This window comes from Mus caroli, unplaced genomic scaffold, assembly GCF_978045245.1.
Source record: "Mus caroli unplaced genomic scaffold, Mus_caroli_1 scaffold_2, whole genome shotgun sequence".
Lineage (NCBI taxonomy): Eukaryota > Metazoa > Chordata > Mammalia > Rodentia > Muridae > Mus > Mus caroli.
This window is the reverse complement of record NW_028227257.1, coordinates 98,363,374-98,651,731: the sequence shown is the minus strand read 5'-3', so window position 1 is coordinate 98,651,731 and position 288,358 is coordinate 98,363,374.

Genomic DNA, 288,358 nt, shown 5'->3' with positions numbered 1-288,358 from the left:
GGGGTCCAGATTAATTGAGACTGATGGTCCTCTATAAGATCGCCCTTCTCCTTAGCTTCTGTCAGCCTTCCCTAATTCAACAACAGGGGTCAGCTGCTTCTGTCCATTGGTTGATGCAAATATCTGCATCTGACTCTTTCAGCTGCTTATTGGGCCTTTAGCGGTATGATCATGCTCTCTTTTTGTGAGCGCTCCATAGCCTCAGTAATAGTGTCAGACCTTGGGACCTCCCCTCGAGTTGGATCCCACTTTGGGCCTGTTGCTAGACCTTCTTTTCCTCAGGATCCTCTCCATTTCCACCCATGAAATTCTTTCAGACAGGAACAACTATGGGTTAGAGATGTGTCTGTGGAATGCCCCCCCCACACACACACACACACTCACTCACTCACTTGCTGCCCTGTCTTTCTGTTGTAGGTAAGCTCTATAAGTTCCCTTTCCCTACTGTTTGACATTTCATCTAAAGTTCCTCTCTTTGAGTCCTGGGATTCTCTTACCTCCCAGGTCTCTGGTGCATTCTAGGGGGTCCTCCCAACCTCCCTTCTGGGTTTGCCTGTTTCCATTCTTTCTGCTGGTCCTCAGGGCTTCAGTCTTTTCCCCTCACCCAATACCAGATCAGGTTCCCCAATTCCTGTGTCCACTTTCCCTCCAAGGCCCCTCCCTCCCTAGCTTCACTACATCTTAGTTTCACATATTTACTTTTCTGGGGTTACCAGAAGAAAAACTGAAATACTGTATGGAATCCTTTGACTGAATATTAAGGGTTTACCCCTCACTCCCTTTTAGAATCAAGATTCTGGAGCTATGAGGTTAAACACATGTTGAAGGCAATGGCTCATTTTCAGCAATTTGAAATGGACAGGAAAGAACTAGAGACTGACAGATCATGCTAAAGATGATTTTTCTTATTTAGGTAAAGATACTTGCCTTAAAAAATCAGAGCTGGAATGATATTAACTGAAATTGCTAATGGTTTCTATATAATCTTCATGTTTACAGAGTCATGTTGACGGTACTGCCTGCTCTACCAGCAGCTTGACATACATACAAAACTTGTTTAAGATTTATTCTATCTACATCTTCCTTTCTTTATTGTTGGATAATTTATAGTTGAAACAAAACTATATTGCACCTTTTTAACATTGCATTTTTATTAGAATAAAAATTCTATTCAATTTCAATTGTAACATTTATAACAAATATAAAGTGATTATAAAGTTACTAATATTTATTTCTAGGACCTATTTTAAAATTGTGATTTGTTGTCTGACTATTTGGGGAAGCTATGGTCTATTTCTCACAAGAATGTGAACTGTTACGAGAAACGGGTTTCTTAAACAACACCCACTCCCACTTACTGTGATACAGCTTGCTGCCTTTCACAGCATACTCTAAAATTCAATTTCATATAGTGATTCAAAATTATACATACCTACAATACACAAAAACAAGCAATGCTCAACTGTGTGGGGGCTGAAGAGATTGCTGTGTTGGCAAAGTGTTTGCTGCACTAAAGACCACGTTCCAGCACCAGCAGTCATATAAAAGCTGAGATAATGTGATACGTTCCTGAAATTTTATATTGAGTAGGTGAAGATAAAAATATTCCTAGGATATGCTGGCATCCACATCAGTGAGCTCTGGGGTAAGTGAGACCCTGTCAAAAGTCAAAGTGGAGAGTACTTAAGGAAGATACACAGTATTGTCCTCTGGGTTCCACATCCATGTTCACACATACTTGCAAACACATTCACAACAGAAAATGCTACTCTTTGTCTAGTTTTCCGTAATGAGGCATCTTTAACCACTATCTGTCAGATCCAAAATGGACAGGAGAATAAAGGTATATGAAAGGCACCCCATCAAGAGTGGGTGACGGCTATTTAAAACATTTTTCTTTTTATCCCTTATACAAGCTACCTAGGAAAGCACAAAGAATACAACCAAAATAACAAGACGTTTTTAAACTTCGAGACAAAATTAGTCCTAATAAATATAAGATAATAAATATCAATATTTGACTCAATATTATTATTGTTCTATAAGACTTATTTTTCTTTAATATCTGTTCATTTGGCCTTTGAGGCTTCTTTATTGTTTTTAATTCCTTTACTTTTATTACATAAGAAAATCATTTACTTATTAACAGTTATTCCCCTAGCTGCACAAGATGTTCAGATACAAAATCAGTAAGTAGCAAGAAAATTTCTAGGACTAGGAATAAATAGATAAGGGTTTGTGGTTTTTTTATTCGGTTGCCTACAATCCACATGCTATATTCTTTCCTTGATACTAGAGAAATAAACATTTCTATTCAGAAGGTTACTGCCAAATTATGAAAGGCAATGTTCAGAAAGTACTAGTTTCTCTGTTTGAAAATAATCACCATGAAATAAATAATGTTGCTGTTAATATGCTTTTGTGTCATTTAATATGAATCCAGTGTTTCGGGGGTCATCTGTTCACAATTATGACTATAACACAAAACAATACTGCTTGATTCTCAAAATTAAAATAGCTAACATTATTTATAGACATAAGGTTGAGAGGGTGAGAGTACTTTCTACCAGCAAAGACATAGATTTAAACTTTTGAATTTTATTTTATTAAAGTCTGATTACTTTTCACATGCATTGTGTTTATAATATATTCCATAATGCTGTTAAGCCTTTTAAACATCTTCCCTAAATAAGGCCAAGGTTAATCATATGAGTGGTTAACATAAGAATGGTATAGCATGGGAAATGAAAGGATGTGGCATTATAAGAAAATGGAAAGGTTTTTAAAAGACCCATGAAATTTGTTTGTGATAAGTTGTAACAGTGAAGCTGTCAGCTCCCCTCTTCCCTGTTGTTAAGAAACCAATATTGTCTATTATTAATGGACTATTGATTGACTGTGTATATGGCATTTAATTTCCTAAAAATCTCCCACACTTTCGCATATAGAAATGTACTCAAAACATTTACACATGTATATACAAGTGCATATAGGCATGTTTATATATAAAGAAGTTTACAGCTTAGTTGTTCAGTAAATTCTAACTCTACTCTTTTGTGTTTCAGTGAGACGTTTCTTAAAGCATGGAAAAAGGGCACCATGAGCCCATTTGTGTTTGTAAACTGCTTGGAATCTGAGAATTTTAGTGACATACTAACCATTTAAATTCTGCTTTTATTTTGTGAAACTTGCTAAATCTGCACTGAATTTTCAATTAGAAATAAAAGTGGATTTGGGAGCCTTCTTGTAGTTTTCATCAAGAAACTTGTGCATTTTCTCTCTTAAAGACATTTTTCTTTAGAATCTCACACATGACTACTGTTTTTTCATTATTAGTACCCCCTTCACTGTCTCCCATTTATACCATGGGTCACAAATCTCCAACACCAATTACTGTTCTACATACACTAAGTTATAAATTCTTAAAAACATGAATGAAGTTCTAGATTCATCCAAACTACCAAAGTTCAAACAAGCAGTGATCAACAATTAAACAGACTCACAACAAATGAGGAGATTTAAACCAAAATAAAAACCTTCATACCAATAAAACCCTTCACCTAGACGAATTCAAAGCAGAATTCTCCAAGCCTTTTGAAGAAGAGCCAAAATCAATGGTTCTTAAGTTATTCCAAGAAGTAGAAACAGAAGGAGCGTTTCCAAAATTATTCTAGCAAGTTGTCATTATTCTAGTGGCAAAACTAGGAAAAGATATAACGAGAAAGTAATAGGCCAGTATTCCTGGGGACATTTGGTAAGCATTCTTAATGAAATATTATTAAACCAAATGCAGGCATATGTAAAGTATTATTCTGAACTATGTGATGATTCAGACTGAATAAGTCAATCAACCATATAAATTATCTTAAATACAAAATTCTCATATCTCAATAGATGGAGGGAAAAAGCCATTGCCAAAATCCAATATACCTCTATGATGATTTTTCTAGGAAAATAGGGAACAGAGGGAACATACCACAACATTTTAAAGCTGTGAATGAGAAAACCCCAGCCAACATCATGTTAAATTGAGAAAATCTTGAGACAATCCCACTGATACCAGAAACTAGAAAGAAATGTTCACTATCTTCACTCCTTTTCAATACTGTATTCAAAGTACTAGCTAAAGCAATAAAGCTTGCGAAAGCAACTGAAGGTATATGGATGGGGAAAGAATTAAAACTATCCTTATTTTCAGATGATAATATTAAAACTTATGAAAATTTTCCAACATAAAACCTTTAAAAATGATAAAAAATTTTTAGCAAAGTGTCAGGATACAGAATCAATTTAAAACAATCAATAGTTGTCTATTCACCAATTCAAGAAACATAGTCTCAACTATTATACATTATTGAAGAATGAAGATGTTTACTTGTTGAATATAAACATTCACTAATGACACTCACATATCACTTAAAATATAATTGATATTCACTTCCATAAATAACTTAAAAAGACTAAATTGCTACTAATTAATTTTTGGTTGTTTTTTGATTTCCTAAACAATATCAAGAGTTTTGTAGAATAAGATAAATGCAATTAAGTTTACATGCCAATATGTTATAATAGAGTTTTCAACATGATGTTACCTGATGGAATTAGCTGTTTGCATAAAAATATATATGTTTTGGCACATTTCTTACTGTATAAAACACAGAATTCTAATTGGAAAAGTATTAGAACTATTACTTACAATTAAAGGTAATATAATCATGAGAATATACATGGACTTGTGGATTGTTAAGGTAACCAAAATAAAAATTTAACAATATAATTGATGTTGAATTTCTTTTTCATATTTGCTTAATTGTTTTGTCATGAATTTATTATTAACCTAGGCCCATCAGTGATATATCTATGCAAAATAGTTGCTCATGTCTAAATTAATATCAGCTGCAATATAAAATCAGCTCCTGAAAATGGCAGAATCAGATCTCAATCATGTAAATCAAAACTAAATATATCATTGTAAAAAATGTGAATATTAAAAAATTCATGGAAAAAAAAAGCTAGGTGTGGTGGCACATGCCTTTAATCCCAGCACTCAGGAGGCAGAGGCAGAGGCAGAGGCAGGCAGATTTCTGAGTTCGAGGCCAGCCTGGTCTACAAAGTGAGTTTCAGGACAGCTAGGAGGGCTATACAGAGAAACCCTGAATCCAAAAAACAAAACAAAACAAAAAAAAAATGGAAATTCAGGCAATTCCTAGAGCTTAAGTTTGACCCAAATGAACTACCATTTGCCAATGTATTAAAACCAGCTTCAATTTACACATGTCTTTTCAACTGGAAAGATAGTTTATTAAATACACTTTTAAATTTATTCCTTGCAAATTTTATACATGTTCACAATGTCTTTTGATCCATCCCTATTGGTACTCCACCAGATTCTTTCTTAACCATATCACCATGTCTCTCCATCAGCATCATGTTTCTTTTATTATTTTTATTTTAGTATTGAAATTTTAGTTTTGAATTAGTGTTGACCTTTGCTTGTTTTAACTTTGATAGTTTGAATGAATCTAGATATTTCCTCCTCTACCTTTCTTACCTAGAAACCCTCACACATACCTCCTTGTTCTCTTTCAAACAATCTATCATTCACAGTCTATCATTTCATTAATTGGTGTTATGAACATATGTACACACACAAACACACACATTCCTAAATATAACCTGCTTTGTCCACATGTTACTTGTATGTCTATGTTTTCAGTGCTGACTATTTTGGCATTGGATAGCCAGTCAGTTTGCTTTTTCCTGGGAAAGAATATTTTCCCTGCTCCTAGCATTTCTTAGTTGTCTTAGTTTGTCTCAAGTTCTTTGTGTAGGGATGAGGCCTTAGAGTGTTTCCCTCGGCCACTTTGAGATGTCTGTCGTTGTTCCCCTTGTTCAGCTTATACTTAGGCAGTCTTGATCAAAATGCAAACTTGCGTATCCAATGGATGCATGTATAAGAGAACTCTGATACCTAAGGCTCGGGTAAAAAAGTACACAATGGGGTACATAGATTGTGACAGAGAATTTACTGTAAAATTGTTCTTCAAAGTAATGTTAAAAGCTGCATCCACAAAAGTTTATGAATTTTTTTGGTCCACTCAGTCCACCTACTGTCCTGTAAGGTTCTGTTTCAGCCTTAAGGCTATTAATATGAAGTTATTTTCATTAAGTCTCAAGCTGAAAGGTTTATCAATCTTAACATTTATTATTATTACATTATTTTGTTTGTAAGTCAGCACCACTGACTTAGAGTTGCTTCAACAGTTTTAAGTACATCTGTTTGACAACCCACAATAGTTGTTTATCACTATTTCTTAATCATAATTAAGCCCGTTACAAGTGATATGATGATATTACTAAATATTTACTTATCTTTTAGAAAATATAACTATTTTTACAAAAAACAAAGCAGTTTCCAGATGGTGTTACACATGGACGTCCAGATGAAGAAAATAAAACTTTTATGAGTTATGAATATTTGCAAGATGTAGCAGAGAATATAAAGTTTAGTAATTTTGGTGCCAATTGTTGAACCAATTTGCATAGAACAGATTTTCACCGAAGCATGAAAGTACATTGGCTGATTTCCAATATGAAATGATGTAAAATTTACTGCTACATGTTATTTCAAATATATAAAATAACAAGCTACTCTGTGTGTAAACATAGCATAGCTATAACTCAGTTTCATATATGCTATAAATGTTATTATATATGTAGTTTTCATTTAATATTTTATAGACTTTGGTAATTTATTATGAGTAAAGATAAATATAATTACAGTTTGTTTTTGTCTTTTTGTCTTTAACAATGTAACTACAGAGCTGTTTTTAGCAGAAAGATCAACAAGCTAACTTTAAACCTTCCCCAATAAGGCCAGAGTACTTTTAATAAGTATATAACAATCTATCTTAATTTTTATAAGAGTAGAATTATCTTTTAATTAAATTTTTATTAAATATGTATGAGATGAATTAAATTTTTTGATAGGAGAAAGGCAATACATGTGAAGGACATTCTAATTGCCAATGTTTTCAATGCAATAGTTATTAGAAAATATAACTAAAATGAAAATAGCTTATTAAGAAATAAGCTGATTAAAAGTAATAGGGTTTTGTATGCCTTTTCTTAAGATATTTTCCTCTACCACTTTATAATGAGAATAGATTTTGTATATGTTAATATACATGTATTTTTAAGCCTCTAGTTTTGAAACAAATTATTTTATTAAATTCCCTGTAAAATTCCTTCCAGTAGTCCAACAGTGTCATGTTTATCAGGTCATGATCCAGAATGTACTCTTAGGAGAACAGCTGAAAGTCACAGATTTATTGAACTTGAGTTAGAGAATGACCCCTTGTTGTGTTTTACAATAATTATTGAACCCATAAAAACACAGTGTTTAGAGACTAAGAGCTTGTGACATTTATTTTCTGAGAAAACTTATGGAAAAATCATTTAATTGATTAGTTTATAGTGATGCAGATTGCTAATGCTAAATGGGTGCATAGAAAAACAATACAGAAAAAAACAAGAGAGGACTTTAATTACAGAGACACATGGAACATTAAAAGTTTAGAATAATTTGCAAAAGAAATATCATGCTAGTGTCAGTAGGATTTACTTGTTTTGGGTTAAGGTAGAGACTTACAAACAAGGATGAGCTTTCTAGAAAGGATGCCACACAATGTTCTGCAATGGCTGTTCCTTGCCTGGCACACCAGTATCCCTGTGAGAAGTAGTGGTGCCCATTTTTTATTTACTAGCATCACAGCTGCTCTAGTAATAACCATTTCAAGACTACATATATATATATATATATATATATATATATATATATATATATATATATATATATATGGAGATATATATACATATACATATATGGAGATATATGTGTGTATATATATATATATATATATATATATATGTGGAGATATGCTCATATTGAGACTAAATATAACAGTATAGAAAGCAAAGATTTACTATTTCATATAATTTGAAGTAGAAATTAGTCAAAACGGATCTTCCCAAGGCTGGGAACTTGGCTGAGTGATGAGTATCTGCTTAGCATGAGCAAGAGCAAGGCCCTGGGGAGAAAGGCTGAGTGACAAGCAAAATGAGATTGAAAGGGAGAATGAGTGTGTGTGTGTGTGTGTGTGTGTGCACGCGCGCGCGTGTGTGTGTGTATGTGTGTGTGTGTGTGTGTAAGAGAAAGAGAGAGAGAGAGAGAGAGAGAGAGAGAGAGAGAGCTGAATGTTAACCAATAAACCATAGAATACATAAAATATATTATCAAATTAGGACATATAAGTATATGGATTAGTCAAATATGTTTAATCAGTTCCTTCACCTTGAATTATTACTCTATCATTACTACAGAGGTTATGTTTAGTATATACTTTATAGTAGACTATAGTAACTAATACTTATAATTTTCTAATTTGATTTCATCAATTTAAAATTATATTTTCACTTTCACAATTTCTACTAGAAAGCCAGTTTTTGTTTGCATTTTACTCTTTAGGAAAAATAAAATTATGTGTAGTTCTGTTCAATAATGCTGGGCTTTAACATTATAACAATTATAATCAACAGTTATTTTAGTACTTGTGTCTTTTATTATTCTGGTTGAAATGTGAAATTTTCTCTTGCCATTAGAGATGAAACTTTCTCAGGTTAATTTATGTTTAAAGTTTAATATTTCAAAGTTACTGTTCTTTCATTTTTATTTCTGACAACCACTATAAAATCATGCTGCTGTTTATGCGTTTCTATCATATATAGTTATATATGTAATGTGTGCTTTTGCCATACTTTGTATCACAACTTCCTTTGTACTTCAATATGAATACTTCTCTTGATTTCTTCCAATTCATTAATACTCTCTCCAATGCTTAACCAATCACTTCATATAATGTTTCTATTTTAAAGTTATGCCTTTGTATATTTTATTCTGAAAATATCAACTGGAATTTACTTTTGCATATTAAAGTTGTATGAGTACATTATGTATACTTTTGTTACTTGACCATAGTATATATGATTACCTTAAACTATTAGAATCTGACTAACCCATTATCTCCTATGGCTTTGTTTCTCTTTGTCTATACTTACTATTTCTATTTAGTCATGTATTTCTATTTTACTTGTGTGTTATACTATTTCTTCTTATGAATTTTAATATCTTATACAAAAATTAGTAACACATGAAATGATGTATATTATTCCAGAAAGCACTAAGAATTCCATTTTCTCCTGGATTTTCATACATTAATGCCACCAAAGCTGCGTGCAATGTATTTTAGGGCTATATCTTCCCTGGTTTGCTCTTTGGTAATAGGTTTGAGAAAATTTTCAAAGCGAATATTGAGTTCAAGTCCCAAATTTCTTCCTATTAAGGATTTTGGCAACTCATTTTCTAGTGTTTTTGGCTCACAGCAGTCATCTAACTTTTGACCTTTCAGCTTGGAACTCTGTTTTTGATTGTCTCCTATCCCCAGCATGGTGTCTTGTAAACCTTCCTAAGGAGGTAATGCTGGTTAACCTCGGCTGGTTAACCTAGGCTGGTTAACCTAGGCTCAACTGAACATGCTTAGCTTCTCTCATTTATGAGAAAGATTTAAATATGGTATATTTAAACAATGCTGTTTTTTTTTGTATTTGCTTTTGTGTTTTACTGATAAGCTATTGTTCTATCTCAGAAGGTTGGTTGGATATAATCTATGTGTTATGTGTAGAAGCTATTATTTGGCTTTTAACAATATTTTATATAGTTCATCAATTCTCCATATTTTCTTGTGAAAAAATAACTAACTGTAACATGATAATCTCTGCCTGTACAGACATCTTGGAGGTTACTATAAATACACCTATCTTTTAAATGCTAATTTTTCTCTACATAATACATGCTGATATAAATTTTTATACTTATTTAGAAATCTAGCATGCATTTTCAAAGATGTAAAGTGTAAATAAATTTCATAAAAAATGAAAATGACATACTTCTTAATATCATTTGTAATCTCTACTTTATTCAAGGCTTTGAAAATAGTATATCATATTATCTTTGAGGTACCTTACTATATTGACTTTATTTTTATGTATAGTCCATAATTTTTTTCTTTTTAAAGTTATTATAACTCCTTAGTAGAACCTAGCAGAAAGGCTCCAAAATGTAAAGAGTTGCAACTGCTGTATTTTTTCTATCCTTACTGAAATGATCTTCTATTTTGGAACTGAGGTTAAGGTTGAGAATGTAATGCTAATCTTTAGTATGACTTCTCTCCACATGACTACAGAGGTGCTAGGGAGGAAAAAAAGGGAATCAACAAAGCAGGTCAATAGCATTAGATATGAAAGGAAAATCCTCTTTTCGAGACTCCCCAGAAAATCAGACACTGTGTCAGGCTTAACTTGATACCTGATAAAGGAGAAAGTTATTGAAGTGAGCTTACCACATAATACGATTTTCTCATCTTTCGATTTCAGTTTTTCTCCTCAAATAAAATGAGAAAATTTAGCTAAACAAGAATCTTTGGCTCACTTAGAAAATATGCGTTGAAGTTAATTATTAGTTAAGAATGATAGGCAGTGCAGCAAATGATCCAACATCTGATGTAAAGTCGTCATGCATAAATTATTTAGATTTATATGTACTAAGTTTACTAAATATGTTCATTCTTTTTAGCTTAACATAATGTCTCTTAAAAGTAGTTATAACAAAAAAAGTAGTTATAGCATCTCACATAAAATTTTTATTATTTCAGCAATACAAATGAATTTCTGAATGAACCAAACATTTGCTGATTAATAATCTGTAAATAAATTTGAATAGTATTTTTACAATTCATCCAAATGTTTAAGATAAGGGGTGGCAAGCAAGTAGACTAGGATAAATTTCATATCTGCAAAAAAAAATTTAAGAATGCAGCCCGTAGTTCCAAGCCTTTTTTATTATAGCTCATTGGATTTAATTTAAAATTTCCCTCTATCTTTTGAAAACCAAGTCAATAGAACTGACATTTGATTGTGATTAAGGAAGTAGTCTATTAAAATTTTGTTTTCCCATTGCTGATGCAGTCATCATAATTACCTTGTCAGATGTCACTAAAGACAGTGACAAGGCAGTAATAAAGCTTGGCAAATTTAAAACTAATTCAGTTCATCTTCTAGCAAGACGATGAATTCTGCAGCATTTAGTCAGTTATGAGCGACTCTGTAAAGCATATGCAACCTAGTATTTAAAATTTCAAAATTAACGTGCCTTGCTTTGGAAGTCATGAAGTCATTCATGAAAGTATTAACCCTAGAGACACGAGCTCCCAGAGGTTACAGGTTAGTTCATATTGTTGTTCCACCTATAGGATTGCAGATCCCTTTAGCTCCTTGGGTACTTTCTCTAGCTCCTCAATTGGGGGCCCTGTGATCCATCCAATAGCTGACTGTGAGCATCCACTTCCCTGTTTGCTAGGCCTCGGCATAGTCTCACAAGAGACAGCTCTATCTGGGTCCTTTCAGCAAAATCTTGCTAGTGTATGCAATGGTGTCAGCTTTTGGAAGCTGATTATGGGATGGATCCTCAGATATGGCATTCTCTAGATGGTCGATCCTTTTGTCTCAGCTCCAAACTTTGTCCCTGTAACTCCTTCCATGGGTGTTTTGTTCCCAGTTCTATGAAGGGGCAAAGTGTCCACACTTTGGTCTTCGTTCTTCTTGAGTTTCATGCCTTTAGCAAATTGTATCTTATATCTTGGGTATCCTAAGTTTCTGGGCTAATATCCACTTATCAGTGAGTACATATTGTGTGATTTCCTCTGTGATTGGGTTATCTCACTCAGGATGATGCCCTCCAGGTCCATCCATTTGCCTAGGAATTTCATAAATTCATTCTTTTTAATAGCTGAGTAGTACTCCATTGTATAAATGTACCACATTTTCTGTATCCATTCATCTGTTGAGGGTCATCTGGGTTCTTTCCAGCTTCTGGCTATTATAAATAGGGCTGCTATGAACATAGTGGAGCATGTGTCCTTCTTACCGGTTGGAACATCTTCTGGATATATGCCCAGGAGAGGTATTGCAGGATCCTCAGGTAGTACTATGTCCAATTTTCTGAGGAACCACCAGACTGATTTCCAGAGTGGTTGTACAAGCTTGCAATCCCACCAACAATGTAGGAGTGTTCCTCTTTCTCCACATCCTTGCCAGCATCTGCTGTCACCTGAATTTTTGATCTTAGCCATTCTGACTGGTGTGAGGTAGAATCTCAGGGTTGTTTTGATTTGCATTTCTCTGATGATTAAGGATGTTGAACATTTTTTCAGGTGCTTTTCATCTATTAGGTATTCCTCAGGTGAGAATTCTTTGTTTAGCTCTGAGCCCCATTTTTTAATGGGGTTATTTGATTTTCTGGAGTTCCCCTTCTTGAGTTCTTTATATATATTGGATATTAGTCCCCTATCTGATTTAGGATAGATAAAGATATGATTCAGAAGATGGCCTAGTTGGCCATCAGTGGAAAAAGAGGCCCATTGGTCGTGCAAACTTTATATGCCTCAGTACAGGTGAACGCCAGGAACAAGAATTGGGAGTGGGTGGGTGGTGGAGTGTGTGGGGGAGTATGTGGGGGACTTTTGGGCTAACATTGGAAATGTAAATGAAATAAATACCCAATAAAAAGAAAAAAGAAAAAGAAAAAAAAAAGAAAGTTTTAACCCTGCTGTCTACAACCAGTAATAGGCACAGTAAGTATATATTGTTCATTAAATGATTAACTACAAAATTGGAGAGTAAACAGATTTTAGGCTGCTGACTCTGGAGCAGAAGGGACAATGTAGATGAAATGTTACATTTCATGTGTAGATTTCAGTATGTTTACTAAAGTCAAAACAGGTCTCTTGCCATTTATGCAATTAAAGAAAGGCAAGAGGAAACAGACAAAGCCATGCAGATAAGGAAGTTCAAGAGATAGCAGATGCAGGTCTTTTAAATTTGACTCATTTACTCTCTCCCCTTTTCACCACTGAGAACATGTAATGCTTTTGTCTGCAGTTATTGAGTTTGTATGAGAATATATATGTCTAAAATACAATATTGCTTTTGACTAAGACAAAAACACAGAGGCTATTACAGTCCTAAGTGTTAAAGTTTGTCATATGAGTCTGGATATTACCCACTTCACACACACACACACACACACACACACACACACACACACACACACACACACACAGTCCACTCATAAAGTATATGATTTTTGGAATTATTATTCCATATCCATTTTATATGCAGAAATTTAGAGCATAAGACTTTTTTTTACTACATTTAGTTCAGAATATAAAGTAGAAAATTCATTTACAAATAATATATACTTATCAAGTTAAAATTGAATCAATAATCCAATTAATTAGTAATTCCTATTAGGTACCCTTCCTATAATTTTCTTTTATTTGTCTACATTCTTCTGGATTTGAGTACAGCCTTTTTCTATATTTCTCTGTATAGCCTTGGTAACTCTACTGTGATTATCATACAGCTCTTTATTTTTTTCAGCATTTAGAGAGATCATATTTCAAACTAACTCAGTATTTTAAAAATCTGTACATTTTAAATAATGATATAATCAATCATAGAGGGCTTTCCCCAAATACTTTATTTCTCTTAATGTGGCAAACCTTAAGGAACCTGGAACAATGGAACTGCACAGCCTCCAAAGAAGCTACACCACTGATGTCCACAAACCTCTCCTAAGTACCATTTCCTGAAGGTCCACAGCATCTCTGGATATCAATTCCCAGGAGACAGAGTTTACAGTATGAATCTATATTGAGACAATTTTTATATTAAACCATAACAATTGTGAATTGTCACACCAAGCATCATGACTCTCACAGCCTTCTGTCATCTTTCTGCTCACTCTTCCACAATGTTTCCTGAGCCTTATCCTAGTAAACGTATGTATTACTGTGCTCCTTTTGTGCAGTTTCCTTCTAGACTCAATTACTCCATCTTGCAGGGAAGGCTTTAGGACAAAAGGTAAGCACCTCAAAATAGCTTCAGCTGGTCCCTAAAACTGGGCAGATCAATAAATTCCTCAATCCAAAAAAAAAAAAAGGCAAAAATAGCAACAGAGACTGCTGAGAGTCACATTGACACAACCCAAGCTGCAAAATCTCTGAGACCTTACTAGCTGCCTGGAACAAACCAAAACCAATCCAGCTGCCTGGAAGATGTTTAGGACAATTGACTCACCTAGAAGAGAGTCTCTCAGGCATGTTGACCATATCATTGGTTCTCCAAATTGTATTTTGAAGGTAACTCTATTTTGGTCCATCAAGGTTCCTTATCTGAGGTGAGTAGGGGTGTGTGTGTGTGTGTGTGTGTTTTCTCCCAAAGAAAGGTCTTGTTACATTATAGTTTCACAATTTTGCATTTTATTTGGTTGTTTTTCTGCAGTGGTCTCTTCTACCAAGAGAATTTTTCTTGATGAAAGGTGAAGAATATATTCCTCTATGGGTATAAGTAAAACTGTTTATAGATTATTGTTAGAGATTATTCTGGCTTATTAAATTGGTAGGCGTAGATTCTCTTCCACTTAACATGACTTCACTACTACTGAGGAATTAGCTAGGTTTCCAGTACCAAGGAAGGTTTTCTTAGTATTGGGCAAATCTCAAGTCTAATTATAGAGCTGTAGCTTCACACCAAGGTATGTGTGCCATTACTGCAGCCTTAGAGTTATTGTGCCATGCTCGTCATTGATGTGGATCATAGGTGGTACAGCTAGTTAGGACTATTGATTTCTTTGGAGAAAAGCTGGGAGTCAGGGAGGTGGTCGTCTCAGGGAAGAGGCCATGAATTGATTGTCTTTTCCCAAATGGTTAGCCCTCTTGAAAGCATACATGCAGGAAACATTATACAGACTAAACTTGATATATTTAGGAATAACACTTAGTAGAAAATGTCATGAATTTGAAGGGAGTTGGGTAGGATATATGGGAAAGTTTGGAGGAAGGAAAGGGAATGAAATATAAAATTCACAAGAGTGTCAACTGTAAAATTAAAAGGAACTTGAGCTTTTAAAAGTTACAAAAAAAATCACTTTTTATAACTGACCCTATCAAAAAATTTATTTCAGTTGATGCTTATTTCTAAAAGAAAGGAAGACAGAAACAAAGAAAAAGAAATCAGAGCTCTACCTTGCAAGTCCAAATTGCGTTTTAGTTTCCAATCTCTCACACTTTGAGGGACATATGGTGAAGATGGATGTCTGCTCTGTGCATCGGGTTCATTTTCAAATGAAGCAACCATGCCATGAACTACCAAAATAATGAAAAAAATGGTTTTAATAAAAATGATTCTGAGAAACTCTGATTCTTCTTTTCTATAATAATAGTACTTTTTAAAAATGATTTTGTACATATGTGTGAGTATGCATGTATCTCTGTACAAGTTCCTGTGCAGTCCTGAAAAGGGTGTTGAATTTCCTGTGGCTTCAATTACAAGGATTTGAATGACCCAACCACTGATCCTGAGAACCAAATTCTGGTTCTGTGAAAGACTAGCAAATGTTTGTAACCTTTGAGCCATTTCCCAAAACCTTAACAATAATTGTCAACAATGTATTTTAGTATTTTTTAATTAAAATTCAATCATTTTTATAAATGTAGTGTTGAAAATTTTGTGTAAAACTTCTTACTACTGTTTAATTGTGAGAAAATTTAAGTGTTCTAAATAATTGTCAGTAAGTCACAATTATATTTACTGGTCACAATGATTAATTCATTTGTCATAAATTAGTAACTACATTATGAGATATTATAAACAATACACTTGTGTAATTGAATACAGACTATGCAATGGTGAGAATAATTTATAGTTGACATTGAACTGTTGATTACAACTTTGATGTTCCTTGTTAGAAGTAGTCCTTTGCATCTATAGTCCACTGCTCTTTGCATCAAGACATTACTATTGGATGCCCACCTTTCTAGTAATACTATCTAAATCTTACCAGCCATTCCAAATTACTGAATCAAAAAAGACTGATCATAACAATTAAGCTTTCACTGATCAACCTTTCACACAGCCAATGTTTCATTAATCAACAATTTTATTTCCTTGATTTTTTTTCTTGTGGTTAAATGGATTTTTTCAATTATATGTTTTCATATGAATCAATGACCACTTGCCTTATTGCGCTAAATAAAATATAAGGATTACTTTATATCTTTATAATCTTGGGATTTGGGAAGAGTCTTCATGTTTAAACTATAGGGCTCTAGTGTTTTAGAAATAGTCAATGATTGGTAATCCAGTCCCTCTACTTGAAGCCCAGTCTATCTACTGGGGTGTGGACTCTTTGAGTTCCCGTCACCCCCATTGAATACTGAGAGTCTCTCACCTCCTGAGTCTCTGGTACTTTCTAAAGGGATGCCTACCTCCTATTCCCCAAGGCTGAATATTTCCATTCATTCTCCTGGCTCTCTGGGCTTTTCTTCTGTACTCCATACCCATAGCTAATTCTGTTATTCCTGTCTAAAAGAATTTTTTTAAATTTATTTTTAATTAGGTATTTTCTTCATTTACATTTCAAATGCTATCCCCCCCCACTCCCCTACCCACACACTCTCACTTCTTGGCCCTGGCATTCCCCCTTACTGAGGCATATAAAGTTTGCAAGACCAAGGGGCCTCTCTTCCCAATGATGGCCAACTAGGCCATCTTCTGATAAAAGAGTTGCATGGGCAAAAATGGGGACGAGTTCAAAGGAAAGGCAGTCCAATGACTGGCCCAACTTGGGATATATTTCATGTGTGGGCACCAAGTCCTGACACTATTACTGATGCTATGATGTGCTTACACACAGGAGCCTAGCATTGCTTTCCTTTGAGAGGCCCTACTAACAACTGACTGAGACAGATGTAGATACTTATACCCAACCATTGGAGTAAAGTCAGAGACCCCTATGGTTGAATTAAGAGAAGGATTGAAAAAGTTGAAGGGAAGGGCAACCCCATAGGAAGACCAGCTGTCTTAACTAACCTGGACCCCAGGAAGCACCCAGCAATGAGGCAGCATACACAGGCTGGTTTTAGGCCCCAGGCACATATATAATAGAGGACTGCCTAGTGTGGTCTCAGTGGGAGACACAGTACACCTAATCCTTGAGAGAGAGACTTGAAGCCCCAGGGAAGGGGGAGGCATGATGGGGAGGAGGGATGGGATGAGGAACTATGGGAAGGGCAACCAGGAGGAGAAGCAACAGCTGGAATATAAATAAATAAAATAATAAAAAAGAAATAATCAATGGTGACTAAATTAGCTCTGTTTCCTGTCATTGTTGTAGGATTAATCATGTCAGTTCCTCTTACAATGTAAACAAAATCCCTTGCAATCTAACAAAGTAGAACTGTGAGAGTAGATGGCATTTTATGATACCTTAAAGGGCCCTTCAAGATTCCACATTATTGTCCAACACACTGAGCCATTAAAACTTTACAACGTTACTTCTTAGGCATTTTGATCACTCTAATGAAGTTTTTGGATCAAGTTTGCTACAAGATCCTCTCCAACTTTAATCTGGATCCAAATAATCTGAGATCCTGACTTTAAAACTAAGTTCAGTATCATAGATCTACAGTCGCAGTAAGACTATGTTCACACAAATGCTCAGAATACCCCAGCACTGTCTTCCCCAGCATCAAACTTGGCTGCTAGGTTCTGGAGCAGTACACCTCACACTGAAGGGTGGGCTTGCATATGCCAATGCTTGTTTCTAAAATTACTCTTGGAGTTTGTCTGTGGCTAGGTCTGGCTTACACTACATTTTAAATTTCCTCATGTCAGCTGATAGATAATCAAACACCAAGGCCTCATGTTCACAAGTAATGAAATGACCTAGAGTATTCTAGAAAAACAAGTTCTAGTTTTAAAAACTGTAAACCTGTTTGTCTACTTCAGGTCTATGGAGACCTGGAATCTATAGACTTTTAATGGTTGCTATGCAAACAGGAATAACTGTACCTCTAAAATCCAAGTGCAGTCCTGAAATAAAAGCATGCCTTGGGCAAATAATACTTTTAATTGAAACAAATTGACCCTAGGATCAAGCTATTAATGCTCATTGTCCTTTCTTTGTCATTAGCTGATATCAGTAGGTAGATGAGCGTAAGTGTAGCAAATGAACACTGTATGGTTACAACAGCACTAAGTCTGCAGATTTCTTGAAGCCATTTGCACAACTTTAATGTACCTGTGATTTAGTCATATCCTTGGAGTGCAATTTTAAGCTGTTGCTCCCTTGGTTTAGAAACCTTTATGTGCTTTATGACCCAGTTAGTTTAAATTGATTCTTTCCCTATGTACCCAATTAGCAATTATGCTTTGCAGAGCCCAAAGGGGGACGTCTATGTTGGTGGTAGAGAATCAAAGTCATTAAATACTAAACACAAACACAAACAAAATAAAATATAACCCCAAACAACTTGTCATTAAGCATTTGGGAAACCTGAGGCAAACATGCTTTTAAATTAGCCTGACAGTATTTTGTATGTTTATGATACATGTTTATCTGGGCTTATGGCTTCTCTACTTGACAATGCCGGTTGACAGTGAGATGTTCAGTTTCAATCTTTGCAAAGGTTCTGCTGCCTTTGCCTTCATGCCTTCATGTAGATAAATGTTGACTCCTACACTACCTCACTCCAGGAAACTGAGATGTTAATTATGAAATTGCTATTTATAAGCTATGTTTTATGGAAATTGTTACATATCCATTCATTTTTAGAATCCAGTACAAGCCAAACTTAAGCCAGACACATTAAGTTCAATAAGTGTGAAGAGATGTCCTTCAGAGCCCTCTAATGAAGGCATCTGGTACATTTAGTGAGAGTTTAGCACTGTCAGTCAGATTTCTATCCATGAACACAATTGGATCCTGTCTTTGGTTCATGTACTGTGCTATTTAGATTAAAATTAGTACTCTTCAGAAATCTACATATTTATTGACAGGCTTGTTCACTTTTTTCCAACACAGAACCATACAGTTAGGTGTCATACCTCAGGGTAGCTAGTCCAATGCTTAGAATCTCAGAGCAACATACCAGGAAGTGGAGAAATATCTTGGATCTTACTAGGCAACTGTAGCATTGAAAGACAAGATGGTGTTTCACACAACAGGTAAACATCATCTATAAGATCCAACATCTTGATGCTCAAGACGAAGGTATTGACAGAGTAAGGACTCAGTTGACCTCTCTTTGCACTTTTGATAACTGGTACCTGTATGTATAAATGTTACCTGTGTACTCTATAATGATTATCCTTTATTATTCAAATTGTGATTTCTGTGTCCCCAAATCTGGTTGCAATCCTTATTCTGAGAATTTCCTTTTTCAATGTTGTGTAAACATTGCTCCCAAATTATTCCCTGATTGGTCAATAAAGAGCTAATCTGACAATGACTGAACCAGGAGAGACTAGGGCACAACTTCCTCCCAGCCAAGGGAGGTGGAGGAAGACAAGAGGAAGTTGGGATTCAGCCAGGAGGAGAGAGTCCAGGAGACAACACAAAACAGCATGAGCAAAGAAAGCCCTAAAGTGCAAGTATCTCAAAAATTTTGACTAGGTGGTAGCAAGATTAGTTTAGAGGATAAAAATAGATTAATACTGATCAGGCTTTAATCTAGTAAAGCTGTTATATAAGTAAACTAGTCCTGCCTCAATTATTTGGGAGCTTGCTTGGTCAAGAGAAAACTACAACGTCTATAAAACTGCACTAACAGATGCCTCTGGTGCTACTTTGCTTCCAGATGCCACCTCCCGAATTCTGTTATGATGCACACTCCTATAACATTTTCATTCAATCTGTCCCTCTTTCTAGAATTTACCTTTTTTTTCCTGAACATCAATCATGGATTGTTGTAAGGAATTAAACTTAACTTGTTGAGTTCTGAGACATAAGAACTCATACTATTACTGGGAAACATATACAATACCATTTTGATTAGGACATACCTTTTCTGTATTTTACCAGTAACCTGACTGGAAATGAGACTTATTATTGAATTGTACTTATCAAAGGATTGACCATGCCAGGCTTTCTTCTCTTAGTCTGCTCCACCCATTCAACATGCCCACACATTAAGCTCATTAGAAGACAAAGAAACAGGCACAGATGCCAAGAATTAAAGAACTTTGCACAGAAGCCCAGACCTGGAAGCAAAACCCAAACTAAAATCCAAAGAAACTGATCCTGAAAGATTTTCCATAATGGGAAACAAAGTCCCCTGATCTGCTGCCATAGGGAGCATATCTGCTTAAGGAGAATACAGGCTGCCAATGGGTGCATGCTAACACATGGAAACTTCATCCATCTTGCATTTTAAATGAGACTTTCTACATTTAACAGGCTTGAAAAATGAGGCACTAATGAAATCCTTTGTATGGTGGATTGTATACTGTGCAAAACATGTCCTGATTTATTTAAGACCTGTAATTATATCAGTTAATTAAAGTGAAACAAAAATGTGGATGTAAACCTGAAGACCTTACAGAAAAACCAAAGTAAGAAAAAGCACGTTTAAAGAGTCCTGTTATGTTGATTTAAAATACATTAAAGTTGGAAAAGAGGAAAACAACACTACTTGGCCTTTTTTAGAAAGATTATAGTCTCAACTATGAAATTAGTTAATGAGGAATTTTAACTACTTCTTTTGACAGAGAAGGCAGCAGACTTGAGGCGAGAAAGTCATGCTCAGAAAGATCTTTGGAGATTGTGTAAAGAATTAATTCTTGCTTTGGTGTTGACACTAGTTTCTTCCTTAATGTTCATAGTTCAGCAAGAGTCAGTCATGTAGAGATCAGTTAAAGGGACCACTGCAGATACAGAGCAAAGAGATTTGAAAATATTTCTTCAGAGGCAGGAAAACTCAAGACAGAATAGCAGATGAGCTCCTAATGAAAAGGCTTGGGGAATCTCTAATTATTGCCTTTCTGCAGAGGTGGCAAGTGTGCCACCTGCATCCTTCGGGAGTTTGGAAGGGAAAGTGAAGCATTGGGTAGCAAGTTTGATAAGAGACATGAATAAATAAAACAGGGGGGAAAAAGCACACTGGTACAAGTAAACCCAAATAGTGGTTACATTGATTCGCCTTTATCTTGTCTCATGTGCTTTGTTCTTGCCTCCACAAACTCTAACAAAGTCCAATACAAGCTTCTCCTATGACTTCACAACTCTCTCACAGACATCAGTGGAAGTGATTAAAAAACCTGTCTGAAAAAGACAAGGAAGTCATATCTTAGAGAGAAGTGAGGGTCAGCCTGGGAAGCAGGTGTTAAGAAGAACAAAGTCTGAAAGAAGAGCAGGCCAGGAAAGTTCAGCTTAGCAAGAGGTGGTGAATGAGGGAGAGCCTGGGAGCCTCCTGTGAAAATCTCTCAAGGAGAGCATACTGCTTCTCCAAGCATTCTCACTGAAAAGATCCCAAACCAAACAGAAACTTGAAGATCTTCCAGAAATAAAGGAGGGAACCGCTCAGCGGGAGAGGACAAGGCTTTTTATTAGCAAAGAAAGACCTTAAAAAGGAAGGCCAGGGTCTGCTTTCACCCAGAACATGCATTTGTTTCCTGCGGATCAGGAACTAATCTATAAGAAGAGCTGGCCCCAGGCGTGTAGGTAGAAAGAATTAAGAACATCACATCTGCAAAGCATTCCAGGAAAAAAAAAAAAAAGGAAACAAATTTTTCGCTTTCATTTATAAGAAACAGAACATGTTTCTTTTCATACATCATGCTGTCTTAATTTGTATCCAGTGGTGTAGTTTGAGTGTAGGGAAAAGATTATATTGTTTAAAAAATGCGTTTTAATGAAAAAGTCTGATGACGATTGTTACTTTATACTTCCTGTGGGAATATATTCCTAACAGGAGGCTGAGATAGATCACTGAGCCTCTGTTCTCATTTGGGCTACTTCCCCTGATAGGCCAGTAGTATCATGTTCTGGTGGACTGCTCTTTCCTCTCTGAAACCATCTTCTGCAGCATGATTCAGGATTTGCCCTTTTTGAGCCTACCATCTTTAGGCAGCAAGATAATGTACCACTAAAACGTCAAGCTAATTCATGCCATCTGGTCTTGTAAATGGCCTGGTAGAAATGACTGTGTTTCAAAAAGACATTTTAGCTATTACATTATTTAAACAGTGGCTGCTAAGAGACTAGAATTTCCCCCTGGAAACTCACACCGTGAGAAGAGTAGTTTCGGTGACAAAGACCAAGAACTCTTCTCTCAGGGAAGGAAATTTCAGTTTTATAGAGATATTGAAAGATCAGTGGTTGGTCAGACCAAACCTTGGGGAGTAATTAGATGTACATATCATTGGACAGATATTAATTTCATTCCAGGACCCTGGAGCAAAGGGAGGATGGAAGTCATTTTGTCACTTTGTTCTCCTTTCCAATGTGAGGACATTAAATACACCCCCTTGTTTTCTTTTGTGTGTTTGCTTATTTTTTAATATTTAATTATATTGTTTGCTTTGTTTTTTTTTCTTTGAATTTACTTGTTTTAGTTAGCTTCTCAAGAATGGATGGTTAGCCTTGGCCCTTTGAGGTACAGCCTGTGACTGCAAGTTTGATAACAGTGACAAAATAGCAAACCTGACAACAAATCCCTATGGTTCTAATCGTGGGTTTTCATGAAGCACCCAGAGGTGGGGGATCTCGAGGGGAATCTTCCTAATTCACCATCAAAATAATCTTTCTGGTATGATAAAATCGTTTTATTAACACATTAGTGGCAGGTGCAAATATTATGTCAGGGCTCTTGGCTCTTATTTTCTTTTCTTTTTTTTTTTTTCACTGTTTTTTTTTATTATTACATATTTTCCTCAATTACATTTCCAATGCTATCCCAAAAGTCCCCCATACCGCCCCCCACTTCCCTACCCTCCCATTCCCATTCTTTTGGCCATGGCAATTTTCTAGAAAGAAAGAATGAAGTTGAGAGACACTGTTTAAGCAGGAATTTATTTAATAAAGAACATCTAAACAAGAAGTCCAGACTAGAGTGAGCAGCCTCAAATAGTTTTTGCTAAAAGGTGAATTCTAAAGATGTTTTCATCAAAATATAGGAGATAAGTATCATATTCGTAGGTTAATTGGTCATTGTCTTTATTTTCTCAACAAGTTCTGATGCTATAGATCACATAGATATCACAGGATAGTTCTTCGTATGTTCCCTTAGCAAAACTTCCTAATGAAATGGGAGAACTGAAAGGACTAGTCACTCAATGTCCTAATGAAGTTGGAGTCTTTGGAGGATGCAGGTCTTTTGATGATGGAAGGATTAGGAAAGTACCCTGGAGCCTAGGATATTGATATAGTAGGAACAGCCTACTTGTAGTTAGAAGGACATTTAACCACTAAAGAGACATTCTGACCTCAACAGGTAAAGCTACCAAGGTTGCCTGAAGTTTTCCTTCTCTACCTCATCCTAACTACTTTCTTACCTGAAAAACCAGCTGTCACCATCTCAGCCTTAAAAGACACCTTGTAAGTGATGTTCATTCCTGTTTATGATGAAACCTCTTTCTCAAAGATTGGGCTGCTCCCACCTGTCATCTTAACTACAAATGGTTCAGTAGATCTGTTCCAGAGATTGCAATCCTGTCTTTGTTTTCAGAAGCTGTTTATAAACATGTTGCAACTCAGCCTTTGTGTCGAAGGGGTTGCTGTGGCTACCTTACTATGAATCCTTTTAAACACATTCCAATCACCTCTTTGTGTCAGGAGGTCACTAGGACTAACTTGTTATGCTCCTGGTCTGCTTCTGTAACTCCATCGATTTTACCCACCAAAGCCTCATTGGAAACCCCCTATGCCTGAGCTATAAAAATGTCTGCCTCACCTCCAATGCTGACCTCTCAAACCCCACTTTACAGGAAGGCAGCCCATGTACACGAATCAAAAATCTTGCTTTAACTAACTGTTTTAATTAATTTGGCCATGGCGATTTGGGTTGGTGATTTTTCTCTTTCTGTCTTTGAGATTAATACTACCAACTTGACTCCTGCAGAAATGAAACTGACTTCCTGCCCTGCTTCCATCAAGGACAAGTATAGAAGTCACACCTACTACTTAGAAAGAAGTGGCATTTTATATCCTGAGATGAAAAATAACCACAGCAACAAAAACCAATGTCACCCTTTTCCAACAAATGACACCCTGACATTTCTCATGGGTCAGTGACTCCTTCTCAAAAATGCATTTATTTATGACCTTTTGATTCTTACTATCTAAAGAAATAATGGTTTGTGAATGTAAAAATCACAGAAGAAAATGTCTGCTTGTCCAGCATAAAATAAACGGCTGTGAATACTGTCTAGTAACAACTCAGATCTCATCATTAACTTACATAGCCTAAATCTCAACTGTTCCAAAATCCAGAATCTTTTGAGCACCCTCATGTTTCCATAAGTAGAAAACTACACATCACAACTCATGTAGTAAGACCACACAAAATTCAGACATGCCGAAAACATTTGACATTCCCGATCCAAAAATCATGTGTCATACGGTTTGTTTCTGGTACTCTTCTCTGGTACTAATCATTTTGAATAGTGAATACTGAAACTGCATTCTGTTTGTTATCCTTTAGTATACTGCTTAGACTTAATAAAGCATTTTTTTTTTAGCAGTTAGTCTCTCTTTCAAGACTCTTTTCTTAATATTTTGTTACTACTGAGAATGAGATTTGTGCATGTGTGCATTACTGTTTCTCTGGCTTTCTGCTCAATAGTTTTTACCTCTGTCTTTAGATGTGTATTTATGTGCAAATGCACTTGCTTGTCTATATGTGCATGTGCAACTAACTCCTGCAGTGACTAGGTATGGATTGACAGTAGGCCCCTTCACCTTCACCTTATGAGCACTGAAGTTGGCTTCTGTGTTTAGTTTCCCATCTACTTTCTGCTCTGCTTTTGGATCTAGCAAACTACTCTTCTCTACTTATGGCCAAAATTGGATGCTACCCTTTAGTAAAAGTTCAGACGTTTGTGTCATACTAACCACTTCTTACTGCATTGTAATGCTTATTTCAAGCCTGTATTAATTACCTTATGACTATTTGGTGGAGAGGACAACTTGCCATTTGAGAGTTTGAAAGAGTTCATTGAATTCATCACTTGAACAGTCAGCTGATCTATTTATAAGTTGTGTTTATCTTTCTCAAATACATATGGTTCACATAAAGTGATTTTAAGAGTAAAAGTGTAATTTTAGAACTAATATCCTAAACATATTAACATTGAGTTTACTTATTTTAAATTATAAAATAATTTACAGGATATTTTAAATAAACCTGTGTGTCCCAAATATTTTGTTTCTTTTAGTTAAAGATTTAAGTATTTATTGTAAGTTTAAATTGATTTATGAAAATATTAAAATGAGTCTACTTCTTTTTCATTGTTTTGCATATGTAAGAGGAAGGAAGACAGGGAAAGATGTACAAAAAAAGGAAATAAATCCACTTCTAATATGATGAAAAACTTTTCTTTCATGTTTATATTTATATAAAATATAAGCATTTTTTCACAGAACATGAACACTGGAATAATGAGACTGTAGCATGCATGATGATAGCTTTCTGTCTACTTCACAGGAAAATGAAACTCTGTCCTTCCATTAGTGATGTGGGAGTTTGATAATCACCTTGGCTCTAGAAGTCCAGGGTAGTGAGGATCAGGCATCCTTTCACATCCCTTAGATTTGGATCCAGCTTTTTTTCTTGGAAAGCCTATAACCCGGGAGAGTGACTGAATATTTAATTTTTAGTTCCACTTATAATTTTTAAATAATGTAGGGAAGGATTTTTCTTACTGAATTTGCTTCAGAGCAAATAGAGGGTAAAAGAAGAAAACTACTATTCTAAAATCACAACTGTGAGTAATTTTTAAAAATTTGTGATTGTGTTTTTGATGGAAAACATGGTTCCTATTTTTATGTTTACTGTTTCATTCTTAGGAATATAGTGAGTCATAATAATGACATCTAATTCACTTGTACACCTCTTTTTTTCCAAAGTCGGTAAGGCTTGAGTCCTTGAGCCTTCAATGCATATAAATATGCATTTTACCTTCAACAGCCTATCCTGTGTCTTTAATCTCCTTGCTTTACAGGACTGGGAGATTAATATACTTGGATCGTCTTTACTACCATTCTTTTCTCTGTGTCACATTATAAATGTGGGCACTGTTTACTCCTCCAGGGTAAACTTATCTGCATCAGAGGAGTCTTATTGGAACTTAGATTATATGGTCACCTAAATATTTTCCTAGTTATTTCTAGTTTGAAATTCTTTCACAGCATTTCTTATTTCTACCCAAACTCAGGTGTGATGATTAGACCTATCTCAAGATCGACATGCATGGAATACTCCTTGTGTTCAAGATCTGTTGAGATGCCAGGAGGAGAGCCTGGCAAGCTTGCACCTCCACCAAAGTAAAAAAAAAACAGACTACTCCTGCGGGTTGTGAACTTCATGCTTCCCAAAGGAAACTTGGCATCATCCCTTTGACCCCTTTGACATGGGGTCAAAGAAAATCATGCATACGGAGAAAAACCAATGTTAAAATATTTAAGAGAATTATACACCCTTCTGAGGCTCATCGATATTCTTTTTTATAAATCATTTTCTTTTTGGTTTACATTTCAAATGGTATCCCCTTAGTAATTACCTCTCCACCAATCTTCCCATCCCATCCCCTCTGTCCCCCCTCCTGTTTGCCTCTATGAGGGTACTCCTCCACCCACTCACCCACTCCTGCCTCACAGCTCTAGCATCCCCGTACACTGGGGCATTGAGAGTCCACAGGACCAAGGGCCTCTCCTCCCATTGATGCCAGATAATACCATCCTCTTCTACATATGTATTGATTATGAATACAGTTGGGAAATCTTCAAAGGTAAGTTCCATATCACACCTCAACAGTTTAGCACATTAATAGACTACTAGAACTGGTGAAACTTAGCTTTCTACTATTCACATGCATATTTTTATTCCAAAATATCCAGGGTATTCAGACAGAAGAACAAACATGAAAAAATAAAATAAAATAAATTTTGAAATGGATCCCAAATACCTCATTTGACTAGAAGATGATAAAGAAAACACACCCACTACACTCATATAAGATAGTGTGGCTGAAGTTGACTATTCTAGAGCTATGACAAAGAGTATTTAACAGACCTTAAAAAGACAATCTCAACTAGGATATGAGAGAGAAAACAATGACAGGACACAAATAAAAGGGCCATGTAATAGAAAAAAAAACCTGTTTCAACCAACATATGACATGTGTAAATAGTTGTTCTTCCTAAAAGAGGTGAAGATAAGAAATAGGAACCAGAGAAACACTTTAACATGGTAAATTTTCTCTCACTTCCAGACAAATCTCAAGACTAGAGGATGCATCTACAGTTCTACATCATGTGACACTCAGGGAACATTGCAAAATAGTGAGCTGAAAGATTGTAAGAGCCAAAACACTAATGAGTTTTTTTTGTAGGAGTGTGTCTCCTATATATACAAAAAGTATCACCAACATGATTGCCCAAAATCAAATGTGAAGTGAACAAATATGGCACCAGTGGACATGCCAAATTATATGTGGGAAACTATTGAGGCCTAATCCCTACCCAAGAAACCATAGACACAGAGGGACGTTTGTAACAACACTCAAATTGCTTATCTAGTGCTTTCTGGAAACGTAACAGTAACATTTTACGGAATGAACAGGATATATTTATGACTATGTATGTACATACATATACATATATACATATAATAACTATTAGTTTAAAAATAGGCCATAAATTTGAATGAGTATGGTTAGGGCTACATGGGAGAGTTTGAAGGGAAAAAGGAGAAGAAATACTGTATTTATATTATAATCTCAAAAAATTTTAAAAAGAAAAAGAATGTTTATAAAACCAACTTCATGAAGCCATATTTATATAGACCTTTTTAGTATATACCGATTCTAGTAACAATTGAAAAATGTATAATAAACACAAAGAAATGATCAAACACTAGCTATGAAAATAAATAATAAATAATACCATAGCTTCTCATCAATTATAGTCAATGCTGCAAACACCAGACTATGTAGAGAACACAAGAAGGAAGTGATTATGGATTGAAAATAATAGTGTAAATATTGAATTTTTCTGTTTAGAGGGTATGAGCACATTTGAGACAGTAAAGAAGACTTCCATTTACCTCCAACATCTTGCTTAGACTATCTGCCTTGAGAAGAAATGTTAGGCAAACATTTTGAGATGGAGACTGACTTGCAAGAAGTCTATTGTTGAATATTTTCATGGGTTGTGCGAATGATGGACTGAGTTTTCTGGGTGAGATGTCTTATTATATTTGATTTAGACTTTGCAAGAGGCTGCTTAGGTGAGGTAATTTTTCTCTGAGGACATTCCTGGTAACGTTCTTGACTTGAGGATAAAACTGGTAACACTACATGAAGCTGGAGATAATACTGCTTTATGTCTATGGAGATATCGGGGTGACACAGCACAGGATCCTCAATATTGCTTAGAAAGAAAAGCAAATCAGAAAAAGAAAGAGAAAGAACAAAAGAAAGAAGCCCATAAGGAGAGCAAAGGTATGAGGAAACATTTTGAGAAGGGGAATGGGTGGGAGGGTTGTAAGAGCCAAAGGATCAGAGAATTTGATTTAGCTTTATATCTCCGAGTAATTTTGGAAACAACATCCATAAAATCTCTCCAACTTTACTGCCTACACATGTGCTGAACAAAAACAACAACAACGGACATGGTAAAGTGGACAGGGAAAAGCCCATTCGTCCTCAAGCCTATACACAGATGTATAGGTAAATAAAGATACTGAAAGTGGGAGTAGTAGTCTTCCTCAGGGAAGAACATAGCAATCAATTATCTAGAACTGAGTGGTCAGCCCAGAAAACACACATATAAACAATATACAGACTGAGCAGGTTATATTTAAAAATTATGTATATATGCATATATGCATGTAACAGCAATTAATTAAGAAAAAGATGTCAGTGATTTGAAAGAGATTAAGAAGGGTTATATGGGAAGGCTTGGAGGAAGAAACAGAAAGGAGGAAATGATGAATTTCTGTTATATTTTAAAAGTAAAAGAAATAATAAGGTATGTACTTAGCTTAAAGTCAGAATTATTAGCCATTTATTTGAAAGTTAAAGAAGTGGAAAGCTGATGTTTGTTTTGCTATCAAAGGGGCACTGCATTGAAGAAGGTAGGGAACAGCTACATTGACAACAACCTTGTGATAATGTTGAAATAGTGATGATTATAGCCTATTGCATATTCAGTATCTGCCTCACTCTGTTCTAAATACTTTGCATGTATTAGCTCATTCAGTGCCCACTTAGAACCAAATGTTATTATGCTATTTTAATGAATTGGTCATTTACTGTTCTGTATTAGTATTGCATGGTGGCATATGAGTCCCATAAGGAATCTGAAATACAGAATATTCCTATGCCTTGTCAACTGTCAACATGTAGTAGTTTATCCTTCCTGGGTTTGACATCTTGCAACAATCCCTTTAAACATATGCTGCATAGGAAAGTTGCAAGTGTGTGTGTGTTCACATTGGGTCCTATATTCTACTGTGAATGATGGTGCAGGAATAGAATAGTAGACATATAGATTAAAATAGTACCTAGCAATATAGTTTCATATTTTTAGAAAAAACCTGTAGCAACAGTATTCAAATGATGTTAAACCTTGTGGAGTTGGCACTTACTCTCATATCATAGCCAAATTGATTATAGATATATTTAAATAAGATGAGAGCATAGTAAAAATAAATATTAGGCACTAAAGGAACTCTTAAATAAGGTAATAATCCTAAATCTATAAAGATAATAAGCGATTTTTAAAAGAAAATAAACAAGAAGCACAACAAAATGAAGTACGTGTGTGTGTTGTGTATTTGTGTGTGTGTATAAAATTTTGATCTTTGAGCATAAAAACTCGGTTTTATAATTAATCAATTTTTAAATTAAAATATTTTAAAGTTATTTTTCTTTTTCTTCCTTCAATAACTATGTACTTCTCCTTCGTCTCTCTCAAATTTATGTATACACAGACACACACACACACACACACTGTTCCCTTTAGCACTCTGTAGTTACCTATATTTCTTTGTCTAGGTTCAGGGTCATAATAATTCCCTCATTCATGGTACCTTGTCTATTGGTGTTGCCTCTGCTCAGGTCTTGCTTAGTCAAATTGTTGATAGCTCATAGCATTCCCTTACATTTTAAGGGAGACAGTAGACTTTATGTTCCTCTGACTCTTACAATCTTCCTGCTTTCTCTTAATTGAACTTCAAAACCTTGAAAAGCCTGCTAGTAATCAATTTAAGCAAAAAAAAGAATTCAAAGAGCTAAATAATGGGGGAAAATGTTTAGTCAATAAAATCAAATAAAGTCAAAATGAGGCCTATTTTCTATCCAAAAGGTTACTTAAAGAGAGGGTGACGGGGAGATGCTCACTCACTGAGCCATAGTTGTGGAAAAGAATGTGATTGTCCCATTTTAAATTGAAATGCATTCTTATCGTCCTTTTTAAAATGTTAGTCTGTCCAGAGCTACTCAAGTTGAAATTAAACAGGCAATCTATTGGACAAGTTCTTTTCAAAAAATATTTACATATGAAGAAACAACAAGAAAATAATAATGTTATTGAGTAGATGTTGCTTAAATATATTGTAATCAAACTATTTTAGGATATATTGCAACAAAAGATCTTCTACCAAAACTCAATACATTTTGTCATTTAAAAAAATTTTGAAAGCTGAATTAGTTTCAATTCTCCTTTAAAACAGTCACCCAAACCAAACCAAGCCAAAACCAAAACAAAAAGCAAAACAAAACAAAAATACAAAAACACAGACAAGCTATAATATAAGTGTATACATCCTTCAATTACTGCTGTAAAAAAATAAGGGGATCTGAATATTTTAAAAAGAAAAGATGTTTATTTAACTAACAATTTTAGACTAGGTAATGCCACAGAGCATTATACTTATAAAGTTCTTTCTGGATCCATCACATTGCAGCAGACAGCATCACCATAGGAGAAAGAGATTGCCTTAATGGATAGAAAATCTGAGCCTAGGCTGTGGGTAGAAAACTAACCACTAAGACAGTCTTAAGAGTAGAGCCATGTTAGCTCCTCCTGAAATCAGGTTCCAAGAACTCAGTTCTACCCTATGAAGATCTACCTCTTAAAGTTTTTATCAACTCTCAATATTGTCACACCCAAGAGACAAGTTCCAAGAGGTGGTCAGAAGGGCAATTCCCATCCAAACCACACTGTGAGAGAAGAGCACAAACTCTACTGAACCAATTTAAGCAATAAAAGCCCATGAATTATTTATGTCCTGCTTCTCATGATGAAGAAAGAAAACAAGATTTTAGCACAGGTGACATATGAATCACCTGTCACAGGCCAAGGTGTGAGAGCAAGGGTGATGGGTAAGAAAGGATTGATTTAGGAAGTTGACAATAGCACATGGTGTTTACTTAGATTCATCTCAGATGTTGTAGAGAGACAGAGACAAGTAGTTAATATGTACTTTGTACTACATCTAAAAATGGTGCACAATAAGAAATGACTAGTACAATCTACTATGTATCATCAATAGGAGGGATATTTAAATATTTATTTCTTTTATAAGTAGTAAACATGTGCTATGGCTGTAACTGAGTGTTACATATATACATAGCATGTACAAGGTCCTAGTTTCAATGACTGGCACTGCAGCCAATCAATAAAGACTGAGAAATGAGTAAAGAAAGATACCTGCAAGCTGTAATTTTAATAAAATAAGTATTTTGAAGATATCAGGACAGAATATTTTACTTCGTTAGATTTCTAATGCTCCAATTCCAGGGTATTCCTTCCCTTGCATTTTATGAATCACTGACAACCATATAATAAAACACTCTGTAGTAGTTTGTAGCATTTGGGGATATAACTTTCCTGTATAGATGTTATGATGATATTTATTTTCTGTTAGTACATGTTCTATTCTGGATATTCCTAATCTTAGAAGATACAATATTACATGAGAATTTTTTTTAGCACCTAGAAAATGTTCAATAGCCTGAAGATCTGTGGAGGGCTAGGGCTGATCACTTCTGAGCCTTAAATGTTTTTCAGATTTTATTAGGGCCACCCTGAAACTCTGGACAGCTGCCAGACTATCCTCACTTAGAAATGAAAAAAAATAAAAAGATAGTCTTAGAGAACGGTGGATTTTCCCTTCTTAGAACAGACTAAAGCCATGATTCTGTGAGGTCTGAAAGGCAGTCTAGTCCCTCATCACGGGAATGCTTATGCTCAGTGATGGTACAGCTGCAGTAGCAGGAATGGTTGTCCAGGCTTGTTTGGCTTCTTGACTAGATGTTGCAAGCACAGAGTTGCTCCTGGAGTTCAATCTACCCACATTACATTTCAGTAACTGGTCTTGTGTAGCCCACATATCATATTCCAACAAATGTTCCATTCTCAGCTGTATGGCAAAGTATTAATGTGAATTCAGTTTCACTATCTCTTTTTGCCCAAATTTAATTTTAACTCGAGGTTTACACTTCAGGGTTAAGAATTTATTTATTTATTTATTTATTTATTTATTTATTTATTTATAGCTTTTTATTGATCCTTTTTGAGTTTCATATTATGCCCCTCAGTCACACTCATCTCTTTGTCCCTCATATCCACCCTCTGCCTTTGCAATACTCCCCTCCCAAATAACACACACACACACACACACACACACACACACACACGCACGCACAAACACAACCACCACCAACAGCAACACTGCCACCAACACCACCACCAACAACAACAAAAACAACAAAAGCAAAACATAGGAAACACCTCATCGTGGAAACTGTAGTATGTCATAGTGTGTCCTACAGTATATTCTTCTGTCTACAAATCTACACTTGCACATTTTCATTGAGATGAGTCACTGGTCTCATTCAAGATGTCTGGCTTCTATGACACCATCAATACTGCATCCTCACCGCTGCTCCTCCCAGCTATCCCATTGTTGCTCTTGTCACAGACACTCTGTAGCTTTAGAACAGCAGGACTGACTCTTGCATCCTGACCATTCTCAGATAATTCGGGATTTGGGGGTGGGACAATTAAGACCTGGGTCTGGGTCTGCGTGTTAGCTGAGCTGGTCAGAGAAGCAGCTCTTCCTTATCCACGTCACCAGTATGAGCTCTTCATGACAGGCTAGACCACTCACTCAACACTGCTATGTGCAGGTGACAGTTACCTCTCCTGGCTCACCTGTTCCCACACCTCGAGAGCCATTCGTGGTGCCCAGTTAAGACATGGGCCCACTTTCCTAAGTGTTGTAGTCTGTGAGGGGCTGGATCAGTGTGGGACAAAAAAATGGGATCCCATGATGGCTTGGGGCTAGGGCCACTGGGTGAGGCAAGACATGGGAAGTCCGAGTGAGCCACAGACCCAGGGAACCACAGGACAGACGTTGGAATTGTGGGAAGCTTCAAGACCCCGCTCCAGAGGTGGGAAAAGGCACAGTCTGGGGTCCCGCAGAACTTCCAGAGCTGGGTTCCAAGTCTTTTGGGAACCAGAGATGCTTCTGGGGGCCACAGAAGAGTGGGTTCTGGGGTTCCTGGGCCAAACAGAGGCCAGGAATGACAGGTTCTCACTCTTGGACATCCCAGACGCCTCTATATGTTGCAGAAGAGCTGAGAAAAAAGTGGAGACCCTCTTGGGCAACCTCTGGCCTCAGGGGCTGAAGGAAAAAGGGTAGGGGGAGAGAGCTCCCGTGGTGTTGGGACAAGAGAGTCTCGCTAGCTCAGGCTGGCTTCCTCAGTTGTGGTTGGCAGCAGTGGCTGGAGCGCACAGGGAAGCTTCCCAGTGCCACTTGTTAGAGGGAAACCTACTCCATTACTCCAGCACAGGGGATCCTGATGAAAAGAGGTAGTCCATGGAAGAACAAAGTGTGGATACTTTGAGCCTTCTTAGAAAGGGGTACAAAATAATCATGGAAGGAGTTACAGAGATAAAGTGTAAAGCAAAGACTGAAGGAATGACCATCCAGAGACTGTCCCACCTTGGGATCCATCCCATATACAACCACCAAACCCAGACACTACTGTGGATGCCAACAAGTGCTTGCTGACGGCATCTTGATAAAGCTGTCTCCTGAGAGGCTCTGCCAGTGCCTGACAAATACAGAAGTGGATGCTTACAGCCATCCATTGGATGGAGCACAGAGTCCCCAATGAAGGAGCTCGAGAAAGTACCCAAGGAGTTGAAGGGGTTTGCAGCCATAGGAGGAACAACAATAGGAACTAACCAGTATCCACAGAGCTCCCTGGGACTAAACCACCAACCAAAGAAAACACATGGTGGGACTCATGGTTCTAGTTGCATATGTAGCAGAGGGTGGCTTAGTAGGTCATCAATGTGAAGAGAAGCCCTTGGTCCTGTGAAGGTTCTATGCCCCAGTGTAGGGGAATGCCTGGGCTGGGAAGCTGGAGTGGGTGGGTTGGTGAGCAGAGGGAAGGGGGAGGGGATGGGGAGTTTTCAGAGGGAGAACAGGGAAAGGGAATAACATTAAAGTGTAAATGAAGAAAATATCTAATAAATTTAAAAAGAAAGAGAGAGAGAGAAAGAAAGAAAGAAAGAAAGAAAGAAAGAAAGAAAGAAAGAAAGAAAGAAAGAAAGAAAGAAAGAAAGAAAGGCATTTATTGTAGAAAGGCAGAGAGAGGGAGAGAGTAGAGAAGCAGAGGGCAGCCATGGCCACACAGGGAGAGAGAGGGAAAGGGAGTGGGGAGAGGAGGAGCAAGAGGGCAAGAGAGAAACAAAAAATAAGAGAGCAAGAGAGAGAGGAGGGGCAAGCAGCTCCTTTTATAGTGGGCTGAGCCATCCTGGCTGTTGTTAGGTAACTGTGGGGAGGAGCATACCTGGCTATTGCCAGGTAACTGTGGAGGTGGAGTCCAGATAGAATACCAGGAACTTAGGGCATTACCCAATTGACTGATGGTCACACACCTCTCTGCAGGGGGTTGTGGGATCCAGGGACCCAGGAGGCCTGGTTTAACTCCTACCATCCCATGAAGGTGGAAGTCACTGCCCACCAAATCACTGGGGTTCCAGGCCTATGCTTGAAAGGGAACCAGGCAGTCTGCCAACTCTTCTGATCACACTCCCTTGAGGATGGCTCACCCATGTCTTGGTCATCAGCACTGTCTCCACTGTGTTGCCCAGGAGAGGTTCAGTAGGTAAAGGCATGTCTTTGGGGAAGTGGTTATACCACAAGGACTCTGTCTTCACCAATGGATTAGAACAATTTTACATTTAAATTGAACAGAATCTCAGAAGCTAGTGAAATCTGGAGAACTGTCACCTGGCTGGAGGAAGCCTCACTGAGGAGATGTCTTTGAAGTCTGTCTTGCCATTCCCTCCCATTCTCTATCTCTTCCTCTTCACCTTCTGTCTGCCCTAATTCCAAAGTTATTTACCCCTGCTTCCTATATACTGAAATGGACCCAGATGAACAGGGACTGACGCCACGATAAATAGATTTTTCCTAATTTAAAACAATTTCTCGGCTCACAGTCAGCTATTGGATGGAACACAGGGCCCCCAGTGGAGGAGCTAGAGAAAGTACCCAAGGAGCTAAAGGGGTCTGCAACCCTATAGGTGGAACAACAATATGAACTAACCAGTACCCCTTGGAGCTCGTGTCTCTAGCTGCATATGTATCAGAAGATGGCCTAGTTGGCCATCAGTGGAAAGAGAGGCCCATTGGTCTTGCAAACTTTATATGCCTCAGTACAGGGGAACTCCAGGGCCAAGAAGTGGGAGTGGGGGGCAAGGGGAGTGGGGGGAAGGTTTGGGGGACTTATGGGGTAGCATTGGAAATGTAAATGAAGAAAATACCTAATTAATTAAAAAAATTACAGTGAAAGAAAACAGAAAAACAATTTCTCTGAAGTACAGTAAAAACTATAGTAGGTAATAAAGTGAATTTTCGAAGAGAACAACTGGTAGTTAAAAGTACCTTCAAGTATCAGCCTTATTTTCTGCTGATAAGGGCAGATGGTATTTCTCTTATTGTTGGTCTCTTGGCCAGAGGATTATATGCCTAGGGAGGCAATGTAGCTTCTCATGAAACAGGATGCTTGTTAATTGTCTTAATGGAAGTGCTTCCCCTTTAAGATCCAGAGTCACAGAGCTGGCAGAGCCCACAGTCTAAACAACAGAAACATAAATTCCCCAAGTAGGTCACTGCCTGTGATGATAAGGACAATCATTCTTGCTCCACTGTTTGATTCGTGTTTTCTTCCTACAGGGAACATAACAGCACATAAAACTCCTTAAAGTCCTCACTGCTGTGTCCTAGGGAATAATGTTCCCTCTTACTGGTGCTGCTCAAATACAGAGCAATTGGTACAACTGAACTCCTACCACCAGTCAGGATGAATGGCATCCAAGTAGACCTCTTTATGTTCTATAGACAGCATTGTATATAAATTTGAAAATGCTCTGAGTCTTAGATAAGGAGACACAAAAGTGCTCAACTAAATATCTAAATACACTAACATCACCACATTGAAACATTGCACATCGGCAATCTTTTAGACACTTGATGTAGAAAGCAACATTATTAAATTATGGAATGTCCACATGGTGGGACTCATGACTCTAGCTGCATATGTAGCAAAGGGAGGGGATGGGGAGTGGATTTTTGGAGGGGAAACCAGGATAAGGGATAACACTTGAAATGTAAATAAAGAAAATATCTAATAAAAATATGGAATGTCCATTACAATAACAGACATAGGAGTAAGGTTCTGGGATTGTGAATACAGTTTTATATCATATGAAGCATTCCTGCATGTGTCCTGATAATGTAATAAAAGAAATCATCTTGTTGCATCAGAGTCTTACCCTTAGGAGATAATTTAACTTAATCATTTCATTTCATTTCCTTAGTAGTCTCATGTATAAATATAGCCACAATGGGTATTACTAGGGCTTCAACATAGAAGTTTCAAAATGTTTAACTTAGTTTTTACTCATTCCCATGAATGTCTCCAAAATTTACAACTCTAACATTTTTAGCTCAGTGACTGATTCCTAACTCATCCTAGAATGTATCTTCAACTTTAACAGCAAATGATTTCAGTGATTGAATGTTTTACCCATATAGAGAGAGCCAGCTGAAGCTATGTGACAATAAAGAGACTTAGGGATAGAAGTAGGTAAGAGAACTTCAGATCTTCTCTTGTCTCTCCTCTCCCCTAAACCTAATTCTCCAGTCTCACTCCTAGGTCTGTAGCCAATCCCATGCTGCATGAGATCACATGCTGCAGCTTGCCCTCTGCCCCTGCCTCTTATTTACAGTGGATCACATAGGTCTTCTCTCTCGAATCTTCTCTCCTACACTCATCATTTTGTCCCAGTTTCCACTTCACCAGGCATTCCCTGGGAACCTGCAAGCTACTACATACAGGGAGGCAGGTAGGATAACTTCAAATCTTCACCTCTCCAAACTCTCCTTCAAATCTATTCCCCACTATCTCATTGCCAGATCAATAGAAGATCACTACTGCTGCTTACCGTAGCTCTCTTTTTCCCTCTCCATCAGAGAACCCAGATTTTCTAGTCCAAACTTTCCTCCCACTCATCCTGTTACCCCCCAACCCCATCCAATCTCCAAATGCAGTTATTGGAAATATCCTGAAAAACTGCCAGAGAAGCAAGTAGGCCAGTAAATTAATATAGGGAAAAAACAAAAACAAAAAACAAAAAAACCCAAAATACCCAAAAAGTTGATCCTGTCAAAAGCAATCTACATATTCAATGTAATTCCCATAAAAATTCCAACAAAATTCTTTACAGATATAGAAAGGACAATTTTCAGTTTCTTATGGAGTCAAAATCAAACAAACTCTCAAATAGGATAGCAAAATCAATTTACATTGGTATTAAGGATTAGGCATATTAACTTGGAGGATGAACATAAACAGTAAGTTCTCTGAAACCAGTGAAACTGGGCTGTATTAAACACATATGAAAAGAAACTGAAGTAAAGTAAAATTTCACTGCCAGCCTAAGTTGGAAAACAATAAGCAACTTGAAATGTCTTCTCAGGAGTCATGGGATCACTGGTGCATCACATTACAAAACTTGTCCCTTTTTATGCCTTTTCTATTCCTCTAAACAAAATAGTCATCTTCTTAGAGGGAAGGCTTTTGTTGTCCTAAGCTTCCACCTAAATTATACTGTGGTATATGAGATCAGCAGTTTTATTTACAGTCTCAATGAAAACTGAAACCTTTTCAAGTAGTTGAAGGGCTGTGAATAAACCTATTACATGTACTCCCCTTGTCTCCACCAGCCAAGATAAACAAGCAGAAGAATATGTACATATCATACTAGCATGCTAACTTGACAGAGAAATCAGCCATGATAGTTTTGCTATGGACTTTGTTTACCTACAAAGTCCTTAGCAAATGTAACTTTATTGCTTCTTACCACAGAGAAGTAGAAGGATAACTTGATGACCAAGTCACTACCTTTTTTACAAATTTCTTTCTCAACAGAAGTTATAAAACCAGTGAGTTTTTATGGTATCTACATTAAAAAAATATTTTAGAGGTTTGGGATTGTGTGGGAAGCTGGTATGATTGGCTGAGAAAAATAATAATGGAACATGTGATAACATGTGTAGAAACAAGGGAATGAAAGTTTTTTGAGGAGTCCGTATTTTGGGAAATATGGAAATATTCAATGCTTGCGTTAAACACACACTATGTTTTTATTTAATTAACTAAATCCTTTTCTGATAATATTAATATCTGGTGGCTACAGTTTTCTACTATTTTGTAACTTCTAGTGGAAAAAAGAACTTTTGAACATGCATGTACTATACTTTATATCCAATGTACTTACTAGACAAAGAATCATAATAATGCTTAGATCCTGGGCCATAAGATAGTTTTCCATTCACCTAGAGGCTTGAGAGCAATTTTTTAATTATCTGTTCTTTGCAGATGCTCTTCAGCCACAGAGAAAATTACTTAATGGGAAATTTATATCCCAGAGAGGATTTCACAGCCAAGAAATCAGACTGCGTGACTGACCATGGTGTAGACAAATCCAAACAAAACCACATTTCTAGGAGATTACCAGCAAGTCTGTGTACACTAAATGAATTCAATCCCCATTGAATTATGTGTTCCACCTGAGAAAAAAATGTGACACAGGTCCATGTGGCTCATCCCTAAGGAAAGGAGACAAAATTAATACTGTTTTGAAAATATTCCTAAGTTTCACCTCTGGTGTGTAAATCTTTGACAGAATAAATATTTTTGAATTATTTTTTATTTGTGTTATATGTATGTATACGTATTTGTATATGTTCATATATGCATGCAGATGTATTCTAGAGGTTGTCTTTCTTAGTCACTCCCCACTCTATGTGTCCAAACATGTTCTCCTCCTTAACATAGGTATCAGACATTTGCATAGGCCCGCCTCCCAGAGAGCTCCCTGGATGCACCTGCATCTTCCCTATCAGCCTGGTACTGTGGACATCTCCCACCACACCCAGCAAGATGTTTCCTGTTGTTTGCTTGTTTATGTTTTTGGGGTTCTTGTGAGGACTAGAGATGGAGGCCAGGGTCTCAAGCTTGTGTGGTAATCCCTTTACTATTGGAATCATTTCTCCACCTCTAAAGAATAATTTTCAAAATCAGATGAACGCTTTGTCAGAGATTTCTCAAGGTCAATCCATGCTCCTATCACAGCACACAAGAAGACAAAGAAACAAATCTAAGTCAATTTTTGAGTATGTTCTATAGTTACAATTAATGCAGAGTTTTACCATCAGGTTAAGAAAATATGTTATTTTTAAACAAATGCATAATGTTTGAACAACTGAAAACATACAAGCAACAAAACAAATCTTTGTTGTACTTGGATTAAGATACTCTTGAAAATGTTTCATGTTATATATATGCCATTTAAACACCAGGAGTCACATTAATTCATGTGAAAGGAACTCTACAAAAGAACAGAAAATAAAACAGCAAGTGTCTTAACTTTAGTATAATCTTTATACTTATTTTTTTTAATTTTCAATACAGTTTTACTTGCGTGTATGTGCATGTATGTGTGCACTATGTAGAGGTAAGATTTGACATCTGGTGTCTTCCTTAGCTATTTATATTTCTCAGACATTGTCTTTCACTGAACCTGGATATTCTTTATTGGGCCTCACTGGTGGATAAAGATCTGCAGAAGTCTTATCTGCACCTGCCCTGTAGGATCAACTGAGACCTATTCTGGAGCAAGTTGGGCTTATAGGATAGGATCACTTCACCCGGTATTTTATTTTATTTTATTATTTTTAACTAGGTTTCTAGGAGGCCAGAACTTTTTAAGTGTATTAGATATGAACATGTGATTCATACTTCACCCACCTGTTATTCAATGGGGTCTAGAAATATTTCCTGAAATACTTCTGCTACAAGCACATTTTTATTACCACATTGTTGAAAATATATTTCTATTCCTCCTAAGAACATTGCCTTTGTTTCATTTAAGATTACAGTAGGAAAGGGCAGACTCAAATTAAATTCTTGGGTAAGAGTTTATCCTATAGGTGTAGCTTCAGAATAACCTGAACGAGAGAATAATAATTCTGATATGTCACCACCCCCCTACCTGAAAGAGTATAGAAGACATAGTTGCAGGAACCTGGATGGAGAAAACCTTGTGTAGAGAAAGTTAGGTCTAGGACAAAGAAACTTAGGAATGACAGAGCCCTAGAGAAGGGACATAGTAGGTGAATTAACTGTCCTTTGTCTTCTTCCAATCTCTTTCTAGATCTTTCTCTCTAATATATATATATATATATATATATATATATATATATATATATATATATATATATAAAGTTATGGAATTGACCAAGGAGATGAGTGTACATCCTTTAGTATCCACTTGGAATGTTATTCTGAAGTCCTCTTCAAAATAACTGCCATTACAGGATTATAGGTTTGTGTTTGACAGTCTTTCTAGTCATAGATCAGAGATTTGTCTAGTGGACCTTATTTATCTCTGGTAGCTAACAACCACTAATGCATATATCACCCTTTAAGGGATTTGTAATAGGTTCCACTTTTAGTAATGAGTTGAAAAAAGTCTGTATCAGTCCTGGTGCTCTAAAGGAACACAAACTATTAGATAAATATATACTAAAAGAGGGTTTATTTATAGCTTACACCCTAAGGTCTTGTTAGTCCAACTATGGTGGTTTCATGTGGAGGACCAGAAAACTGCATCTGCTCAATCCGTCAAAAAGGCTGGAAACCTCAGTCAGCGTTTCCAGTTTGGTCTAAAGGCCTGAAGGATTCCTGGAGAGCCACTGCTTTTCAGTTCATGTTAGGAAGGCAAAGATTCAGAGTTCTGATATCAGAGAATGAAGGCAGCAGCTTCTGTAGTAACAGGGTAAATAGAATCGATCAGCAAGATGTGAAGGTACACAGCAGCATGCTTTCCCCTTAGATATCCTCATAAAGGGGCCTCTGCAGAATGGAATCTCCCACGTTGATAGCAAGGCTTCCTGTTTCAATCTTACACCAGGGAAAATTCATGCATCCAAGAATGTATGTACAGCACAAATTGGATGTGAGAGTGAAAAACACAAGCAGTAAGACAGGGAATGGATCTGGGAGAGCTGGGGAGCAGGACTGAATGTAATCCAAAGACATAGGAAAATTTCAAAAGTAATAAGAATCAATTAACCCACTCAAAAGTATCCTCACCAGAGTGCTCGGAGGCTTGATTCCTGAGTAATTTTAGGTCTTGTCCAGTTGGCAATCAATAGGAACTACTACAATATCATTGGTACTATACAGTGTTTGTACGAGACTCTCGATTTTGTCTAGACTCATTGAAATGCGCAGGAGCAGGACACAGTTACTATATTTACACCAGTCTCATGCAGAAAGCTGGAAGAAGACACATGGCATATCAGAAGGGGCAAATGGAATATTTTTGATCTAATGTGGTATTGTATTTTGTCTATAATAGGAACAAATTTTAATTAACTGAATATGCATAAAAATTTGATCAATGTCATTTTTACACCAGGGGTCATAGATACATGCTAAAGCCTTGTAAAGGGAGATTTTTTTTAATAATGGAATATCTGGGAGGAAAAGTTCAATATTGAGAGAAAATAAATCTCTATTAAACACAATAAAATGAAAATGCATTTATAGATTTATAAAAGATATGACACATAATATATATTGCGTATAAATAGAGATACAATGTGATGCCTAAATTTCCATGCTTTCTCACATTTATTAGATTATATATATAAAAATTTTATCAGTGATTCTATTTTGACACAAAGAATCATAGATACATACCAAAATTTTGTGAGGGAGATAATAATTAGAACATATTCTAGAAACTGTGAGAAGTCAAGAAATGATAGAATCTTGAATCGAATGAAATAAGGATGACAATATACTTATATATTTATGTATTATGTAATAGTTATATATTATGCATAATATGTAATACATATAAATAGGTATAATTTGTTATGCATCAGACCATTATATCTCAGAGTTCTTAGATGATATAAGGATAGCTTTCTTTACATACTAAAATAATTATAATACAATATAACATTTTTAATTTTCATTAACATTTAAACACAAATACTGTATTTATATTTTTACTCTACTGTCTTTTCCTCCAACTTCTATTTTCTCCCATTCCCTATAAATTCATGACCTCTTGTATAATTATTATTACACATATAATATATATGCATATATATACACATACACAAATATATATTATGTAACATACTTAGAAATTTAGTGTTGCTGTTACTAAAGTACATGTGTTTATCATTGGCCATTGGGATTTGGGTAAGATATAGGACACCTTGTCCCTGAAGAAAACAGTCTCCCTTGCTTAGCAGCTAACCTTTACCTGTAACTCTATATTGACAAATGGATCTTGTGTTGTAGCCACCTGCGGCCACACTAACTGGGTTCCTGAGTGGAAGGCTGGAGTTGTATGGAAGGAAACTGTGAGAGAAATAATGGAGGCCAAGACATGTTTTTGTTCAAGGCCCCCAAAGTTTACTAAGAGTATGTGTTTATAACGTGGGGGGGGGGGGGGGGAGGAATCCCCCCCCAATCCATTCTTGATGCCTGTTGCCAGCCTGTAGGTGATCTGCCAGATGCTGTCTCCTGAATACCTCAAGAGTCCCTCAGCAGGTAGCAGTGTTTTGGAGAAGAGCAGCAGCAGGCAGGTGGCAGAACAATAGAGCCATCTAAATCAGAAGGTTCCACCCCAGGTGGTCTTATTCTCAATGGCAACAAGGTCAAAGCCAGCCTACTCAAGGCTTGGGGAAGCTACATTTTGTCATTTCTCCCATCCATATTGGGATGTTGAATGATGTGGTTTTGATGTGGGTCTTGTTTAGCTACCATATTGAGGATTTTTCATGGGTGAGATTTCTCTGTCATATCCAGAAGACATCATCTTTCTCCAAGCATCATGGTCTTCCTACGATGATTCAACATGAAGTGATCAAGTGATAGCCTTCAAATGTTAATTTTTAATTTCATTTTGATGGTTTCCACAAACTGATGACCCTTATCTGTTAGTTTGCTATGCTATCCTGACCTCTGTCATCATTCAGCAACAAAGTGAGTTACCATAAAGTCTTTAAGAAGGCTTTTACTCCTAATAAACTATTAAATATAATGCTATAAGTAATATATTTAACTAAACTTACCTTAAAATAGTTGTACATATTTGTAAATTTTTTTCACTATAGATTCTAGTTTTGCTTTAGTTGTTTCATGTACACAAAAGGAGTTTTATTAAAATGTCATATCAAAAATTTTAGTACTCCTTGTTTTCTACTAATAAAATGTGAATTGGTGGAGATCCAAATGTGAAATCAACCATGACCTAAACACTTTTGCACTTTTCAGCTAAAGAGAACCAGAGAGTCATGTGTAGGTGCTGATTGTGTGGAGATTTGATGCGAATCCTTTCAAATGCCCATCAGTGAACAATTAGATTTTTAATATGATTTACTCTTAATTTGCTTAATTATTTTACACAAAGTACTTTTAATAACTTATAGATCAATACCACCGGAATACTACTAAATGCATCAAGAGTTGAAACCCTGGTGCATTTTACACGCACAGTTTATTTCTTATATCACCTATCATGTCATGTGATCTGTTTAATAGTAGAGTAGAATCCTTAGTTTGATACATTTTGAGTACTAGGTTTTCTATTTATTGTCTTAACCAAGAAGCAGAAATTCTTTGAAACTTCACGTTTAAAATTATTTCTTTTTTTAGAGCATAGTATAATTACATCATTCCCCCTTTCTTTTCATTCCTTTAAGCCCTCCCAGGCACCACCTTTCCCCTTTCACTAAAATTTCACATTGTCTGCCATCTTTTAATAAATACATGTATTATAAACTTAGATGTTCTCTCTCTGCAATACAAGGTAGATTTTTTTTTTGTTTTTAAATCATATTTGATGACTTAAATCTATACAGACAAGTGTAATTTTTATAGTTCTATCAAAGGTGTCTTTAAAATTACCTAATGACAAGTGTAACAATTTTTTGAGTGGCTGGGTATAACACATTGGGAAAGGGGGAAGTGTTGTGCTTTATAAATATTTTGCTGTAAGAAACAACAGCTTTACATAGTTTATAATATTAGCATGCACATCTAGCGGGATTTTTATCCCTCTGGCTGGAATACAGACATGCCCTTAATACACACCTTTAATCCCAAACAATGTAGGTAAAGTTAGTTTGTAGAAGAAAGTCAGAGCTCTTAATTTGAAAGGAAAAATAAGAAAGGCAAAGTAATATAAAGAGAAGATGAGCAAAGAATCTCTAATTTTTTTGAAATGTTTTGTGTGCCATCACTGACAAAAATAAAATGTGTATTCAGTAGGTGAGATTTAATCTCAGTGCTGAGTACCAATCAACATTTTAGAGATAATGTTATTCTTTATTTAATTAACACTGAAATAAGTGTATATTTAAGGAAAGTTGTAACTTTGGCTTACTTGAAAGAATTAAATTCTCTGTCTATCTACGTGAATACCTTCCCCTTAGTACTAAATGATTACTAAAGTGAAAAAAGTCAAATAAAATCCTGGTTTCAACTTTGTCCTTTGCCATGGTAGTACAAGCTCAGATATATTTGTAACTAATCAACAGTAAAATTACCTTCCACCCAAGGGTATTAACTAAGATGCAACAAGCTGTTTGCCTGAGATTATCACTCTGGTGAGCCAAATCCTTTAAATTCAATATTAAGAGTGCTGTGTTCCTTGCTAGTCTTTAAAATTCTAATCTGCTTTCTTGGGATAGCTTTAAGAAACCATGTTCAAGAGCTTTTGGTCCTGGTATCTCATGGCTAGCAATTAACCTGGTATTTTTTCATTGTTGATCTTTCTACATAAGCCTTGGAGGGTGTGAGAGTTATAAGCCATTACAGTGTACCACTGTTGGGAAGTAGACTCAACAACAGCCCAGTGAACTTTATTTAGATGAATTTTCTAACAAATCCCAAATTCTCAAATACTGCCACACACACAGTACCCTGGGGACTGGAAGAGGCAAGATTTGACTGAAAATGTTCTTCCCCATTTTGTATGAGTACAGATTGAGGACATTGCCTGGCACTTCTTATTTAGGGTTGACCAAGTAATTTCCAGCTTTAGTGATTTGAATAGGTTTGACCCTCATAAACTCATGTATTTGAATGCTTGGCCCACAGAAAGTGATACTATTAAGAGCTATGTTCTTGTTGAAATACTTGTGGCTGTTTTGGAAGAAGTGTGTTACAGTGGGGGTGTCTTTGAGGTCTTATGCTCCTGCTCCACTCAGTACTGGTTCTCTGCAGAAAACAGTCTCTCTCTTGACTGCAGTTGGATCAAGATGCAGAACTCTCAGCTCCTTCTCTAGTACTGTGTCTGCCTTAATGCTGCAATGCTTCCTGCCATGGTGACAGTATACTGACCCTTTGAACCTGTAAGCCAGCCCCAGTTAAATGTTGTTCCTTGTAAGAATTGATTTGGTCATGATGTCTCTTCATAGCAATAAAACCCTATGATGGTAGCAAACTTTCTTCTTTTGTGACGCTCCTAAAGTAAAATGTTGTATGAAAATAGCAGTATCTTTAAAAATTACCTTAAGCATCTTTTTTTTTATTATGTATTTTCCTCAATTACATTTCCAATGCTATCCAAAAAGTCCCCAATACACTCCCCCCCCCCGAGTCCCCCACCCACCCACCCCCACCCCTTGACCCTGGCATTCCCCTGTACTGGGGCATATAAAGTTGGCAAGTCCAATGGGCCTCTCTTTCCAGTGATGGCCGACTAGGCCATCTTTTGATACAAATGCAGCTAGAGTCAAGAGCTCTGGGGTACTGGTTAGTTCATAATAATGATCCACCTATGGGGTTGCAGTTCCCTTTAGCTCCTTGGGTACTTTCTCTACCTCCTCCATTGGGGGCCCTGGGATCCATCCAATAGCTGACTGTGAGCATCCACTTCTGTGTTTGCTAGGCCCCGGCATTGTCTCACAAGAGACAGCTATATCTGGGTCCTTTCAGCAAAATCTTGCTAGTGTATGCAATGGTGTTAGCGTTTGGAAGCTGATTATGGGATGGATCCCTGGATATGGCAGTCCTTAGATGGTCCATCCTTTCTTCACAGCTCCAAACTTTATCTCTGTAACTCTTTCCATGGGTGTTTTGTTCCCATTTCCAAGAAGGGGCACAGTGTCCACACTTTGGTCTTCGTTCTTCTTGAGTTTCTTGCGTTTAACAAATTGTATCTTATATCTTGGGTATCCTAAGTTTTTGGGCTAATATCCACTTATCAGTGAGTACATATTGTGTGAGTTCCTTTGTGAATATGTTACCTCACTCAGGATGATGCTTCTGCTCCAGTCCAATCTCGCGGGACCTGAGAATACCTTAAGCATCTTATGAAAGAAAGTACAGTACATTGTAGCAAATACATGTACTTTCCTCATAAACAGTTATTAAATTATTTTAACATGCTTTTCTCATTTTCTTGTACCATTTCTGATCTTTTTTTTTAATTACCCTTTTCGCTCTTTCCTTTTTTTTTTCTTAAGATTTCATTATTCCCCTTTTTTGTTCCTCTTTCTAAGCCCTCAGAAATACCAAATCATTGACTCTCCTAATATCTCAGATAGGCCCTGAATTTACATTCTTTGCTCTGACATGGTACCTACTCTTTCTTCTGGGTCATATCTTTGTCTTGGCCCAAGATGATCAAGTGCACCTGAAATTAATACATTTTTCCACCAAACTGATTACCACCTCACACATTGCTGTAATTAACTGATGCACTCTCCTCCAGGAAAAGCTAGGGAAGCTGGTCTCATTTCCACCCTTGACTCTGCTTAATTCTATTCACCCATCTGGTAAGAGAAAATTCAGCTAGTGCTTTTCTGTTTGCCAACTTGCTAAGCTGTGCTTCGGCCTGCTCACCCTTGTCTTCCTCATTTTTCATATTTTCAAAACACCAACCTGTGACAAAACAAAAGACCTCACACAGAAATTTCTTAGATCAATGTTTTCTAAGCTAAAAGCAATTTTTTTCTAAACATGCTTAGTTCAGCCTATCACTTCTTTTACAAAAACATATAAACTCCATTGTTTGATTTCTGAACTTTGAAATGTATCCCCCAGGCATTTGTCTGCCTATAGTGGTGCTATGTGTCATGACCTTATAGCATGAGTTTTCCTAGCATCTCATTCTTTCTCAAGATATTCACTTTTCCAGTTTCTTGAATATTTGCATTTTTAGATCTTGGAATGTTTTCCTTCCATGGTTGAAATAATATTTCTTCATTCAGTCCTAGATTAACCTCTGACCTCATGTAAGTTCACTGTTCTTAACCTTTCTGCCACCTTCTTTGCCAAAATTTTATTATTCCATGGCTCTTCCCCATTTCTTAGCATTTCATCAAAATGACTGAATGAGAATGGAAAGTGCCGAATTTGAGTATTCCATTACTCTACAGCATATATTGGATGCTGTATGTGGGAGCTCTTAAAATACTTTTCAGCAGATTAATAATTCCATTATTCATATAGACATGATTTATATACATATGAAATCCAGTCTTCAGAAGCAAGCTGTAAATCACAGTCCAGAAGATATCAGCAGACATGTCAGAGAGAAAACATGTCTTTGGAAGAGTACAAATATCATTCTTGTTTGAATAGTGTACTCTGCGAGGATATATCTATACAGAGAAGAATTGTGATGATGCAAAATCAAAAGGAAGATCGGAGCTCATATTTATTTCTGCCTTCTTTCAATTCACTGTTTTTAAATTATACCTATCAGCAGTTTTCAGAAGGACTGCAGGATTAAAATAAATTGTTGCCATATAACTGATAAAAATAATGATTTCTTAAATCTTCTGTCAGATTCTTGAATGTGAAAGCAATCAGGTGATTTGACAGTTAAAGAGAGTCAAATTCATGCTTTAACTACTGTGCAGGTGCAAATATAATTTGAGCTTCCAAATAATTATGTTTTTGATCATACTCTTTTTCTCAGAATACTTCCATGAAATAGTACATGAGTACAAAGAGAGCTTGAATGAGTGTGCTGAAATTCTCAGGCTAATACACAAGTTAGACAGGAATACCAATTTCAGTTTGACACATTGGTGTCACCTGGAGATGATGGAGATTTTAAAGCATTGTTGGAATTTATCTCAAATTCTGGACATTTATTTTCAAATTCTCCTGAACTCTTGCTAGTAATCTGTCCTTTCACAGAGCATAACAAGAAAGCATTACAAGAAAGGTTTTGGTGTTAAATCGTATACTGACTATAAAGAAAAATATTTTATGCAAATTCTAGAAAATAGTTCTTATTGAGAGAGTAACAATGAAATTCTATCATCATAAGAAAAAGTCATGCCAAATGTTTTCTCTGAAATGGGGTTCCCAATGACCACTGCCCCTTCTCTGGATACTGCAGTTTTGTTGCCTTTAAATATATATATATATATTGAAAATATTAATATATATATATATATATATATATATATATATATATATATAGAGAGAGAGAGAGAGTCAACAAGCCTGTAGTATCCATAGATGTAGATGTAGATGTAGATGTAGATGTAGATGTAGATGTAGATGTAGATGTAGATGTAGATGTAGATATAGATATATGACTTCCCTAGATGATCTTTCTGCAGTGTAAAGTATCTGGAATCTTAGTGTTCATAAGTAAATACAGTAATTACATACAAATATGATGTTCCTAGGATTATACATGTAAAACACTTGGAGATAAGATTCTGTTTACACCTCGAAAAATTATTTCATGGGATATTGATAACTGACACTATAATCTTACTTTCCCCCCTATCATATGGCCCTAGCTTTTCATCCTTTTGAGCAACATTGAATTTTAGACATGAATGGAGAGTATAGTGTAGAAAATAAGGTAGTTTATTGTGGAGAAGAGAAGAGCACACTCCCAAGAATTAAGTGAACCATAGCTCAAAGGAATCCTTGTGTTGATATACATTTTAGGTGGGCTTTGTAATACAATCTAACTCTCTGGAAGATATATCATTTTTGTAGAGCATTTTCTTTTCCAAGTGATTGACCAACCCACTTTGATTGTTTCATTTAGGAGGGCACAGTGTTTGTAATGCCTTCTGCTAAATAGTAATCTTATAAGATATAAAGTCCTAATACCAGGTTTAAATAGTTATCAATTAAAAAGTTTATTTGAAGTTCAACATATTATATCTCTTCCCAGGGATTAAATATATGACCCATGACTCACTCCTCTTAGCAATAATAAGAGTATAGAAAGTCTAGCACTTGGTTTATTAAGACAATGGTTATGGCATGGCAGGAGTTGGATCCACCAATAATGTATATATATATAAAATACACATTATATACATACACACACATATTATCATATATATACATATATTATCATATATATGATAATATATCTAGCTACATAACAGGTAGAAAAACTTGCTCATTCTGCTTACATATCAACATAAATAGCAAGGTCAACTATATTTGAAAAATCCTCAAATATAAAATAAAAACCTGATTATATCAGATATGCTTTAAACCTTTCCCAGACCTTTTTGGATCATTTTATTGTGGTGATGACTCTGAAATCCAGATGTATGCATATGCAGTCTAATTGTAATTTGCTTAGTGAGACTATTCATTACTCTTACCTTTGTATGCTAACATTATTCATCAAAGATCAATGGGATGCCCAGTGAACATGTCAGCAATTCTGATGTGTATAATTCTAGAACAATGAAAGTACTAATACCTCATTTTTGAGTAATAAAGTAATAAAGAAATGTGCTCAGTTAGAGAGAGTGCCAACAGAACATTAAGAGGACTCCATACACAGTCTTGCATAATGACATTATTAAGATTTACCACTTATGAGTTCTACCACATGTTCTATATCCTTTGTTACCCCCAAACACCATAAGGAGCTTCTCAGGAAGAGTATGATTATAAGGTCAGATGAGAGTCTGATGATCAACCCCATTCTTCCCAGGAGGGAATGCTTGACAGCCTTAACACTATCCCCATGTGGCCAAATACTAGCTGTATTGCTCTGCTCACTTCATTGCCCTGATTGATGTCCAGTGTCTTCTACAGATCATCACAGCAGCCATGATAGCCAAGGCCATGAAAAGCTTAGAAAAAAAAAAAAAACTTCATTATAATAGTCATGATACCCTGGTGTCTTAGTCAGGGTTTCTATTCCTGCACAAACATCATGACCAAGAAGCAAGTTGGGGAGGAAAGGGTTTATTTTCATACTTCTGTTCATCACCAAGGTAGTCAGGACTGAAACTCAAGCATGTCAGAAAGCAGGAGCTGATGCAGAAGCCATGGAGGGATGTTCCTTTCTGGCTGGCTTCCCCTGGCTTGTTCAGCCTGCTCTCTTATAGAACCAATACTACCAGACCAGAGATGGTCCCACACACAAGGGGCCTTTCCCCCTTGATCACTAATTGAGAATATGCCTTACAGTTGGATCTCATGGAGACATTTTCTCAACTGAAGCTCCTTTCTCTGTGATAACTCCAGCTGTGTCAAGCTGACACAAAACTAGCCAGTACACCTGGTGACTTTAGAAACTGAGCTACTGAGACTTGCAGAATTTTACTAGCCCTTTTATTTTGGCAGATGGTTTGAGATTATTTGCTTAAGGAGTTGAGTTCTTATACTTGGAATGAGCCTTCCTAAGCTCCGTAGTGGTCAAGTCGTCAGATTAAAAAAAATGGAAACAGGCAACCTCAAGAGGTAGGAGGTAGGGGGGACCCTCTAAAATGTATCAGAGACTTGGGAGGTGTGAGACTCTCAGAACTCAAAGGGAGGGATCCTAGATGAAAAGCCTTGAAGGGGACTTGTAGAGTCTATCTCCAGTAGAAAGACTGGGCATCAAGCAGAAGGATGGGGTTGCCATCCCACAGTCAAAATCTCTGACCCTGAATTGTTTCCTGTCTAAAAGAACTACAAGGACAAAAATGGAGAGGACCCTGAGGGAAAGGAGGTCCAGTGACAGGCCCAAATTGGAATCTATCTCAAGGTGATGCTCCAAGGCCTGACACTCTTACTGATGCTCTGTGTTGCTTATAGATAGGAGCCTAGCATGGCTGCCCTCAGAGAGGCCCAACAGGAACCTGACTGAGAGATGCAGATACTTACACCCAACCAATGGACTGAAGTCGGGGACCCCTGTGGTTGAATTAAGGAAAGGCTGGAAGAAGTTGAGGAGGGTTACTACATAGGAAGACCAGCAGTCTCAACTAACCTGGCCCCTGAGATCTCTCAGACACCCAACCACCAACCAGGGAGCATACAGTTCCTGGTATGAGGCTACCAACACACACATACAGCGGGGTACTGCCTCAGTGACAGAAAATGCACCTAATCCTGGAGAGACCTGAGGCCTCAGGGAGTGGAGAGACTTGGTCGAATGGGATGGGGTTTGGTGGGGTGGGGACATTCTCTTGGAGATGGGAGAGGAGAAATGGGATGAGGAACTGTCAGAGGGCAGACAGGGCATAACAACTGGACTATAAAAAATGATTAAAGATAATAATAAAAAATTCTACCTTTGTATTATTTTCCTTCTGTTTTAATTTTGTTGTCCAAGTACCCACTATTATTCTCTGAGATCACTTGTTGAAATAGCTTCTTTATTTCCAAATCTTTTTCTCAGGCTCTTCCTAGAGGAAAGTAAGTCTACTAAGGTTTTAAAATGAGTGGACCTATTGAGAAAGTATAAATGAATTTAATTTTTTTTCAAAAATGAAAAGCTTCTATGAGCCCTTGTCTGTAATATTTTGTATGGTTGATTATAGAAAATGCTTTTCTAAAAGGATTAGTGTATTTTACTAGAGAATGAATAGTCATACAGAAAAAAAATTACTTGATTTTCAAGTAGATTTTGAACATTGAAAAAACAAACCCTAATGACACCATAGCACACTTTAATAATATGTCTCAATAACGTAAATGGATTTTTCATCATTATTTCATGAAGGTTGATGGCTCACTCTGCATAAACTACATGCTACCAAACCGATTGGTTTTTCTCTAATTGTAAGAATCAGCATATAGCAAACAAATTGTTGGTTCAGTGCATGAATAAGATCCACTCCATAAATTCTGGTTATATTAGTCACAACAACAATAATGCCAATTCCCTTAGACACAAATATCTTAATTATGGTAATTGGATACTCAAGCTAAACATTAGTGATTTCCTTCATCTGCAAAGGGACTGTGTTACTTCCAGAAGCTGAGAGCTGACAGGTCTTTGCAAGAGAGCCCTAAGAATTTATTTACCCATCTTAAAAGTGTAATTGACAAGCTGGGTGTGGTGGAACACACCTTTAATCCCAGCACTTGGGAGGCAGAGGCAGGCGGATTTCTGAGTTCGAGGCCAGCCTGGTCTACAGAGTGAGTTCCAGGATAGCCAGGACTACACAAAGAAACCCTGTCTCAAACAAACAAACAAACAAAAACAAAAAACAAAAGTGTAATTGACATTTTGGTTTCTGACTTTTAGTTTAATAGACATGTACTTCACTTAGGAGAAGCAGAGCTTTCAGGATGCTGAGAGATACCTTGAAACATTTCATTCAAATGGTATAGATAAAGCTAAAATTATTATTTTATTATGTGTTCTCCAGAATACTATGCTGAAATCACACATTTTTATATTTAATTTTAAAAATTAGCATATACAATATAAAACTTCATTATATCATTAAAGTACGCTTTTGCCAATCCTCACTATTATATCCACCACACCCTCTGATGCTTAATTTGTATCCTTCTCTCAATATTTCACACATATTTTAGAAGATATGTGTATCTCAAGTAAACCAGACCAATAAGACTAATGCCACATGTTCCTTCTCACTAGTGGTTCCCAACAAAATTTTCCAGATATGAGTATATTACTTGGAGTAACCATAGAAACAAGGAAAGTAAAAGGGGAAAATAAAGATAAACCACTATGCAGGAGATGAGAATGCTAGTTATATACTAGTGGAAATCTGTAAAATGGATGGAGGGCTTTAATTGTATTGGCAGAAGGTTGTCAGTACAGAAGAAGAGGTTAGGAAAATAGTAAATCAACACTAAGAAAGTCTGAAAAGGCTGTAAGGGATCATGTTATTTCTTATCAAAATTGCACAAAATAGAATAGGCTATGTGTATACAGATACACATTCACATGCATACATACATATCATATACATGCACAGTCAAAACGAAGCTATCTTACTTGGGCTTATAATACTCCTTGGAATGTCACAGACAACTTAACAAAAACCCGATATCAATTCTTCTTGAGCTCTTGATCACAGGAGTACATGAGATTCCTCAAACAATATAGGCTTTTGCTGTGGGCCTTCTTAGCTTCTCAGAGTTTGAAAGTAAGCCTTTTGAGTATATGCCCAGGAGTGGTATACTGGATCCTCAGGTAGTACCATTTCCAATTTTCTGAGGAACCACCAGACTGATTTCTAGAGTGGTTGTAGCAGCTTGCAATATTATAAACAATTGGGAAGTGTTTCTCTTTCTCCACATCCTCACCAGCATGGGTGAAGGAACATTATAGAAGCAGGGGGAGGGAGTATGGGATAGGGGTGTTGTGGAGGGAAAAAAGGGAAAGGGGAAAACATTTGAATGTAAATAATGTAAATAAATAAAATATCGAATAAAAAAGTAAGGCACCATGCACTTTATATCAACTTTTTTTTTTTTTTTTTTTTTTTTTTTTTTGGTTTCAAGACAGGGTTTCTCTGTGTTCCCCTGGCTGTCCTGGAACTCACTCTGTAGACCAGGATGGCCTTGAACTCAGGAACCCACCTGCCTCTCTCCATGCACTTTAGACTCAAAGCCATTCAGATATGAGGACCTGAGAACACTCTCTCTGTGGACTATATTTTATAGTATCGGACAGTGATATGCTAAATTTCCAGTGTAAGAAGCAATCACTAATCCTACCCAGCTGCAAAACTTATGAACCACAACAAAGCTCAATGCTAGCCCTCAGGGAACAATGGTGGCATCTATACCTAGATGGTAATCAACAGCTTTCTACCTTCACTTAAGGCTCACTCAACAGGAGGGCTGTTACACTTCTTGTTCTTCAATTGCAACATTAATCCAAGGTTTGAATACTTCCTATCCTCATTAATTTTTATTATAATTGCATCAATATTCTAATTTATTTTTTGTTCTGAACTATATATATATACTATACTCTAAACACATATGCATATAAAAATGTAGCAAAAATGCTTTCAACTAAAAATTTAATAATTTTAATTAGTAAAATAATATTAATATCTGAACAATAAATATGAGTTGATAGTTTAATCATTTCAGTCCTGACAAGTTATCTGTAGACTATTAACTAAAATAGTTCTTTGTTATGCTAACATAAATAGCATAAAATGAAAGTTAATTTTTTAAGAATTTCATTTTTTATTTTTATATATTTATTTATTTTAGTATAGAATAGAGCTTATTTAGGGCATGGGGAGAGGAGTTAAAAGAGTAACAGAGGCAGAGAAATGCAAAGAGAAGGAGAGAGTAGAGAAGTGGAGGCTGGCTATGACCACATGGAGAGAGGGGGGAAAGGAATGAGGAGAGAGGGGGAACAAGGAGACAAGAGGCAAGGGAGAGGCAAGACAATAAGAGCCCAAGAGCAAGAATTTTAAAGATTGCTTTAAAATTGAATAAAAATAAGTTTTGTCTTTCTCAATGACAAAGTACTTCAACAAACATTTTTTCACATAATGTATTCCAAACGACCAAAGTGTGGACACTTTGCCCCTTCTTAGAATTGGGAACAAAACACCCATGGAAGGAGTTACAGAGACAAAATTTGGAGCTGTGACGAAAAGATGGACCATCTAGTGATTGCCATATCCAGAGATCCATCCCATGATCAGCTTCCAAATGCTGACACCATTGCATACACTAGTAAGATTTTGCTGAAAGGACCCAGATATAGCTGTCTCTTGTGAGACTATGCCGGGGCCTAGCAAACACAGAAGTGGATGCTCACAGTCAGCTATTGAATGGATCACAGGGCCCCCAATGGAGGAGCTAGAGAAAGCACCCAAGGAGCTAAAGGGATCTGCAACCCTATAGGTGGAACAACAATATGAACTAACCAGTACCCCGGAGCTCTTGTCTCTAGCTGCATATGTATCAAAAGATGGCCTAGTAGGCCATCACTGGAAAGAGAGGCCCATTGGACTTGCAAACTTTATATGCCCCAGTACAGGGGAACGCCAGGGCCAAAAAGGGGGAGTGGGTGGGTAGGGGATTGGGGGTGTGTGTATGGGGGACTTTAGGGATAGCATTGGAAATGTAAATGAGGAAAATACCTAATATATAAAAAAAGAATGTGTTGGAAGAAAACAGACAGGGGGCAAAGAGTGACATTCAGGGAGGAAGAGACAGGAGGCAAGACACAGGCTTGAAAGGCATGCCTGCAATGGGCGACTTTCTCTAAGCTGGCCTTATCTCCCAGTGCTTCCATCTTTTCCCAATAATACCAGTCTATTAGTTGATTCCTAAGCCTGCATGGTTCAATCGTTGCCTCAGGGCCCCAGATATTAGAGATCAAGCCTTCAATACATGAGCCTTTTGGGGAATGTTTCAAATACAAACCATAACATCTGGAAATTTGCTTCTGTTTATTACTATAGTTCACTAACTACAACCATGCCTGTCACATAGCAAACATATAATAAATATCTGAAAAATTATAAAAGAAACCTAAAACAATTTGCATTGTTACATATTTGGAAAATATTCTATATTCTTAACATATTCTTGGCATATTGCTATTTACAAACAAATAAGTTGTCTTAGTCAGGGTTTCTATTCCTGCACAAACATCATGACCAAGAAACAAGTTGGGGAGGAAAGGGCTTATTCAGCTTATACTTCCACATTGCTGTTCATCACTGAAGGAAGTCAGGACTGGAACTCAAGCAGGTCAGGAAGCAGGAGCTGATGGAAGGATGTTTCTTACTGGCTTGCTTCCACTGGCTTGCTCAGCTTGCTTTCTTGTAGAACCCATGTCTACCAGCCCAGAGATGGTACCACCCACAAGGGGCCCTACCCCTTGATCACTAATTGAGAAAAGCCTTACAGCTGGATCTCATGGAGGCACTTCCCCAACTGAAGCTCCTTTCTCTGTGATAACTCCAGCCTGTGTCAAGTTGACACACAAAACCAGCCAGTACATAAGTTCTTAAGTAATTAAACATATTTAGCAGGTAAAAGTTTTGTTAGGAATTATATCAGGAAATTTTACTTTTAATAATTATTTCATATTTTAATGCCTTTTCATAATTATGTGGGATATATATCTTATAAGCCTATCATTAGTGCCTAAACACTTTTAAATTAATATTTTAATAACATAATATGAAAAATTAGTTAACAAAAACTGAAATTACTATTTGATGAAGTTTTGAACCATGTTTGCCTTTGTGGTTTGTAAATTTGAACATGGAATAAATAATGTATACGATATTAAAATAAGGGTATGTCTTTTTTTATTGGGTATTTTCTTTATTTATATTTCAAACCTTATCCCCTTTTTCTGGTTCCCACTTCTTCCTCCACACCCTCACATTTCCCTACACTGGGGCATCCATCCAGCCTTCACAGGAGCAAGGGCCTCTTCTGCCTGACAAGGCCATCCTCTTCTACATATGCAGCAGGAGCCATGAGTGCCTCCATGTGAAGTCCTTGGTTGCTGGCTTAGTCCCTGGGAGCTCTGGGGGGTGGATCTGGTTGGTTGAAATTATTGTTCTTCCTATGGGGTTGCAAATCCCTTAAGCTCCTTCATTCCTTTCTCTAACCCCTCCATTGGGAACCCTGTGATCAGTTCAATGGTTGGCTGCAAGCATCTACCTCTGTATTTGTCAGGCTCTAGCAGAGTCTCTCATGATACTGCTATATCAGTCTCCTGTCAGCATGCATTTCTTTGTATCCACAATAGTGTCTGGGTTTGGTGTCAGTATACAGGATGCATCCCCAGGTGGGGCAATCTCTGGGTGTCCTTTCCTTCAGTCTCTCCTCTGTATTTTGTTTCTGTATTTGCTCTTGTAAGGATTTTGTTCCCCTTTCAAAAAAGGGCTGAAGTACCCACTCTTTGGTCTTCCTTCTTTCTGAGTTTCACATGGTCTGTGAATTGTATCTTGGGTATTCCAAGCTTTTGGGCTAATATCCACTTACCATGAATTCACTGTTATTAATAGCTGAGTAGTACTCCATTGTGTAAATATAACACATTTTCTGTATTCATTCCTCTGTTGAAGGACATCTGGCTTCTTTCGAGCTTCTGGCCATTATAACTAAGGCTGCTATGAACATAGTGGAGCATGTGTCCTTGTTATATGTTGAAAATAAGGCCATGTCTTGGACATTAGAGTATAAAGAACACATTGGACTGTAATGGAAGGGCAGAATCTTAGCACTTCCAGAAACTATGGGATACTCATTGCAGTTCTAAGCATTGCATAATAGATTCCAGCAGATAAGTAAGGTCTTGCAAGGTGTAGAATGAGTGAGTAAGAGCCATGGAAGGGTTCATTAAGACTGATGTTCTGGAAAGCTAAATGACCTCCTGCCTCAGTTGACCTGTGCTGGTCTATGTTTGCCCTGCACAGCACAATTACTCAGCTAGTTATAACAGGCTGAAAGACCCTGGTGGCATCTTCTCCTGGTGGGTTGAGGACCCTGTTTCCTAAAATTAGCCCCCTCATCACTATGAATGTTAGTCTTGCTAATGGATGCAAATCCAAAGCTGCTCACTTTCCCACTATGTGATTGAGAGCTAGTGGATGTGACATCATTGATCTGAACAAATAAGTCACCTGCTCACCCACACACTCTCCCCTGCTGTATTTAAGGATAAATAGTAGAATTTCTTTATTACTCTGAATGACTATGCCAGCCAAGGGTAGAGGTGCTGTTTTATTTATCAAATCCACTGTCTGTTTGATTCTAGAAGCAAATTTAGATAATTATCACCATATGAACCAGTAAAAAAGTAAATAAATTTAATGAAATGAAAGAAAATGAAGAACAGAATTTCAAATTTAAATGTCCACATTGATTATATAACTTAAGGGTTCTGCCTTATATAGTATGCCAGCTTATGAATACAGCCCATTCACATCTATCTCTATCTATCTATCTATCTATCTATCTATCTATCTATCTATCTATCTATCTATCTATCTATCTGCCTATTATCTATCTTATTTGAATCTTGATAAAAATAAAATCCTGTTTTGTAGATGAGAACATAGTGGTTATGTTAAAGTTGTGTGAACAGCTTTTGTGGGATAAAACAAACATATGTAATTTGTGTTTCTGGAGGTGAATGTGTAATATACTTTAGTAGCCAAAAACTGAAGACAGGAAAGGTTGCAAAATGGAATAGAACAGATCTCTACTGGAATGTTACATTTAAATGTGTTATAATGGCATATGTGTAACCTGTCTATCAACTTCATTTCTAGTTTACAAACAAGAAATATAGGCATCACAGTATTTTGACAAGATTTAAATTATGTAAGGTATAAGAAGTACAGACATACAGTAGGGATTCCACAAATAATAGTTCAAACAAAACCAGAGTAGTTTAAGCAAACAGAGCTCTTAGGAGAAAACTAGAAAAAACACTGCAGTCTGACATCACAAATTTAATGTGCAAAATGTATTTACTGTATATATAAGTATATATTTTTTCTTTTTTTATCAGTGTGCATCTTGCTCTATAAAATGCTGTATGATGTATTCTTAAAATCTGATTTATCTGTACTGTACACCTTAATTACTCCGATATTGTTATTGCACCAAAAGTGATCTTTAAATCAACTGTGTCTGCTCCCTTTAATGCGAAGTTATTCTTCACTGATCTTTTAATATGCATAAGCGCATTCCTAAGTCCCTATGGTACATCATAGGGTACAAATAACCTAATGAAGAAATCATTTTAATCTGTGTTTGTCTCCTCATTTTCTTAACTTTGCTTTAGGAGAGAATAAAATTTTGACTAGAAAACAGCTTCTTCCATATTTTTTGTGATTAAAAATGCATTTAATTTTTGTGTTTGTGTTTCAAAAACACAGAGGAACAATATTCTTGATGCCAAGTTAATGAACTTGAGAATTTCTCTGAACCCAGAAATGTATGTTTTTAGCATTCTTGGTATGGTTTCTTATTAACTGAATGGAATTTTTACTTCCTTTTTATAGCTGCAATATAAGCTTGGCTCAACCAGTCTTTGAGAAAACCCAGCGTACTGATAATACATTAAATTATTTTCAGTGATAGCTTTTGTCCATTGCAGTACTAAGAAATTTAAGATGACCTCAACTTTCTGACTTTTTTTTTATGAGAACAAGTACTGTTGTCTGAAGTACAAAGGTTGTTTTTCACTGTGACTATTGCTTCCCTGGATTCATCATTTTTCTCCCAAGGAAGTACACAAACCAATACAAAGAATTTTATCATAGAGTTAGATTGCTACATGGAAAAATCATGAGGTGGGCCTCCCTGTCTTCAACTACACTCCTCTCCAGGCCACTTAGTTCACTCTGACTGTTACAAGCTGTTTTCTACTGATTTTCCCCCATATTTATAATAATCAGGAGGTGATCTTTCAAGATTTGTAAGTATTAAGTATAAGTGAATTCACATAGTAATCTTACCTACTTATAAACTTATACTAGCAATACTATGTATATTTTTGGTAGACCTATACATGTTACATCTTTGATATTTAAAACTAATTTGTCTCAGTAGCACTACAGTTACTAGAAATGTCAAGCTGAAGACATTTTATAACCTGTCCTCTTGCAATGGATCATCTAAAAGGCATGTTCCAGCACATTGCGGGTTTGTATAAATGGAGTTTGACATTCTGCCATGTATTGCGACCATGATTCCTCTGATCTACCCAGAACACTCCTACACCATGATGTTGACAAATCTAAAATTGGACCTATGACATTTTCCTTCTGCTTACTCATAAAACCGCTTGCTTAACCTCTTCAGCAATTGTACTTCCTGAAATGTTTCCCTGAGTGGTTTGAAGCTTCTGTCTAAACTAAGTCTGCATTGTTAAGTTTTTGCAAACTAAAAGTTCTGATAGTAAAATCTACCTTACCACCAATAACCTACTTTCCCCTGTCTCTATAAAGCTTTATAATTGTAAAACTACATATTTTTTTCTTCTTTCCTTCTTGGTTTCTGAGGCATGCCTTTTCTGCATAGCCCTAGCTCTCTTGGAATTTGCTCTGTAGACCAAGCTGATCTCAAAGCCAGAAATTTGCCTACCTCTGCCTCCTTAGTGCTAGAATTAACGGCATAAGAGCCACCACTGCCAGACAATAAGTTAATATTTTCAATCAGTTATCCAGACCTCAAGTATGGAAGGAGATAGTTTTCTAAGTCTTGTTATGAGATGATACAGTTTTCTATACTGTAGAAATGCCTTCTACATTATAGAAAGTTCCTCTGCTGAATTAAACTTTAATTTTGAACAGGAATTAGATGCAGTTCTACATTATTTTATCAAGATTACCTATATACATATAAAATTATAGCTTGAAGATTATGAAGCAATTGTTTTACTAACATGAACAGTCAATAGATGAACACATGCCGAAATTTCACTTGTTCTGTCTGGTAGGCATAACTCACAGTGCCTGCTTTAATCTAATTGTATAATTTAATAGTGGTTCTAGAATCGTTTAAGATATTACAAACTTTATACTTTTTTGTTGAAATAGATTTTTGTTTGCTTGTTTCTTTGTTTTTGTTTTGTATCTGAGCATGGGTTTAAGTGTATCATTGCAATACCCAAATGGGCATGTGTGTGAGGGATTCCTGGAGCTAGACCTATAGGCAGCTGTGAACTGTCTGATGCAGATGTTATAACCAAACTCATGTTCCCTTCAGGAGAAATACTATGTTTTAAATGCTGACCTCTCATTCCATCCCTCACCACATTTAATAAATTCTAGAATCTAGAAACGAATCAACTTTCTAGATATTTGAAACAGTAACTCAACTGATCTAAATTCTTTTCTTCTAACTTGGAATTCAGTTCCAATTCCTTTCAGGTTTGAAGGCAAAAAAAAAAAAAAAGTTGGCTTGGAAATGAATCTATTACACCTTAAAACTTGTACTTATCCATTACAAAGTTAAGTAAGTCTTAAAATTTAGTTAATAACTGGAATTTCTTTTTATTGGGGCTATTTCTAAAATCACCCTAACAGCCTGGTAGTCTAACAACTAACTCAGTGTGATTTTTTTTCATAAAATATATTCTATCTGTAGCTTTCTCTCCTTCTACTCCTCACACTTAATCCCATGTTTAAATACAGCCATCAGTCACTCCTTAGAAAACAAATAGGAATCTAAGAGATAATAACATAATATGATAAAAGAAAAACAAACTAATTAGAATAGAACAAAACAAACTGAAAGAGTCCCCCAAGAGCACAAAAAACAGATATAGATACAAATACCCACTTATTTGCACACTCAGAAATCTCATGAAAACACAAAACTGGAAACCATGCTTAACAAACAAAGGATCTGTAGAGTAACAAACAAGTAAAAATAAAAATAAAAAGGAAAAAAAATCCCTGACAAAACATTACAAGACAAGGAACTTCCAATGATGCTAATGAGTTCATTTTCTATTGACATCTACTGCTGGGCATTTAGTCTACTCTTAATAGTAGATTGCTTGTATCAGTTAGATTCCACTGGAGAAAAATAATTTTTCATTAGCAAGTGGTTATCAATTGATGAATATATCTGGATTTTGGATGGGGGGGGGCATTTATCTACTGTAAAGACCAGTACAAGACCTATGCATGCTGCCACTGTTGCTGTGACCTCATGTGTATGTTTCACTCTGCCACATTTAGAAGGCATTGTCTTGGTCCCCTTCATCTACTCTGACTCTTACATAAATCTGACTTGTCATTTACAGGGTTCCCTGAGACCCAAGAGGAGGGATTTGATGGAGTAATCCCATTTAGACCTATGTGTCCTGAAGTCTCTTATTCTCTTCACAATATCTCTAATCTGCTGCAGGAAGAAATATATCTGATGATGGTTGAGCAAAACATGAATCTATGAGTATAGCAGAATATCATTATAAGTCATTTTATTTGTAGATTCCTTTTATAGAACAGTAGAATCTGATGTTCCCCAGACTGACCACTACTATTAGTTGAAGAAGCTGCATTTTCATTTCAATGTGTATTTCTGGATTCTTTATTTAAAAATTATGTGTCCAAAGGTGGACTTATGTCTGGTTCTTCAGTTAGAGTTCATTGCTCCATCTGTCTTTATTTTGCCAACAACATACAGTTTTTATAACTAATAGCTCTATAGTACATTTAAGGTCAGAGATGGTATATATATCAGACATGGTTATATATACACATACATACATATATATGTATCTCTCAGTTATGTGATTATTCAAGAGTGTTTTAGCTATCCTTAGCTATTCTATTTTGGTTTGATTTGGTTTGGTTTGGGGTGTGTGTCTGTCCAAATTTAGCTAAAATTATCCTTTCAAGATATTTGAAGAAATGTTTTGGAATTTTGATATGAATTTATTGAATCTATAGATTGCTTTTGGTAGGACTGCCAGTTTTACTATATTAATCCTACCCATTCCTGAGTATGAGATTCCATCTTCTAATATCTTCTTTAATTTATTTCTTCAATATTTACAAGATTTTATTCCTCAAGTCTTTCACTTTGGTGGTTTAAATTACCCCAATATATTTTAATTTTTTGAGGCAATTCTGAAATGTTTTTGTCTTAGGGTTTTATCGCTGTGAGGAGACATCATGACCATGGCACTCTCTTATAAAGGGAAACATTTAATTGGGACTGGCTTACAGTTTCAGAGGTAGGTTTAGTACATTACTGTCATTGCAGGAAACCTGGGAGTATGCAGGCAAACGTGATGCTGGAGAAGGAGCTGAGATTTATACATCTTGATCTATAGGCCACAGAAGGAGACTGAGTGTCGTACTGGGTATTACTTGAGCATAGGGGAGTTCAAAGCCTGCCTTCACAGTGATGCATTTCCTCCAACAAGGCTATAACTACTCCAACAAGGTCAATCCTCCTAACAGTGCCACTGCATATGGGCCAAGCATTCAGACACATGAGTCTGTGTGGTCATAGCTATTAAAACTGCCACAGTCTGTTTCCCTGACTTATTTTCACTTATCATTTGTATGAAAATGGCTCCTGAGTTTTGTGAGATATTTGTATCTAGATACTTTGATGAAAGTGTTCATCAGCTGTATGAGTTTCCGGGTGGAATTTTTAGGAACACATATGTATACTATCATATCGTCTGCAAATAAAGTTACTTTCTTTTCATTATTTTATTATTACTTTTATTTTTTACAGCACAGTCATTGCCCCCCTCCTAGTGTGCCCTCAAAACCATTTCTCATTCCTCAGTCCTCCTGTCTCCAAGAGAATGCTTCCCCTCTGCCAGGCCTCCCCACTTCCTGAGGCCTCAAGTCTCTGAAGGATTAGGCACATCTTCTCCCAGTGAGACCAGACCAGGTAGTCCTCTGCTGTATATGAGTCAGGGGCCTCAGAACAGCTCATGTATGTTGCATGATTGGTGGCTCAGTGTTGAGACTGCTGGTCTTCCTATGGGGTTGCCCTTCTCTTTTCCTTCTTCAATCCTTTCTAATTCAACCACAAGATTCCCTGACTTTAGTTCAACGGTTCGATGTAAGTTTCTGCACCTGTTTCAATCAACTGCTAAGAGGACAGCTCCTGTTGGAAGCAAATCACAGCAACAGTGATAGTGATCAGGTCTCCGCTTGGAACTGGATCTCAATTTAGGCAGGTCACTGGACTGCCTTTCCCTCAGTCTCTTCTCCATTTTTGTCCTTGTAATTCTTTTAGACAGGAACAATACTGGGTCAGAATTTTTGACTGTGGGATGGTAACCCCATCCCTCACTTGAAGCCCGGTCTTTCTGCTGGAGCTGAGCTCTATAAGTTCCCTCTCCCCACTGTAGGGTATTTTCATCCAAAGTCTCTCCTTTTGAGTTCTGAGAATCCCTCACCTTCCAGGTCTCTGGTACATTCTAGAGGGTCGCCCTACCACCCCCCTTCCAAAGTTGCAGATTCCCATTCATTCTGCTGCCTCTCAGGGATTTTCTTGTTTCTTCTGCCCCCACTCCTTATCATAAACCCCCTTCTCCCCCTCCACCTAGCTCCTTTCATCTCTCTGCCTCCCATGATTGTTTTCTTCTACCTTCCAAGTAGGACCAGAGCCTCCTCACTTGGACCATTCTGGTTGTTAAACTTCTTGAGTTCTATGGATTGTATCTTAGGTATTCTGTACTCTTTTAAACTAATGTCCTCTTATTAGTGAGTACATACCATGCATGCCCTTTTGGGTGTGAGTTACCTCACTCAGGATGATATTTTCTAGTTCCATCCATTTGCCTGCAAAACTCATGATATCCTCCTTATTAATAGCTGAATGGCATTCATTCCATTGTGTAAATGAACCACATTTTCTGTAAACATTCTTCTATTGTTGGACATCTGGGTTGTTTCCAGCTTCTGGGTATCAGAGATAAGGCTGCTATGAACACAGTGGAACATGTGCGCCTGTGGTATGGTGGGGCATCTTTTGGGTGTATGCCCAGGAGTGGTACAGCAGGGTCTTCAGGTAGAACTATTTCCAAATTTTCTGATGTCCCACCAAATTGATTTCAGAGTGGTTGTACCAGTTTGCATTTCCCCCAGTAATGGAGGAGTGTTCCTCCTTTTCCACATCCTTGCCAACATGTGCTGTCACCTGAGTTTTTTATCTTAGTCATTCTGATTTGTGTAAGGTGGAATCTCAGGATCATTTTGATTTGCATTTTTCTGATCACTAAGAACTTGGAACACTTCTTTAAATGCTTCTTGGCCATTAGAGATTCCTCTGTTGTTACTTCCCTGTCTAGCTCTATATCCCATTTTTGATTGGGTTGTTTGGGTTTTTTTGGAGGTTAGCTTCTTGAGTTCTTTATATGTTTTGCATATTAGCCCTCTATCAGATGTGGGGTTAGTGAAGATTTCCCCCAATCTTTAGGTTGCTGATTTGTCCTATTGACTAGGTCCTTTTCCTTACAGAATGTTTCCAGTTTCATGTATCAATTCTTGATTTAGAGCCTGAGCCATTGCAGTTCTGTTTAGGAAATTTCCCCCTTGCCAATGAGTTTGCAGCTCTTTCCCACTTTCCTTCTATTAGGTTCAGTGTATCTGGTTTCATGCTGAGGTCCTTGATGAACTTGGACTTGCGCTTCCTGCAAGGTGACAAATAGGGATCTATTTTCACTTTCTACGTAATGACTTCCAGTTAGTCCAGCAACATTTATTGAAGACTCTTTTTTTCCACTGAATATTTTTAGATTCTTTGTCAAAGATCAGGTTCCATAAGTGTGTAGTTTTATTTCTGGATCTTCAATTCTATTCCATTGATCAACTTCTCTGTATCTGTATCAATACCATGCAGGTTTATCCTAGTTGTTCTGTAGTGCAGCTTGAGGTCAGGGATGGTGATTCCCAGAGAAATTCTTTTATTTTTAAGTACTGTTTTTGCTACCCTGGGTTTTGTGACTTGACCCATTTTTTTTTTCATTCTGTAGTGAGTTAATTAGTTTCTGTAAATTTATAAGCTTTCTTTTGTTTCTATCATTGCTGATGTCTACCTTTAATCTGTGATGGTCAGATAGGACTCATGGTGGTTTGGGGTTTTTTTGTTTTGTTTTGTTTTGTTTTGTTTTGTTTTGTTTTGTTTTGTTTTGTTTTTGTATCTGTTGAGACTTTCTTAGTGTCTGAGTATTGGTCAATTTTCAAGAAAGGTATGTGAACTGATGAGAAAAAGGTGTTTTGTGTTTGTGTGTGTGTGTGTGTTTATTGTTTAGGTGAATTTTCTTTAAATATCTGTTAGGAGCATTTGGTTTATGATGTCAGTTAGATCCAAAATTCTTTGTCTAAATATCCTGTCTGTTGAAGAGAGTGCATTACTAAAGTCACCCAGTATCAATGTGTGGGTCTATATGTTATTTAACTTATCATAGTGTTTCTTTTATGAACTTGGGTGCTGAAGTATTTGGTGCATAAATGTTAAGAGGTGCCGTGCCCTTTAGTGGGTTTTTCTTTTGACAAGTACTTAGTGTCTTTTTTATCTCTTCTGATCAATTTTGATTGAAAGTGCATTTTGTCAGATATTAAAAATGACCATGCTAGCTTGCTTCTTAGGTCCATTTGCTTAGGATATATTTTCCTTTTCTTTTACTCTGAGGTATTATCTATCTCTGGGTTGATGTTTCTCTGATGCAATAAAAGATAGATCCTGTTTTCTCATCCAGTATATTAGTTTGTGTCACTTTATTGGTACACTCAAACTGCTGATGTACAAAATTATTAATAAACACTGTTTATGGATTCCTGTTATTTTGTTCTTATGGCTTGTCTGTGTGTGTGTGTGTGTGTGTGTGTGTGTGTGTGTTCCTTTTTAATATGCTGGTTTCTTTGGTTGTTTATTTTTTATGGTTTATTAACTGTAGTTAACCTTCCCAGGTTAAAGTTTTCCTTCTAGCACCCTCTGAAGGACTAGTCAAATACTGCTTAATTTTCTTTTATTTCTGAGTGTCTTTATTTCTCCATAAGTGATTGAATGTTTTGCTGGGTATGGAAGGCTGAAATGGCATCTGTGGTTTCTTAGAACTTGGAGAACATTCATAGGCATTTGAAGTCCCTCCCTCTGATAACTAATTTGTTATTCTAATATATCTGCCTTTGTATATTATTTGATCTTTTCCTTTTGTAGCATTTAATATACTTTCTTTGTTTTGTATGCTTATTATTATTTTTATTATTGAGTGCTGCGGAAACCTTTTTTTCTATTCCACTCTATTTGGTGGTATTCTGAATGCTCCTTGTTTCTTGAAAGGCACCTCATTCTTTATATTTTTAAGTCATAAAAAATTTACTAAATTCCAACCATGAGTTTCTCACTGTTTTCTGTACTCAATATCTATATATCTAGAAATATTTCTTATTATCTAGTTTTTCTTGGTTCATGATTGTCCATACTCATTGTTAATCTTTATATGTTCCATTAAATAACATATGATATGGATGTGTATGAATTTAATGTATGCATTGTTTTCACCATTATTATAGACCTGGAATTAAAGAAAGACTAAATTCCACCTATGGGGTTGCAGTTCCCTTTAGCTCCTTGGGTACTTTCTCTAGCTGCATTTGTATCAAAAGATGGCCTAGTCGGCCATCACTGGAAAGAGAGGCCCATTGGACTTGCCAACTTTATATGCCCCAGTACAGGGGAATGCCAGGGCCAAGGGGTGGGGGTGGGTGGGTGGGGGACTGGGGGGGGGAGTGTATTGGGGACTTTTTGGATAGCATTGGAAATGTAATTGAGGAAAATACCTAATAAAAAAAAAGAAAGACTAAATTCTTAAATTAATTTGACAATTTCTGTTTAATAAAGCTATAAACTCTAAATTTAATAAAATGTCTTTACCTTTTGCTTTTTGCATTTCTACCTATCTTTGAGTTCACCAGCTTCTTGGCCATTCAGACTTAACTAATATCACTGGAAGTTACTTGATCTAAATTATTTGGGTGGAGCTTTTGTAGGATCTCACTCTAATTCCTTAACTCTGGAAAATTCATCATTTCTATTTGTGTCATTCCAGAACACTCCTTGCCTAATCAGGTGTACTAAGCTGTCAATCATCTGCAATCTACAGGTGTGCATATTTTAACAGACAATTGGGTTTGCTTCTACCCAGATTACCTGAACCACTGTGTTAATATTTATTATAACCACATGATTTATGATTTGAAATAGCTATTTTCACCTTATTAAGCTGGTCTGAAAGTTTTGCCATATTCATATTTATGAGCAAAAAATGCATTATTTCCTGATGTTTATGGCAATAAATGATATTTAAATAAAGTTATTCAATGCTGAAAGTTTGTATTTAATTTTTAAAATCTGTCGGTTTTTAATTTTTTTTGGCACTTAGGCTAAGCAAAATTTTATTTTCTATTATATGTAATTAAATAAGGTATACTTTAACATATTATTAGATAAACTTTAGAACATAGATGACTACATTGGTTGATGAAGGTTTTATTATAGTCATTCTTCCCATCTAACAAAAATCTTTTATTATTCAATTACTAATAATATATAAGAATGAAGATTAACACACTTCAATCCTTTCTAAATTATTTGAATGCTTTTCTAAAGTTCCTATGCTGAACCATAGTAAAATTTATCAAGTAACTTTCAAACTCTATTGGTACAATTTTCTGTATTAGTCATTTCTGCTGTAACCTATAATCAAAGCTGAAAATACAAAAGGGCCTATCACAACATCATTTCTTTTAAAGCAAGCATTGTAAGGAAAAGTATGGTGTATGGTAGTCACACAGAAAGACTTTGCATTTGATTGAACATTGGTAAATAATGAAATCATCTTTCTTTTACCAGTAACTTCACAAAAGGGATAAATTTAAAGGTTGATTTTGTGCAGTTTGACAACTTTGAAAGAATGAGGACTTGGTAATTCAAAAACCAAAGTATAGAGATAAAATTAAGTGATGCAGTCTCTCAGTGTTAGCTGTTGTCGCTTCTTATTGTTAAATAAAATGGGAAAGAAAACCAGAGCACTGCAAATACAAGAGTTTTGAATTTTGGATATGACTACATTATACACATCTGAAGGCCCAGATATCAAATAGACTTTTTTACAGTAAAGTCGCTTCTGAGAAATAGTTTCGTTATCATTGTAGCTATAGCTTCATTAGTTTAAATAAATAAACAGGTCTTGCCTGCATGTATCTATGCTGATAAATTAAAACTTAATCTAACTATTCTTTTCAGAGTGTGAAGAAACTTGGGATTCCTGTGTCAAATGCAAAGCACTATTCAGAGAAAACAGAATAACAATTCTTCAAGATATGAAAAGTCTCAAATGAGACAGAGCTGATGAGGTGATTATTATAGAAGAGTTAGAGAGAATCTTGTTCTTCAGCCTAGTCTGATTTTAATCAAATTCACATTTTCAAATGAGTATGCAACTTTGTTGATCATTCTGATGAATTTAGTCACTGGAGGCTAGGTCCACATCTCTTTTATTTTCTTCTTATATCATTTACCTAATGACAGTATCAGTGACTTATCAAACATCTAAGAAGTAGACCTGAAGCACTGAGGCCTGGCTTACCTCAGCCTTCCCACACTCACCATTTATGAATAAAATACAAGGCAAACAAGTCAGGGTCCAACTTAAGATGTCATTTATTGCAACATAGTCACATCATCTTTCACACAGGGAACTATAAAAAAAGAGGTAACTCAGACATTTTGAATAAGTACAACATAATTTTGCAATTCACATGAGCATCTTACTATTTGAGAGCTATTATGTAATACTGAGAGAAGTTTTATAATACTTTATATGATATATTAGATATTAATGTTGAGAAATCTATTTATTAGAGGCATATAACTTCTTATCACAAGTTATGGTAATAAAATGAATTTAGAAAGATATTTTGGCATTCATATTTATCCTACTGAGAATTTCACATATATAATATATTTTTTGATCATATTCACATTTTATACCAGTTTAACCCTGTTTAATTCTATTGACCCATTTTTCTTCCTTACATAATGAACTTTAGAATTTGAGCTACCACGTTTAATTATAACTGTTACTTGTATGAAAATGAGTTCCAGATTATTTTCTGGAGAATGGGAAACTTACGAGTGGCTACAGTACTGGAAAAAAACAAACAAAAAAAAAAAAAACCAAAAAAACCAAAAACGATAGCCTTTTCCTATCACCCTTAACTGCAATAACACCTCAGTGAGTGGTAGGCCTCACAAGGCCTTCGCCATCCACAATGGAACACTGTTGGGCCAATCTTGTTCAGGTCTTAACAGGTATACAGGTGTATATATATGAGGGGAATGACCATGTCCTAACCAAATGAAAGGTAGTTTCTAAACTGTGTACATGTTAAAAGACAGAATAATCTTTTGATAAGCCTATTCTTATGTATCTGATTCTAGTGTATTTTATGCATAGTTAAATACCAAAATATGTAAGTACAATAAATTAATTTATTAAAATGCAAAAATCATATTCTTAATTTAGTGGTAAGAGTTATGACCACATAAGACTCAATTTCTTTAAGGATGAAGTCAATATAATTAGCATATAATTTTATAGAAAAAAATGATTAAATGTGTACTATGCAATTTAAACCATTAATTATACAGAAAATTGTGGCTTTATATTTATTATATTTAGCTGGTGGTTCATCAACATGTAAGTGTAACTGACCAGGTATATCTGCCTGACAAATCTGGACAATGTAGTTATAATTTAAACTGGCATTTATGGTGTATATTCCATGTCCCGCACATTATGCCTAATCTAAAACATTCACTGTGTCTTGTCTTATTCAGGTTCAATCCACAGTAGAAATAAAGATCAATTTCTCATCTGTCTACTGTCTAAAATCACAGGGTTCTTTACAAATGAGGAGGCATTTTCCAAACTGATAATGAAGGACAGAATTATAGGTTAGTTAATAATTACATGAGAAAACGGGAAAGCAACTTAAGCACAGATGTTTATGAATTAACTGCGACTATTTCTCTAAATAGTAACATATTTTATAATTATACAAGGGGAAGAATATAAAATTATTAAGTATCACCACACTGAACTGCATTGCATCTATTTTACAATAACAGAATGAAAGAAAGCATAAGTTCAGATTCTTCATGCCTGCCTAGAAAAGGCATGCAGGTCTGGAGAAGAATATATCATTATATTTTCTTTTTGATAAACATGAGGAACACCGAACATAAAGACTGATAGATTTGTAGGTACAGGCCGACAGTATTTTGCATTTTGAAAATTTTATTATTATTATTATTATTATTAATTATATTTATAATCCAGCCATTGCCCTACCCCCTACCCCAGTTCCTCATCCCAGTTCTCCTCCACCTTGTCTCCAAGAGGAGGCTCTCTCACCACCACCATCACCCCTTGGAAGCTCAAGGATTAGGCACATCTTCTCTCACTGAGGACAAACCAGGCAGTCCTTTGCTATATATGTCGCCAAGGTCTCCGACCAGCTTTTATATGCAGCCTGGTTGGTGGTTCAGTGTCTGGGAGCTCCTAGAGGTTCAGGTCAGTTGAGACTGCTGGTCTTCCTATGGGATCGTATCCTCTTCTCCTCCTTCAATCCTTCCTCTATTTCAACCACAGGGTTCCCGGACTTCAGTCCAATGGTTGGATGTTAAGTATCTGCATCTGTCTCAGTCAACTGCTGGTTGGGCTTCTCAGAGGACAGCCCTGTGAGGCTCCTGTCTGTAAGCACATCGTAGCATCAGTAACAGTGTTGGGGCCTTGGTTTCTCCCCGTGAGGTGGATCCCAGAGTGGGGCACTGGATATGGGAAAATAAAGGGGTGGGAGACCCGCATCCTGCCAAAGCTTGGGTAGAGTGTGTGGAATCCCATGGAACCGCTGGGGACGGGTATTGGGCCTCACAGGCTGCAGGACCACACTTAGGGTGGTGGGGAAGGCGAAGTCTCAGTTCTTGAATACCACATACTGCACTGAAGGGGAAAGGGGGAGAGCTCTGGCAGTTTACCATGGTGATGAGAGTCTGGGTAGCTCAGGCTGCAAGCTCAGTGGGTGGCTTGGGTTGGCTGGCTGGTGGCCAGCCTGCAGTAGCTAGAGCACAGGAAGGCCTCCTGGCAGGAGGTTAGACACAGGTCTCTATGGCAAGAAGCCGGCTCTGTTGCTCCAGTATAGCAGATCTCGATGAGCAGAGATGGTCCATGATTTTAGAGCTTTATTGTAGAAAGGCAGAGAGAGGGAGAAGAATAGGGAAGTAGAAACCAGCCATGGCCACATGGAGAGAGTGAGGAAAAGAGGAAAAAGAAGAGGTGAGAGGTGACAAGAAAGAGAGCAAGAGCTTAAGGGAAAGAGGAGGGGCCAGCAGCCCCTTTTATAGTGGGCTGGGCTACCTTGCTTTTGCCAGGTTACGGTGGCGAGGAGCCTACCTGGCTATTGCCAGGTTAACTGTGGGGATGGATTCTAGCCAGAACACCAGGAGCTTGGGACATTGTCTACCTGACTGATAGTCACAGGATTATGGAGTTGAGGACTCGTGATGTCAGGCACCTATGTCTGGAATGTGGCTCACTGTTTCATCCCTTGTAGAGTTTTCTACGGGGGTCTCTGGAGTAAGCCCTGCTCAACCACAACACAGACTGCCTTTCATCATCCCATATCTCAGTTGGGCTGGTCATTGATTTTTTTCCTCAGTCTTTTCTCCATTTTTGTCCCTGCAGTTTTTTTAAACAGGAACACTTCTGGGTTAGAAATTTTGATGTGTGTTGGTAACACCATCCCTCCTCTTGAGGCCCTGTGTATCTACTGGAGGTGGACTCTTGAAGTTTCCTCTTCCCACTGTTAGGCATTTCAACTAAAATCACTCCCATTGAGTCCTGAGAGTCTTTCACCTCCCAGGTCTCTGGTACTTTCTAAAGCATGTGCCCACCTCCCACCTTCTGAGGCTGTAAATTTCCATTCATTCTGCTGTCCCTCTGGGCTTCTCTCCTGACCCCCCACCCATTCCTGTTCCCCTTTCCCCTCTCCCTACCCTCTCCATCCTGGATATTCTGTACTATTTTGGCTAATATCCACTTATTAGTGAGTACATACTATGTATGTCCTTTTGGGTCTGGGTTACCTCACTCAGGACGATATTCTCTAGTTCCATCCATATGCCTGCAAAACTCATAATGTCTTCATTCTTAATAGCTAAATAGTATTCTATTGTGTAAATGAATCACATTTTCTGTATTATGAACATAGTGGAACACGTGCTCCTGTGGCCTGGTGGGGCATCTTTTGGGTATATTCCCAAGAGTAGTATAGCTCTATCTTCTTGTAGGTCTATTTCTAATTTTCTATTCATTTATTCATTCATTCATTCATTCATTCATTTTTAGATATTTTCTTTATTTACATTTCAAATGCTATCCCCTTTCCTAATTTCCCCTCCGAAAATCCCCTCCCCCTGCTCCCCAACCTACCCACTCTCATTCCTGGTCCTAGAATAATTGTATACTGGGGCATAAAGCCTTCACAGGACCAAGGAACCTCCAGATTTATTTCCAGAGTGTTTGTACCAGTTTGTAATACCTCCCCAGGAATGGAAAAGTCTTCCTCTTTCTCCACGTCCTTCCCAGCATGTGCTTGTTACCTGAGCTTTTTGACTCCAGAATACCTCAGTTAAACCAGTCAGCTAGAGGTCAGAAATACACAGAAAGGGTGAGTTTACTCAGCAATAAATCTCAGAGGCTGAAAGCATTCCAGGACTAGGTTGGGAGACAAAGAATGGAAAGTGAAACTTTCAAGGTCCAGGCTTGGAGAAGATTTGACTTGTAGGGAGGGTAGAAACTTCCAGAGCTAGGCCGAGGTATACAACATGGAAAGAAACATTCTAGACTCAGGTCAAGCTATGTATTTGCATCTCATCCCTTCATCAGAGGAATTAAAAGTTACTTTCACAGTTAGTAGAACACTAGATGGGGTTATGTAATCCTAGACTCAGAGTCAGTATTTGGAGAAAACTATAAACATGACTGCAGCATGGATTTCTCTCTTCCAATGTTACTTGCTGATCACAGTGTAATAGGTTAACCAACCCATGCTTCCGTACATAGCTCGTGACACAGCCTAACTCCCAATGTAAAGTGGGATAGTGATATCTACTATGTAGGCATGAGGGCAGAAAGGAAAAGACTAAACTCCAGAACTTTGCTTGCAAAAGAAGTAAACTGTTATAGAGACAGATCAAAGAGCCAGTGTTATCATGACTGCTGTAGGTAGTTTTTAATCTTTGAGAATTTCATACAACCATACAATGATTTTGGTCATATTCACATAGCTCCCCCCCCCCAGCTTCAAGGTATACATGACACCCAACTCTCAACATTATATCTCAACATTATATCTGCTGATTTATTTATTTATTATTTTTAACCCATCTACATTCTTAAAGAAAACTGAAAGATCAACTAGGGTTTGAACCTCATAAGGCCTTTCTCCCTCCAGGATGGAATGTTGAGTGTTTTGATATTTTTGCAGGTCTTGTGTAAATAATCCTACCTCTGAGGTCATGAATATAGCATCCCTGTCCTGTTTAGAAGACAGTTTTTTGATCTGTTCTTTTTAATATCTGGCTTTTGCAATCATTAGTCCCTCTTTTCCATTGTGTTTCCTGAGTCTTAGTGGGATGAAGCATAAAAATGATATCCTATTTCTAGCTAAGCACACCACATAAATTTATTCTCTGTTCTTGACCGGTTGTGAATTTGTCTTAACTACTATGCCCTGCACGAAGAAATTTCTCTGACAAGGGTCTAAGAACTGCACTGATCTATACGTACAAAGATGTGTGTTTAGAAGGCCATTTGATACTGATCCAAACAAAACCACAGTAATCTATTCTCTCCTAGGGTCAACAAACTTCCCAGCTGTGGGTTCTAAGGTCAGATTGACAGTACCAGGCACATGTGTACTCCTTTAAAAACACCCTGAAAAACAATCAAAACCAGGTTGTTTACCCCATAGTATTTCTGACACCATTGCACTTGTATCTGGCTAGATCATGATTCATGGATTTTGTTAATCAGCATACATACTGCTGTGATAGTAAAATTAAAGATGAAATTTGAATTAAATAAATGGAATTGAAGTATAATATATGTAAGAATTTCAATAGTTCTCATGGGTATTATGAAATAACTGGAAAGCCCAAGGTTCCCAAAAGCTAAGCTTTTTTTTTTTTTTTTGGTTTTTCAAGACAGGGTTTCTCTGTGTAGCCCTGGCTGTCCTGGAACTCACTTTGTAGACCAGGCTGGCCTCGAACTCAGAAATCCGCCTGCCTCTGCCTCCCAAGTGCTGGGATTAAAGGCGTGCGCCACCACCGCCCGGCAAGCTAAGCTTTTAAAACAATTTCTGTAACCATTTTTCCCTGAGTAATTTAATTCTTTTATTTTATTTTCAAGATTATAATGTAATTACCAAATTCCTTCCTTTACTGCCCTCCCTCTACTATCCTCTTGCATATCTCTTAAAATTCTTAAACTCTTTAACACCAGGATCATAAGCATCTAAAATTGTATAAAAATCAAATATTCATTCATAATAAATAATGAAGAAAATTTATTTTAAAATAATTCTTTGCTATACCTATATTTGCCATTTATTAAAGACAGCACATTTACACATGACTGTGATGGGTAAGCTTGTTCATTTTTCCATAAAGAATTACATTTTGCGTAAACATTTACTGTTGCATGGCATCTGATATTTTGATTTTATAATTACGAATGCTGAGAACATCAGATTGCATAACTATTTAGTGCAAAATGTTATAAGTATGTTTTGGTCATTTCAGAAATTGTTCAAATTTACATCTTAATCTCAAGCTAAAATTTATTTTGTAATTTTTTTGGAAACTCAAGTTAGCAAATCAAAAAAAAGTATTCAAAATGAAGTATTATATATCTGAAGATAAAGGAATCTGATGCTTATTTACAGAAAAATGATGCTTAGAAATTATTATAAGTCATTATGTTATTTTATGGGCTAGAAAAACACTACCCATTGTAACAGAGTAATCTCTAGTCTATGTATTTTTGGCAGTATCTTGGGCATTACCTTTATGACAAAATATACACTGTAATGTGCATACATTCAGTCTTCTTTATAAAGGCTGAAGTGAGGTCACTCCATGCAAACCAACCAGGGTGTCAGGAGCACCTTAGATTCATTAAGCTTTTATTTTGAATTAATTCTTGGTTACTGAACTTTCAAAGACCTTATAGTTGTGTTAATTTTTCATAATCTACATATTCAATTATATGATCCCATGAGGGGAATTTACCATAGTTTTAGCTGTTGGGCCTTCAAGAAGTAATGCCTTCACCAGACAGTCTTTATATTACGAACTGGAGCATGGACTGTGTCCAGCATCATAATATGACCATTCCTTAAAATTACATATAACCTGCCTTTTCTTCCTTCTGACCCTCTTTGTTCTGTATATAGAAATTCAGATACATTTACACATGAAGAGAAAAATTTGTATTTATATGTAGATGTGTATTAATTCTGTCATGTAAATAATCAATGAAAATCAGCACTAGTTCTGATAATGTCACATACTAACTAATTATCTTAAGTTACCTGGAATGTTTACCTATAGCATTATAATGAGGGATATTATAACAGAAAGACAAGAAGAAAGCATGTTGATACAGCATTGGAATCAAGCACATTTAATACCCTGCTATTAGATTGATAATGCATATTAGCATTGTATGTGAAGCGTGAGGAATCATTCAGTAAAGATAATCACTTGACTTCAGTTTTCTTAGTAAAGAGGATTGTTTGAACTTTATTTAAGACAGGGTTTCATAGGCATGTTTGACTTCTATAAATTCTCTTGTCTATGTCTCTTTCTCTTCTGCATGTATGTTACCTGTGTGAATGTTTGTGTGTGTGTGTGTGTGCCTATGTCTGTATGTGTGTGAGTGTGTATGAGTGTGCACATGTGCACATGCTTATCAAATATTCATGTAAAGGACTAAAATGTGTGTGCTCATCAACTCAAATTCTCATAAAATCAACCAAACCAACCAAACCAACCAATCAAACAAAAATGAAACTAGCAGATTTGAAGGATTAAAACAGGGAGATTTAACATCTTGAAGTTCTGAAAAATGTACGTGTGGAGATTTTTCTTTAGGTCTTTCTTACTAGGAGATCACCTTTACTTGTGTATTTTTTTTTTCTTTATCCTCATGTAGCCTTTGTTTATTTACATCCATTGCTACTGTTTCTTTCTCTTTTTAAGAACAGCAGAGCCTTTTGGATTGGTGCATTACCCATAAGAAACCTTTATCCTGGGGATTGCAACCCCATTGGAAGAACAATATAAGCTGGCCTGACTACCCGTTTTTCCAAAGTATAGACCACCAACAAAGGAGTATGTGTACCTGGAAGGATTCATGGCTCCAGATACATATGTAGCAAAGGATAGCCTTGCCCAACAGCAAGGGAAGGAATAGCCTATAGAAATTTGATGCCCCAGAGTAAGGGGATGATGGAGCAGTGAGGGGAAGGAGTGTGGATGGGTAGGGGAGCATTCTCATACAGGCAAATGGGAGGGCATATGGCACATGTGGGATGGGTAACCTGGAAGTTACATTTCATGGGATGGAGGGTTGGTGGAGGGGGTAACCGGAAAGTGGGATGTGAGAAAGTAAGATGTAAAAAAATGGGATGATTAATAAAAAGTGAAAAAGAAAAAGAAAAGAAAGAAAACTGTATCCTAATTTGTTTGTTACAGGGCATATTACCAACTGTATCTACTTAAGGAGTTGAGGTTTAATACCTATCTAGACAAATAACAGTTCAAACTGATGAACCATTCTTTTGTCTAATTCGGTGATTTTTATTGTTTAAACTGGTAAATTGTGGCTGATTCCTTTTTTGATGTTTTTCATTGATATGGTTTAAAAAAAACTATGCAAATATTTGAAAGTACAAAATGGACATTTAAGTATCAGTAAAATGTCAATAGGGCCCAAGGAAGTTATGTGTTTGCTTATACACAGTACAATAATTTAATTAACTTAATAAATGAGATGTTGAATTAGGTGGTTTTATCTCTCCTTTGGTTTTCTCACTTTTATTTTCTGTACTTTCAGAAAGAAAACCTTACTAACAATCATTTTTATTTTCACTTACTGAAGTAATATGACTATACTTAAATATAAAAGAATATATCAGACTCCACCATATTGACGTCCAATGACTCAAGGAGAACTTTGATTTTTGAAGGACCCAAGAGTTTCTCTTCCTCATTATGGAACAGATGCTAGCTAAAACAGACATAGCTGTTATTATGATTTTTTTATGCTGGAATAATTTTAGGCATAGACACAGCAAAGCACACATCTTTGAGTTCATATTACCATCATTCATATTGTTTAGCATTACTACCTAAGTTCCATTTTCCAGAAAATGAATTTAAAGAAGTTGCATAAATAGAGTTGTTTTCCTCACACTGTAAACCTCTCTAAGCTTGTATGATTTACACAGCAGCTTTGAGGACATAGACAACAGGGTTTACTCACTGATTACAGAAATTAGTAGAGTGTCAGGTCTTTATAATTACTTTTGGACCAGCAGTATTAGCATCATGTAAGACTCAGTTGGAAATGCAAGTCTAGGAAGCTCTCACCTGCCCTCTTGAATCAGACTCTGAGAATGGAAATCAACAAGCTGTATCTTAGCCATCAGCCCAAGTGATCTCCATGCACACTCCAGTGTGTCCTGAATTGTTATATATTCCTTATATATTCCTCTTACGTTTGCTTCAGATGGAGATGCTTACTATAGTGAAAGGGGAATTACTTACAAAAAAAGACAACATTTCTCTATTCAAATAAGGCATTTAGGAAAATATGCTTCAAAGGACATAACAATACATTCTACAATTAATTATTAATAAGTATTGATAAATGTCCCCAAATATTACTTTTCTTACATCTATGTAAAGGCAGAGATAGTTTTCCTGTTTAAGTAACCCTTGTTGTGTCTTAAGGGTCATTGTTTTCCTAGGGAAACATCTCTCCTTGCTTCATTTGCACATCCCCTGGAGACAATCAGTAGAGAGTGAACAAGGCTTTGGAGAAAACATAAACTAATGAGACTCTCAGGATAAAAATGTGCATACTGATCCAAGTAAGATATAAATTCATATTAGTTATAGACAGTTCACAGATTTAGTGAAAATAATTATTGTAAAAGAAACCATTTTATAATTTTTAATTATTAAATATTCTGTTGAGTAAACACTAAACTATGGTGGTTTTCTAAAGTGATATAAATCTACAGAAGCTATATTCTCCTACTATTCCTGGATACTTAGCATAACAATAGTCTTTTAAATCATTAATTTTGAAAGTTCTAACTAGGTAGTTTATTTTGGGTGCCTTTCACTGAAAAAACACTAGCTAATACAAGGTATAGAATACTGTGTGTAAAGCACAGGTCCTAGAATAGTTAAAGCACCATCAGTAAACTAAATTGCATATGTCTATATTCCTAAATTAGAAATAAAGATAAGACATCTTTTTTCTTCTTCCTTTATAGTAAAATATCATTAGTGTATGACACATAGAAGAAAAATCAGCCAATTAAAGGGTTTTTCACCTATAGTCAATTGAAACTATATAAAATTGATGGTTACACAACTATCTGCAGAGAAATCCAGGTTTTGGGTGCATACAGTGGGGCAGATATTCACTACCTTTATGAGAATAGCTTAAACTGGTACAAAATACGTTAAACATAATCATTTAATTGTTTTTATTTATAAACGTATTCACCAGGTAAAATAACCTGAATTTATTATGTATTACATGCCTTAAAGTCAAATGCAAAGTATAGTTTAGATAATTAACTTACATATGGTATCAGAAAGATATTATTATAATATTTTTCAAGAAGCAGCACTCCATTATTCATGGCCATATTGTCTTATACATTGTTATATCATGACTGAAACTTTCTATTCTTTGAAGGACATATCTTCAACTCTCCCAGTGTACTTCATAGTCCAATAAGCACTACCATTCTCTATTATTATGAGTCCAACTTTTGCATATTCTACACACTAGGCAAATCACTCATAGGTTGTCAAATATATATTGAGTCAAGTATTAATATGAAAGGTATTAATGAAATAATACTAAAAGTTTTTTGTCTTAGTACTCTTTCATACATATTTTCAAAGCTTTTGTTCCATGAAATTCATTATGCAAATTAATACACTTAAAATTAAATAAACTTGTAAGTCAAATTTCTTCATTTTTGACGTATTATTATTATTAACTTTACCTCCCATTCATCGCCCCTCTCTTGGTTACGTCCTCCCATAATATTTCCCTCACTATCCCCTTCCTTTCTTGTTTTGTGTGGGTGCAGCCCCACTTGGTATCTTTACACCTTGGTACTTCAAGTCTCTGTGAGGCTAGGCTCTTCCTTTTCCACTAAGGACAGACAAGGCAGGCCAGCTAGAAGAACATATCCCACACACAGGCAAAAGTTTTTGGGATAGTCCCTGTTTCAGTTGTTCAGGATGCACATGAAGACCAAGCTCTACATATGCCACATATGGGCAGGGAGGCCTAAGTCTAGCCTGTACCTTTGGTTGGGAGTTTGGTTTCTGAGATCTAACAGTCCAAGTTAGTTGATTAGTTGATTATATTCTCTTCCTATGATGTTCCTATTCCCTCTGGGGCCCTCAATCCTTCCTCCTATTCTTCCACAAGAGTCCCCAAACTCCAACCACTGTTTAACTCAAACTCCATCCATTGTTTGACTGTGGATGTCTGTATCTGCCTGAGTCAGCTAATGAGAGGAGCCTCTCAGAGAACAGGCATGGTAGACTCCTGTCTGCAAGCATAACAGAGTATTATAATAGTGTCAAAGACTGGTCGCAAGTTGGGGCAGTTATTGCTTACCCATTCCCCCAGTCTTTGTTCTAATCTTATCCCTGCATTTCTTGTAAACAGGATAAATTTTGGGTTGAAAGTTTTGCAAGTGGGTTGGTATCACTGTCATCCAATGGGTTCCTGCCTGGCCACAGGAGGCAGTCTTTCCAGGCTCCATATCCCCAGTTCTGTGAGTCACAGCTAAGGGTGCCCCCCACGATACACAAACAGTAAAGAATGACACAACATACTGAATTTGGATGACAGAGGGTATTTGCTCAAATATACTGAAATAATGAGATTGTAATTTTCTTTCACACAACATTTTAAAAACTCTAATATAACATGTGTAGAGTCTGTGTTGCAGACATCCTGGGACAGTGATAGTTCCATTAATTTTATACTAAATTGCAGTGCAAACACCTCTAGGAATTTGAAAATTTCTAATTAGAGAACTGTGTAAGTGCTAGGACATTTGGAAATGCTCCTCCTGCACTCTACCTGGTTTACTAGCTGATGGATATCATATCTACTTAAGAAATTTGTGGTTCTCCTGACTCAAAAATGACTCTCTGTGTGGCAATTATGGTGGCTCTGGAATCGTCAGTAACAAAACTAGACAAGGATAGCAGCAATTATATTTTAATCACTTTATTTTGTTCATATTTGTTCTGGCTTTTAAAATAAATTTGTGAAAAAATTAAACCCAAAGCATGTGCATATTTGACCCACAGGGATCACAATTTAAAATTGTAAGTTCAGTAAATAACTCATTTAGAAGATGCATTTATCTTGTGTATCTTTGGTAAATTTTATTGTCCCAGTAGGCACCCATCACAGTTAATACAAGATACTTCAAAAATCCTTTTCTCAGCTGTTTTTGTAGGTTGTTGTGTAGCACTTACCTAGAATACATAAGACTCTGTGTTCTTTTTCTATTACCAAAGACAAAAAATCGGCAAGAGTGCACTCCCTCAGTTTTAAAGGTACCTAGCCAGAAAGAAGTATCTTTCAAGAAATTAGGACATTCTTTTGTGAAGTTTCCAAACAGCCATGCAAGAAGCTCTGATAATACCATCAGACAGCACCAGAAATTGTTTCTAAAAAATGAATTAATTTGATGGAATTTTGAAGCTATACAGATGATTAATAGGCCACAGACCTGAGGAAATGACTAACAGGAGTAATAATACTAAGAGACAGACATTCCATGCCTAGGTTATGCAGTGATTAAATAAACAGTTATAAGTTAAAGTGCATAGAACGATCACAAGGACCCAGGCACATACTAAAAGTGTAAGTTTTGTAACTTGTGCTACTTTTAATTTCTTCATTTTGATGTTGTGCTATGATTATGTAAAATATCACAGAGGGAAACTGGGTAGTGGGTACATGGATTAAACCTACGTTTTTACAATGTGTAGTGAATCTCCACCAGATAAACACAAAGTTTGTCAGCATATTGGAAAGGATATAATGGAATGAAACTTGGAGTTAAAGAGACTAGCACATTAGTGGACTATACATGTCTCATATGGATTTTATTAAGGTGGGAACAGGATATGGTTAAAAGATGGATTGTGAACATGCTTCATTGGCCTTATATATGCTGCTAACAAATGTGGAGGGTTTTTTTTGGCCTTTGAAACTATGAAAATAAGGCTAATCTGCTTAAGGAAGAGAAATAAGCCATCAGGCATAAACTTTTCTGGAAGACATTTAGTGAAAAATGCCAGACTTTTCACTGCATGTTTCCAAGGGCAGAGCCACCTAGGGACAAAATCCTTTATAGCAAAACGTTTGTTAATAAGTGAATAAATATAATATATTTAATTCACTGATTATAACAAGTAATAAGTGGGAAATATTTTTCTTAACACCAGTATTTTTTATGAATGCAATATGTGGTTATTTTCAGTGCTTTTGAATAAAATAATGGTGCTCTAATTTAAGAACAAACATAAGGAAAAAATCTCCATTTAAAAGTTTTCTTTAAAACTCTGTAGAATATTTCAGAAGATGCCACACACAGAACTGGTTTACAATGTGAAGCTTGGGTGGGCATTGCACAGAATTTGATATTCCTTGGATGGCTCAGTGGTATATAAGGTATACAAGTTATTTAGTTACTGACAAACTTGCTTAGGAGTTGATCAGGCAAGACACTAGACATTTAGTAATTGTCTGACAGATTCTGTGCAAACATTTTCACATATGTATCTATTACATTCCACAACACATCAAATTTACACAGACGTAGAGTTAAGAAAGGACAGATAAAATCCTTAGTCTACACAGAATTTAAATTTCTCAAACTATTTTATTGTATAATATATAATGCAAATACATTGTTTCCCCTTTCTCTTTTCTTCTTCGGAAAACTTCCAAATACAACTCCTTGCTGTTTGCCAAATTCGTAGGCTATTTTTAATCAATTATTTATATATACCTATATACATACACACATACACACAAACATTATATATATATATATATATATATATATATATATATATATATATATATATATATATATATATCCTACTCATTCTGTATGTTACTTGTATTATCTGGAATCTGGAATGGTCATTTGGTATTGGATAACCAATTGGTGTGCTCCTCTGTGGGAAAAACTAAGGCTGTCTCTACATTCTTTACCTACCTAGACTTCCTTGTGTATTGTTGAGGCTATTTAGGTTTTCCCCATCCACATTAGCATGTCTATTGGTGTTGTCAGTGTTCAGTTCTTACTTTGGCAGTGATATTGGTGAGACTTTATTGGTGTGGCTTCTAACATTACTAGATGACACAGTCTCCCAGAACAATCCTTGAGTCTCTCTGGCTCTTATAATCTTTCTGCCTCCTTTTCTGCAATATATTTTGATAGTATTTTTGGCAGAATAAACACTAGCATTCCAGTATTTTCTTTTGTCTTTTATTACTTCCAAATTTGTCCAACAACACATAAATTCCAATTTGCATAAAATTTACTATTTCTCTCCAAACAGTAGAAAAGCTTGTCGATCTATATTTATAAAATTAGTTTTCAACATAAATGCTTTTAATATACACTGACTTTACTAAGTGTATTTCACTCACTTCAAAGTATATGTTTGGCTTACTCTAAAGTAAATAGCTGATAATTCATAATTCCTTCTTTCAGAGTTAGTTATTAATCTTTACAGTATTCTTGGAGTTGCTAAGCAAATATATGAGATTTACTTAAGAACAGCTACTGCCCCTGTTTGGAATTTTGCCGATTTTCACAATTCCACAACACAATGAAAATAGTGATTCATAATTTCAATTAAAGGGTAAGTTATGGGCAAATAACTATCCAATTCTTTGGTAACAAGGATTTATTTAAACACACTACACTGGTCTATATGAAAAACAAAGGACTTCATGAACGTATGGTGTCCATCATTTAAAGAGAAATGTTTTAGCAATGGTATATTGCATTCTGGCACATCATTTCCACATTCCCTCAATAGTCATTTATATTGCAAACTGATAGTTTACAAATATAAAATGCTAGTAGGTAAAGCCAGCAATGAGAATTTAGCATTCTTTTGTAACTAAAATTAGGATGATGATTTCTTACTATATATTTAACTTTGCTAGCTTTTTAGATGTTCATAATTGTTTGCTAATTTGTTAACTGATAATTGATAACAGTTTTAATATGTTTGAAAAAATGGTAAGCATATAAATATTAACTATTTTAAAGTCATATTAATCAAATTGCATGTATAATTTAACATATTCTTATAAATTGTGATAGAAAAAATTAGAATTAAGTGATATTTTTTCTCAAAACTAAGATTATCCGTTAGGCAGGATGGCTCTTTTGGTTAAGATGAATTGGCTCATGCAAATTCTCAAGACCTGAGTTCAATTCCGGGACACTCACATGATAGAAGGGGAAAATTGAGTCCAAACTGTTCTCTGATCTCCACATGCACACAGTGGCAAAGTGCATCCACATCCATGCACATGCATGCAGAATAATTATTTAAAGTTACAAAAGTGTTTAATTTAAACTATTTTAATATTTTTCTATTCTTCTTTGTTTAAGTTTTCATCCCTTCCAAAATTTACTCTCCTTAAGTTTTAAAGAGGTTACCATTTTGAAGTCATCAGCAAATGGAGTTGAATTGAGATGTGGAACCTTAAATCTTGGGACATGTGCTCCTATTAATGGTGACAACACAACCACATGGTACCCTATCTCCTACTCAGTGCATCAGTTCTTTGTTCCTCTATTATTGTTGTCTAGAAGGTCCAGAAGATGCCTCTACTAATAAAGCTGTCCTCATTATGAATGTTCTCTGTATAACTATCTAGAGAAACAGGATAACACAAACATATATTACTCTAGTGAGGAAAAATTCATAATATAGCAATCTTCATCAAAGGCCACAGTTCATGTCAGAGGCTGATTTTAAGTGTTCTTCCATGGCAGGACTTTGAATGGGTAGCCTTTAAGTTTCAAGCAGTATAAAAAGATGAGAGAAACCATGGAAGAATTTTAATAAGTTCAAATTTTAAGCATATTAAATAAACCAAAACCTAGTTATTTTGATTCAACTATACAGCATCTATTATTTGCACCAAGATGTCCACACTGAATGATTAATATACAGTATCATTTTAGTTCTTTCATAAATATATAAATTATGATTTTATCAAAGTCCCACCCACTTGGGAAACAAACTGAAGCTTTCTTGTTGTATTTAGACTGTCCATAATAGAAAAAGAACATTATAAACTGCATAATAAGTTTTTTTTCCAAATGGTTCCAAGTTAATAGAAAGGCAAGATAATTATTGCCCTAAATTAAATAACACATATAGTACATTAAAAACAGACAAAGATGCAATAATCGATATTGTTGATTCTACATAGGTCAAGACAATTAAGATACGAATGTATAAGGGGAGTAACCACTGAGACAACATCATTTGTCTCTGACTGGGGAGTCAGGTCTTGTGGGATCCTTACCAGCAGTTTCACCACCTGACTTTCCTAAGGCTTTCATTAAGTGCAGGAAAAACCTGCAGGGAGTGAAATCTGAAGGAATCTGCTGTCTCAGCTTCCTCACACTTTGATAATGATGACACAGTAGAAAAGTTATAGGAAATCAGGCCAGCAGGCACAGTGTATTCCAAACCTACCTTAGCACAGCTCCCTCTTCGCTTCATCAAAGGCCACAGTTCAGGTCAGAGGCTGATTTTAAGTGCTCTTCAGTGGCAGGACTTTGAATAGGCAGCCTTTAAGTTCGAAGTAGTATAATAAATTGAAAGAAACCATGGAAGAATTTTAATAGGCTTAAATTTTAAGCATATTAAATACATCAAAACCTAATTATTTTAATCACAGAAATCAGAAGGTATACTTTTTACCCTGGCCAGGAGAATCTATTTTGAAAAAAGACATAGTATTACATTTATAGCATTATTCTAAATGCCAATTCATGTGAGTAGAAATTACATTTTAAGAAATTGTGAAGTGATACATCTAGAAACTACTCCACCCTGGGATCCATACCATAATCAGCCACCAAACCCAGACACTATTGCATATGCCAGCAAGATTTTGCTGACATGACCCTGATATAGATGTCTCTTGTGAGGCTATGCCAGTGCCTGGCAAATACAGAAGTAGATGCCTACAGTCATCTATTGGATGGAACACAGGTCTCCCAATGAAGGAGTTAGAAAAAGTACCCAAGGAGCTGAAGGGGTCTGTAGCCCTATAGAAGGAACAACAATATGAACTAACCAGTACCCCCTGAGCTCTTGTCTCTAGATGCATATGTATCAGAAGATGGCCTAGTCATCCATCATTGGGAGGAGAGGCCCTTGGTCTTGCAAAGATTATATGCCCCAGTACAGGGAATTGCCAGGGACAGGAAGCAGGAGTGGATGGGTTGGGGAGAAGGGTGAGGGAGGGTATAGGGTCTTTCGGGATAGCATTTGAAATGTAAATGAGGAAAATATCTAATTATAAAATTGTTTAAAAAAGGATATTTCTTATCAAATAAAACAACAGATTATTACACCATTTAGACTTTTCTGTATAATTTGAATCTGAAAGTTTTTCAAAGTGCCGTGTAGGAAATATTGTGTTGGTTCCCAAAGTGTTGCTCCTGGAAGAAGGCAGACCATTTAATAATTAGTAATCGGCATACAGTGAGTCTTTTGATTATTGTGGATATGCTTCTGTGGATTGTTTATGATGCTCTGGCTGCCTTCTTCCTAACTTAGACTCCATGATGCAAATGTGAGGGGTTTATTCTACCATCTAACCTCATTACAATATTCTGTCTACCCACTAATGCAAAAACAAAGAGCCAATGTAACTTTTACCAGAGCCTCCAAAACTGTGAGCTTAATAACGCTTTTCCTTTTACAAAACTCATCTTAGGTCTTTCTTTGAGTAATTCCTAGCTGACTAACACAGTTATCTCATGTCTCGTTCAATATACAAAAAGAGATAATGAATAGAAGGTAATTATATAGAAGTTTGCTGGGCTGCATAAAGTTTGCAACTGGAGTCCTGGTTGACTGATCACCTTAACCTATCTCAGCAATGTTTGTTTTTTGTTTTTTGTTTGCTTTTTCATGAATTTTTGACAATAAAATTACATTTCTTAAATAGAGGTAATGATAGCATACGTAAAAAAAGAGAAAAGAAAATTTTCCAAAAGTGTCTTATGTTCTTATTTTATTAAATGTGTCAAGTCAGATGTGCATGCTAACCACTAGCAATTCAGTGCCAGCTGCAGTAATAACAGATTCAGGCACGTGGCTTGCTCCCTACAGACATACTGAAGCATGAAAGCAAAATGCTGGTTCTACCCTGCAAAGACTTTGTAAGCTTCCTGATAGAGAGTTTTATGTTATACACAGCATCATCACTGCAAATCAGAAGACATGTAGAAAGGTTCCTACTTGTGAAGTTCTTGTTACTTTACACCAACCAATGAGAAATACTTGTCTATGTAATATTTTTGACCTCCATTTTTATTAACAAAAGTATAATTTAGGAGATTTGTAAATAAAAGTCAAGACATCTGTAATGTTTTATTTTTCTATTAGCGTTAGGAGTTCGCCAGAAATCAGCTCTGTTCATCACTAGAGTGTACTGTTTTTAACTGTAAATAGACTCTTTGACTTTTTAAACCCAAATTATTAGAAAGACAAACAATTGTCATCAGTATATAAGAACACAAAAGGTCTAATAAGAATGGCAGAGTTTGAGACATCCAGCACCCTCCCAGCCAGAGGACAGTGATCCGCCCTGCAGGGAGCGCCATCTTGGCTCTGGGACTCCTCCGAACTTAGTCTGCACAGGTGAGAGTGAGGACCACAGAGGCAGACAGCTTCTGGGACAGGCGGGAGCCACAGAGCCACTGAGGCAGCACCCTTTTGGGGACACAGTCATCCAGCACCCTCCCAGCCTGAGGACAGAGGTCCACCCTGCAGGGAGCACCATCTTGGCTCCGGGACTCCTCCGAACGTAGTCTGCACAGGTGAGAGTGAGGACCACAGAGGCAGACAGCTTCTGGGACAGGTGGGAGCCACAGAGCCGCTGAGGCAGCACCCTTTTGGGGCCACAGACATCCGGCACCCTCCCAGCTGGAAGACAGTGGTCTGCCCTGCACAGGAGCCCTCTGCCTCAGGAGCAGGGAGCACATCTTGGATCCAGGACTCCACCGAACTTAGGAACTTAGTCTGCACAGCTGAGAGTGTGCACCACAGAAGCTGACAGCTTCTGTGACCTGCCAAAGCAACACAGCATCTGAGAAAGGTCCTGTTTTCGGCCTTCTTCTTCGGCCAGGAGGAGGTCCAAACGCCAGATATCTGTACACCTTCCCTTTAAGAGGAAAGCTTGTCAGCAGGGAGTGCTCTAACCACTGAAACTCAGAGGAGAGAGCCTGTCTCCCAGGTCTGCTGACAGACGGTACTCAGAATCACCAGAAGAACAACCTCTGAACAGAGACAACTATAACAACTCCAGAGATTACCAGATGGCAAGAGGTAAACGTAAGAATCTTACTAACAGAAACCAAGACCACTCACCATCATCAGGACCCAACACTCCCACTTCGCCCAGTCCAGGGCACCCCAACACACCTAAAAAGCTAGACCTGGATTTAAAAGCATATCTCATGATGATGGTAGAGGACATCAAGAAGGACTTTAAAGAACTACGGGAGAACATGGCTAAAATGTTACAAGTCCTTAAAGAAAAACAGGAAAACACATCCAATCAGATGATGGAAATGAACAAAACCATACTAGACCTCAAAAGGGAAGTAGACACAATAAAGAAAATCCAAAATGAGGCAACACTGGAGATAGAAACCCTAGGAAAGAAATCTGGAACCAGAGATGCGAGCATCAGCAACAGAATACAAGAGATGGAAGAGAGAATCTCAGGTGCAGAAGATTCCATAGAGAACATCGGCACAACAATCAAGGAAAATGGAAAATGCAAAAAGATCCTAACTCAAAACATCCAGGAAATACAGGACACAATGAGAAGACCAGACCTACAGATAATAGGAGTGGATGAGAATGAAGATTTTCAACTCAAAGGACCAGCAAACATCTTCAACAAAATTATAGAAGAAAACTTCCCAAGTCTAAAGAAAGAGATGCCCATGAACATACAAGAAGCCTACAGAACTCCAAATAGACTGAACCAGAAAAGAAATACCTCCCAACACATAATAATCAGAACAACAAATGCTCTAAATAAAGATAGAATACTAAAAGCAGTAAGAGAAAAAGGCCAAGTAACATATAAAGGCAAGCCTATCAGAATTACACCAGATTTTTCACCAGAGACTATGAAAGCCAGAAGATCCTGGACAGATGTTATACAGACACTAAAAGAACACAAATTCCAGCCCAGGCTACTATACCCAGCCAAACTCTCAATTAACATAGATGGAGAAACCAAAGTATTCCACAACAAAACCAAATTCACACATTATCTCTCCACGAATCCAGCCCTTCAAAGGATAATAACAGAAAAAAAAAATACAAGGACGGGAACAACGCCCTAGAAACAACAAGAAGGTAATCCATCAACAAACCTAAAAGAAGACAGCCACAAGAACAGAATGCCAACTTTAACAACAAAAATAACAGGAAACAACAATTACTTGTCCTTAATATCTCTTAATATCAATGGACTCAACTCCCCGATAAAAAGACATAGACTAACAAACTGGCTACACAAACAAGACCCAACATTTTGCTGCTTACAGGAAACTCATCTCAGAGAAAAAGATAGACACTACCTCAGAATGAAAGGCTGGAAAACAAATTTCCAAGCAAATGGTATGAAGAAACAAGCTGGAGTAGCCATTCTAATATCTGATAAGATTGACTTCCAAACCAAAGTCATCAAAAAAGACAGGGAGGGGCACTTCATACTCATCAAAGGTAAAATCCTCCAAGAGGAACTATCAATCCTGAATATCTATGCTCCAAATACAAAGGCAGCCTCATTCATTAAAGAAACTTTAGTAAATCTCAAAGCACACATTGCACCTCATACAATAATAGTGGGAGACTTCAACACATCACTTTCACCAATGGACAGATCATGGAAACAGAAACTAAACAGGGACACAGTGAAACTAACAGAAGTTATGGATCAAATGGATCTGGCAGATATCTACAGAACATTTTACCCTAAAACAAAAGGATATACCTTCTTCTCAGCACCTCATGGTACCTTCTCGAAAATTGACCACATAATTGGTCACAAAACAGGCCTCAACAGATACAAAAATATTGAAATTGTCCCATGCATCCTATCAGATCACCATGGACTAAGGCTGATCTTCAATAACAAAATAAATAATAGAAAGGCAACATTCACGTGGAAACTGAACAACACTCTTCTCAATGATACCTGGGTCAAGGAAGGAATAAAGAAAGAAATTAAGGACTTTTTAGAGTTCAATGAAAATGAAGCCAAACTTATGGGACGCAATGGGACGCAATGAAAGCATTTCTAAGAGGAAAACTCATAGCTCAGAGTGCCTCCAAAAAGAATCTAGAAAGAGCACACATTAGCAGCTTGACAACACACCTAAAAGCACTAGAACAAAAGGAAGCAAATTCACCCAAGAGGAGTAGACGGCAGGAAATAATCAAACTCAGGAGCAAAATCAATCAAGTGGAAACAAGAAGAACTATTCAAAGAATCAATCAATCAAGGAGCTGGTTCTTTGAGAAAATCAACAAGATAGATAAACCCTTAGCCAGACTCACTAGAGGGCACAGGGAAAGCATTCTAATTTACAAAATCAGAAATGAAAACGGAGACATAACAACAGATCTTGAAGACATCCAAAACACCAGCAGATCCTTCTACCAAAGGCTATACTCAACAAAACTGGAGAACCTGGATGAAATGGAGAAGTTCCTAGACAGATACCAGGTACCAAAGTTGAACCAAGATCAGGTTAATGATCTAAACAGCCCTATATCCCCCAAAGAAATAGAAGCAGTCATTAATAGTCTCCCAACCAAAAAAAGCCCAGGACCAGATGGGTTTAGTGCAGAGTTCTATCAGACCTTCAAAGAAGATCTAATCCTAGTTCTTCACAAACTATTCTACAAAATAGAAACAGAAGGTACTCTACCCAACTCATTCTATGAAGCCACAATTACTCTGATACCTAAACCACAAAAAGACCCAACAAAGATAGAAAACTTCAGACCAATATCCCTTATGAATATTGATGCAAAAATCCTCAATAAAGTTCTTGCTAACCGAATCCAAGAACACATCAAAACAATCATCCATCCTGACCAAGTAGGTTTCATCCCAGGGATGCAGGGATGGTTCAATATATAGAAATCCATCAACATAATCCAGTATATAAACAAACTCAAAGACAAAAACCACATGGTCATCTCCTTAGATGCGGAAAAAGCATTTGACAAGATCCAGCACCCATTAATGATAAAAGTCTTGGAAATATCAGGAATTCAAGTCCCATACCTAAACATGATAAAAGCAATCTACAGCAAACCAGTATCGAACATCAAAGTAAATGGTGAGAAGTTTGAAGCAATCCCTCTAAAATCAGGGACTAGACAAGGCTGTCCACTTTCTCCATACCTATTCAACATAGTACTTGAAGTCCTATCCAGAGCAATTCGACAACAAAAGGAGATCAAAGGGATACAAATTGGAAAAGATGAAGTCAAAATATCACTTTTTGCAGATGATATGATAGTATATATAAGTGACCCTAAAAATTCCACCAGAGAACTCCTAAACCTGATAAACAGCTTCGGTGAAGTAGCTGGATATAAAATTAACTCAAACAAATCAATGGCCTTTCTCTACACAAAGAATAAATAGCCTGAGAAAGAAATTAGGGAAACAACACCCTTCTCAATAGTAACAAATAATATAAAATATCTTGGCGTGACTCTAACTAAGGAAGTTAAAGATCTGTATAATAAAAATTTCAAGTCTCTGAAGAAAGAAATTATAGAAGATCTCAGAAGATGGAAAGATCTCCCATGCTCATGGATTGGCAGGATCAACATTTTAATAATGGCTATCTTGCCAAAAGCAATCTACAGATTCAATGCAATCCCCATCAAAATTCCAACTCAATTATTCAACGAATTAGAAAGTGCAATCTGCAAATTCATCTGGAATAACAAAAAACCTAGGATAGCAAAAACTCTTCTCAAGGATAAAAGAACCTCTGGTGGAATCACCATGCCAGACATAAAGCTTTACTACAGAGCAATTGTGATAAAAACTGTGTGGTAATGGTATAGTGACAGACAAATAGACCAATGGAATAGAATTGAAGACCCAGAAATGAACCCACACACCTACGGTCACTTGATCTTCGACAAGGGAGCTAAAACCATCCAGTGGAAGAAAGACAGCATTTTCAACAAATGGTGCTGGCACAACTGGTTGTTATCATGTAGAAGAATGAGAATTGATCCATTCCTATCTCCTTGTACTAAGGTAAAGTCTAAGTGGATCAAGGAACTTCACATAAAACCAGAGAGACTGAAACTTATAGAGGAGAAAGTGGGGAAAAGCCTTGAAGATATGGGCACAGTGGAAAAATTCTTGAATAGAACAGCAATGGCTTGTGCTGTAAGATCGAGAATTGACAAGTGAGACCTCATGAAACTGCAAAGCTTCTGCAAGGCAAAAGACACCATCAATAAGACAAAAAAACCACCAACAGATTGGGAAAGGATCTTTACCTATCCTAAATCAGATAAGGGACTAATATCCAATATATATAAGGAACTCAAGAAGGTGGACTCCAGAAAGTCAAATAACCCCATTAAAAAATGGGGCTCAGAACTGAACAAAGAATTCTCACCTGAAGAATACCGAATGGCAGAGAAGCACCTGAAAAAATGTTCAACATCCTTAATCATCAGGAAAATGCAAATCAAAACAACCCTGAGATTCCACCTCACACCAGTCAGAATGGCTAAGATCAAAAATTCAGGTGACAGCAGATGCTGGTGAGGATGTGGAGAAAGAGGAACACTCCTCCATTGTTGGTGGGATTGCAAGCTTATACAACCACTCTGGAAATCAGTCTGGCAGTTCCTCAGAACATTGGACATAGTACTACTGGAGGATCCAGCAATACCTCTCCTGGGCATATATCCAGAAGATGTCCCAACCGGTAAGAAGGACACATGCTCCACTATGTTCATAGCAGCCCTATTTATAATAGCCAGAAGCTGGAAAGAACCCAGATGCCCCTCAACAGAGGAATGGATACAGAAATTATGGTACATTTACACAATGGAGTACTACTCAGCTATTAAAAAGAATGAATTTATGAAATTCCTAGCCAAATGGATGGACCTGGAGGGCATCATCTTGAGTGAGGTAACACAATCACAAAGCAAATCACACAATATGTATTCACTGATAAGTGGATATTAGCCCAAAACTTAGGATACCCAAGATATAAGATACAATTTGCTAAACGCATGAAACTCAAGAAGAATGAAGACCAAAATGTGGACACTATGCCCCTTCTTAGAATTGGGAACAAAACACCCATGGAAGGAGTTACAGAGACAAAGTTTGGAGCTGTGATGAAAGGAAGGACCATCTAGAGACTGCCGTATCCAGGGATCCATCCCATAATCAGCTTCTAATCGTGGACACCATTGCAAGATTTTGCTGAAAGGACCCAAATATAGCTGTCTCTTGTGAGACTATGCAGGGGCCTAGCAAACACAGGAGTGGATGCTCACAGTCAGCTCTTGGATGTATCACAGGGCTCCCAATGGAGAAGCTAGAGAATGTACCGAAGGAGCTAAAGGGATCTGCAACCCTATAGTTGGAACAACATGATGAACTAACCAGTACCCCAGAGCTCTTGTCTCTAGGTGCATATGTATCGAAAGATGGCCTAGTCGGCCATCACTGGCAAGAGAGGCCCATTGGACTTCAAACTTTATATGCCCCAATATAGGGGAATGCCAGGGCCAAAAGAATGGGAATGGGTGGGTAGGGAAGTGGGGGGCCGTATGGGGGACTTTTGGGATAGCATTGGAAATGTAATTGAGGAAAATATGCAATAAAAAATATTAAAAATTTTAAAAAAAGAATGGCAGAGTTCAAAGGAAAAGGAGGTGATGGGGTAAAATATGATCTACAAGTAGGAAAATGCAAAGCAAAATTTAATGTGGAGTTGAGTAACAAGTGCTAAATGGGACCTCTATATCCCACGTTCCTTAAGCAGCAGAGATCTTTGCATAAAAGAGGGTTAGAGGTTAACAGCTTGACTTACTGTTAAATAGCAGTCTACAGACTCACCAGAAAATGGCATCAAATCCCATTTACAGATGGTTGTGAGCCACCATGTGGGTGCTGAGAATTGAACACACAACCTCTGCAAGAGCATTCAGGGCTCTTAGCTGCTGAGCTATCTCTCTAGCCTGACCAATACAGAGGCTGATGCTTGCAGCCAACCACTGAACTGAGCACAGGATCCACAATGGAGGAGTTAAAGGACTGAAGGAGCTGAAGGTGTTTGTAACTCCATAGGAAGAACAATATCAACCAACCAGATTCCCCAGAGTTCCCAGAGACTAAACCAGCAACCAAAACGTACACATAGAGTGACCCATGACTCCAACCACATATATAGCAGAGGATGGCCTTGTCCAGCATCAATGAGAGGAGAGGCTCTTGGTCCAATGATGGCCTGATGCCACAGTGTAGGAGAATGTAAGGATGGGAAGGCAGGAGTTGGTGGGTGGGTGAATTGGGGGAGGACCCTCATAGAAGCAGGGGGAGGGGATGTGATAGGGGGTTTTCAGAGGGGAAACAGGAAAGAGGAATAACATTTGAAATATAAATAAAGTAAATATCAAAGAAAAGGAAAGGACTGGAGAGGAGAGGAGAGGAGAGGAGAGGAGAGGAGAGGAGAGGAGAGGAGAGGAGAGGAGAGGAGAGGAGAGGAGAGGAGAGGAGAGGAGAGGAAAGGAAAGGAAAGGAAAGGAAAGGAAAGGAAAGGAAAGGAAAGGAAAGGAAAGGAAAGGAAAGGAAAGGAAAGGAAAGGAAAGGAAAGGAAAAAGAGGGTTGGAAGAATCTAGAGCTAGAGGTAGATGGCAAAGAAGAGTGTGTTTTCCAGACACATCAGAAAAGATGTGCATAGGAAATCACAGTAATTGTGACCACATTTATAAGATTAGAACAAGCTCAATTCAGACAAAGTTCTACCCAGAGCTGAAGAATATTAGAATTTGATGGCATCTGAGAGACAGTAATTTTTATTTAAGAGTGTGATTCATACTAGATTGATTATCTACCAGGGCAAGATCTTGTACCACTCTACAAGAGTGTTTGGGCAATAGAAAATGAACTCCACTGATTCAAAAACGAGGAGATGAGAGAGAAGAGGAAGAGTGAAGCTGGGAAGATAGCAGAGATGAGGGGATAGATCTGGGAGGAGTTATTGGAAAATTCATTTTTATATATTTTTATTAGATATTTTCTTTATTTACATTTCAAATGTTATGACCTATCCTCATTTCCCCTCCGAAAACCCCCTATCTCTTTCCCACTCTCCCTGCTCACCAACCCACCAACTTCCTCTTCCTGGCCCTGGCAGTCCCTTATACTGGGGCATAAAACCTTCTCAGGACCAAGGGCCTCTCCAATTGATGACCGTCTAGGTCATCCTCTGCTACATATGCAGCTAGAGCTGTGAGTCTGTTCATGTGTTTTCTTTGGTTGGTGGATTAGTCCCACAGAACTCTGGAGATACTGATTAGTTACTGTTGTTGTTGCTCCTATGGGGCTGCAAACCCCTTCAGCTACTTGGGTACTTTCTCTAGCTCCTTCACTGGGGTCCCTGTGCTCAGGCCAATGGATGACTGTGAGCACCCACTTCTGCATTTGTCAGGCACTGGCAGAGACTCTCAGGAGACAGCTATATCAGGCTCCTGTCAGCAAGCTCTTGTTGGCATTTATAATAGTGTATGGGATGGATCTCCAGGTGGGGCAGTCTCTGGAAGGTCATTCCTTCAGTCTCTACTTCACAATTTGTCTCTGTAACCCCTTCCATGGGTAGTTTGTTCTAAGAAGGTCCGAAGTATCCACACTTTGGTCTTCTTTCTTCTTGAGTTTCAAGTGTTTTGTGGATTGTATCTTGGGTATTCTGAGCTTCTGAACTAATATCCACTTATCACTGAGTGCATATCATGTCTGTTTTTTTCTGATTGGATTAGCTCACTTAGGATGTTATCCTCCAGATCCATCCATTTGTCTAAAAATTTTGTAAATTCATTGTTTTTAATAGCTTCATAGTACTCCATTGTGTAAATGTACCACATTTTCTGTATTCATTTCTCTGTTGAGGGACACCTGGGTTTTCCAGCTCTGGCTATTATAAATAAGGTTGCTATGAACATAGTGGAACATGTGTCCTTATTACTTGTTAGAGCATTTTCTGGGTAAATGCCAATGAGTAATATTACTGGATCCTCCAGTGGTACTATGTCCAATTTTCTGAGGGACCTACAAAAAGATTTCCAAAGTGGTTGTACCAGCTTGCAATCCTACCAGCAATGGAGGAGTGTTCCTCTTCCTCTACATACTCGTCAGTATCTGCTGTCACCTGAGTTAAGAACTTAGCCATTCTGACTGGTGTGAGGTGGAATCTCAGGGCTGTTTTGATTTGCATTTCCTTGATTACTCAGGATGTTGAGCATTTTTAGGTGCCTCTCAGCCACTCAGTATTCCTCGGGTGAGAATTCTTTGTCTAGTTGTGTACCCCATTTTTAATAAGGTTATTTGGTTCTTTGGAGTCTAAGGTCTTAAGTTTTTTGTATATATTAGATATTAGTCCCGCATCAGTTTTAGGATTGGTAAAGATCTTTTCCCAATCTGTTGGTTGCCATTTTGTCTTTTTGACAGAGTCCTTTTCCTTACAGAAGCTTTGCAATTTTAGGAGGTCTCATTTGTTAATTGTGGATCTTAGACCATAGGCCATTGGTGTTCCATTCAGGAAAATTTCCCCTGTGTCCATGTGTTCGAGACTCTTCCCCACTTTCTCCTCTATTACTCTCAGTGTCTCTGGTTTTATGTGGGTGTCCTTGATCCAATTACACTTGAGCTTTGTACAAGAAGATAAGAATGGATCGATTTACATTCTTCTACATGCTAAACCCAAGTTGAGCCAGCACCGTTTGTTGAAAATACTATCTTTTTCCCCTGGATGGTTTTAGCTCATTTGTCAAAGATCAGGTGACCATTAGTGTGTGGGTTTATTTCTGGGTCTTTGATTCTATTCCACTGATCTATCTGTCTGTCACAATTGTACCATGCAGTTTTTATCACAATTGCTCTGTAGTACAGTTTGTTGTCAGGGATGGTGATTCCACCAGAGGTTCTTATATTGTTGAGTTTTTGCTATTCCAGGGTTTTGTTATTCCAGATGAATTTGAAAATTATCCTTTTTACTCTGTGAAGAATTGAATTGGAATTTTGATGGGGATTGCATTGAATCTGTAAGATCGCTTTCAGCAAGGTAGCCATTTTTACTACATAAATTTTGTCAATTCATTAGTATGGGAGATCTTTCCATCTTCTGAGATCTTGTTCAATTTCTTTCTTCAGAGACTTGAAGTTCTTATCATAAAGATCTTTCACTTCCTCAGTTAGAGTCACACCGAAGTATTTTACATTATTTGTGACTATTGTGAAAGGTTTTGTTTCTCTAATTTCTTTCTCAGCAGGTTTATCCTTTGTGTAGAAAAAGATCACTGATTTGTTTGAGTTAATTTTATATCCAGCTACTTCACTGAAGTTGTTTTTCAGGTTTAGGAGTTCTCTGGTGGAATTTTTGGAGTCACTTATGTAAACTATCATATAGTCTGTAAATAGTGATATTTTGACTGTTTGCTTTCCAGTTTAAATCCCTTTAATCTCATTTTGTTGTATAATTGTCTGGCTAAGACATCAAGTCCTATATTGAATAGGTAGGGAGAAAGTGGGCAGCCTTGTCTAGTCCCTGATTTTAGTGGGATTGCTTCAAATTTCTCTCCATTTAGTTTTATGTTGGCTACTAGCTTGCTGTATATTGCTTTTATTATGTTTAGGTATGGACCTTGAATTCCTGATCTTGATAAGTCCTTCATCATGAATGGGTGTTGGATTTTGTCAAATTCTTTCTCAGCATCTAATGAGATTATCATGCATTTCTTTTTCCCTTTGAGTTTATTTATATAGTAGATAACGTTGATGGATTTCTGTACATTGAACCATTCCTGCATCCCTGGGCTGAAGACTACTTGACCATGATGGATGATTGTTTTGATGTGATCTTGAGTTCAGTTTGCAAGAATTTTATTGAGTGTTTTGGCATCGATATTCATAAAAGAAATTGGTCTGATGTTCTCCTTCTTTGTTGGGTCTTGGTGTGGTTTGGGTATCAGAGTAATTGTGGCTTCATAGAACGAATTGAGTAGAGTACCTTATGTTTCTATATTGTGGAAGAGTTTGAGGAGTATTGGTATTAGGTCATATTTGAAAGTCTGATGGAACTCTGCACTAAACCCATCTTGTCCTGGGCTTTTTTTTTTTTTTTTTTTTTTTTGGGAGACTATTAACGACTGTTCTATTTCTTTAGGACAAATGGGACTGTTTAGATCATTAATCTGATCATGATTTAACTTTCATCCCTAGTATCTGTCTAGAAATTAGTCTATTTCATCCAGATTTTCAGGTTTTGAGGAATATAGGTTTTTCAAAGTAGGATCTGGTGATTTTTGTATTGCCTCAGGTTCTGTTGTTATGTCTCCCTTTTCATTTCTGATTTTGTTAATTAGGTACTGTCCCTGTGTCCTCTAGTTAGTCTGGCTAAGGGTTTAATTATTTTGTTGATTTTATCAAAGAATCAGCTCCTGGTTTTGTTGATTCTCGGTATAGTTTTTGTTTGTTTGTTTGTTTGTTTGTTTGTTTCTACTAGGATGATGTCAGCCCCAAGTTTGATTAGTTCCTGCCATCTACTCTGCTTGGCTGAATTGCTTCCTCTTTTTCTAGAGCTTTTAGATGTGCTGTCATGCTCTCCATTTCCTTTTGGGGGGCACTCAGAGCTATATGTTTTCCTCTTAGACTGCTTTCATTGTGTCCTATAAGTTTGGGTATGCTGTGGCTTCATTTTCATTAAACACTAAAAAGTCTTTAATTTCTTTATTTTGTCCATGACCAAGTTGTCATTGGGTAGAATGTTGTTCAGCTTCAACCTATATGTGAACTTTCTATTATTTATGTTGTTATTGAAGATCAGCCTTAGTCTGTGGTGCTCTGTTAAGATTCATGGGATTATTTCAATATTTTTGTATCTGTTGAGGCCTGTTTTGTGACCAATTATATGGTCAGTTTTGGAGAAGGTACCAGGAGGTGCAGAGAAGGAAGTATATTCTTTTGTTTTGGGACAAAATGGTCAATATACTTCTCTGAAATCCATTTGTTTCATAACTTCTGCTAGTTTCACTACGTCTTTGTTCTATGATCTGTCCATTGATGAGAGTGGGCTGTTAAAATCTCCCACTGTTATTGTGTAAGATGAAGATGAAATATATGCTTTGAGGTTTAGTAAAGGTTTTTTTTTTTTTTTTTTTTTTTTTTTTTTATGAATGTGAGATTGACATAATCCCATGCATCCTATGAAAATACCATCGACTAAGACTGGTCTTCGATAACAACAATAACAATAGAAAGCCCACATACACATGAAGGATGAACAACGCTCTATTTAATGATATCTTGGTCAAGGAAGAAATAAAAAAAGAAATTAAAGACTTTTTAGAATTCAATGAATATGAAGGCACAACATACTCTAACTTATGGGACACAAGCAGTGCTTATGGAAAAACAGTGCTACAAGGAAATCTCATAGCTCTGAGTGCCACCAAAAAGAAACTGGAGAAAGCCTACATTAGCAGCTTGGCAGCACAGTTGAAAGCTCTAGAAAAAAGATGCAAATTCACCCAAGTAGAGTAGATGGCAGGAAATAATCAAACTCAGGTCTGACATCAACCAAGTAGAAACAAACAAAAACAAACAAACAAGCAAACAAAACAAAAAGAAAAAGAAAACCTGAGGAAATTCAAGAAATCATCATATTTTAATACAAAAGTCTATACTCAACCAAATTGGAAAAATCTCGATGAAATGGACATTTTTTTAGACAGCTACCATATTCAAAAGTTAACCATGCTCATATAAACCATCTAAATATTCCCATAATCCCTAAAAAAAAAAAATAGGCTCTCTTCCGCTATGACCAGCACCGGGGTAGCTAGAGTGCAGGATCAGCTGACACCCGCCAGCTACCCAGGACACCCACCACAGGATCTTGAGACTTCTGGTGAGTGGAACACAGCTTCTGCTCCAGTCCAATCATGCGGGAACTGAGACTGCTTTGGTTGGGGAGGCAGAAATCCGGCCTGAGTAGGGCCACAAGCTTCTTCCGGTCAGACCAGCACCAGGGTAGCTAGGGCGCAGGGTCAGCTGACACCCGCCAGCTACCCACGACACCCACCACAGGATCTTAAGATTTCTGGTGAGTGGAACACAGCTTCTGCTCCAATCCAATTGCGCACGGGGCCTGAGACAGCATTAGTTAGGGAAGCAGAAAACAGACCTGAGTAGGGCCACAAGCCTCTTCAGGACTGACCAGCACCAGGGTAGCTAGAGCCCAGGGTTGGCTGACAACGTCCAGCTACCCACGACACCCGCCACAGGATCTTGAGACTTCTGGTGAGTGGAACACAGCTTCTGCTCCAGTCCAATCGCACGGGACTGAGACTTCTTTGGTTGGGGAGGCAGAAATCCAGCCTGAGTAGGGCCACAAGCCTCATCCGGTCTGACCAGCACCTGGGTAGCTAGAGCGCAGGGTCAGCTGACACCCGCCAGCTACCCACGACACCCACCACAGGATTTTGAGACTTCTGGAAAGTGGAACACAGAGTCTGCACCAATCTTTAAACAGTGACAACTATAACAACTAACCCCAGAGATTACCAGATGGCGAAAGGTAAATGTAATAATCTTACTAACAGAAACCAAGACCACTCACCATCATCAGAACCCAGCACTCCCACTTCGCCCAGTACAGGGCACCCCAACACACTGGAGAAGCTAGACCCGGATCTAAAAGCATATCTCATGATGATGGTAGAGGACATCAAGAAGGACTTTAATAACTCACTTAAAGAATTACAGGAGAACATGGCTAAAGAGTTACAAGTCCTTAATGAAAAACAGGATAACACAATCAAACAGGTAGAAGTCCTTAAAGAAAAACAGGAAAAAACATCCAAACAGATGATGGAAATGAAGAAAACCATACTAGACCTAAAAAGGGAAGTAGACACAATAAATAAAACCCAAAATGAGGCAACACTGGAGATAGAAACCCTAGGAAAGAAATCTGGAACCATAGATACGAGCATCAGCAACAGAATACAAGAGATGGAAGAGAGAATTTCAGGTGCAGAAGATTCCATAGAGAACATAGGCACAACAATCAAGGAAAATGTAAAACGCAAAAAGATCCTAACTCAAAACATTCAAGAAATACAGGACACAATGAGAAGACCAAACCTATGGATAATAGGAGTGTATGAGAATGAAGATTTTCAACGCAAAGGACCAGCAAACATCTTCAACAAAATTATAGAAGAAAACTTCCCAAATCTAAAGAAAGAAATGCCCATGAACATACAAGAAGCCTACAGAACTCCAAATAGTCTGGACCAGAAAAGAAATACCTCCCAACACATAATAATCAGAACAACACATGCACTAAATAAAGATAGAATACTAAAAGCAGTAAGAGAAAAAGGCCAAGTAACATATAAAGGCAAGTCTATCAGAATTACACCAGATTTTTCACCAGAGACTATGAAAGCCAGAAGATCCTGGACAGATGTTATACAGACACTAAAAGAACACAAATTCCAGCCCAGGCTACTATACACAACCAAACTCTCAATTAACATAGATGGAGAAACCAAAGTATTCCATGACAAAACCAAATTCACACATTATCTCTCCACAAATCCAGCCCTTCAAAGGATAATAACAGAAAAAAAAAATACAAGGACGGGAACAACGCCCTAGAAACAACAAGAAGGTAATCCCTCAACAAACCTAAAAGAAGACAGCCACAAGAACAGAATGCCAACTTTAACAACAAAAATAACATGAAACAACAATTACTTTTCCTTAATATCTCTTAATATCAATGGAATCAACTCCCCGATAAAAAGACATAGACTAACAAACTGGCTACACAAACAAGACCCAACATTTTGCTGCTTACAGGAAACTCATCTCAGAGAAAAAGATAGACACTACCTCAGAATGAAAGGCTGGAAAACGATTTTCCAAGCAAATGGTATGAAGAAACAAGCTGGAGTAGCCATTCTAATATCTGATAAGATTGACTTCCAAACCAAAGTCATCAAAAAAGACAGGGAGGGGCACTTCATACTCATCAAAGGTAAAATCCTCCAAGAGGAACTATCAATCCTGAATATCTATGCTCCAAATACAAAGGCAGCCACATTCATTAAAGAAACTTTAGTAAATCTCAAAGCACACATTGCACCTCATACAATAATAGTGGGAGACTTCAAACACACCACTTTCACCAATGGACAGATCATGGAAACAGAAACAAAACAGGGTCACAGTGAAACTAACAGACATTATGAATCAAATGGATCTGGCAGATATCTACAAAACATTCTATCCTAAAACAAAAGGATATACCTTCTTCTCAGCACCTCATGGTACCTTCTCCAAAATTGACCACATAATTGGTCACAAAACAGGCCTCAACAGATACAAAAATATTGAAATTGTCCCATGCATCCTATCAGATCACCATGGACTAAGGCTGATCTTCAATAACAAAATAAATAATAGAAAGCCAACATTCACGTGGAAACTGAAAAACACCCTTCTCAATGATACCTTGGTCAAGGAAGATATAAAGAAAGAAATTAAGGACTTTTTAGAGTTCAATGAAAATGAAGCCACAACATACCCAAACATATGGGACGCAATGAAAGCATTTCTAAGAGGAAAACTCATAGCTCTGAGTGCCTCCAAAAAGAAACTAGAGAGAGCACACATTAGCAGCTTGACAACACACCTAAAAGCACTAGAACAAAAGGAAGCAAATTCACCCAAGAGGAGTAGAAGGCAGGAAATAATCAAACTCAGGGGCGAAATCACCCAAGTGGAAACAAGAAGTATTCAAAGAATCAACCAATCAAGGAGCTGGTTCTTTGAGAAAATCAATAAGATAGATAAAATCTTAGCCAGACTCACTAGAGGGCACAGGGAAAGCATTCTAATTAACAAAATCAGAAATGAAAAAGGAGACATAACAACAGATCCTGAAGACATCCAAAACACCATCAGATCCTTCTACCAAAGGCTATACTCAACAAAACTGGAGAACCTGGATGAAATGGAGAAGTTCCTAGACAGATACCAGGTACCAAAGTTGAATCAAGATCAGGTTAATGATCTAAACAGCCCTATATCCCCCAAAGAAATAGAAGCAGTCATTAATAGTCTCCCAACCAAAAAAAGCCCAGGACCAGATGGGTTTAGTGCAGAGTTCTATCAGACCTTCAAAGAAGATCTAATCCCAGTTCTTCACAAACTATTCCACAAAATAGAAACAGAAGGTACTCTACCCAACTCATTCTATGAAGCCACAACTACTCTGATACCTAAACCACAAAAAGACCCAACAAAGATAGAAAACTTCAGACCAATATCCCTTATGAATATTGATGCCAAAATTCTCAATAAAGTTCTTGCTAACCGAATCCAAGAACACATCAAAACAATCATCCATCCTGACCAAGTAGGTTTCATCCCAGGGATGCAGGGATGGTTCAATATATGGAAATCCATCAACGTAATCCAGTATATAAACAATCTCAAAGACAAAAACCACATGGTCATCTCGTTAGATGCGGAAAAAGCATTTGACAAGATCCAACACCCATTCTTGGTAAAAGTCTTGGAAATATCAGGAATTCAAGGCCCATACCTAAACATGATAAAAGCAATCTACAGCAAACCAGTAGCCAATATCAAAGTAAATGGTGAGAAGCTTGAAGCAATCCCCCTAAACTCAGGGACTAGACAAGGCTGTCCACTTTCTCCATACCTATTCAACATTGTACTTGAAGTCCTAGCCAGAGTAATTCGACAACAAAAGGCGATCAAAGGGATACAAATTGGAAAAGATGAAGTCAAAATATCACTTTTTGCAGATGATATGATAGTATATATAAGTAACCCTAAAAATTCCACCAGAGAACTCCTAAACCTGATAAACAGCTTCGGTGAAGTAGCTGGATATAAAATTAACTCAAACAAGTCAATGACCTTACTCTACACAAAGAATAAACAGGCTGAGAAAGAAATTAGGCAAACAACACCCTTCTCAGTAGTCACAAATAATATAAAATATCTTGGCGTGACTCTAACTAAGGAAGTTAAAGATCTGTATAATAAAAACTTCAAGTCTCTGAAGAAAGAAATTATAGAAGATCTCAGAAGATGGAAAGATCTCCCATGCTCATGGATTGGCAGGATCAACATTTTAATAATGGCTATCTTGCCAAAAGCAATCTACAGATTCAATGCAATCCCCATCAAAATTCCAACTCAATTCTTCAACGAATTAGAAAGTGCAATCTGCAAATTCATCTGGAATAACAAAAAACCTAGGATAGCAAAAACTCTTCTCAAGGATAAAAGAACCTCTGGTGGAATCACCATGCCAGACATAAAGCTTTACTACAGAGCAATTGTGATAAAAACTGTGTGGTAATGGTATAGTGACAGACAAATAGACCAATGGAATAGAATTGAAGACCCAGAAATGAACCCACACACCAACAGTCACTTGATCTTCGACAAGGGAGCTAAAAACTTCCAGTGGAAGAAAGACAGCATTTTCAACAAATGTTGCTGGCACAACTGGTTGTTAACATGTAGAAGAATGTGAATCGATCCATTCCTATCTCCTTGTACTAAGGTAAAGTCTAAGTGGATCAAGGAACTTCACATAAAACCAGAGACACTGAAACTTAAAGAGGAGAAAGTGGGGAAAAGCCTTGAAGATATGGGCACAGTGGAAAAATTCTTGAATAGAACAGCAATGGCTTGTGCTGTAAGATCGAGAATTGACATGTGGGACCTCATGAAACTGCAAAGCTTCTGCAAGGCAAAAGACACCATCAATAAGACAAAAAAACCACCAACAGATTGGGAAAGGATCTTTACCTATCCTAAATCAGATAAGGGACTAATATCCAATATATATAAAGACCTCAAGAAGGTGGACTCCAGAAAGTCAAATAACTCCATTAAAAAATGGGGCTCAGAACTGAACAAAGAATTCTAACCTGAGGAATACCGAATGGCAGAGAAGCACCTGAAAAAATGTTCAACATCCTTAATCATCAGGAAAATGCAAATCAAAACAACCCTGAGATACCACCTCACACCAGTCAGAATGGCTAAGATCAAAAATTCAGGTGACAGCAGATGCTGGCGAGGATGTGGAGAAAGAGGAACACTCCTCCATTGTTGGTGGGATTGCAACCTTGTACAACCACTCTGGAAATCAGTCTGGCGGTTCCTCAGAAAATTGGACATAGTACTACCAGAGGATCCAGCAATTCCTCTCCTGGGCATATATCCAGAATATGTCCCAACCGGTAAGAAGGACACATGCTCCCCTATGTTCATAGCAGCCCTATTTATAATAGCCAGAAGCTGGAAAGAGCCCAGATGTCCCTCAACAGAGGAATGGATACAGAAATTATGGTACATTTACACAATGGAGTACTACTCAGCTATTAAAAAGAATGAATTTATGAAATTCCTAGCCAAATGGATGGACCTGGAGGGCATCATCTTGAGTGAGGTATCACAATCACAAAGGAACTCACACAATATGTATTCACTGATAAGTGGATATTAGCCCAAAACTTAGGATACCCAAGATATAAGATACAATTTGCTAAACGCATGAAACTCAAGAAGAATGAAGACCAAAATGTGGACACTATGCCCCTTCTTAGAATTGGGAACAAAACACCCATGGAAGGAGTTACAGAGACAAAGTTTGGAGCTGTGATGAAAGGATGGACCATCTAGAGACTGCTCTGTCCAGGGATCCATCCCATAATCAGCTTCTAAACGTTGACACCATTGCATACACTAGCAAGATTTTGCTGAAAGGACCCAAATATAGCTGTCTCTTGTGAGACTATGCAGGGGCCTAGCAAACACAGGAGTGGATACTCATAGTCAGCTATTGGATGTATCACAGGGCTCCCAATGGAGAAGCTAGAGAAAGTACCCAAGGAGCTAAAGGTATCTGCAACCCTATAGTTGGAACAACATGATGAACTAACCAGTATCCCGGAGCTCTTGTCTCTAGCTGCATATGTATCGAAAGATGGCCTAGTCGGCCATCACTGGAAAGAGAGGCCCATTGGACTTGCAAACTTTATATGCCTCAATATAGGGGAATGCCAGGGCCAAAAGAATGGGAATGGGTGGGTAGGGAAATGGGGGGCGGTATGGGGGACTTTTGGGATAGCATTGGAAATGTAATTATGGAAAATATGTAATAAAAAATATTAAAAATTAAAAAAAATAGAAGCAGTCATTAAGAGTCTCCCAACCAAAAAAAAAAAAAGCCCTCAACAGGATGGGTTTAGTATAGAATTCTACCAGATGTTAAAGGAAGACCTAATACCAATACTCTTAAAACTATTTCACAAAATAGAAACAGAAAGAGGACTACCCAATTTGTTCTATGAAGCCACAGTTACACTTATACCTAAACCACACAAAGACCCAACAAAGAGAACTTCAGACCAATTTCACTTATGAACATCGATGAAAAATACCCAATAAATAAAATTCTCGCAAACTTTATCCAAGAACACATTAAAACTATCATACACCACAATCAAGTAGGCTTTATCTTAGGAATGCAGGGATGGTTCAATATATGGAACTCCATCACATAATCTACTACATAAAAAAACTCAAAGTAAACAAGCCAGATGATCATTTCATTAGGTGCTGAAAGAGCATTTGACATAATTCAACTTCCTTTAATGTTAAAAGACTTAGAAAGATCAAGAATCCAAGGCCCATACCTAAATAAAATAAAAGCAGTATACAGCAAACCAGTAGCCAACATCAAACTAAATGGAGAGAAACTTGAAGCAATCCCACTAAAATCAGGGACTACACAAGGCTGTCCTCTCTCTCTCTCTCTCTCTCTCTCTCTCTCTCTCTCTCTCTCTCTCTCTCTCTCTCTCTCTCTCTCTCTCTCTCTCTCCTCTCTCTCTCTCTTTATTCTATATAGTACTTGAAGTTCTAAGTAGAGCAATTATACAACAAAAGGAGGTGAAAGGGATACAAATTAGAAAGGAAAAAGTGAAAATATCACTATTTGCAGATGATATGATAGTATACTTAAGTGAACCCAAAAATTCCACCAGAAAACTCCTAAAGCTAATAAACCAGTTCAGCAATGTGGCTGGATATAAAATTAACTGATACAAATCAGGAGCCTTCCTATACTCAAAATATAAAAGCAATGAGAAAGACATTAGGGAAATGACACCCTTGACAATAGTCACAAACAATATATAATACCTTGGTGTGACTCTAACCAAGCAAGTGAAAGATCTGTATGACAAAAACTTCAAGTCTCTGAAGAAAGAAATCAAAGACTTCAGAAGATGGAAAGATCGCCCATGCTCATGGACTGACAGGATTAATATAGTAAAAATGGCCATTGTGGCCAAAAGCAATCTATAGATTCATTGCAACCCCCATCAAAATTTCAAATCAATTCATCATAGAGTTAGAAAGAGAAATTTGCAACTTCATTTGGAATAACAAAAAACCCAGGATAGGGAAAAGTATTTTCAACAATATAAATACTTCTGGGTGAATCACCATCCCTATACTATACACTATACAGTAATAGTGCTTAAAAAAAAACTGTATGTATCAGTACAGACACAGACAGGAAGATCAATGCAATAGAATTGAAGACCCAGAAATGAACCCACACACCTATGGTAACTTGATCTTTGATGAAGGAGCTAAAAACTATCCAGTGGGGGTGGGGGGTGGGGGAACCCAGCATTTTCAACAAATCTTGATGGTTCAGCTGGAGGTCAGCATGTAGAAGAATGGAAATCGATTCATTCTTATCTCCTTTACAAAACTCTAATCCAAATGGATCAAGGACCTCCACATAAAACCAGATATACTGAGAGTAATAGAGGAGAAAGTGGGGAAGAGTCTCAAACACATGGCACAGGGGAAATTTTCCTGAACAGAACACCAGTTGCTTATGGTCTAAGATCAAAAATCAACAAATGGGACCTCCTAAAATTGCAAAGCTTCTGTAAGGAAAAGGACACTGTCAATAAGACAAAATGGCAACCAACAGATTGGGAAAAGATCCTTACCAATCCTACATCCCATAGAGGGCTAATATCCACTATATACAAGAACTCAAGAAGTTAGACACCAAAGAACTAAATAACCTTGTAAAAAATGGGGTACAGTGCTAAACAAAGAATTCTCAAGTGAAGAATACCAAATGGCTGAGAAGCACTTAAAGAAATACTTTAAATGTTTAGTGGAGCAGAAAATGTATAAAAAGCCATGCAAGTCTTTAAACTTAGCACCCAGGAGGCAGAGGCAGATGGATCTCTGTGGATTGGAGGCTACCCTGTTGTATTTAGTGAGAATACAAGTGAGGCTACCCTGTTGTATTTAGTCAGGCCACCTAGAACCAGAGCTGTTTGTGCAATTACATACAAGTACACTTAGAAAATTTAGTGGCATTAAAATCTAGGGGAGGAAGTTTAAGTTTATAATATGAAATCTAAATATACCAGTGTTTAAGTTTGATTAAGTTCAGAATTAGAAATTAATTCAAAAGCAGAAACTATAATTCAGACTATATCTAATATTGGAAACAATATTTTATAATGAAAAACATCTCTTGTTCTTGTAGAGGACTTAACAAGTTCATTTTTCTTTATATTCAATTGGTTATACTGATTGGCTCATCTCTAGGCACAGCACCAACCCATTGCAGTTGTTTTAAATATTTTTTTATTACATATTTTCCTCAATTACATTTCCAATGCTATCCCAAAAGTCCCCCATACCCTCCCCCTCACTCCCCTACCCACCCATTCCCACTTTTTGGCCCTGGCGTTGCCTTGTACTGGGGCATATAAAGTTTGCGTGTCCAAGGGCCTCTCTTTCCAGTGATGCCTGACTAGGCCATCTTTTGATACATATGCAGCTAGAGTCAAGAGCTCCGGGGTACTGGTTAGTTCATAATGTTGTTGAAGATGTCCCAACCGGTAAAAAGACACATGCTCCACTATGTTCATAGCAGCCTTATTTATAATAGCCAGAAGCTGGAAAGAACCCAGATGCCTCTCAACAGAGGAATGGATACAAAAAATGTGGTACATTTACACAATGGAGTACTACTCAGCTATTAAAAAGAATGAATTTATGAAATTCCTAGGCAAATGGTTGGACCTGGAGGGCATCATCCTGAGTGAGGTAACACAATCACAAAAGAACTCAATTGATATGTACTCACTGATAAGTGGATATTAACCCAGAAACTTAGTATACCCGAGATCTAAGATACAGTTTGCAAAACACATGAAACTGAAGAAGAATGAAGACCAAAGTGTGGACACTTTGCCCCTTCTTAGAATTGGGAACAACCACCCATGGAAGGAGTTACAGAGACAAAGTTTGGAGCTGAGACAAAAGGATGAACCATCTAGAGACTGCCATATCTAGGGATCCATCCCATAATCACCCTCCAAACGACGACACCATTGCATACACTAGCAAGTGTTTGCTGAAAGGACCCAGATATAGCTGTCTCTTGTGAGACTAGGCCGGGGCCTAGCAAACACAGAAGTGGATGCTCACAGTCAGCTATTGGATGGATCACAGGGCCCCCAATGAAGTACCCATTGCAGTTTTTAAACCCAGAATTGTTCCTGTCCAAAGGAAAAACAGCGACAAAAAATGCTGCAGAGACTGAAAGAAGGGCCATCTGGGGTCTGCCCCACCTGGGGTCCATCCTATGTGCAGACACCAAACCCAACACCGTTACTGTTGCAAAGAGGCATTTGATGACAGGAACCTGGTGTGGCTGTTCCTTAGGAGGCTTGGCCAGCAACCAACCAACTCAGATGTGGATGCTCGGAGCTACAACCATCAGACTGAGCTCAGGGACTCCGATAGGGGATCTGGTGGAACTAGTGGAGGAGTGGAGAGAATTACAACACTACAGGAAGAACAACATTGGCTGACCAGACCACCCAGTGCTAGACTACCAACCAAGGAGTGTACCGGGAGGGACCTGAGGCTCCAGATACATATTTAGCAGAGGATGTCCTTGTCCGACATCAGTGGAAGAGGAGGCCCTTAGTCCTGTGGAGGTTTAATGCCCCAGCTTAGGGGGGATGCTGGAGGGGTGGGTCGGGAGAGGGTGGAGCACCCTCATAAAGGCAAAGGGGAGGGAGGAGAGGGCAGATGTGGGATGGGGCTTTGTGGAGGGTAACTGGGAAATGGGATATCATTTGAGATGTAAACGAATGGAATGATTAATAAATAGGAAAATAAATAAAGATCAACCTAGTCTCAAATCTAAAACTTATGGGAGAATCTTAATCTGGCCTCTCAGTTTTTCAGTGTTACAGACCAAGCAGTTTTAGAGACGCTACCAGGAAAAACTGGAGGTGGTAGGCAAGAGGGGAGGAGTTTAGTGTTATGAGACGCAGTATGTTAGCTGAGTCCCAGATCTGAAGCAATAAGTAGCAAGTTTCTACACATTGTTCAGTGGTTTTGTGTGATTTTTATTAACTTTTATTTAACTTCCCATGAAATTTTGAGTTTTTTTTCAGTTATTATTAATTATTTGTACTTCTGTTGCTTATTGGATTAATATATTTGTTCAAAAATATTTTTAATTTATATTTTCTTGACAAGAGAATCTTCTATCATACAATACATCCTGACAAAAGAGATGTCCTCTTGTCCTACCATGCACCTTCCCTTTCCCTCATATCTAGCATTCACACACATTAAATGTATGTGAATGTATGTGAGAGGTCAAGCTAGTTGTGCTGGATTACAGAATTTATAATTTTGTAAATTTTAATCACTGGAGTTATTATTTGTGCTATTAGTTCATAAATGTTCTGAGGTGTTTGTGGGTGGGACAGAGGTAGCATAGAGGAAGGCAGCAAATATGAGCATGGTTATCCTCTCCCAGTTAGTATCTCAACTCTATTTCAATCTGACTCAAAAAAAGTACATTATACCTTTGTACTTTTTTGTTTTTTGTTTTAAATAATCCGGTGACAGATTTTGGATAAACATCCAAACCAATGTGGAATGTAGTTGAAACTAAATCCATTATTTGTAGAACAAAGCCCCACAGAAAATGTCAATTATATATCCATACTTTATATATTATGAGTTTTAAAGATACTTCATTTACTACTTTCTATAATTATAGCAGACACTTTTTGATACCGTGAGAATGGGTTTCTTAAATCTTAAGTATAGTTTTAGTGGCTAATGTAAGGTATCATTTAATGCCTTATCGCTGGAAGCAGGTGCATCCCTCTAAGCTCTTAGAGTTGAATTGGCATTTGAATTTGAATATAAACCTTTAATTTCTTAGCTGTTTCCACCATTCAGTGATCTTCTCGAAACTCACTTTAAAATATTGGAAAGGGAACAAGTTACAAATCATCTGAGATATACTTAAGGTAAGAAAAAAAGTGACTTTTTATATTAGAACCTACAAAAATGAAATTAAATGCTTAGTTTTTATTACTTGCTTTCAATTACAGATATTTAAAGAACATATTCAAATTTAAAACAAGCATCATACCTGAATGAAGAGCATATAAACTTAGAGAAGCATTGCAGCTGATGTACTAGAATATCCTAATGGCAGCTTATGAGTAGGGAGAGCACAGGCCCTTCCCAAATGAGTGACAATCTAGTTCAGTTGGAAGTGTGTAATCACCCTAGCTGAAGATTGTAAGACTGAAGAGGCTAATGACAGGGTTGAAAAGCAAAGGAGACAAGATCTGAACACCTATGGAGAAGATGCTCATTGAGGATCGATCCAAGTACTTTCAGTGGCTCCCTGAATGACTGGCTTTCAACTCAAGTTATGGGCAGAACTAGCATGTCACCCACTTAATCCTTTCCTTCAGGAACTGAACACCTCATCATTTGTGATACTGTTGCTCTGTTTTCCTATTTGTTTCTTTTTAGTTATGGCTTTTACTATACAGAACCATGGGTTAATTCACATTATCTTTATATGTTCCCTTGTGTGTATATAATGTATAAAGAGATTGGAATCTCAGAATATGGAGTAATTTGATGTTAAAAGTGGGATGGTATTGAGAGACAATTTGGTCTATATCATCATCTTATGTTAGAGAAGACTATACTCCAGAGAAATAATACTACCTGTATGTGCTGAAATGAATATATTTCCCTAGGACCATTTAAACAGTTCTAACTACCAGCCAGGATTGGTGATGTTTTCATTACAGATTAAAGACAGCAATGTAGGTTATAAGGGTTCTTCAATGGAAAGGAAGTGTTGAGGGCCTTCTGCTTGGCTTTGGGCCCAGGCACTATTAGAACACAGACTTTAGAACTTTCTAATTTTAAATTAGTGTTCTATTCCTTTTAGAGATAAACATTTTAAAAGCTTTCTTCATAACAATCTCAGCGTCTTTTCCATGACCTTGAGCCATGTCTTCTATATAAACATCCAGGTGTGTGGCCTTTATCTTTCTTTAGTCACAGTTAGACAGAAATTAACTTCTGCTTACAGCTTGGCACCAAATAAACAAATAATCACAAAACAGGAATAGTACCAACAATAATCACAAACATAATTTTCAAGACAGTAATTTGCAGTCCCCTGAAGAAGTGAATTGTATTCTTAAGATGTGGAATAACTCTTTCAAAATACTTTAGATCACTAAATGAGCATTCTAGAAAGTATTAAATCTCTTCCAAATACCTTCAAGTAGAGCACATATGCATGTGTATATGCTCATCATACATTTAAAATTTTCATTTGCCTGTGCTATATCTGCACAGTTTTTCCTCATTGTCTTTGCTCCTGCTCTCAAATAATGTCTTTTTTGTTTAATTATTATTGTTGCATATATATTTTATATATGTGTAGAACATATGTGTGTGTGTGTGTGTGTGTGTGTGTGTGTGTGTGTGTGTGTGTGATTCACAGTTAATTTAGTCTTGTTCTTATGTATACAATTTCAAAGTTGATCATCTGGTGTTATAAGAGGAAGTAAGGAGTCTTTCCTTAGGGAAGCCTGATTTTTCCCTCTCTGATTTTTTTGGTTCTCTGACACCCAAATTCAAAATTAATTTGCCCTTAAAGTTAATTTAATCTAATGTGAAACCAAGTTTTGTCAAAAGTATTATTTCATTTGTTTAATAATTAAGGGTAATAAGTAAGTCAGAAGATGTAGAAATGCCCTGTATTGGTCAGATGCATGTCTAACATACATTAAAATTATTTGATTAGATTTAAAAGAGTAACATCAAACTTCCTTTTGTAAAGAAAGAAAACTTTATTCTTTCTTTGGTTATAATAAGTAAGCAGAAATGATGGCTAATCTACCATACCCCATCAGTGCTCATAAAAACTCTCTAGCTCTTTCTTTAAGTGTAGTTGAACTCAGTCTGATCTCAGGTTTGTCCAGCCTACCACAATAATGTTGAATAAAATAATTTTTCTTAAGAACTTGGTTCAGTGTACTTTGTACCTTGACAGGACTGTGCGTTTGGCCACATGCCAAGTTAGATCACAGAAGGGCTGGAAAAGTTAAGTAGCCCGGTTGATGAAATATTAATGTTGATGTGCAGGTTTGGGGATGTTGTGAATGGAACAGTTTGATAAATTTTGTTTTGCTTCTAGCTGCAAAGGAAGGTGAACAGGGACTCAAAATGAATAGGTTTTAGCACTTATGGAAATGGAGAGTCATAAACATATTACCTAGGGTTCTCAGCATGTTTACCATAATTTTCACCCAGAAACAGTAGACTTTTCGTAGGGTTTATGTATCAGATAGTTGGCTATCCTTGTAAAACAATGCTCACTAGTAATCACTCTTTGTCCTGATAATTCATTAACTAGACTAATAATTTTAAATTGAGCTTGACATTTATTAGAATGTTTGCTTATTCCTGTTGCCAAAATTCATGCTAGGGGAGAGAATATGTTGCTTTTTTTTTTTTTTCCACTGTTTTTTTTTTTATTACATATTTCCCTCAATTACATTTCCAATGCTATCCCAAAAGTCCCCCATACCGCCCCCCACTTCCCTACCCTCCCATTCCCATTCTTTTGGCCCTGGCATTCCCCTATATTGGGGCATATAAAGTTTGCAAGTCCAATGGGCCTCTCTTTCCAGTGATGGCCGACTAGGCCATCTTTCGATACATATGCAGCTAGAGACAAGAGCTCCGGGGTACTGGTTAGTTCATCATGTTGTTCCAACTATAGGGTTGCAGATCCCTTTAGCTCCTTGGGTACTTTCTCTAGCTTCTCCATTGGGAGCCCTGTGATACATCCAATAGCTGACTGTGAGCATCCACTCCTGTGTTTGCTAGGCCCCTGCATAGTCTCACAAGAGACAGCTATCTTTGGGTCCTTTCAGCAAAATCTTGCTAGTGTATGCAATGGTGTCAGCGTTTAGAAGCTGATTATGGGATGGATCCCTGGATACGGCAGTCTCTAGATGGTCCATCCTTTCATCACAGCTCCGAAATTTGTCTCTGTAACTCCTTCCCTGGGTGTTTTGTTCCCAATTCTAAGAAGGGGCACAGTGTCCACATTTTGGTCTTCATTCTTCTTGAGTTTCATGCGTTTAGCAAATTGTATCTTATATCTTGGTGCTTTTTATATAAGTATGTATTCTATTCTTTATTGAGAGCAGTCTGTATCATTTGTGGTAAAATATGCTGTTTTGGGGGTATGTTAGGCTACCTGTAAAATATCCCATGATCTATGTGCTGTGGTTAGATAATAAAAACGTAAATTGGAGGCATTTAGGATTCATAAAGTGAGTAATGACCTCAAAATGAGTAATAAGTGATTTACCTTTGTATTACACACACACACAAATGAAAAAGAGACAGACACACAGGTTGATTGATGGATAGATGACTAGATGAAGCCCATATGCCATAACAAATAAGTTAGCTTACATTTTAGATAACTCACATGATATAGATAGAAAAGGCAATAAATTAAATTAACTCAGAATTTTCCTTTTGGTATAGTTAAGATGGGATGAAAACAGAAACAACAACAAAAAATCCAAACCAACCAACCAACCAAACAAACAAACAAAAAAAGCAGATATCACTTTTGACCGAGGCTAATATTTTATTATATTTCTGAGTCATTGTAAATAACAGTTTGCTGTGACATGCCTTTAGTCCTCCTTCATGGACCTTAAGAAATGTTTATAAATCTAAAAAATGATAATAGTAATAATAACATAGTGGGTAAAAGTGGATATTTTGTCTTTCATTAATTTTTTTCTGTTCTCCAGTGTTTATTTTATTTGTTCTTGTATTCCTGGAAAACTACAAGTATGGCACAGTGGTTGCATATTAAAAAATAAAAATGAAACATGCATCAAATCTCAGTACTCATTCTTGAAAAGCTGCTTCAAAGAAAATTTATTTACTGAATATCAATGCTGTGTTTTAATAGAAGATGGTATTGTTTAGTGTTAAGATAGCCATTGCCTGTACTTTGACAACTAAACATTGCAGGAATATCAGAATGATTCAGCAGAGTTTACCAAGGAGCTAAAGGGATCTGGAACCTTATAGGTGGAACAACAATATGAACTAACCAGTACCCCCCAGAGCTCGTGTCTCTGGCTGCATATGTAGCAGAAGATGGCCTAGTCGGTCATCAGTGGAAAGAGAGGCCCATTGGTCGTGCTAACTTTATATGCCTCAGTACAGGAGAACGCCAGAGCCAAGAAATGGCAGTGGGTGGGTGGAGGAGCGTGTGGGGGACTTTTGGGATAACATTGGAAATGTAAATGAAATAAATACCGAATTAAAAAAAAAGAAAGAAAAAAAGACTTTATATTTAAAATAATGAAATTAGATCTCTAGCTACAATAAAGTGATATCCAAGCTTTCAGTGTGTGTGTGTATGTGTGTGTGTGTGTGTGTGTATGCCCATGTGTTTCTATATGTATAAACACTTATTGTTTTACATAAATTATTTTACATTTCAAAATTGATCAGTTCTTCAGAGACGTTGATGACAAGCTACAGAATGTCACTAGCACAGAAAAGTGTTAATTTACAAATTATAGGCTGGGCATGGTGGTGCATGCCTTTAATTCCAGCACTCTGGAGGAAGAGGCAGGGGGATTTCTGAGTTCGAGGCCTGCCTGGTCTATAGAGTGAGTTCCAGGACAGCCAGGACTACACAGAGAAACCCTGTCTCGAAAACCAAAACCAAACCAAATCAAAATTATACACCAGTATATTGAGCATTAAAACAACAGTGTTCAATCTCATTTGAGAATAATCACATGTATATGGACTTAAAGTAATCACACGGTTGTTTATGAAATGTAAAATAGAAAAACTCATGCACGTATAAGGAAATAAGCTAGAGGTGCTTCAAGGTTCTTTTTTATTATTTGACATTGAAAGAAACACCAGGACATGAGCATCTGCGGGAGACATCTTGGATCCTGGACTCCACTGAGACTACTCTGCACAGGTGTCTGCCCGGCCTGGGAGGGGTTTACCTGAGCATCTGTTGGACACATCTTGGAACCCAGACTCCACCAAGACTACTCTGCACAGGTGAGAGTGTGGATTACAGAAGCTAACAGTTTCTGGGACAGGTGGGAGCCACAGAGCTGCTGAGGCAGCCCCTTTTTGACCTCCAGACATCCGGGCACCTTCCCTGCCAGAGGATAGGTGTCCTCCAGGCCTGGGAGAGCTTTACCTGAGCATCTGTGGGAGACATCTTGGGTCCCGGACTCCACTGAGACTACACTGCACAGGTGAGTGTGTGGACTACAGAAAATAACAGCTTCTGAGACAGGTCCTGTTTCCGGCCTTCAACTTCTGCAAGGAGGCAAGTCTGAACACCAGATATCTGTGCACCTTCCCTGAAAGAGGAGAGCCTGCCTGCAGAGAGTGCTCTGACCAGTGAAACTCAGGAGAGAGCTAGTCTCCCTGGTCTACCGGTAGAGAATAACAGAATCACGAGAGGAACAAGCGCTAACCAGACACAACTATCTCCAGAGTTTACCAGATGGCAAAAGGAAGACATAAGAATCTTACTAACAAAAACCAAGACCACTCACCATCATCAGGACCCATTACTCCCACCTCAGCCAGTCCAAGGCACCCCAACACACCCGAAAACCTAGACCCGGATTTAAAGGCATATCTCATTATGATGGTAGAAGAAATCAAGAAGGTCTTTAATAACTCACTTAAAGAAATACAGGAGAACACTGCTAAAGAGTTGCAAGTCCTTATAGAAAAACAGGAAAACATATCCAAACAGGTGATGGAAATGAACAAAAAAATACTAGACCTTAAAAGGGAAGTAGACACAATAAAGAAAGCCCAAAGTGAGGCAATGCTGGAGATAGAAAACCTAGGAAAGAAATCTGGAATCATAGATGCAAGCATCAGCAGCAGAATACAAGAGATGGAAGAGAGAATCTCAGGTGCAGAAGATTCCATAGAGAACATCGGCACAACAATCAAAGAAAATACAAAACGCAAAAAGATCCTAACTCAAAATATCCAGGAAATACAGGACAAAAGGAGAAGATCAAACCTACAGATAATAGGAGTATATGAGAATGAAGATTTTCAACTCAAAGGGACAGCAAATATCTTCAACAAAATTATAGAAGAAAACCTCCCAAACCTAAAGAAAGAGATGCCCATGAACATACAAGAAGTCTACAGAACTCCAAATAGACTGGACCAGAAAAGAAATTCCTACCGACACAAAATAATCAGAACAACAAATGCACTAAATACAGATAGAATATTAAAAGCAGTAAGGGAAAAAGGTCAGGTAACATATAAAGGAAAGCTTATCAGAATTACACCAGATTTTTCACCAGAGACTATGAAAGCCAGAAGATCCTGGACAGATGATATACAGACACTAAGAGAACACAAATACCAGCCCAGGCTACTATACCCAGCCAAACTTTCAATTACTATAGATGGAGAAAACAAAGTATTCCATGACCAAACCAAATTCACACATTATCTTTCCACGAATCGAGCCCTTCAAAAGATAATAACAGAAAAAAACCAATACAAGGATGGAAACCATGTCCTACAAAACACAGAAAGTAATCCTTCAACTAACCTAAAAGAAGACAGCTACAAGAACAGAATGCCAATGTTAACAACGAAAATAAGAGGAAGTAACAATTACTTATCCTTAATATCTCTTAATATCAATCGACTCAACTCCCCAATAAAAAGACATAGACAAATAGACTGGCTACACAAACAAGACCTAGCATTCTGCTGCTTACAGGAAACCCATCTCAGGGAAAAAGACAAACACTACCTCAGAATGAAAGGCTGGTAAACAATTTTCCAAGCAAATGATCTGAAGAAAAAAGCTGGAGTAGCAACTCTAATATCTAATAAAAACAAATTCCAATCCAAAGTCAACAAAAAAGACAGGGAGGGGCACTTCATACTCATCAAAGGTAAAATCCTCCAATAGGAACTATCAATTCTGAATATTTATGCTCCAAATAAAAGTGCAGCCACATTCATTAAAGAAACTTTAGTAAAGCTCAAAGCACACATTGCACCTCACACAATAATAGTAAGAGACTTCAACACACCACTTTCACCAATGGACAGATCATGGAAACAGAAACTAAACAGGGACACAGTGAAAGTAACAGAAGTTATAAAACAAATGGATCTAACAGATATCTACAGAACATTTTATCCTAAATCAAAAGGATATACCTTCTTATCAGCACCTCATGGTACCTTCTCCAAAACTGACCACATAATTAGTGATAAAAAAGGCCTCAACAGATACAAAAATATTGAAATTGTCCCATGCATCCTATCAGATCACCATGGATTAAGGCTGATCATCAATAACAAAATAAATAATATAAAGCCAACATTCACATGGAAACTGAACAATGCTCTTCTCATTGATACCTTGGTCAAGGAAGGAATAAAGAAAGAAATTAAGGACTTTTTAGAGTTTAGTGAAAATGAAGCCACAACATACCTAAACTTATGGGACACAATGAAAGCATTTCTAAGAGGAAAACTCATAGCTCTGAGTGCCTCCAAAAAGTAACTAGAGAGAGCACCCACTAGCAGCTTGACAACACACCTAAAAGCTCTAGAAAAAAAGGAAGCAAATTCACCCAAGAAGAGTAGAAGGCAGAAAATAATCAAATTCAGGGGCGAACTCAACCAAGTGGAAACAAGAAGAACTATTCAAAGAATCAACCAGATGAGGAGCTGGTTCCTTGAGAAAATCAACAAGATAGATAAACCCTTAGCCAGACTCACTAGAGGGCACGGGGAAATCATCCTAATTAACAAAATCAGAAATGAAAAGGGAGACATAACAACAGATCCTGAAGAAATCCAAAACACCATCAATCCTTCTACAAAAGGCTACACTCAACAAAACTGATAAACCTGGATGAAATGGACAAGTTTCTAGACAGATACCAGATACCAAAGTTAAATCAAGATCAGGTTAATGATCTTAACAGTCCTATATTCCCTAAAGAAATAGAAGCAGTCATTAATAGTCATTGATAGTCTCCCAACCAAAAAAAGCCCAGGAACAGATGGGTTATTTCAGAGTTCAAAGAACTTCAAAGACGATCCAATTCCAGTTCTGCACCAACTATTCCACAAAATAGAAGTAGAAGCTACTCTACTCAACTCATTCTATGAAGCCACAATTGCTCTGATACCTAAATCACAAAAAGACCCAACAAAGATAGAGAATTTCAGACCAACTTCCCTTATGAATATTGATGCTCTTGCTAACCGAATCTAAGAACACATCAAAACAATCATCCATCCTGACCAAGTAAGTTTCATCCCAGGGATACAGGAATGGTTCAATATACGAAACTCCCTCAACACAATCCAGTACATAAACAAACTCAAAGACAAATCCTACATGATCATCTCGTCAGATGCTGAGAAAGCATTTAACAAAATCCAACACCCATTCATGATAAAAGTCTTGGAAAGATCAGGAATTCAAGGCCCATACCTAAACATGATACAAGCAATCTACAGCAAACCAGTAGCCAACATCAAAGTAAATTGTGAGAAGCTAGAAGCAATTCCACTAAAATCAGGGATTAGACAAGGCTGCCTACTTTCTCCCTACCTATTCAACATTGTACTTGAAGTTCTAGCCAGAGCAATTCCACAACAAAAGGAGATCAAGGGGATACAAATTAGAAAGGAAGAAGTCAAAATATCACTTTTTGCAGATGACATGATAGTATATATAAGTGACCCTGAAAATTCCACCAGAGACCTCCTAAGCCTGATAAACAGCTTCAATAAAGTAGCTGGATATAAAATTAATTCAAACAACTCAATGGCCTTTCTGTACACAAAGGATAAACAGGCTGAGAAAGAACTTAGGGAAACAACACCATTCTCAATAGTCACAAATAATATAAAATACCTTGGCATGACTCTAACTAAGGAAGTGAAAGATCTGTATGATAAGAACCTCAAGTCTCTGAAGAAAGAAATTAAAGAGGGTCTCAGAAGATGGAATGATCTCCCAAATGGATCATCCTGAAAGAGGTAACCCAATCACAAAGGAACTCACACAATATGTATTCACTGATAAGTAGATATTAGCCCAAAACTTAGGATACCCAAGATATAAGATACAATTTGCTAAATGCATAAAACTCAAGAAGAATGAAGACCAAAGTGTGGACACTGTGCCTCTTCTTAGAATTGGGAACAAAACACCCATGGAAGGAGTTACAGAGACAAAGTTTGGAGCTGTGACGAAAGGATGGACCATATAGAGACTGACATATCCAGGGATCCATCCCATAATCAGCTTCCAAATGCTGACACCATTGCATACACTAGCAAGATTTTGCTGAAAGGACCCAGATATAGCTGTCTCTTGTGAGACTATGCTGGGGCCTAGCAAACACAGAAGTGGATGCTCACAGTCAGATATTGGATGGATCACAGGGACCCCAATGGAGCAGCTAGAGAAAGTACCCTAGGAGCTAAAGGGATCTGCAACCCTATAGGGGGAACAACATGATGAACTAACCAGTACCCCGGAGCTCTTGACTCTAGCTGCATATGAATCAAAAGATGGCCTAGTCGGCCATCACTGGAAAGAGAGGCCCATTCGACTTGCCAACTTTATATGCCCCAGTACAGGGGAATGCCAGGGCCAAATGTGGGAGTGGGTGGGTAAGGGAGTTGGGGGGGGAGGTATGGGGGACTTTTGGGATAGCATTGGAAATGTAAATGAGGAAAATACGTAGTAAAAAATACTTTAAAAAAAAGGTAAAAAGTAAGAAAGTATTTTATGAAGAAAAACTCTTGATCCTTAATAATGAGTATTTTATGTAACTGTGATAAGCAATATATTATTATTTTCACTTTCTAATGTAATTTATTTAGTTTTAAAAAAATATGAAAATTCTACATTTCTCTCTTACTACTCTGATGATGTTCAATATATGCAGTGTTGAAAAGCATTTTAATTAATTTGGTTTTATTTTAATTAATTAATTTAGGACACATATAAGAAGTATTTATCAAATCCCTCTTATTTAAAAACTTGCTACTTAAAAATCAATGGTGTATCAAAATTGCAAGCATAGTTGATGGAACATCTGTAGACTTTCACTTAGAGTCTCCATTTTTACCATGTTTTCCAGATTTACTGTATCATTCTTTCTTTTTACTTTCCTCCCTTCCTTGTTCTCTGTATCTTCTCTTTGTGGATGACCGTTATTTTTGTTCCTTCTTCTATCATTTTTTACACTCCTTTGGTTGGACCATCTTGAGAGTATGTTTTACACATCATAACTCATTGTTCCTTATGTACATCTCAGCAAGCATCTAATAAATAAGCACATTCTGCCGCAGGCTCATATGACTACTTAGCACACTAAGGAACTTCTTCATGGGCAAAACGATATCTAATTTATGCCAACCTTTCCAATCCCAAATAATAGTCTATACATAATTTCCTTCATTTGTTGATACAACTCAGACTTGTGATTTGATTTGTTTGTCTCTGTCTTTTTCTTCCTTTATCATAGCAACTATTTTCTATGCTTTGTGTGTATGTGTGAGGGGTGTTGATACTATAATTTTTGACAATTACAGGAACTTGTATTATTGTTAACTCATGAACAGATTTACATTGAACATTTTGGCAAGAATTCTACATAAGCCACATTGTTTCCTTTTCAGTGTAAGATATCAGCAGCAAATGTCTGTGAGTCTCTTTATTTGTATGTTGCATGTGAATATTTGGCTAAGATGATATTTTCCATATCAATATATTAATATATTATATACTGAGGCACTCTGACAATATGTCATATTATATCCTTAATATTTGATTGTTACCATTCATATTGGAAACAAAGGGCTTGATATGTGAAGATTTTTAAATATTTTTTAAGTGTATTATTTTTATTCTTCACTATAATTATTTATTAATTTGCTTATAGAGAACATGGTATCATAATCAATATAATGTATTCCATTATCTTCAGTATACTTTTCCTCATGCAGAACTTGTCTCAGGATTGGCTAATGTGAACAACTTCAAATCGACTGTTAAGAGTATTTTCTTATATTTTTTATATTTTTGTTTGTGAGCCTAGCCTTTAATGGGTGAGCTATCTCTCCAGCCCTTTTTAAAAATATGGATCCCAGGCTGCCCTTGAACTCATGATCCTAGAGAAAGAGAGAGATCTGGGAATGGAGGAGGGAGATGGAAAAATAGGGGTAGGATCAGATGTGAGAGAAGACAGAGAAGAAGTACTGAGGGTCAAGAATTTGAACTGAGGTGTGTAGCAGTTGGGGATGGGGAACTGGAGGTAGCTACTAGAAAGTCCCAGATGTTAGGGACCCAAGAGTTTCCCAGGACTCAACATGGATGACATTAGCTAAAATACCCAACAAAGGGGAGCTAGAACCTATAGAGATCATATCCGTAGGTTATGCAGGGCCCCAAGTTGGAGGATGGGACCACTCATTCATCTCTAAATTTGTATCCCAGAATTGCTTCTGTATAAAGGAAATATGGGGACAAAGTGTGAACCAGAGACTGAAATAAAGGCCATCCAGAGACTGCCCCACCTGGGGATCCATCCAATATACAGACACCAAACCCAGAGACTATTGCTGACGCCAAGAAGTGTTTGCTGACAGGACCCTGGTATAGCTGTCCCCTGAGAGGCACTGCCAGGGCCTGATCAATAGAGATGTGGATGCTCATAGCCAACCATCTGACTGAGCATGAGTGGATCCCAATGGAGGAGTTAGCAGAAGGACTGAAGGAGTTGAAGGGGTCTGCAATGCCATAGGAAAAACAACAATGTCAACTAACCAGAAACCCCAGAGTGCCAGGCACTAAACCACCAACAAAAGAGTACACATGGAGGGACCTATGGCTCCAGTCGCATATGTAGCAGAGGACTGCCTTATCTAGCATAAATGGAAGGGGAACGCCTTGGTCCTGTGAAGGCTCAATGCCCCTGCTTAGGGGAATGTTAGGGTGTCGAGAAGTGAGTGAGTGAGTGGGTGGGTGGGAGAGCACCCTCATAGAGGTGTTTGTGGAGGGGAAATTGGGAAGGGGGATAACATTTGAAATGTAAATAAATAAAATAAACTATAAAATGAGAAAAAAAGAGTATTTCTTACTTTTTAAAATATTTAAATACTTTTGACTTACTTTGCATACTCACACATTGGAATGAACAATTTTTAAAACTTTTCTTACTTCAAGTGGTGACATTATTGAGAATGAAGGCATGCCTTGTTTTATTTTGTTTTGTTTTGTTTTGTCTTTTTCCTTTCTGTTGGAGTAGGGTAGCATTGCACTTCAGTCCCCCTAGCAAAGGCAATTATTGGTGGGTAGGTTGTGTGTTAAAGCACCTACCTAAACAGACTTTAAACATTTTGAGCTCATATAGACAGCTTTAATTCTCATCCAACACTATTTGGTTCATCTTGGATTTTATGCAGTTTGTATTTATTATTATTTTCTTCTAAAATGAATATTGGTTTCTTATAATAGCAATGTCTGTGGTAGGAATATGTCTGATTATTTGCAAAACTTTCTATATGTATAACCCTATTGTGCAGAAAAGAACTACCATAGAAGCACAAAATGCTTACTATGTGTGGTTTACAAGTCTAGTACTTGGCTAGTGTCTAAGAACTTATGTTTCAGAAGAATTCATGTGAGCATTGCTTGAATTTTGAACTGTGTCAGAACTCATTTTAGAAGTCAGCAAACTTTATACACCTGTTTATGTTCAGAGAATTTGAATGTTTTATACCTAATAGGAATAAGCTGGAAACCTGGACCATTCTTACTAAAAGTCTCTGTGTGCTGATTCTATAACAAGCTTCCTAGTGGACATCATTTCATATGCACCCATGCTGAAAAAATTAAGTAGGTCCTGTGAGATTCCTCTGCAAAGAGAACTGTGAATAACTGTGCTTCATTTCACCAGATTTTGTTCAATGTGCCTTTTCTTTTTGCTGATTTGGAATATTCTTGTGAGGCACACAGCAATGAACACAGTTGTATGCTGGAACCTCTGAGTTCTCTTCAGGAAATATCAAGTTTTCAGTCCTGAGGAACTCTAACATACCTATAAACAAAACTCCTGAGTAGGCTTTTAAATTATAGTTCTTCCATTCTTTGACTGAGAGAGCATAGTTAGAAACTACTTTCTTCAAATTATTATAGTTTTATAGGAATTGGAAAAAAAAAAGAGTACACGGAGTTCTGCCACTTTCCCTCCAGTGTTTGTATTATTCAGAACAAAAATACAGTATCAAAGAAATAAATTGACATCGTTATAATGCTTACAGGGTTCTATGCCTTTTCATTTCATGTATAGATTCATGTAATCACAGCAACAGCATACAGAACTATTTGCTCAACACCAACGTCTCTACAAGCTGCCCTTTGGTAGTCATAGCCTCCTTCCTTTTACTTCACTCCCACCAACACTGTAAACAAAAATAGTTTCATCTCTTTAATGTTGTCTTATAAAATGGCTTTATGAATAGGGTCATAGGCACATGACCCTTTGAGATTAGCTTTTTTCACCTCAAGAAATTCAGATAACATTAAACAACATACTGCCTATACCAATAGGCTAATGTTTAAAAAATTAATAACCTTTAGGCCACATTTATAGTCACAGAAAAATTGAACAGGCTGTACAAAGAACTATTATTCTCTCTCTCTCTCTCTCTCTCTCTCTCTCTCTCTCTCTCTCTCTCTCTGTCTCTCTCTCTCTTACATACATACACACACACACACACACACACACACACGAGTTTCACATCAGTGTTCAGTATTTGGGCATACCCTCCATATTTTATTGAATACAAAATGAAATCTAGTGTTGTTGCACTGTCTCAAGAATAACTTTATGCTCCCAAATTCAGCTGTGCTGTATAATCTGTTCACCTTTTACCCCCATTCCTTGACAACTCCTGATGATTTCATTCTCTCCATGGGTATATCATTTGAGAGTGTCTACAGATGAGGCGATGCAGGATCAGTCCCATTGAACTGGTGTGTCTCACCTGGATCTATGTATATAAGTTTCTTTAGTGTCTCTTCCTAGCTTGACAAGCTCCTCTCCTGTACTGGCCATGTACATCCAGGTGTAATTCCCTCTTACTTAGATCAATCTTAGCAATTACTAACAACTTATCTATAAGTATATTCATTCAGGTTCTATAGTTGGGAATAAAATCCAGTTCAGTTGCATAACTATTGTCCCAACTGCTGCCAAAGTAATTGTGCATCCTTCTTTATTCTGACTAGCAATACATTATCACTTCTTTGTTCTGCATCTTAATGTTTGAGTGATAATGCATGGTTATTACGTGCTATTCTCTAAGAACACATGAAGTTAGGCATCTTCCCATCCTTTAACTTCTCCTGCATACATTTTCACTCATAAGATATCTATGTAGTTCTAGAGACCATTTAAAAATGGGCTATGTGCTTTCTCCATTTCATCTGTAAGAATTCGTCAAATTTTCTTGTTGTTGATGTTTTTGTTGTTGATGATGATTTTCTCCCAGGTTCATGTTTTTCAGTTTATTTGTTTGTTTGGTTGGTTTTGCTTTTCAGATGTTTTCCTTAGTATGTATCTTAGTTACATTTTGAGCACTATCTACTAGAAATAAAATTTGAAAATGTAAGCCAGTTTTTCATCAAAGGAGCTCTCGGTACTATCTCTAAATAATCATCTTTACACCAAGGACCCTTAGGTTGTGCCCTATGATTCTGTTTAGGGGATTTATTATTCTTCCACTTTCTATTAGTATGATATTCCTTTTGAGTTAGTTTCTGTGAAGTGTAACATCCCTGCAGTACATGTTCTTCCAGTGTACATGGCTGGTTAAATATGTACCATGTGTTGAAAGACATTCTTGTTTTCCTGTCTTGCTTTGGCTTCTGTCAAATATCAGTTTGATCCTCGTCAGTACCTTGTTCTTTCACTATACTATTCTGCCTTAATTAATGTACCTTTGTATTAATCTTTAAGGCAATGGTATCTACCATTTTTTTTGTTGTTGTTGTTTTGTAAAGTTTAGATGAGTACTCTGGGATTTTTCCTGACTGTGCAAACTAGAATCAGTTTGTGAATATGCACAAACGAATTGTGCACATGGTGGCTGGAATTGCACTGAATTAGAGATAAGTTGAGAAGAACCTATATCTCAGCCATATGGGTACTTCCTGTTTATCTCCATGAAAATCCCCAACAATTGCATTCTTTTTGTTAACTTGCAGTGGATTTTTATGATTACTACTGGATCCTGCATGTATTTTGTTGTAGACAAAGTATGGAAACATACTTGACTTTTATTTCATTAGAATATGAATTGAGGAACTTTTTTCTTCAACAAAGCTTCTCTGATCATATCAGACTTTCTAGGTCTGTATGATCTGGTTGGAATACAGACATGCCCTTACTACACACTTTTTATATTTTTATTTTTTAGTGGATATTTTATTTATTTACATTTCAAATGTTATCCCCTTTCTGGGTTCCCCCTCCAGAAGCCCCCATACCATCCCCCCTCCCACTTATTCTTTGAGGGTGCTCCCCACGCACCTACCCACTCCTGCCTTCCAGCTTTGGCATTCCAGTACACTGGAGCATTGAGCCTTCATAGGACCAAGGGCCTCTCCTCCCATTGATGTTTGACAAGGCCATCCTCTTCTACATATGCAGCTGAAACCATTGGGTCACTTCATGTGTGCTCTTTAGTAGATGGTTTAGTCCCTGGGAGATCTGGGGATTCTGGTTGGTTGATACTGTTGTTCTTCCTATGGGATTGCAAACCCTTTCAGCTCCTTTAGTCCTTTCTCTAACTCCTCCATTGGGGACCTTGTGCTCAGTACAATGGTTTGCTGTGAACATCCACCTCTGTATTTCTCAGGCTTTGGTGGAGCCTCTCAGGAGATAGCTATGTCAGACTCCTGTCAGCAAGCAATTCTTAACATCCACAATAGTGTCTTGATTTTGTGTCTGTATTTGGGATGGATCCCCAGGAGGGGCAATCTCTGGTGAGGCCTTTCCTTTGGTTTCTGCTCCACACTATGTCTCCTATTTCCTCCCTTGAGTGTTTTATTTCCCCTTATAAGGACTAACGCATCCATACTTTGGTCTTCCTTCTTCTTAAGCTTCATGTGGTCTGTAAATTATATCTTGGGTATTCCTAGCTTTTAATCCCTCCAGCTGTAATCTCTTAGTCAGAAACAATGATGTTGAATTGAAGGACAGAAAAAGTGATAAATCAAAGAAAGATTTGACAGAATTAGTCAGAGATAAGATACACCCAATTCTCAGGAGAACAGCTATTTCATTTAAGAGCAGCACGGGGAGAAAGAATGCAGTTTGTCAGTCATTTCAGTCAGTTGAGTCAGTGCTGTTGAGGGCAGACAAGTTCAGAGAGTTGGAGGTCAGTACAATGAGTCCGGTGTAGTGGAGTTGAGTTTCTTTGTGATTTCATACAGTTCAGCCCAGGTCAGCAGAGGTAACAGAAGCCAGAGTTAGTTTGAGGCCATGCACAGCAATCCAGGGAGAAATTGAGAGAAACCAGATTGAATCAGTCAGTTTGGAGAGGAGTTTGAACCAGAACAGCTGAGTTTAACCAGCCAGCCAGAGCAGAAAGAACTATTAAGTGTGAGCTCATTCAGCAGTGAGTCTCAGAGGCAGAAACATTCTAGGCTCAAATTAGAATACAGAAACGATGGAAGCTGAAGCCTTCAAGGTCTGCATTTGCAATAGATTATATTGTAAGGAGGTTAGAATCTTCCAGGCCTAGGCCTAGGAACAGTTAGGTAGAAATGATCTGTGCTCAACTCAAGTCATAAGCTTGGTCAGAGACTCCTGCCAACATATACTTTACCAAGACTTTAAAAGAAATCTCTCTCTCTCTCTCTCTCTCTCTCTCTCTCTCTCTCTCTCTCTCTCTCTCTCTCTCTCTCTCTCTGTGTGTGTGTGTGTGTGTGTGTGTGTGTGTGTGTGTGTGTGTGTGTGTATGTGTTAATATCCATGTATTAGTGAGTACATACCCTGCATGTACTTTTGGGTCTGAGTTACCTCACTCAGGATGATATTTTCTAGTTCCATCCATTTGCCTGCAAAACTCAGGATGTCCTCATTCTTAATACCTGAGTAGTGTTCCATTGTGTAAGTGAAATATATTTTCTGTATCCATTCTTCTGTTGTTGGACACCTAGGTTGTTTCCAGCTTCTAGCTATCACAAATAAGGCCTCTATGAACATAGTGGAACATATGGCCCTATGGAATGGTGGGACATCTTTTGGGTATATTCCCAATAGTGGTATAGCTGGGTATTCAGGTAGATCTATTTCCAATTTTCTGAGTAACCTCAAGATTGATTTCCAGAGTGGTTGTACTAGTTTGTAATCCCACCAGAAATTGAGTAGTGTTCCTCTTTCTCCATATCCTCTTCAACAGGTGTTTTCACCTGAGGTTTTGATCTTAGCCATTCTGATTGGTGTAAGGTGGAATCTCAGGATTGTTTTGATTTGCATTTCTCTGATCACTAAGGACTTTGAACATTTCTTTAGGTACTTCTCAGGCATTCGGTATTCCTCAGGTGAGAATTCTCGATTTAGTTCTATACTCCATTTTTGACTGGGTTGTTTGGTTTTTTTGGTGATTAAATTGATATAGATATAGATATAGATATAGATATAGATATAGATATAGATATAGATATAGATATAGATATAGATATAGATATAGATATAGATATAGATATAGATATAGATATAGATATAGATATAGATATAGATATAGATATAGATATAGATATAGATAGATATATAGAGTACAGAATACTCAAGGTACAGTCCACAGAACTCAAAAAGGTCAACAAGCTGAAGTGCCCAAGTGAGGACACCTCAGTCCCACTTGGGAAAAAGAAGACAGCAATCACCAGCAGCGTGGGAGGGAGGAACTGGGAGGGAAAGTGGATGAGGTGGGGGGAGTAGGGGGGAAAGGGGAACCTGATCTGGTATTGAGTGAGGAAAAAGGACTGAATCCCTGAGGGCTAGCAGAAGAAATGGAAAACAGGCAACCTCAGGAAATAAGGAGTCTTAGGGGATCCTCCAGAATGTACCAGAGACCTGGGAGGTACAAAGGGAGGGACCTTAGATGAAATGACCAGTCAGGAGGGAGAGGGAAATTATAGAGCCCATCTCCTACAGGAAGAAAGGGCAACAAGTGAGTGATCATTTGCCATCCCACAGTCACATATCTGACCCATAATTTTTCCTGTCTGAAAGAATTACAGGGATGGAAATGAAGAGAAGCCTGAGGAAAAGAAGGTCCAGCAGTAGACACAAAGTGCGATCAAGGAGATGTTCAAAGACCTGACATTACTGAAGTTATGGAGTGCTCACAACAAGGGACCTAGTATGACTGCCCTCTGAAAGACCCAACAAGCAGCTGAAAGAACCAGATGCAAATATTTGCATCCAACCAATGGACAGAAGCAGCTGACCCCTGCTGTTGAATTAGGGAAGGCTGAAAGAAGCTGAGGAGAAAGGTGATCTTGTAGGAGGACCAGCAGTCTCAATTAATCTAGACACCCTAGATCTCACAAACACTGGACCACCAGACAGCATACACCAGCTGATATGATGCCCCCAACACACATACAGTAGAGATCTTCCGGGTCTGTGTTCATTCAGAGATGATGCACCTAACCCTCAAGAGACTGGAGGCCCCAGGGAGTTCAGAGGTCAGGTGGGGTGGGGGTGGGGATATTCACATGGAGACAGTTTCGTGGGGAGGAGGTGTGGGATATGGAACAGTTAGAGGATGGATGGGGCGATGGGGAATGGAATATGGAGTGTAGAGTATAAATTAATTAAAAAAATCTTTTCTCAGCCGGTCGTGGTAGCACACGCCTTTAATCCCAGCACTCGGAAGGCAGAGGCAGGAGGATCTTTGAGTTCAAAGGCCAGCCTGGTCTACAGAGTGAGTTCCAGGACAACCAGGGCTACACAGAGAAACCCTGTCTCAAAAAACAAAAAACAAAAACAAACAAACAAAAACACCAAAAAACTTTTCTCCTAGTTTTTCTAAAGATCTATAGCTGTAGTCTTACTTTTAAATCTGTGATTTGATTCAGTTTAATCTGTGTAAAGCAATGGCTAAGGTTTATTTTCCTGCCTGTCACTGTCTAGTAACTTCAGGATTATTTGATGAAAAGCCTGCCCTTCCACACTCTTTTCACTTGACCTTCTGTTTAAGATTATTCAGCTGTGCTGTTGCTGTGCTGTGTGGTCTTTCAGGCATTCAATTCCCTATCCATGAGCTCTCTGTCAATCCTTTCATTATTAATTGTCTTAAATAATTGGCACATAATATTTCACATTGAGAAGATAAATCCTTCCCATTCTATTTGCTCATTTTTTTGCAACTTTATTTCTTTTCTAGTTTATCTGTTTCTTTTACTCTTTTACATACCTTTTAGTGTTAGCTCATCAACATTTGAAGGTGAACTGGTTTTGATGCAGATTTCTATGACCTTATAGATCCATTATTTCTCACTTTTGAAGATTATAGACAAATGCCTATTTCTCTGGTTATTCTTCTCTTCAGACTCAATGAATACATTTACATGTGTGTAAGTAATAGATGAATATGTATAACTGTCATAGAGGCTGTCCTCCTTACAGTCAGTACCACACACACACAGATTCCAACTTTTCAGAACAAAGATTTATCACCCTGAAGTGGTAGGGTGGGGGAGAGGAATACAAAGGCAGACATCAGGCAGCAGCAAGCAAATGATCACCCCAGATGTTTTTTGAAGGAGTGGGTTTTTAAGAACAAAAAAAGATGAGACTGTTCTAAGGGTGAGTTGGTAAATCCCGATTGAACAAGTTAACCAAATAATTCATTTTGATATTTGGACTTTGCTGGTTTGTCTCAGGGATTAGTCAGTGGCCAAATAAGGAAATGGACCTTGGAGGTTAGCTTTAGGAATATAATCCAATATTTGTTAGCAAAGGGGAGAAGGTTGGCCAATGGAGAAGGTTGGCATAATGTTGGCTCCGTGTTTGCCATGCTTGGGTCTGTGTTTGCCTTGCTTGGGCCCTTCTTTTTCACCTTTTTATTTGTTGTTGGGTGTTGGATAAATGGGGATTATTCACCCTGGTTGCTTCCTGCTGACTCTAGGGCATCATTGTTAGGGACCCATGGAAGCTGGAATATTGGTCAAATTTGAAAAGGCTTTGTTAGTTGATGTCCAGGCTCTGAGAGACCATCTGTCTGGGGTTAGGAGGCAGTATGTTGGGCGTTGGGCAGGTTGTAATGCAGGGCCATTTAGGATTCATTCCTTTGGAGTTGTCTAGGATGTAGAATCATCTGACGATGGTATGTTGCTGAGGCAGTCTATAGATTTGAAATTTGCTGGCAGGGATAGACTTAGGACAGAGGGTAAAGTTAAGGATTTTTAAAATTTTTTATTTTGTTTTATCTTGGGTCTGTATTTGAAACTTTAATGCTCACAGTTTTTGTATTTGGGGAAAGGCAATACCAAGACAGAGGGAAAAGAGGAGAAATCCCATGCCAAAGAGTAGAAAAGTGGGGAATTTTGGCTACTTTAGACAGGTATACTTATTTTTTTTATTAGATATTTTCTTCATCTACATTTCAAATGCTATCCCAAAAGTCCCCTATACCCTCCCCCCGCCCTGCTCCCCTACCCACTCACTCCCACTTCTTGGCCCTGGCGTTCCCCTGTACTGGGACATATAAAGTTTGCAATACCAAGGTGCCTCTCTTCCCAGTGATGGCCGACTAGGCCATCTTCTGCTATATATGCAGCTAGAGACATGAGCTCTGGAGGTACTGATTAGTTCATATTGTTGTTCCACCTATAGGGTTGCAGACCCCCTTCAGCTCATGGGTACATTCTCTAACTCATACATTGGAGGCCCTGTGTTCCATCCTATAGATGACTGTGAACATCCACTTCAGTATTTGCCAGGCACTGGCAAAGCCTCACAGGAGACAGCTATATCAGGGTCCTTTCAGCAAAATCTTGCTGGCATATGCATTTGGTGGCTGATTATGGGATGTACCCCCAGGTGGGGTAGTCTCTGTAACTCTTTCCATGGATATTTTATTCCCTATTCTAGGGAGGAATGAAGTATCCACACTTTGGTCTTCCTTCTTGATTTTTCTTGTGTTTTGGAAGTTGTATCTTGGGTATTCTAGGTTTCTGGGCTAATATCCACTTATCAGTGAGTGCATATCAAGTAACTTCTTTTGTGATTGGGTTACCTCACTCAGGATGATGTCCTCCAGATCCATCCATTTGCCCAAGAATTTCATAAATTCATTGTTTTTAATAGCTGAGTAGTACTCCATTGTGTAAATGTACCACATTTTCTGTATCCATTCTTCTGTTGAGGGAAATCTGGGTTCTTTCAAGCTTTTGGCTATTATAAATAGGGCTGCTATGAACGTAGTGAAGCATGTGTTTTTATTACCAGTTGGAATATCTTCTGGGTGGATGCCCAGGAGAGGTATTACTGGATCTTCCAGTAGTTCTATGTCCAGTTTTCTGAGGGACTGCCAGACTGATTTCCAGACTGATTGTACAAGCTTGCAATCCTACCAGCAATGAAGGAGTGTTCCTCTTTCTCCACATTCTCGACATCATCTCTCAGACAGGTGTACTTATGAGGAATCCAGAGGACCCATGACAGATAGATTTAAGTTGATTTCTCAAAGCTTATAAGACTTTTTTAAAGGTTGTAATAAGAGATAAAGAATTTTAGATATGTTAGTATTGAAATTTACATTGAACTATGGAGAATAATGCATTTTCCCTGTTTGACATTTGAACCACATATTCACAGGTCTTCTGAAAACAAGAATATAACCAAATTGAAAAGCATGAGATGGAGAAAATATGAAGAATAAATTAGAGCAGTGATTGAGCATTTACCTGCAATGGATGTCAGAGATTAGAATGTCCAAAACAATATGAATGAATAATAAACACATAACTGAACACAGGCAACACATGGAAGCAAGTGATGAGGTATTTCAGATGGATAGTCTGAGATGTAAAATTGAAAAACAAATAGAGAATCTGATACAGGACAAAAAGAGGTGCAACCATATTTGAAAGTAAATGAGATTAGAACAGAATCTGAGCAAATGAGAGCTATGTTGTAGTTGATTCAGAGTGTTGAAAAGAGTTAGATGAATATTCTAGTAAAACAACTAGGATAATTATGATATTGTTTCAATAAAACTCCAGTACGTATAGTTCTCTTGTGTCTTTATATGTTTTACTTTCAGGATGAGTCATATATTTTTATAACATCAGTAAAACATTATTGTTGATATTAATTAACTATCCTTTTTATTATTTTACAATGCTATTTTTATGACATGGATCTTGATATTTTACTTATTTATTCAGAATCTATATTGGACATTTTTATTTATAAAATCTATTTAGATATATGAATGTATAAATTTACATGTAATAAATTCATTTAGGCATATGTGGATCTATACCTTTGCATTGGTAAGTATATATATATATATATACTTTATATATATATATTATACATATAAATCTATATTACATATGTATGTATATATGTTTATATATTGATATATCCCACTGAAATTCAACATTCATGGAATTCATGGTAAGGTATGTATTTTTCTAAATTTGCACTTTTAGAAATCCTATATTGCTCTTACTATTTTCTTCTGTTGATTCATTACAATTTTCAATGTTCATAATATCAATTTGTTTTAAAAACATTTTCTAATTTCTGGTCATCTTGATTTTTCCAAGGATTTAATGGTATAAAAAATACGCATAAATAAAATCAATGGTTTGGATTTTAGTTTTTTCCCTTTACTGGTTTATGTTGGGAAAGGCCCTAATGCTAAAGTATTTCTTTATTCCAATTTGTGCCAAATTATCTTCATGCTGTTTATAAATAATATATAATAAACTCTTAGAAAAACCTACTCAACACCCTTAATGACTGCTTGGAAGTCCCTCTGGAGGATATATTATACCTTCCCCTGGAATGGATAGGAATTTACAGTTAATCCTGATGTTATTTTAAGGTTTCCTGATTACTGGGGATACTGTGTTTTGGTGTTGATTATAACTTAAATGAAAGCATGGATAAGATTTATCAGTAATTACCTTATTAATTTATTTAATTGTCTTACCACAGATGATCACGTTTCTAATATCTGGCTGATTATATTCTTTTTAACTTCCTTTCACAAAGTAAGAACAAATTCAACAACCTAATTTAACTTTTTGGTTTTTGCTATCTTAATGAACTGCTGTGATTTAATGAAAGGTATAAAATATAAGGGACATGCAACTGAAGGCTGTTTGCTAATGTAGAATTAGAGCCCTTTAGCAGAGCCTAGAAAGGAAAGTTCAGGAGAGCACAACAGGTTCCTGCTCAAAAGTAGTTGATAAAATTAGTCATTTATCTAGCTATCCCCTTGAAAATGAGTAAGTAAATGCAGCAATTAAAATGGCAAACTTTTACTTGCCACTAAACAAAAGAGATTACCCTAGTGCTACTTACTTTCCTACATGCTTACAGTACAGCACACACACACACACACACACACACACACACACACACATATAAGGGTAGACATTTCCTGTTCACATGTATCCTTGTGTGGAAGAGAAACAGAACATGCAATAACATTGAAAACTATATTAAAGGGTAAAGTATTGTAGGTAGAAAAGTGAAAGGAGAGGGATTGTAATTGGAAGGAAAAGGCAGATTGCAGTAGGTCATAGTGTTTTCAGAGGCAATCTCACCTACAAGGTGCATTAAGGAAGAACAGAGTATTGGGGAGCTGAAAGATCACTAGATCTGGATGCTCTTTCAGAGAGTCTGTGTTTGGTTCCCAGCTCTCATGTCAAGCATCTAATAACCATCTGTAACTTTAGCTCCAGGGAATCTAATACCCTGGCTTGAACACCTCTGGTACTCACACCCATGTGGAATACACTCACATAGATATATAAAGGGAGACAGAAAGACATTAGGAAATGAATCAAACAGATGTCTTAGGGAAGGGCATTCTAGAAGAAGGGCTCTGATCAAATGAAATCCTAAAAGAGGAAGTGTGTCCCCTTGAATATAGACATTTCAAAGAGGCTAGTGGTTTATTTCAGAGTACATAGAATCTAGTGACAACATAATAGTAGGTTAAAGGGAACACGGAGGCCATAGGCATTACAGGAAATTAAGAGATATTTCAATTGAAATAGAAAGAATTTTGGGGTCACCACAACATTGTGAACAAGGGTAGCCGTTTTCTTTAGATAGAAATGTGTCTGGAGTAGGTGGGTGTAGATAAAGAAGGGACAAAGAGACATGTTTGAACATACTTTCATCACACTATATTATAAATATTAATAACAGACCAATTTGAGGGATAATATGTGGTCAGAAAGTTGATATAATTTAGAGATGTCAAATTTACTGATAAAATATGTAGGTAGAGAAAATGTCTTGTAGTATTTTTAAGTTTAGGTAGCAGTAACGACAAAACCATGAGCAGGTGAAATGTGCCAGATGCATGCCGATGGTTCTGATGGACACAGAGAGTGGCCATCTGAGCTTGGCTTCAGTAATTTAACATCAATACTTTGTTCTTTTAAGCTTTGAGATATTCCTCTTTGGAGAAGCCATATCTTCCAAACCTGTACTAAATTTAGAACTTATATTTTTAAACTAAAAAGCATACCTCTAAAAAGCAAGGCATTTAACTACTCATTTCTTCTCTTTTTTGAGCCAGGCCCTTGAAAATTACTAAGTGAAGCATGGCATTTATTTTGGATGGACCTGGGGACTCATGGAAGAACAGGAAGAAGGATTATTGCCCCTAAGAAGATAGGAAATGCAGAGGAAGGCCAACAAAGTCAACTTATCTGGACCCTTGGGGCTCTCAGAGTTTGAATTACCAACCAAAGTACATACAAGCTTCCCTGGTCATTAGTAGCACATGACATGGGCAGCTTGGTCTTCTTATGGATCTTTTTTTTTTTTTTTTTTTTTGGTTTTTCGAGACAGGGTTTCTCTGGATAGCCCTGGCTGTCCTGGAACTCACTTTGTAGACCAGGCTGGCCTCGAACTCAGAAATCCGCCTGCCTCTGCCTCCCGAGTGCTGGGATTAAAGGCGTGCGGCACCACGCCCAGCTTTTCTTATGGATCGTGAACAACTGGAATGAGGGCTATCCCAAAAGCTGTTGCCTGTATGTGGGATATGTTCTTCTAGCTTGGCTGCCTTTTCTGGACTCAGTGGGAGAGGATGTGCCTTAGCCTCACAGAGACTTGATGTGCCAGAGCTGGGTGATACCCAGAGGTCTCCACCCATTCAGAAGAGAAGAGGAGGGGGAGGAGGGAAGAATTGTGGGAGGTGGTGACTAGGAGGGGGCAGTGAGCAAGATGTAAAGTGAGTAAGTAAACCAACACACACACACACACACACACACACACACATACCTATAAAGAGCAGTGTTTAACGATGCACTTCCACATTAAAACAAAACAAAACAAAAACAAAAACAAAAAACAAAAAAAAAAACAAAACTTGTCCAAAACTACTAACCTAAGCATGGCATTTATTTTGGAAGATAAACTACAGTACTTAGCAAATTACAGTTTACATAAGATACAAAAATGTAAACAATAAAGTCATCGCTAAGAAGCCCTTGCTTATAAGTTATCTTTAATGGTTATCCTTATGTTAAATAAAACACATAGAACAGTACATTTTATTCTTATAATTTACACAGAATTTTTAAATTGAGTGCAACTGTAATAGCATTTTTATTTTCATAGTAAGATAGGAATAGAATGGAGAAATTGGAAACAAGTTAAGTACAGAAAATATATGCTAAATATATATTTTTTCTATTAAACTGTTAGAAAGACTTTGTTCAGTGTGAGCAAATGTAATCAGACTGGATATGCTAAATCAATAATATCACAGTGACAAAAGTCAGAGAGGAAGTTTTGATGCAAAATTTATCATTAGAAAGATTTATTTTGGGAACTGAAATTCATGCATTTGAAATAAGTTTTTAGAGCATCAAATGACTGACAGATTAATTATGAAAGATGTAGTTATATTTGAATGCATACATTATACTGCAGGTGTGAATATGACACTGCATGGGAATCATTAAAGCAACTTAATAGGCAACGCTTTTTTAACTTGGCAAATCTTTTGTAAATAATCAAAGAATGGCCTAAAACTGTGAGATAGTTTCTCTCTTCACTTTTTTTGTTGTTGATATATAGCATGAATGTGTTTGATTCTCCTCATATGTGGTGTACAGATCTCCAAAAACTACTTTAAAGCCATATTGTATATTCTATTGAGATGGAGTGGGAGACCATCAGAAGGGAAGGGAAGGGGGAAGGGGGAAGGGGGAAGGGGGAAAGGGATGCAGTTATATTTTCATAAATTTTAGTTATAAAAGTTTCATCTGTAAAACTTTTCTTCCTTTACTGTGATAAATGCTGTGGTTTTAGAAGAGACATAGTAAAGTGAAAACAAAAGCATATTTTAATCATCCATGCATGCATATCCCTTTTCTGGAGTGAAATATTTTCAAAATCCAATGATTTTTGTTTTGTGTTTAAGCTGAATTTTTTAGAAATGTTTGGTTTAATATTGGATACAATAGAATCCATGTTATTTTTTCAACATTTATTTATATATGTGTGCATGTGTGTGCATACATGTGTGTGCATACATGTGTGTGTGATGGAATTTGTCTGATGATCAGAGGGCAAGTGTTAAGAGTTCTCTCTTTCCCTATATGGGGTCTAGAGCAGAAAAAGTGACAAGAGTTAGTTCTTAAGCATTGAGCCACCTTTCCAGCTTCCCTATGTTGTTGCCCTTTCCTCGTCAAGATTATGAATACTGAATCATCTTTCTTTTCTTAAAACATCTTGTTTTGCCTTAATAATGCAAATGATCCTTTATTCGATGCAAGTATCTTAAAATAAACTTCTTCCATGGGACAATCTCATTTATAAACTTTCTTTTACACTTTCTCCCTTTCTCCCTCTTCCTCTTCCCCCTCCCCCCCTCTGTGTGTGTGTGTGCATGCGTATATATGTGCATATATGCTCTATCTTTATTTCTTAGTCAAAAATTTAAAATGTTGTACACTTGGGTTTACATCTCAAATGTCTTATAATTTGCCATTATCACAGAGATGGACAGAAACTACCACAGAAGCCACAATCTCCACCCATCTTGGACCTTTGAACTAATTGCTTTACTACTGTCTGCACTTTTAGCCTTTTACTTTCTTTTGCCTCTTGACTTGATACCCGTGAAAATGTAGGATGTAAGCACTTGTGACTCCTCTTAAAGGACAGATTGTGGCGTCTCTTCTCATCTACCGTGTACAGTCGAAGGACCAAAGCAGGTGTGTAGGAGTGACGGCATGTTCCCTTTCCCAGTGAGCTATCATACCTCCTCTTCCATTTATCCCCCCATAATATTCAGGTATTTATGATTTCTCATTTTCCATACCCGCATAACAAAAAATATTTATTTTGATGCAACTAAAATGTTACTTATCACCCTTTTGATACCTTTGTTTGGGTACTAAAAATGCTTCAGTCAAATACAAGTTATATATAAACATAAATAGGGTATAAGACTCTGCTTTCTTACTTGAAAGTTAGTGGATGCCCTGTGAAGTTTTATTAGTTCCATGGGCACAAATAAGACAAAGATCCAAAGACTATCAGGATATGACTTATCTTGGGCAGAATGGCAATGAATTGATTTGTGAATTATGGTATGAATAGTTGTAAAAAATGATTTAGGGCTATATTTCAGTAGCCCATACACATCATTTGTTGAAAAAGTAGGTAAGGAGTTTAAGAAACAGGGAAAATGATGAGGATTTATTTATGTTTTTCCCATCTTAGGTCACATGTGGACAGTCAACAAACTGGCTGACTGTGAGTATAAAGAGAAGAGTGAGAGGAAGGAAATCTACTTCATAGCAAGTTAACAAGATGCAACTTTTCTTAGTGCAAATGTAACCAAAGGGGCTCAGACAGAATTGTATTGCAATTAATTAGAAAAGAGAGTTATAAGGATTTGATTTTTCTCCTGGACCCCAGTTCATGATGAAGCCCAACTCACAGTAGTTAGCAGCATTATGAGAAGAAAAAGGGATTTGGTGTAGACAACAGGTGTAGATGTATACATATGTAAGATTCCTGTTTGGATATAACATTTCTTCAAATTGGGAAAGTACAAAAAAATGTATGCAAATACTTTCAAACTATGGTAAATGCTGTTGAAAAAAATAACTAAAAACTTTGGTAATTAGTATGTGCAGGTAGTAGAAAGCATGGATACCATGTAGCATGTAACACACTGAGAGATGAGGAGAGGGGAAATCCACCTGTACCATGGATTTCAAGCTTTCCCTTTCTATCACTTTTTGTGCTTTCCCTGATATGGCAATGATTTTAACCATACCAAAAAGAGGTTCTGTAGGAAGGATCAATAGGTTTTCATAAGTCAGCCATTCTTTAAGAAGATAAAATTCAATTTTTAACTTTTTGTGACATATTAATATTGTATGATATTGACAACTTGAGAGCCAAGCTGTTTCAGAATGCATGTTAGAGAGTATATAATAATGTGTATCCTGAGATTGCATATTCAGTATTTAAGTTTCACTATGGGTTACTGTTATTACAGTTTTATGAGATATACCTTAGATACTATTGTCATTTTGGGACTTAGGAGTGACTATTGAGAGAAAAGAACAAATTATAAAATTTCCCTTGCTATAATTTCTGTTGACCATGGAAATGAGAGTTCAATGTCACAATTGCCCTGGTTAATCTAAAGATCCTAGGCTCGAACTTTCCAGGGTGTATGTTCAGAAGTTGTCTGCTATGTAAACATGAACTATGATAATCTTAGTTTATTTACCATATCGTAACAGGAACTCTATACCTCATCTGCCATAATTTTATTTATATAAAGATATACAATTAATAAAAATTATCATAAATATATGTTATATAATATAACATATATAAGTAATATGTGATTAAAAATTATTATTTCTTAAGTTACCAACTAGTCTGTGAAAAGCACATGACAAATCTTTGGTTATCTACTTTTAGATATATTTCCACTCTTATGGTAAAGATTTGAGTCAGGCATTCATGGTACATGCCTTTTTTCTCAGCACTCAGTAGGTAAACTCAGGTAGATCTCTCTAAGTTTGAGGCCAGTCTAGTCTATGGAGCAAGTTCCAAGACAATAAGGGCTACACAGAGTGTAGTGTGTCTTGAAAACCCAAAGTAAATAAACAAACATACTATTGTAGCTGATATAATGACAAAGCATAAACATATATTTAAATCAAACATGATATAACTTTTTCACTTATGTAAAGGCTGGATTAGTTGTAGGTCTCATCTAAGCCACCCTAAGGGGTGATCAGCTTGTCATCTGCATAAATGCTCAAAAAGCATGAAACATATATTCAGCACCCTTACATACTCTGGAAGTAATGATAAGTTTGTTGAGACTACACCTAAGACAGGCAGAATAGCAGTCATCAGAAAACAAATAACAACAAATGCCAATGAAGGCATGTAGAGAAGGGAACCCCTTACACACTTTTGGTAGGATTGTAAATTACTCAATGAAATTACTCTATGAATGTAAATATCCTTATGAATATCAGTATGTAGGTTTCTTATGATGAAATTGTATGTATGATGAAGTTAAACTACTTCACTTTTGAAAACAAGTCCAAGGTATCCAAATCAGCAAACCTCATGACTTCTTGTGTTTCTTCAGGTCTTGCATCCCTATTCATAACAGCAAGCTACAGAATCAGCCTAGGATTTCATCAACAGCTTCATGGAAAATAAAAATGTGGGATAATGGATACAAACTATAGATCATCAGAGTAAACAAAATATAACAAATCCAGAAAGACAAATATCGCATTTTCTGCTGTATTTGGATCCTAGAATCTGTATGTCTGTGAGCATGTATGCACATGGGTACACAAACACACACACACGCACACACACACACAAACACACACCAATCTGTTTTTAAAGCAAAGCAAAGCCCAAACACAGCATAATATCTCTCTAGTAAGGTGGATATTAAGATGGGGACATCTGAGATTTTAAAATGCCAGTATAATTGTCTCATGGGAATTGGGGATTGATAGCCACATGGCCGTCACAACCTGGGGAGGGAGGTGCTTCCATCACTTGGCATTTTATTTCAAAAATATTACATGATATTAGAAGTGTTACTCTTTCTGGGTAAGGAAGTAGGTTAGTGCAATGGAGGGGGACAATATAGGCATGCATGGTTACTATGGTAAAAGGATGTGGCACACTTCAATAAAAATATCTTAAGTCTATCACTCTGTGCAACATCCATACACAAGAAAATGTTATCAAGAATGGAGGACAAATCCTGAGCAATCAGATGGAAAATAACTTATACATTTAATTTGGAAGCTAAAATCATTCCACAAGGGAAATCATTTTTAAGATATGGATATATTTTATTAATATGCATGATTAATTTAAATATTTTTCCAAGTCATAATTTTTTTTCTCTGTGGTTAAAACAAAATTAGTTAAATGCAATATATTTAAAATATGTAGATATCACTTTCTAGAGAATAAATGTAATTGTTTATGATATAAAATGTTGATTATTAATACCTGTTAATAACTCAAGGAAGACTAAATTCTCTTCTTGCAAAAACATATTCATATAGTGGAGGTATTTGAAGACACAGTCACCTATAGCTATATTGAAGTTATGTATTTAAAGACTTTCCCTCAAATATATGGGGTCATTTTGTCAGTGTAGATTTTACTATGCTTTATTCTAAAAGAACTTTAAATAAATAGTTTCATCTCTTAGGCTATAGCATTAGGATGCAAGGTGATTGAAATTTCCATTAAAAATCTTGTTTAAGAATTATATTATGCCTTCTGGTCCACTCCAGCATGGGGAGCCTTGCCAGTGGAGTCTCTGGACACCCGCAGGGACCCACACAGGATTCCCCATAGGATCCTAAGACCTCTGGTGAGTGGAACACAATTTCTGCCAGGAGGCAGGTTCAAACACCAGATATCTGGGCACCTTCCCTGCAAGAAGAGAGCTTTCCTACAGAGAATACTCTGACCACTGAAACTAAGGAGAGAGCTAGCCTCCCAGGTCTGCTGAAAGAGGCTAACAGAGTCACCTGAGGAACAAGCTCTAACCAGAGACAACTATAAAACCTAGCTTCAGAGATTACCAGATGGCGAAAGGCAAATGTAAGAATCCTACTAACAGAAATCAAGACCACTCACTATCATAAGAACACAGCACTACCACCCCACCTAGTCCTGGGCACCCCAACACACCCGGAAAGCAAGACCGGGATTTAAAAGCATATCTCATGATGATGGTAGAGGACATCAAGAAGGACTTTAATAACTCACTTAAAGAAATACAGGAGAACACTGCTAAAGAGTTATAAGTCCTTAAAGAAAAACAGGAAAACACAACCAAACAGGTAGAAGTACTTAAAGAAAAACAGGAAAACACATCAAAACAGGAGATGGAAATGAACAAAACAATATTAGACCTAAAAAGGGAAGTAGACACAATAAAGAAAACCCGAAGTGAGGCAACGCTGGAGATAGAAACCCAAGGAAAGAAATCTGGAATCATAGATGCGACCATCAGCAACAGAATACAAGAGATGGAAGAGAGAATCTCAGGTGCAGAAGATTCCATAGAGAACATAGGCACAACAATCAAAGAAAATACAAAACACAAAAGGATCCTAACTCAAAACATCCAGGAAATACAGGACACAATGAGAAGACCAAACCTATGGATAATAGGAGTTGATGAGAATGAAGATTTTCAACTTAAAGGGCCAGCAAATATCTTCAACAAAATAATAGAAGAAAACTTCCGAAACCTAAAGAAAGACATGCCCATGATCATACAAGAAGCCTACAGAATTCCAATAGACTGGACCAGAAAAGAAATTCCTCCCGACACATAATAACCAGAACAACAAATGCACTAAATAAACATAGAATATTAAAAGCAGTAAGGGAGAAAGGTCAAGTAACATATAAAGGCAGGCCTATCAGAATTACACCAGACTTTTCACCAGAGACTATGAAAGCCAGAAGAGACTGGACAGATGTTATACAGACACTAAGAGAACACAAATGCCAGCCCAGGCTACTATACCCGGCCAAACTCTCAATTACCATAGATGGAGAAACCAAAGTATTCCAAGACAAAACCAAATTCACACATTATCTTTCCATGAATCCAGCCCTTCAAAGGATAATAACAGAAAAAAAACAATACAAGGACAGAAATCACGCCCTAGAAAAAGCAAGAAAGTAATCCCTCAACAAACCAAAAACAAGACTGCCACAAGAACAGAATGCCAACTTTAACAACAAAAATAAAAGGAAGCAACAATTACTATTCCTTAATATCTCTTAATATCAATGTACTCAATTCCCCAATAAAAAGACATAGACTAACAGACTGGCTACACAAAAAGGACCCAACATTCTGCTGCATACAGGAAACCCATCTCAGGGAAAAAGACAGACACTACCTCAGAGTGAAAGGTTGGAAAACAATTTTCCAAGCAAATGGTATGAAGAAACAAGCTGGAGTAGCCATTCTAATATCTGATAAGATTGACTTCCAACCCAAAGTCATTAAAAAAGACAGGGAGGGACACTTCATACTCATCAAAGGTAAAATCCTCCAAGAGGAACTATCAATCCTGAATATCTATGCCCCAAATGCAAGGGCAGCCACATTCATTAAAGACACTTTAATAAAGCTCAAAGTACACATTGCACCTCACACAATAATAGTGGGAGACTTCAACACACCACTTTCATCAATGGACAGATCTTGGAAACAGAAACTAAGCAGGGACACAGTGAAGCTAACAGAATTTATGAAACAAATGGACTTAACAGATATCTACAGAACATTTTATCCTAAAACAAAAGGATATACCTTCTTCTCAGCACCTCACAGGACCTTCTCCAAAACTGACCATATAATTGGTCACAAAACAGGCCTCAACAGATACAAAAATATTGAAATTGTCCCATGCATCCTATCAGACCACATGGACTAAGGCTGATCTTCAATAACAACATAAATAATGTAAAGACAACATTCACGTGGAAACTGAACAACACACTTCTCAGTGATACCTTGGTCAAGGAAGGAATAAAGAAAGAAATTCATGACTTTTTAAGAGTTTAATGAAAATGAAGCCACAATATACCCAAACCTATGGGAAACAATGAAAGCATTTCTAAGAGGGAAACTCATAGCTCTGAGTGCCTCCAAAAAGAAACTGGAGAGAGCACACACTAGCAGCTTGACAACACATTTAAAAGCTCTAGAAAAAAAGGAAGAAAATTCATCCAAGAAGAGTAGACGGCAGGAAATAATCAAATTCAGGGGTGAAATCAATCAAGTGGAAATAGGAAGAACTATTCAAAGAATTAACCAAAGGAGGAGTTGGTTCTTTGAGAAAATCAACAAGACAGATAAACCCTTAGCTAGACTCACTAGAGGGCACAGGGACAACATCTAGACAGATACCAGGTACCAAAGTTAAATCAGAATCAAGTTAACGAGCTAAACAGTCCCATATCCCCTAAAGAAATAGAAGCAGTCATTAATAGTCTCCCAATCAAAAAAGCTCAGGACCAGATGGGTTTAGTGCAGAATTCTACCAGACCTTCAAAGAAGATCTAATTCAACTTCTGCACAAACTATTCCACAAAATAGAAGTAGAAGGAACTCTACCCAACTCATTATATGAAGCCACAATTACTCTGATACCTAAACCACAGAAAGATCCAACAAAGATAGAAAACTTCAGACCAATGTCCCTTATGAATATAGATGCAAAAATACTCAATAAAATTCTCACTAACCGAATCCAAGAACACATTAAATCAATCATCCATCCTGACCAAGTAGGTTTTATTCCAGGGATGCAGGGATGGTTTAATATATGGAAATCCATCAACGTAATCTATTATATAAACAAACTCAAAGACAAAAACCACATGATCATCTCGTTAGACATGGAGAAAGCATTTGATAAAATCCAACACCCCTTCATGATAAAAGTCTTGGAAAGATCAGGAATTCAAGGCCCATACCTAACCATGATAAAAGCAATCTACAGCAAACCAGTAGCCAACATCAAAATAAATGGTGAGAAGCTTGAAGCAATCCCACTAAAATGAGGGACTAGACAAGGCTGCCCACTTTCTCCCTACCTATTCAACATAGTACTTGAAGTCCTAGCCAGAGCACTTCGACAACAAAAACAGATCAAGGGGATATAAATTGGAAAAGATGAAGTCAAAATATCACTTTTTGCAGATGATATGATAGTATATATAAGTGACCCTAAAAATTCCACCAGAGAACTCCTAAACCTGATAAACAGCTTCGGTGAAGTAGCTGGATATAAAATTAACTCAAACAAGTCAGTGGCTTTTCTCTACACAAAGAATAAACAGGCTGAGAAAGAAAATAGGAAAACAACACCCTTCTCAATAGTCACAAATAATATAAAATATCTTGGCGTGACTCTAACTAAGGAAGTGAAAGTTCTGTATGATAAAAACTTCAAGTCTCTGAAGAAAGAAATTAAAGAAGATCTCAGAAGATGGAAAGATCTCCCATGCTCATGGATTGGCAGGATCAACATTGTAAAAATGGCTATCTTGCCAAAAGCAATCTACAGATTCAATGCCATCCCCATCAAAATTCCAACTCAATTCTTCAACGAATTTGAAATAACAATCTGCAAATTCATCTGGAATAACAAAAAACGCAGGATAGCAAAACCTCTTCTCATGGATAAAAGAACCTCTGGTGGAATCACTATGCCTGACCTAAAGCTTTACTACAGAGCAATTGTGATAAAAACTGCATGGTACTGGTATAGTGACAGACAAATAGACCAATGGAATAGAATTGAAGACCCAGAAATGAACCCACACACCTATGGTCACTTGATGTTGGACAAGGGATCTAAAACCATCCAGTGGAAGAAAGACAGCATTTTCAACAAATGGTGCTGACACAACTGGTTGTTATCATGTAGAAGAATGCGAATTGATCCATTCCTATATCCTTGTACTAAGGTCAAATCTAAGTGGATCAAGGAACTTCACATAAAACCAGAGAGACTGAAACTTATAGAGGAGAAAGTGGGGAAAAGCCTCGAAGATATGGGCACAGGGGAAAAATTCCTGTTTAGAATAGCAATGGCTTGTGCTGTAAGATCGAGGATTGACAAATGGGACCTCATGAAACTGCAAAGCTTCTGCAAGGCAAAAGACACCATCAATAGGATAAAAAGGCCACCATCAGATTGGGAAAGAATCTTTACCTATCTTAAATCAGATAGGGACTAATACCCATTATATATAAAGAACTCAAGAAGGTGGACTCCAGAAAATCAAATAACCCCATTAAAAAATGGGGCTCAGAGCTAAACAAAGAATTCTCACCTGAGGAATACCGAATGGCTGAGAAGCACCTGAAAAAATGTTAAGCATCCTCAATCATCAGGGAAATGCAAATCAAAACAACCCTGAGATTCCATCTCACACCAGTCAGAATGGCTAAGTTCAAAAATTCAGGTGACAGCAGATGCTGGGTAGGATGTGGAGAAAGAGGAACACTCCTCCATTTTTGGTGGGATTTCAAGCTTGCACAACCACTCTGGAAATTAGTCTGGTGGTTCCTCAGAAAATTGGACATAGTACTACAAGAGGATCCCCCAATACCTCTCCTGGGCATATATCCAGAAGATGACCCAACCGGTAAGAAGGACACATGCTCCACTATGTTCATAGCAGCCTTATTTATAATAGTCAGAAGCTGGAAAGAACCCAGATGCCCCTCAACAGAGGAAAGGATACAAAATGTGGTACATTTACACAATGGAGTACTACTCAGCTATTAAAAAGAATGAATTTATGAAATTCCTAGGCAAATGGTTTTACCTGGAGGGCATCATCCTGAGTGAGATAACACAATCACAAAAGAACTCAAATGATATGTACTCACTGATAAGTGGATATTAGCCCAGAAACTTAGTATAGCGAGATATAAGATACAATTTACAAAACACATGAAACTGAAGAAGAATGAAGACCAAAGTGTGGACACTTTGCCCCTTCTTAGAATTGGTAACAATCACTCATGGAAGGAGTTACAGAGACAAAGTTTGGAGCTGAGACAAAAGGATGGACCATCTATAGACTGCCATATCCAGGGATACATCCCATAATTAGCCTCCAAAGGATGACACCATTGCATACACTAGCAAGATTTTGCTGAAAGAACCCTGATATAGCTGTCTCTTGTGAGACTAGGCCGGGGCCTAGTAAACACAGAAGTAGATGCTCACAGTCAGCTATTGGATGGATCACAGGGCCCCCAATGGAGGAGCTAGAGAAAGTATCCAAGGAGCTAAAGAGATCTGCAACCCTGTAGGTGCAACAACATTATGAACTAACCAGTACCCTGGAGCTCTTGACTCTAGCTACATAGGTATCAAAAGATGGCCTGGTTGGCCATCACTGGAAAGAGAGGCCCATTGGACATGCAAACTTTATATGCCTCAGTACAGGGGAATGCCAGGGCCAAAAAATGGGAATGGATGGGTAGAGAAGTGGGGGGAGGGTATGGGGGATTTTGGGATACCATTGGAAATGTAATTGAGGAAAATAAGTAATAAAAAAAAGAATAAATAAAAGAATTATATTATTTCCTTTAATCCGAGAAAAAAAAACACAAGTCCAAATATTGTCTTAATCAATGTTCTCTTGCTGTGAAGAGACACCATGATTATGAGTTCTTATAAAAGAAGGCATTTAATTAGGGCTTGCTTATACCAGAGATATAGCCCAATGGTGCTCAGTCTCCCTGAAGTTGAGACCTTTAATATAGTACCTCATGCTGTAGTAACCCCAACCAAAAAATTATTTCATTGCTATTTCATAGTTATAACTTTGCTATTGCTGTGAATCATAACACAAATATTTCTTATGGATGATATCTGACATATTCCCCCCCAAAGGAGTCATAACCTACAGTCTGAAAACTATTGGTTTAGTGTATTGTCATGGTAGGAATGGTGATAGAGGAGTAATTGCAAACTCTACATCTGGATCAGCAGGTGGCCCGATCAGAGAGACCTTGGGCCTAGCTTGAGCATTTGAAATCCCAAAGACTACCATCAGCAATACACTTCCTCCAAAAAGGTCACACCTCCTAATAGTACGACTCCCTGGAAACCAAACATTTAAGTCTATTAGACTATCAAAGCCATTTCTATTCAAACCACCACAAGATCTTTTCTGCTTAATTAATCTTGGCTGTACATATTTCATATTTGTCTTGCTTTTACGATTGTGAGATACATAGAAAAACTATGTATTAACTCAAGGCGACTTATTTTCAAAGGTCCTAGTTGTTCTGAAATTTTCTAAGGTCAAATAATTAATGATTACCAGTATTTTGGAAGCAGATTAAATAGCCAGGCAGGATACAAGAGTTTTAAAAGCAGTGGATCTCAGTCATTTCTGTGAATACCAATTTAGAACGTTTATGTTGTGTGTGTGTGTGTGTGTGTGTGTGTGTGTGTGTGTGTGTGTGTGTGTGCCTGTGCATGTGTGTGTGTTTGGTGTATGTGTTTGTGTAATCTGTATACACAAGAAACAAACAAAAAAAAAAACACAAGAGGACCTTTAAGGAATATCAGTGCCTGGTTCCTAGTGAAGATCCACTTCAATATCTCTCTAGCATGGGCATGTGAACATCTGGACAGTGGGCAGCAGGCTGTTAATTTGCTACTCTATGTGTCCGCTGAGCAGATTGAGACTCCTTTGACCTTCTAAGGCAAATGACAGCAGTACAGTAAATGCACTGCCATCACCTGGCAGTTTATGTCACAGACAGAGTCTGAGACAGCGCTCCAGTTCTCAATTACATTGCACTGTTTCACAGTATCTCAAAATATCTGTGGGCAATACATTTGCCTATTAAAATTTGAGGACCACTCAATGAAAACTGAGCATCTGGGACCCTTCCCATGGGTATAATTAGGTGGAGCTGAGCTAAGTATATTAATTCACTTAAGTAAAAGGCAGGAGCAGAAGGTCTTGCTTGAGAGGTTCTCCACATCCCACTGTAAGAGAGTGTTCTTTTCTCTATCCTACAGAGTCTGAGAAATGTGGCTGTAGAGAGCCTCTTATGACTTCTTAGGAGAGCTGAAAATGTCATTTCTTTTCCTAAGAGCTGCTGAGCAGTCATTGGCTTCCACCTCTGCACATTGATATGCACATTCCTAAGATGAGAACCTCTTGTCCTCCAGAGGCAAACTTCTTCAGGGACAGCCCTAAAGAAAGCCCCAGAAGAAACATCTGGATTTTAGTTCTTGAAGGAACTCTGGTCATCTCGAGGGTAGTGACCATAGCTCTGACAGGCCTTCTCCCAAATTGTTTGTCTGCCTTGCCAAAACCTGTTTGATTACATTCATAAAGCTAGCCCCCAAAGTCTATGCCCATATTTAACCAATTTCCTCTCCTGGGGCTGACTACCAAGGTCCAGTTATCAGTGGCTATCAGTGAATTGAAGCCCAGCAACCAAACTCCCCTTTGGCTCACTTAATAAATATGCTCAGTTAAACACCTGATAATGAGGTTCCTCATTTTACCATTATAAACTACCCTTTTCCCATGTGCCAAATCGGTCTTTTCTCTATGAAGAGGCAGTCCTTTGTCTCGCTCTGGAAAAATACCCCTTGCCACTCTTTCTTGCCCCATTTCTCCCCTTTCCCTTGATCCTTTTCCCTTCTCACTTTTCCTCTATTTGTCAGTATCCTGTCTTTGTCCCTTATCCCTGCCCTCAGTCCCTCTGGACAAATAAAACTCTGTGTTGAGAACTGGGCCTAGGGATCCTGAGCAGACACTTTTCCTTTTGGTTCTCTTTGTTTTTGCAGCTCAAGCCAACCTGATAACCAATTGTGTCAGATCTACCTTGCTTTCTTTTCAACTTTAGATCATTTCAAGCTAGACATATATTGCCTCAAAGTGCCCAATAGTTTATTTCTTTTGAAATAAACACATCGTTAAGTTTTTAAGCTTAGTGTTAAGAGTTTGAGATACTATTATCTCAGGGAAAAGAAAGGAATATTTTTTTCAGTATTGTTCTATATAATCATCCTACCAAGTTTTGGATTTTCTCTGAAGAACAAAAAGACAAAACAAAACAAAGAACAAACAGACAAACAAAAAAGATGGCTCAGTCTTGCCTAAGAGGAAGGCAGGGTAGATCCATTGATGAGCAGTAGGTCATGGTAAGGTCAGCTTTTCAGGGCTGTGATTAAAATAGTCATCCTCCTTTATGCTGTTTCTTTTCAACTGATGTGTAAATGTAAAATTATCTTCCCATTTCTTCTTAGTTATGAGAATACATTTATTATTTCAGTTGAAGAATGTTTAAACACACCAGGATCTGGATCAGAATATTAGAAGTAAACAAAAAATTACTTACTGGTCTAAAAGTCATGACAACTAAAATGGCAAGTGCTTTCCTAGAGCTATGCCCTTGACTTCGCAGGGTAACTTCCAAGAAGGCTAATTTCATTATACAATGTGTTATAGTTCATCAGAGTGATGTATTTTCTATATGATTTTTGATAACATAGTACATGATCTAATTATAGTTTCTTAGAAAAAATATGGTTAAAATTATGGTTAAAATGAAGTGAGAGATTTTTAGACTGGCTCATAAGACACAGATATTGAGTACCAGAACTATTACTATAACATTTCATTTGTACACAATAATAGGAATATATTGATATGTAGCTGAACTTAAGTTAACAACTTAAGCACAAGCAGTTGAATACATCTGAAGCAACACCATCAAGCAAATTAGTGAGTCACTGGATGGTGAAATAGCAACCCTTCAAGCAAGTGTAATCTGATATAAATCTGATGTGGGTTGGTTAAGGTTCTTCTACACCAAGATTCTAAGCAGTCTAAGCTCCCTTGATCTTGAAATGTCATTACATCATATCAATTTTCAAGATAGTCAATCAGATTCATGCTTTAGCTTCATGAACATGGGGAAGACATGAATGATTGTAGTTTATATCAATGTAGGAAATAATGAACAGTGATTTGATATAAAATAAGTACATAAATTAAAAATTCTTAAATATGTGTATATAAAATGTACTTGAGATTAAAACTTTGTATATACATATATTTATACTATATGTGTGTGTGTGTGAATATACATGCATGTATAGGCTAGATATGCTAGTAATATGTCTAGTATTTATAAACATGTACACACACATATATATAATATATATATATTATATATATATAAGTATATTATATATATAATGTACTTATTTAGTATTTAAGATTCACATTCCATTTTCAAAGCAACTACATTCCTTCATTCAGCTTAAATTTATTTTATTTTTATTATTATAATGTAATCAACTCATTCCCCTTTCTATTTTTTTCTTCTTAAATCCTCTACAATGTGACACTTCTTACTCATTTTTCAAATCCATGTACTTCTTTTTTTTAACTGTTCTTATATACATACATATGTTTCATTAAACACATAAGTATAACCTGTTCATTATGTACAATGTATATGTGTTTTCAGGACTGACCGTTTGATTTTGTATAATCACTTTGCACGTTCTTCCCTGAAGAAGACAATCTCTCCTGCTCTCAACATTCTGTACTTGCCTATACTTCTTTGTATAGGACTGAGGCACTGTGAGCTTTCCCCTGTCCAAGTTTCCACCCATTTCAGTATCATCCTGTTGAGCTCATGTTTCTGCTGTCACTATGATAAGACTTTATGATGCCGTTTCTGATATTCTTAGGAGAAGCAATCTCATCATGAACTCCAGGTTTCTCTGATTATTACATTGCTCCCATGCCCTTTCACACAATGTTCTCTAAGCTTTAGGGGCAGGGTTTGTTTTGAAATGTTTCAGTTTGGACTGGGCTCTAGTCTCTAGTGTCTGTAAGAGTCCATCTGTGGAAGAGAACTCACCTTGGTAAAGGGTATTGACTATACTTCACTGAGTATATGGGACAGGTGTTTAGAATGCAGCTAGGAGTTATTCTTGTTTTGTAAAGTGGCTGTTGTAGATTTTTCTCCAAGGTTCACGACATCACAAACCATTAGTAGTTTGTTAGGTTTCCAGTACCAGGCATAATTTCTGGGTTATTGAATGGATCTATGGAACAATGAGAGATCCCGAATGCATGCACGGCACTGCTACAATCTCAGCGTTCTCATATCATGCTAGAAAATTTATGGCTCACAGGTGTCATAGCTGGGTAGGATTATTGGTTCCTTTACTCCTTTGTAATCTTACATGATGCCTTCTGGAACCATGAAAATCAGTCTTCATGGAGAAGACTTTCAAGTGGTTTTAACTCAGGGTGGGTGCCAAGGATGAGACTTAGCTAGGTTCCTCTGAGAAAGGGTACCTGGGAGTGGCAAAAACAAATGGCTTGAAGTCAAATTGTGGGTTCAAGTTACAGGCCTATGATATTCTGGATACAGGTTTTCTGCCTGCTTTCCCTGTGTTCTGATTCCTTTCCCTCTGCTCTGCTTTCTTTCTCTCTGACCTGCTTATTTTTGAGATCTCCATATGTCTCTCTGTCTCTCTCTCTGTCTCTCTCTCTGTCTCTGTCTCTCTCTGTCTCTCTGTCTCTGTCTCTGTCTCTGTCTCTCTCTCTCTCTCTCTCTCTCTCTCTCCTATGTTCTGCTCTAGACAATTCTCCAAGCAGCTCTCTCTTACTATTCTAAAAATTTCTCTCTGAAGAGTTCATCTCTTACAAATAAGTTCAGTCTTTTATTTTACGTTTTACATATCTATACAGTTATTTACTTAGGTTTCCTTTTGATTATCATATGAATCAGACTCTGGAGACCCCTTAATTCTCAATAGATAGCAGGCATACATTTTCTTTTAATATTGCACAAGAATTCAGAGCTCTGCTTGCCTCTGTTAATCACAGATATTTAAAGTAGTTGGGTAGGAACCAGTCCTGAAATTACCATTTCTACCACACCTGAGCCTGGACTCCAGGTGTTCTGGGTTGACCTTGAAGTCAGAAATCGGCCTGCCTTTGTATCTTTCTGACAAGCTGGCTCATTAATGCAGCTGCCTCTTTTCCTTTAGATTTGTGAAACCCCTCATATAATTCATATTGCATCCTTATCTTTTTGCATAGTTGAAAAATTATATATTTTTGGAACTCGTGTTTTCAGAGTTCTTTTCCACAGCCTTAAAGGCTCTCCTGAAGGTCCCAGCATTTACCATTTTGCTAAGGCATTAGCCACACCATCACCTCCTGGGATCATGCTGTCTCTGATTATCATGGAGTAGGTAACATTAACAGGGACAGCATTCCTTAAAAGACAAATGTAAAATATGAACATTATTATACAAACAAGCCTTATGCCCACCATAGCCATCAGCAAGTCCCATGTCTGTTGGCCCTATCCCACCGGCAGGAACCCTGTCATTCACTCCCCACTAAGGCCATGCCTGACTAGGAAGATGGGGCCTGATTTTGAATTGCATGCTGTCTTCAATAGCGGCCTTTTTTTTTTTTTTTTAACCTCTGTGGACAGGCAAGGGAAATAGTGGTAGCAAGTAATATATTGAAAATCTTTGTAAAGCTTTGTCCAACAAATAAAAGGAACATTTTTCAGATCAGGCATTAGGATTTTTTTGTTAGATGATCTTTAACTCTTGGAGGGAGCATTGTCTGCTTGGATGGGAAAAATTTTAAAACTATATATGTATATAAATATATTGATTTATGTGTATTATAGATTATGAAGGGATTACCTTTCTAGATATCAATGCATATTATAGAGCCATAATAATAAAAACAATATGGTACTGGCACAAAATAGACACATAGACCAATGGAACAAAATCAAAGACCCAAACATGAGTAAACACAACATTCATTATCTGATATCTGAAGATGTCAAGACCTAAACTGTAAACAATAAAACTTCTACCAGATGTCTACATTCAGAGAAATTAAAATAGATCAGTAGATATATATGACTGAATACTAAAATAATTCCAAATTATTCAAAGAACTAACGGTGGAAACTGAAACATTGAACCTGCTGGAGGAAAACATAGCAAGTACCCTATCCAAAAACGTGTAAAGAATGAGTTCTGAATAAGACTCTGTTTGCCTAAGAATTTGAGTCCCAATTGACAACTGGGATTTCATAAGACTAAGTAGCTTGGCAGAGCTAAATAAACAACTAGGGAAAGAAGAAACCCAGAGAATAGTAGTCCATGCCATCTATTCATTTGACTGAAGATTAACATGGAGAATATAAGAAGAACTCAAAAACAAAGAGTCTCCAGGCGGTGGTGGCACACACCTTTAATCCCAGCACTTGAGAGGCAGAGGCAGGCAGATTTCTGAGTTCAAGGCCAGGCTGGTCTACAAGGTGAGTGCCAGGACAGCCAGGGCTACACAGAGAAACCCTGCCTCAAAAAAAACAAAAAACAAAACAAAACAAAAAACAGCAACAAAAAACCCAAAAACAAAAACAAAAACAAACAAACAAAAACAAAAACAAAGAGTAACAAAAAAATACAAAATATCCAATCAAAAATGGGACTTTGGCCAGAGCAGAGAGCTCTCAAGAGAAAAATGTCTGAGAAACAATTTTAAAAGCATATGCAGCTGTCATCCTTAGCAATTATGGAAATGAAAATCAATTTTGAAATCCTTTCTTCCCCAGTTAGAAAGGAAAAGATCAACAAAACAACCAAAAGCAAATGTTGGAGACAATGAGAGGAAAAACAAACCCTCATTTACTATAGGGGAGATTGGAAACTAACCACAGTACAGAATTCTCAAAAAAAAATTTTTTTTTTCTACCATTGGATTCAGATATGCCACTCCTTGGCATCTACACAAAGGCTCACCTCCCACTCTAGACCCTTGCTTAGACAGGTTCATGGCTGCTCTATTCACAATAGGTAGGAAATTGAAACAAAATAAATGTCTTTTAACTGATGAATGGATAACAAAAATGTGCATATACACTAAGAAATACTGTTCAGATGTTAAGAAAAATGGAATGGAATTGGCAGGTAAATGGGTGAAGCTAGAAAAGATCATATTGAGTGAGGTAACCCATACCCAGAAAGACAAATGTCACATAATCTCTCTCATCTGAGGGTTCTATATCCAAATCCTGAGACGTGAGAGTATGTTCTAGAGTAACTGCAGAAAACAGCAAAATAAGAAAATACCATTGATGAGGTAGGAAAATGGGATAGCAAAAGAGAGAACGAGTAACAGCATACAAGTAATCTTATTAGAGATATAGGAAAACAAGCAACTGTACTTATGGAGTATAGTAGAAGATAAATAGAGTAGGAGGGTAATAACAAAGATGTCTGAAAAAGTCATACAAATTATACTATTAACTATTTTCCTTCATTCTTTTAACTTACAGTTAAGTCGGTATTTATATTGTCAAGGACTTGGTTATATTCTTTTTTGTTAAAAATTATTTGTATGTATGTTTTAGTTGCCCGTTTCTTACTAACCCAGCTGTAGTTCTGTAATACATAGATATATTTGAATTTGTGCTACAATAATTTATCTGTTGGAACATGTACTATGGACTAGTAGATTCTTGCTCCTAACATCCTTTTTCTTCTCTCTGTAAATATTTCTGAGGGAAATATTAGTAACATATATAAATAGACACTAAAGAATTACTGGAGTAATTGAACACACTCCTGCTTCAGCAACTCTATTTGAATCTTTTTTATATTTGTTGTTTACAACAGCTCAGGATAAAATGTAAATTTCCCCACAGGTTCTTAAAATAGATGTGTTTAAAGAAATTCTCAGGAGGAACATAGGAGTTGAATAACAAGAAGTTTTCCTTTTTTAAAGCCTCCTTAGCATATTTTTTCTCGGGGCAATTCAGACAGACTAAACAATTCTGACACAAATACGAACTAAATTGTAATTTTAAAAGAAGTCTTGAAATAGGTATGCCTCCTTTCGAGGGAGAATTGATGTGCATGTAGTATGAAAACTCATTCCCAAATGATAATTGCAAGCATTTTTTTTCTTTTTCTCTGTGAGGTGATTCTTAATAAGCAGAAAGTATTATAATTTTAAGAGAAGAAAACTGAAAAGAAAAAAGAAAAGAACTTGCTTAACTCTAGATATACCTGGTTGAAGAAACAACAAATAAAACTCACGCTATATTTTTACTTTGTAAAAAAATAATATATATTATTATAGTTTTGGACATTATTATTTGTACTTTTTTGAAAATTAGAAAATGTCTCTTATGATGCCATATGCCAGTATGTACTCACACATATTTCAGAATTTTAAACAATGGCATACTGTTGACTTACGGAGAAAGAAACTATTCAACTATATACCAGTGAGCATTGGACAGTTTAAACAGAAAATCTTAAAGATTATTCTAAAATCTAAAAGGTGCAGTCATGGATAGTTCGTGATGAGAACTAATGTTTGCATTTGATGACTCATTTTTTACTATAGCCTTTCACCACAGTGAGATAGAGGACCCAAAACTGTGAGCCTTTGTCATTTTTATTCAAAGAGGAAAAAAAAGTTTATATATATATATATATATATATATATATATTCTGACAATTTTAGTGTCAACAACTTTCCTCATCTATCAAAGGTGAACTGTCCTTCAAACTGAAGATACAGAGAAATGCAGAGAATCACAGGTTACATGAGAAGCAGCCCAGAGCCCGCAGTCCACTGCTGGATTCAGGACAAGGCAGCAAAACCTAAGCTACAATCAGTGAGCTGTCAGAAATGCTGTGTGCACAAACTTGAAAATTAATACTATGACTATAGGACTTGGAGATTCACCTCATGCTAACTCTTTGAATAACAATGAAACCGCCAGGGCATTTCCCTCTCCATATATATATATACATCCTCTCTCACAGAAAACTGGTTTGCCAGAACCTAATGACTTTGAGTTACATAAGAATTTAACAGACATGATCAATGGAAATAGCCAATCTCAGCTTCCACCAGACTTTTTGTGCCACAGTAGGAAATAATTCCTGAAGCAATGTGGAGGCCATTAGCCAAGAATCAGGCTCAGAAAATAAAGGCTGTGTTATCATGGGCTGATAAGATTCAGTGTGTCTCTATGTTCTACATGACTAGGGCTTCTGCATAAAACAAACTAAAAAGGAAAATTTTAGTTGCCATGGAAGAAGCCTCTAGGAGAAACCAAATACAAACAAAGACATGAAGATAGGGCATAAGAAAAATGATAGCCTCTGAGACTTGCAGACAAAGCAAAAAGTAAATACAGGGACCTGTTTCTCAGGCTGCTGCCAGGAGAGTTATCAATGTGTTTTAATGCAAAATCATGCACTAAGCTAAAACATATTTTGAGGACTTCTCTTGAGCTTCATAAAGACAATTTCACATACCACTATGAATAGGTCGGGCACAGGGAAGACCTAATTATCTCAGTTGCTTTACCTATCCCATTGCACTCTTGCAACACAAACATTAAAACAGTTTGAGCCTTGTGGAAAAATTCTACCTGACATACCATAAATTGATACGCTTATATAATAAATCCAACAAATTGTGCTATATGTATACATTCATGAAATTCAATTTAATTTGTAATGTTTGTGGCTTTGATAGAGAAGTACATTTTGCTTTCTTGACATTAAATTCATTGGATGTGAGTTGATTATAATCTTATACTTTCCAGAGCCCATTTTCTTCTTGTGACATTTTTACTTTTAAAAGGCAAATGTGTCTAACTAACTCAATCATGACATACTTATCAATGAATGGCCTCAGGAATTGTTAATATTATTAAAATTTGACAGGCCAATTTCTTTAGAGTAGTAAAATATTTTTAATCCAAAGTCAGTTATAATATCAATATTTTTTGATTTTATAAACTCATAGGTTGGTTGATTTTTATCAACTTTTTGTCTTATACTACTATCCAAAATAACATATAGAATATTCCTTATGGCTTTGGTTTATCTTCAGCTGGTTCATTCAATATTATTAAATAATTTTAACATTTGAATAATTAATGTATATATAGTTTATTAATTTACCAAGAGTTTTTTCTCATCATTATTATACTGTAAGGAGGTATTTCTGTTCTTTTAAGTGGTTTTTAATAACTGTTAATTATTTTTAACACATAGCCCCAAGAATTCCTTTTCCATAAGGTTCTATTAATTTTTATATACAAGGAGATGGCTTGATTTGATAGTAATGGTAGAAGTATAGATTAAAACTATAAAATAGCTACAAGGTTGAATATCTGCTGCTCAAGTGCAGGCCACACCAGTTAGAAGAATAAACAGACATCTCATAATGCACCAAAGGCCACCCTACACACCAGAAGTCCAGCCCTCAACTTCTATGGAGAATTTCTGCTGGAGCAGAGGTGACACCAACTGCCAGAAATCCAGGCCACAAAGACCAACAGACTAAAAAGGAAATAGAAACCGAGGAAGGAGTGGGGGGGGAGGGGTAATGGGGGGGAGGGTATGGGGGACTTTTGGGATAGCATTGGAAATGTAAATGAGGAAAATACCTAATAAAAATATTTTTTTTAAAAAATAATGTCAGAGTTGGAAGAAATTCTCATGTGTTGAAGCTAAAATAGAAAAAATAGATACATTTGCCAAAGAAAATGGTGAATCTAAAAAATTCCTGACACAAAACATACAGGCATCCTTAGACTTCATGAAAAGATCAAACCTCACATTAATAGGAATGAGAAGAAGATTACCAAAGACTGAGAACATATTTTTTTAACAAAAATCATAGAAGAAAATTATCCTAACCTAAAGAAGCACATGCCTATAAAGGTAGAGTAAGCTTACAAAATACCAAGTAGATTGGACCAGGAAAGTAGTAAGACCCATCACCATATAATAATCAAAACACTAAACATACAGAACAAAGGAAAAATATTAAAAGCTGCAAGGAAAAAAGGCTAAGTAATATAGAAAGGCAGACTTATTAGAATTATGTCTGGCTTCACAACAGTGACCCTAAAAATCAGAAGGACATGGACAAATATCTTGCAGGCCATAGTAGACCACAGAAGCCAATACAGAAAAGAGAATAGCTATTTTCCTTTCAGAAAAGAATGAGCTTCTTAGGGATAGCAACCAATCACAGTACAGCAAATTACAATAAGACAGCACATATCCTCATGTCAAGGCTAGATGATGGATTCTGGTAGGAGTAAGAGGGTCCCCAAAGCAGACAAAAGATAAGAGACAACCCTTGATCACACTATTAGGAGGCCCACATGAACACCAACCTACATAACCATAATAAATATGCAGAGGACCTACAGCAGCTCTCTATAGGCCCTCTGAAATAGAGTGTAGACTAGGAGTGGGTATGGGAACAAGAGGGATCAGGTGGTGGTGAGGAAGATATTGAGAGAGATGGATGGAACTGAGGTGCATTTCAGGATAAGGTAGAAATCTAGTGCAGTAGAAAGTCCCTGGAATCTAAGAGAGTGACTTTAGCAAAGACTCAGAGTAAAGGAGGAATAGAGGCCTGAATAAGCCATCTTCTGTAATCAGGAAAGACTTCAAGGGGAGAGACCCACCCACAAAATCTTTAAACTATAATCTGTACTGCCTGCAAGGTGTGCTGAGTAAAGGTGGCACAGAAAAATTGTGAGTGGCCAATCAATGATTTCTCCAACTTCTGATCCATTCCATGAGAGGAAGCACATGCCTACCACTGCCTGGCTCCAAGAACCAGAGGCCAGATAGATACCTCAGATACCTAGGATAGAACTAAACACAACTGGGAAAAAATCAGTGAAATGATTTCTAATGATAATGCTGTGTGCTCTACTAGTAGACTGAACCTAGTATAATCGCCATCTGAGAATTCATCCAGAAATTAATAGGCACAAGTGCAGAAACCTACAGACAAACATTATACAGAGCTCTGGAAATATGGAGGAAGAAGGGGGAGAAGGATTGTAGAAGCAAAAGTGGTCTAGAACACTACAAGAACATGAACCACAGACTCAATTATTCAGGGCTTACAGGGCCTCACAGAAACTGAACAGGCAATGTAGACGCCTATAGAGAGCTGATGTAGGTCCTCTGCATATATATTATGGTTATGTAGGTTAGTGTTCATGTGGGCCTCCTAATAGTGTGATCAAGGGTTGTCTCCTATCCCTTTGTCTGCTTTTGGGACCCTCTTAATCCTACCGGAATCTCTCATCTAGCCTTGACATGAGGATATGTGCTGTCTTACTGTAATTTGTGTTTGGTTGCTATCCCTAAGAAGCTCATTCTTTTCTGAAAGGAAACAGAGGGTTGGATCTTGGGTAGAGGAGAGGTGTAGGGAAGTACTAGGAAAGAAGGAAGTAAAAATGTCAAAAGGATGTAATACATGAGAAAACAATAAAGAAAAAAGAAAAACTTAAATGATACGGTATTTCAATTTGAGAAGTATAACCAATAGTAAGATCTAATTATATCTAATTGAGTGAGGGGCAAACAACACTCAGACACTTTATATGTGCTTCTAAACACTTCAGTAATTTTCACAAGAAATTCGTCATTAACCATCTACCAGAAAATGTAATTTACACAGAACCAATAGTAATGCTATTTTTAAAATGCTGGTAATTAGAATTTACGTCTGAGGGAAAGTTTATATCTACAAACAGGGTGCATGATTCTGTGGTCTGCTGGAAAGTGAAGTGTGTGAGAAGAAGGTAAAGGAATTTATTCAAATGAAAATTAAATTAAATAGCATTATGTGTTTGTGTGACAAGCAGATGAACACCTCCACAAAACTCGTAACACAGAAGTTCTCTGCATCTGTGAAGATTTTGGCAAATAGGAAAAAAAATGTAAAGAGCAAGGTGACAAACTAAATATCCATGGTATCTCTGTGTTGCTCAGGCTGATCTCAATCATAAGATTCAAGGACTACTCCTGTCTGCCTTCTGAGGAGATGGAATTAGAGTTGTGCTCAACTTGCCTAATTTCAAAATGAACCATTCAGCAGTCATTTAATCCTAGAACATAAGATTGAATCCTGGTCCTTACAGTGTATAGACCCTGTGCAACGCAAAGTTCTTTACTATGAAGGAAGGGGACAGGAAACCTATTGTTAGAGAGGGAGAATGAATGTGGAATATGGGATTAAAGTCTTGCATGAAACTGTCCTTTATGTAACTTGGCTTTAAAGAGAGAGTGTGTGGCATGTTCGTCGGGTTTCAGGATGCTCTAAAAGCTGGAAAGAGAAGCATATACTGGGTAGGACTCTAATTAGAATATTCCTGTAAAAAAACAGTCTGGTTTTAGATCAGCTGCACATATTTGGACTTACTTTTCACGTACAGGGCACAACAGAATCTACTTTGACATAAGCAATTAAGTTACAGGTAAACTCTAAATTTGGGAAATAGGAATTGGCTTAAAGACTTTCAAATATATTATTTTAAGTATGAAAATGTTTGTGTGGAAATTCTAATTTCATAACTTTTTAGTAATTATGTAGCATTAACTCTTCTCAAGGATAAAAGAACCTCTGGTGGAACCTCATGCCTGACCTAAAGCTGTACTACAGAGCAATTGTGATAACAACTGCATAGTACTGGTATAGCGATAGACAAGTAGACCAATGAAATAGAATTGAAGACCCAGAAATGAACCCACACACCTATGGTCACTTGATCTTTGACAAGGGAGCTAAAACCAACCAGTGGAAAAAAGACAGCATTTTCAACAAATGGTGCTGGCACAACTGGCAGTTATCCTGTAGAAGAATGTGAATTGATCCATTCCTATCTACTTGTACTAAGGTCAAATCTAAGTGGATTAAGGAACTCCACATAAAACCAGAGAGACTGAAAATTATAGAGGAGAAAGTAGGGAAAAGCCTCGAAGATATGGGTACAGGGGAACAATTCCTGAATAAAACAGCAATGGCTTGTGCTGTAAGATGGAGAATCGACAAATGGGACCTAATAAAATTGCAAAGCTTCTGCAAGGCAAAAGACACTGTCAATAAGACAAAAAGACCACCAACAGATTGGGAAAGGATCTTTACCTATCCTAAATTAGATAGGGGACTAATATCCAATATATATAAAGAACTCAAGAAGGTGGACTCCAGAAAATCAAATAACCCCATTAAAAATGGGGCTCAGAGCTAAACAAAGAATTCTCACCTGAGGAATAATGAATGGCTGAGAAGCACCTGAAAAAATGTTCAACATCCTTAATCATCAGGGAAAAGCAAATCAAAACAACCCTGAGATTCCACCTCACACCAGTCAGAATGGCTAAGATCAAAAATTCAGGTGACAGCAGTTGCTGGCGAGGATGTGGAGAAAGAGGAACACTCCTCCATTGTTGGTGGGATTGCAAGCTTGTACAACCACTCTGGAAATCAGTCTGGCGGTTCCTCAGAAAATTGGACATAGTACTACCGGAGGATCCCACAATACCTCTCCTGGGCATATATCCAGAAGATGTTCCAACTGGTAAGAAGGACACAAGCTCCACTATGTTCATAGCAGCCTTATTTATAATAGCCAGAAGCTGGAAAGAACCCAGATGCCCCTCAACAGAGGAATGGATACAAAAAATGTGGTACATTTACACAATGGAGTACTACTCAGCTTTTAAAAAGAATGAATTTATGAAATTCCTAGGCAAATGGATGGACCTGGAGGGCATCATCCTGAGTGAGGTAATCCAATCACAAAAGAACTCTCACAGTATGTACTAACGGATAAGTGGATATTAACCCAGAAATTTAGAATACCCAAGATATAAGATACAATTTGCTAAACGCATGAAATTCAAGAAGAATGAAGACCAAAGTGTGGACACTTTGCCCCTTCTTAGAATTGGGAACAAAACACCCATGGAAGGAGTTACAGAGACAAAGTTTGGAGCTGAGACAAAAAGATGGACCATCTAGAAACTACCATATCCGGGATCCACCCCATAATCAGCCTCCAAACGGTGACACCATTGCATACACTAGCAAGATTTTGCTGAAAGGACCCTGATATAGCTGTCTCTTGTGAGGCTATGCCAGGGCCTAGCAAATACAGAAGTGGATGCTCACAGTCAGCTATTGCATGGATCACAGGGCCCCCAATGGAGGAGCTAGGGAAAGTACTCAAGGAGCTGAGGGGATCTGCAATCCTATAGGTGGAACAACAATATGAACTAACCAATACCCCCCTGGAGCTCGTGTCTCTAGCTGCATATGAATCAGAAGATGGCCTAGTTGGTCATCAGTGGAAAGAGAGGCCCATTGGTTGTGCAAACTTTATATGCCTCAGTACAGGGGTACGCCAGGGCCAAGAAGTGGGAGTGGGTTGGGGATTTTGGGGATAGCACTGAAAATGTAATAGAAATAAATACCCAATAAAAATAGATTTAATATTCGGGATATAGATTAAAAATAAATTTAAGTATTTCTGAGTAAAAGGTAAAATGATATGCAATCATCTTTTATAATAAACACACATATGACTCAGATAAAATGAAACTCTTTGTTTTTAAGCTTTTTTACGTTTAACAAATGATTTCCTTTAATTTTCTATTAGAAAAAAGTCAAAACAAAAGAAATTCACCTACCCATCAACCAGTGATTATCATAGTTCACATCTTGATACTAAAATTTCCAGCTTGTTCTTAAAGTCCAAGATATTGTGTGCTCCTGGAGTTACACCTAGCCATGCTATTGTTCCTGTTCTTCTTTGTTTTATAGTATTTATAATTTCCTATCAGCACTGAGTACTACTTTGGAAGCAGCCCTTTTGAAAATACATTTTAGTAAAGGGGATTTGGTTGACACTTCCTTCCATACTATAAATGCCAACTGAAGAAAAGTTATAAAGTGAAAAAAAATTACCTTTCATCATAAAGTTAACTATATATTTGATAGCTGTACTTAGGCACTTCTGTTTGTGCAATGGATAATCCTCCATGTAGTGTGAATTAGCTTATGTGCGTACATGGCAGAGATTTTCATATCTGTGCACACATGTATGTAAAATAAGTAGTGACTCTCTAGAGTTGCTTTGAATATTTACTACAATTACCAGTCAGTGACAAATTATTGAGCAATATATTTTTTCTTTGAGTCATTCAAATCAATAAGTATGTTTAGAGGAGAAAGTAGACAAATCTATGGTTATTCTTATATTTTCAGTCCTAAAATTCTTCACTATGATGCAAATTATCTTGATCCGGAGGATTTTTATGCTTTAGATATTAAATAATCAGTTTGCCTTCTAAAAAGGTCACAGCAATTATTAATTATCCTCATCAGTGTGAAATACATGAGAAGGAAAGGTAGACTAATTTTTAAATTATAATTTGAGATTGAAAATCAGAAAAATCTTTTCTGCCAAGTCTTTTTCCCCATGAAATGCAATAAGGACAATACTAATTATAGTCGCTTTAATCAATGTCAGGAAAGCATGATGAAGAATACACTCTTCTCTTGTGTTACAGCCAATGCCTAAAAGGAAGGAGGTGATACAGCAATCTGAAATATTGATAATGGAACAGAGGGTGAATAGAATAGAGAGACAATAAAACTGTAATAGAACAATAGGGCTCGAGAGTGTTCAGCCTAGGCAAATGTGAGAGAACATTTGCCATCAGAATCCTAAAATATAGGACTTTAAAAGAGAGTACTCACTTGGGCAAGCTTCCATGTTTCAAATAGTAGCTATGCAGAATTTAAAATGAGAGGCTCTTTCTATTATCTGTGAAACCTGTGCGTTTTCTATAGTCATGGAAAACAAATCAAATCATTGTTGTTCTTTCACTCACTATGTGTTTGTGTGTGTGTGTATGCTTATACATGTAATTATACAATTATAACTCAAAAATATATTATAGATTGTTAGGACTTTTTCTAACAAGATAAATAGTGATAAATAATTCTATTTCAAAAGCTAAGTAAATAATTTGTTAATTAAAATAAAACATGAATGTCTAAATCCAGATACTTACTTAAAAGATACTATAAATATATATTGTATATTTATATATGTTAATCGAAATGTCTCTCCCTTACTTTGGAGACAGTGTGATTCATATACTTATTTATTATTCATAAACATGTATACATTAAATAATGTTGACTCAGAGGAATAGTATATTTTCAAGAGGGGGAAGGTGAATATTTTAAATTTTTTCTATATTCTTCACTAATTCTTGAGATATTATATACTTATTACCTGGCTATAAGTATCAAAAATTTTATATTTTTAGAAACATAAAATACCACACTATTTTTCCTCACTCCTTGCCGTGACTGCTATATGATAATAATTGGATTCATGGTTGTGGCTGTGGCCGTAGCAGTGGCGGTGGCTGTAGTGGGTAGTGGTGGTGGTGGTGGTGGTGGTGGCAGTGGAGGTGGCAGAGGAGGCAGCGGCGGCGGTGGTGGTGGTGTATGTGTGAAAATGAGCAGATGTATGATTCCTCTTTTTGATATTATCTGTATAGCCTAGAGCAGTACTTGTGGTATAATAGACAGTGAATACAAGCACTCGAGTTAAAGAGACAGAATCATTTCATCCACTTGAGTTGAGCACACTGTAACACATAACCTTCTAAAATGGCCCACAGTGGTTCTTGGTGTTTTATTTTTAATGCTTTAAAGGTTTAAGTAAGCTATTGTTCTTAAAATTAAAGATATGCATTTTTTATATACCCTTTATCTTACCCTGACTAAAAGCAAAGTACATTCCTATCATTACAAAGAACTTCTGTTCTGTAGAAATATGTTAACCAACCTCCTAGCCACCGGGAGGTCCCTAATTCTCACAAGGACATAATTGAGATTTTCTAATATGAAACTCCAGCTAAGGTTATTCATAAAGCAGGTGCATTTTAATGAATTCAGTTGGGTGACTGTAATCGTTAATTGCTAAATATATAACTCAGCCTTAACAAATTTCCTTTGGATCTTGATCATTTATAATTTTTAAGAATCAAAAAGTCAAAGTGTACTTAGCCATTTTCAACCTTGGAGAAACACTCATTGGAAACATCTGAAATTGCCAGATGCCCTGAGAATTTTATTTTTAAAAACCTTTTCCCAAGAAGTTATTTATAATACTGTGTCAAAATGGGACACTTCAACTGTGAGTGCTAATTCCTGATGTGTGTTATCATTTTCTCCATTTGTCATATTTTTTCTAAAGGGCATTAAATTTAGCTTTTTGACTCTAAATTTAAACCTCTCTATTCCTGTCTCTCATTTGTTCTCTCTCTCTCTCTCTCTCTCTCTCTCTCTCTCTCTCTCTCTCTCTCTCTCTCTCTCTCTCTCTCTCCTTCCTGCTCATATATTTTTCTAATTTTCCTTTTTGTTTCACTTTTGTTTTAGGTTTCCCTGGAGATATTATCATTGAGTAGGAGAAGTATATGGAAGAAAAAGAAGAAAATTAACTGATTATCTTGGAGAATGAACCAGGCACTGTGCTACAAGTTCTTCTGTATTTAATTTCATCAACTTTTCAAAATTATTTTAAGTGGAATTCAAAGGCATTGAATTATATGTTGAGAAATTTAAAAACATTAACAAATGCATTGATCTCTGTATTTGAGTTTATATTAATTCAGTCACAAATAGGGGATTCATTCCAACCTGAATTAGATTATTACCATTTTTTTTAGCCATGAACGTACAAACTTTAGCAAACAGTGATGTACAGTTTACATTGCTTAATTAGTTTTTTATTTTCTTATAAAGAAAAACACTCAGTGGTTTCCATGGTAACCCATTCCTGCACAAACATTTCTGAGCCTTCTACAATCTTCAGTAAAACCTATTTGCAACTATCATTCATGTTATTAGGAATGTTGAAGCTCATGTTCTTCTTATGCATCTGTGTGAGAGACAGAAATACATGATGTATATGGTGTATGCAACAGAGGTAACTTTAGTCATGAACATACATTATATCATCCTAGGTTATACAATGCATCGATTCTAGAAATAACAGTGTTCAATTGAAACAACCTGATGGGAAGAATTTCCACAGGGCAAAGCCTTGAGGATTATTTTTAAAACCATACCCTGTCCTGGTCCTTGAAAAAGATGTTTGAAAGTAATTCGAGAGTGAGTGAATTCAATGTGGAATGTGTACTGCCATAGAAAGGAAGAATCACGGAAGAGCTGAGTGGGATATGGAGGAAGAATTGAAAATGAGTGAATTGATATGAGTTGTTTCAAAGAGAGAGAATGAGCCTTTCAAGTTCCTAGAAGATGACAAACTGCAGACAACTAACAGCATGTTACATACATTCCTTTTTTTCTGTCCAGGCTATAGAGGGCTTTTAATCTGGTAACATGGCTGTTCTTGCAAGGGATTACATCCAAAGACTTTCTAGGTCTATACCATCTGGCCAGAATGTGGACACAGCCTGGATTACAATATGATCTGGCTGGAATTCAGACATGCCTTTAGCACACAAATTTAATCGCTAACAATGAGGGAAAGATTAGTTTGTAGAAGGAAGCAGCTATGTTTGAAAGTGGTCTCTAAGTAAGGAGCAGACAAAATGAGTTTTCAGAGAAAGATTTGGCAGAGTGATTCAGAGATATGGTGTGTCCATCTCTCATGAATACAGAGTAGCAGAGAAAAAGAGTTTTTTTTTTTTTTTTTTTTTTTTTTTTTACAGGAACAGGTTTACAGACAGGATGCAGGTAGAAGAAGCTAAACACAGGTGAAGACAGAATAATTAGAAGGATCTAGAAGACAAGAAGAGATTGCTAGAGTTAGTTTGAGGCCAAGGAGAGCAATTAAGTCAGATCCTGAGAGAAGCCAGGTTGGGTTGATCACTTTAGAGAGCAGTCTGAGCCCCGACAGCTCTAAGTAGAATGGGCCAGTCAGGGTTCAGAAAGTACTGGGTGTTTTGTTCCCAATTCTGAGAAGGTGCACAGTGTCCACACTTTGGTCTTCATTCTTCTTGAGTTTCATGCGTTTAGCAAATTGTATCTTAAATCTTGGGTATCCTAAGTTTTGGGCTAATATCCACTTATCAGTGAATACATATTGTGTGAGTTCCTTTGTGATTGTGTTACCTCACTCAAGATGATGCCCTCCAGGTCCATCCATTTGGCTAGGAATTTCATAAATTCATTCTTTTTAGTAGCTGAGTAGTACTCCATTGTGTAAATGTACCATAAGTTCTGTATCCATTCCTCTGTTGAGGGACATCTGGGTTCTTTCCAGCTTTTGGCTATTATAAATAAGGCTGCTATGAACATATTGGAGCATGTGTCCTTCTTACCAGTTGGGACATCTTCTGGATATATGCCCAGGAGAGGTATTGCTGGATCCTCCGGTAGTACTATGTCCAATTTTCTGAGGAACCGCCAGACTGATTTCCAGAGTGGTTGTACAAGCTTGCAATCCCACCAACAATGGAGGAGTGTTCCTCTTTCTCCACATCCTCGCCAGCAACTGCTGTCACCTGAATTTTTGATCTTAGCCATTCTGACTGGTGTGAGGTGGAATCTCAGGGTTGTTTTGATTTGCATTTCCCTGATGATTAAGGATGTTGAACATTTTTTCAGGTGTTTCTCTGCCATTCGGTATTCCTCAGGCGAGAATTCTTTGTTCAGTTCTGAGCCCCATTTTTTAATGGGGTTATTTGACTTTCTGGAGTCCACCTTCTTGAGTTCTTTATATATATTGGATATTAGTCCCTTATCTGATTTAGGATAGGTGAAGATCCTTTCCCAATCTGTGGGTGGTTTTTTTGTCTTATTGATGGTGTCTTTAGCCTTGCAGAAGCTTTGTAGTTTCATGAGGTCCCACTTGTCAATTCTCGATCTTACAGCACAAGCCATTACTGTTCTATTCAGGAATTTTTCCCCTGTGCCCATATCTTCAAGGCTTTTCCCCACTTTCTCCTCTATAAGTTTCAGTGTCTCTGGTTTTATGTGAAGTTCAGAATTGGGAACAAAACACCCAGGGAAGGAGTTACAGAGACAAAGTTCGTAGCGGTGATGAAAGGATGGACCATTTAGAGACTGCCGTATCCAGGGATCCATCCCATAATCAACTTCTAAACGCTGACACCATTGCATACACTAGGAAGATTTTGCTGAAAGGACCCAAATATAGCTGTCTCTTGTGAGACGATGCTGGGGCCTAGCAAACACAGGAGTGGATGTTCACAGTCAGCTATTGGATGTATCACAGGGCTCCCAATGGAGAAGCTAGAGTAAGTACCCAAGGAGCTAAAGGGATCTGCAACCCTATTGTTGGAACAACATGATGTACTAACTAGAACCCTGGAGCTCTTGTCTCTAGCTGCATATGTATCGAAAGATGGCCTAGTCAGCCATCAATGGAAAGAGAGGCCCATTGGACTTGCAAACTTTATATGCCCCAATATAGGGGAATGCCAGGGCCAAAAGAATGGGAATGGGTGGATAGGGAAGTGGGGGGGCGCTATGGGGGACTTTTGGGATAGCATTGGAAACGTAATTGAGGAAAATATGTAATAAAAATATTAAAAAAATAAATAAATAAATAAATCCTCCTCAAGCCTCTCAAAAAAAAAACAAAACAAAAAAAAAAAAAAAAAAACAATTTAAAGCTTACAAAAAAAAAAAAAAAAAAAAAAAGAAAGTACTGGGGGTAGGGGGCTCAGTTCAAAGAAACATGAGAAAATCACCCTTTCACTGCATTGTTTGTTCTGTTTGTGTCTTCCCTGCCTGCCCACATGAAAACAGCACAAGAAAGAGAGATGAGAACGAGAAGAGAAGAGAAGAGAAGAGAAGAGAAGAGAAGAGAAGAGAAGAGAAGAGAAGAGAAGAGAAGAGAAGAGAAGAGGAGGGGAGGGGAGGGGAGGGGAGGGGAGGGGAGGGGAGGGGAGGGGAGGGGAGGGGAGGGGAGGGGAGGGGTCGGGAGGGGAGGGGATGGGAGTACATGGGAGGAAGAGGGAAGGGGAGCACAAGGGAGGAGGACTGGAGGGGAAGAGAGAGGGGAGGGGAGGGGAGGGGAGGAAGAGGGGAACAAAAGAGAGGGGCGTATATGGAAGTTTTACTAGGACAGTTTTACAGGAACACATTAGGCACAGGTGACAATAGAATGAACCAGAGAAAAAGAAGGAGCCAGAAGATTAGAACATATTGCCAAAGATACTGTAAGGTCATGCAGAGCATTTCAGGGAGAAGCTGGATTGAATCAGTCAGATTGTACAGAGGCCGGAAGTTTCCAGAGCTAAGCCAAGTCAGTTATAACAGAAAACAAAATGCTCTGGGTTCATCCCAAGCTGTGGGTCACACAACTTGGTTACAACTCTCATCTCATCTCTTCCTCAGAGGAAATAAAAGTGATATTTACACAGGCAAAATGTAATGCATTAATAAAATGCACATCTGAGCTTAACAAAATGGGAAGAATTATTTACACCACATTTAAAAGTTAAAAATTCAAAGTAGAACCAGGTAAATTGAGCTTTTGTATCGATGCTATGATTGGATGAGGATGTGGGAGGATCTGAGGTTTAAGGTGGCATGAATTGGGGCATATAGTTCTCATCCTTATGCACGATAATTAAAAATAATTCTTATTTATACTCCAGGCAGACCTCTATACTGGAGATTTTATACATCCCTTTATTTACTAGAAGAGGCAATACGAAGTGTAAGATACAAAGGAGGAAGAATATTTTTTTTTCTCCTGAGAAACAATTCTTTTATAGTTTAAAACTAAAGTAATATCTATAAAGTACAATAAAAACTGAGTAAAAGGGGTGAATTAAAGGCATTTACTACATATTTTATAATATGTGTGTATGTGTGCTTACATGTGTGTGTACATGTGTGAAGCACTTATGTACATGCCTATACATGTATACAAATGCATTCACACAATCTCTAAATTATCAAGAGCTATGATATCAAGATATAGGGTGGAAAATATTAGTCTGGAATCAATGTGAAAAATATGCATGAAAATTCAATGTCTGATAGTATACAAGTGGGTAGAATTGAGGAAACATGTCAGTTGTCCTTGCTGGTTCATTTGATGTATGTCTGGAGTCAGAGTTAGGTTATATATAACACTATCAAAATGAGTATGTCATCAGACAGAAGGATGTAGAACAGGTTCAAAGTCACCCTTTCCTTCTGAAAGTGAGCATGTTCAATGATATCCCTAGACTGAGTTTCTTCAAGTCCAGCTAAACTACTTGGGACAAGAGCAAAGCATTCTAGGTGATAACATGATGCCTTGTTGAAGTTCTTGGGGCTAAAAGCCATATCATTTTGTTTTAAATTAAAGTCCAATGTAAAAAAATGATCTTCTCAGAAAACTACCTTTTTAATCTACAACAGCATTGAATACAAGTCCCCAGCACCTGTCTTAATATGTTAACTATCTCAAGGGATCTTTGTAGTTTTGAAGTCTTGCCTTATGAAACTGAGCAGCCTTGATTCATGCTACTTTTCATCATACAACCTCTATAACTTCCAGTCTCTTCATCCAGCTCATAGATAATGTCTTCAGTAAGAGAAATGAAATTCACATGATATATTTCACGTGAAGTTATATGATGGTACAACATTAATGGGATAGTGACTACTGGATATGAACACTATAAATCTTTATTATTACATGAAGTAAGAATGTTTCCCTTGAAGTATATTTATTTCAAAATTCATGAAGATCTTAGATCTTCTGCATCCTTTTAATAGACTTGAAACATTGAAATATTTTACAATATTTGCTTTGACTATAAATAAAAATTACACATTTATTCTTGCTAACCTCAAACATATTTCATATACCTTTACCCACATTAATAATTGTATTAATAGGGACTCACTCTATCACTTAAATTCTATTAACTCATGAGATCATGTCAATTTTACAACTCAGTGTGCCTCATCATTTCAGATGACCCTAGAAAATATATTTCTATATTTATATTTACCTTATTTATATGTTCTAGGATAGTCCCCTATGTGTCATAGTTATCATAAAATATTTCTAAGCAGAATTTTTGTTTCATTTGAACAATTGACAAGTTGCAGATAAATCAATTTATTTTTAGTGAAATTATAGCATACTTCTAAGAACAATGCCCAACATTCCCTGATACTTATTTTAATACTGTCCTAATTCTATCAATATCTATATAAAGTTCTTCATGTACACTTGTCATTATGAAAAAATTTCTAAAGGTCTTCATCACAGAAGGGGAACATTCAACACATTCCTTTCAGCAAATATTTGAATTTGATATTTATAATACACTTTCAAGACTCAGAAGTTTTAAAAATAACTTATGCTTAATTTATTCATGAAAATTATATCCTCTTTTTTCAAAAGATCCTAGAAGCCATCTGTCTAACATATTTGAAATAGTGCCAAAATATGTGCTTTTATATCAAAACAATTATTTACTAATAAGACTAAATAAATCAACAAATAAGAAAATATTCTATATGGAATTAGTATTCAAATACAATCATTTCAAAACTACTGGCAGTATTCTGGGCAGTTGGGACTAGACTACCGTATGCAACTCCATCATTACTTGCCTTGAACTTGAACTTGAACTTGGTTCTAGGTCTCTACAACACATTTCAACCTTTGTTGTCTTGATGTGGATAAACAAGTTTTATGTCTTTCATATCTGAAAGTCATGAAAAGAACACTTAATGGTGATATAACACCCTGATACGTATCTGTTCATTTCAGCATACAAAAATCTTTTCATTACATATAGGCCCTAAAAACAAGCAGACTAACAAACAAACAACAACAATAACAACAAAGGAAAAGGAGAAGACATTTCTTCAAGAATACAGGATTGTACAGTAGAGCATCACAGAGCAGCACTGGATCTCGATAAAATTGACATTTGATTTGTGCTGTTTGGCCTGTGATTGTGGCAATTTAGACCCAATGATTGAATTATAGAACGTGTCAAATAATGAGCTGATTTCATGTCTTCTCCAGTTCCAGATCGTTTGGGGCTAAATTCTCCCTGTTTACAGTAATGGCAAAGATTGTAAATGTGAAAGAAAACTCTCATTTTTGGACATCCATAAGATATTGTGAAAATTTTACATAAATATGTGCATTTTTCATATACTCTTCTATGAAAATTTATATACTGATACATTCTTACATTTTTATTTTTCATATTGGTAATAATTTAACAAGTTATAAAAGTATAAAAAATACAGGACCAAGTCAGATTGCTATTTTATTTAAAATGTGCTATTTTATTTGGCCTTTTAGGGTTGAAGGCTGGGCTCTGGGACTACTAGCAATGTATAGGTTTGTCTGCCTGCCTCCAACACTACCCTTAGATACGAAGTAGTGAAAAGAAGAGAAAGGCTATTTGTTTGATATGTTCATGGTAGAAAAAGAAATCAATAAAGGGGCCTAGTATCTTCCAACTCTATTATCACCATCTTAATATGAGATTTAGATTTAAATAGAGATCATAAGGCATGCATAACTAATGAGTCGTGATCATGGTGTTGTCTGACCTATGACTTGATACATCAAGATCACTAACAGGCTATTTTACAAGGTGGTTTAGAAAGATCTTAGAACTATGTGAAATCTCTTCCTAGGAGGTAGGTGCACCAACTTCAAGACTTCAGTCCATGTTTTCTTCTAATATTAGATTGCTGGGGAAACTTTAATTTTGAGATTCATGGTTTCAATAGTCTGGGAGCACAAGGGTATCTTTAAAAATTTCTTCTGTGACAGTTGCAAATGTAGACTATTTTTTAAATTTTAATATCTATTTTTCTTATTATATATAATTACATATCACATTTGCAAACCTTAACTGAAAATACAATAGGGAGCCAACTACAGGAGCACAATTATAAAATTTTTAGAAACAGAGATATAATTTTTGTTGTCACGTTCCTGGCAATAGATTCTAAAAAATGACACCAAAATCACAATAAAAATGATTGTCTTTCAGAGGTGGCTATTAAGGAAAAAAAAGCTATAACTTGCCAAAGATGAAATATTGTGTTTGGTGAAGAATTTGTACTAGTATACAGAAAGCAATAAAGGATAAACCATGCAAATTTTTAGTGAAGTCTTGAACTGTTATTTCTGTAAAGAATGAACACTTATGATCAGTAAATGACAAGGGAGATCCTCAGCATTGCTGGCTCCTGGTTGCTAAAAAGCTTAACTTAAATCACACTTCAAATAAAGATGCCTGTAACCAAGTGATGAAACAGAACTGTATTGAGAAACTAAAGCATCTACCCATTTCTCTCATGCCAATGAAAAAATACTGCAATCACCTCACATATAACTGAGAACTTTTTAATAAATTATATATAAATACCCAGGGTTATCTAACAACTGATTCTGGGATCAACTCCTGAATGCATTACCATCTCATCTCTCCATGGTGTTTTGCCCACGAATGTGGAGAACAGCCTGTTTCAAAAGAGCTACAAACTGAAAGCAAGTAAAAGGTATGCCAGTGCTGTGATGAACATACAGGTAGTACTGAAGAGAACTCAGTGTGTCATTTTATTAAAGAGTTTGCCAAAGGCAAGTATTTGGTGGCAGAAAATTAGAAAAATACTGATTGTGTAGGACTGGGTTTGAAAACGGATACTAGTCACAAATAGACATTTTAGAGTCTTCTGGAAACAGTGAGCATAAGTAAGAAAACCAAATAAATGTGCTCTTAGAAACTACAGCAATCAAAAGAGGAGATATATTTAGCCAATGTGCACGTGTAAAGACTCTGATTCAGTTGTTAAGTAAATTAAAACTGATATTATAATGTATTTCTTCATCACAATTTATTCCTTTTTACCTTGCTTAAGTTGTTATATGATTAAATGCAGAATCTGATGTTTTCTAAGACTCTCGGGGGGGGGGGGGGGGACGGGGACTTGTAACCTAGCCATCAACACATTTTTTCTGTAGAACAGCTCTCACAAGAGTACTTGAAAACAGTATGTAAACAACTCCTCATGCAAATCAAACCGTTCTCTACAAAATTATAGGGACAGCCAGAGTGGTAAACTGGTTGAGGTGTCAAAACTTCATCTTGCAAAAGCAGCTTTTGGGGAATCAAGACACTGTCTCCTTCCTTTCTTTTTGCTAAAGAGGAAGTTCCTCACATCACAGAAGATTTACTCACTTTTCATTCATATTTAAGTCTGCTTTCAGTGATTTTGTCCCAAGGTAACATATCAGAACATTCATTCATATATAAATATATACATGATATGTCTTGCTTTCAATATCCAAAATTTAGAGAATTCTGATGTCACTATATGTCAAACTCAATAAGGCAAATATGCATTCATAAAAATGTTTATTAAATGGCACAGAAATCCATTAATCACATTTAAAAGAAATGCAATACTTATATAACTCACAATTTTTTCATTGTGTGAAATAACATTTAAATATGCATGTAAACCTAGACAGCTTAATTTGGGGAATGTCGGAAATGTATTTTTCAATGTTTAAATAGCATTAGTTATAGGTATAATTTCTGATAATTAAAGGTTTAATATTTTATTTCCTTATTAGTTATTTTTTGGTAGTGATTATATAAAAATGTTTAATTAAAAATACAAATTAGTATTGATACATTTCCTTTATTAATTAAAAAAAATGAAGATCTGTTCTTAATGTGATATGGAATTTCTACTTAATTAAACTTTTATGACTTCTTGCTATATTTTTGCAAGGAGATACTTATCAACTTCATAAAAATGATCTGTATAACGTATTACTTCAAAATCAATTAATTCAATACTCAGCCCCATGTTTGAAGTGGAAATATGGCTGATTAGGTGCAATTGGTTTTTAAAGGTGATTGAAAGGCACTACTGATTGACTCTGTAAAACTGACCTGGTTCACTAAGTTACATAGTTTTAATTATAGCAACAAACATTTCTGCTACATTATTTTGTCCAATCATTTATTAATTTCCCCGCTATCTTTCAAATGTCATTTCAACTGCTGCATAAGCAGCAGTCTAAATCATTTTAATTGCTAAATTTCCTTCTCAGGACTACTTTAAAATAAAAAGGCAATTTAGGCAATTAATCTGTCAGTGAGGAAACAACATAGATAAAAGCCTGATTAGCTAGAAGCCACCTTATCAGAGACTTCAGTTAACTGTAATTTTGGGGAGCAAATTAACTTCAGGAAGGAAAAGAGGCCTCATTTTAGATTTAGAAACAAAGCAAATAGACTCTCCAAACAAATGTTTGAAGACAGCATACTTCTCATTCCACAAAAATAAAATATGTGACTTAAACCCTCTATGCTTTCTTCCCACGATCCTGAGGACTTAGCCATGAACTCTTTCCTCTGATAAGAGTCAATCTTGATGCCTTTATCTCTCCTACTTGATCCTTTGACATGACTGAACTTTTGAACCCTAGTAGGCATAGAATAACAACATAGCTTCATTATATTTTCTCTCTTAATTATTTCTCTCATACAAACATCAGGTGAAATCACACCTTTCACCTGAAAATATTGAGTTCACAACCAGACTTCTTAAACTATTGAGCCACATACCTCATTTTATTACCATATATCCTTCCTATCATTTTATCTAAGTATTTCTCTTGTTGATAATTCTCCCCAAATTTTTCTCAGGTAGTCTCAGTTAATTTATTTTTTATTTCTTTCATGCAAAACTTTTACATCTATCTATCTATCTATCTATCTATCTATCTATCTATCTATCTATCTATCTATCATCTATTATGAGGTAGGCGTGGACTTGCCACAATGAACATGTAAATAACATAAGACAAATTGTAGAATTTCATTTTCTCTTTCTACCATATATGGTCTAGGGGTCAAACAGGTTGTCAGGCTTGAGGCCAGGTACATAATCCCCTTGGCTATGTGGCAGGCTCTTGATTTCTTTTTCTAAAGCAAAATAACTCAGTGGATAATTTAAAGAATAAACTTTTCTTTAACACATGATTCTGAAGGGTAGGAATTATGGTGTTGGAATCTTTTTGCTTTCTGGTGAGGTAGCTCCAGTTACAATATAACATAGCAGAAGATACACCTTGATATGGAGCAGGCATGGTGACTCAGACCTTCTCTTTTTATGAAATATTTTTTGTCCTGAGAGGGCACACTCTTATGATTTCATCCACTCCTAATTACTTGTAACAGGCCTTCCATCCATATAACACTATTACTCCATGACATAAGAACTTTGGGGACATGCATTGTAGCATGGCATAGGCTCTCTTTGATGTGAAATGCACAGGTTCAATAACCAGAGAAACATTAATCAGTGCACCAATGGGACTTACATAAGCTAAGCTATGGCAAATGGCTCAGCCTACATTTATAACTATCATAGCTATTTGTTAAAAAGGTTTTGAAATATTAAACAAGAAAATGAGCATGTTGAGGAAAATACCTAATTAAAAATGTTTAAAAAAAAGAGTTAAGAATAAAAGTATTCTATACTGTAAAAAAAAAAAAAAAAAAAAAGAAGCAAAGAAAGAAAAGAAAAGAAAATGAGCATTACATAATGTGCTAGTAGCCAATTCTGTAGCAAAATTCCTGTGAAAGACAACTTACATCCATGAAATGTTCCTTTTGACTCATGGATGGAAACATTTCTGACCATGGCTAGCTCTCTTTAGTACTTCTAAATCAGTGCTTGTCAGGAGGCACTGAACTCTGATAAACATATCACAAGGCAGAGCTTCTGCACACATGGTCTCTCAGAAAGTGAAAGGACAGAGTAATAATATTGTCTCCAAGGATTCATCCACTGACTTACTGTCTCCAGGTTGTTGATACCTCCGAACGTCCCATCGTGTTTTGAGTCTGTCTATAGGTCGATCTATAGATTAGGTGATGTCTGAGGAACAATGTTCAACATGAGTCCTAGACGGAAAGTGGAAAGTTCATATTATGCCATGATAAGCTGCTACTCATTAACTTTTCATTCCTAAAGCATTTGTTGAAAAATAGCAAATATTATTTTATATGTTTATTAACATCTATGAATTAGCATCTACTAAACTCTTAATTTTTCAAAACTTGTCCATAAGTAATTACAAATAGATTCATGTAATGTGATCAGCATTGTTAGTAATGATACAAATTTAATAAATGATTAATATCAACAGAAATTTTTTCATATGATATATACTGATTAAGTTTTCCCTCTCCCAATTCCTCCAAGATCCTCTCTTCATTCCCACAAAAGTTTTATGTCTTTAGGTGAAAGTGTACTTGAGCCTTCTCAGAAGAAAAGAAAAATCCAGGAAAATTTTTAGTTGTGAACATTCTATGCTCTGACTACTAGGGCTACCTATAAATGATTCCTCATATTAAACAGGATATTTGCATTGTACCTTCAATAAGAAGACTTTACATATGGTATTCTAGTCTGTCAGCTTTATTATCCTTCACTTCTGGTTGGCATAATATGTTCCATAAATCTTTCTTCTTTGATCTTTCTCCTTACTCAGGCCGAGTGTTATTCCTAAAACATTTTTTAATACACAACACCTTCAATTTTCTCCTCAGAGAAATATGACAGGTCTTCTGTAAGTAGTAACTCTTACGAGGATTAGTCAACAATGACTGGCTTGTTCTGTTTCAGACACATCATAGAAAGCAGTGTGCAGTTATTACCTATTATCAGGAGTGTTCTCTCAATACTATTCTCTAAGTGTTGGTACAGATTTCTCCACAGATAGAGATGGGAAGGGTCAGCCACTTGGTATTTGCCCCATACCACTAAGCTGATGAAAATTCTGACCCCTTCCACCAACATCAAATGGGTCATGCCTCCTGTGTCTCATGGCATGTCATATTCTGTCCAGCTCCTCTCCTGAAGACATTTTAATATTATCTTCTTGGAGTTAACACAAGCCAGCAGATGGATATTCTGCTTGAAGGCAGCCGAGGTCATATATCATTAGACATCAGGGAAATTCTATATGTAACCAAACATCTGCATTTGCAAAATAGAGCTGTAAGCTTTCCAAAAAGAAGTCTCAAACCCTTAATCCTTGCCAACTTAGCAACTGAAAAATGTACAAAAGGTAATCATGTAAACAGAGTCGGCGAGATTTTGACTGAAAGTGCCCATAGAGATCATGTTTTTTTTCCACTTAGTAATTTCACAGATGGAAAATAGACCCAAGAAAACGTAAACATTTTACCCAAGTTTGCACAGCTAGTTACTGTTAAGAGTGGAACTGATATCAGTCTGTGCAACAGTGCTTCATTTTCACATGGTCATCTCAGTTTACTAGTATTCTGTGTTTGTTAAAACTATACTCTCCACACATGAGTCCCCAAGCATTTTAAGTGAGGTTTCTGTAATCATATTGGAAAAATGACAGTCAAAATTATCTTCTCTATATGCCCAGAGAATGCTTTCTCCTGCAGGAAATATTCAATATCAGATTAAAATAACAAGATCTTCCGAAAATGAATGTTTCCATTTGCTGAATTAAATATCCAGAGCTTCCCAGAAATGTGTTGGCATGAATTCATTGGTTTGAACATTTCCTTTCTAGTTTATATAAAATAGCTGGAAGAAATGAGGGAATGTAAAATGGGCTTTAAGCTGTATCATCCCTGGAATCAAGCATACATCATTTTCTATATACCAGAAACTATGAGGAATGTTTGACAGACACCAGTTAGAGGAGGCTTTAGGCAGACTGATGAATCACTCTCCTGTAATGGTTGGGCTAAATGGAAAAACAATGGGGTGATCGACCACTGGGGATTAAGTAAAATGGAGTAGAGGCTGACAAAGAGAATACTAAATTTGATTAAAGATTTTTTGACCCAGTAAATTCTGGCATGGGTATATTAGTGTGAAAGCATTATTGATTGAAGGGGCTATTGGTAACTATTTGATTTGCATTTCAAAGTGATAGAAATCTAACACTCAAAAAGTCCCAAATATCCTGCATCAAGCAACACCTGCTGTCTTTCCTGCATTCGTGTGTGTTTCAATGTTTCACTAATTCGTCTGTCTTTAACATTTTTATTGTATTTTCTGTATATTGGTGTCTTGTCTGAATATATGTATATGTATTGTGTATATGCCTGCTGCCTATGGAGGTACGAAGAGTACATCAGATCCTTTGGAAGTGGACTCACAGATGGGTATGGACAGCCTTGTAGATGCTGAGAACAAAACTGAAGTTTTCTGCAAGAGCAGAAGCCAGTACTCTCATCTTCTGAGCCATCTCCCTGGCTATTTTCTACATTCAATGAAATGGATCACAAGTTTATATACTTTATCTTATATACAAGCTATAATATTTTAGCACAAATTTATTTTATTTTATTTCACATTTTGTCACAGTTAGGGCACCATATTGCTTCTAAGGAAATATGTGTAGCCAAAGTTCTGAATTTTATTTCCAGAACGTAAAGGGGGGAATTGGAAATGTCTACTTTGGGCAGGATGTGTGGCTGAATTGCGAATCCTGACTATATCTTTGTTGAAAAACTTCAGAGCATTAATGTTAGCATGGTTTTAATACCTCACATAGATTAAGGAAGAAACCTCTATGTTGCACGTTGGTAGTAGGTAAAATTCTGGACCAGTCAGTGGCTAAATTCACAGATAATCATATAGTTAGTAGTGAAGTATGAATTGAACAAATAGGGAACATTGGCAAAATTGCCCTCCAACATGGAGGAAGATAGAAGGTGTCTCTTTTGTCTTGTTGGTTGTTCCTGTAACATGTCAGGATTCATTATAGTGAACTGATTGACACACTATCAAGATACCACTTAAAGGACTTCAGATATGTAGAAAATGCTTTGATGTTTCTTTGAATGGTTGCTTCCGCTGCAAACTGCTCCTCTTACCATATGGATAGAACCAATATCAGCTTGAGGTAAAATGTAAAAATGGCCAAGGCATTGGATTAACTTGATAGTAGTGGTTCCTGGAATCAACCCAGATCTTTACTGGTCTCCCTTCCTCATATCCACAAAGGATAGTCTCAAAAACAAGACGTACACTAAAGTCAGTCTCAGAATCCCCACTCCTGAGAAACAAGACAGTGTCTTTTGGTGTTGGAATTTCTTGATAACTCTCAAAAAGAAATGGGCAATTTGAATTCTTGTATAATCTCTTCTTGCTTGTAACTGTTGCCAGCTTGTTTTGCATCAACTAATCTGGAAGCTACATTGAAATCACAGAAATCATAACTCACAACTTTCCCAAGGCATTGAAGGCATTTGTTCCTAAATAAATAAGCATGAAGAATGCCATTTTTGCTGCTGAATGAGTCCTGTTTAGACAATAAATGTAATTTATGATCATCCTTTTCTTTGCCCATCAATTTGCTAGCCCTGTTTGAGGGAAAGACCACCTTAGGCAGCTGATATCTGGCTCGCTCAATTAAGCCAAAATTGTCAAATCAAAGAATGGGTGACTTGTTGCCATGAGGCATCTAAAATATATTTGTTCTTACAATACAATGTAGATGACAGTCTGGAGAACTTGGATGGCAAAGGATAAACCATTTCCGTGTCAGAAATGGCAGCCAACCAAACTAAGTCTGGACCAAATCTTTTGTCCAAACCATGTTTTTAACAACAGGAAAAAAAAATCCCATTTCCCTGCTGCATTTATTCATGTTCTTGGCCTTTTTGCAAGTCTATTTAGTCAATTGTCAGTCCATTAACCATTCTGATAAGAAACCCTACCATCTACTTGGCCTTCTTAGCTGATGTGTCTGGGAAATATACTCAAAAGTGAGTCTCTATTAAGTCTCAAAAGTATAAATAAGTTGGTGAGTCAAAAGAGAAATAGCATTGATTGAAATGTAAGAAATTACAGATAAGTTACAATTTGATATTCAAAAAGTTTCTATATGATTAGCCAATTAACATAAATTGAGAATATCTAATTAATTCCTAAATTATGGAATATGTTAAATGGTTATATAATGCTTAGAAAATAATGGTGCTGAATAATACTTATGTGTTATAAATATAAATAAATATAAATATTATATCTATATAAATATAAGCTAAAGTATAGATCAGAGCCAAGTTTATAACATTTAATTAAAAACTAGAAATAAATAAAAGATAAGATAAAGAAGAAAATGTGTAATATCACATTTATCAAAAACATCAATTATTTCTATCACTTATGATTTATGTGTTATTTCTGAATAAGAATAAAATACTTCTGAGCTCTGCACTGTAAATGTTTGTATACGTATATGCTTATGAAATTGTTGTTTTAACTTCATGAAGATTGTAACTAATAATATATGATATTTATTCTGTCATCTTAAATTGAGAACCATATAAAGATTTATGATAAAACATGACAGTCAACCTGATATGAATTTTTAAAAAAATCAGATATAAGAATAAGTTCAAAATGATTCCTTGATAGTGTAACACTAGTGCTAACACTAGGATCATGTGGGTGATGACATGTAAGTAAAGGTGGGTGAAAATCCCAGACACCTTGCAGCTTCCTTCTGGGTTCTTTTTTTTTTTTTTTTTGGTTTTTCGAGACAGGGTTTCTCTGTATAGCCCTGGCTGTCCTGGAACTCCCTTTGTAGACCAGGCTGGCCTCGAACTCAGAAATCCGCCTGCCTCTGCCTCCCGAGTGCTGGGATTAAAGGCGTGCGCCACCAACGCCCGGCTTCCTTCTGGGTTCTTGTTTGCATCATTTGTGTTATTTTTATAAGCTAGCTAAGGACAGTATTAGCTAATAATATTCTACAGTGTGTATATCTTTTATAATTTTGTATAAATAATGTATATCAATATATATTCTTAGAAGTCATGCTTTGGAAATGTTTTAGATTTTTGTTTTTCACAGCCAATTGTACTATGTTTTATAAATAATATTCTTTTAAAAACTATTTTAGCAGAAATCCTAATTATCTACTTTGAATTTCCAACAATGATATACAAACTTATCTTCTCTCCTTATTGTCTGTTATTGGGGAAAAAATGGAATTTGAGCAAATTGACAAATACAGGTTTAAATCATTTAGATTTGAATCGTTTACTTACTTTTCTGTTGGCAAGCACCCAATCAATGTTTGTATTGTAAAAATGAGTTAATATGACTCACTTCAATGTATAGAAGAATAACAGTAAAGTGCTTACATTTACAGATGAGAAGGTCTGAATTCGGTGACAATTTCTATTGAGATTGGAAAAGACATTTAGTAAAGGCTGACACATGCTGACAGGTGTTGCTAGATTCACACAGTTTTAACTGTATTGTTTTTCTCGATTTTTAAATTAACTCTATTTGAACCCTACTATAGTTCCTAGGAAATCTATTCAACCTGACTGCTTAATGAGGAGATGAACAATGGGAAAAAAACAATAGATATGCTAATATCCGTGGAGAAAAGGCCTCAACCCTACCCAAAGAACTCCATGCAAATAAAGACTGCTCAGTGGGAGAAAGTCTTCCCCAGGGTGGAGCACACCAACTGCTTAAACAATACCAAATGTTCAGCCCTGAAAACAACCCAGGGAACATTATACTGAGTGAAGATATTATGTTTAAAAATACATTCATATATATATATATATATGGTGTATGAATGTATGTATAAATGCATGTAACAAATAATGGAAAAGAGGCCATGAGTTTGAAAGAGAACAATGAGCGATATAGAATATATCTATTTAAATGAAAAAGTCAAAATTCCTATTTTTCTATTTATTATTAAACATTCAGGTCTTATCTCACTATCTTTTATTTTTAGTCTTTTTTAAAAATTGGATATTTCTTTATTTATATTTCAAATATTGTCTCCTTTCCCAGTTCCCCCTCTCCCCCTGGAAACCCTCTAGCCCATCCTCCCTTCCCCTGCTTCTATGACTGTGTTCCCTCACCCTTTAAAAAAGCACAGTTTCCATTTTCTCATTTAAAATTGTATGCTTACATAGAAGGTATATTCCAACCCACTCTCTTCTTTGGATGAATAACCCCCTTGCTCTGTAGTTTATTAGAATTTGATTCTTTCCAAGTAAAGTATTCTTCAACAAAACTGAATTAACTCTTATAGCAAAGATTCTGGTTGCACATTTTATGTCTCACTGCTTACAGATTTCCCTTTCCACTTATATCTGCTTTGTTCCCTAGTTGAATGTGGTGAATGGGAAGCATACTTTCCCGTTTGAGTGCTTGATCAAGGCTAGGCGTATGGAGAAGCTATAGTGCTGATTCCTGTTTGTCATATTGACACAAGTTTTAGAGTCGGGAAAAGCTGCTAACCCAGCTGAGAAAATGCCACCATTAGATTGAACTGTATACAATAATCCATTCTTTTAAAAGTAATGGGTGATTCATGAGCACATAGACCAGTGTGAGTGATGTGTTTCTGAGCTACATTAAAAAGCAAGCTGAGGGGCTGGAGACTTAGCTCAGTGGTAGAGCTCTTGCCTAGCAAGCTCAGGGCCCTGGGTTCATTCCTCAGCTCTGAAAGAAAAAAAAAGGGGGGGGGGGGTCGGGGGAGGAAAAAAGCAATGGGAAGCAATATTCATTAAGCAACATTTCTCTATGGCCCCTGCTTCAGTTCCTGCCTCCAGTTTCCTGCCTTAAGTTACCACCCTGACTTCTCTTTTCAAGGGATGATAAGCTGTAAACTAAAATAAACCCTTTCCTCCCCAGCGTGGTTTTGGTTAGTTATTAATCACAGTGGTAGAAAGCAAACGATGGTAGCTCTTCTCTGGTTTTACAAAAAGCCAAACCTTGCAACTTTCGATGTTTTTCAAATTCAAACTTTTGTTGCTTTCCCTACTTTCACAGTAAAATCTTCTTCTGTGATTGCTAAGCTCTTCCTTGGTGTGTCCTATCAACAAAGAGTTTGAATTTGAAGTCTACCTTGTCCCTGTGTTGTGGCTACACCAAATGCCCACTGTTTATATTTGTTTTATCTATGGGATAAAATAAATTAATAAATAATAAATAAATAATATTTAATAAAATAATTTAATAAAATAAATTTATTAAACAGGCAATCATTGTAGGAGAAAAAAGATCGTATCATATAAGCAAAACTTAGGGAAATAGGGAGAGCTATATGCCTCACACAGTTTTCTCTTTATTGAATTAGTAGTCAATCAGCTAATAAGAGGTCAGTTGCTCTTATGACATTGATTACATACTTTCGACAAGGAGCGTATAAGTTTAGCATAGCTCCCTTATTTTCACTTCCAATGTATCTTCATCTACATCCCCAGTGAAGAATTAGTATGAAAAGATAAGGGAAGTTTCCTTAAAATTCAAATAGCCATAAAAATAAAAAATCTGGGGAAAACTCTAAAAAAAGATTCAAATTGATAAAACTGCTTGCACAGGAGTAAATGAGGGAGGTATTTTTTAAAGAGACATTATCGTAACAAAATCACACCAAATCAAGAAAATGAAACTTTCTTTTTATATGTATTTCAAACCACAAATATAAAAACTCATTAAAATGAAAGCCAGAGGATACAATTTAGCCAAGGCACCATGTCATGCTAGAATAAAACAATTCTATAAACCTTAGAGTCCAGGGCTTATCCCTTAGGGCACATTGAGGTCTCATGGCAGTGCAGCTCTCTAACAGGGTCACCCAAGGGAGGCTGAGCAATGTCTTTTTGTTAGGTAATGTCTTGGGTAAGTGTGGAGGCTTTATAACATACAAGCTCAGCTAACACTAAATCTTTAGAATAAACAAATTTTCTTTCTTTATGAATCCAGTCTGCTATTGTTCAAGTTAGCATTAGTTAACCATTGTTTAAATTCTGACTTTCCTTCAGATCACACTAAATGCAAAAATCAGGAGCTCTCAGCTTGGGGATCCAAAAGGGAAGCACTTAGAGTTTCCCTAGAATCTTAGTGAGGAGGAGAAGCTCTATAAGGATCAGTGGCATCTCAGCAACTTGAGGTAAGAGAAATGCTGCACCATTGCAAGCAGTGAACAGAGCACAGGCTTAATTAGCTGACATTAATAAGGAGTTGTCTATCAAACCACTCACTTCTGCTAAAAGAAAAACTACCTTTTCCCCTAGGTGAGCACTTTCATCAATTTAAATTTCTTTTTAGAGTCTTTCCATAGCCTTACTCATAAACTTTGCACAAGCTAGAACAGCCAGATATATACAAATTATACATATTAATTTAAATGATACCCTGACATGGTAAAATAAAGTATAATCATTATACCAATATGCTTACTGATGTTTTTAAATAGTTGATTAAAATATATTAAAAGTCCATGTCAGCTTAGTGAGAATAATAACTTTTATTTTATTGATTTATTAAAACATTTACTGTTACAGCCACCTTTTTTTAAAAAAAATCAGAATAATTCTGAAGTAAATGCTACTATTACTATTTAAACTGAATCACTTAAATTGTAATAAAAACAATTCAGTATTTGATTATGAGATATATTTTGTTAAATTTGCTGTTGAAAACAGTAAATTTCATATTTATTTTTAAATTATTTTTAGGTTTTCGTGTGTGTGTCTATTTGTGTCTGGGTTTTTCTGTGTATTTGTAAGTGACTATGTTCACATGCATACAAGTGCTCAAGTAGTTGATGGCGCCTCCCGCCAGATACAGGATTACAAGTGATTATGATCTGCTGTACCTGAGTGCTAGATAATTCTGGTTCTCTGGAAGAGCAATATACTCTCTTAACTGCTGAACTATCTTTCTAGGCCCATCCTCTACATATTAAATTTTAAGAAAGTACAACGTTGATAAAAAATATGAATTTAAAAACAAGTATGCATGCCGTCAGGGATGGTAAATGTCTTGATTATATCTTTCTCACTTGAAGTCATAAGATAGAGTCATTCATTAGTTTTTTGCTTTGTCCAAGGCAAACCAGAGTATATTTGTCCAACTGAAGAGCAGTCAGCAATATCAGATATTGCAAAACCTTGCTAGTAACCACTGTAATAAAATTTGAAACTAGAAAAGAATATATGAGGAAGTTCAGAGTCAGAATCTGCAGCTACTGCCTCCAACTACTGTCAAAAGATCAATATCGTCAATAAACCTATTCCTGTTGTTTGCTGAATATTTCGGTTTCATGTTTGTATTTTCCTAAGGATTTTCCATTCCTTGCCATCTTGACATTCTGCCTTCACTAATGAGAGTAATATAGAAACTACTCTAAGACAGGAAAGACAACAGGATTTATGATACAGCCTCGTGATTCATTTTTATTTTTTCCAGACTTTTGCAAAACTATAGATAAATAGATATATTATGCAGGAAACGTAATGTGGTCATTTTTTGTAAGGTGCCTCTCAGGGACACAAGCCATGGTATACACCTGAAATCCCGGAGCTTGGTAAGATACAAGAAGAAGATATTGAGTTTGAGCCACCTTAGACTATATAACAAGTTCAGGCAATCTTAGTAACACAGTACAAGCCATATCTTCTTCTGTTTACCCTCCACAAAAGTTGTTTTTAAAAACCTTTTGTTCCACCTATAGGGTTGCAGACCCCTTTAGCTCCTTGGGTACTTTCTCTAGCTCCTCCATTGGGAGCCTGTGTTCCATCCAATAGCTGACTGTGAGCATCCACTTCTGTGTTTGCTAGGCACCGGCATAGCCTCACAAGAGACAGCTATATCAGGGTCCTTTCAGCAAAATCTTGCTGGCCTGCAACCCTATAAGTGAAACAACAATATGAACTAACCAGTACCCCCTGGAGTTTGTGTCTCTAGCTGCATATGTATCAGAAGATGGCCTAGTCAGCCGTCAGTGGAAAGAGAGGCCCATTGGTCTTGCAAACTCTATATGCCCCAGTACAGGGGAACACCAGGGCCAAGAAGTGGGAGTGGGTGGGTAGGGGAGCAGGGTGTGGGGGAGGGTACAGGGAACTTTCAGGATAGCATTTGAAATGTATATAAAGAAAATAATAAAAAAAATAAAAAACCCAAAACCTTTTGTGACTCGTATTTAGATATGATGTCTGTACTTCCCATTGTTAAATCCTGATAGGCAGATGACTGGAATAATCAACAGGGAGAGAACAATTCTGCATGTCTTTCTAGGTCTGTCATCTGACCATCCACAGATTCCTGCTGGGTTTGGGGGTTGATCACTTAACAAGTAGCTTCTCCTGAGACATAGATTTAATATCAATGCTATATCAGAAGAAGAATAGCATTAACTCTGTTATGCTGAACACTGAAGTTTAGGCATTCCAGCTAATGGTTTCTACTGAGTTTGAAGCAAACAAGCAGCACTGTTAATCATGTGTGTGAGTCTCCTTTGATTGACAAAAATCCCATCATTAGGGCAGAACTTAAGCGGTAACTTTTCAGCCAAGCCATCACTTAATGCCTTTCCAACAAATGCTAAGTAAAATTAAATTTTTATCTAAACCACAGTTATTTGATGCAAATTAATGATAATCATATTAACTGGACCTGAGTGCTTTTTTATGTTGTCAAGAAGTGGCATATGGTTTACACTGAATTTATATATATTTTATGTATGAAATCCCTAGAACAGAAGAAAATGTCCAGATTATCAAGTGAAAAGATTCCAGAAGCAGGGGATGTATAGATGGCTCTTCTAGTGAACCACTTTTCATATTGGACTGTGAGTTCCCAGAACCCATGAAATATACAACGGGCACATTAGCTCACCTATAATTCCAATACTCAGAAGATAGAGGCAAGACATTTTCAATGAAAAGTGGCAACCTAGACAAGCACATTTGACAACCTCTGGGTATATTTGAGAGTTTGCCTCAGTGAATAAATTGGGAAGGGATGAAGGAAGACTCTTGACAGGAATTTTAATGCTTACATGTACATATGTACACATAAACACACACACACACTGAAAATTAAAAAAAAAAAAAAGAGATTACTGACAGAATTTCAGATCTCTTGACCCCTAGTTAATACCTATGATCTGTTGAGGCTGGATCCTGAATTAGCATCTGAAGCAGCAATGAACAAACAAACAAACTCTGCATTTGATTTGAAAATTGGCGCACTTGGTTTATGGGTGTAAGATAAAAAGCAATAGCCCTAATGTTACAGTGGCTCCGAAAGCCAGTGTCCAGTGGGTAGAAAAACCACAAACCCCAGGAGTGGGGGAGGAGTGCATAAGATCAGAACACACTCTCTGCTTTTCTCAAGGTGCTTCTTAGTATGTTTTAAAAATAGTAGCATGGCTGATAGATTTTTTAATAGCCATTTTATTTATTTATTTATTTATAATATTTTATTTATTTACATTTCAAAAGTTATTCCCTTTCTCGGTTTCCCCTCCACAACCCCCCTATTCGATCCCCCCACCCCCGTTTCTATGAGGGTGCTACCCCACCCACACATTCACCCACTCCCACCTCACTGCCCTGGCATTCCTTGATAGTGGAGCATTGAGCCCTCATAGGACCAATGGTCTCTTCTCCCATTGACACCACATAAGGCCATCCTGTGCCACATATGCAGCTGGCGCCATGGGTCCCTCCATGTGTACTCTTTGGCTGGTAGTTTAGTCCCTGGGTGCTTTAGGTGGTCTGGAACCTGTATAGACCATATCCAGAGGAAAGGCAAGGCCCCCCCAGTTGAGGGATGGGGCCACCCAAGCATCTCCAAATTTTTATCCCAGAATTGCTCTTGTCTTAGGAAATACAGGGACAAAGTGTGGAGCCGAGACTGAAGGAAAGGCCACCCAAAGACTGCCCCACCTGGGGTTCGATCCCATGTACAGACACCAAACCCAGACACTATGGCAGATGCCAAGAAGTGCTTGCTGACAGGAGCCTGATATACCTGTCCCATGAGAGGCTCTGCCAGAGCCTGACCTATACAGATGTAGATGTTCCCAGCCAACCATTGAACTGAGCACGGGGACCCTAATGGAGGAGTTAGGTAAGGATTGAAGGAGCTGAAGGGACTTGCAATCCCATAGGAAGAACAATAATATCAACCAACTAGATTTTTCTTTAAAAGAGACTTACAGAAACAAGTCTCTCCTTTAACTACAAGATTCCCTCTGTTTTTTTTTTTTTTTTTTTTTTTTTTTTACCCCTTTGGTATTTGGCGACAGAGTTTCTTTTTATAGCCCTGGCTGTCCTGGAATTCACTTTTTAGACCAGGCTGGATTCGAACTCAGAAATCCGCCTGCCTCTGCCTCCCGAGTGCTGGGATTAAAGGCGTGAGCCACCACACCCGGCTTTGTATCTTTTTAAGAAAAGGAGGTTTCCCTGAGATTAGAGAAATATTAGCAGCCTGATTTTGTGTGGAAATTTAGATGTATGAGACTTGCGGAATTGATTTGGTTGGGCATTGTATGTGGCTTTCAAATTTTTTTAAAAATATTTTTATTACATATTTTCCTCAATTACATTTCCAATGCTATCCCAAAAGTCCCCCATAGCGCCCCCACTTCCCTACCCACCCATTCCCATTCTTTTGGCCCTGGCATTCCCCTATATTGGGGCATATAAAGTTTGCAAGTCCAACGGGCCTCTCTTTCCATTGATGGCCGACTAGGCCATCTTTCGATACATATGCAGCTAGAGACAAGAGCTCCGGGGTTCTGGTTAGTACATCATGTTGTTCCGACAATAGGGTTGCAGATGCCTTTAGCTCTTGGGTACTTTCTCTAGCTTCTCCATTGGGAGCCCTGTGATACATCCAATAGCTGACTGTGAACATCCACTCCTGTGTTTGCTAGGCCCCGGCATCGTCTCACAAGAGACAGCTATATTTGGGTCCTTTCAGCAAAATCTTGCTAGTGTATGCAATGGTGTCAGCATTTAGAAGCTGCTTATGGGAAGGATCCCTGGATACGGCAGTCTCTAAATGATCCATCCTTTCATCACAGCTACGAACTTTGTCTCTGTAACTCCTTCCCTGGGTGTTTTGTTCCCAATTCTAAGAAGGGGCACAGTGTCCACACTTTGGTCTTCATTCTTCTTGAGTTTCATGCGTTTAGCAAATTGTATCTTATATCTTGGGTATACTAAGTTTTGGGATAATATCCACTTATCAGTGAATACATATTGTGTGAGTTCTTTTGTGATTGTGTTACTTCACTCAAGATGATGCCCTCCAGGTCCATCCATTTGGCTACGAATTTCATAAATTCATTCTTTTTAATAGCTGAGTAGTACTCCATTGTGTAAATGTACCATAATTTCTGTATCCATTCCTCTGTTGAGGGACATCTGGGTTCTTTCCAGCTTCTGGCTATTATAAATAGGGCTGCTATGAACATAGTGGAGCATGTGTCCTTTTTACCGGTTGGGACATCTTCTGGATATATGCCCAGGAGAGGTATTGCTGGATCCTCTGGTAGTACTATGTCCAATTTTCTGAGGAACTGCCAGACTGATTTCCAGAGTGGTTGTACAAGCTTGCAATCCCACCAACAATGGAGGAGTGTTCCTCTTTCTCCACATCCTCGCCAGCATCTGCTGTCACCTGAATTTTTGATCTTAGCCATTCTGACTGGTGTGAGGTGGAATCTCAGGGTTGTTTTGATTTGCATTTCCCTGATGATTAAGGATGTTGAACATTTTTTCAGGTGCTTCTCTGCCATTCGGTATTCCTCAGGTGAGAATTCTTTGTTCAGTTCTGAGCCCCATTTTTTAATGGGGTTATTTGACTTTCTGGAGTCCACCTTCTTGAGTTCTTTATATATATTGGATATTAGTCCCTTATCTGATTTAGGATAGGTGAAGATCCTTTCCCAATCTGTTGGTGGTTTTTTTGTCTTATTGATGGTGTCTTTAGCCTTGCAGAAGCTTTGCAGTTTCATGAGGTCCCACTTGTCAATTCTCCATATTACAGCACAAGCCATTACTGTTCTATTCAGGAATTTTTCCCCTGTGCCCATATCTTCAAGGCTTTTCCCCACTTTCTCCTTTATAAGTTTCAGTGTCTCTGGTTTTATGTGTAGTTCCTTGATCCACTTAGACTTGACCTTAGTACAAGGAGATAGGAATGGATCAATTCGCATTCTTCTACATGTTAACAACCAGTTGTGCCAGCACCATTTGTTGAAAATGCTGTCTTTCTTCCACTGGATGTTTTTAGCTCCCTTGTCGAAAGTGACCGTAGGTGTGTGGGTTCATTTCTGGGTCTTCAATTCGATTCCATTGGTCTATTTGTCTGTCACTATACCAGTACCATGCAGTTTTTATCACAATTGCTCTGTAGTAAAGCTTTAGGTCCAGCATGGTGATTCCACCAGAGGTTCTTTTATCCTTGAGAAGAGTTTTTGCTATCCTAGGTTTTTTGTTATTCCAGATGAATTTGCAGATTGCACTTTCTAATTCATTGAAGAATTGATTTGGAATTTTGATGGGGATTGCATTGAATCTGTAGATTGCTTTTGGCAAGATAGCCATTTTTACAATGTTGATCCTGCCAATCCATGAGCATGGGAGATCTTTCCATCTTCTGAGATCTTCTAGAATTTCTTTCTTCAGAGACTTGAAGTTTTTATTATACAGATCTTTCACTTCCTTAGTTAGAGTCACGCCAAGATATTTTATATTATTTGTGACTATTGAGAAGGGTGTTGTTTCCCTAATTTCTTTCTCAGCCTGTTTATTCTTTGTGTAGAGAAAGGCCATTGATTTGTTAGAGTTAATTTTATATCCAGCTACTTCACGGAAGCTGTTTATCAAGTATAGGAGTTCTCTGGTGGAATTTTTAGGGTCACTTATATATACTGTCATATCATCTGCAAAAAGTGATATTTTGACTTCATCTTTTCCAATTTGTATCCCTTTGATCTCCTTTTGTTGTCGAATTGCTCTGGCTAGGACTTCAAGTACAATGTTGAATAGGTATGGAGAAAGTGGACAGCCTTGTCTAGTCCCTGATTTTAGAGGGATTGCTTCAAGCTCCTCACCATTTACTTTGATGTTGGCTACTGGTTTGCTGTAGATTGCTTTTATCATGTTTAGGTATGGGCCTTGAATTGCTGATCTTTCCAAGACTTTTATCATGAATGGGTGTTGGATCTTGTCAAATGCTTTTTCCGCATCTAACGAGATGACCATGTGGTTTTTGTCTTTGAGGTTGTTTATATACTGGATTACGTTGATGGATTTCCGTATATTGAACCATCCCTGCATCCCTGGGATGAAACCTACTTGGTCAGGATGGATGATTGTTTTGATGTGTTCTTGGATTCGGTTAGCAAGAACTTTATTGAGGATTTTTGCATCAATATTCATAAGGGATATTGGTCTGACGTTTTCTATCTTTGTTGGGTCTTTTTGTGGTTTAGGTATCAGAGTAATTGTGGCTTCATAGAATGAGTTGGGTAGAGTACCTTCTGTTTCTATTTTGTGGAATAGTTTGTGAAGAACTGGGATTAGATCTTCTTTGAAGGTCTGATAGAACTCTGCACTAAACCCATCTGGTCCTGGGCTTTTTTTAGTTGGGAGACTATTAATGACTGCTTCTATTTCTTTGGGGGATACAGGGCTGTTTAGATCATTAACCTGATCTTGGTTCAACTTTGGTACCTGGTATCTGTCTAGGAACTTCTCCATTTCATCCATGTTCTCCAGTTTTGTTGAGTATAGCCTTTGGTAGAAGGATCTGCTGGTGTTTTGGATGTCTTCAGGATCTGTTGTTATGTCTCCTTTTTCATTTCTGATTTTGTTAATTAGGATGCTTTCCCTGTGCCCTCTAGTGAGTCTGGCTAAGGGTTTATCTATCTTGTTGATTTTCTCAAAGAACCAGCTCCTTGATTGGTTGATTCTTTGAATAGTTCTTCTTGTTTCCACTTGGTTGATTTCGCCCCTGAGTTTGATTATTTCCTGCCATCTACTCCTCTTGGGTGAATTTGCTTGCTTTTGTTCTAGTGCTTTTAGGTATGTTGTCAAGCTGCTAATGTGTGCTCTCTCTAGTTTCCTTTTGGAGGCACTCAGAGCTATGAGTTTTCCTCTTAGAAATGCTTTCATTGCGTCCCATAAGTTTGGGTATGTTGTGGCTTCATTTTCATTGAACTCTAAAAAGTCCTTCATTTCTTTCTTTATTCCTTCCTTGACCAAGGTATCATTGAGAAGAGTGTTGTTCAGTTTCCACGTGAAGGTTGGCTTTCTATTACTTATTTTGTTATTGAAGATCAGCCTTAGTCCATGGTGATCTGATAGGATGCATGGGACAATTTCAATATTTTTGTATCTGTTGAGGCCTGTTTTGTGACCAATTATGTGGTCAATTTTGGAGAAGGTACCATGAGGTGCTGAGAAGAAGGTATATCCTTTTATTTTAGGATAGAATGTTCTGTAGATATCTGCCAGATCCATTTGATTCATAATTTCTCTTAGTTTCTCTGTGTCCCTGTTTAGTTTCTGTTTCCATGATCTGCCCATTGGTGAAAGTGGCGTGTTGAAGTCTCCCACTATTATTGTATGAGGTGCAATGTGTGCTTTGAGATTTACTAATGTTTCTTTAATGAATGTGGCTGCCTTTGTATTTGGAGCATAGATATTCAGGATTGATAGTTCCTCTTGGAGGATTTTACCTTTGATGAGTATGAAGTGTCCCTCCCTGTCTTTTTTAATGACTCTGGGTTGGAAGTCAATCTTATCAGATATTAGAATGGCTACTCCAGCTTGTTTCTTCATACCATTTGCATGGAAAATTGTTTTCCAGCCTTTCATTCTGAGGTAGTGTCTATCTTTTTCTCTGAGATGAGTTTCCTGTAAGCAGCAAAATGTTGGGTCTTGTTTGTGTAGCCAGTTTGTTAGTCTATGTCTTTTTATCGGGGAGTTGAGTCCATTGACATTAAGAGATATTAAGGAAAAGTAATTGTTGTTTCCTGTTATTTTTGTTGTTAAAGTTGGCATTCTGTTCTTGTGGCTGTCTTCTTTTAGGTTTCTTGAGGGATTACCTTCTTGTTGTTTCTAGGGTGTGGTTTCTGTCCTTGTATTGGTTTTTTTCTGTTATTATCCTTTGAAGGACTGGATTCGTGGAGAGATAATGTGTGAATTTGGTTTTGTCGTGGAATACTTTGGTTTCTCCATCTATGTTAATTGAGAGTTTGGCTGGGTATAGTAGCCTGGGCTGGAATTTGTGTTCTTTTAGTGTCTGTATAACATCTGTCCAGGATCTTCTGGCTTTCATAGTCTCTGGTGAAAAATCTGGTGTAATTCTGATAGACTTGCCTTTATATGTTACTTGGCCTTTTTCTCTTACTGCTTTCAGTATTCTATCTTTATTTAGAGCATTTGTTGTTCTGATTATTATGTGTTGGGAGGTATTTCTTTTCTGGTCCAGCCTATTTGGAGTTCTGTAGGCTTCTTGTATGTTCATGGGCATCTCTTTCTTTAGATTTGGGAAGTTTTCTTCTATAATTTTGTTGAAGATGTTTGCTGGTCCTTTGAGTTGAAAATCTTCATTCTCATCCACTCCTATTATCCTTAGGTTTGGTCTTCTCATTGTGTCCTGTATTTCTTGGATGTTTTGAGTTAGGGTCTTTTTGCATTTTACATTTTCCTTGATTGTTGTGCAGATGTTCTCTATGGAATCTTCTGCACCTGAGATTCTCTCTTCCATCTCTTGTATTCTGTTGCTGATGCTGGTATCTATGGTTCCAGATTTCTTTCCTAGGGTTTCTATCTCCAGTGTTGCCTCATTTTGGGTTTTCTTTATTGTGTCTACTTCCCTTTTTAGGTCTAGTATGGTTTTGTTCATTTCCATCATCTGTTTGGATGTGTTTTCCTGTTTTTCATTAAGGACTTCTACCTGTTTGATTATGTTATCCTGTTTTTCTTTAAGGATTTGTAACTCTTTATCAGTGTTCTCCTGCAATTCTTTAAGGGATTTTTGTGCTTCCTCTTTAATGTCTTCTACCTGTTTAGCAGTGTTCTCCTGTATTTCTTTAAGTGTGTTATTAAAGTCCTTCTTGAAGTCCTCTACCATCATCAGGAGATATGCTTTTAGATCCGTGTCTAGCTTTTCCGGTGTGTTGGGGTGCCCTGGACTGGGCGAAGTGGGAGTGCTGGGTTCTGATGATGGTGAGTCGTCTTGGTTTCTGTTAGTAAGATTATTACGTTTACCTTTCGCCATCTGGTAATCTCTGGGGTTAATTGTTGTCGTTGTCACTGTTTAAAGATTGGAGCAGAAGCTGTGTTCCACTCACCAGCAGTCTCAAAATCCTGTGCCGGGGGGGGGGGGGTCGTGGGTAGCTGTTGGGTGTCAGCTGACCCTGTGCTCTAGCTACCCCAGTGCTGGTCCGGCTGGAAGAGGCCTGTGGTCCTACTCAGGCCGGTTTCTGCTTCCCTAACTAATGCAGTCTCAGGTCCCGCGAGGAATTGGATTGGAGCAGAAGCTGTGTTCCACTCACCAGAAGTCTTAAGATCCTGTGGCGGGTGTTGTGGGTAGCTGGCGAGTGTCAGCCGACCCTGTGCCCTAGCTACCCCGGTGCTTTTCTGAACGGGAGAGGCTTGTGGCCCTACGTAGGCCGGATTTCTGCCTCCCCAACCAGAGCAGTCTCAGGTCCCGCGTGATTGTTCTGGAGCAGAAGCTGTGTTCCACTCACCAGCAGTCTCAAAATCCTGTGTTGGGGGTCGTAGGTAGCTGGCGGGTGTCAGCTGACCCTGCGCTCTAGCTACCCCCGTGCTGGTCCGGCCGGATGAGCTCAAATTTTTGATGCAGGCAATGTGATAGACGATGACTGTCCAAGGGTTCCAGCTGATGAGCTCTAGGAGCAAGTGATTAGCTTCAGTACTTGCTGAGGCCGCTCCCTGACACACTTAGCAGAAAAGAAAAGGGAGAAAGTCCACTCTAGGGTTGCTTCTTCTCTTGAGTGTCTTGGATCAATAATCCCTCAAACCCTCTTGATACCACCCCAGAATATCCCCCACTAACTTTTCTAGTCATTCATCTACGATTAACGCAAGGAGTCTTCACATAGAGCTATTATTATCCTATAAATTACAGACAAGCTTAATGTTTTTAGTATCATTTTCTGAAGTACATAGCTGAAAGTGCTATGACCGAAACGTCCAATTAGAATGTCAGACAGTATAAGATATGTTTAATATAAATTAGCTAAATTAGTATTTCTCCAAAACAATTTTATTGAATCATATCAAACATTTTGTTAAATGAGAAAAGTTAAGCTTGAGCCCAAGAATATTAGACCTTATAGTCATACTTAATATAAACAGGATGCACGTTAGAAACAATGCATTTGGTGTTTGTCAGTAACTCTACTATGCATCAGGAGCAAATAGGTCACGTCCCCATGAAGCAAATATAATGAGATGCTTCAAAAAGATGTCAAAAGACCCAAGTCAGGCGGTTTAATTTTTAGATTGTGTATTTTAATTTGCAAGGAAACTTCTGACCTGAATAAATCAATAAATCCATCAGCTTTTACTGATTCAACGTTCACTTTTCAGTGAAATGTCCTTGTTATGAAATCATGCTGGCATGGTCAAAAGCGATTAATTAGCCACAGATGATGAGCATTTTAGTAGCACGAGTGAATTTTGATTTACTTATTTGAGTCTACTGATTATAGTTCCAATGCTTATGCAGGTGAGACAACACTCCTGTTTTCTAGGATCAGAGTTATGAGATGAGAGCATCCACATCAGTCTGGGAGATCTAGAACACGCATAATATGAAAAGTTGGAGTCGTGCAAGTTTGTCATGTCAACTAGGAGGTGGGATACTGTAGGCTTCAAGAGGAACTATTTTAAAATTAAACTAATTTGAAGTTTTATTTTAATTGAGAAAATTGTTGGAAGAAATTAATATTTAGTTTTTTTTTTTAATGAGAAATGGCTTAAGGCAGTGTAATATCATTTATAACCATTTAGCTTAGTAAGTCATCCTAGGGAACAGAACATATTTTCTTGCAGCAAATCATTTATACAGCAAAAAAATTAAATAGTAAATATTTCTTTTTATTATATATCTTTATTACTTAAAACAGTTTTTAAATTTAATATATTTTTTATCATAATTTTTTACTTCCCCCAAGATCTTCCAGATTTTCTCCCTCTGTCTACCCACCCAACTTCAAATTCTTTCTCTAAAAACAAACAAAAATCCAATACAACAAATCCAAGAAAACCAACTAAAACCACACCCCCAAACAATCAGACAAACAAACAAATCTGCATCAAATTGTAACGCAAAAAGTGTCCATTGTATGTTGGTCAGTCCCTAGTGAAGGTGAATCCTGTCCTAGAGTGGCTGATATGGTCAGTGTCATTGTGTTGGAGAACACTGACTTTAGCTCCCCTAGAAGGTATGTTACAGTCAGCTATTAACCTTTATCCTAGTGTCAGGGTTTTTATTCATTCATTCATTCATTCATTCATTCATTCATTCATTCATAAACTACAAGCTACAACATATATTCAAAGAACTTGCTGCAGACCTGTGTGACCCTGGCATGCTATCTTGGTCTGTGTGAATTCAAATGAGTTTTGCTCATGTTGATTTAGAGGGTTTTGTTTTCTCTATGTCCCTCTGACTTTTATGTTCCTTCTGCCTCTTCTTCCACAAAGTTCTCTTATATCTGAGGTGGGGCAGGGGGGTGTGTATTGCAGGAGATATCCCATTAAGGTCTGAGTGTTTCAAGGTGTCCCACTGTCTGTATAGTATCTGATTGTAGGTCTCTGTATTTGTTTCCATGTGCTGCTGGAGGAAGCTACGCTAAAGATGGATGAATGAGGCACTGATGTATGTGTGTATAAATATAGCAGAAATCATTAGGAATCTTAATCTCTACATCTTCCTTCTTTCCTCTTCCTCCTCCTCCTCCTCCTCCTCTTCGTCCTCTCTCTCTCTCTCTTTCTCTCTCTCTCTGTCTCTCTCTCTGTCTCTCTGTCTCTGTCTCTCTCTCTCTCTCTCTTTCTCTCCCTTCTTATCAGGATTATTTGTTTTTGGGCAATCTAGTCTCTGGTTCTTGGTCATCCAAACAGTGTTGGGTATGGGTTCCATCTATTAGAGTAAACCTTAATTTAAGTCATATCTCTCTCTCTCTCTCTCTCTCTCTCTCTCTCTCTCTCTCTCTCTCTCTCTCTGGTTTATTACACACACAAGCTTTATGTCACCATTATCCTACCATATCTTGCAGGCAGGCCACCATTGTAGACCAAAAAGTTTCTGGCTCAGTATTTACAAGGAGAAAAAGACCTTTATTATTTTTCTAGTACTGACCTATCACTAAATAATGTCACTTTCTATGACCTTATGTTTTTTTCTTCTTTATGCATTTGTGATGGACTGAATGAGAAATAATTTACACAGCCTTTGATATTTGAAGACTTTGTTCCAAGTTGGTGGTGACGTTTAAAGTGGTTTAGGTGGTATAGCCCTGGTGGAGGAAGTAGTTCTTTTAGGGCTGGATTTGATATTATATAACTGCATCACAGTTTTGGCTCACTCTCTTTTGCTCTTTACTGTTAAAGCTGTATCTTTCAGCCTTGTTCTCAGGAAGCCACCTGTCTTGCTGCATCTTCCTTAATAGACTCTAATCATTCCCTGAAAGTGTGAACTGAATTTTTTGGGGGGAAGGGGAGTTGGTGCTTTATCATTGCAACAGAAGAAAAACTAATGCCGCATTTATATTTGCATCTATTATAAAATTTTAAATAGCATACCCCCTATAAATGACCCCAAATTTTTGTAAGATGTACTTTTTATATAAAGAGTGAAAGTTATCTTTGAAAAATTAATGCAGCATGCAGATACTAAACTATCACGAGTTCCACAAAATTATAGTGATATAAGTACATCATTAGCAAAAAGTTAGAGTGTTATAGTTGATGTAGTTTGTAAAGTAATGGTAATGAATTAGATTTTAAAATAATAATAATAATATACTACATCAAGCATGACTTATACTATAGCTTTACCATTAAAACAGGATCACTCAAATATACTTATTATGTATTAATAATTACATATAATTAATAATATACATATAATTAAATGATTAAAAATTTTATACCTAGGCATTGATGGATATTTGTACTCTCATGATTTTGAAATTATCTCTGAGAATTTGGATGTGAGATCCTTTTATAAAAATAGAATCGAAAACAAGGATAAATACATACTTGTTCCTATTATTGAGCAAGACACAATGTCAAATCCTGAAACAATCTTGGCCTCTATCTTAATGCTAAGAAAACTGTCAGAAACTTGATTCTCCATTCTGACAGAGAGCAACACTTATGTCTGTTCAGTGGAGTGCTTTGGTAGAAATCATAGATAAAATTTGTGACTTGATATCAAAACAAGTTTCAGTGTATTCAATTTTGTAAGAGGATTCACACAAATATATAGGAAATAAGTGAACTACTGCATTGTAAACTGTCTTCAATGAACATTTAATCTCTTAGCCATCATATTTATCTAAAAAGAAAAGCAAAATTGTGGGGTTATTAAGGACTTTAAAATAAAATATGAGTACATATGAGCAGAAGTTTTAAATTTTCAACATGATATTAAATTTACAAACCCAACTGGAGCATGTTTACAATTGAATCACTAAAATATTTTATGTGATTTTGGCATTTTAAATTTCAAAATACAAAATAGAAGGCATTTAATTTGTCACAGCATTTGTTGGAAGAGTCTTCAGGAATAGAAGAAATGGCTACTCACATTGAGACTCTAGGTAGAAAATTAGCTTATCAGTATGAAAAGAGGGCAGACAGCTTTGATAGAATTTAGCGTGATATAGAGAGAAGTATCGTAATCCTCATTTTATTCTCAGGACTGAGATTTTTAAATTTTATGGAACTTTAAGTAGGGTAGCATAAAGTCTAGTTGACCATAAAATTTGTAACTGGATATTTACAAAGTTATAGACACATTTGATGTGCACATATTTATAAATACTAATACATGCATATGCAGTCATGTCTGTAGGTTGTCAGAGGATGATATCAGAAAGTATTTTTCAAATATCTCTCCATCTCAGTTATTTAAATAGGTTTCCTCTATGACAATATAGCATATTGTTAAGATAGGCTAGCTGATCAGTGACTGCCCTCTTGATTGTTCCCCTCTTCTAGGACTTAGGTTTCAGGCACATGCTTCCACATCTGACTTTGAAAAGGGACCATTGATGTTAAATAGACTCATATTATGTGAGGAGTCCTAGGTTTGCTCATGTTAGGTATCAGCAGATTGTCTTATTCCAGATGAGATTAATCAATTTTAATGATATAATCACTGATTCATAATTTAGGTTTCAGACATATTTTGTTAAAGGTTATTTTCATGTAAAATATTTTATGACATTTGTTCATATTATGTGGAGTTGTCACACAAATTAAAATATCTATTCTGGCACAATTTTTGCCTCATATTTATTTTTTAAATTGCCAATTTCATCAACTACACTAAAGACAAAAGGCTTGGGTAATGACATATATAAGCAAAAATAACAAATGATAAATTATAATTCAATATTTTCCAAGTAATTGGAAAAACCATAAAACCACTTAAATACAAAAGCAAATACAATGTAATATTAAAATTCACTGATAACTACTAGAAGAAAAATTAAATTGAACATAATTTCAATGCCAATACTTAACTCCAAATTTCTAAAATGCTTATTCTGAAACATATGCAATTCTTGCTCCCTTGAGAAACTTGGCTTTCAAAATAAAAAAAAACACCTTTTCTCCGCAGAAGCTTCTTAATTTCATTTAGTGTCCATTTATCAACTCCTGGAGCTGAATTTTGGGTTGTAAGGGCTTTACTAAAAAATATGTTGTCTATTTTTTTTATCCTGAAGGGTTTCTGTGCGTTATCTTAGAGATATTTATAGTTTTAAATACAGTTATCTGATAGTTTGAAATGATTTTTGTGATGAGTAAAAGATATGGGCCTATTTTCTTTCTCCCAGGTGAGTATCTGGTTTTGCCAGTTCCATTTGTTGTAAAGGCTGTCTTTTTTCCCCCAGTACATTTTTCTTTTCTTTTCTTGTCTTTTCTTTTCTTTTCTTTTCTTTTCTTTTCTTTTCTTTTCTTTTCTTTTCTTTTCTTTCTTTTCTGTTTTCTCTTCTTTCCTTTCCTTTTCTTTTCTGTTTTCTCCCCTCCCCTCTCCTCCCCTCCCCTCCCCTCCCCTCCCCTCCCGTCCCCTCCCCTCTCCTCTCCTCTCCTCTCCTCTCCTCTCCTCTCCTCTCCTCTCCTCTCCTCTCCTCTCCTCTCCTCTCCTCTCCTCTCCTTTCCTCTCCTTTCCTTTCCTTTTCATTCCTCTTCTTTTCTCTTCTTTTTTCTTTTCATTTTTCCTTTCCTTTGCTTTTTTCTTTTCTTTTCTTTATAAGAAATATATTTATTTCTTTATGAACTCAATTAGAAAATACTCATTCTTTGTCAGGGCTAGCCCATTATACTGTTTCTTCAGAGATAATGAAATATACATAAAATTATTATGTACATTTAACAATAACATTAAATTTTTTGTATTGTAGGAAAGATGGGTATTTCCAAATGAACAATGGATCCAGAACCTTGCCTGTACAACAAACAAGCAGAGACTAGGTACACAACTCAGGAGTAAAACACATATTTACCACAAGCAAGGCCTTGGTTTAATTTTTAACACTGTGAAAATAAACAAAACAAGCATTTCCAATGGTGGGGAATAAAAGCTTATACATAAATTCTAGCAGAGTATACAACAAGTTCTTATTCTGAGATTGATCCTTGATATTTCAAACGTGATATTTGTGAAAACTTAGAATGTGATCATTTCTGTTAGAGAATGCAGCCTCTGAGAATGGACAGAGTACCTAAGCGTCCCAAAGCTGTTTTCAACTTCTTGTTCACATAGTAATGTCCAGAGGTATCAAAGCATACAAAGGCACAGAGAATGTTTTTTCAATTATTATTTTCTTTATTTACATCCCAAATCTGCTTACTGTCTAGTCTATACTTGCAGAGTTCTTCTTCCCCATCTCTTCTCCCCTTCACCTCTGAGAGGGTGCTCACCCTGCATCCCCCTTTCCTGGGGCATCAAGTCTATACAGGATTAAGAGAGTGTGCCCTCCCTCATCCCTGCTCCCTGGGGCATCAAGTTTATACACGACTAGGGATATCCTCTCCTACTGAGGATGAACAAGGCAGTACATTTCTACATATGTGCCTTGGACTAGCCAGTGTATGTTCTTGCTTTGGGGGCTCAGTCTCTGGGAGCTTGCAGAGATCCAGGTTAATTGAAACTGTTAGTCATTCTATGTACTTGCCATCCCTTCAGTTCCTACTAATTCTTTCATAGAAGTTCCTGACCTCCTCCAATTCTTGGCTGTGAGTATCTGCATTAGTCTTAGTCAGCTGCTGGTAAATCCTCTCAGAGGACAGACATGCTAGGCTCCTGTCTGCAAGCACAGCATAGCATCAGTAATAGTGTCAGGGAATGGTGCTTGCCCATGGGATTGATCGCAAATTTTGCAGGCAAATGAATGGAACTAGAAAATACTATCCTGAGTGAGGTCATACATATCCAAAAGGACATGCATTGGTGTGTACTCACCAATAAGTGGTTATTAGCTAAAAAGTACAGAATACCCATGATACATTCCATAGACCCTAAGAAGTTAAACAAGAAGGTCAAAGTGAAGATGCTTAAATCCTACTTAGAAGGGAAAACAGAATAATAACAAAGGGAGGGACCTGGGTTGGAAAGGGGAGGGGGAGGGGAAAGGGGGCAGAATCAGCTATGTGGGGAGACAGGAGAGAGCCTCAGAGAACCAGGAAAATAAATGGAAATATACAGCTGCTAGGGGTGGAGGTTGGGGAAACCTCTAGAAAGTCAGAGACTTGTAATGGAAGAGGCTTCCAGGATTCAATGTGGGTGACTTTAGCCAAAATGCTCAGAACAGTGGGGATATAGAACCTGAAGGGACCACCTCCATTAGTCAAACTGGAACCTCAGTGGATGGTTTGGGAGATAGCCTACCTATAAAACTTTTGACCCAAAATTGCTCCCGTCTAAAAGAAATGCAGGAACAAAAATGGACCAGTGAGCATTTATGATGGGCCTGTGTAGATGTATGAATTCATCTTTGGGTTTTCTTATGTTCCATTTGATCTATACAACTGTCTTTGTGCCAATACTATGTTATCTTCAGCCCTATGGCTCTGTAGTATAGTTAGATAAGATAATGGCTTTAGCTATGCTCTTTCTGCCTAGAGTTGCTTTGGATGTCTTTGGTCTTTTGTGTTTTCATTTGAATGCTAGGAAATTTTCTATTTCTCTGAAGAATTTCATTGGAATTTTGATGAAATTTGAATGAACCAGTAGACTGCTCTTTTGTTATATAACCTATGATAATTCTTCCGATAAGCTCATATATTTTAATATTTGGTGCGCAAATGGTGAAATAGTTTAGGAAGTGTTAATGGCATGGCCTAGTTGGAATAGATGTAATACTGGGATTCCATGCTGTTCTCAATTAGATTTCTCTCTGCTTCTCTCCTAGATTGCTACGTAAGGTCTCGGTTACTTCTCTAGCACATTCCTGCCTACCTGCTGCATGTTTCTATGATGATCATTTTCTCTAACACTCTGGTAATGTAAACCCCAATTAAATATTTTTTTTTCAAAAAGTTACTTTGGCCATCATGTATTTTCACACCAATAGAAAATAACCAAGACAATCATTTCACATATAGATTATTCCGATTCACAAGCATGGGAAGTATTTCTGTCATGGACTTTCTTATTAGAGACAGCCTAAATAATGGGGGAAACATCTTTTAAGGGCTATATTTTAGATGATGGAGTTAATAATCTAGACTATGTAAAGAAGAACTACTCAGTAAAGGGGTGGAGCTAGAGGTCATCTATCCTACCTATGCTGGAATTTTGCTGCCTTGGTATGGTATGGGTCTTGTACAGGTAACTATAGTCCCTTTGAGTGTGATAACTAGGTTGTATCTAAAAAATAGTATGTTACAATATTCTGTCTTCTGTTAAGTTCCATAAGCCTTGGTAGTAGGATAGTTAATACTGATGTTCCTTTTAGCATTGAATATTCAATCTCTTATTCTGAGACTTTGACCAATTATACATCTCTGCACTGACTGCTGCTATCACAAAAAACAAAAACAAAAACAAAAGCAAAAACAAAAACAGAAAACAAACCAACACTTTTTTTGACCAACTTTGAAAGTATTCCAGGTTTACAGATATAAAAATGAATATTTAGATGAAATTTGATAGCATGACCATTCAGGAATATATTAGTAGCAACTTATATAAGGGTCTGTATCCTCTCAACCATTAATTTTGATTAGGTTATAGTAAAAAGCATGAAATAGTTTTTGGGGAAGAGATAATTATTCTTTATTAAGGATACAGATGATGATATGACTTTTATGCTCAACTGAATGGCCCCTACACAGAGCAGATTATTAAAAATGACTAAAATTTGAGAGGTGTTATATATAATCATATTTCATTGTGAGTGTATGTGAAATATCAAAAATAATAAAATTATTTAATGGCAAAAAATAATTGAAAAAATTTAAACATCATTGAAACAAAGTAGTTAATAAATTCACAGATGATTTGAACAAATAATTTTTGATAAAAAAATACAATTGCTCAATATATATTTTAGTTAGGTCAAGGTCTCTAGACATCAGAGAATGAACTACATTGAGAGTTCAGCCTAGCATATGTAGCAGAGGATGATCTAGTCAGTCATCAATGGGAGAATAGGCCCTTGGTCCTGTTAAGGCTCAATGCCCCAGTGTATGGGAATGTCAGGGCCAGGAAGCAGAAGTGGGTGGATTGGTGAGCAGGGGAAGGTGGGAAGGGATGGGGGTTTTTGGAGGGGAAAACAGGAAAGGGGATAACATTTGAAATGTAAATAAAGAAAATATCTAATTAAAGAGAGAAAGAGAGAGAGAGAGAGAGAGAGAGAGAGAGAGAGAGAGAGAGAGAGAGAGAGAGAGAGTTCAGTCTACCATCAGAAAAATGGTGACCATCAGGGAAACAAAGGACAAAACCACAGTTATGAAATATGGGTAAGATGAAACTTTTACACAATGTTAGTAGAGGTGTAAGCTAGTACAGCCACTGTGAAGTTATTGTGGATTGATTCCATTTTTTTCCAGAGGTGAATTTCCTTGTAAATCTAGAATCTCATCAATAGATAATGAAAATATGACATACACACTAGAATTTTATTCAGCTTAAAGACAAATGAAATCATAAAATGTATAGAAAAATGGCAGTTTTATGCTCAGTAACTCAGTTTTGGCAGGACAAATACCATGTGTATTGTTTCATGAGGAAATTTCAGCTTCTAACTGTGATATACACATATCAAGGTGGGAGTAAGTATCAATAGAGACTAAGAACCAGAAAGCAGCCAATGTAACTGAAATTAAAAAAAAAGAAGAAAAGAAAAAGAAAAGAAAAGGAAAGGAAAGGAAAGGAAAGGAAAGGAAAGGAAAGGAAAGGAAAGGAAAGGAAAGGAAAGGAAAGGAAAGGAAAGGAAAGGAAAGGAAAGGAAAGGAAAGACAAGACAAGACAAGACAAGACAAGACAGAGATTCTACACGATTAGGGGATCACATTAGTGAAATGGAAATTGGAAATACCAAAGGTTGTGTGTCAATATCAGAGTGTGACAGGGAGCTGAAGAAAGAACTGGAGGAGACAGGAATAGGAACACATTCTCTAGCTGCACTGAATGGGTTATCAAAACAAGAAGTGATGTGAAGTTGGGAACATATGGGGGAAATTGGAGGGAAGAAATTGAGAGGTAAATAGAACTGTGGGATGTAAAACCATGCTAGGAAGTTTGGTAAGGTAGACCAGGTCCACTGGAGACTCAGTGGGCTCACACCTGAAGCTTAGGTGACTCTCAGCTTGTTGCCAGACTCCTGACTTGGAACATGCTTCTCACATAAAAGAGATGCTCAAGACAGAGTTCTCCATGCTAATGAGGTACCTAGATGCCTGGAGGGCTTAGCCAATAAGCCTTCCTTCCCAGACATTCCTCCCTGCAAAAGGCATTCAATCTCAGACCCACTCTGAGAAGTAGGGTATGGTTTTACGTAGTCATTTTCCACTATGACAATAAAATGTTTACAACCATTTGTTGTAACTACATCTTTTCATCCAGATCTGCTGTGGGGAGCAATGGAGAAGGCCTTTGCCTATAGATTCACAGCCTAGTCTCCTGGAGAAGGCCTCTCTTTACTCCTAGCCACAACTGCCACCAAGCCTGTCACTGTCAAGTCAAGAACTTTCCCTGCTGGGACTATCCAGAGCTCCCATGATCCACCCCCACCCCACCGCAGCTCAGGCTTTCAGGACTAGCAGGTGCTCTCCTTGTCCTCCAGCTCTGGGCTAGAGGCTGTCCCCAGCCTAAAGATCCCCCACCCTATTCTCAGCTCTTCCATGACTCCCAGTGGAACTTGGATGTCCAACAGCCTAAGAATTCCACAGTACTTGCTTTGTCGCAAGGCTTGGGGACCTCTGTACCAGCTTCATCTCTCCCACCTTCGGAAAAAAGAATATGTAATATTTTGAGGTTGGCAACTTTGAAGATTGGGAAGATGGCTCAGTGGGTAAAGTCCTTGATGAGAAAAAAATGATAATATGAGTTGTCAGTAACAGATAAGAGCTGGACACAGCAGCATGCACCTGCAGCAACAGCACTATTGGAAGACAGGCAAGAGGAGTCTGGGACTGATAGATCAGCCAGGTTGGTAACTTTTTGAGCCTCAGGTTAAATGAGAGACCTTACCTTTTTTTTTTTTTTTAGATTTAATTTTCTTTTTTTTTTTTGTTTTTTTTTGTTTTGTTTTTTTTTTAATTACATATTTTCCTCAATTACATTTCCAATGCAATCCCAAAAGTCCCCCATACCCCACCCCACTTCCCTACCTACCCATTCCCATTCTTTTGGCCCTGGCATTCCCCTGTATTGGGGCATATAAAGTTTGCAAGTCCAATGGGCCTCTCTTTCCAGTGATGGCCGACTAGGCCATCTTTCGATACATATGCAGCTAGAGACAAGAGCTCCGGGGTACTGGTTAGTTCATCATGTTGTTCCCCCTATAGGGTTGCAGATCCCTTTAACTCCTTGGGTACTTTCTCTAGCTTCTCCATTGGGAGCCCTGTGATCCATTAAATAGCTGACTGTGAGCATCCACTTCTGTGTTTGCTAGCCCCCGACATAGTCTCACAAGAGACAGCTATATCTGGGTCCTTTCAGCAAAATCTTGCTAGTGTATGCAATGGTGTCAGTGTTTGGAAGCTGATTATGGGATGGATCCCTGGATATGGCAGTCTCTAGATGGTCCATCCTTTCATCACAGCTCCAAACTTTGTTTCTGTAACTCCTTCCATGGGTGTTTTGTTCCCAATTCTAAGAAGGGGCACAGTGTCCACACTTTGGTCTTCATTCTTCTTGAGTTTCATGCGTTTAGCAAATTGTATCTTATATCTTGGGTATCCTGAGACCTTACCTTAAAATAGCACATAGAGAGCAAAAGAGAAAGATCTCCAATCTCTATGGGCAAGTGTGAACACATAACTTAATTAAAATTCATTGATATATTGAAGTAAAATGAGGTAAATAAAGTGGTGGAAACAAATTAGGACAGGGAGGACAGTGTGGTGAAATGCTATTTCAGTCAGTTTCTTTACACACACATACACACACACACACACACACACACACAAACCACACACAGTAAGTGTAGCACAGTTATCCTATGGCATATGTGAATATCATAAAGAAAGGAGACAAAAGAATCATTCTGAAATTTGGAAAACTCAAAAGGTTTATTTATTATTAAAAAGTTGCTTTCCAAATCCTAGTGCTATGGTGAAGTCATAAACTTGTGAACTAATTGTGTAGAAAGTGATAGGTAACTGGGGGCATGCTTTTGAAATCGATATTGGGACACAGCCCCTTACTCTCCCTTTGGTGTGCAGATACTGCAAGGTGAGCAACTTTCTCCATCAAGTGCTCCTGACATGTGCTGCTTCATCACAGGTCCAAAAGCAAAAGGACTTATTATTTATGAATTGAATCTTTCCTTCTCATAATTTGATTATCTCAGGTATTTTGTGGCATTGATAGAGAGATAACACAGTACACAAAGTCTCAAGCTGTGGCCATGATTTTTTACCTACTGTGACAGGGAAATTAGCGCTAGAAGTGAAATATAGTTGATAATATCCGGAGAGTTTCCTATACACTGTAAAGAGTCTGGGCTTGACTTTGAGTCAGATGAATAGCCAAAGGATAGTTAACGAATACTTGGCAATAAAAGAAGTTAAAATATAAAGCAAACTAACAGAGTTTTTCTTCTGCTTCATCAGAATAAGATAGGTGTTAAAATTCTAAATCAAGATGCATTTGGTTAAAGTTTTAGGACCACCAGGTCTCGTACTCAGCAAAGTAGCGGCCTTTGCTCTTTTTCATGCTGTAGAGAAATACTTTGGATAGTAATTAATAAATGGTATATGCAAGATGCAATATATAAAACAGATCTATTTATTTTCAGGAGCAGAATATATGCACATAAAAATGAAGTCTAGATCATACCGACTTTGAGAATTTAAGCCGAAAGTATGGAGAATGTGGGAAATGTAGTTGCAGGTCCATGGGAGAAGTGGCAAAAGGCAGAGATAATACAAAATGCCAACAAAAAAAGGTGCTTTAGTAAATAGAACGTTTGCATTAACTTGATAGCTTAACTAAGACAGAGTCTACAGATGAAGTAAGTGATTTGCTAATTTAGAAGTCCTTTCTGTTTATCCCGAGAGCTGTTTGAAAGAATTTGGAGATAAATGGCTTATTGGTTTAAAAGAGGGCACAGGAATTTAGAGAGAAAGAACACTCAGTGAAAGCAAATAGAAGACATATCTGTTATACTTGAGAGCTGAGAGTGGTTACTGTGAAGGCAATCAGATAAACAAAGAGATGCCTATAGTGGATGGGTGGCATGAAAGCTAAGATATTTTAAAGAAAGGTATAGCTATTGATGTTTATATATAAATATTCCCATCATTTCAATAGTTATTAACTAGAAAACAAATGATGACACAAAGTTTTTAGGAGACAATTATTAAGGCAGCATTCTCAAAAAAATCAAAATAAGTAGAGAGCTTAGATATAAGACTTCCATTGGAGATAAAGAAATTCATGTATAATCTGTGTTTCAAAGTTCCTACAGGATACAGATGGCATGCAATTATATAGGAATGTACATGAATATAGGGGGAATATGGAGAATGCTAAAAGTGTAATTTTGCCAGCATGACAAGAAAGAAAAAGTAGGAAGAGAAACACAAAGAATACTTCTAGTTGGCTGCAAGGTGCGTGGAGACACAACTCATTTATCAAAGACTTCTATATGATACTTTTAATGTCAACTCATTTGATGTATATCAGATTTTCTCAACCATATATACATATGTATAAAATTAATTATACACAGATATAATATATATTAGAATTTAATTATGCTTAAGATATCATCACTGTAATTCTGATTCAATTGATCTGGGCTGGCCTATACAGTGATTTTAATGTCCCCAACACCATTAGTAACTTATACACAGCTATGTTTGTGAAAAAAAAAATGTTTGTTCTGATGTAAAAGAAGGTTTCATATTTAAGTCATCAAGTAAATTGAATTTTAAATTAAATAATTTGGGTGATGCTTAAAATTACTGGAAAAGATACATGCTAAATCTGTAGATATCTCTATGAAGTTTACATGTATAAGTGTATGCAGCTCTAAATGTGATGAAATGATAAAAGTATTCTTGGCTTATTGTAACTTATTATTTTAATTGATGTGTAATCAGTGACTATTTGGGGAAAGCCCTTAATTAATAGTATCAGTTAATGTTAAAATGTAAAAAAACAAACAAACAAACAAAAAAAAACCCAAAGAACTATTTCATTGTGAAGACCATGATTGTTTTTTGTGTATTATTGGCATTTCTTTCTTTCTTTTATTTTATTTATTTTTTTTTTTTAAGTTTTTCGAGACAGGGTTTCTCTGTGTAGCCCTGGCTGTCCTGGAACTCACTTTGTAGACCAGGCTGGCCTCAAACTCAGAAATCCACCTGCCTCTGCCTCCCGAGTGCTGGGATTAAAGGCGTGCACCACCACTGTCCGGCTGCTTTTTTTTTTTTGTTCTAATTTTTATTATTGGCATTTCATTTTAAAACATGACATGATTTATTCATGAGCTATTAATGGCCCTCTTTGTTTTATCTTAAATGGGTTAATATTCTTTGCACTACATTTTATACTTTTATCAGTGCCCGTTATGCATTGTAACTATTTAAAAACAATGTTACATTGGTCTTCCAGTTTTTACTATGACCAATATCCACTTTATTTCAAATAGGTTTTTCAATCTTTTTTTGTGCCATTGATAGGTTTTATTGAATTTTAGCAAACAAACAAACATACAAATATACCCAGATTCATTCTATGATACTTTACTGTTTTGTAAAACTTCCTGTATATTGAGTGTTGGGATTCTCTTTTGTTACACTTTCCATATGCAGATATGTTTATATACATATCTTGAATTAGCTGATTTCTCAAAATTATGTAAACTTTCATGCTTCTCAATGTATGACTTCTGATTTTTGTGCTTCTTTCTCAAAGCTTGTTTTAGAAGCTGAGCCAAAAGGCTGGAGAGATGGCTCAGAAGATAAGAGCACTGACTACTCTTCCAGAGGTCCTGAGTTCAATTCCCAGCAACCACATGGTAGCTCACTACCATCTGTAATGGGATCTAATGCCCTCTTCTGGTGTGTCTGAAGACGGCTACAGTGTATTCGTATAAATAAAATTTAAAATAGAAGCTGAGTCAAAGCTCAATCTATAAAAATAATTATGCTTCTATTATAAGTAATCATTAACTATTATTAGTAATCATTATTATAATTCTATTATTAGTAATCATTTTTTATTGGGTATTTCATTTATCTACTTAAGAAGAGTACACAGTTGTGTAAACTCCAACTCTGGCACACAAACCTATTTCCTATTAAGATTTTACACATGTATAGGATATATAGCTTGTCATCACCAAATTTCTGATTTGAACTTCTATTAGATCCATCTTTTGAAAGCCTCACAGCAGGTCCCATCTTGTTACTTGAAACTGCTGACCTCCAACCCCCAAAACCATTTAGTCTTACATTTTTATCTATGGCATCACATATGCTAGTATGTCTGATAGCTAATAGTTGTTTAAAAACAAAGTGGAACTTGTAGGGCTGCCTAGTGTCATCCAGAATTTGTTATCCAGGTTTTATTTCATTTTTACATTTTATTTAATTTGTTGTTTTAGTTGCATTGCATTTTAAATAATTTCTTTTGTTAACTTTTTAAAAAAAAATTGTTATTAGGTATTTTCCTCATTTACATTTCCAATGCTATCTCAAGAGTCCCTCATACCCTTCTCCCCACTCCCCTACCCACCCACTCCGACTTCTTGGCCCTGACATTCCCCATATACTGAGGGGGCATCTAAAGTTTGCAAGACCAATGGGCCTCTCTTTCCAATGATGGCCTACTAGGCCATCTTCTGATACATATGCAGCTAGAGACAGGAGCTCTGTGTGGGTACTGGTTAGTTTATATTGTTGTTCTACCAATAGGGTTGCAGACCCCTTTAGTTCCTTGGGTACTTTTTCTAGCTCCTCCACTGGGGGCCCTGTGATACATCCAATAGCTGACTGTGAGCATCCAGTTCTGTGTTTGCTAGGTCCCGGTGTAGCCTCACAAGAGACAGCTATATCTGGGTCCTTTCAGCAAAATCTTACTAATATATGGAATGGTGTCAGCGTTTGGAGGCTGATTATGGGATGGATCCCCAGGTATGGCAGTCTCTAGATGGCCCATTCTTTTGTCTCAGCTCCAAACTTTGTCTTTGTAACTCCTTCCATGGGTGTTTTGTTCCCAATTCTAACAAGGTGCAAAGTATCCACACTTTGGTCTTCGTTCTTCTTGAGTTTCATGTGTTTTGCAAATTGTATCTTGTATCTTGGGTATTCTAAGTTTCTGGCTGATATCCATTTATCAGTGAGTACATATCATGTGAGTTCTTTTGTGACTGGGTCACTCTACTCAGGATGATGCACTCCAGGTCCATCCATTTGCCTAGAGATTTCATAATATATTCTTTTTAATAGCTGAGTAGTACTCCATTGTGTAAATGTACCACATTTTCTGTATCCATTCCTCTGTTGAGGGACACCTGGATTCTTTCCAGCTTCTGGCTATTATAAAGAAGGATGCTATGAACATAGTGGAGCATGTGTCTTTCTTACCAGTTGGAACATCTTATGGATATATACCCAGGAGAGGTAATGTGGGATCCTATGGTAGTACTATGTCCAATTTTCTGAGGCACCACCAGACTGATTTCCAGAGTGGTTGTACAAGTTTGCAATACCACCAAAAATGGAGGAGTGTTCCTCTTTCTCCACATCCTCGCCAGCATCTGCTGTCACCTGAATTTTTGATCTTAGCCATTCTGACTGGTATGATTTGGAATCTCGGGGTTGTTATGATTTGCATTTCCCTGATGATTAAGGATGTTGAACATTTTTTCAGGTGCTTCTCTGCCATTCGGTATTCCTCAGATGAGAATTCTTTGTTCAGCTCTGAGCCCCATTTTTTAAATGGAGTCCACCTTCTTGAGTTTTAAATATATATATTGGATATTAGTCCCCTATCTGATTTAGGATAGGTAAAGATCCTTTCCCAATCTGTTGGTAGCCTTTTTGTCTTATTGATCGTGTCTTTTGCCTTACAGAAGCTTTGCAGTTTTATGAGGTCCCATTTGTCAATTCTTGATCTTACAGCACAAGCCATTGCTGTTCTATTCAGGAATTTTCCCCCTGTACCCATATCTTCGAGGCTTTTCCCCACTTTCTCCTCTATAAGTTTCAGTGTCTCTGGTTTTATGTGGAGTTCCTTAATCCACTTAGATTTGACCTTAGTACAAGGAGATAGGAATGGATCAATTCACATTCGTCTACATGATACCGCCAGTTGTGCCAGCACCATTTGTTGAAAATGCTGTCTTTCTTCTACTGGATGGTTTTAGCTCCCTTATCAAGATCAAGTGACCATAGGTGTGTTGGTTCATCTCTGGGTCTTCAATTCTGTTTCATTGGTCTACTTGTCTGTCGTTATACCAGTACCATGCAGTTTTTATCACAATTGCTCTGTAGTACAGCTTTAGGTCAGGCATGGTGATTCCACCAGAGGTTCTTTTATCCTTGAGAAGAGTTTTTGCTATCCTAGGTTTTTTTGTTATTCCAGATGAATTTGCAGATTGCTCTTTCTAATTGGTTGAAGAATTGAGGTAGAATTTTGATGGGGATTGCATTGATCTGTAGATTGCTTTTGGCAAGATAGTCATTTTTACTATATTGATCCTGCCAATCCATGAGCATGGGAGATCTTTCCATCTTCTGAGATCTTCTTTGATTTCTTTCTTCAGAGATGTAAAGTTCTTATAATACAGATCTTTCATTTCCTTAGTTAGAGTCATGCCAAGATATTTTATATTATTTGTGACTATTGGGAAGGGTGTTGTTTTCCTAATTTCTTTCTCAGCCTGTTTATCCTTTGTGTAGAGAAAAGCCATTGACTTGTTTGAGTTAATTTTATATCCAGCTACTTCACCAAAGCCGTTTATCAGTTCAGGAGGTCTCTGGTGGATTTTTAGGGTCACCTACATGTACTATCATATCGTCTGCAAAAAGTGATATTTTGACTTCCTCCTTTCCAATTTTTATCCACTTGATGTCCTTTTGTTGTCGAATTGCTCTGGCTAGGACTTCAAGTACAATGTTGAATAGGTAGGGAGAAAGTGGGCACCCTTGTCTACTCCCTGATTTTAGTGGGATTCCTTCCAACTTCTCACCATTTACTTTGATGATGGCTACTGGTTTGCTGTAGATTGCTTTCATCATGTTTAGGGATGGGCTTTGAATTCCTGATCTTTCCAAGACTTTTATCATGAATGGGTGTTGGATTTTGTCAAATGCTTTCTCCATGTCTAACGAGATGATCATGTGGTTTTTGTCTTTGAGTTTGTTTATATAATGGATTATTGATGGATTTCCATATATTAAATTATCCATGCATCCCTGGAATAAAATGTACTTTGTCAGGATGGATGATTGTTTTGATGTGTTCTTGGATTCAGTTAGCCAGAATTTTAATGAGTATTTTTGCATTGATATTCATAAAGGAAATTCGTCTAAAGTTCTCTATCTTTGTTGGATCTTTCTGTGGTTTCGATATCAGAGTAATTATGGCTTCATAGAATGAATTGGGTAGAGTACCTTCTGCTTCTATTTTGTGGAATAGTTTGTGAAGAACTGGAATTAGATCATCTTTGAAGGTCTGATAAAACTTTGCACTAAACCCATCTGGTCCTGGGCTCTTTTTGGTTGGGAGACTATTAATGACTGCTTCTATTTCTTTAGGGGATATAGGACTGTTTAGATCATTAACCTGATCCTGATTTCAATTTGGTATCTGGTATCTCTCTAGAAATTTGTCCACTTCATCCAGGTTTTCCAGTTTTGTTGAGTATAGCCTTTGGTAAAAGGATCTGATGGTGTTTTGGATTTCTTCAGGATCTGTTGTTATGTCTCCCTTTTCATTTCTGATTTTGTTAATTAGGATGTTGTCCCTGTACCCTCTAGTGAGTCTGGCTAAGGGTTTATCTATCTTGTTGATTATCTCAAAGAACCAGCTCCTCATTGGGTTGATTCTTTCAATAGTTCTTCTTGTTTCCACTTGGTTGATTTTGCCCCTGAGTTTCATTATTTCCTGCCACATACTCCTCTTGGGTGAATTTGCTTCCTTTTGTTCTAGATGTATTGTCAAGCTGCTAGCATGTGCTCTGTCTAATTTCTTTTTGGAGGCATTCATTGCTATGAGTTTTCCTCTTAGAAATGCTTTTATTGTGTCCCAGAAGTTTGTGTATGTTTTGGCTTCATTTTCATTAAACTCTAAAAAGTCTTTAATTTCTTTCTTTATTTCTTCCTTTACCAAGTTATCAATGAGAAGAGTGTTGTTCAATTTACACATGAATGTTGACTTTCTATTATTTATGTTGTTATTGAATATCAGCCTTAGTCCATGGTGATCTGATTGGATGCATGGGACAATTTCAATATTTTTGTATCTGTTGAGGCCTGTTTTGTGACCAATTATATAGTCAATTTTGGAGAAGGTACCATGAGGTGCTGAGAAGAAGGTATATCCTTTTGTTTTAGGATAAAATCTTCTATAGATATCTGTTAAATACATGTTTCATAACTTCTGTTAGTTTCACAGTGTCCCTGTTTAGTTTCTGTTTCCAAGATCTGTCCATTGATGAATGTGGTGTGTTGAATTCTCCCACTATTATTGTGTGAGGTGCCATGTGTGCTTTGAGCTTACTAAAGTTTCTTTAATGAATGTGGCTGCCCTTGCATTTGGAGCATAGATATTCAGAATTGAGAGTTCCTCCTGGAAGATTTTACCTTTGATGAGTATGAAGTGTCATTCTTTGTCTTTTTTGATATCTTTGGGTTGGAAGTCGATTTTATTAGATATTAGAATAGCTACTCTAACTTGTTTCTTCAGACCATTTGCTTGGAAAATTGTTTTCCAGCCTTGCACTGTGAGGTAGTGTCTGTTTTTTTCCCTGAGATGGGTTTCCTGTAAGCAGCAAAATGTTGGGTCCTGTTTGTGTAGCCATTCTGTTATTCTATGTCTTTTTATTGGGGAATTGAGTCCATTGATATTAATTGATATTAAGGAAAAGTAATTGTTGCTTCCTATTATTGTTGTTGTTAGAGTTGGCATTCTGTTCTTGTGGCTGTCTTCTTTTTGATTTGTTGAAGGATTACTTTCTTACTTTTTCTAGGGCGTGGTTTCTGTCCTTGTAATGTTTTTTTTGTTTTTTTTTTCTGTTATTATCCTTTGAAGGGCTGGATTTGTGGAAAGATAATGTGTGAATTTGGTTTTGTCGTGGAATAGTTTCATTTCTCCATCTATGGTTATTGAGAGTTTGGCTGGGTATAGTAGCCTGGGCTGGCATTTGTGTTCTCTTAGTGTCTGTATAACATCTGTCCAAGATCTTCTTGCTTTCATAGATTCCGGTGAAAAGTCTGGTGTAATTCTGATAGGCCTGCCTTTATATGCTACTTGACCTTTTTTCCTTACTGCTTTTAATATTCTATCTCTATTTAGTGCATTTGTTGTTCTGATTATTATGTGTTGGGAGGAATTTCTTTTCTGGTACAGTCTATTTGGAGTTCTGTAGGCTTCTTATATATTCATGGGCATCTCTTTCTTTAGGTTTGGGAAGTTTTCTTCTATAATTTTGTTGAAGATATTTGCTGGCCTTTTAAGTTGAAAATCTTCATTCTCATCTACTCCTATTATCTGTAGGTTTGGTCTTCTCATTGTGTCCTGTATTTCTTGGATGTTTTGAGTTAGGATCCTTTTGCGTTTTGTATTTTCTTTGATTGTTGTGCTGTTGTTCTCTATGGAATCTTCTGCACCTGAGATTCTCTCTTCCATCTCTTGTATTGTGTTGCTGATGCTCGGATTTATGGTTCCAGATTTCTTTCCTAGGTTTTCTATCTCCAGTGTTGCCTCACTTTGGGTTTTCTTTATTGTGTCTTCTTCCCTTTTTAGGTCTAGTATGGTTTTGTTCATTTCCATCACCTGTTTGGATATGTTTTCCTGTTTTTCTTTAAGTACTTCTACCTGTTTGGTTGTGTTTTCCTGTTTTTTTTTAAGGACTTGTAACTCTTTAGCAGTGTTCTCCTGTATTTCTTTAAGTGAGTTATTAAAGTCCTTCTTGATGTCCTCTACCATCATCATGAGATATGCTTTTAAATCTGGGTCTAGCTTTTCAGGTGTGTTGTGGTGCCCAGGACTGGGTGAGATGGGAGTGCTGCATTCTGATGATGGTGAGAGGTAATGGTTTTTGTTAGTAAGATTCTTACGTTTGCCTTTCGCCATCTGGTATTCTCTGGAGTTAGTTATAGTTGTCTCTGGTTAGATCCTGTTCCTCTCGTGGTTCTGTTAGCCTCTATCAGCAGACCTGAGAGACTAGCTCTCTCCTGAGTTTCATTGGTCAGACCACTCTCTGCAGGTAAGCTCTCCTCTTGCAGGGAAAGTGGCCAGATATCTGGCGTTAGGATCTGCCTCCTGGCAGAAGTTGTGTTCCACTCACCAGAGGTCCTAAGTTGGAGGGGAGAGTCCTCTAGGGACCTTGGGGCTGTCTGCTGTCATCTTGGGCAAGGTCACCTGGTGCTGGAACTGAATGGAAGGGACTTGTGACCCTAGTCAGGCCGCATTTTCTGCTTCCCTAATTAATGCTGTCTCGGGTCCTGAGTGATGATTGGATTGGAACAGAAGTTGTGTTCCACTCACCAGAGGTCCTAAGATCTTGTGGAGAGTCCTCTAGGGACCTCTAGGGACCGACTCTGCACCCAAGGTGACCTGGTGCTGGAGCTGACTGCAAGGGCCTTGTGACCCTTGTCAGGTCGGGTTTTCTCTAATTTTAAATAATTAATTAGTTAATTTCCCCTTTCTTCTTTCCACTCCCTTCTGCTGCTGCATTGTTTCTCTTTAGGAAAAGGCAGGTCTCTCAGGTGTATCAACCATTCATGGCATTTCGAGTTGCAGTAAGACTAGGTACCTCCTCTCCTATTAAGGCTGGACTAGGCAACCCAGTTGGATAAAAGGGTCCCAAAAGCACTAACAGAGACAGAGACATCCTCTGCTCTCACTGTTAGGAGTCCCACAAGGAAACCAAGCAACGCAATTATAAGATATGTGTAAAGGGCCTAGGTCAGTCTTATACATGCTCACTGGTTGGTGGTCTGTCTCTGGGAGCTCCTATGAGCTCAGGTCAGTTGATTCTGTAGGTTTTCTTATGGTGTCCATGATTCCTCTGGTTCCTTCAATCCTTCCTGCCCCCTTCCTGCAGGATTCCCAACACTCTCTTTAATGTTTGGTGTCTGCATCTGGACTATAATTTTAATTCTGAAATTTAATCTCCCATTGAAATTGATTATTGTTATCAATATGCCTGAACTGCCCTTAAAAACAAGTCAAAACCAGCAATATCCTTCACCTTTACTTCTTGCCACTGATGATAAAGCCTTGTCACCTGGAAGCACTGTGATTGTTTAGGCATTATAATACTTTAGTTACACTTGCCCCTTTTTCCTGATTCTACTTGAAAAACATTAAAAATAAGTAGGAGTTTTGTGGAAAATCTGTCTCCCCATGCCCACTCTTAACTCTGGAAGGTCAGTTCGATTACCTTATTAGTCAACACCCTCATTAGTCACAACTTCTATTCAGAAATTAGACATAAAATAAAGTTTCCATGGTTTGTCCAGTATGATCTATTGGTAAAATATATTTGTAATGTCTATGATGGATCTGTTATTTCTACTGCAATTACCCATTTTTAAAGAATTTTATTTACTTTAAAAACTGTATTTCTTTGGAAATTTTAATAAAAATCTAAGAGATGGAAGGAACACAAGAATTATTGCTATTTCAAAATATAATTTGGAGACTTGAAGTTATCTACATAAATTAGATTGTTACTTTAAAATCTCAACAAGGGTTTTATTTTGGGACATTATTGTAGCTTAAATCATTGCTATATTCTTAGTTGAACATCTGCATTAAGTTGTTTATAACTCACTTGCTCTTCTCATAATTTGATTGCAGATGAATTAACAACTCTATTCAGGTCACACACCAGAAGTAAATAGTCTTATTTTGATTTAATCACACTTCTTAAATTGAGAAAGTAATTTAAGCTTCTCTTTCACGTTGAGTAAAAAGTCACCCCCGATGTTGATTCCAGCCTAAATCTCCCTTTTCACACCATAAATTGTGTTGATTGTCTCATGATGTAGGTTTGATAATGTTGCAATCATGTTTATGACTAAATAAATACATTGACAGCATTTTGATTAAAGATAGGGTTTAATAACAAACAATAGGAAAAGTGTATATTTACATGCAGAAGGATGCAACTTTTTATTTCCTCTCACCCTTAAACAAAGCAAATGAAAATGCCTCAAAGAGCTTAATGTGGGACCTGAAGGCTTGGGAATTCTAGAGGAATATATAAGACATGCACTTCAATATATAAACTTAGGTGATTGCTTCATGAGTAGCTCAGACAATAATGCCAAGAATCAATAAGTAAGGTTACATTAAAGTTTAAATTTGCTGCACAGAAAAAGTAAAACAAATGCGTATAAAGAGCTACCAAACAGAATGGAGAAACTCTGCCATCTGGTCATCTGGCACAGGATTATAATCTAGAATACATACAGAGAGTAAAAGGTAAGGACCCATAAGTAAGCTAACCACTTATTAAATGGGAAAATTAAACAAACACTTTACAAAAAGAGGAAATTGAAATGAAAAGTAACTACAAGAAAAATGTTCAAGAACTTTACCCAGATGGGAAATGTAAGTCCAAACCAGACTAAGATTTTTTTGCCTTACCCAACTAGAATGGTTATAGTTAAGGAAAACAAACAAACAAACAAACAAACAGAAAGACAGACAAATAGACAAACAGTTACACATTATAGTAAGCACAGGTAAAATGAAGAAACTTTATCTTTGCTGCTATAGATGAAAGTAATCCAGGCACTTTGACAGATCATATGTGTGCTCCTCAAAAAATTAAAGTTATGATGACATTATGAAAAAAACTAATACCCCCTTACTATAAAGATACCTTACCTGCATAGTCGTGTCTAATATATCACTGCTCACTGAAGATAGCATGCTTCAGTGCCCAGTGGTGAATGGTTAGATAAAGGAAAGGTGCTAGGTGTGCATGATAACTTTACTCTGCCTTAAAGAAGAGTGAAATTCTACCATTGTTCCTTAGTTTAATGGCTGTGTAATTCAAATGCTATTGAAAGCTAATTTAGTAAGACAACCTTGCTTATGTTTTTATCTCATTAGAGTATTCTAGGATATTCCCATTTCAGTCGTTTCAGCAATATACATTAATGGTATTTTTAATAAGTCTATTTACCTAATAAACAAAAATGGTTCCTTAGTAATCATTAAACTTTCCTTTTCAAACATCTTCATTTTTATAGATCCCTTAATACACATTTACATCTATTCAATTTGAAACAGCTCATTAGTATATAACATACTCACATGATTACTTAGCTAAATTTTATATTGCAGAAAGTCATGGATTTATCGAGTGTAAATGACGTCTGAGTTATATCTTAGGAACACTGTAGACTCAGTGTTGCAGTTTAAATTACTTTACTTCCAAGAAAATAGTTCTTCAGGTAATGTTGTTCAGAGGTTTATACAGACTGCTTCAAAACTATCTTCAAAACTATCTAGTATCTTAGTATTTTCTCATTTATAATTGGGAATCAAGCACCTATCATCTACCAACCTTTCCACTTTCTGTCTCATTATCACCTATCTATCTATCTATCTATCTATCTATCATCTATCATCTATGTATCTATCAATATCTACTTATGTATTGTCTCATCTATCATTTACTTATCTATTTATTATCTCTGTATCTATCAATATTTACTTATGTGTTATCTCATCTCATCTCTCTCTTCTTATTGATCATCTATCTATCATCTATCAATCTCATCTACTTACATATTATTCTATTTATCCTCTATTTATCTGTCTACATATTACAATTATTCACATCCATCTAAGTCTAGAACTCACAAGTAGTAAGTAAACATATTTGTTACTTCACAATTCTTAATATATCTTAAATTCATCCCAATTCATTTTTTCTGGGTGAGTTTATACGTTAAGTAGATAGACATGTAATACATGTTAGTATATTAAAATGTTGTATTAAATAAATAATTACTATAGTCAATAGTTTTTATTTCTGTTTAACAATTTTGAAACAGGAGAATAAATTTTGATTTATGAAGATATGGCCTTTACAAAATTAAGTAAATTCAACTTTCAAATTTTGATGTTACATTTACTGTGATATTTTGTCTTAGTAATTGTATTCCAAAGTAATAATGAATCATGCAACTTTAAAGTTTTAAACTTTAAATTTTTCTACTTCCTGCTTAGTCAAACTCATACTAAAAAAAAAAAATCATTGGTTGAATTACAAAATCTGTGTTAAAAGCATTAAGTCCAACTATGTATGTCTAGCCACTTTGACTTCAGAGCAACAATCATTTGAAAGCTATTTATTTAGCTCATTGAATTCTATTTAATGCAAAGTTGTTTTGTAGCTAACATTTACTTGTATTTGACAAGGATTTTCCAGTATTTATTTTTAAATGTAACTTAAAATTTAAAACTATTTATATTCATTGGAAGAAGTAGTTGGCAAAATATTTTCTCTAGTGTGTTCATAAAGCTATATTTTTCACATATGTTTTAAATAGAAATAATGCTATGAATTTGATAAAGCATGATGTTTAATAAATTTGAAAGATATTTAAAGGCGTCTAAGATACAATATAAAACTAACTAAAAATGTGCTAAGTTCTGCAAGCCTGAGCCATCATATTCTATGTGTAAGATAATCAAGCACTATTTGATGTCCGCACATAAAGTCTCATGTAACCAAACAGGAGGACAAAATCATTATCAAGACAGATAAGCTACTGAGAGAAGAAAAAAAGATTCATATCTTTAGCTACTTGAGATACATAGACTCTAATAAATTTCCATTCTTCTATTGTTAAACCCATTAATTACAAAAAGAAATAAATTCTATAATGTTCCAACTGATAAAACCAGAATATTGGGCATATACATCTATTTTAATAAATTGTATCCTTTATCAGTATATATTCTTTCAACATAAAAAATATAGAGTGAACACAAGTGCTATTCATTTTATTTTTTTTAATTAGGTATTTTCTTCATTTACATTTCCAATGCTATCCCAAAAGTCCCCCATACCCTCCCCCCACTCCCCTACCCACCCAATAGCACTTCTTGGTACTGGCGTTACCCTATACTGAGGCATATAAAGTTTGCACGACCAATGGACATCTCTTTCCAGTGATGGCCGACTAGGATATCTTCTGATACATATGCAGCTAGAAACACGAGCTGGGGGGGGGGGGTACTGGTTAGGGTTAGTTCATATTGTTGTTCTACCAATAGGGTTGCAGACCCCTTTAGCTACTTGGTTACTTTCTCTAGCTCCTCCATTGGGGACACTGTGATCCATCCAATACCTGACTGTGAGCATCCACTTCTGTGTTTGCTAGGCCCTGGCATAGCCTCACAAGAGACAGCTATATCTGGGTCCTTTCAGCAAAATCTTGCTAGTGTATGCAATGGTGTCAGCGTTTGGAGGCTGATTATGGGATGGATCCCCAGGTATGGCAGTTCCTAGATGGTCCATCCTTTTGTCTCAGCTCCAAACTTTGTCTTTGTAACTCCTTCCATGGGTGTTTTGTTCCCAATTCTAAGAAGAGGCAAAGTGTCCACACTTTGGTCTTCGTTCTTCTTGAGTTTCATGTGTTTTGCAAATTGTATCTTGTATCTTGGGTATTCTAAGTTTCTGGGCTGATATCCAATTATCAGTGAGTACATATCATTTGAGTTCTTTTTGTGATTGGGTTACCTCACTCAGGATGATGCCCTCTAAGTCCATCCATTTGCCTAGGAATTTCATAAATTCATTTTTTTTAATAGCTGAGTAGTACTCCATTGTGTAAATGTACCACATTTTCTGTATCCATTCCTCTGTTGAGGGGCATCTGGGTTCTTTCCAGCTTCTGGCTATTATAAATAAGGCTGCTATGAATGTAGTGGAGCATGTGTCCTTCTTACCAGTTGGAACATCTTCTGGATACACATAAAACCAGAGACAGTGAAACTTATAAAGGAGAAAGTAGGGAAGAGCTTTGAAGATATGGGCACAGAGGAAAAATTCCTGAATAGAACATCAATGGTTTGTGCCATAAGATCGAGAATCAACAAATGGGACCTCATAAAATTCCAAAGCTTCTGTAAGGCAAAAGGCACCGTCAATAAGACAAAAAGGCCACCAAAAGATTGGGAAAGGATCTTTACCTATCCTAAATCAGATAGGGGACAAGTGCTATTTATAAGGGATGGTTTGCATTGCTTTTATGACTGCTCTTTAGAAGTATTTTGAAGTATGTTTTACATATACAGTTCACTTTAATATAAACAAAAGGTCTTTCTTTACATACTTTATCCCCTATTATTGAGATTTTTTTGAAATTTTTATATAAGCTAATTGAATTTATATAAAAGTTAAATAATGCTTTTTTGTATATGTGATACTAGAGATCAACGCAGAACCTTACTGCATTGCAAGGCAATATTTCTGCCATTAAACTACTTCTCTACTATATTTATTCTTTTAAATATAATTAAAATTTATCATTTTATGATGTCTATGTGTGTTCTTTTTGCTTGTTTATATGCAACAGGTGGTTGCATGCTAGAAGAAGGCATTAGAACTGTAGTTTCAGAAGGCTGTGAGTCACCATGTGGGTTCTGGGAAGCACATCCAAGCCCTCTGGAAGCAACCTGACTTCTTAACTCCTAGTTGAGCCATCTTTCTCACTCTACTATATTTAAAGCCCCCAAACAATTGTATTTTCTTTATTGTTCACTTTAGTGTATTAATTATGGATCAGCATAAAATAATCTACACTACACAACTCTGATATACACAGTGCAGCTCTACACACTCTAAGTATCTAATGCACTCACAAATAATGCACATCTGTGAGACTAGATTAGTACAGTACATGTTACATGTAAAGTGTTACACAAGGTAATTTAGGCCTAAAATAATGAATATGCTAGTGTGTACATGTATAGGGAAGAAAAATTTAATATGAATGCTATTAGCCACAATTCTCAGTGTTGTGCATAAGACATGGAACGAGCACAAAGTCAGACTTTTGAATAGGCCTTCATAACTTGTTTTCCTGGAAGGAGATGCATTTGTATTGAAAATTTCTGTTTCATTTAAAGTTTGTTTTTTCTTTAAATACTGGGATATATTTTCTTCCTGTACAGCCTTGCCTTCTTCCAATTTATGTTCAGGATAAAGATTACATTTAGGTCATTTATAAATGGTTAGAGTCAATCAACATGGTAAACATTCATATAGCAATTATTGCAAATTAACCACTTGGATGTTAATCATTTCTGTTTGTGCTTTTTTTTCCCCTCTAATGTTGATTTCTGAGGCCTTTAAAGATGGTAACTTTATTATCCTTATAAGATGCCAACATTTGAGTCATCAACATTGGTTAAAAATAAAGGGGGATCACCTTGAGCTGCAGACATGCAAATCAACTGGAAAAACACCAGCTGGCCTTAATCTTTCACCATTGCAGTTTCGTCTGCCTCCTGTCAGCAGGCTAGCAGGTATGCTTTTTATAGAAACAGGGACTTAGCAGATGTAGCTGCTGTTTCCTTCTTGTCAACAGTGAAATTCTCCTTTTTAGCCCCTCTGACACACACAGACATCAACCGAACACAAATATACATTTAGGAAACAGTACAATGTAAGTGAAAGTTTCTATATGTATTATAGAAACACTAGGTTAAAAAAAAAAAACCCTAGTTTTAAATTTTATCTTAAAAAATTCCTTTCAGGCCAAAATTTAAAGAACTGTTTTTATTTTCTGAAATGATATGAGAATCTTGGATTTGCTCTTTTTGAGTAATTTACCATTAGAAAAGTACAATATAAACAATATAAATATAAAATAAGATAGCATATATATATTAATAATATAATTTTAATTAATAAAAGGGCTAGGAAATGGTTAAGAACATCAACCCGAGGTTATCTTCCTGTTTAACAATATTCAGCAATTAATCCTGATAAAATTCTCTGAGTGTTCTGATATTTCTCTAGCTATTCTCCTGTTTTCTAAGGCACATAGTTTGCTATCTCCTTTCTTTGTGAATTTGTTCCAAAATATGATGAAGATATAATATATGACACCCAAAATAAAGGCATCTCATAATAAAGTCACAACTGTGTCTACACTGACTCATAGAGCCTGCTAGGTGCATCAGGTCTTTGCTGGTATCCACATAGAAGTCAAGGCAAATCCATGAACTGATGTGTTCCCATCTAAAGTAAACCCTTTCTAGGTTTTTTCACATGAACGGCTGTATGAAAAGTGAACACTGGGTAAATAGGAATCACAGATTCCCTTCCCCTGTAAGTGCTTCAAATTCTATGCACACAGTGCCTCTCTTTCCATGGCTCATACTTTTCATTATCATCAAGGAAGGTCATAATTCTGGAAAGACAATTATTACCTACTTTCTTTACCTAACACCTACTGTATAAGTCCCTCTTTTTTTTTTTTAATTAGTAATGCATATGAACTGCTATTTTGACTGTGGATTCTTAAAGTTTTTAATTTATAAGGAAATATTGCATCTTTGGAAGTGTGGATTTCTTGAAAGCTGTATGATTCATAGCATCTCGGACAAGGTCTGAGTACTAATTCATATATGGAATCCTCCGGTCCCCGTGCCCCATTATGTAGAATTATTGTTTAAGTGTGCAGGAAACCACCAAGAATGCAGGCCTGCTCTTGTTACGTGTACTAGCTATGATACGTTAAATCCCTATTAATGTGTCTACTTGCTCTATAAGAAAAATCTGCTGATATTTCTTTGAGCATATGAATTAAGAGAAACTGTCATATCTGAGTCACATTTGTTCATATTTATAAAGCAGTTTTATGCCAAAATAGAAGAAATAAAAATTAACAATATCATAGTAAATCTTTTATGATGGTAGACCACAGAATAGTAACTACCATAAAGAAACATGCCACTTATGAAAATATGATATGTATTGTTTTCACTTTATTTCAAATATATTTTAATGTCATTATATTATATCGTACATAGGTATAATTTTGAGATATACAAAATAGGAAAATCAATTTAAAATAAAGTAATCCATTTATTTTGTTTTCAATGTCAACAAATATTTTACCATATGTCTTATGTATCCTATTATGAAATAAAACATACAATTCTTGGTATACTTCTTCTTCATCAAAGCTTTTATTTTTTATTTTATTTTATTTTATTTTATTTTATTTTATTTTATTTTTTCGAGACAGGGTTTCTCTGTGTAGCCCTGGCTGTCCTGGGACTCACTCTGTAGACCAGGCTGGCCTCAAACTCAGAAATCTTCCTGCCTCTGCCTCCCAAGTGCTGGGATTAAAGGCATGTGCCACCACTGCCCGACTTAGAGTTTTTGATTCTGTATTTATGTTCTAACTTGAAGTAAATGTTAACTGCTGTTTCATTAAGTTTTAAAGCTTTCTTATGGAAATATATATTCATAGATATTGAAAAAATAGTTCACAGCTACTCTACAATGTCAGAAAAATATAACACTTGCATTCTTTTTCAGTATGATTTACCAAATATTTTGCCATTTGTGTCTTTTGTTCATGCATTATTTTGTATTCCACTGTGAGAAAGCCATGGTTAAGTTACTCATTTTGTTTTAACAAATATTTGATTTCTACTTTATTTCCAAAATATATTGTAAGAAACATTTTGAGTGCATTGCTTGCTTACATGTAGAGAATATTAAAAATGTGGATAGTATGTCTGGGTTATAAAATATAAACATCTTCAAATTTGCCAGATGTGGTCACATTTATTTTTCTGATGTTTGTGCCAAATTGCTTCCCCAAAGACATATAGATAATTCTCTCCAAATCCTCAACAGTTGATGTTCTAGGACTATGCAAACATTAGTTAATTATAAGTTAATTGGTAAGAAGGCATAACTCATTTTATTTTAATGATATTTTTCTAATTTTTAGAGATTTTAGAAGTTTATGCATATTGGACTTCAAATACCTTTTTGCATAAATTGACTGTTCATATTATTGTTAATTTCCCATTAATATGTTTCTCCTCCACTATTTTATAGAACTCATTTAATATTCTAATAGTCATCTTTGTCAGAATTTCATATACTTAGTATCTTCTGTAGATTTGTTGTATAATTTGTGTATCTTTATATCAGTGTATCTCCTTGTAATATGAAATTGTAAATCTTGATAAAGTTTTCCCACTTTGATATTATAAATTATGTAAACACTTTCTAATCCTTCCCACTGATCATTAATCTATTGTATTTTTTTCATGTACATGACCCTAAGTCAGATATGCTTTCTCTATTTCTACCTATGTGTTCAGGCTTCATTTGTCATTTCTATTTATCACATAAGTTTTTATGAAATGACATGTTTTGCATAGCTTCAAATGTGTGTGTTATATGTTTCCTTTGTGAAGTTGTTGCCAATATACCAGAAACAATCACTAACACTAAAAGCACTATACACTTGGATTTTAGGACATTGAGAGATCTGACCTGGAAGTTTCCTCCCAGCTGGTTAGCATCTCTAGCGTTAGAAGATGCTATTCCTACTTCTAAGGCAAAATTACTCAAAGCTTCTGACATTCCATGGATCCATGGATCTACCATAAGGATCATATTTATTCAATATGTCCACTAACACACAGTGGCATGACAATTATGGGTGTAAACAATACTTTCAGCTTGAATTTAAGGCCTCCTTCATAGTAGCAAATTCATTCCTGGTTCTGTAAACCTGGCTAAGAAACTGAGGCTAGTGAAGCTATGAGTCCTAAAGGTTACTCTACTGATGATAATATCCTAAATGATTATACTGTGAAACTAATTTCTAAACATTTATGCCCATTGTTTAGTGATGTTATAGTCCTTTAGTAGAGAAACTTCCTTTTGTAATGAAACTTGCTTTTGTATTAAGCAGCAGTTAATACAGAGACTATCCAGAGTGTAGGGAATAAATTACTGAAGAGTGTGGTCCTAACAGACCAGATTTGAGAAGGGGTATTAGGACATTGGGTATTCTGTACATGATATAAATGTTCGATTAGTGAGCTCACTATCGCTGTTGGTTTTCTGACCAAGACTGGTCTTGTCACCGTTTCATCACATATGTTGAAGGACTTAAGAGGTCCCATCTCTTAGTGAAAGTCATTGAGAAGTTAATAGGTTTTCAGAGAGGAGTTATTATAATTCAATAAATAAGGAAATCTAGTGGTTTGTTAGGTGAACTGATATGCCATGTGCAATAAGAAGCAGCTAATAAATCCAGTTTCTCAGGATTTCAAAGCAGATGACTTAAGTTCCCATTTCATTAAATCAGCAAACATATATTAAAAGCTGAGAGAAAGCACTGCGTATTGAGACTGGAAGAAATACTGCTTGATCTCAAAAAGTTAGAGTCCTAGAAAACAGTTGTAAGATTACACATGAAGTCTTGATATAAGAGCTTAATGAAAAAGAGAGGAAAGTTGTCTAAGTTCTAAGACTTCAAGGTCCTTACCGATATGATAAGATCATGAAATCTTGGGTACTTTCTCTAGCTCCTCCATTGGGGGCCCTGTGATCCATCCAATAGCTGACTGTGAGCATCCACTTCTGTGTTTGCTAGGCTCCAACATAGCCTCACAAGAGACAGCTATATCTGGGTACTTTCAGCAAAATCTTGCTAGTGTATGCAATGGTGTCAGCGTTTGGAGGCTGATTATGGGATGGATCCCTGGGTATGGCAGTCTCTAGATCCTTTCATCTCAGCTCCAAACTTTGTTTCTGTAACTCCTACCATGGGTGTTTTGTTCTCAATCTAAGAAGGGGCAAAGTGTCCACATTTTGGTCTTTGTTCTTCTTGAGTTTCATGTGTTTTGCAAATTGTATCTTGTATCTTGGGTATTCTAAGTTTCTGGGCTAATATCCACTTATCAGTGAGTACATATTGGTCTTGCAAACTTTATATGCCTCAGTACAGGGGAATGCCAAGGCCAAGAAGTGGGAGTGGGTACGGGAGTGGGGGGGGGAGGGTATGGGGGACTTTTGGGATAGCATTGGAAATGTAAATGAGGAAATACCTGAATAATAATAATAATAATAATAACGTCAGTATCATAGTCCCTCTAGCTCAAAATGATATCAAGAAATTATCATCATAGGTCAAATAAAAAAGAAACATCAAATAACCTTTTTAAGTGTGATTTATTTTTCAAAGTGCCATGTAGCATAGAGTGGCAGCACAGGTATGCTGTCTTATTTACTCAAGAAATTAAAATGTAAAAATAGCTGACACCATTGCATACACTAGCAAGATTTTGCTGAAAGGTCCCAAATATAGCTGTCTCTTGTGAGGCTATGCCGGGGCCCAGCAAACACAGAAGTGTACGCTCACAGTCAGCTATTGGATGGAACACAGGGCCCTCAATGGAGGAGCTAGAGAAAGTACCCAAGGAGTTAAAGGGGTCTGCAACCCTATAGGTGGAACAACAATATGAACTAACCAGTACCTCCCCAGAGCTCCTGTTTCTAGCTGCATATGTATCAGAAAATGGCCTAGTCGGCCATAAATGGAAAGAGAGGCCCATAGGTCTTGCAAACTCAGTACAGGGCAACGCCAGGGCCAAGAACTGGGAGTGGAGGTGGGGGGAGAGGGGAGTCAGGGGGGAGAGGGGAGTTGGGGGGAAGGGTATGAGGGGACTTTTGGGATAGCATTGGAAATGTAAATGAAGAAAATACCTAAAAAAAAAATTCACTACATACATGCTGTGAATGATATAAAAAAAAAAACATGAAATCTGTTACTCAGGTCACAGAGAGTAGTGTAGCTTAAATGTAGTCATATAAGTCAAAGCTGTCCCCAAAAGAAAGGGCTGTGCAACTATAAACATCAACAAAACAGAAACAATGATAGTGAAGTTCCCAGACAAGGTTCCTAGTAGTGAATATGAGCTAAGTGCAAGATATATACATGCATGTACACACACACACAAACACACACACACACACACACACACACACACACACACAAATGCCAGTATCACTCAGATGCTAAAAGTTAAATTCATCCCATAGCTTACATGTAAGATCTTTAACATACTCATCTCTAGAGATGCTGCTGAGGCAAAGCACACTCACTGGACTTACAAAGCATATCTGAAGTTTAATCTTAACTGGGATATTGTGCCTGCAGGAATTTGTTTTGACATAATGGCTTGAAAATAATGAGGTTGTATACAAATACATAGCAACATTAATGCTACCAAATAACCTGAATCTTTTATTTTGAATGGCGTTGTTTACTTTCAAGCCCTATCAAATATATGCCATGGGCTTCCATCCTTCCTTGGGCATCCAAGTCCCACACAAAATATAGTCTCCAGGAAAGACATAACAACTTTTTGCTTTTAAATTGTATTTCTCATGACCTAGCCTCTTCCTAGGTCACTTATTATTTTTTGTGATTTTAAACTTCCTCAATAAACATCTTAATTTAGAGAGCCCACATTTCCATTTATAACAGCGAAGTACTGTTTCAATATGTCTCTTTTAAATAAAAACTCAATCTCTCATTTGGCTTTCATCAAGGCCTATGACTTCTAAAAGGTAATTTTGTTGTCTATATTATCAGTGATCCCAAAGTTACTGTTGGGAGCATTTGACTCTCATTGTTGTATCTGTCATGCTACAGAGAGGCAGAGAATATAATCAGTAATTTATGATTATTTACTGGATGAAAAATGCTGTATATACACCAGAAATTTGCTTTACCTGCCAGAGAGTTTACACTTAATATCTTACCTTTTATATACTACTAGGTAGATGAACAAATATATAATAAGTACTTTTACTATTGGTATTTTATGAATTAATAATATTGACCTGATCTAAATCTTGTATGTCTGGATACATTTATAGATTGTGTCTAATATAGAAGCCATAGTATGTATTGTGCATTTTAAAATAAAGACAATTAACTGTAATTACCTATATATAATTATTTCTCTAATTATCATCTCTCTAGGTAAAATGTTAATACAAATTAGAGAAAATCTTACATAATTTCCTATTATGTTATTTGTTCAAGTCCTGGTATTTGGGGTAACATTACAAATACCAAGGCTCTAAGTAGCTGAAAATGACACAGTGGAAATCACTAGATAAAGAATAGTAGGTTAGATTACTATAGAAGAAAGTATAGATACAATATGTTCTCAAATTGACCATGCTATGCAAATATAAATCAATAATTTATTTTCCCCCTTTTGATTTTATCTTTCAATGTCTCTGTTTTTTCTCATAGTACTCTTTGAAATTGTCAAATTTCTATTTTGATCAATTATGGCATAGTATTTCAATTCTATTTAGGGAACTCTGATAGTTTTATAATATTTTCTATAAGTTTGTTCATATATGTGACTTGTATGTATTACTTTGAAAAGCATTGTACCATTCATGAAAGTCCTGTCAGCTTTTGATGACATACACATAAATTCTTTTGTGATTTTTCTGTTAGACAAAATGTTTTCTCAAGTTGAACTGTCAGGTTTCACCTCACTAAGATATTTGGATGTAGTGGCTACTTTTAAAATTCTCTCACTTCTCAGAAATTGTTAAAAAAAAAAAAGTTGCACTTGGATCTTGGCTAAGAGGCATGCTATCACCATTGCACATTTTTCTTTCAGTATCCTCCAATGAGCTTTTAATGCTATTGTACTCATTTTCGAGTATGAAGATATTTCTGTCTTAAACTATAATCTATATGCTAATGAATTCTGTATCTTCATGTCTCCTACCCACAATATATTACTGAGCATAGCTATTCTAAATCTATACCTTATAATTCAGAATCTAACAAGATTGAAAATTTAAAATGGCATCAGTGTCTTTGATCCTGCATCTTATCCTGTCATCCTTTGCTTAAAGCCAGTCTCATTTCTAGATTCTGTGTCTTACTCCTGTTTATTCTGTTATACATCCAATCTTAGTGAGTAACTCAATTCACCTGTCTCTCAAATCAGACACTGGAAGTCAGTCTCTGATCATTTTCTTTTCATATCCATATCTAATTCAGTAGACTTCTTTTCATTTGATATCCCAGTCTCATCCCCTACTTGATAACTAAGATTTAGGTCTTAATTTTTATCTGGCATTATTTCTGTAATCTTTCCACTGCCTTTCTGAGCAGAGATTTGAATTCTTATCTATTCTTTCAATTCTGCAAAAATGAGCCTCTGAAATTCCAACTTGAGCAGGCTCTTTTCTCTGCCTGGAGTCCTTTAATAAGCCACTCTACATTGATATTGAATGACTTCTTCCTGACAGTGTTATTGTGTGCCTTTTGCACACATTGTTGTTATACATAAAGCCTGTATATCTTGAAATTCTTTAACCATTGAAAAAAAATCACTGGGATTTTCGTGTATAGTAGACTATTGAAAATACCTTATTTGATGCCTCTCATTCATGTGTACTCTCAGTCCATAGTAATAGAATCTGTAAAGTTTTAAAGATATATAAAAAAATCATTCATTTTTAAATTTTTTTATCCTTGGAAAACCAGCAAATCTAGATGAAAAGAGACTGAATACAAACTACAATATATACAGTTTTGTTTACATAGCAATGCAAAATTTTACCACACAGTAAATGACTTTTTAAATCTAAAGTTATTTTCTTTTTTTAATTGTTTGTTTGTTGTGGATAGCCCTGGGGCTAATTATATTTGATGTTAATTCCATTCTCCTGTGAGTGGTTGTGAACAAGGAATGAGCACTCAGCTGATTTCCTGTAAACCTGCTTCCCACCTTAATTTGTAAAATAAAGGAGAGCTGATGATTGGACACATAAAAGGGAAGGTGGAGCAGAAGGTGGAAGAGAGAAGTAGGAGAAAACTAAAGAGGGAGGCGGCACAGAGAAGGAAGAAGACAAAGAGAAGCAGAGCAGAAGCACATGGCCTGGAGAAACCACAAGTTCTAAGGTGTCTCATAAGCTGTGAAAGATGGCAGTGTAGAGGTAGATCTGCCCAATCTAGGCGCACAACATGTAATCATATTAACTGTGTTGTGTTTTTGTTGCCAGAGCATATTTGGGAGATTTATTTTTGTTTTGTTTTTTTAGGGTTTTATTTTGTTTTGTTTTTTTCTTTTTGTAAAAAATTAATTATTTTGTGTATTTACATTCTCACTACTGCCTCAGAGTTCCTCACCTCACTCCTCCTCTCCCTTGCCTCCAAGAAGATGCTTCCCCTCTCCTCAGTCCTCTCCCTGATATTTCCCTTTTCTGGGGCCTCAAGTCTTTCCATGGTTAGGCACATCTTCTCCCATTGAAGCTGAAGCCAGGTTAGACAGTCTTCTCCTATGTAATGGGGGGGGGGGTAGAGGGGGTGGTCTCTAAACAGCCCATGTATGCTGCCTGGTTGATGGCTCAATCACTGAGATCTCCAGGGGGTCTGTGTTAGTTGAGACTGCTGGTCTTCCTATGGGGATGCCTTCCCGTTCATCTCCTTCAATCCTTCCCCTATTTCCTCCAAACTCAGTCCAATGGTTGTGTATAAGTATCTGCATCTGTCTTAGTCAGCTGAAGGTAAGCCATGTTAGATTCCTGTCTGCAAGCACATCATAGCATCAGTAATAGCCTTGGTGTCCCTCCACCTCGAATTATTTTGGGCTGGTCACTGGACAACCTTTCTTTCTGTCTCTTCTCCATTTTGTCCTAGCAGTTTTTTAAAACAAGTCTGGCTCAATCTACTATCATTTTAGTAATTATAGTTTAAAACTGGTATAGCACTTTTTCTTGTCATTTGGTTTATCAACTAAATAAGAAGTATAGCATACTATTAATTAATGATCAGGAAAATATTTTATTTATTGGTAAAAGACATATTTCTGCTCTTCTCCCAAAAATGCAAAAGTTCTTATTGAATCGGTCCATTTTTAGTTTCTTAATAATCTTATACGAACCTATATGCATGAATTAAATTAAATTTTAATTTAACCTGTACATTCTTCTGATAGGATATGTTCTGTTTTTAAAGATTATTTTTATTTCATTTGATAAAACTCCAAATTTTGAATCTCTTGTTTATCAAAACTCTGCTAACTATTAATTTGTATACAGTAACTAAAATAAAAAGACTCAGCAATGAGTGCGTAGATATGAAAATTGCGTATGTCTCAATGTACTTTCGTAGCAGTATCCCAAATTCCTTGATGAGATGATTCCAAAACATCCAGGAAGCTAGAGGACATTGCCAGTAGGTTGATAGCATAGTGTATTCTCATAGGAATTCAGGATTGATGGATTGAATCCAACTAAAGATAGAAAAAGAAGTTAGAATCAGATGAATTGCTGCATTTAAGCATATGAATATTAGTAGTAGAGAGCAAAGCCTTTATCCTAGTACTAATTAAAATACAGTATCTTAAGGTGCTATACAAGTAGATCCTCAGTGAGTACCATGGGTTTTATTTTGCTAAAATTCTCTATAATAATTGAATCCTACCAAAACTGTGAAGTTAATATATATTTTACAATAAATACTTTCAAAGTTAATAGGTATTAGTTTTATAAACCAGTTGAAGTTTGTAGATATATTTGTCAGAAAGCATTTAGAATGTTCGTATAGGTAGAAAGTAGAATAGTGGTTGAGAGATATTTAAGTGTGAAGGAGAGGAAATAACTGCTAAAATGTACACTTTTATCTTTTGAAGGAAAAAGAATGTATTAAAAATGTAGTTCTTAATTGATGAGATTCATAATATGTGAAATATATGTTTATCCATGGTGAATATAGAACTCACCATCAGTAACTATTATCACTACTTTGTGTACTACAGATTATGTTTTTATAATAGCATGAACCTGTTTTACACAAACATCTTATACCTCCTACAATTTATGAAATACATGTTCATGTAATAGACCAGTATTTCCAAATTTATTTTTTATATGTAATAACTATTTTTCTAAATTATACTGAAATGGTCTAGGTGGATATTTAAATCAATTGTTAGCTTTTAATTATTATGTATTTAACCAAGAAGATAATTTTAACCCAGGTAATTTTTAAACATTGATTGCCATGGGAATATTTGAGTAACTATAGCTGTTACAATAAAATGACATGAATAATTTAAGTTCACGTTCTATAATTTTATGAAAGATTTTATGCCAAAATTATGCCAGTCTTCTAATTTTTTCAGTTCAAAAGTATACACATTCTACAGTTTTATTATGCTTTCATAATAAATAAATGTCAAATCTCACAAGTAAATAAGAAATGGCATCTTTTGTTAGCTTGTTTGCTGTTTTGTTTTCTATGTATTTTATTTGGATAGTATAATACTTGCCTTAAGAAAATGTGATATGTATGTACTTTGTACACATTCATAACTTTTGAGCTTCTAGATGTTTTAAATAACTAATTTCACAAGAATGTTATACTTAGTATTGTTGCAAAATGTTCATATGGAGGTAAAGGAATTTTAACATGGCTACTATGGCAAGGGATCATACCCAAAGTCCTTCAAGGTCTGTGTGATTCAACTGGAATCCAGACACACTATAGTAGATTACAGTATGATTAAGTACACACATTTAATCCCGAATAATGAAATTAAGATTAGTTTGTAGAAGGAAGCAGACATGTTTTAAAATGATGTCTAATTGGGCAGATAAAGATATTAATCAGAAAAAGATTTGACAGAATGAGTCAGAGGTAGAATATGCCCAACTCTCACAAGTTCAGCACAGAAAGAGTCTACTTAGGAGCAGAGCATGGAAAAAAGATACAGTGTGTGTGGCAGTTCTGCTGGGACAGTTTTACAGGGGCAGGTTGCAGATGAAGACAGGACAAACAAAAGGATGAGAAGGAGCCAGATGATTAGAACAAACTGCCAGAGTTTGTTTGAGGCCAACCTGAGAAATTCAGTGAGAAGCCAGGAGAAGCCAGATGAATCACTTATCATGGAGAGGAGTTTGAGCAAGATCAGCTGAGTTAATTCAGCCAAGCAGAGGTCAGAAAGAACAAGAAAGGCAGAGCTTGTGCAGTACTTGGTCTCTGAGACAATAGTTACATCTGTCAAATAAAAGTTACATTTACAAAATAGATTTAGAACTGTAGTAAACAGTGATATTTAACCCCCTATAAATGTAAGAATTATTTTCAGTCAAATAAACTTTTTTCCCAAATTATTTATTTAATTACTCTACATATGTGATGGAAAACTTCACTGGGACTAGAATCCACTAAAAGGCAAGTCAATGAACATACCTTTGAGGGAGTTTTATGATTACATTGTTTGAAGAGGGACAATTCAGGATAAATGTGTTTAACACTGTTTTGTGGCAGCCCAGTTAATAAGATGCAGCAGAAGGGAGTTTTAATGTTGGCCTGTTTGTTTCTATGCCATGGAGAAATTAATCTATCCTGTTTGTTCACTCATATTAGAACCAGCCTTACAGCACTGACTGAAGAACAGCAACTGTCTAACAATTTTCCACACTTAAAATACTTCACTGGCACTTGTAATTTAGCTAGCCTCATGGCCTAAACAATGCTCAGATTATCAACCTGTCTGGTTTGATGTCAACTTTTTGGTCTAGATAGTATCATGTAAGTGGATCAATAATCAATATAATGATAACTCCCTTTATAATAAAATCTCATCCAATTGGTTCTAGACAACCAAGATACAATATAATATCAGAAGTATAACAAACTCATTATAGTGCTCAGCTTATGTTTGATTGCATCATTAAGTAGCAACTGTGGACAGTGTAATGAGGTTGACTCATCACTCACTTATGTATAAATACCCAAAATGTGTTTCTACAGTTTATATTGAATAGCATATGTCTAGCTCTATGATTGTACATCTGTATTCGCAATTGATACTTCAAATGTATGGTTTCATCTCAACTACTAAGATAAGCTCTTTGGAATATAATTAAATGTGTGAATGCATACAATACTTATCTTTTGGTGCCAGAAATTCTTTTAGTAGAAAAATCAAAACTTTCTACTCTTAGAAACAAGTATAGTTTAAATTTTCTAAAGAAAAAAAAAGAATAAAATATTTAGCTAGCAAGTGTTTTTTCCAGTACTTTCAGTGTTTGATTCAACGGTTTTTATGCTCTGCTATATTTTTTTTCAATCATTCAACAATATTTCTTCCACACATTTTATCTTTTAGAGTACCTAATACTAATTTTCCTCAACATTATTTTTAATATTTTATTACAATTTTCAAAGTCACCTATAATCTATCTTTTTTATAACTAAAACTTTTTAAATGTAAATGATATATGAACAGTTGTATTCATACTTGAATATGTGTTTTTTTCTAAAAACAAAGAGTGAGTCATCTTGTCAAACTATGTAAAATTAACCACAACACTAATGGTAAATATTTAAGTGTCTGAGATATAAGAAGTTTAGACATTGGTTCATAACTTATATATTATATTATATATTCTATATTAAAACAAGTTGTGAGAATAAAGGACTTTTCTTAGACTCATCAGAAAAATAAGTTATTAATATATACATACATATATATATGTATATATATATATCTTAGAAATCAAATTTAGATAGACAAGAAAACCAAGCCACAACTTAAAGCTGGCTATGCAGAAGCAATGTGTGATGATTTGAATAGGAATGGCTCCCATAGAGTCATGAATATGAATGTTTAGCCCATAGGGAGTGGCACAATTAAGATGTGTGGCCATGATGGAGAAGCTGTGGTCTTGCTTAATAATATGACTATGAAGTCAGGCTTTGAGGTCTCAGAAGCTCAAGCCAATTCTCTCTCTGCTGCTTGCTGATCTTGAGGTACAACTCTCAGCTACTTCTACAAAGCCATGTCTGGCTGCACACTGCCATGTTTCCCTCCATGATAATAATGAACCTCTGAACTGAGAGTCAGCCCCAATTAAATATTTTCTTTTATAACAGTAACTGTAGTCATGGTGACTCCTCAAAGCATTAGAAATCTCAAGACAGAAGTTAGTAACATGGACTGGTGTATTGCTGTGACCATGCTGGTGTAGGCCTGACCATGCTTTTTGCAGAAATATGGGATTCAGAACAAAAAGCAGTTGAATGCTTTAAGTGGGGCTTAATATGTCATACTAACTGGAACGTAGAGGGCATTGGTGCTTGGGGTAATTTGGACTGTGGAAGTCTAGCTCAAGAGGTTTACAAAGAAAAATGATAGTATGTGGCCTAGAAACTATTCTTATGACATTTTGGTAAAGAATGTGTTTTTTTTTTTTTTTTTTGTCTTTATTCAAAAGGTCTTCCTGAGGCAAAATTGCAAAGTTTTAGATTAATTGGTTGGTAGAGGAAATCTCAAAGCAACCTCATACTGACTCTATAACATGGTTATTAGTGGTTACTCATGATAATCTATAATGAAAAGCAGCAAGCTGAGCAAGGAAAAATGAAAAACATACAGTTTGGTGAGAAAAGCCGCACTAGGAACTAGACTAGAGATCAGTTCTGTTTTTAAGGAGATAAAGAAAAACATGATGTTAAATGGGATAAAAATACTGGTAACCTTAGAGCAAGACCCTACCCAGTAAGTTTTCAACTTGTTGAAGGCATTAAAGGACAGCTTAAATCTAGTTGCTGCTGTATCTGCTTTTAAACTCAGCACTCAATACTCAGAGGCAAGTAAATCTCTGAGTTTAATGCCAGCCTGGTCTACAGATCCAGTTTCAGGATAGCCAGGCATAGGCAGTGAATGAAACTATTGAAAACAGAAAGTTGCTGAAGATGTGCCTGATCAAGGGGACTATGATCCAGCCCCACCAAACATAAGAACACGGTAACTTTAAAAGTTAAGGATAGAAGGAAAGGTTTATAAAAGTTTCTTTCTGTGTCTAAGGAAGCTGCTGAGGCCAGGTGTGTGGCAGGGTTGTCCCCAAACGGAAGACTAGCCAAACAGAGGACTACAAAGACCTCTGAGTGAAGCTGTGAAGGTTGAAGTGTGAATTGTCTTGGAAACCCCAATATATTAGAGATGACACAGTCATGGGATACCTGCTAAGGAGAACTGCTAACAGGGAGTGTAAAGAGTGATAGAGAAGTGTGTTGCAGTTAACAGAGCTGAAAGGGGTTAGAGTGCTGAAGAGGATTTGACATCAAACATGGCGTTTATGCAACTGATTTTTGGTCTTGATTCTGTTAAGTATTTTCTTACTAGGCTTCCTTTCTACCCTTTCTGAATGGTCATGAAAATCTTGTGCCATTATATGTTGGGCATATGTGATTTGCTTTTTCAATTTGATTTAACGGGGGATTACAGTTAAGAAATTGGGCGAGTCTCAGAAGAAACTTTGAACTTTTAAGGGGTCAGCATTGTTACAGACTATGGGGACTTTTGAAGTTGGATTGAATGCATTTTTGCATTATGAAATGGCAATAAGCCTAAGCCTCTTCAAGGAGTGCATTCTTGTGGTTTGAATTTCAATGGCCCCCATAGACTCATGTGCTTGGTCCATAGGCAGTGGAGATAATAAGAGATGTGGCCTAGTTGAAGAAGTTGTCTTTGCTGGAAAAAGTGTATGACTTTGTAGGCCAGCTTTCTACACACTGAAGCTCAAGCCAATTCTCTTCCTGCTGCCTGCTGATCTGGATGTCCAAACCTCAGTTCCTCCCATGTAATGCTTCCTACCATGAGGATTGTAAGCAATCACCAATTAAACATTTTTCTTCATGAGTATTTCTGTGGTGATAGTGTCTCTTCACAGCAATAGAAACCCTTACTGAAAAACCATGTGAGCTATGAAGTTGTGAGAATACTTATTACATTGGGATTTTGGTGAATTTATGTAATCTGAGTAGAGGTCAGTGTAGGAAAGAAAGCTATAAATGTATATAGACCTTAAGAGAAACCTAGGCCTCTTTCATTGTCTTCCCATCTATCACTTCCATCAGGTAACTACAGTTAGAGCCCGATTAAAATTACCCTTTAATTCTGGCACAGGGAGAGTAATGGTGATAAGTGGAACATAGACATCAGGGTAAAAGGTTTTAACTGAGTTACCTCACTCAGGATGATATTTTCAAGTTCCATCCATTTGCCTGCATATTTCATGAAGTCATTGTTTTTAATAGCTGAGTAGTACTCCATTGTGTTTATGTACCAGATTTTCACTATCCATTACTCTGTTGAGAGACATCTGGGTTCTTTCCATCTTCTGGGTATTATAAATATGGCTGCTATGAACATAGTGGAACATGTGCCCTCATTACCTGTTGGAGTATCTTCTGTGTACATGCCCAGGAGTGGCATTGATAGATCCTCTGGTAGTAATATGTTCAATTTTCTGAGGAACAGGCAGATTGATTTCCAGAGTGGTTGCACCAGCTTGCAATCCCATTGCTGATGGAGGAGTGCCTCTTTCTCCACATTCTCACTAGCCATTTTGACTGGTGTGAGGTGGAATCTTAGGGTTGTTTGGTTTGTATTTCTCTGATGACTAATGATGTTGAACATTTCTTTTTTTTCTTTTTTTTAAATTTTTAATATTTTTTATTACATATTTTCCTCAATTACATTTCCAATGCTATCCCAAAAGTCCCCCATAGCCCCCCCCCCCGCTTCCCTACCCACCCATTCCCATTCATTTGGCCCTGGCATTCCCCTGTATTGGGGCATATAAAGTTTGCAAATCCAATGGGCCTCTCTTTCCAGTGATGGCCGACTAGGCCATCTTTCGATACATATGCAGCTAGAGACAAGAGCTCCGGGGTACTGGTTAGTTCATCATGTTGTTCCCCCTATAGGGTTGCAGATCCCTTTAACTCCTTGGGTACTTTCTCTAGCTTCCCCATTGGGAGCCCTGTGATCCATCCAATAGCTGACTGTGAGCATCCACTTCTGTGTTTGCAAGGCCCCGGCATAGTCTCACAAGAGACAGCTATATCTGGGTCCTTTCAGCAAAATCTTGCTAGTGTATGCAATCGTGTCAGCGTTTGGAAGCTGATTATGGGATGGATCCCTGGATATGGCAGTCTCTAGATGGCCCATACTTTCATCACAGCTCCAAACTTTGTCTCTGTAACTCCTTCCATGGGTGTTTTGTTCCTAATTCTAAGAAGGGGCATAGTATCCACACTTTGGCCTTCATTCTTCTTGAGTTTCATGCGTTTAGCAAATTGTATCTTATATCTTGGGTATCCTAAGTTTTGGGCTAATATCCACTTATCAGTGAATACATATTGTGTGAGTTCCTTTGTGATTGTGTTACCTCACTCAAGATGATGCCCTCCAGGTCCATCCATTTGGCTAGGAATTTCATAAATTCATTCTTTTTAATAGCTGAGTAGTACTCCATTGTGTAAATGTACCATAATTTCTGTATCCATTCTTCTGTTGAGGGGCATCTGGGTTCTTTCCAGCTTCTGGCTATTATAAATAAGGCTGCTATGAACATAGTGGAGTATGTGTCCTTCTTACCGGTTGGGACATCTTCTGGATATATGCCCAGGAGAGGTATTGCTGGATCCTCCAGTAGTACTATGTCCAATTTCTGAGTAACCACCAGACTGATTTCCAGAGTGGTTGTACAAGCTTGCAATCCCACCAACAATGGAGGAGTGTTCCTCTTTCTCCACATCCTTGCCAGCATCTGCTGTCACCTGAATTTTTGATCTTAGCCATTCTGACTGGTGTGAGGTGGAATCTCAGGGTTGTTTTGATTTGCATTTCCCTGGTGATTAAGGATGTTGAACATTTTTTCAGGTGCTTCTCCTCCATTCGGTATTAGGCGCTTCTCAGTCACTCAAGTTTCCTCAGTTGAGAATTCTATATTTAGCTCTGTTCCCCATTTTTTAATAGTTATTTGGTTCTCTGGAGTCTACCATCTTGAGTTCTTTATATATATTAGATATTAGCCCTGTATTGGATGTAGGATTAGTAAAGATATTTTCCCAATCTGTTGGTTGCCATTTTGTCCTATTGACAGTGTTCTTTGCTTTACAGAAGTTTGCAATTTATGAGGTCCAATTTGTCAATTCGTTTATTTATTTATTTATTTATTTATTTATTTATTTATTGTAGAACATGATTTTAAAACTTTCTTTTTTTTTATATATTTTTATTACATATTTTCCTCAATTACATTTCCAATACTATCCCAAAAGTCCCCCATAGCGCCCCCCACTTCCCTACCCACCCATTCCCATTCTTTTGGCCCTGGCATTCCCCTATATTGGGGCATATAAAGTTTGCAAGTCCAATGGGCCTCTCTTTCCATTGATGGCCGACTAGGCCATCTTTCGATACATATGCAGCTAGAGACAAGAGCTCCAGGGTTCTGGTTAGTACATCATGTTGTTCCAACAATAGGGTTGCAGATCCCTTTAGCTCCTTGGGTACTTTCTCTAGCTTATCCATTGGGCGCCCTGTGATACATCCAATAGCTGACTGTGAACATCCACTCCTGTGTTTGCTAGGCCCCGGCATCGTCTCACAAGAGACAGCTATATTTGGGTCCTTTCAGCAAAATCTTGCTAGTGTATGCAATGGTGTCAGCGTTTAGAAGCTGATTATGGGACGGATCCCTGGATACAGCAGTCTCTAAATGGTCCATTCTTTCATCACAGCTACGAACTTTGTCTCTGTAACTCCTTCCCTGGGTGTTTTGTTCCCAATTCTAAGAAGGTGCACAGTGTCCACACTTTGGTCTTCATTCTTCTTGAGTTTCATGCGTTTATCAAATTGTATCTTATATCTTGGGTATCCTAAGTTTTGGGCTAATATCCACTTATCAATGAATACATATTTGTGAGTTCTTTTGTGATTGTGTTACTTCACTCAAGATGATGCCCTCCAGGTCCATCCATTTGGCTAGGAATTTCATAAATTCATTCTTTTTAATAGCTGAGTAGTACTCCATTGTGTAAATGTACCATAATTTCTGTATCAATTCCTCTGTTGAGGGACATCTGGGTTCTTTCCAGCTTCTGGCTATTATAAATAGGGCTGCTATGAACATAGTGGAGCATGTGTCCTTTTTACCGGTTGGGACATCTTCTGGATATATGCCCAGGAGAGGTATTGCTGGATCCTCCGGTAGTACTATGTCCAATTTTCTGAGGAACCACCAGACTGATTTCCAGAGTGGTTGTACAAGCTTACAATCCCACCAACAATGGAGGAGTGTTCCTCTTTCTCCACATCCTCGCCAGCATCTGCTGTCACCTGAATTTTTGATCTTAGCCATTCTGACTGGTGTGAGGTGGAATCTCAGGGTTGTTTTGATTTGCATTTCCCTGATGATTAAGGATGTTGAACATTTTTTCAGGTGTTTCTCTGCCATTCGGTATTCCTCAGGTGAGAATTCTTTGTTCAGTTCTGAGCCCCATTTTTTAATGGGGTTATTTGACTTTCTGGAGTCCACCTTCTTGAGTTCTTTATATATATTGGATATTAGTCCCTTATCTGATTTAGGATAGGTGAAGATCCTTTCCCAATCTGTTGGTGGTTTTTTTGTCTTATTGATGGTGTCTTTAGCCTTGCAGAAGCTTTGTAGTTTCATGAGGTCCCACTTGTCAATTCTCGATCTTACAGCACAAGCCATTACTGTTCTATTCAGGAATTTTTCCCCTGTGCCCATATCTTCAAGTTTTTCCCCACTTTCTCCTCTATAAGTTTCAGTGTCTCTGGTTTTATGTGAAGTTCCTTGATCCACTTAGACTTGACCTTAGTACAAGGAGATAGGAATGGATCGATTCGCATTCTTCTACATGTTAACAACCAGTTGTGCCAGCACCATTTGTTGAAAATGCTGTCTTTCTTCCACTGGATGTTTTTAGCTCCCTTGTCGAAGATCAAGTGACCATAGGTGTGTGGGTTCATTTCTGGGTCTTCAATTCTATTCCATTGGTCTATTTGTCTGTCACTATACCAGTACCATGCAGTTTTTATCACAATTGCTCTGTAGTAGAGCTTTAGGTCCGGCATGGTGATTCCACCAGAGGTTCTTTTATCCTTGAGAAGAGTTTTTGCTTTCCTAGGTTTTTTGTTATTCCAGATGAATTTGCAGATTGCACTTTCTAATTCGTTGAAGAATTGATTTGGAATTTTGATGGGGATTGCATTGAATCTGTAGATTGCTTTTGGCAAGATAGCCATTTTTACAATGTTGATCCTGCCAATCCATGAGCATGGGAGATCTTTCCATCTTCTGAGATCTTCTATAATTTCTTTCTTCAGAGACTTGAAGTTTTTATTATACAGATCTTTCACTTCCTTAGTTAGAGTCACGCCAAGATATTTTATATTATTTGTGACTATTGAGAAGGGTGTTGTTTCCCTAATTTCTTTCTCAGCCTGTTTATTCTTTGTGTAGAGAAAGGCCATTGATTTGTTTGAGTTAATTTTATATCCAGCTACTTCACCGAAGCTGTTTATCAGGCTTAGGAGTTCTCTGGTGGAATTTTTAGGGTCACTTAGATATACTATCATATCATCTGCAAAAAGTGATATTTTGACTTCATCTTTTCCAATTTGTATCCCTTTTATCTCCTTTTGTTGTCGAATTGCTCTGGCTAGGACTTCAAGTACAATGTTGAATAGGTATGGAGAAAGTGGACAGCCTTGTCTAGTCCCTGATTTTAGAGGGATTGCTTCAAGCTTCTCACCATTTACTTTGATGTTGGCTACTGGTTTGCTGTAGATTGCTTTTATCATGTTTAGGTATGGGCCTTGAATTCCTGATCTTTCCAAGACTTTTATCATGAATGGGTGTTGGATCTTGTCAAATGCTTTTTCCGCATCTAATGAGATGACCATGTGGTTTTTGTCTTTGAGTTTGTTTATATACTGGATTACGTTGATGGATTTCCGTATATTGAACCATCCCTGCATTCCTGGGATGAAACCTACTTGGTCAGGATAGATGATTGTTTTGATGTGTTCTTGGATTCGGTTAGCAAGAACTTTATTGAGGATTTTTGCATCAATATTCATAAGGGATATTGGTCTGAAGTTTTCTATCTTTGTTGGGTCTTTTTGTGGTTTAGGTATCAGAGTAATTGTGGCTTCATAGAATGAGTTGGGTAGAGTACCTTCTGTTTCTATTTTGTGGAATAGTTTGTGAAGAACTGGGATTAGATCTTCTTTGAAGGTCTGATAGAACTCTGCACTAAACCCATCTGGTCCTGAGCTTTTTTTAGTTGGGAGACTATTAATGACTGCTTCTATTTCTTTGGGGGATATAGGGCTGTTTAGATCATTAACCTGATCTTGATTCAACTTTGGTACCTGGTATCTGTCTAGGAACTTCTCCATTTCATCCAGGTTCTCCAGTTTTGTTGAGTATAGCCTTTGGTAGAAGGATCTGATGGTGTTTTGGATGTCTTCAGGATCTGTTGTTATGTCTCCTTTTTCATTTCTGATTTTGTTAATTAGGATGCTTTCCCTGTGCCCTCTAGTGAGTCTGGCTAAGGGTTTATCTATCTTGTTGATTTTCTCAAAGAACCAGCTCCTTGATTGGTTGATTCTTTGAATAGTTTTTCTTGTTTCCACTTGGTTGATTTCACCCCTGAGTTTGATTATTTCCTGCCGTCTACTCCTCTTGGGTGAATTTGCTTCCTTTTGTTCTAGTGCTTTTAGGTGTGTTGTCAAGCTGCTAATGTGTGCTCTCTCTAGTTTCCTTTTGGAGGCACTCAGAGCTATGAGTTTTCCTCTTAGAAATGCTTTCATTGCGTCCCATAAGTTTGGGTATGTTGTGACTTCATTTTCATTGAACTCTAAAAAGTCCTTAATTGCTTTCTTTATTCCTTCCTTGACCAAGGTATCATTGAGAAGAGTGTTGTTCAGTTTCCACGTGAAGGTTGGCTTTCTATTATTTATTTTGTTATTGAAGATCAGCCTTAGTCCATGGTGATCTGATAGGATGCATGGGACAATTTCAATATTTTTATATCTGTTGAGGCCTGCTTTGTGACCAATTATGTGGTCAATTTTGGAGAAGGTACCATGAGGTGCTGAGAAGAAGGTATATCCTTTTGTTTTAGGATAGAATGTTCTGTAGATATCTGCCAGATCCATTTGATTCATAATTTCTCTTAGTTTCACTGTGTCCCTGTTTAGTTTCTGTTTCCATGATCTGTCCATTGGTGAAAGTGGTGTGTTGAAGTCTCCCACTATTATTGTATGAGGTGCAATGTGTGCTTTGAGCTTTACTAAAGTTTCTTTAATGAATGTGGCTGCCTTTGTATTTGGAGCATAGATATTCAGGATTGATAGTTCCTCTTGGAGGATTTTACCTTTGATGAGTATGAAGTGTCCCTCCCTGTCTTTTTTAATGACTTTGGGTTGGAAGTCAATCTTATCAGATATTAGAATGGCTACTCCAGCTTGTTTCTTCATGCCATTTGCTTGGAAAATTGTTTTCCAGCCTTTCATTCTGAGGTAGTGTCTATCCTTTTCTCTGAGATGAGTTTCCTGTAAGCAGCAAAATGTTGGGTCTTGTTTGTGTAGCCAGTTTGTTAGTCTATGTCTTTTTATTGGGGAGTTGAGTCCATTGATATTAAGAGATATTAAGGAAAAGTAATTGTTGTTTCCTGTTATTTTTGTTGTTAAAGTTGGCATTTTGTTCTTGTGGCTGTCTTCTTTTAGGTTTGTTGAGGGATTACCTTCTTGTTGTTTCTAGGGCGTGGTTCCTGTCCTTGTATTGGATTTTTTCTGTTATTATCCTTTGAAGGGCTGGATTCGTGGAGAGATAATGTGTGAATTTGGTTTTGTCGTGGAATACTTTGGTTTCTCCATCTATGTTAATTGAGAGTTTGGCTGGGTATAGTAGCCTGGGCTGGAATTTGTGTTCTTTTAGTGTCTGTATAACATCCGTCCAGGATCTTCTGGCTTTCATAGTCTCTGGTGAAAAATCTGGTGTAATTCTGATAGGCTTGCCTTTATATGTTACTTGGCCTTTTTCTCTTACTGCTTTTAGTATTCTATCTTTATTTAGAGCATTTGTTGCTCTGATTATTATGTGTCGGGAGGTATTTCTTTTCTGGTCCAGTCTATTTGAAGTTCTGTAGGCTTCTTGTATGTTCATGGGCATCTCTTTCTTTAGATTTGGGAAGTTTTCTTCTATAATTTTGTTGAAGATGTTTGCTGGTCCTTTGAGTTGAAAATCTTCATTCTCATCCACTCCTATTATCCGTAGGTTTGGTCTTCTCATTGCGTCCTGTATTTCTTGGATGTTTTGAGTTAGGATCTTTTTGCATTTTACATTTTCCTTGATTGTTGTGCCGATGTTCTCTATGGAATCTTCTGCACCTGAGATTCTCTCTTCCATCTCTTGTATTCTGTTGCTGATGCTCGTATCTATGGTTCCAGATTTCTTTCCTAGGGTTTCTATCTCCAGTGTTGCCTCATTTTGGGTTTTCTTTATTGTGTCTACTTCCCTTTTTAGGTCTAGTATGGTTTTGTTCATTTCCATCATCTGTTTGGATGTGTTTTCCTGTTTTTCTGTAAGGACTTCTACCTGTTTGATTATGTTATCGTGTTTTTGTTTAAGGATTTGTAACTCTTTAGCAGTGTTCTCCTGCAATTCTTTAAGGGATTTTTGTGCTTTCTCTTTATTGTCTTCTGCCTGTTTAGCAGTGTTCTCCTGCATTTCTTTAAGTGTGTTATTAAAGTCCTTCTTGAAGTTCTCTATCATCATCAGGAGATATGCTTTTAAATCCGTGTCTAGCTTTTCCGGTGTGTTGGGGTGCCCTGGACTGGGCGAAGTGGGGGTGCTGGGTTCTGATGATGGTGAGTGGTCTTGGTTTCTGTTAGTAAGATTATTATGTTTACCTTTCGCCATCTGGTAATCTCTGGGGTTAGTTGTTATTGTTGTCACTGTTTAAAGATTGGAGCAGAAGCTGTGTTCCACTCACCAGCAGTCTCTAAATCCTGCGGCGGGGGTCGTGGGTAGCTGACGGTACCCCGGTGCTGGTCCAGCCGGAAGAGGCCTGTGGTCCTACACAGGCCATTTTTCTGCTTCCCTAACTAATGCAGTCTCTGGTCCCGCGTGCAATTGGATTGGAGCAGAAGCTGTGTTCCACTCTCCAGAAGTCTTAAGATCCTGTGGTGGGTGTTGTGGGTAGCTGGTGAGTGTCAGCCGACCGTGCGCCCCAGCTGCCCTGGTGCTTTTCTGACCGGAAGAGGGTTGTGGCCCTATGTAGGCCGGATTTCTCTCTCCCCATCCAGAGCAGTCTCAGTTCCCGCGTGATTGGACTGGAACAGAAGCTGTGTTCCACTCACCAGCAGTCCCAAAATCCTGCGGCGGGGATCGTGGGTAGCTGGCGGTTGTCAGGCAACCCTGCGCTCCCGCTACCCTGGCGCTGATCCGGCCGGATGAGGCCTGTGGCCCTACTCAGGCCGGTTTCTGCTTCCCTAACTAATGCAGTCTCAGGTCCCGCGCAATTGGATTGGAGCAGAAGCTGTGTTCCACTCACCAGCAGTCCCAAAATCCTGCGGCGGATTTTAAAACTTTCAAGTGTTGATATTCAACAAACAGAATATTTATTTTAAGATATATTTCATTGTTATGTCTCCCTTTTCAGTTCTGATTTTATTAATTTGGATACTGTCTGTGCCCTCTGGTTAGTCTGGCTAAGGGTTTATCTATCTTGTTGATTTTCTCAAAGAACCAGATAAGGGTTTTATTGACTCTTTCTATAGTTCTTTTTGTTTCTATTTGGTTTGGTTATTTCCTGCCATCTACTCCTCTTGGTTATATTTGCTTCTTTTTGTTCTAGAGCTTACAGGTGTGCTGTCAAGCTGCTAGTGTAAGCTCTCTTCAGTTTATTTTTGGAAGCACTTAGAGCTATGAGTTTTCCTTGTACCATTGCTTTCATTGTGTCCCGTAAGTTTTGGTATGATGTGTTTTAACTTTCATTAAATGCAAAAAAGCCTTTAATTTTTTTTCTTTATTCCTTCCTTGACCAAGTTATCATTGAGTACATCATTGTTCACCTTCCATTTGTATGTGTGCTTTATGTTTTTTGTTGTTATTGTTGTTTGTATTTAAGACCAGCCTTACTCTGTGGTGATCTGATAGGGTACATGGGATTATTTCCATCTTCTTTTATCTCTAGAAGTTTGTTTTGTGACCAATTTTATGGCCAGTTTTGGAGAAGGTACCATGAGGTGCTGAGAAGAAGGTATATTCTTTTCCTTTAGGATGAAATGTTCTGTAAACATGTTAGATCCATTTGGTTTATAACTTTTGTTAGTTTCACTGTGTCCCTGTTTAGTTTCTTTTTCCATGATCTCTCTATTGTTGATGTCTCCCACTATTATTGTATGGGGTTTGATGTATGCTTTGTGCTTTAGTAAAGTTTCTTTTATGAATGTGGGTGCCCTTGCATTTGGAGCATAGATGTTCAGAATTGAGAATTCATCTTGGTAGATTTTTCCTTTGACCAGTATGAAGTGTCCTTCTTTATCATTTTTTGATAAATTTTGGTTGGAAGTTGATTTTGTTTGATATTATAATGGCAACTCCAGCTTGTTTCTTGGGACTATTTGCTTGGAAAATTGCTTTCCAACTTTTTACTCTGAGGTAGTGTTTGCCTTTGTCACTGAGTTGTGTCTACTGTATGCAGCAAAATACTGGGTCCTGTTTACATATCCAGTCTCTTAGTCTATGTCTTTGGGGGGGGGGGAGATTGAGCCCATTGACATTAAAAGATAATAAAGAAAAGTGATTGTTACTTTCTGTTATTTTTGTTGTTAGAGGTAGAATTATATTTGTGTGGCTATATTCCTTTGAGTTTGTTGAAAGATTACTTTCTTGCTTTTTCTAGATTGTAGCTTCCCTCCTTGTGTTGGTGTTTCACATTTACTATCCTTTGTAGGGCTGGATTTATTGAAAGATATTTTAAAATATTGGTTTTGTCATAGACTAGCTTGTTCTTTCTGCCTATGGTAATTGAATGTTTTTCTGGATATAGTTGCCTGGGCTGGCATTTGTGTTCTCTTAGGGTCAAGATGACATCTGCCCAGAATCTTCTAGCTTTCACAGTCTCTGGTGAGAAGTCTGGTGTAATTCTGACAGGTCTGCCGTTATGTGTTACTTGACCTTTTTCCCTTACTGCTTTTAATATTCTTTTTTTGTTTGTTTGTTTAGTGCATTTGGTGTTTTGATTGTTATGTGATGGGAAGAATTCCTTTTCTGGTCCAGTCTATTTGGAGTTCTGTAGGCTTCTTGTATGTTCATGGGCATCAATTTCTTTAAGTTAAGGAAGTTTTCTTCTATATTTTGTTAAAGATAATTACTAGCACTTTGAGTCTGGAATCTTCACTCTCTTCTATACCTATTATCCTTAAGTTTCATCTTCTCATTGTGTCCTGTATTTCCTGGATGTTTTGGGTTAGGAGCTTTTTACTTTTTGCATTTTCTTTGAGTGTTGTGTCAATGTTTTCTTCTTTTTTTAATTTTTAAAAATTTTATGTATGTATGTATGTATGTATGTATGTATTTATTTATTTATTTATTTATTTATTTATTTATTGTTGTTTTTGTTGGTTTTTTGAGACAGGGTTTCTCTGTATAGCCCTGGCTGACCTGGGACTCACTTTGTAGATCAGGCTGGCCTCGAACTCAGAAATCTGCCTGCCTCTGCCTCCTGAGTGCTGGAATTAAAGGTGTGTGCCACCACACCTGGCTTGTGTCAATGTTTTCTATGATACCTTCTGCACCTGAGATTCTCTCTTCTATCTCTTGTCTTCTGTTGGTGATACTTGCATCAATGACTCCTGATGTCTTTCCTAGGTTTTCTAACTCCAGGGTTATCTCCCTTTGTGGTTTCTTTTTTGTTTCTATTTTCATTTTTAGATCTTGGATGGTTTTGCTCATTTCCTACCCCTGTTTGATTCTGTCGTCCTGTAATTCTTTAAGGGATTTTTGTGTTTTCTCTTTAAGGGCATCTAGCTGTTTACCTGTGCTCTCCTGTACTTCTTTGAGAGAGTTATTTATGTCCTTCTTAATGTCCTCCATCATCATCAAGAGAAGTGATTTTAGATCTGAATCTTGCTTTTCCGGTGTGACAGTGTATCCAGGACTTGCTATCATGAGAGAATTGGGTTCTAATGATACCAAGTAACCTTGGTTTCTGTTGCTTATATTCTTTTGCTTGCCTCCTGCCATCTGATTTTCTCTAGTACTACTGGTCCTTACTATATCTGATTGGAGCCTGTCCTTCCTATGATCCTATTTGTGCATTTTTCGATTCTTGATCTTAGAGCATAAGCCATTGGTGTTCTGTTCAGGTACTTTCCCCCTGTGCCCATGTGTTCATCTTGAGTGAGGTAACTCAGTCACAAAGAACACATACAGTATGTACTCACTGATAAGTGCATATTAGTCCAAACGTTCGGAAAGTTTAGATTCAATTCACAAATCATATGAAGCCTAAGAAGAAGTAAGACCAAAATGTGGATGCTTCCATGCTTCTTAGAAGGCTGAACAAATTACAGACAGAAGGAATTATGGAGAAAAAGTGAGGAGCAGAGACTGGAGTAAAGGCTATCTAAAGACTGTCCACCTGGGGATCCATCTTGTATACAGCCAGGACATTTTTGTAGATGCTTGTTGATAGAAGCCTGATATGGCTGTCTTCTGAGAGGATCTGCAAGAGCCTGACAAATACAGAGGCAGATGCTTGTAGCCAAACATTGGACTGAGCATTGGCTTTCCAGATGGAGGAGTTGGAGAAGGGACTGAAGGACCTGAGGGTGTTTGCAGCCCCATGGAGGGAGCAGCAGTGTCAACAGGCCAGATCCCCCAGAGCTCCTGGGGACTGAACCACCAACTAAGGAGTACACATGGAGAAACCTGTGGTTCTGGCCGCATATGTGGCAGAGGATGGCCTTGTTGGACATCAGTGGGAAGAGAGGCCCTTGGGCTTGAGGGTGTTTGATGCCTCAGTGTAGGCGAATGCTAAGGCAGGAAAATGGGACTGGGTGGATGTAGGTATCTGAGCACCCTCATGGAGACAGAGGAGGGGATATGGGATGGGGGATTTCCAAAGGGGAGACCTGTAAAAGGGAAAACATTTGAAATGTAATTTAAAAAATAACCATTTTTTTAAAAATGATAAAAAATAGTTTTAACTGAGCTTCACGTGATCCCTTATCAATGATCCAGATACAACCCCTACACTTCCTCCTCCTTCCTGCTACCCTTGAGTGAGTGAGCATCATATTATAAAAAGGGGCTCAGCTTTTAACAAAAATATATTAAGGCTTTGGTTATAAACAGAGTAGACTTATGGGGAAAGGAAATATATAACAAAATGATATTTTAAAATGTCAAGGTTCCATGACATAGGCTTGTTCCAATATTGAGTTTCAATCAGAATACTCTCGAATACTTAGTTGCCCTGTCTCTTTTCCCCCTGAAAATGGGCCTCTGATATAATATAGCAGAATAATATAATATAGCAGAATAATGCATTGCAGACTATCCTGTTGCAGGACACAGAACAGCCTAGGGGAATTCTATAGAGAAACACGTGGTCAAATGGAGGGAAAAAACTGTAGACACTAAAGGAATTTAAAAGTCTGGAAATTGCATCTACTATAAATAACAAAGGGAATCAAATTCCTAGTCAGATTAATATTAATCTTCTCACTAAATACTTAACACAGTATCTAGTACTTAAAATATCATGCCTCACTTCTAGCAATAATTATGAAACATTTACAAAGATTATTTTAAAAAAATAATATGCTGAAGAAACAAAGCAAATATTGGAACCAGACTGGGATAGGGCAAGATGTTAGAATTGTCTGATAGATAATTTAAAAAGACTGACATTAATATCTCTAAATTTTTAATGGAAAAATGAACAGCACAAGGAAGAGTTGTAAGGAAAAATAATGGAATAATAAAATAACCAAAAAGCAACACTAGGAATGAAAGTCAGTATTCGGAATTCATAAAATTCAAGACAATCTTCAAATGCCTGAGAAGTTTAATTGGAACACTAGTGGTCTCCAGAGATGACCAATTGAGGCACGAGAACAAGAGTAATAATGGGTGAAAGTATTTCATGATTAGTTATTAACATCAAGCTATGGGCTAAGGGAATTCTGAGAAACCACAGAGGATGCACATAAACACCAATAAATTTAATATTTAACCTGCCAATACACCCAAACAAAGAGAAGAATCTTAAAATAAGAATTACTGTCCTAAATCTTATTTTGGAGAACATTTTCCACATTATTAAAATGTGTTTTGTCACTTCTTAAAATGTGCTCTTGTGCATGTAAAATCCAAGCTACTAGCTTGCATGTCAGCATTCACAGAGTTTTACCTATAGTGAGAAGAATGTGAGACTCCAGATGACGGCTTAATAGATTCATCTTCCTGAAGAAATTATACTGGAAACAAGTGTGTATGGGACCTCAGAATACTAAATAACAACTTTCTTTCAATCTAAGTCTGTTATGAATAGTATACTATAGTTACTTGAAATTTTTATATTAACGGGATTCACTTATGGTTTAATACATTCAGAATATGGATGGTAGTACTTAAGTTTAAATATCTAACATGATAGTCACAAATTCAGGTCTTTATTATCTGCCAGTTTTAACTCTTATAAAGATATTATTATAATAAATATTAGTATTCCTTAAAACAACATTTGTGTATACCAATTTAGTTGGTGATTCCTTGTAATATAAGTGTGTATGTGTATATATACATGACTGTGCATATATGTCTTTATGTGAACATGCATGAGCATGAATGCATGTATTTACAAATATATTAATATCTGATGTCAGTGACTAAGTACATCAAGAATGAATTTATCATACTGCACCCATATCATGATATGGTACAGTATGATATACTAATATAGTATATTCTAGTTATATTAATCTGAATTTACTTACAAGGCTGCTACCTTTCTCACTCTTTAAAAAGAAATCATCAACACTCCTGTAAATTCTAACTTTTTGCTTTCACAATGACAAAAAATCAGATTTTCTTCTTCAAAATGATGTTCAGAGCCATGCTTGTTTTATCTCTCCTGGTTCACATGATGTTTCATGCTTATTATGTCTCCTGCAGCAAAAGCCTCTATCTATATTTCATAGCCTCACTTCCCTGTTTTCATCAACTAGTAGGGCTGATTATAAGCTACCTTCATAAAAGACTTTTAGTTCTATTAAACCATTACAATATTGTGAATGTTTAGAAATGTTCTAATACCGTCTTGTTTTGTTCACTTTATTTCAACTTTTATATTAAATTACAACTTCTTAAATACAAAGAATTAATATAATATTTGTAGTCTTGAAGTGTGGCAAATATATAATCATTAGAATAGTTTTTCTAATGTGCATAGAATGTAAGTATATTGTTCATATCTATAGATGGTAAAATAATTATCTTTCATATATATGCTTTATGTATATATATATATATGTATATACTATCTTAAATCATAAGAGTATTATTAGAATATATCACTAACTTTTCCCTAACTAAATTTTAATGGACAAACATTAAAATTTTATTCAAAGATGTTAATTTTAGTAATTAAAATGATTCAGAATCTGCCAGAATTTAATGAGCTAGAAACTGTAGCATTTTTAGCAATTCTGTCTTACCTTTTTAGTGGTGGGATGCAACCCAAACACTTGACAAGACCTTGTATTGTTTTGGGAATTCTCAGAACAATGTGCTCGAGACTAACAACAGAAGGAGCAGCTTCTGGCTTTTTTATATGGCAGCCTCTAAATTCAGAATGGAGCATTATACCCTTATAGAGTAACTCCAATATACACACACAAACATGCAAACACACACACACACACACACACACACACACACACACACACGGACATACTACTACCAAAACCAAGAAAATACTAGGTTTTCATATGGTTTTGTTGTGTGGGTTTTGTTGTTGTTGTTTTTGGTTTTTTGTGTATTTGTGAGTGAACTATGTGTGTCTGCAAGAATCAAATGGAAGTGTGGAGTTAAACAAGGTTATGAGCATTCAATTGAGTATTGGGAACGGTATCTGGGTTTCTCCTGGAGATTAAATTCAATGTTACTTTTATTCAAAAGTTGTTCCAGCAATTCAACATGAGCATTTTATTTAGAATTATACTAAAGTCATTTTAGAAAGTAGTCAAGGGACTCCGCCGAACTTAGGAACTTAGTCTTCACAGGTGAGAGTGTGCACCACAGAAGCATACAGCTTCTGGGACAGGCAGGAGCCACGGAACCACTGAGGCAGCACCCTTTTTGGGCCGCAGACATCCGGACACCCTCCCAGCCGGAGGACAGGAGTCTGCCCAGCACAGGAGCCCCTCTGCCTCAGGAGCAGGGAGTGCCATCTTGGTGCCAGGAATCCACTGAACTTAGGAACTTAGTCTGCACAGGTGAGAGTGTGCACCACAGAAGCTGACAGCTTCTGTGACCTGCCAAAGCAACACAGCATCTGGGAAAGGTCCTGTTTTGGGCCTTCTTCTTCGGCCAGGAGGAGGCCCAAACACCAGATACCTGTGCACTTTCCCTGTAAGAGGAGAGCTTGCCAGCAGAGAGTGCTCTAACCACTGAAACTCAGAGGAGAGAGCCTGTCTCCCAGGTCTGCTGATAGACAGTAATCAGAATCACGAGAAGAACAATCTCTAAACAGAGACAACTATAACAACTAACTTCAGAGATTACCAGATGGCGAAAGGTAAACTTAAGAATCTTACTAACAGAAACCAAGACCACTCACCATCATCAGAACCCAGCACACCCACTTCGCCCAGTCCAGGGCACCCCAAACACCCGAAAAGCTAGACCTGGATTTAAAAGCATATCTCATGATGATGGTAGAGGACATCAAGAAGGACTTTAATAACTCACTTAAAGAATTACAGGGGAACATTGCTGAAGAGTTACAAGTCCTTAAAGAAAAACAGGATAACACAATCAAACAGGTAGAAGTCATTAAAGAAAAACAGGATAACACAATCAAACAGGTAGAAGTCCTTAAAGAAAAACAGGAAAACACATCCAAACAGGTGATGGAAATGAACAAAACCATCCTATACCTAAAAGGGGAAGTAGACACAATAAAGAAAACCCAAAATGAGGCAAAACTGGAGATAGAAACCCTAGGAAAGAAATCTGGAACCATAGATGCGAGCATCAGCAACAGAATACAAGAGATGGAAGAGAGAATCTCAGGTGCAGAAGATTCCATAGAGAACATTGGCACAACAATCAAAGAAAATACAAAACACAAAAGGATCCTAACTCAAAACATCCAGGAAATCCAGGACACAATGAGAAGACCAAACCTACGGATAATAGGAGTGGATGAGAATGATGATTTTCAACTCAAAGGACCAGCAAATATCTTCAACAAAATTATTGAAGAAAACTTCCCAAATCTAAAGAAAGAGATGCCCATGAACATACAAGAAGCCTACAGAACTCCAAATAGACTGGACCAGAAAAGAAATACCCCCCGACACATAATAATCAGAACAACAAATGCACTAAATAAAGATAGAATACTAAAAGCAGTAAGAGAAAAAGGCCAAGTAACATATAAAGGCAAGCCTATCAGAATTACACCAAATTTTTCACCAGAGACTATGAAAGCCAGAAGATCCTGGACAGATGATATACAGACACTAAGAGAACACAAATGCCAGCCCAGGCTACAATACCCAGCCAAACTTTCAATTAACATAGATGGAGAAACCAAAGTATTCCACGACAAAACCAAATTAATTCAAACATTATCTCTCCACGAATCCAGCCCTTCAAAGGATAATAACAGAAAAAAACCAATACAAGGACGGGAACCACGCCCTAGAAAAAACAAGAAGGTAATCCCTCAACAAACCTAAAAGAAGACAGCCACAAGAAAAGAATGCCAACTTTAACAACAAAAATAACAGGAAGCAACAATTACTTTTCCTTAATATCTCTTAATATCAATGGACTCAACTCCCCAATAAAAAGACATAGACTAACAGCACCACCTTCTTCTCAGCACCACATGGCACCTTCTCCAAAATTGACCACATAATTGCTCACAAAACAGGCCTCAACAGATACAAAAATATTGAAATTGTCCCATGCATCCTATGAGATCACCATGGACTAAGGCTGATCTTCAATAACAAAATAAATAATAGAAAGACAACATTCACGTGGAAACTGAACAACACTCTTCTCAATGATACCTTGGTCAAGGAAGGAATAAAGAAAGAAATTAAGGACTTTTTAGAGATCAATGAAAATGAAGCCACAACATACCCAAACTTATGGGACGCAATGAAAGCATTTCTAAGAGGAAAACTCATAGCTCTGAGTGCCTCCAAAAAGAAACTAGAGAGAGCACACAGTAGCAGCTTGACAACACACCTAAAAGCTCTAGAACAAAAGGAAGCAAATTCACCCAAGATGAGTAGAAGGCAGGAAATAATCAAACTCTGGTGCGAAATCACCCAAGTGGAAACAAGAAAAACTATTCAAAGAATCAACCAATCAAGGAGCTGGTTCTTTGAGAAAATCAACAAGATAGATAAATCCTTAGCCAGACTCACTAGAGGGCACAGGGAAAGCATTCTAATTAACAAAATCAGAAATGAAAAAGGAGACATAACAACAGATCCTGAAGGAATCCAAAACACCATCAGATCCTTCTACAAAAGGCTATACTCAACAAAATGGGATAACCTAGATGAAATGGAGAATTTTCTAGACAGATACCAGGTACCAAAGTTGAATCAAGATCAGGATAATGATCTAAACAGCCCTATATCCCCCAAAGAAATAGAAGCAGTCATTAATACTTTCCCAACCAAAAAAAGCCCAGGACCAGATGGGTTTAGTGCAGAGTTCTATCAGACCTTCAAAGAAGATTCAATCCCAGTTCTTCACAAACTATTCCACAAAATAGAAACAGAAGGTACTCTACCCAACTCATTCTATGAAGCCACATTTACTCTGATACCTAAACCACAAAAAGACCCAACAATGATAGAAAACTTCAGACCAATATCCCTTGTGAATATTGATGCAAAAATCCTCAATAAAGTTCTTGCTAACCGAATCCAAGAACACATCAAAACAATCATCCATCCTGACCAAGTAGTTTTCATCCCAGTGATGCAGGGATGGTACAATATACGGAAATCCATCAATGTAATCCAGTATATAAACAAACTCAAAGACAAAAACCACATGGTCATCTCGTTAGATGCGGAAAAAGCATTTGACAAGATCCAACACCCATTCATGATAAAAGTCTCTCAAAGATCAGGAATTCAAGGCCCATACCTAAACATGATAAAAGCAATCTACAGCAAACTAGTAGCCAACATCAAAGCAAATGGTGAGAAGCTTGAAGCAATCCCACTAAAATCAGGGACTAGACAAGGCTGTCCACTCTCTCCATACCTATTCAACATTGTACTTGAAGTCCTAGCCAGAACAATTCGACAACAAAAGGAGATCAAAGGGATACAAATTGGAAAAGATGAAGTCAAAATATCACTTTTTGCAGATGATATGATAGTATATATAAGTGACCCTAAAAATTCCACCAGAGAACTCCTAAACCTGATAAACAGATTCGGTGAAGTAGCTGGATATAAAATTAACTCAAACAAGTCAATGACCTTTCTCTACACAAAGAATAAATAGGCTGAGAAAGAAATTAGGGAAACAACACCCTTTTCAATAGTCACAAATAATATAAAATATCTTGGCATGACTCTAACTAAGGAAGTGAAAGATCTGTATAATAAAAACTTCAAGTCTCTGAAGAAAGAAATTATAGAAGATCTCAGAAGAAGGAAAGATCTCCCATGCTCACGGATTGGCAGGATCAATATAGTAAAAATGGCTATCTTGCCAAAAGCAATCTACAGATTCAATGCAATCCCCATCAAAATTCCAACTCAATTCTTCAACGAATTAGAAAGTGCAATCTGCAAATTCATCTGGAATAACTAAAAAACTAGGATAGCAAAACCTCTTCTCAAGGATAAAAGAACCTTTGGTGGAATCACCATGCCGGACCTAAAGCTTTACTACAGAGCAATTGTGATAAAAACTGCATGGTAGTGGTATAGTAACAAACAAGTAGACCAATGGAACAGAATTGAAGACCCAGAAATGAACCCACACACCTATGCTCACTTGATCTGTGACAAGGATGCAAAAACCATCCTGTGGAAAAATGACAGCATTAACAACATATGGTGCTGGCACAACTGGCGGTTATCATGTAGAAGAATGTGAAATGATCCATTCCTATCTCCTTTTACTAAGGTCAAATCTAAGTGGATTAAGGAACTCCACATAAAACCAGAGACACTGAAACATATAGAGGGGAAAGTAGGGAAAGCCTTGAAGATATGGGTACAGGGCAAACATTCCTGAATAGAACAGCAATGGCTTGTGCTGTAAGATCGAGAGTCAAAAAATGGGACCTCATAAAATTGCAAAGCTTCTGCAAGGCAAAAGACACCGTCCACAAGACAAAAAGGCCACCAACAGATTGGGAAAAGATCTTTACCTATCCCAAATCAGATAGGGAAATAATATCCAATATATATAAAGAACTCAAGAAGGTGGACTCCAGAAAATCAAATAACCCAATTAAAAAATGGGGCTCAGAGCTAAACAAAGAATTCTCACCTGAGGAATACTGAGTGGCTGAGAAGCACCTGAAAAAATGTTAAGCATCCTCAATCATCAGGGAAATGCAAATCAAAACAACCCTGAGATTCCATCTCACACCAGTCAGATGGCTAAGATCAAAAATTCAGGTGACAGCAGATGCTGGGGAGGATGTGGTGAAAGAGGAACACTCCTCCATTGTTGATGGGATTGCAAGCTTTTACAACCACTCTGGAAATCAGTCTGGTGGTTCCTCAGAAAATTGGACAGAGTTCTACCGGAGGATTCTGCAATACATCTTCTGGACATATATCTAGTAGTTATTCCAACCAGTAAGAAGGACACATGCTCCACTATGTTCATAGCAGCCTTCTTTATAATAGCCAGAAGCTGGAAAGAACCCAGATGAACTTCAACAGAGGAATGCATACAGAAAATGTGGTACATTTACACAATGTAGTACTACTCAGCTATTAAAAAGAATGAATTTATGAAATTCCTAGGCAAATGGATGGACCTGGAGGGCATCATCCTGAGTGAGGTAACCCAATCACAAAAGAACTCCCATGATATGTATTCACTGATAAGTCTATATTCACCCAGAAACTTAGAATACCCAAGATATAAGATACAATCTGCAAAACACATGAAACTGAAGAAGAACAAAGACCAAATTGTGGACACTTTGCCCCTTCTTAGAATTGGGAACAAAACACCCATGGAAGGAGTTACACAGACAAAGTTTGGATCTGATATGAAAGGATGGACCATCTAGAGACTGCCATATCTGGTGATCCATCCCATTATCAGCCTCCAAACACTGACACCATTGCATACAATAGCAATATTTTTCTGAAAGGACCAGAATTACACCAGACTTCTCAACAGAGGCTTTAAAAGCCAGAACTTCCTGAAGTGATGTCTTACAGTCTCTAAGAGATCACAGATTCTAGCCCAGAGTACCATATATACCCAGCAAAACATAATCATAGAAAAAATCAAGATATTCCATGACAAAAACAATATCTGTCTACTAAATCAACTGAGGTTACTAAAAAAGGGTAAATTCCAACACTAGGAGTGTAACCACACCTAAGAATGCACAAAAAATAGATTAATGCATACCATAAAAACCGAAGGAGGAGAATCACATGAGAGAGAGAGAGAGAGAGAGAGAGAGAGAGAGAGAGAGAGAGAGAGAGAAGAGCCAACTTCCATATAACAGGAACTAATAATCATTGGTTATTAATAACTCTCAGCGTCAATGGGCTCAATTCACCAATAAAAAGACACATGGAAACATAGTAACCAGAATACATTATTCTGTTACATATGAGATGTACACCTCAGCAGCAAAGATAGATATTAACTCAGAGTAAAGGGCTGGAAAAAAGTTTTCCAACAAAGGAACCCAAGAAGAATACTGGAATAGCCATTCTAATGTCTTATAAATTAGACTTTCAATGAAAATTAAACAAAAGAGACAGGGAAATATACTTTATACTAATGAGAGGAAAACCCCAACAAGATGACAACTCAGTTCTGAACATCTATGTTCCAAATGCAAAAGCACCTACATTCTTGAAAGAAACATTACTAAAGCTTAAATCACAAATTTAATCAGGCACATTAAGAATGGGAGACTTCAACACCCTGCTTTCATTAATGGACAGGTTATCCAGACAGAAACTAAACAGAGAAATAATGTAATTGACATAGATTAAGAATCAAATGATTCTAACAAGTATCTACAGAACATTTCACAAAAACAGAAAAGATTATACCTTCTTCTCAGTACCTCATGAAACCTTCTCCAAAACTGACTGAATGCTCAGTCAGAAAGTGCTGCAGACCCTCTTTGGTCCCTGTCTGGGTAGAACAGGTTTCTAGTTGCAGGTGGACAAGGATTCGGTGAATGAATGACAAACAGAATCAACATGAGAGATTGTGTAGAATCTGAATGTAATTTTTCAAGTCCAGCATCAAACTTTTTATACAGTAGAGAGACAAGAAACCATGTGAGATACATCTGCCGAGTTACAGTGACACAATAAAAAAGGAATGTGTACATCAAAAGAAGGTGGACACCAGGCCACTGCCACTAAGAAGGGAGCCAGGTGTAATGCCAGTCTATTGTTAAGCCCACCACCAGGGGTTTCCTAGTAAATGCCTGATTATGCTGTTTCTTTGGGCCTAGTGAAGAAACATGTCTCAGGGGGATTCCCTAACTCTTTCATGGTAAACCCACCTATTTGCTAGGCCATTGTGAATTCCCTTGTCTGGGTAAGACTGGCTATTTTCCCAAGTAAATACTTTGCAGACCAGCCCTGACCTATTCCTGCTCCATTCTTTGTAATGCATAGTTTCACCATCTCTACTAGAAATGAATTTTAATGTTACTGAATAGATAATCTTCTTAATGAATTCCTACTGAATTCCAAGCTCATTGGCTTCAAGCATTTTCTGGGACATTGGAACACTGGTGGAGGCTTACCTATGTCAGAATTCAATCTTTAAAGGCATTTATAATAAAATAATACTAAAAGAGAGCATGTGGATCCATACACCAGACTAACACGGGGTTAGGGTATGAGTATATGGGTTATGAGAATCTCTGGTTCCAGGAGTTGAGTTTCCTTGAAACTCCCTGCCTTTTGAGTGCTTCCAGCCCTTTTAGCCTGCCAAGCAGACTTCACTGGAGTGTGCATAGCAACAAAGCAAGCCTCAACATATACAAAAATTTTAGATAACTCCTTGTATTCTATCAGATCTACCATGGATTAAAGCTGGACTTCAACAACAACAGAAACAACAGAAAGCCTACATACTCATGGAAACTGAGCAACTCTCCTTAATGATCGCTGGGTTAGAGAAGAAATACTAAAGAAATGAAAGACTTTCTAGAATTTAATAAAAGCCTTTCAAAGTAGGTCGTCCTATTTCTAGTAGAATACCAGTATGTGGTGCTACTGACAATGTTCTTTGGTGATCTGTGACTGCCCAGCCAGGAGTTACTGAAGAGCAAAAATTTATAATTTTGGGTCTTATAGCATTGTGGTATCTAAGTTCAAAAAATTCAGGGCTAAATGTTGTGAAGAACAGACCCAGGTGGGTCCAGGCACAGCCAGACCCACCCTATAGCTGGGAACGTCTGGCCATAAAAGATAAAAAAAAAAGAATGCAGGAACTGGCCAGGGCTATCAGGGCTGGCCAAATGGCCATCCTGCAGGATGGCGCCTCCCTCTGGCCCACCATAAATCATACATTAACCAGATGTCCTGCTGACCTCGATAAGTCCCAGGCCCATGTGCCTCCCTACGCCTTAGCTGGCATGTACTACCCTGTTAACTTGTAACCCCGCTGACATTTAAATGAGCCAATCATGTACAACCATGCCAATTCTTCCTACTCCTCCCTTTTGGTTTGTGGTTTTTGCCTTTATAAGCCTGTAGAAAGTTTAGGCCGGGGTCAAACTCCTCTGCCCCCTGCGTGGTGCATGAGTCTCGACCCCAGCGTGCTGGTTTGAGCACTCCTTCATTGTTTGTGTGCCATTAAAGCCTCGTGTGGTTACAGCAAGTTCGGTCTCAGCGTCTCACTGGGTGTGCCACCTTCCTGAGACTTGAGTGAGGGTCTCCCTCCGGGGGTCTTTTATTACCTGCTAATGTCTCAGATGCTACTATTTGAGATTAGTTGCAGCTTTTCTAATGAAGCCATGTTTTGTGGACTGTAACTGACATCTGAGAGGAACAGGGAATTAAAACAGACCTAATACAGTGGGGGCATCTTGTTTCTAAGGTCAATTGTGTTTCAAAGAAGGCAGAATAGCACGAATAATTCCATTCTCTGAGAGCCTTGTTGATCAACCATGATTAGTATTGCCAGAAGACTTATATTCTTCTATGATGTGCCTTCTTTTGGGGAATGAGAAGTTCTTATTGGTCTTCTGAGTTTTCTGATTCTCCTTTCCAATTAGTATTTTATAGGATTTGCCCAGAATAAGTCCATTTGATTGACCTTGCTTATAAGAATGCTTCCTTGATTTACATTTCAAATGCTATCCCAAAAGTCCCCTACACCCTCCCCACCCCACCCAATGCCCCGCTCCCCAATCTACCCACTCCCACTTCCTGGCCCTGACATTTCGCTGTACGGGAGCATATAATCTTTGCAAGACCAAGAGCCTCTCCTCTCAATGATGGCTTACTAGACCATCTTCTGCTACATATGCAGCTAGAGACATGAGCTAAGGGGGTACTGGCTAGTTCATATTGTTGTTCCTCCTATAAGGTTGCAGACCCCTTCAGCTCCTTGGGTACTTTCTCTAGCTCCTCAATTTGGGGCCCTGTGTTCCATCCAATAGATGACTGTGAACATCCACTTCTGTATTTGCCAGACACTGGCATAGCCTCACAAGAGACAGGTATATAAGGGTCCTTGAGGACACAAGTTAACAAATGTTTAGGACATTTCCAGTTAATCACTACAACAGACAAACAAAAATACATTTTAACTGAATCAATACAACAAAAGAGTATTTAAAAATTCTAGCTTAGGCAAGACAAAACAAACAAACAAACAAACAGCAATAATCATACTAAAATATATAACACCAAACTGTTAACATACATACTAATCTAATTAAAGCTAGAAGTAATTATATAACATTAGTGTGAAAGAATTCTTGTAGTTTCTTAAATAGTAACGTGCTTAATGAAGTTCTCATTCATTCATTTTTAAGATTTAATTAATCATATTGTATGGTGGCCATAAGCTTACTATACAAAAACATTAACTGGAATGTGGGAGGCATTAATCACACACACTCCACAAAACAAAACAAAATTACCTAGACAAAAATTCCTAGTCTCCTTAGAGCTTCCAATGTTAGAATAGGTAAAAGTCTGCTGAAAGTGAATGAAATCGTCTGTATAGTAAATACTGCAAAAGAATAAAACAGAGCAGGGGGTGTGTAGGCTGTGCTCTTTTATAGGTAGGAGGCTATACCAATTTCAGATGAAGTGACCCAAAAGGGCTCACTGAAAATATGACACAAGTAATTACCTCAGAGTAAAGGGAGTGGACCCTGTACCTACATTGTTTTGTCAGGGAAAGTACATTAAATATAGTGAGAACTATAAAGCACTGAAACATGTTTCATGAACCCATACATTTCATTTAAGGAAGAAAAATAATTTAGTATATTCACTGACCAGAGAAAATTATAACTTGGTGGTTGAGTGTGGGTCAAGAGTGTAAGATCATTTGGATCTTAGAGGTCCTGGGAAATTTTAAGAGACATTCTATGGCCTGTTTAGCAATATGCTTCTGACTCCCATTTTAAAATTACAGTGTAGAGAAATAGAGGAGAAAACAGGGCAGGCGGTTGAGGCTAGTTTAGCATCTCTCAAAGTTTAAGTGGACTGAGGCAGATACTTGGTAGTCTAGGTTTGAAGACAGTACAAAGATCGAGACAAGGAAGAGATCCCTTGTATTCTCCCTGTTACTTTGCTTCTTGGATCTGTGGGTTGTAGCATGATTTTCAAGTACTTTATGACGAATATCCACTTCTAAGTGAGTACATCATGCATGTCTTTCTGGGTCTGGGTTATCTCACTCAGCATATTTTCTAGTTACACCTACTTGCCTGAAAATTTCACAATATCCTCATTTTTAACAGCTGAGTAGTAGTCCTTTGGGTAAATGAACTACATTTTCTTTATCCATTCTTCAGTTGAGTGACTTCTGGGTTGCTTCCAGTTTCTGGCTATCACAAACAGAGCTGCTATGAACACAGCTGAACAAGCCCCCTTGTTACATGATGGAACACTTTTTATGTATTGTATATTTTTCTGAGAAACAACCAGATTGATTTCCAAAGTGGTTGTCCACATTTGAGCTCCCACCAGAAATGGAGGAGTGTCATCCATGCTCTACCTACTCACCAGTATGTGTTTGTCATTTGAGTTTTTGATCTTAGCCATTCTGCCAGTTAAAACATGGAATGTCAGAATCATTTTTATTTGCATTTCTCTGATGACTAACAACAGTGAACATTTCTTTTTTTTTTAAGTGAAGTTTTTTTTTTTTTTGGATTATTTTCTTTATATGCATTTCTAATGTTATCCCCTTTCCTGGTTCCTGCTTCCAGAAACCTCCTAACCCATCCTCCCTCCACCTGCTTCTATGAGGGTGTTTCTCCACCCTTCCACGTACTCACACCTCCCCACCCTCAGTTCCCCTACACTGGGGGATCTATAGAGCCTCCCATTGATACATGACAGGGCCATCCTCTGCAGCATATGCAGCTGGAGCCATGTGTACTCCTTTGTTGATGGCTTAGTCCCTGGGAGCTCTTGGGGGACTGGTTGGTTGAACATTTCTTTAAGTGTTTCTCAGTTATAGATTCCTCTGTTGAGAATGCTCTGTTCAGCAATGTACCCCATTTTTAATGGTTTATTTGGTTTGTAGGTGTTTCATGAGGTCCCATGAATTAATTATTGATTTTAGTACATGAGCTACTGATTTTCTGTTCAAGAAGTTGTCTCCCATACCAATATGTTCAAAGCCATTCCCAACTTTCTCCTGCATGAGATTTAGTTGAATCTAGTTTCATGTTTGCATCTTTGATCCACTCTGATTTCAATTTTGCACACAGAAATAAGTGTGTATCTCTGTACATTCTTCTAGATGCACACATCCAGTTAGAACAACACATTTTTTGAAGATGTTTTCTCGTTTTCATTGTATGGTTTTGCCTTCTTTGTCAAAAATCAAGTGTCCATGGATGTGTGGGTTTAAATCTAGCCATTTGAATCATTTCCATTGATCAAACTGACTGTTTTTATGCCAATAAAAGAGGTTTTCATTACTGTTGCTCTGTACATCTTGAGATCAGAGATGGTGATATCTTCAGGAGTTCTTTTATTGTACAGGATAATTTCATTCATACTGGATTTTTTGTTTTACCATATAATGCTGAGAGTTGTTCCTTTAATGTCTGTGAAGAATTTTTTTTTGAATTTTGATAGGAAATGCATTGACTCTGTAGATTGCTTTTGGTACGATGACCATTTTTACTATGTTAATCTATCTTCTGTTATCTTATTCAATTTTTCTTTAGAGACTTAAAGTTCTTCTCATAAAGGTCTTTCACTAGCTTATTACACCTTGTACCAAGATTTTTTGTATTATTGTGGCAATTGTGAAGGTAGTTTTTCTAATTTCTTTCTCAGTCCATTTATTATCTGAATAAAAGAAGGCTACTGTTTTTTCTTCCTTCCTTCCTTCCTTCCTTCCTTCCTTCCTTCCTTCCTTCCTTCCTTCCTTCCTCCCTCCCTCCCTCCCTCCCTCCCTCCCTCCCTCCCTCCCTCTCTCTCTCTCTCTTTCTTTCTTTCTTTCTTTCTTTCTTTCTTTCTTTCTTTCTTTCTTTCTTTCTTTCTTTCCTTCTTCCTCTCTTCCTTTCTTTCTTCCTTAGTTAATTTTGCATTCAGCCACTGAACTGAAGATGTTTATCAGCTGTAGGAGTTAACTGATAGAATTTCAGGGGCTGCTCATATATAATATTATAATATCTGCAAAAAATAAATATTTGACTTCTTTCTTTCTATTTTGTGTCCCCTTGATCTTCTTTCATTGTCTTATTGCTGTAGCTAGTACATCAAGTACTATATTGAATACATATGGAGAGAGTGGACAGACTTGTGTTGTCCCTCATTTTAATGGAATTGCTTTACATTTCCCTAAATTTAATTTGAAGTTGGCTGTGAGATTGCTGTATATATATATATATATATATATATATATATATATATATATATTGGTTTTTCGAGAAAGTGTTTCTCTGTATAGCTCTGGCTGTCCTGGAACTCACTTTGTAGACCAGGCTGGCCTCGGACTCAGATATCCGCCTGCCTCTGCCTCCCGAGTACTGGAATTAAAGGCAGGTGCCACCATGCCCGGCTGTATATTTTCTCTATTGTGATTAACTATGGTCCTTGAAGCCCTGATCTTTCCAAGACTTATATTATAAAGGGATGTTGGATTTTATCAAAGGCTTTTCCCAGCATCTAATGAGATTATCATGTGTGTGTGCTTGTGTGTGTGTGTTTTTCTGTGAGTTTATCTAGTGGATTACATTGATGGATTTTCATATATTGAACCATAATGTCATCTCTGGGATGAAGGTTACTTGATCATTATAGATCATATTTTTGATGTGTTCTTGGATTTGGTTTGTGAATATATTATTGAGTATGTTTGCATCAATGTTTATAAGAGAAATTGGTGTGAAATCTCTTTTTTTGTCGTATCTTTGTGTGGTTTAGGAATCAAGGTGACAGTAATCTCATAGAATAATTTGGCAATCTTCCTCCCGTTTCTGTTTTGTCAACTAGTTTAAAGAGTATTGATATTATCTCTCTGTAATAGTCTCGTAGAATTCTGCACTCAAACCATCTGGGCCCTGGGCCTTTGGAATTTTCTTTTCTTTTCTTTTCTTTTCTTTTCTTTTCTTTTCTTTTCTTTTCTTTTTTTCTTTTCTTTTGTTTGTTTGTTTGTTTGTTTCTTTCTTTCTTTCTTCTTCTTTTTTTTGGAAGATTTTGATGGCTGCTTTTATTTCCTTAGATGTTATAGGATTATTTAATTTGTTTACCTTATATTTATTTAACTTTGGTATGTGGAATCTATCATGAAAATAGTCCATTTTAGTTGGATTTTCCAATTTGGTAGAGTACAGGCTTTTGAAGTAAGACCTAATGGTTCCTTGTATTTCCTCAGTGTCTACTCTTATATCCCCCTTATCTTTTCTCATTTTGTTAATAGGGTTATCTCTCCACGTTTTAGTTTGGCTAAGGGTTTGTTTATGTTGTTGATTTTCTCAAAAAAGCAGCTATTGAGTTCATTGAATTGTTCTCTTTGTTTTTATTTTATTGATTTTCAGTCCTGAGTTTGATTATTCCCTGCCATATTGTTTGTGTTTGATTCTTTTTGTTCTAGAGCATTTAAGTGCGCTTTTAAATTGCTAGTATGAGATCTTTTCAATTTTTGTGATGATACATGGTGCCATGAACTTTCCTCTTAGCTCTGTTTTTATTGTGTCTCATAGGTTTGGGTATGTTGTGCCTTCATTTTCATTGAATTGTAGAAAGTATTGAATGTCTTTCCCTGACCCAGGGAAGTTCAATAAGAAGAGAATTGTTCAACTTTTATGAGTGTGTAGGCTTTCTGTTATTTGAAGTTCAGCTTTAATCCATGATGGTCTGATAAGATATAAGAGGTAATTTGATATCCTTGTATTTTTTGACAAAACCCAACACCCCTTCATCATAAAAGTCTTGAAAAGGTCAGAGATACAAGACTCATAGCTAAATGTAACAAAAGCAATAAATAGCAAGCCCATAGTCAACATCAATTTAAATGGAGAAAAGCTTAAAGTAGTACTAAAATCAAGGAGCACACAAGGCTGTCTGCTCTCTTCATATGTATTCAATATAGTACTTGAAGTTCTAGCTAGAGCATTAAGACAACTAAAGGAAATCAAAGGGATGCAAATTAGAAAAGAGGAAATGAAGTATTGATTTTTGCAGATAATATGATAGTATTTATAACAACTCCAGAAATTCTATCAGGGAACTTTTACATCTGATGAACACATTCAAAAAAGTGGCTGGATAAAAAAAAAAATAACTCAAACAAAGCAAAAACAAAAACAAAAAACAAAAAACACTGCAGCCCTCCTTTATACAAACAATAAACAGACTGAGAAAGAATGAGGGAAACAACATCCTTCACGATTGCTACAAATAAAATAAAATATCTTCATGTAACTCTAGCCAAGCTAGTGAAAGTACTGTATGACAAGAACTTCAAGTATCTGAAGAAACAAATTGAACAAGATGTCAGAAAATGGAAAGGTTTCTCATGCTCATAGATCAGTAGGATTAAATTAGTAAAAATGGTCATCTTACCCAAAGCAATCTACAAATTCAATGTATTTCCCACCATGATTCTAGCATAAATCTTTACATACCTTGACAGAGCAATTCTCAACATTAAAAGAAAAGTTCAGGATTGCTAAAACAGTCCTCTACAATAGAAGAACTTCTGGAGGTATCACTGTCCCTGATTTCAAGTTGTATTATAGAGAAAATGCAAACCCAAAGGACTTTGTGACCTTACATCAAAATCCAAAGAAGCTATGTAACAATTAGAGCCCGATACAGATGTTTGAGTCTCACTCAGAAGGGTAAATCGATGAGACATCTGGGGTGAAGGAGAGGAGAGAACTTGGTGAGGAAGGGGTTGGAGATTAGAATAAGAGGCATGACGTGAGAGGGAGGACAGAGGTAGATGTTACTAGAAAAGAACTACATGGTGGGGAAATCACTGGGACAAGCTAGAAACCGAGAACAATTGAAACTCCCAGGAATCTATGAGGATGACCCTTGCTGAGACTCCTAGAAGTGAGGATATGGAGCCTGAATCTAATATCTACTGTTACCAGACACAACTTCCAATGGAAGAATTGAGGGATTGGGATACCAACCCAGCCACAAAAACTTAGACCTACAATTTGACCTGCCTACAAGATGTCCAAGAGGTACAAGATAGAGAAGAAATTTAGACAATGACCAACCAATGGTTGGCTCAGCTTAAGACCCTTTCCACGAGAGGGAGCTCACCCTTGACTCTGTTATTGATATTCTGCTATACTTGCAGACAGGGGTCTAGCCTACCTGTCATCAGAGAGGCTTTGTCCAGAAACAGATGGAAACTGATGCAGAGACCCACAGCCAAACCTTAAGTAGAGCCTGAAAAATCCTATGGAAGAGCAGGAGGAAGTTTTGAAGGAACAGAGGGGTCATGGACACTACAATAAAGTCTACAGATTCAACCAACCTGAGTCAGTAGGAGCTCATAGACACTAAACTACCTACCAAAGTGCATGCCTGGCACTAACCTAGACCATCTGCATATATGTAACAGTTCTGCAGCTGAGTCTTCATGTAGGACCTCTAACGATGGAACATGAGCTGTCTCTAACCACCTTACCTGCCTTTGGAACCCTTTCCCCTAACTAGGCTGCCTAGTCTAGCCTTTATAGAAGACACAGAAGTCTTACTGCCAAGGATGCTTGGTATGCAAGGGAGATTCCTGAAAAGAAAGGGAGGAGGGGTGGATGAGTGGGAAGTTGAGGTGAGAGGGAGGGTCTGTGAGGAATGGAGAGGGGAAGTTGCAATCAGGATGCAAAGTAAATAAATAATAAAAAACAAGTTTTTGATTGTAAAAAAAAATCTATAAAGATTAATGAAGTAAAGAAAAGGGGTCCTGTCTTTTTGGGCTCTGCACTATGCCTTCCTATAGATAAGTCTCAGAATGCTGTGTTTGCAGCACTTTGGAACACAGGGAAGTATGCAGATTTTTCATTACTGCTGGTTGGTGTCTTTTTTATTATTCTTTTTATTTTATTTTTTATTGGATATTTTATTTATTCACATTTAAATGTCATCCCCCTTTCCGGTTTCCCCTCCCTGAAAGCCCCTCTCCAATCCTTCCTCTACCTGTTTCTATGAGAGTGCTCCCTGACCCACCCACCCACTCCCCTCTCCCCGCCCTAGCATTCCCCTACACTGGGGCTTCTTATGGTTTTCTGCTTTTTGACTCTGGCCATGAGAGGATGCAACTAGAATTTCTCTTTTTGAATCTCCATAGCCCATTCTATATCTGAGGATTTTATTTCCTCAAACTGGCTATAGTATTAAATGATATCTATAATAAAATGCCTGAGCCTACTGAAGCTGTTCACCCTGGAAAAATGTTTGTGTGGTAACCCTGACAACTTGAGTTTAGCTTCAGAACTTGTAGTAGAAAGAAAATCACCAGCTCCAGAAAAGCTGTGTTACATTCATTCACAAATGAGCCAAGAGATTCACATGCCTGCACTCACATGAACACACATAGACACAAACAGGTGTACCTACAGATTAGCCCATATCATATAAACAATAATAAAAGTTAAAATAATGCTTCTTTTTATTATTTAAAATATTAATTTTATTTTATTCTGATCAAGTTAATAATTTGGATAATTTAGCAGATATATTCTTTGTCGTGTTATTGTTAAGTACCACTTTCTGTAATTTTTTTTCATTTCAGAATCTCATCCTGGTCGTCCCCAAAGTTGTGTGGATTAAGTTGAATTTCAATGACTGAGTCCATCTTGTCCATAGCACTAAGTCTGAAATTACTGACAAAAGACATAAGTCCACAACTTTACTTTAATATCCAAATTCTAGACTACTTTAAGTACATGTATTAAATAGATATTATTATTTTGAAGAGTAAATAATTACTCTTGATTTCACTCTGTTTAACTGATAATTTCATTTTTTAAGCCCACATTTTAGTTATCTGCTCATACTTGTTAGGTAATGTGTATTATATCCTTGTTTTAGGAGGACAGTCAATATGTTAGTACTTTCAAAAATGAAGAAAGAGAATGTGTGCAGATTTTCTCTTCTGGTCTTTTTCTTTCCATTAAAAAGACCTGTAAGATCCTTTGACATTAATTAAGTTGTTAAATTTCTCAGAGGCATTTCTGTCAGAACTGGTAATAATTTCACAGGTACATAATTATATTAAGCTCACTCTCAATCTAGTGACTACCGGGGACTTGTTCATTTTGGAAAAACAAAAATCAAAGGTGATAGCTTAAGTTTTATTTCCTGTCATTGAAAAATTTCTCCTTACTCTTATGTACAGCAAACGGAAAAAAAATCAATCTGCTTAATTTTGTTAGTAAATGATTTTGTGCTTTTGTGGTATCCTACCACATTTATCACATCTAATGAGAGGATGGTCCTATATAACTTTCAAGGCAAATTCAAGTGCTTGATATCATGAATTAATTCAAGAAGATGTAGAGGTAAGGAGAAATTCACAAAAAACAAAACAAAACAAATAAAACCAACCCATCAACCACCACCACCACCACCAACAACAACAAACCCAGAAGCAGCAGAATCAAACAGGAAAGTTTTTTGTTTGATTTTTGGGTTTTGGTTGTCTTATAACATTTTACCAGGAACAGGAAGAATAAAGAGTTAACAGCTGACAGACATCACTTTCCTGACATTCTTTTTGAAAAGAAAGTTAGAAGGTTTAGAGAAATTCATAAGTGAATGGTGGAGCAACACGTGACAAATAAAAGAATTTTCTACATATGGAAATCAACGCATTCTTTATTTCTCTTATAAAGCTTTACTTTTTCTTACATTTTATTTTTTAAAATTGGTTCTATGTTAGCTAATGGTTTAAAATGGTATATTCCTATGTAAAGTCACTTAGTCTGTAAAACTAGAAAAAAAGTTGAGCTATGGGAATGGCTCAGCCTCTAAGTGCACATACAGCTCTTATAAAGAACCCAGGCTTTGGTTCCTGTCTCCACACAATGGTTCCCTACCATCTATAACTCCAGTTCTGGCACATCTGTTACACTCTTATGACCGGTGCAGGCACCTAGCTCACATGTGATATACATGCATACATGCAGACAAAATATTAATACATAAGAAATAAAATAAATGAATCGAAAAAAAAACTTAAAACAATCAAGAGAAAGTAAAGAAGACTAAAGAGATAGTAGTTAAAATAACTTGCTATTTTACCAAAACACTAGAGTTTGGATTACAGTACCATGAAAGACAAATAACAGCTGGCTGCATCTCCAGTGCCAGGATGTCTGGAATCCTCATCCCAGTGGACATTTATATGCACACACACACACACACACACACACACACACACACACACACACACACAACATACAGCATACATACATGCATACACATACAGAGGGAGGTTAAGGAAAAATTGATAAACATTTAAAATATTCTTTATTTTTTTATTGGGTATTTATTTCATTTACATTTCCAATGCTATCCCAAAAGTCCCCCACACCCTCTCACACCCACTCCCCCGCCCACCCACTTCCACCTCTTGGCCCTGGCGTTCCCCTGTACTGAGGCATATATAGTCTGCATGACCAATGGACTTCTCTTTCCACTGATGGCCGACGAGGCCATCTTCTGATACATATGCAGCTAGAGACACGAGCTCCGGGGGGTACTGGTTAGTTCATATTGTTGTTCCACCTATAGGGTTGCAGATCCCCCCAGCTCCCTGGGTACTTCCTCCAGCTCCTCCTTTGGGTGCCCTGTGATCCATGCAATAGCTGACTGTGAGCATCCACTTCTGTGTTTGCTAGGCCCTGGCATAGTCTCACAAGAGACAGCTATATCAGGGTCCTTTCAGCAAAATCTTGCTGGCGTATGCAGTGGTGTCAGTGTTTGGAGGCTGATTATGGGATGGATCCCCATATTCTTTATTTTAAAGTGTATGGAAGATAAGGAAAGGGAGTAGAAATGCAAGAGGAAGAGGGAAATAAAATCAGAATTACCAGCACCCAAAGTGAAAAATGTATAAGCTACTTCTTTTTTATTGGATACTAAAGATTCACAAGCAATGAATAGTTATATCCCATGGAACCCACTGTTAAAATGGTATTGAATTTCAGGAAAGAAGGCTAACTCTTTATGGGTGAGCATCTTCCCACAAGGTAATGAGGACAGAAGGAGAATTCTTGCAGCAAATTCTGAGGTACAGCTTCCTCTTTGCAGGTCTTGTTAGAGAATAGCTGTCTCATCTCAGTCATCACACCTGGAAAGTTTGAGTGAACTCTTTAGTTTCATGAAAATTTACTTTGTGGGGTCCATGACGCTGAGGCTGCAAAGCTTATCGCTTACCTATAAAACATTTCAAGATCACACATTCATGGCTTTACTTTCCTAATTAATATTAAAATTAGGTTTTATTGCTTGTGGCTGTTTGCAACAGTCCACATCAATGTCACTGTTTATTATTTAGCATATTACATATCATTTTTACTTAAATGTCATTTTTCAAAGCACACTGCTTCTCTCTTTCAGCCTTCTGTTCTCCGAATGTCTTGTATCATAGACTCGTCAGTATCTGATTTTTCAGTGGTATCAACACCATCGTCTACACCACCACATGCAGAACATCTCTCTTGTTTTACATAGCCCTTCTATTACTCAGCAAAACCAGCTTTATGGTCCTTCATGGTCAAAGGATAGTTCCTTTTTTCCTTTACAAATCAAACACAGATAGAACATTTCCCATTTTACTTTCTTGATAGTCATACTTTACTCCACAACAGCTTTTTTCCTCATTAAGCTGCTTGCTATATTTTCACCCCCAATCTTATCTGCCATTCATAGAAGTGGCCAACTGTTTTCATGTTCTGCAAGGCTTGAAACTTCTCAAGAGGTAGACTTCACATAAAGAAGTGTAGGTTGACCAGTATGCTTCTAATTCAGTTTAGGAGAGGTTTACTTTCCTCTTAATATCCCAGAGTTTCAGATTCCTGTGTCCTATGTATTATCTTTAACTTATAAGTTCAGCACTGGTTCCACTATTCTTTCTTTATTACCCCTCCCACTGACACACACACAAAAATTGCTGCTCCAAAGCCCTAAATTTCCAACCTCTTTTTTCAGTATCTTCCCACGTCAACAACTCTGTTAAGCATTTCAAACAAACATATTTTTTTGTAGTTTTAGAAGCAACCAATGCATTAGTCTTGCTGATTTTGATCATTTAGAAAGCTCTTTTTATTCTTCTGATTGTAAATATGCAGAAAGATGACAGTGTGCCACATATCACAGTTAAAGACAAAAAGAAGGTTTTATGCCCCAGTGTAGGGGGATCCTGGTGGTTGAGGGGATGGAGGAGCACCCTCATAGAGGCAAAGAGGAGGGGGAGAGTGTAGATGGGATGGGGCAGCTGTGGAGGGCTAACCATGAAGGGGGATATCATTTGAGATATAAATGAATGGCATGATTAATAAAAAAAATAAAAGAGAGAGAGAGAGAGAGGATGGGAGGGAGGGAGGGAGGGAGGGAGAGAGGAAGGAAGGAAGGAAGGAAGGAAGGAAGGAAGGAAGGAAGGAAGGAAGGAAGGAAGGAAGGAAGGAAGGAAGGAAGGAAGGAAGAGGTAAAGAAAAACCCTCAGAAAACAATGCTGCCCCCCTCACTAGTAGATAATAAACAAAGTTTGGTCCACTCTAATCAAATTAGAATGTAAGTACACACACAATTTGCGTGGTAGAATAAAACGTCCACGTAAACAAACAGATTTGGATCCCAATACAAAATTCAGTATGGATACAGTGTGCTCCTCATTTTCTCAGTAACTGACAGATGTTCAAAAGTAAACAACAGAACAAAATCAGGAAGGGAAACTCATTTGTGAACTAAACAAACATTCAAGGTGCTAAGAGCATTGCATTTGCATGGGAGAAAATCCCATGTCAAGTGATGTCAGCAAAATACCAGAACAAAAGCATATTTAATAATCATAGTCTCAGGAACCTGAGTTTAGATAATCATGTTTGAAGCTGAACGGAGGGAGAAAAGCAAGAAGAGTTGCTAGTTACATCAAGTGTAGTGTGTACTGTTATTTACTGAGTAAGTACCTGCCACCAGAGAAAGCAAGCCTCAGAAAGCATTATAGGGAATATTTTCCTTTTTTAAAGATTTATTTGTTTATTATATGTAAGTACACTGTAACTGTCTTCAGACACACCAGAAGAGACAGTGAGATCTCATTATGAATGGTTGTAAGCCACCATGTGGTTGCTGGCAATTGAACTCAGGACCTTCAGAAGAGCAGTCAGTACTCTTAACTTCTGAGCCATCTTTCCAGCCCCTGGAAATATTTTCTTATATGACTTAATATGAGTAATTAATTTACTATTTTGTTTACCTCCAATAATGATGTCATTTTCCTACCATATTGGCTAATTTTTAATCTGTACTTGAGTTTTTTGATAGTTCCTTAAAGGCTGAACTCTTCATGTTTTGCTATACAAAATTACAGGTGGAAAGCCTTCAGTTACATAACAAACTAAAAAGTACCAATGGATAAGGCTTTTCAAAATTTGCTTTATGATTGTAGATCTTAAAGAAATTCAATTTTAAAGTAAACAATTATGATATTTTCCACTACGTATTAGCAAAACAAACAAACAAACAAATGAACAACAACAACAAAAACAAAGCCTAAGTCTCCGTGGTTAGGAACAACTGTTGCTGTTTCCAGAACACATGTATCCGGTGGCTCACAATAAACTGTAACTCCAGTTCCAAGGGCTACAGTTACTTGTGGTCTGCTAAGGCACCATGGACACATATAGCATGCATACATAATGCTAGTAAAGTACTCATAAAATAAGACATATTTACTTTTTAAATCCGAATCATCAGTTAAAATTTAGCCACTTTCTTTAAATGCATCTGACTCTGAAGAGAAGCATCAGTGTAGTTAGGATGCAGCATATGTGGACAGAAGGTTGGAAGAGAAAAGCTTGCCCCATCATTACAGAGGGAAGATTCTAATGAGAGATGAGATGTGATTTAACATGATCGTAGCTTCTTTATGTTAAAGCCTTACCACACTGCTCTATAAATAATTAATAGTAAATGTCTCCTACTTTCTGCTCTCTCATGCTGATGTCAGCAAGATCCTGGATCTGTAGACTAATTCCTTTCCTCTCTTTTATACCTTTACTCATTGCCCAGTTAAGCTATTTTTACATTTTAATTTCATGAGTAAATAAGACAGCATACCTGTGCTGCCCGTCTATGCTACATGGCACTTTGAATAATAAATCACACTTAAAAGATTATTTGATGTTTCTTTTTTACTAGACCTATGATGATAATTTCTTAATATCATTTTGAGCTAGAGGAACTATGATACTGACTATTATTATTATTATTATTTCTTATGTATTTTCTTCATTTACATTTCCAATGCTATCCCAAAAGTCACCCATACCCCCCCATTCCCCTACCCACCCACTCCTACTTCTTGGCCCTGGTGTTCCCCTGTACTGAGGCATATAAAGTTTGCAAGACCAATATGTACTCACTGATAAGTGGATATTAGCCCAGAAACTTAGAATACCCAAGATATAAGATACAATTTGCAAAACACATGAAACTCAAGAAGAATGAAGACCAAAGTGTGGGCACTTTGCCCCTTCTTAGAATTGGGAACAAAACACCCATGGAAGGAGTTACAGAGACAAAATTTGGAGCTAAGACGAAATGATGGACCATTTAGAGACCACCATACCCGGGGATCCATCCCATAATCAGCCTCCAAACACTGACACCATTGCATACGCCAGCAAGATTTTGCTGAAAGGACCCTGATATAGCTGTCTCTTGTGAGGCTATGCCTAGCAAACACAGAAGTGGATGCTCACAGTCAGCTATTGAATGGATCACAGGGCCCCCAATGGATGAGCTACAGAAAGTACCCAAGGAGCTAAAGAGATCTGCAACCCTATAGGTGGAACAACAATATGATCTAACCAGTACCCCCTGGAGCTCGTGTCTCTAGCTACATATGATACTGACTTTTTTCTTTTTCCTACTATGTTTCCCCAACTAAGGTATTTACTAGATGTAGTCTTGAGACAAATACACTTTTAAATCATTTTAAAAGGAATAGGCCAATAAGGTACTTTTTATCATAAATCTATTTTCTATAATCAATTTGCAATTTACTCTCATTCACTACAATTATAACTATCAGAAAATGATACAAGAATGAATAAATTTCAAACAGCTAATAATTTTTCTGTGTAAATTATGCTACTAATGAGATGATTATGGCATTTTTATCTTTCAATTTGTTTATATTATGGACTACATTTGCCAGTTTATATATGGTGAACCAATCTGAATCCCAGGGATGTATCCTACTTGAAAATGGTCTAATTATGTCTGTGTGAGTGAGCTTGCACGCATACTCACATGTGTGTGTGTGTTTTGTATTCACTTTCCAATTATTTTATTGAAAATATTTTATATTTTTAATAAGGGTAATTGCTCTGTAATTTTCTTTCTTGCATCTTCATGTGGTTTGAATATTGGAGTAATTGTTGTCCTTAAACAGAATTGGACTATGTTCCTTCTATTTATGTTTTTGGAATAATTTAAGGAATGCTGTCATTAATTCTTTTTCAAAGTCTGGGGGAATCCTAAAATAATCTGGCTCAGCTCTTCTTTTTGACTTTTAATTCCTGCTTTTTATTTCTTAGAGGTTATAGGTCTGATTAAATTGCTTACGTGATTGTGGTTTAACTTTGGAAGGGAGTATTTATCAAGAAAATTATGTTTCTTTTAGATTCTCCAGTTTGATGAACTACAGGGTGTTTTCTTCAATAATTTATTGATTTTTATTCATTTTACACATTGATCATCCTTCCCTCTTTTCCTCCCAATCCTGCCCTTATGAATCCTTCCCCCATTACCCTCTCCCCTTTTCCTCAGAAGAAGGGAAGCTCCCCCACCCCTGCCTTGGGTACCACCCTACACTGGAACATCTAGTCCTATGAGGACTAGACACATCCTTTCCCAAACATACAGTCTAGATAGGAGAAGGGGAACCAATGGCAGGGAACAGAGTCTGCGATAGCCCTCTGTCCAATTGTTAGGGGACCCACATGAAGACAACGATGTACATCTGCTGCAAATGTCTAGGGGCCCTAGGTCTAGTTCATGTCTGTTGTTTGGTTGGTGGTTCAGTCTTTGTGAGCCCTGATGAGCCCAGGTTAGTTAATTGTAGGTTTCTCTTCAGCTAGCACAGTTCTATCTCTGACTCTTCCACAAAGCTCAGCAAGTTCTTCCTGATCTTTGACTATGGGTTTTTACATCTTTTTTTGCTACTGGAAGAAGCCTCTCAAGAGACAGTTATGCTAGGTTTTTGTCGGCAAGCATAGCAGAGTATTATTAATAGTATCAGAGATTGGCTTTCTCACATGGGATAGGTCTCAAGCTGGGCCAGTCATTGTTTGGCTGTTCCCTCCATCTCCACTCCATCCATCTTGTAGGCAGAACAAATTTGGGGTTGAAAGTTTTATGGGTGGGTTGATGTCCCTCTCTTCCCCTTGAAGTCCTGCCTGGCTATAGGCAGTGGCCACTTCAGTCTCTATATTCCTTGCTGGTAAGAATCTCAGGTACGGTAACCTCCATGGACTCCCCATGGATTCCCATGCCCTAGGCCTCTGGCTAGTCCCTGACGTACCCACTAGCGATTTCCATTCTCACTATCGGCCTTCTCCTACATACTCTCTTACCACACCAGATAGCCATCGCCATTCCTTCCTCACCGCTTCTCTCACCTAGTTCCCTCTCTCTATCCACCAGCGAATTCTATTTTATTTCCCCTTCTGAGTGAGATTTATGCATCCTCCCTTGGGCCCTCCTCATTACCCAGTTGCTTTGATTCTTTAGATTGTATCATGTCTATCCTGCACCTTATGGCTAATGTACATTTTTAAATAAATACATACCACTCATTTCTTTCTGGATCTTGCTTACCACACTCAGAATAATATTCTCAAGTTCCATCCATCTTCCTGAAAATTTTATGATGTCTTTATTTTTAATAGCTGAATAGTATTCCATTGTGCAGATTACCAAGATTTTTTTTTTATCCATTTATCAGTTGAAGGACATCTAGGTTGTTTGCAGTTTCTGGCTATTATGAATAAAGCTACTATGAACATAGGCGCACAAGTGTCTCTGTGGTAAAGTGGAACATCTTTTGTGTATATAGATAGGAGTGTTATAGATGGGTCCTGGATAGAACAATTACCAATTTCCTGAGAAACCACCAAATTGATTTCCAAAGTGGCTGTACAAGTTTACAATACCACCAGCAATGGAGGCATGTTCCCTTGCTCTACATCCTTGACAGTATGTACTGTCATTTGAGTTTTTTAATTTAGCCATTCTGACAGGTGTAAGATGGAATCTCAGAGTCATTTTGTTTTGCATTCCTATAATGATTAAGGACATTGGACATTTCTTTAATCACTTCTCAGCTATTAGAGACTCCTCTATTGAGAATTTTGTTTAGCTCAGTACCCAATATTTAATTGGGTTATTTGATTTGTGGGTGCTTAATTACGTGAGTTCTTTATATATTTGGATGTTAGTTCTCTGTTGGATGTAGGGTTGATGATGATTTTTTTCCCATTCTCTACGATACCACTTGGTTCTATTCATGCTGTTCCTAGCCTTACAAAATCTTCTTAGCTCTGTGAGATAGGTCCCTTTTTATTAATTTTTACCTCAGTGCCCAAGGCATTGTTATTCTGTTCAGGAGTCTGTCTCCTATAGTAATAAGTTGAAGTCAATTCCATACTTTCTCTTCCATTAGATTTAGTGTGTCAGATTTTATATTTAGGTCTTTGATCTAGTTGAACTTGAGTTTTGTGTAGAGTGATAGATATGGTTTTATTTGCATGCTTCTACATACAGACATCCAGTTAGACCAACACCATTTGTTGAACATGCTTTCTTTGTTCCATTGTATGGTTTTGGTTTCTTTGTCAGATATTAAGTGTCCATAGGTGTATTGAAGTGTAAGGACACTTCTATTCAATTCCATTGATCAACCTGTTTTTATATACCAGGCAGTTTTTATTACTATTACTCTGTAGTATAACATGAAATGGGGGATGGTGATAGCTCCAAAAGTTCTTTTGATAATACAGGATTGTTTTGGCTATTCTGTTTTTTTTTTTTTCTCACATGAAGTTGAGAATTGCTTTCTCAAGATCTATAAAGAATAGTGTTCTACAGGTGAGAGTGTGCACCACAGAGGCAGACAGCTTCTGGGACAGGCGGGACCCATAGAGCCACTGAGGAAGCAACCTTTTCGGGCCGCAGACATCCAGCACCCTCCCAGCCGGAGGACAGTGGTCCGCCCTGCACGGGAGCCCTCTGCCTCAGGAGCAGGGAGCACAATCTTGGATCTGGGACTCCACAGAACTTAGGAACTTAGTCTGCACAGGCGAGAGTGTGCACCACAGAAGCTGACAGCTTCTGTGACCTGCCAAAGCAACACAGCATCTGGGAAAGGTCCTGTTTTGGGCCTTCTTCTTCGGCCAGGAGATGGTCCAAACACGAGATATCTGTGCACCTTCCCTGTAAGAGGAGAACTTGTCAGCAGAGATCGCTCTAACCACTGAAACTCAGAGGAGAGAGCCTGTCGCCCAGGTCTGCAGATAGACGGTAATCAGAATTACCAGAAGAACAATCTATAAACAGAGACAACTATAACAAACCAAGAGATTACCAGATGGTGAAAGGTAAACATAAGAATCTTACTAACAGAAACCAAGACCACTCACCATCATCAGAACCCAGAACTCCCACTTCGCCCAGTCCAGGACACCCCAACACACCTGAAAAGCTAGACCTGGATTTAAAAGCATATCTCATGATGATGGTAGAGGACATCAAGAAGGACTTTAATAACTCACTTAAAGAATTACAGGAGAACATTGCTAAAGAGTTACAAGTCCTTAAAGAAAAACAGGATAACACAATCAAACAGGTAGAAGTCCTTAAAGAAAAACAGGAAAACACATCCAAACAGATGATGGAAATGAACAAAACCATACTAGACCTAAAAAGGGAAGTAGACACAATAAAGAAAAACCAAAATGAGGCAAAACTGGACATAGAAACCCTAGGAAAGAAATCTGGAACCATAGATTCGAGCATCAGCAACAGAATACAAGAGATGGAAGAGAGAATCTCAGGTGCAGAAGATTCCATAGAGAACATCGGCACAACAGTCAAGGAAAATGGAAAATGCAAAAAGAACCTAACTCAAAACATCCAGGAAATCCAGGACACAATGAGAAGACCAAACCTACAGATAATAGGAGTGGATGAGAATGAAGATTTTCAACTCAAAGGACCTGCAAACATCTTCAACAAAATTATAGAAGAAAACTTCCCCAATCTAAAGACAGAGATGCCCATGAACATACAAGAAGCCTACAGAACTCCAAATAGACTGGACCAGAAAAGAAATACCTCCCAACACATAATAATCAGAACAACAAATACACTAAATAAAGATAGAATACTAAAAGCAGTAAGAGAAAAAGGCCAAGTAACATATAAAGGCAAGCCTATCAGAATTACACCAGATTTTTCACCAGAGACTATGAAAGCCAGAAGATCCTGGACAGATGTTATACAGACACTAAAAGAACACAAATTCCAGCCCAGGCTACTATACCCAGCCAAACTCTCAATTAACATAGATGGAGAAACCGAAGTATTCCACGACAAAACCAAATTCACACATTATCTCTCCATGAATCCAGCCCATGAAAGGATAACAACAGAAAAAAACCAATACAAGGACAGGAACCAAGTCCTAGAAAAAACAAGAAGGTAATCCCTCAACAAACCTAAAAGAAGACAGCCACAAGAACAGAATGCCAACTTTAACAACAAAAATAACGGGAAGCAACAATTACTTTTCCTTAATATCTCTTAATATCAATGGACTCAACTCCCCAATAAAAAGACATAGACTAAGAAACTGGCTACACAAACAAGACCCAACATTTTGCTGCTTACAGGAAACTCATCTCAGAGAAAAAGATAGACACTACCTCAGAATGAAAGGCTGGAAAACGATTTTCCAAGCAAATGGTATGAAGAAACAAGCTGGAGTAGCCATTCTAATATCTGATAAGATTGCCTTCCAACCAAAAGTCATCAAAAAAGACAGGGAGGGACACTTCATACTCATCAAAGGTAAAATCCTACAAGAGGAACTATCAATTCTGAATATCTATGCTCCAAATACAAAGGCAGCCACATTCATTAAAGAAACTTTCATAAAGCTCAAAGCACACATTGCACCTCATACAATAATAGTGGGAGACTTCAACACACCACTTTCACCAATGGACAGATCATGGAAACAGAAAGTAAACAGGGACACAGTGAAACTAAGAGAAATTATGAATCAAATGGATCTGGCAGATATCTACAGAACATTCTATCCTAAAACAAAAGGATATACCTTCTTCTCAGCACGTCTTGGTACCTTCTCCAAAATTGACCACATAATTGGTCACAAAACAGGCCTCAACAGATACAAAAATATTGAAATTGTCCCATGCATCCTATCAGATCACCATGGACTAAGGCTGATCTTCAATAACAAAATAAATAATAGAAAGGCAACATTCACGTGGAAACTGAACAACACTCTTCTCAATGATACCTTGGTCAAGGAAGGAATAAAGAAAGAAATTAAGGGCTTTTTAGAGTTAAATGAAAATGAAGCCACAACATACCCAAACTTATGGGATGCAATGAAAGCATTTCTAAGAGGAAAACTCATAGCTCTGAGTGCCTCCAAAAAGAAATTAGAGAGAGCACACATTAGCAGCTTGACAATACACCTAAAAGCACTAGAACAAAAGGAAGCAAATTCACCCAAGAGGAGTAGAAGGCAGGAAATATCAAACTCAGGGGCGAAATCAACCAACTGGAAACAAGAACTATTCAAAGAATCAACCAATCAAGGAGCTGGTTCTTTGAGAAAATCAACAAGATAGATAAACACTTAGCCAGACTCACTAGAGGGCACAGGGAAAGCATTCTAATTAACAAAATCAGAAATGAAAAAGGAGACATAACAACAGATCCTGAAGACATCCAAAACACCATCAGATCCTTCTACAAAAGGCTATACTCAACAAACTGGAGAACCTGGATAAATGGAGAAGTTCCTAGACAGATACCAGGTCCCAAAGTTGAATCAAGATCAGGTTAATGATCTAAACAGCCCTATATCCCCCACAGAATTAGAAGCAGTCATTAATAGTTTCCCAACCAAAAAAAGGCCAGGACCAGATGGGTTTAGTGCAGAGTTCTATCAGACCTTCAAAGAAGATCTAATCCCAGTTCTTCACAAACTAATCCACAAAATAGAAACAGAAGGTACTCTACCCAACTCATTCTATGAAGCCACAATTACTCTGATACCTAAACCACAAAAAGACCCAACAATGATAGAAAACTTCAGACCAATATCCCTTTTGAATATTGATGCAAAAATCCTCAATAAAGTTCTTGCTAACCGAATCCAAGAACACATCAAAACAATCATCCATCCTGACCAAGTAGGTTTCATCCCAGGGATGCAGGGATGGTTCAAAATACGGAAATCCATCAACGTAATCCAGTTTATAAACAAACTCAAAGACAAAAACCACATGATCATCTCGTTAGATGCGGAAAAAGCATTTGACAAGATCCAACACCCATTTATGATAAAAGACTTGGAAAGATCAGGAATTCAAGGCCCATACCTAAACATGAT